At 42.6% G+C, this 272,256-nt stretch overlaps 10 protein-coding genes and 3 pseudogenes across 22 annotated transcripts; 8 read left to right on the top strand and 5 right to left on the bottom strand.

Annotated features, from left to right (window-relative positions):
- Nucleotides 1–4,750: 4,750 nt before the first annotated feature.
- On the top strand, nucleotides 4,751–9,707 carry LOC124020789 (intraflagellar transport protein 52 homolog). The gene is made up of 14 exons (XM_046336067.1): nucleotides 4,751–4,867; nucleotides 5,133–5,277; nucleotides 5,564–5,651; nucleotides 5,895–6,024; nucleotides 6,136–6,211; nucleotides 6,395–6,466; nucleotides 6,743–6,869; nucleotides 6,990–7,073; nucleotides 7,471–7,539; nucleotides 7,622–7,776; nucleotides 8,518–8,605; nucleotides 8,837–8,945; nucleotides 9,059–9,204; nucleotides 9,318–9,707. The coding sequence occupies exons 2-14, from the start codon at nucleotides 5,159–5,161 to the stop codon at nucleotides 9,357–9,359; spliced, it is 1,305 nt and encodes a 434-aa protein (XP_046192023.1). The 5' UTR covers nucleotides 4,751–4,867; nucleotides 5,133–5,158; the 3' UTR covers nucleotides 9,360–9,707.
- Nucleotides 9,708–12,792: 3,085 nt separating this feature from the next.
- LOC124020782 (myb-related protein B-like) lies at nucleotides 12,793–33,700 on the top strand. Its single transcript, XM_046336055.1, has 15 exons — nucleotides 12,793–13,086; nucleotides 13,622–13,718; nucleotides 13,822–13,893; nucleotides 14,062–14,154; nucleotides 20,347–20,567; nucleotides 24,618–24,762; nucleotides 26,478–26,531; nucleotides 26,774–26,980; nucleotides 28,738–29,010; nucleotides 30,846–31,018; nucleotides 31,138–31,237; nucleotides 31,343–31,450; nucleotides 31,572–31,688; nucleotides 31,768–31,899; nucleotides 31,998–33,700. Exons 1-15 carry the CDS (start codon nucleotides 13,067–13,069, stop codon nucleotides 32,124–32,126), a joined length of 1,941 nt encoding a protein of 646 aa, XP_046192011.1. The 5' UTR covers nucleotides 12,793–13,066; the 3' UTR covers nucleotides 32,127–33,700.
- A 595-nt stretch (nucleotides 33,701–34,295) lies between these two features.
- Nucleotides 34,296–43,777, top strand: rpn2 (ribophorin II). 3 transcript variants are annotated; one of them, XM_046342842.1, is made up of 17 exons: nucleotides 34,296–34,428; nucleotides 34,942–35,129; nucleotides 35,330–35,425; nucleotides 35,595–35,770; nucleotides 36,012–36,087; nucleotides 36,228–36,362; nucleotides 36,578–36,754; nucleotides 37,105–37,223; nucleotides 37,365–37,470; nucleotides 39,339–39,430; nucleotides 39,624–39,738; nucleotides 39,847–40,128; nucleotides 40,449–40,544; nucleotides 40,893–40,968; nucleotides 41,082–41,211; nucleotides 41,881–41,975; nucleotides 43,149–43,777. In XM_046342842.1, exons 1-16 carry the CDS (start codon nucleotides 34,416–34,418, stop codon nucleotides 41,930–41,932), a joined length of 1,929 nt encoding a protein of 642 aa, XP_046198798.1. In that variant the 5' UTR covers nucleotides 34,296–34,415; the 3' UTR covers nucleotides 41,933–41,975; nucleotides 43,149–43,777. The 3 variants fall into 3 exon arrangements, with proteins under 3 accessions (XP_046198798.1, XP_046198799.1, XP_046198800.1); XM_046342844.1 differs by lacking the exon at nucleotides 34,296–34,428 and adding an exon at nucleotides 34,626–34,773; XM_046342843.1 differs by lacking the exon at nucleotides 41,881–41,975.
- Nucleotides 43,778–43,921: 144 nt separating this feature from the next.
- ghrh (growth hormone releasing hormone) lies at nucleotides 43,922–47,671 on the bottom strand. Of its 2 annotated transcripts, none has more exons than XM_046342852.1 (6): nucleotides 47,397–47,671; nucleotides 46,828–46,918; nucleotides 45,037–45,138; nucleotides 44,802–44,906; nucleotides 44,297–44,422; nucleotides 43,922–44,130 (listed from the first exon to the last, which is right to left on the bottom strand). In XM_046342852.1, the coding sequence occupies exons 2-6, from the start codon at nucleotides 46,908–46,910 to the stop codon at nucleotides 44,058–44,060; spliced, it is 489 nt and encodes a 162-aa protein (XP_046198808.1). In that variant the 5' UTR covers nucleotides 46,911–46,918; nucleotides 47,397–47,671; the 3' UTR covers nucleotides 43,922–44,057. The 2 variants fall into 2 exon arrangements, with proteins under 2 accessions (XP_046198808.1, XP_046198807.1); XM_046342851.1 differs by having other exon boundaries at nucleotides 47,408–47,670.
- Nucleotides 45,138–53,504, top strand: cdk5rap1 (CDK5 regulatory subunit associated protein 1). 3 transcript variants are annotated; one of them, XM_046342847.1, is made up of 13 exons: nucleotides 45,138–45,285; nucleotides 48,900–49,003; nucleotides 49,107–49,141; nucleotides 49,250–49,350; nucleotides 49,472–49,682; nucleotides 49,875–49,995; nucleotides 50,110–50,340; nucleotides 50,823–50,920; nucleotides 51,039–51,094; nucleotides 51,286–51,416; nucleotides 51,645–51,794; nucleotides 52,137–52,277; nucleotides 52,544–53,504. In XM_046342847.1, exons 1-13 carry the CDS (start codon nucleotides 45,243–45,245, stop codon nucleotides 52,640–52,642), a joined length of 1,521 nt encoding a protein of 506 aa, XP_046198803.1. In that variant the 5' UTR covers nucleotides 45,138–45,242; the 3' UTR covers nucleotides 52,643–53,504. The 3 variants fall into 3 exon arrangements, with proteins under 3 accessions (XP_046198803.1, XP_046198802.1, XP_046198801.1); XM_046342846.1 differs by lacking the exon at nucleotides 45,138–45,285 and adding an exon at nucleotides 48,196–48,813 and having other exon boundaries at nucleotides 51,672–51,794; XM_046342845.1 differs by lacking the exon at nucleotides 45,138–45,285 and adding an exon at nucleotides 48,197–48,813.
- LOC124031518 (bactericidal permeability-increasing protein-like) lies at nucleotides 52,793–59,682 on the bottom strand. Its single transcript, XM_046342848.1, has 16 exons — nucleotides 59,558–59,682; nucleotides 56,794–56,911; nucleotides 56,585–56,699; nucleotides 56,334–56,465; nucleotides 55,825–55,980; nucleotides 55,612–55,675; nucleotides 55,415–55,475; nucleotides 55,101–55,192; nucleotides 54,832–55,008; nucleotides 54,683–54,742; nucleotides 54,373–54,540; nucleotides 54,214–54,281; nucleotides 54,080–54,122; nucleotides 53,932–53,995; nucleotides 53,190–53,266; nucleotides 52,793–53,048 (listed from the first exon to the last, which is right to left on the bottom strand). The coding sequence occupies exons 2-16, from the start codon at nucleotides 56,894–56,896 to the stop codon at nucleotides 53,007–53,009; spliced, it is 1,422 nt and encodes a 473-aa protein (XP_046198804.1). The 5' UTR covers nucleotides 56,897–56,911; nucleotides 59,558–59,682; the 3' UTR covers nucleotides 52,793–53,006.
- Nucleotides 59,683–62,463: 2,781 nt separating this feature from the next.
- Nucleotides 62,464–63,612, bottom strand: LOC124020776 (annotated as a pseudogene).
- Nucleotides 63,613–65,924: 2,312 nt separating this feature from the next.
- Nucleotides 65,925–75,477, bottom strand: LOC124020762 (transcription factor HES-5-like). Of its 2 annotated transcripts, none has more exons than XM_046336033.1 (2): nucleotides 75,415–75,477; nucleotides 65,925–66,556 (listed from the first exon to the last, which is right to left on the bottom strand). In XM_046336033.1, the coding sequence occupies exons 1-2, from the start codon at nucleotides 75,475–75,477 to the stop codon at nucleotides 66,125–66,127; spliced, it is 495 nt and encodes a 164-aa protein (XP_046191989.1). In that variant the 3' UTR covers nucleotides 65,925–66,124. The 2 variants fall into 2 exon arrangements, with proteins under 2 accessions (XP_046191989.1, XP_046191981.1); XM_046336025.1 differs by lacking the exon at nucleotides 75,415–75,477 and adding an exon at nucleotides 66,675–66,760.
- A 2,650-nt stretch (nucleotides 75,478–78,127) lies between these two features.
- LOC124020752 (transcription factor HES-5-like) lies at nucleotides 78,128–79,689 on the bottom strand. The gene is made up of 2 exons (XM_046336016.1): nucleotides 79,602–79,689; nucleotides 78,128–79,479 (listed from the first exon to the last, which is right to left on the bottom strand). Exons 1-2 carry the CDS (start codon nucleotides 79,662–79,664, stop codon nucleotides 79,048–79,050), a joined length of 495 nt encoding a protein of 164 aa, XP_046191972.1. The 5' UTR covers nucleotides 79,665–79,689; the 3' UTR covers nucleotides 78,128–79,047.
- Nucleotides 79,690–85,540: 5,851 nt separating this feature from the next.
- LOC124020734 (transcription factor HES-5-like) lies at nucleotides 85,541–86,180 on the top strand. Its single transcript, XM_046335995.1, has 2 exons — nucleotides 85,541–85,628; nucleotides 85,747–86,180. The coding sequence occupies exons 1-2, from the start codon at nucleotides 85,566–85,568 to the stop codon at nucleotides 86,176–86,178; spliced, it is 495 nt and encodes a 164-aa protein (XP_046191951.1). The 5' UTR covers nucleotides 85,541–85,565; the 3' UTR covers nucleotides 86,179–86,180.
- An 11,286-nt stretch (nucleotides 86,181–97,466) lies between these two features.
- Nucleotides 97,467–98,959, top strand: LOC124020728 (annotated as a pseudogene).
- Nucleotides 98,960–101,315: 2,356 nt separating this feature from the next.
- LOC124017117 lies at nucleotides 101,316–103,156 on the top strand (annotated as a pseudogene).
- Nucleotides 103,157–129,554: 26,398 nt separating this feature from the next.
- LOC124031514 (protein 4.1-like) lies at nucleotides 129,555–252,601 on the top strand. Of its 7 annotated transcripts, none has more exons than XM_046342836.1 (25): nucleotides 129,555–129,706; nucleotides 202,171–202,307; nucleotides 202,777–202,944; nucleotides 206,339–206,443; nucleotides 211,700–211,742; nucleotides 213,087–213,162; nucleotides 219,226–219,444; nucleotides 219,941–220,028; nucleotides 220,200–220,352; nucleotides 221,524–221,621; nucleotides 223,004–223,179; nucleotides 223,368–223,612; nucleotides 224,256–224,291; nucleotides 224,970–225,002; nucleotides 226,022–226,171; nucleotides 229,850–229,927; nucleotides 233,912–233,962; nucleotides 234,500–234,880; nucleotides 236,143–236,274; nucleotides 238,406–238,486; nucleotides 239,270–239,341; nucleotides 248,312–248,407; nucleotides 248,557–248,637; nucleotides 248,798–248,914; nucleotides 249,470–252,601. In XM_046342836.1, exons 2-25 carry the CDS (start codon nucleotides 202,188–202,190, stop codon nucleotides 249,473–249,475), a joined length of 2,805 nt encoding a protein of 934 aa, XP_046198792.1. In that variant the 5' UTR covers nucleotides 129,555–129,706; nucleotides 202,171–202,187; the 3' UTR covers nucleotides 249,476–252,601. The 7 variants fall into 7 exon arrangements, with proteins under 7 accessions (XP_046198792.1, XP_046198790.1, XP_046198793.1 ...); XM_046342834.1 differs by having other exon boundaries at nucleotides 129,556–129,706; nucleotides 223,365–223,612; XM_046342837.1 differs by lacking the exon at nucleotides 224,970–225,002 and having other exon boundaries at nucleotides 129,556–129,706; nucleotides 223,365–223,612.
- The last annotated feature ends 19,655 nt before the right edge of the window (nucleotides 252,602–272,256 follow it).

Genomic DNA, 272,256 nt, shown 5'->3' with positions numbered 1-272,256 from the left:
TCGACAGGTTATTTGTAAGTACAAACGCACCGATGGCAACAATAAATGATTGTTACATTTAGGGCTGACCCCATTTAGTCGACTGGTCTATTGTTTGGTCAATAGGCTGTTGGTCGACCAAGATTTTTTTTATCCGAGCAGTTGCAAATACACTGCATGACCAAAAGTATGTGGACACCTGCTCGTCGAACATCTCATTCTAAAATCATAGGCATTAATATGGAGTTGGTCCCCCCTTTCCTGCTATAACAGTTTCCATCCTTCTTGGAAGGTTTTCCACTAGATGTTGGAACATTGCTGCGTGGACTTGCTTCCGTTCAGATTTAATGAGGTTGGATAATTTTAATGTTGTGCGATTAGGCCTGACTTGCAGTTGGAGTTCTAATTCATCCCAAAGGTGTTCGATGGGGTTGAGGTCAGGGCTCTGTGCAGGCCATTCAAGTTTTTACACGGCGATCTCTACAAACCATTTCTGTATGGACTTCGCTTTGTGCACAAGGTCATTGTCATTCTGAAACAGGAAAGGCCTTCCCCAAACTGCTGCCACAAAGTTGGAAGCACAGAATCATCTAGAATGTCATTGTATGCTGTAGCGTTAAGATTTCCCTTCACTGGATTTAATGGGCCTAGCCGGAACCATGAAAAACAGCCCCAGATTCCTCCTCCACCAAAGTTGGCACTATGCATTCGGGCAGGTAGTGTTCTCCTGGCATCTGCCAAACCCAGATTCGTCAGTCGACTTGCCAGATAGTGAAGCGGGATTCATTGCTCCAGGGAACGTGTTTCCACTGCTCCAGATTCCAATGGCGGAGAGCTTTACACCACTCCAGCCAACGCTTGGCATTGCAAATGGTGTTCTTAGGCTTGTGTGTCGCTGCTCGGCCATGGAAAACCATTTCATGAAGCTTCCAGCAAACAGTTATTGTGTTGACGTTGCTTCCAGAGGCAGTTTGGAACTCGATAGTGAGTGTTACAACCGAGGACAGACAATAGATACGTGCTTCAGCACTTGGTGATCCCGTTCTGTGAGCTTGTGTGGCCTACCACTTGACTGGGGCAGCAATAGCAGGATATACATCGGGTGTAATATTAGCAATTATTGGTACTATGATTGTCTTCGATATGTGTATTTATTTACTCAAAGTTTGATCATGAAGATTGCCATTTCCCCCTCCACTATAATGGGGGATCCTGTTTTCTGTTTTCTCCCCTGACAATGAGTTGTTCTCCCCTGACATAAATGTACCTGGTGGATTAGGATACTGGTGCTTTCAAGACAACTGGGAACTCAAATTATGACGTCAGTGATCTTCAGGTCAGTAAGTTCCCGAATTCCTGGGTTGGAATTTCGAGTTGGATGACCGTTCAAAGCGATTTTTCCCAAATTCCCAGTTGTCTTGAACGCACTGAAGTCAGAGACTTCTGAGTTTCAAGTTGATTTGAACACGACATGAGCTGGCTTCCTTTCCTGGCTGATGTTACAGACTGACTGCTGACAGAGAGGAAGTGGTGTGGTTTTATACAAGACCACATGTTGTTCTTAGCCTGATCGAAGAAAAATAAATAGTGGTGTGAAGAAGGTAACGTAGAAACAATAGTGGATCAATATATTATTAATCAGTTTTATTCTTGTCTTGTAGATGGTTCAAAGGATGCCATGTATGGGAAGACAGGAACAGGTGTGTTTATTCCTGAGTTCGATGTTAATCTATGCAAGACACTAACACATGACTTATCTGTATATTCAACAGAAATGGCTGCGATAATTGTTGGATTCCAATGGGTAGAGGAGGTACAACCAAGAAGAGTTGTAATATGTTGAGACTCTGCATCAGTAGGGAAGCGTACAATTGGCCCAGTGTTGTCCGGGTTAGGGGAGGGTTTGGCCAGGGGCGGGGGCTTTAATGGGCTCATTGCACTCTAGCGACTTTTTGTGGTGGTCCAGGGCGCCTGCAGGCTGACTTCAGTCGTCAGTTGAACAGTGTTTCCTCCTCCACATTGGTGCAGCTGGCTTCCGGGTTGAGCGGGTGGGTGTTAAGAACCGTAGTTTGGCGGGTCATGTTTTCGGAGGACGCATGACTTGACCTTCGCCTCTCCCGAGCAAGGTTGGGGAGTTGCAGTGATGGGACAAGATCGTAAATGGATCGCAATTGGATAATCGTGAAATTGAGGAGAAAAAGGTGGTAATATACACTGCTCAAAAAAATAAAGGGAACATTAAAATAACACATCCTAGATCTGAATGAATGAAATATTCTTCTTAAATACCTTTTTCTTTACATAGTTGAATGTGCTGACATTAGCTCAGTTGGTAGAGCATGGCGCTTGTAACGCCAGGGTAGTGGGTTCGATCCCCCGGGACCACCCATACGTAGAATGTATGCACACATGACTGTAAGTCGCTTTGGATAAAAGCGTCTGCTAAATGGCATATATTATATTATATTAAAATCACACACAAATTATCAATGGAAATCAAATTTATCAACCCAAGGAGGTCTGGATTTGGAGTCACACTCAAAATTAAAGTGGAAAACCACACTACAGGCTGATCCAACTTTGATGTAATGTCCTTAAAACAAGTCAAAATGAGGCTCAGTAGTGTGTGTGGCCTCCACGTGCCTGTATGACCTCCCTACAACGCCTGAGCATGCTCCTGATGAGGTGGCGGATGGTCTCCTGAGGGATCTCCAACCAGACCTGGACTAAAGCATCCGCCAACTCCTGGACAGTCTGTGGTGCAACGTGGCATTGGTGGATGGAGTGAGACATGATGTCCCAGATGTGCTCAATTGGATTCAGGTCTGGGGAACGGGCGGGCCAGTCCATAGCATCAATGCCTTCCTGTTGCAGGAACTGCTGACACACTCCAGCCACATGAGGTCTAGCATTGTCTTGCATTCGGAGGAACCCAGGGCCAACCGCACCAGCATATGGTCTCACAAGGGGTCTGAGGATCTCATCTCGGTACCTAATGGCAGTCAGGCTACCTCTGGCGAGCACATGGAGGGCTGTGCGGCTCCCCAAAGAAATGCCACCCCACACCATGACTGACCCACCGCCAAACCGGTCATGCAGGAGGATGTTGCAGGCAGCAGAACGTTCTCCACGGCGTCTCCAGACTCTGTCACGTCTGTCACATGTGCTCAGTGTGAACCTGTTTTCATCTGTGAAGAGCACAGGGCGCCAGTGGCGAATTTGCCAATCTTGGTGTTCTCTGGCAAATGCCAAACGTCCTGCACGGTGTTGGACTGTAAGCACAACCCCCACCTGTGGACGTCGGGCCCTCATACCACCCTCATGGAGTCTGTTTCTGACCGTTTGAGCAGACACATGCACATTTGTGGCCTCCTGGAGGTAATTTTGCAGTGCTCTGGCAGTGCTCCTCCTTGCTCTTCCTTGCACAAAGGCGGAGGTAGCAGTCCTGCTGCTGGGTTGTTGCACTCCTACGGCCTCCTCCACGTCTCCTGATGTACTGCCTGTCTCCTGGTAGCGCCTCCATGCTCTGGACACTACGATGACAGACACAGCAAACCTTCTTGCCACAGCTCGCATTGATATTCCATCCTGGATGAGCTGCACTACCTGAGCCACTTGTGTGGGTTGTAGACTCCGTCTCATGCTACCACTAGAGTGAAAGCACCGCCAGCATTCAAAAGTGACCAAAACATCAGCCAAGAGAACCACTCCTTTATTGGGGCTGTCTTGCTAATTGCCTATAATTTCCACCTGTTGTATATTCCATTTGCACAACAGCATGTGAAATGTATTGTCAATCAGTGTTGCTTCCTAAGTGGACAGTTTGATTTCACAGAAGTGTGATTGACTTGGAGTTACATTGTGTTGTTTAAGTGTTCCCTTCATTCTTTTGAGCAGTGTATATATATATATATATATATATATATATATATATATATATATATATATATATATATATATATATATATATATATATATATATATATGTTGGGCTTACCAATAAATGGTATTGACATTCAGTTCTGTTGGATTCCGGCTCATACAGGAGTTTATGGAAATGATATAGTAGATATAATAGCAAAAAAAGCTGTGAAAAATATTATTGTGGTTATACAGGTGCAGTTTGGTAGAGGGGAAATTAAAACATTGATTCTGAAAAATGGGTTAGATTGCTGGCAGAGACACTGGGATGAAAGTAGTAAAGGCAGACATTTTTATAGTACAAGGAAATCTGTACGGAAGATAGTCATATAATGGAAGGAAGTTATGCTGGGGCATACAGGATTGAATAACTCTTTGAAATTGATAGGGAAACATGGTACTGGAAGGTGTAATGGCTGTATGGTAGAGGAAACAGTTGAACATATATTATTTTGTGGAATGTATGACGTTGAACGGGAGAGGTCGTTTGACAGGTTCACAGAGGTTGGAGGGGATAGGGGAGTGGGTGATATTTTGGGTGGTGGTGATGGGAGTAGCCAGGTTTTGTAGGGAATTATTTTATTTTATTAGAAATTCAGGGTTAGTTAGGAGAATATAGTGATGTAGATAGGTCGTGACTGACCTCACACTCCAGGTGGATGTGTATGCACCTGTCAGTTGGTTGCGATTTGCCAATAAAAAGAAGAGAGGCCCAACTCGGTGGAAAGATGCGACACAGCCGGTTAAATAAGATTGTAAATGTGATATGAAAGCGTGATTATTGCCAGGAAAAATAGACCGTGGAGCATGTATTGCTACAGTGTGGGTAGTTTCCGCGGGGAAGAGAGAACCTGTGTCTGTGATCCCTTCTCCTGTTGCTATGCATGTAGCGCCCATGGTTACTCTTGTGGATCAGTTTTGTACCCACAATGCACCATTTTGAGACACTGGAAGATGGTTTCTTGAGGTATTTAACTAGCCAGCTAACTTCACTTACAAAGATTATTATCCTTTAAAAAAATAGAAATACGTTAATATTTTAAGATGCATTAGGGATTTAGCTACTTTGTTCAAATATAGAAAGAAACAGCAAATTATTGTTCCTTCAACACTTTGCTCGCTAGTGACGATTTGTGTAAGTTAGCTAGCTAACTTAGCTGCTAGCTAGCTAACGTTGAGTAGATTATCATATAGCTACGCAATGCAATAATGTAACAACGTGTTTGTCACAGGTCTTTAAATAGAAGTTTAACATACAATGGAGAAGGAGCAGCGCAGCAGTGTTGTTTTTAACGCATCCAAGAGAGAACTGTTCACTGCCAACAATGGTTACAAGTCCCTGCAGAAGAGACTCAGGGCACAATGGAAGATTCAGAGGTAAGTTAACGGTAGGAAGCTAGTTATAATAATAATAATATATGCCATTTAGACGCTTTTATCCAAAGCGACTTACAGTCATGTGTGCATACATTCTAGGTATGGGTGGTCTCGGGAATCGAACCCACTACCCTGGCGTTACAAGCGCCATGCTCTACCAACTGAGCTACAGAAGGACTATATTGTTTGCTGTAACTACATAAGAACAATGCATTGTAGTCACGTATTTGTCGTCATAATAAGGTTACTTACTCATATATGTGGTTTTATGTTTGTTCCTGCACAGCATGAAAGAGGAGCTCTCCTTGGAGAAGTTGAATGGTGTGAAGTTGTGGATTACTGCTGGCCCCAGGGAAAAGTTCACTGCAGCTGAGGTGTGTTGCTGGTCAGTTGTAGGAGGTCAAATGACATGCCTTTGGATGGGGTTTTGGGCATGGTAATCAGGATATTCAAAGAACAGATTTAAAAGTTTCATATCAAAGTTTGATGTGTCCCTGCATTGCAATTCTGCAGCAACACATTCCACTAATATAGAACATTTTTTCTGCCAACCTAAACACTGTATGTTGGTTGCTTTATGTTTTGAGTCAGACATTGATTCGCCTTCTCTTGTTCAGTTGGAGGTCCTGAAGCAGTACCTGGATGGGGGAGGAGATGTCCTTGTGATGCTGGGTGAAGGAGGGGAAATGAAGTATGACACCAATATCAACTTCCTCCTTGAGGAGTTTGGGATAATGGTCAACAATGGTGAGGATCATATGAGAATAGACCTTGTGACTCCGATTGTGGTCATCCAGATATTTCACTGTCAGAGTTTTATTGATGATGAGTGTTTCTGTCTTCTCTGTTTTACTGTAGATGCTGTCGTGAGGAATGTTTACTACAAGTATTTCCATCCAAAAGAAGCACTTGTGTCCAATGGCGTTCTGAACAGGTTAGTTGATGAACCATTTAGACATTTGGTGTGTCCCAAAGTAATAGTGCTTTTATCATTGCTTTCTTGTCAATGGCAATTAAGTAAATGTCGCAGAAAAGGATAATGGGGTTGATACTTTCAAGCTATCAGACACATGCATTGTTGCGCTACTCTACAAGCATCTCGCTTTTAATCCTTTAGAGAGATCAGTCGGGCTGCAGGCAAAGTGGTGACAGGGATCATCGAAGATGAAAGTGTCGGGAACAATGCACAGTAGGTCTTCTCGGTTTTCATGTCATCATTGCCAAGTGTATGTTTGCTTTCATGTTTATAACTGTCAACACTCACCAGACAACAGAAATATTATCCCAATTTCATGTTTAATCATATCATATGCCAAACATAAACAAACAGGCAGATTTTCCAAAAGCGGTTGGCCCTTGTTAAACAAGCAAACCAATGAGTGAAACAGTGATTGCAGTTTGGCTTGTCCAGTGCCCCCCTGGTAAAAAAAAAATCAACCTGTATTCTTAATGTGTACTTGAACAGGGCCCTCACGTTTGTGTACCCGTATGGAGCGACACTGAGCGTGATGAAACCTGCTGTGGCTGTTCTCTCCACAGGGTCCGTCTGCTTCCCCCTCAACAGGCCTGTCCTCGCCTTCTATCAGGTCAAGGTGAGGAGCTCCTGTTGACCTCCTGCCAACACAATACAACATGATCATGCGTTGTTTTTCAAAGATACAGTATGTCAGTTATTTACTAGTTGTGTCAATTGTTTTTTTTTTGTAATTTAGGAGGCAGGCAAACTGGCAGTGATGGGGTCCTGTCACATGTTCAGTGACCAGTACCTGGACAAAGAGGAGAACAGTAAAATAATGGTGAGTGGAGTGTCTGTCTATAAACACTCAGACTTGTCACGTTTGAGAGCCAGTAATGTTGGCTCTTTTACCCTTTTCACACAATCATGCAACTGCAATGTGTTGGTTTAGAGATTTTTGTCCTTTCCAGAATGGTTCCAGCAACTATGATGGGTGCATAAACAGGCCAGCATGGCTGTGCATACAGCATGGCTGTGCATATCTTTGCTCAGTTGTGTGAAAAGGGTATTTGACGACTTCCTGATGGGAGGCTTGTTAACGTCTTCACAGTAACACAAGAATAGTTGTGAGAGTGTGATCCATATAGCACTGCAATGGTAATGGTTGGTGATCCACTATTTGATCCCCTACTGACTCCATTCGGTTGTAATGTGCCCTTTCTCTTTTTGTTATACAGGATGTCGTTTTCCAGTGGCTCATGGGTGATAACATTATTCTGAACCAGATAGATGCAGAGGACCCCGAGGTGAGAAGCCAAGGCATGTTTTAGGAACTGCAGTTTTACCTTTGATTCCTAGAAGTGACACTTCACGTTCTGTTTGGCTCAGATCACAGATTACACCATGCTGCCAGACACAGGCTGCCTGTCTGAGCGACTGCGAGTATGCTTGCAAGAGGGAGAGGAAAATCCAAGAGACTTTACCTCCCTGTTTGACATGTCTCTACTCAAACTATCAACAAACACGTTGCCCCAAGTCATCAGGTGGGAACACATACTGCTTTATAAACTGGAGACATAAGTTTTCACTACAGTAGGCCATAGTGGAAGTGGGTACAGGCTGTTTTGTCTTCCATGCCTGCATGTTTAAATCATAAATAAAATACAATTGTATTGGTCGTGTACACATCATTTCCAGATGTTATCACAGGTGCAGCAAAATGCTAATGTTTGTAGCTCCAACAGTGCAGTAATACCTAATAATACACACACATCCCAAAATAAAATAAAGGAATTAAGAAATATCAGAACGAGCAATGTCAGAGTCCGGAATATAAATGTATATGATGGTGTGTATAGACAGTAGATGAATAGAAAAGGTATGTACAGCAGTAGTTAAATACGATGAGCCTTGACTGGAATACAGTAGATATGTAAGAAGTGGGTGAAACGGTATGTAAACATTATTATAGTAACCAGTGTTCAATTACTATGTACATAGGGCAGCAGTCTTTAAGTTGCAGGGTTGAGTACCGGGTGGTAGCCGGCAAGTAACAGTAACTAAGTTTAGGGTAATGGGCGGAGGATGGCTAGTGGTGACTATTTAACAGTCTGATGTCCTGGAGATAGAAGCTGTTTTTCAGTGTCTCTGCCCCAACTTTGATTCACCTGTACTGTCTCTGCTTTCTAGATGGTAGCGGGGTGAACAGGTCGTGACTCGGGTGGCTGAGGTCCTTGATCTTACGGTATGTTTGTTGACAATGTGTTTGACTTGTCCTCCTGCAGTTCCTACAAGCAGATGAATGTCAAACACGAGCCTCTCCAGCTGATCACACCTCAGTTTGAGACTCCCCTTCCACAGCTGGAGCCTGCTGTAAGTTTCCCCTCAGCAACCCTCACTAGCTCTACACAATCTCCTCTAGCTCAACCATTGTGTGGGTTCTATACACTCAACTGAGAATGGCATGTGCATTAGTGATTGTATTCAAATCGAGCTTATTGACTGGGATTTAGTGATGCGACTATACACACTTGATCATTGTAGAAAATTACCAATTTGCCATCCCTCCAAGATCTGTTTTCTCCTATGGGTTGCTTTGAGCAGGTCTTCCCGCCTGCCTTCAGGGATCTGCCTCCCCCCATGCTTGACCTCTTTGACCTGGATGAAACCTTCTCTTCTGAGAAGGTGCGTTTGGCACAGCTCTCCAACAAATGTAAGTGTCAAACCGTCATACTACATCCTACTATTTTGTTAGCGGATCTCTGAAAATGTCAGTGTTAACCCCAGGTCTTATTTGACTTAATGACATTGTTGTTCTTCCTGCAGGCACAGACGATGATCTGGAGTTCTACGTGAGGAAGTGTGGGGACATCTTGGGGGTGACGGGGAAGTTGGATAAAGATCAGAGGGATGCCAAACACATCCTGGAGCACATCTTCTTCCAGGTCGTGGAGTTCAAGAAGCTCAATCAGGTGAGCCATATGAACATCAGACCCTTTGATATATGCACACAAGGTTAGTTGATCTAGGCAATGATTGACATTCATTTGTAATTTATGTCATCAAAATGATCTCTCCCATACAGGAACATGATCTTGACACAGAGACCAGGTTTTCCCCATTCTGATGAATTGCAACCAATGAGGTTGCAAATTGATGTATTTTTCATGGGCTTGTATATACCTACATTCAATCTAGATGTATCCATATCGTTTTTCCAGTAACTACAAGAATGTAACTCCCTAGCCTTTAAACAGAATGTATATAGTTGATTAGATTAATGTACTAAATCTGACAAGTGAAATTAATATTGTATACGGCTTTCCATATCTGATTGATTACTTGTGGTAAAGGATGACACATGTAGGCATTTACTGTGTAAAGTGTTCCATTTCCTCAATACATGGTTGATTTAATCAATAAAAAAATGTATTTACTATAATATTGTAAAATATACATTTTCTTCAGACTGGCATCTTGTGTCCCTTTGTCTGTAAAAGTGAAATTAGAGAACATGTCAATATACAAACCATTAAACAACCACTGGAGTCTTAGTTGCCCAGCCATAAAACAAATATATACACTTTTAATTAGGAAATAGCATGCCAAAGTATGGTCCACTTTCACCAAAATGACTTTTTTCTGGCCAAGACACAGCAGCAGTTACTGAGCCTGAGAACCTTACCTCAATTGTTCAGTATAGCACTGTCACATGACCACGTTGGCTTTGGTCTTACCAGCACTGGCTAGCTACTCGTCCATGTTTTTGGGTCAATTATTGAACGGTTGCCTAATTATGCAGCGTGTATTTAATCTGATAGTTGATGAGCAACTTCACCAACAAGGCAGCAATGATGGGAGGGGGCAGTGGCGTGTATTCATGGAGCCAAGGGAAGTCAGGCTTCCCCCCAAAAAATTCACACAAAAAAAAAAAGATGTATCTTTATTCTCTCTGTGTTTCATAATTTCCTTTCAATTCGCAAGAGGCTGAATGTATCTTACGGGTGAAAGCGAAACAACGCACCTCTGACTCTCTACGTGTAGGCCATCTATCTGATGCTGTTTGGTCCAAACGAGTATGACATTGTTACCGCCCGTAGCATTGAATGGAGCATTTGGCCTACCTTGATAAAAAAAGTGTTAAAAAAAGCATAAAAATGTGCCAATCAGCGTGGAGCTAAACTTGAACAAGCTCAACTGAATGGTCCTGGCACACCAAAAAAAAAGTATCAACGGAAGCCAATTTGGATTTTGGCGTCACTCCTCTTTAATTAGCGACACTGTCGATGAATAAGTATATGAGAAGTGAGACCAAGTTGAGACTCTGGACAAGGCGGATATGGTATAGTAAAGGCCGTTTATTATAGCGTAATAATATATGGTAAAACGTGCTGCACGGCTCCTTTCGGCCAGTTCTTATGGAACCGTCAGAAAGAAGCGACCTAAAACAAACATGATGGGCAGTCCATTTTATACATTGAAATGACATATGTAGATTCTGGTAGTCCTGGCCTCGGGAAGGTTGCTTGTAGGTGATTGACAGTACCCTCCAGTCTAGTGTCCGTATCCCATTGGTTCTTGACAGAGTTCTTTGTCTTTGGAGCCCTTCCCGAAGAAGGTCGAGTGTGTATGTGTGTAGGAATTGTGTCTATGTTCAGTGTATATGTTATCTCAGTCAGCCCCCCGTACGGGGTAGTACCAGTGTTAGTATACAAAGAAAGACAGGGGGAGGGGAAGGTTTATGACACAGTGTGCAAGCTATTCTATCATGCTTTGGCCACAGGCAGGCAACAGTCAGTGAATGCGTTATTACATGTGTTAATATGTTACTACAATAACGTGTTAATATGTTACTACAGATCCGAAAAATCTAGAAACTTTTGACTAAACCTGACAGTTTTCCCGACGGTTTTGTGATAAAACAATGGTGGTGTTGAATGTATATTTTTCCGCTGTGTCTTCTTATTGTCTCGGCCTTTAGGCCTATATATCGCGGTAGCAAGGCAAATGAATAAATAGGTTGTAGAGCAAACAACGCAATTATCACAACACAGGTTGTAATATGGCTTTTTTCTGGCTTCCGGAGTGATTTTACCCACGCACCACCACAGGGGTGAATCATTTGTTAGAAAAGCGCGCATTTCTCTCTTATTGTATGTATGCATAGATATGATCAACAGTGTATTCTGTAGACTATAATTACACAGACACAACATTGTAAGAAGTCACTTTGGAATAAAAATCCTTCTGCCCCTTGACCTATTCATAGGATAGGATCCCAATTCTGCGCGCGCACCTCTGGTCACGTCACTCAGGGAAAGCTTTGAGAGTCTGCGAGAAAAGAATCGCGCGAGAGAGAGAGAAATGAATGATGCTGAGGTGACACGCAGCATCGGCTTGAAATGGCAGCGAGTAGTGTGGACGAAATGGAGAGAACTTTGGAGAAGCAACAGCTGTGCTGGAATGCGACCAATATGGGTGACCGTTCTGATGATATGGAGCGGGAGGATGATTGTCAAGGATCTGAATGGTCTGTAGTGGAAACACACAGGAAGAAGAGAGATCATGATACTGAAATCTGTGGTGCGTCTAGTGTGTAAAGCAAAAAGAGGGTCAAGGTAGGAAGCAAGAATAATAATGTGTCGGAGTTGAAAGTTGTGATGGTGCTTGATGAGAACATAGGGCCTCATTTACGCCTTAACCGACTGATGTCATAGAGAAAGAGAGGTGAAGTTAAACTAGCCGGGTTAATAGGAAATGGTAGATTGATATACTTTGTGGTAGCCAGGCTCAGCAAGGGAAAATTCTGCAAATGGAAAAGGTTCATGGGAAGAAGATTAAGCCACGTCCCTGGTGCTTATGCTAGATTGAGGGGAGTCAACACTGGGGTCCGATATCTAATACCACAGATGACATTGAAGAAAATGTGAAGGGAGGCAGAGTGATTGAGGCCAAAAGTTTGATCAGTAGGATAGAGGCGCAAAGAAGTGAACGCTTATCAGTGATACTGAGGTTTGAGAATGTTTTTCTGGGAAAAGTATGGATATTGAATCTATGGAATCCTGTTAGAGAATTTGTTCTATATGCACTGTGAATGGGACTTGTAGCTGCTGAATGTAAAGGAAAGAAAAGTTGTGCCAAGTGTGGAGGGGAACATGATTACAGTGAATGTGGAAGCAATGCGAAGGTTAATTTGCTGTAATTGTGGGGGAGAACACAGTGCAGTATTTGGTGGATGCCAGGTGTATAGAGAGGCTTATTGAATATGGAACAGTCATGATGTATCATATTTTGAGGCTGTAAGACGATTTGATTTGATACAGCCTGGATTTGAATCAGGGTGTCTGTGGTGACGCTCCAAGCACTGATATGCAGTGCCTTTGACCACTGCGCCACTCAGGAGAGGTGAATTCCAGCTTTCCAACGGTGCAGATTTATTTTGGCTCCCCATTGCTGATGGAAAGGCAACAGCGTAGAAGTAAGTAGGGATTTTTTTGGCTGAGATTATTGTTTTCACGGTAGTACAGAATTGGGCATATCATTATTGATCCTACATTCCAATACAGTAGGTGGCGGCATGCACTTCAAACGTTTGTTTGCGGACCGCCATGATATCAAAGAAGAAGAAGTAAAAAGAAGCGCGCGAGATAGAAACTGGAGCGCGGACTAACGTCAGCGTACCCAGCCCTCCGACAAACAGAGTTTCATGGACTATATACTACAAAAAACACAGATTTGCTCGTGGTATATAGTTTGGGAATCTATGCACGACGTGGTTGACAAAAATATACAATTGTATTTTAGTTAAGGGCTTTGGTGGTAAAACGAAGATAAATGTCCTGGTGGTTGCGCGGGTAAGTAATCTGATTCTAACTTTGTTAAGGTTACAGCAGCTGTTGGACAAATATCAATGTCGACTCCACTTCCTATGTTTTCAATAGGACAGGGGTCAATGCACCATTTATAATTTCTGAGATTACTGGATGTCCTTGATTATTTTTGCGCGTTTACGTTATTAGAATGCGCTTTTGTAACCCTACCAGGGGTGATGTCAGCTGTTTTGAACGTTAGCTAGCCAAATGTCATAAAACAAATGTATCCAAGGAATTTTCTAATACATACCGGTTTAATCGGAAAGCTCGAAATGTCGGCCACAAACGTTAGTTAACTGAATCTGGCTGCAGTATCTAGCTATGTAGCTAGTGAATCAAAAATGTATTGTGTGACAATTTAAGTATGCGACCCACCCATGTCAGCTACTTTTCAGGGAATAGAATGCATGCATACTAGATTTGGGGGCTGGTCAGTTTCTGTTAAAGAAAGAATGCTCTAGATAATCTCTGCATTGATCTCTACCACACCCAGTTGACTGGTTGCTTGTCTTTTCAGAGAGGATGGGGAGGAGGCTATGTATCAGGACACCGACTCTGATGTGGCTGAACAGAGAGACTGTGGAAAGGTCAAAGTGAAATGGACACAAGACGAGGTGAGTTAATTTATAGATCAGGGGGACATGGTTGGTTATTTGCAGCAAGTGAGGATGAGTTGGCTACTCTGCTCTTCATAAAATGGCTGTCCTTTATTCTCAGGATGACAATCTGAAAGCATTGGTCCAAAGCCTGGGACCAAATGACTGGAAACACATAGCCAGTTTTTTACTGGTGAGTTATATCGAGAGATTACAGTATATGTTCTGTAATATCCAGTTGACAATGCAAATAATACAACTGAAGCGTTTTAAAATAGAAAAGACTCCAATTTGCTGTCTGAAGGGTTGTGTGGTTTCTATTGCATGAAATCATTAACTGTATGGTAACCCTTCTGCACAGAATCGCTCAGAACACCAGTGCCAGCACCGCTGGTTGAAGGTTCTGGATCCAGATCTGGTTAAAGGGCCCTGGACCAAAGAAGAGGACGAGAAGGTAAGTGGTGTGATGGCGGCCATTCTACAATCACAGGGTCCACACAAACTACTTGAATTTGGCACTCTGAAATTCAAGTACAGGAATACTTTGAAAATCAGACATTTTCTCAAATTAAAATAAGAGAACAGATGTTTATGAAAAATATTAGAAAAATGGATTTGGCTTTATTTTTCAAGTAGACTACCCAGTTTTATTTCCTCATGTGTTTCGTGCTCTAGTTGCCAGGCTAGCTTGATCATTCCACCCACACTGCCACTCAGCCAGGCAGGTACAGAACTGACTGATTAGGTGCCACCAAAGGTCACATCGATAGCTAAAATGTCTGGCAAATGTAGATTCAAACCTGCCTTTTGTGCGTATGGAGAATTTCTGGGATCTTTTATTTCAGCTCATGAAACATGGGACCAAAACTTTACATGTTGTGTTTTATTTATTTTAAAATATATATATATATTTATTTATTTATTTATTTAACCAGGTAGGTCAGTTGAGAACATGTTTTCATTTACAACTGCGACCTGGCCAAGATAAAGCAAAGCAGTACGACACAAACAACACAGAGTTGCACATGGAAAAAACAAACATACAGTCAATAACACAATGGAAAAAATATATATACAGTGTGTGCAAATGAGGTAAGATTAGGGAGGTAAGGCAATAAATAGGCCAAAGTGGCAAAGTAATTACAATTTAGCAATTAACACTGGAGTGATAGATGTGCAGAAGATGAATGTGCAAGTAGAGATACTGGGGTGCAAAGGAGAGAAAAAAACAATATGGGGATGAGGTAGTTGGATGGGCTATGTACAGGTGCAATGATCTGTGAGCTGCTCTGACAGCTAATGCTTAAAATTAGTGAGGGATATATGAGTCTCCAGCTTCAGTGATTTTTGAAATTTGCTCCAGTCATTGGCAGCAGAGAACAGGAAGGAAAGACGGGGCAGTCATTTGAGAATTTTATATTTTTGTTCTTTATAGTTTACCCACCTTTTGTTTTTTACTACTACATCACTGGACCCAACCACCCCACCCCATTGTGTAAGGTGCATAAAATGCGTCAGACTTTGACATTGCGAGCGTGGGTGAATCGGCCCTGAAGAGCCACATGAAGGGACAACGCTGCATCCTGAGCCGGTGCCAGTTCTACATTGTGACTTTTTCTCTGCAACAAACTCCAGAGCTTTGTTTACCAATCGCCTCATTCACAGGAGCGCCTGGCTGCTGCTTTATCAAGCGGCAGCCATGCTCCTGCTATTCCGGTGTCCGTTTTCCTCACACAGCCCACCCGGCCCTTCTCCCGACCGGCGACACTAAAGATGCCAGTCGGAAGGAAGCTAGTTGCTTTTTGATAGCTATTAAGTAGTAGAAACCCAAATATCCAATAAAAATACAATACAGTCATTAAGCTGGAATTGTGTAGTAATGCGAATAGGAAATGTGTGTTCACCAGTAGGCCCCAAAACTGTGCTGATCACTACTCAAATTACAACATCATCAGTACTGACTTACTGTTCATGTATGTAGTGAAATTATTGAGTAGATCTTGTAAAGTAGTGATGTAATTAGATTATTTTTCATGTGGCTGTAATGATATACTGCCATCAGTTGGCGACAAGAAACAATTGCATTATAGGAACTATTACAACTTGATGGTCCTTGAAAATAAATATTTGTGCTTGAAAAGTACATGAAAGTTCTTGAATTTGACTTGACACTCACTGTCTGTACGAACCTTGCAATCAGTTCAGATAATAAGATGGCGCTGGAGAACAAGGCAGACGTTATTCCTAACCAATTGTGTTATTTTGTTTGTTTCTTTGTGTTGTTTGTAACTTATTTTGTACATAATGTTGCTGCTACTGTCTCTTATGACCAAAAAGAACTGCTGGACATCAGAACTGCGTTGCTCACCATGTAATTGGTAGAATCCTTTATTTCCTTTAACGAGCCTGACGTGAATGATATACTGCTTTCCCGGGAACAGGCCCAGATCCCCGTCATTTGTGTGAAAAGAAGGCGGAGAAAAAGGGTCCGGAGGGCGGGCTACCTTCTGAGAATTCGTAGGCGATCGAATAAACCTCCACTTCCTTCCATTCTGCTAGCAAACATGCAATCTTTGGAAAATCAAATTGATGACCTATGCGGAAGATTAAATTACCAACGGGACATTCAAAACTGTAATAGCTTATGCTTCACGGAGTTGTGGCTGGTTATACGCTGTATCGGCAGGGAAGAACAGCGGCGTCTGTTAAGACAAGGGGTGACAGACTATGTATTTTTGTAAATAACAGCTAAGGAAGTCTCAAGGTTTTGCTTGCCTGAGGTAGAGTGTTCTACAGCTTAACATGAGATACTATCTACCTAGAGAGTTTTCATCTGTAGTTTTCGTAGCTGTTTACAAACCACAGACTGATGCTGGCGCTAAGACTGCACTGAATGAGCTCTATTCCTCCATAAGAAAACAGGAAAATGCTCACCCAGAGGCGGCACTCCTAGTTGCTGGGGACTTTAATGCAGGTAAACTTAAATCCGTTGTACAAAATTTCTATCTGCATGTTAAATGTGCAACCAAAGGGTGAAAAAAAACCTCTGGCCCACCTTTACTCCACACAGAGACTCATACAAAGCTCTCGCTTGCCCTCCATTTGGCGAATCTGACCATATTTCTATCCTCCTGCTTACAAGCAAAAATTAAAGCAGGAAGCACCAGTGACTCGATCAATAAAAAAAGTGGTCAGGTGAAGCAGATGCTATGCTTCAGGACTGTTTTGCTAGCACAGACTGGAATATGTTCCTGGATTCCTCCGATAGCATTGAGGAGTACACCACATCAGTCTTTGGATTCATCAGTAAGTGCATCGATGACGTCGTCCCCACAGTGACCCTATGTACATACCCCAACCAGAAGCCATGGATTACAGGCAACATCCACACTGAGCTAAAGGGTAGAGCTGCCGATTTCAAGGAGCGGGACTCTAACCTGGAAGAAATCCCGCTATGCCCTCCGACAAACCAATACAGGACTAAGATCAAATCGTAACACACCAGCTCTGACGCTCGTTGGATGTGGCAGGGCTTGCAAACCATTACAGACTACAAAGGGAGCAGAGCCGAGAGCTGCCCAGTGACACGAGCCTACCAGACGAGCTCAACTACTTCGATGCTCGTTTCGAAGCAAATGACACTGAAACATGCATGAGAGCACCAGCTGTTCCGGAAGACTGTGCGATCACGCTCTCCACAGCCGATGTGAGAAAGACCTTTAAACAGGTCAACACTCTCAAGGCCGTTGGGCCAGACGGATTACCCGGATGTGTACTACGAGCATGCCCTGACCAACTGGCAAGTGTCTTCACTGACATTTTCAATCTCTCCCTTTCTGAGTCTAATACTAACATGTTTAAAACAGACCACCATAGTGCCTGTGCCCAAGAACACTAAGGTAACCTGCCTAAATGACTACCGACTCGTAGTACTCACGTCTGGAGCCATGAAGTGCTTTGAAAGGCTGGTCATGGCTCACAACACCATTATCCCAGAAACCCTAGACCTACTCCAATTTGCATACTGCCTTATCAGATCCACAGATGATGCAATCTCTATTGCACTCCACACTGTTCTTTCCCACCTGGACAAAAGGAACACCTATGTGAGAAGGCTATTCACTGACTACAGCTCAGCATTCAACACCATAGTGCCTCCAAAGCTCATCAATAAGCTAAGGACCCTGGGACCAAACATTTCCCTCTGCAACTGGATCTTGGACTTCCTGACGGGCTGCCCCCAGGTGGTAAGGGTAGTTAACAAAACATCCTCCATGCTGATCCTCAACACGGGGGCCCCTCAGGGGTGCGTGCTCAGTCCCCTCCTGTACTCCCTGTTCACGCATGACTGCATGACTCCAACACCATCGAGTTTGCAGATGACACAATAGTGGTAGGCCTGATCACCAACGACGATACAGCCTATAGGGAGGAGGTAAGAGACCTGGCCGTGTGGTGCCAGGGCAACAACCTCTCCTTCAATGTGATTAGGACAAAGGAGGTGATTGTGGACTACAGGAGAAGAGGACCGAGCACGCCCTCATTCTCATCGACAGGGCTGCTGTGGAGCAGGTTAAGAGCTTCAAGTTCCTTGGTGTCCACATCACCAACTAACTAACATGGTCCAAGCATACCAAGACAGTTGTGAAGAGGGCACGACAAAACCTATTCCCCCTCAGGAGACTGAAAAGATTTGGCATGGGTCCTCAGATCCTCAGAAGGTTCTACAGCTGCACCATCGAGAGCATTCTGACCAGTTGCATCACTGCCTGGTTTGGCAACTGCTCGGCCTCTAACTTCAAGGCACTACAGAGTAGAGGTCGACCGATTTATGATTTTTCAACGCCGATAGCGATACAGATTTATTGGAGGACCAAAAAAAGCCGTTTCCAAATTAATCAGCTGATTTATTTATATATTTGTAATAAGGACAATTACAACAATACTTAATTAACACTTATTTTAACGTAATATAATGTCAAATAAATAATGAAACATGTTAAATTTGATTTAAATAATGCAAAAACACCGTGTTGGGGAAGAAAGTATGTGCCATGTAAAAAAGCAAACGTTTAAGTTCCTTGCTCAGAGTATGAGAACATATGAAAGCAGGTGGTTCATTTTAACGTGAGTTTTCAGTATTCCCAGTTAAGAAGTTTTAGGTTGTAGTTATTATAGGAATTATAGGACTATTTCTCTCTACCATTTGTATTTCATATACCTTTGACCATTGGATGTTCTTATAGGCACAATAGTATTGCCAGCCTAATCTCGGGAGTTGATAGGCTTGAAGTCATATACGGCGCAATGCTTGAAGCACAGCAAAGAGCTGCTGGCAAACGCAGGAAAGTGCTGTGAATGAATTCTTACGAGCCTGCTGCTGCCTACCACCGCTCAGTCAGACTGCTCTATCAAATATCAAATAGACTTAATTATAATAAACACACAGAAATACGAGACTTTGGTCATTAATATGGTCAAATCCGGAAACTATCATTTAGAAAACAAAACCTTTATTCTTTCAGTGAAATACAGAACCGTTCCGTATTTATATAACGGGTGGCATCCTTAGGTCTAATTGATGCTGCTACATTGCACAACCTTTAATGTTATGTCATAATTATGTCAAATTCTGGCAAATTAATTATGGGCTTTGTTAAAAAAAAATGGTCTTCAAACATTGTTATTTACAAGATAGGTTTAATGCTAGCTAGCAACTTACCTTGGTTCCTTGCTGCACTCACGTAACAGGTGGTCAGCCTGCACACAATCTCCTCGTGGAGTGCATTGTAATCGGCGTCCAAAAATGCTGATTACCGATTGTTATGAAAACTTGAAATTGGCCCTAATTAATCGGCCATTCCGATTTAAATCGGTCAACCTCTACGACAGAGGGTAGTGCGTACGGCCAAGTACATCACTGGGATCAAGCTTCCTGCCATCCAGGACCTCTATACCAGGCAGTGTCAGGGGAAGGCCCTACAAATGGTCAAAGACTCCAGCCTCCCTAGTCATAGACTGTTCTCTCTGCTACCACACGGCAAGCGGTACCAGAGCGCCAAGTCTAGGTCAAAGAGGCTTCTAAACAGCTTCTACCCCCAAGCCATAAGAGTCCTGAACATCTAGTCAAATGGCCACCCAGACTATTTTCATTGCCCCCCTTTTACACCACTGCTACTCTCTGTTGTTATCATCTATGCATAGTCACTTTAATAATTGTACCTACATGTACATATTACCTCAACAATACCAGTGCCCCCGCACATTGACTCTGTACCGGTACACCCCTGTATATAGTCTCGCTATTGTTATTTTACTGCTGCTCTTTAATTACTTGTTACTTTTATTTCTTATTCATATTTTTTAAAACTGCATTGTTGCTTATGTGCTCGTAAGTAAGCATTTCACTGTAAGGTCTACCTGTTGTATTCGGCGCGTGTGACTAATAAAATTTGAGTTCTACTAGACTTCTTTGTGACAGCAAAGTTGAGTTCTATCAACAGTCGTCCAGTCAGATCTCAGAATCATGTCTGTTGTACAACAAGAGGGAAATATACCTTCCACTGGCTGCTTTGACTCCTGTCTTGTACTGCAGACATGGAGCCACATTTCCAGACAAACTTCAACCCTGCATTCCTCTCCACAGGTGATACAACTGGTGAAAAGGTATGGCAACAAGCAATGGGCCATAGTGGCTAAGCACTTGAAGGGCCGTGTGGGGAAGCAGTGCAGGGAACGCTGGCACAACCACCTCAACCCGGATGTGAAGAAGTCGTCCTGGACAAAAGAGGAAGACCTCGTTATCTACAAGGCCCACTGCATGCTGGGAAACCGCTGGGCTGAGATTGCCAAGCTGCTCCCCGGAAGGTAGCTATCTTGACTGGTACTCCAGCAAAGACAATCCCTCTACCATGTCTGTGCTGAAATGTCAGGATCACTCGGAACATATTTTGTGATGAATGCATTTTTTTTGTTATTTTTTATTTTTTTATTTCACCTTTATTTAACCAGGTAGGCTAGTTGAGAACAGGTTCTCATTTACAACTGCGACCTGGCCAAGATAAAGCATAGCAGTGTGAACAGACAGCAACACAGAGTTACACATGGAGTAAACAATAAAAAAAGTCAATAACACAGTAGAAAAAAAAGAGAAAAAATGGAGTCTATATACAATGTGTGCAAAAGGCATGAGGAGGTAGGCGAATAATTAAAATTTTAGCAGATTAACACTGGAGTGATAAATGATCAGATGGTCATGTGCAGGTAGAGATACTGGTGTGGAAAAGAGCAGAAAAGTAAATAAATAAAAACCGTATGGGGATGAGGTAGGTAAATTGGGTGAGCTATTTACAGATGGACTATGTACAGCTGCAGCGATCGGTTAGCTGCTCAGATAGCAGATGTTTAAAGTTGGTGAGGGAGATAAGTCTCCAACTTCAACGATTTTTGAAATTCGTTCCAGTCACAGGCAGCAGAGAACTGGAAGGAAAGGCGGCCAAATGAGGTGTTGGCTTTAGGGATGATCAGTGAGATGCACGCGCTCCAGCAGGTGTTACGGGTGTGTGTTGCCATCGTGACCAGTGAACTGAGATCAGGTGGAGCTTTACCTAGCATGGACTTGTAGATGACCTGGAGCCAGTGGGTCTGGCGACGAATATGTAGCGAGGGCCAGCCGACTAGGGCATACAGGTCGCAGTGGTGGGTGGTATAAGGTGCTTTAGTAACAAAGCGGATGGCACTGTGATAAACTGCATCCAGTTTGCTGAGTAGAGTATTGGAAGCTATTTTGTAGATGACATCGCCGAAGTCGAGGATCGTTAGGATAGTCAGTTTTACTAGGGTAAGTTTGGCGGCGTGAGTGAAGGAGGCTTTGTTGCGAAATAGAAAGCCGATTCTAGATTTGATTTTGGATTGGGGATGTTTGATATGAGTCTGGAAGGAGAGTTTACAGTCTAGCCAGACACCTAGGTACTTATAGATGTCCACATATTCTAGGTCGGAACCATCCAGGGTGGTGATGCTAGTTGGGCGTGCGGGTGCAGGCAGCGAACGGTTGAAAAGCATGCATTTGGTTTTACTAGAGTTTAAGAGCAGTTGGAGGCCCCGGAAGGAGTGTTGTATGGCGTTGAAGCTCGTTTGGAGGTTAGATAGCACAGTGTCCCAGGAACGGCCAGAAGTATACAGAATGGTGTCGTCTGCATAGAGGTGTATCAGGGATTAGCCCACATCAAGAGCGACATCATTGACATATACAGAGAAAAGAGTCGGCCCGAGAATTGAACCCTGTGGCACCCCCATAGACTGCCAGAGGACCGGACAACATGCCCTTCGATTTGACACACTGAACTCTGTCTGCAAAGTAGTTGGTGAACCAGGCAAGGCAGTCATTAGAAAAACTGAGGCTACTGAGTCTGCCGATAAGAATATGGTGATTGACAGAGTCGAAAGCCTTGGCAAGGTCGATGAAGACGGCTGCACAGTACTGTCTTTCATCGATGGCAGTTATGATATCGTTTAGTACCTTGAGCGTGGCTGAGGTGCACCCGTGACCGGCTCGGAAACCAGATTGCACAGCGGAGAAGGTACGGTGGGATTTGAGATGGTCAGTGATCTGTTTGTTGACTTGGCTTTCGAAGACCTTAGATAGGCAGGGAAGGATGGATATAGGTCTGTAACAGTTTGGGTCCAGGGTGTCTCCCCCTTTGAAGAGGGGGATGACCACATCAGCTTTCCAGTCCTTGGGGATCTCAGACGATATGAAAGAGAGGTTGAACAGGCTGGTAATAGGGGTTGTGACAATGGTGGCGGATAGTTTCAGGAATATAGGGTCCAGATTGTCAAGCCCAGCTGATTTGTATGGGTCCAGGTTTTGCAGCTCTTTCAGAACATCTGCTCTCTGGATTTGGGTAAAGGAGAAGCTGGGGGGCTTGGGCGAGTAGCTGCGGGGTGGGAGCTGTTGGCCGAGGTTGGAGTAGCCAGGAGGAAGGCATGGCCAGCCGTTGAGAAATGCTTGTTGAAGTTTTCGATTATCATGGATTTATCGGTGGTGACCGTGTTACGTAGCCTCAGTGCAGTGGGCAGCTGGGAGGAGGTGCTCTTGTTCTTCATGGACTTTACAGTGTCCCAGAACTTTTTGGAGTTAGAGCTACAGGATGCAAATTTCTGCTTGAAAAAGCTGGCCTTTGCTTTCCTGGCTGCGTGTATTGGTTCCTGACTTCCCGGAACAGTTGCATATTGTGGGGACTATTAGATGCTATTTGAATAGTCGATGCTATTCGATGCTATTGCAGTCCGACACAGAATGTTTTTGTGCTGGTCGAGGGCAGTCAGGTGTGGAGTGAACCAGGGGCTATATCTGTTCTTAGTTCTGCATTTTTTTGAACGGAGCATGCTTATCTAAGATGGTGAGGAAGTTACTTTTAAAGAATGACCAGGCATCCTCAACTGACGGGATGAGGTCAATACCCATAGCGGATACAGTCAATGAGGCAGTGGTCGCTGAGATCCTGGTTGAAGACAGCGGAGGTGTATTTGGAGGGCCAGTTGGTCAGGATAAGGTCTATGAGGGTGCCCTTGTTTACAGATTTAGGGTTGTCTCTGGTGGGTTCCTTGATGATTTGTGTGAGATTGAGAGCATCTAGCTTAGATTGTAGGACTGCTGGGGTGTTAACCTCTTGCTCCTACCCGACACGCAGGCGTCCCATCTGGAAATGCAAATGCGCTACGCTAAATGCTAATAGCACTCGTTAAAACTCAAACGTTCATTAAAATACACATGCAGGGTACTGAATTAAAGCTACACTCGTTGTGAATCCAGGCAACAAGTCAGATTTTTTAAATGCTTTTCGGCGAAAGCATGAGAAGCTATTATCTGATAGCATGTAACACCCCAAAAGACCCGCAGGGGACGTAAACAACATAATTAGCATAGTCGGCGCTACACAAAACGAATAAATAAATAAATAAACAAATAAAATAAAAAACAAATAAATAAACAAATAAAATACAAAACATTCATTACCTTTGACCATCTTCTTTGTTGGCACTCCTAGATGTCCCATAATCACTATTGGGTCTTTTTTTCGATTAAATCGGTCCATATATAGCCTAGATATCGATCTATGAAGACTGTGATCAAGGAAAATAATAGCGTTTTATAACGTAACGTCATTTTTAAAAATGAAAAAAGTCAACGATAAACTTTCACAAAACACTTCGAAATACTTTTGTAATGCAACTTTAGGTATTAGTAAACGTTAATAAGCGATCAAATTGATCACGAGGCGATGTATATTCTATAGCTGTACGTCTGGAAATAATGTCCGGGTAAATCTCAACCAAAATATCCGGTCGGAGACCGGAAGAAAGGCGCTACCTTGTGTCCGTTTGACCAAGAAACAAGTCGTAGGCAAATGACAAGACTGTTGACATCGTGTGGAAGCTGTAGGTATTGCAACCTCGGCCCCATTTAATGTGGTTCTCATTCAACAATGGGTTCAAGTGGCGCATGGATATATTTTCCCATTTTCAGTGATCAGATTTTCCTGCGCTCTTCGATGAAACGCACGTTCTGTTATAGTCACAGCGGTGATTTAACCAGTTTTATAAACGTCTGAGTGTTTTCTATCCACACATACTAATCATATGCATATACTATATTCCTGGCATGAGTAGCAGGGTGCTGAAATGTTACGCGATTTGTAACAGAATGTTCGAAAAAGTAGGGGGTAGGAGTAACAGGTTAAGCATATCCCAGTTTAGGTCACCTAACAGAACAAACTCTGAAGCTAGATGGGGGGTGATCAATTTGAATGGATTGGTGACATTTAGGAACAGCATTTTGTTCCTCATCATTAGTTCACCTTTGTTGTCCACATCTTCATTACTGCAACATTATGTTCAAATGTGCCCTTCCAGGACAGATAATGCTGTGAAGAACCGCTGGAACTCAACCATCAAGCGTAGGGTTGAGATGGGCTTCTTTAGTGGGGTGGATCCTACTCTGAAGCATCATCAGGTGGAAGCCGAGGAGGGCATGGCCCACCACAGTAAAGATCAGCAGGTACAGTTGAAGTCGGAAGTTTACATACACTTAGGTTGGAGTCATTAAAACTTGTTTTTCAACCACTCCACAAATTTCTTGTTAACAAACTATAGTTTTGGCAAGTCGGTTAGGACATGTACTTTGCATGACACAAGTAATTTTTACAACAATTGTTTACAGACAGATTATTTCACTTATAATTCACTGTGTTACAATTCCAGTGGGTCAGAAGTTTACGTACACTAAGTTGACTGTGCCTTTAAACGGTTGGAAAATTCCAGAAAAGATGTCATGGCTTTAAAAAGCTTCTGATAGGCTAATTGACATCATTTGAGTCAATTGGAGGTGTACCTGTGAATGTATTTCAAGGCCTACCTTCAAACTCGGTGCCTCTTTGTTGACATCATGGGAAAATCAAAAGAAATCAGCCTAGACTTCAGAAAAAAGACCTCTACAAGTCTGGTTGATCCTTGGGAGCAATTTCAAAACGCCTGAAGGTACCACGTTCATCTGTACAAACAATAGTACGCAAGTATAAACACCATCTGACCACGCAGCCGTCATACCACTCAGGAAGGAGACTCGTCTGTCTCCTAGAGATGAACGCACTTTGGTGCAAAAAGTGCAAATCAATCCCAGAACAACAGCAAAGGACCTTGTGAAGATGCCGGAGGAAACGGGTACAAAAGTACCGTATCTATATCCACAGTAAAACAAGTCCTATATCGACATAACCTGAAAGGTCTCTCAGCAAGGAAGAAGCCACTGCTCCAAAATTGTCATAAAAAGTCAGACTACGGTTTGCATCTGCACATGGGGACAAAGATCATACTTTTTGGAGAAATGTCCTCTGGTCTGATGAAACAAAAAATAGAACTGTTTGGCCATAATGATCATTGTTATGTTTGGAGGAAAAGGGGGGATGCTCGCAAGCTGAAGAACACCATCCCAACCGTGAAGCACGGGGTGGCGGCAGCATGTTGTGGGGGTGGTTTGCTGCTGGAGGGTCTGGTGCACTTCACAAAATAGATGGCATCATGAGGGGGGAAAACTATGTGGATATATTGAAGCAACATTTTTCAAGGCATCAGTCAAGAAGTTAAAGCTTGGTCTCAAATGGGTCTTCCAAATGAACAATGACCCCACGCATACTTCCAAAGTTGTGGCAAATGGCTTAAGGACAACAAAGTCAAGGTATTGGAGTGGCCATCACAAAGCCCTGACCTCAATCATATAGAAAATGTGTAGGCAGAACTGAAAAAGCATGTGCGAGCAAAGAGGCCTACAAACCTGACTCAGTTACACCAGCTCTGTCAAGAGGAATGGGCCAAAATTTACCCAACATGTGGGAAGCTTGTGGAAGGCTACCCAAAATGTTTGACACAAGTTAAACAATTTATAGGCAATGCTACCAAATGCTAATTGAGTGTATGTAAACTTCTGACTCACTGGGAATGTGATGAAATAAATAATAGCTGAAATAATTAATTCTCACTGCTGTTATTCTAACATTTCACATTCTTAAAATAGTGGTGATCCTAACTGACCTAAAACAGGGACGTTTTTGTACTAGGATTAAATGTCAGGAATGATAAACTGAGTTTAAATACATTTAATCTTCTGACTTAAACTGTAGGTTCCGCTTGACATCAGTTTGACATCTGTGACATCTGTGCACTGTAATCGTTATTTGAATGTTGTGCTGTGAAACATGATTTGTTATGTTTCTACAGATGGACTATGATGGTTCAATGGAGAGGGATTCAGACCAAGACACTACACTGCTGGTAATAATTCAAACACTGGATGCCGGCTATCTTCTGTGTGGGGGTAAAAGGCAGATAAACTGTAGTATTTTGTGTGACAAATATATAGTGTAGTAGATACAGATCGTGTTAAAATATCACCAACCTATGCTGTTTTTCAAGGTAGAACACATTGTTCCGGTAGCTGTTTGTGTTCATTCATATTCAGTTCGTCGTTACTTCTCTCTCTCATGCTGATTTTCAAGCTTATGTCGCCCGTACAGGAGAATACCATTACATCCACTGTGAGAGGCGGACCAAGGGAAGCAGGCTCCCACAAGGCTGTCTCTCCTCAACAGTCAAAGACACCCAAAAGTGAACCAGACACCCCAGGACGTGAGCTGAATACCAATAGCTGGGTGGTGGACAGCTCAGGCTTCCTCTCTCCCAACGGCTCAAGCTTAAAGGAGGTGATGGATATGGTGGATGGGGTAAGAGTTCTGGATGGGTTGTAAATACCTCAGTCTTCTTAGTTTCACAACGTTAATCTTGTACTTTGCATAAATCACCAAAGAAGTCATCTTTGTACAGATACAGTGGAGCAAAAAAGTATTTAGTCAGCCATCAATTGTGCAAGTTCTCCTACTTAAAAAGATGAGAGGCCTGTAATTTTCATCTTAGGTACACTTCAATTATGACAGTCAAAATGAGAAAAAAATCCAGAAAATCACATTGTAGGATTTTGTTATGAATTTATTAGAAAATTATGGTAGAAAATAAATATTTGGTCACCTACAAACAAGCAAGATTTCTGGCTCTCACAGACCTGTAACTTCTTCTTTAAGAGGCTCCTCTGTCCTCCACTCATTACCTGTATTAATGGCACCTTTTTGAACGTGTTATCAGTATAAAAGACACCTGTCCCCAACCTCAAACAGTCACACTTCAAACTCCATTATGGCCAAGACCAAAGAGCTGTCAAAGGACACCAGAAACAAAAGTGTAGACCTGCACCAGGCTGGGAAGACTGAATCTGCAATAGGTAAGCAGCTTGGTTTGAAGAAATCAACTGTGGGAGCAATTATTAGGAAATGGAAGACATACAAGACCACTGATAATCTCCCTCGATCTGGGGCTCCACGCAAGATCTCACCCCGTGGGGTGAAAATGATCACAATCCCAGAACCACACGGGGGGGGGGGGGTCTAGTGAATGACCTGCAGAGAGCTGGGACCAAAGTACAAAGCCTTACTTTGGTAACAAAGCCTACCATCAGTAACGCACTACGCCGCCAGGGACACAAATCCTGCAGTGCCAGACGTGTCCCTCTGCTTAAGCCAGTACATGTCCAGGCCCGTCTGAAGTTTTCTAGAGAGCATTTGGATGATCCAGCTTAAGATTGGGAGAATGTCATATGGTCAGATGAAACCAAAATGTAACTTTTTGGTAAAACCTCAACTCGTTGTGTTTGGAGGACAAAGAATGCTGAGTTGCATCCAAAGAACACCATACCTACTGTGAAGCGTGGGGGTGGAAACATCATGCTTTGGGGCTGTTTTTCTGCAAAGGGACCAGGACGACTGATCCGTGTAAAGGAAAGAATGAATGGGGCTGTGTATGATGCGATTTTGAGTGACAATGATCAGCATGACAATGATCCCAAACACACTGCCCGGGCAACGAAGGAGTGGCTTCGTAAGAAGCATTTCAAGGTCCTGGAGTGGCCTAGCCAGTCTCCAGATCTCAACCCCATAGAAAATCTTTGGAGGGAGTTGAAAATCCGTGTTGCCCAGCAACAGCCCCAAAACATCACTGCTCTAGAGAAGATCTGCGTGGAGGAATGGGCCAAAATACCAGCAACAGTATGTGAAAACCTTGTGAAGACTTACAGAAAACGTTTGACCTCTGTCATTGCCAACAAAGGGTATATAACAAAGTATTGAGAAACTTTTGTTATTGACCAAATACTTATTTTCCACCATCATTTGCAAATAAATTCATTAAAAATCCTACAATGTGATTTTCTGGATTTTCTTTTCTCATTTTGTCCGTCATAGTTGAAGTGTACCTATGATGAAAATTACAGGCCTCTCTCATATTTTTAAGTGGGAGAACTTGCACAATTGGTGGCTGACTAAATACTTTTTTGCCCCACTGTATGTAAAACAAGATATAGAGTATGACTAGATTTGGGTCAGACCTAGCTTGGGAAATGATATTTCATGAACTGTTTCTTGCCCTCCACCAGGACCTAGATGGATGGTGCAACATGTCTGTCTTTGATCTGCCTGAGGAGAGCCAGAGCCCAGAGCGGACCCAGTTCCGTCTGGAGGGCAGCACCCTGCAGGAGCTGAGCAAGGGCAACCGGGGAGAGCTGATCCCCATCTCCCCTGGAGGAATCACTCCACCCTCCATACTGACCCGCCGCAGCCGCCGTCGCATCGCTCTGTCTCCTGACTCCAACTATTCCAGGACCCCCAAGAGCACCCCGGTCAAGGTCTTGCCCTTCTCTCCCTCACAGGTAATCGCTCGACCACCATGACCTAACACACAGTGAGATGACTCATCAGTGCCTTTTACTTTGTACAGAATTATGTGTGTATGTATATATATTTATCTCACACACACACTACCATTCAAAAGTTTGGGGTCACTTAGAAATGTCCTTGTTTTTGAAAGAAAAGCACATTTTCGTCCATTTAAAATAACATCAGATTGATCAGAAATACAGTGCTCATATTAATGACTATTGTAGCTGGAAATGGCTGATTTAAAAATGAATGTAAATGGAATATCTACATAGACGTACAGAGGCCCATTATCATCAACCATCACTCCTGTGTTCCAATGGTGCGTTGTTAGCTAATCCAAGTTTGTCATTTTAAAAGGCTAATTGATCATTTAAAAAACCTTTTGCAATTGTTAGCACAGCTGAAAACTGTTTCTCTGATTTAAAGACGCAATAAAACTGGCCTTTAGACTAGTTGAGTATCTGGAGCATCAGCATTTGTGGGTTCGAAATGGCCGATTTCAAGTTTTCATAACAATTGGAAATCTGTATTAAAAAAAATATTATAATAATAATTAAAAAAAGAAATGTATTATTAGAATCTTTTTTTTGTTTTTACACCTTTATTTAACTAGGCAAGTCAGTTAAGAACACATTCTTATTTTCAATGACGGCCTAGGAATGGTGGGTTAACTCCCTTGTTCAGTGGCAGAACAACAGATTTTTACCTTGTCAGCTCGGGGATTCAATCTTGCAACCTTACAGTTAACTAGTCCAGCACTCTAACCACCTGCTTTACATTGCACTCCACGAGGAGCCTGCTTGTTACGCGAATGCAGTAAGAAGCCAAGGTAAGTTGCTATCTAGCATTAAACTTATCTTATAAAAAACAATCAATCAATCATAATCACTAGTTAACTATACATGGTTGATATTACTAGGTTATCTAGCATATACTGCGTTGCATATAATCGATGCGGTGAGCATTCGCGAAACAGGACTGTCGTTGCTCCAACGTGTACCTAACCATAAACATCAATGCCTTTCTTAAAATCAATACACAGAAGTATATATTTAGTTAATATTGCCTGTTAACATGAATTTCTTTTAACTAGGGAAATGAAATTGTGTCACTTCTCTCACTATTATTCTACAATGTAAAAATAAAGAAAAACCCTTTTGACCGGCTGTATACAGTACCAGTCAAAAGTTAAGACACACCTATTCATTCCAGTGTTTCTCTTTACTTTTTTCTACATTGTAGAATAATAGTGAAGACATCAGCACTATGAAATAACACATATAGAATCATGTAGTAACCAAATCAAAGTACCCTTTGTCTTGATGATGTCTTACTTGATTTCATGTGCTATTTCATATTTCTGATGTCTTCACTATTATTCGACAATGTAGAACATAGTAAAAATAAAGAAAACCCCCTGAATGAGTAGGTGTCAACTTTTGACTGGTAGTGTACAGTTATTGTCCCCTAACCCTACCACTCCCCCTAATTGGCGTAAACTAATTTGGCAACAACACTTAGGCTTCTACTTCCAGTTTATACATGCTATACACATTTTACGTACACACTGTTTTACATTAGTTGTCTTATGTTGCTTTTAGTCCCGTCCTTCTGCTTACCCCCAACCCCTCCCATCTACCTCTGAAGACCATCCAGTTTGGATTTCCAATTTGCCATATATTTTTCAACTGTCACCAATGATGTTGCCAAAAACACATTCTACCAATTGTTATATCCCTCACATTAAATGCCATCATTTTTATTTATATGGTATGATTGCAAATGGATGTCGGGGAGGTCACATTTACTTTGAATATGTTTCCAGTTCCTCAACATGTGGACCAAACAGGACAACTTTGAACTGGAGAATCCATCCCTCACCTCTACCCCAGTCTGTAGTCAGAAGTCCACGGGTACCACACAACTACACCGCGATAAGACTCCACTCACACAGAAGGAAAACTCTGTGTTTGCGTCCAAGCTGTACTCAAACTCGGTGTATGTAATAAGTCATTATTGACACACACATTTCTTGTATGTAGTAAGTGATTATTAGGATGCAATATGATGACTCTCTTGTGGCAAATTATGTTATTTCATTTTTTATTTTTGTAAAGGTTCATCACACCCAACCATAAGTCAAATCTTGACAACACCCCGCGGACTCCAACTCCATTCAAGAATGCCATGGAGAAGTATGGTCCTCTGCAGCCTCTGGTGAGTTCCTCATTCACTACAGACGTCAACGAAAGCAATTGAATTGTCTGTGTGTATAATTTATTCGATATTCCACGGAGAAAGCATGTTCTTTCTTTGTCTTAGCCTCAGACTCCGAATGAGGAGGACTTGAAAGAAGTCCTCTTGAAAGAGACTGGGATTGAGCTGATCGTGACGGATGAGAGTCCACTTGAGCAAAGACGCAAGCAGGTGGTGAGTGATGAAAGATGGCAGGAGGAAGTTTACACCTAAGAATAACCATTTACTTCAACCAATGCTGCTTTTCAGTTTTATGGAATGGTCTGAATATGTGGTCCATTCCTTTTGGTTCCAGCATCGACCTACAATGAAGAAAGTGCGTAAATCTCTGGCCTTGGATGTCATGGACTGCAAAGAGACGGTCACCTCCAGGCATCAGTCCATTAAGTTTTTGCCCCAACCCTGTCCTAAGGTACATGGACAAAATGGTTATAATGTAATTGTTTATAGTGTTTTCATTGATTTTGGATTTTGTCTTGTCTTTGTTACAGGCTGAGACGTCTCTCAACTCCTCGTCCTTTTGCATGAAGAGAGAATATAAAGAGGAGAATGTTCTGGATCAGGGCTTCTGTTTAGGACCCAGGGAGAGTTGTGCATATTCCAACCCAGTGCCACCAACCCCAGTAAGTATCATAATATTATGTCTTGTCATATTTTAGAATATGTATTTCCCTTGTTTGTTTGTATCTGAAGTTATTGATATGTGTTGTTGTGTCCTTAGATGTCCCAGGCATGGGAAGCAGTGGTATGTGGACAGACTAAGGACCAACTTATAATGACAGAGAAAGCAAGATGTTACCTCCGCTCACTAAAATCCCACGCTCCCAACCGGGCCCTCATCCTGTCCTGAGCCCTCCCTCACTACCAAGTTCTCATTTATGCCGTGTTCACATGCTATCAGAGTTGGGGAAATTCCTATTTGTGTCTGGGAAGTTTCACTTAAACAACCCAATGCAGCATACCACCCTGCATCCCACAGCTGGCTTGTATCAGAAGCTAAGCAGGGTTAGTCCTGGTTGGTCCCTGTATGGGAGACCAGATGCTGCTGGAAGTGGTGTTGGACGGCCAGTAGGAGGCACCCTTTTCCAATGCCCCAGGGCAGTGCCTGGGGACGTTGCCGTCTTTTGGCTGGGAAGTTAAACGGGTGTCCTGACTCTCTGTGGTCACAAAAGATCCCATGGCACTTATCGTAAGAGTAGGGGTAACCCCGGTGTCCTGGCTAAATTCCCAATCTGGCCTTCATACCATCATCCCCAGTTTACAATTGACTCATTCATCCCCTCTCCACTGTAACTATTCCCCAGTTCGTTGCTGTAAATGGGAATGTGTTCTCAGTGAATTTACCTGGTAGAATAAGGGTTAATAAAATAGTTGGATTACAAGTGTGAAAATGTTGTTGCAGAGTTGTGACGTTTTACCAGTGCCCTTTTACCTTTTCAAACAAAAGATGACATCAGTTTTTGACAACTACAACCTCATCAATATGCTAGTTTGACGATATTGTCAATGCTCGGCAAGCTAGCTGTTTATCAAGATTTGTTTGAAGAATGGTTCTGACCAAAAAGTAGATGAATGAAACAAATTCGTATTTCCGTCATCACAACTAAGAAATAGGAAGTTCTGACAAGCACGTGAATGTGGCATAACTCTGCTGTGCAGACATTTTCATTGTGTTAAACATGTTTAATGTAACTATTCCAAAGTTTGTGTTGGTATTCTTTCATAGCAAGGTTATATGTTTGTTATAGGTTTCTAAAAGGTTTTGAAAAAATGTTGATGCCGTGCTATGTTGAGCAAGCTCAACTGAACTGGAGTAGTGGATATTTGTAAATATGGGGGAAAATGTTTATTGTAGGGCAACTTTATCATGTTATTTCAAGTTTTTCCAAATGTAATGTTTGAATCTACACACACCATTTCCTAGTAAGTTTTACCACAGCCCTTCAACAATTGAATAATCCACACTTGCATCACGTTTGTCATACTCAGAAGTAATGTAAAGGTCTATCGTCTTCATGTTTTCATTTTGATATCTCAAGTATACATGTCATTTTGCACTGACATCTATCAGTATTGCGTTTCGGTTGTAACGGTCTCATGCATTTGATTACCTGATCAATCAATAATGAATGGAAACAAATTGACACGTGAACAGAGAGTTGTTGGGGTTGCCGAAATGTTTGTTTCCTATGATCTATTTTTACGGTATGTAGTCTACTAGCCAATCTAAGGTTTATTATAGGCTACTATTTTATTAAGAATAGAATGTGATGTGAATATGAATCATCATACATTCAGGTTGCCCTATTCCCATGTCCAAAGTTGTATAGATTTGATAAGATTATGGTGCTTTGAATTACAGAATGTTTCTGCTGAAAACGGATCATTTTCTGCTTGCAGATAAGATGTATGAGTAAATCTGCTGACCTCTGTAAAAAAATAATATATATATATAATACATTTTATGAACAATTTGTCAAATTGTCTGTGCATTAAACAATGTGTGATTGAACAAGTAATACATCTATGATGCCATCTTCGAAGTTGCCTTTTATTGACCTAGTAGTTTGAACTATTGATATTCTGATAAGTAATAGATTGGGACATTAGTATTTTGAGAGACTGGTTTGTTTCTTGTTGAGGACCAATGAAAAACGGACACAATGCCCCTTTTTGTTTTCAGAGGCGGACACGGGAGCCCGGTAACTTTTGAAAGTCACTGAAATAAAATGTGATTTTTTTATGTAAATGTACAATATTTGCGGATAGTTTATTTTATATTTCAAAACGCAAATTATTCTCGCCAACATTTCAGATGGTCCAACAAACCTCTGGTTCTGATGTCGGAACAAGTTCATTCATTTGCAGGAGTTGGTTGTAACCAATTACACGAATAGGGGTAACAACTGTTAGATTGAGCATGGAATAAAACAAAGCAACTGAGGATATGCGATCTAAACATGTTATTTTATTGCAGTATAGTTGGACACAATACGTTATGTGAAAGGTGTGTGTCTAATAATACTTACCAAGACTGAAAATGCAATTACCACCCCTTGTCTTTGAAATGGTAGTGTCCAAGGCTTGGATCCCGGAAGCAATTCCGGCTCTTTGGTGACGCTGCATTAGAAGAAAAGAAATGGCCCAACCTCGTAAGTATTTTAGGGTTTTGTTTGCCCTAAATACCACATAAGTACACTTCGTATTAATGGTTATTATAATTTAGTAATATAATCTAGCGGTGATTTTATATAAGCAGAGTTTTCGTAGTCTATAAATAACGCGTGCAGGTATGTAATGAATTTGGCCTGACAGTGGAAGCGAACGTTAATAAGCTAGCTAACACGGTTGTCGTAGCTAGCAAGCGAGATCTTGCTAGACTTGTATTTTACAGGTACATCATCATGAAGATCATTGGATTGAATACGAACTAGCGTTGTCTGTAGTATGTTTAGTGAGTTTGAAATTTCTCGCTCACGTTAGCTGAAATTAGTTAGGTAAGTTAGCTAGATAACTAAGCTGGTTCCTCTAGTTAAGGAATGGGATGTTATGCATGGGTTTCTGTGTAATGGCTGCATGATTGAGTCTACGAACTACTTCACTTTGACTTCCCACGTTTAAAACGGTTGCAATATTTCCTGTAACCATCATGTCTGTGCCCACAGGTTTGTTCAGTTTGGTCCTCCTCACCGTGGCTCTCGGAGCCCAGGCTCTGACCCCATCCCATCACCTTTCCCTGTCAGACGTTGCGAGACTTCAAGCTCTCCTGAGCCAACCCTTCACAGACCTGGCATCAGCATACTACTCGATTGTTGGTCTAAGCAAGCTTGGAGCCTCAGTTGCTGATGAAAATGTAAGAAAACAGGCTACTATGTATAAAAGTAAAGGGGCTTGGCTGGAGGACCCAAAACATGTAGCCTATGACATGTTTGCACTAGTGTTAAGTTTGCACCTTTGCTATTCACGTCCACAATGTTTTCCACTCCAGAATAAATCCAAGGGAGACACGAGTACAGTTTGTTGCCTCATCAAATCCTTGTTTTTCTTTTGCAGGATGCCTGTCATTTCTTGAAGGCCCAACTGGACCCCATGAGTGTCGACTCCCTCTTCTTTGCTGCTGAGGCCAGTCAGGCTATCTCAGACTGTGAGGTAGGTACTTGTATATGGTGCTTGATTCTATTTGACCAAAACATGTAATTTGCTCCTCCAGCAAGATGAACCGGCGAACAGCATTTGTGTTTGTGCTTTTGGATGCTCTGCCAGTGAATTCTTCACTAATAGCTTGGTTCTGTTGACTTCTTTATTCATCCTCTTTTAGATCCCGGTATCCAATGAGACCCGTGACATCCTTCTGGCAGCAGTCAGCGAGGACTCCACAGTCACGCAGATCTTCAGAGCTGTTAGCGCCCTCAGTTCCCTAGGGCTTCCTCTGGCTTCACAGGAAGTCGTCGGTGCCCTGGTCGCCCGTATTGCTAAAGAGGACAACGTCTTGGCGTGAGTAATACCTGCTAGCCTGGCAGGTGGATCAAACTTGCTGTTGGATCATTTATTTGATCTTCCGTGAGATCTGCCTTGTTTAACTGCTAGAAATAAGCTTCTGAACTTAATTGTTACTTTGAATCGTTTCAAACAAACTCTGCTTTTGAACAGAAGATATTCCTATGGACATGGATCTAAAGCCATGACGTGTTTTGTCATTGTATTGTGACTGTTCTTTTCTTGTCTGTCTGTACAGAATCACCACAGCACTCCAGACTGCCACCCGTCTCTCCCAGCAGACTGACTTTGGAGGAATCCTGGAGGAGATTGAGGTGAGTTTCACAAGTCCACCAGGTGGTGCTGTGCTGCAGGTTTAGTCTGGTAAATTACTTTACAAAGTTAATAATTACTCCCATGCAAACTGGTTTCTTAAGCAGAGGTGTTGTATTTGAACCTTTCTCTCCCTCTTAAGGATCTTGCAGCACGATTGGATGACTTGGGTGGAGTGTACCTCCAGTTCGAAGAGGGACTTGAGGCAACTGCCCTGTTTGTGACAGCAGCCTACACACTCTCAGACCATGTGGATACAGAGCCTCCTCTCAAAGAGGTAAACTTCTCTCACAATTTATGTGGATGGTAGATTGATGCAGGGGAGTTGAAGGAAAGCAGGCTGCATGAGTAGGGCCAGGGACTTTTCCTGAACATGTGTCATGTATTAGACCTCTGTATAATTCTTGATAATAGAAATCTAGAATAACGACACCAACCTACCTATTTTAAAATAACTGCATGTGGAACTAATGTGAGCTGTTTTCCTCACAGGACCAGGTGATCCAGCTGGTGAACTCTGTGTTCAGTAAGAAGTCCTGGCAATCCCTGTCTGAGGCATTCAGCGTAGCCTGTGCTGCTGCCGCCCTATCCAACAACCGCTTCCAGGTGCCAGTCATCGTCAGCGCCCAGGGGCCTGCCACCGTCTCCCACAACAAGCCAATCCTGCAGGTACACTGCACTATGACCAGTGTTTCTAAATCAGTGACTGACTACACTTCATTTTTTTTAATGTCCATTATTTGGTCGTCATCAATTTGAGACACATTTGAAGGTTTTCGCATGGGCCCCGGGTGCATGTTTTCTTGTTTTTGCACTAGACAGCTGATTTCAAATAACCAACTCGTCATCAAGCTTTGAATGTGCAGTGCTTGGGCAAAAAAACTCCCAGGGGATGGGGGCCAAATTTGGGACCAAATTTGGGAAACCTTGCTCTAGTCAACTACTGAGCAATGGTCTTCTTTCTCACATGATGCTTTTCTTTTCACTGACATCTTTCTGCCTCCTTGTCTTTACCACAGCTTCTGGTGACTGATGTCCTCTCCAATCCTCTTGCCTCAGCCAGTGTGGTGGTGGAATCTGCTCAAGCTGTGGTCTCTAAGAACGTCATACTCACCCAGGCACCTTTCTCCCTCAGGGAGTAAGTTTGTTAGACAGAAAGATTAGAATTTGTCTGGGCACTAATGTTGCTAGTTGTGTTGCTTTTTAATATGGATTATTTGTGTATGTCTGCGTTGCAGTGTTTGTAGTGTATAATAATTATTTCTACCTGTTTTGACAGTGGCATTTTTGAACTGAACTTCATGACTAGCCAGCCAGCCAGTGGATATTACCAGTTCTCTGTGGCTATCACCGGGGACACCCGATTGGTTGCCAGTCAGGTTGAGGTGAGCCGGCCATCTTTTCAAGAGAAAATGTATTGGGGATAATTTTGTACCCGCTTACAAGCAAGATATACAATCTTCTATATTATTTGAAAGTTTATGCCAGTTTACATTTTTCCAAAATGGGGGCATGGTTCACTCATCACCAAGTATAAAAGGTACAGTGCATTCGGAAACTATTCAGACCCCTTGACTTTTTCGACATTTTGTGACATTACACCCTTGTTTAAAAAAAATGTCCCATCAATCTACACACACTACCCCATAATGACAAAGCGAAAACAGCTTTTTAGAAATTTTGGTAAATCTATTACAAAGGAAAAAACCTGATACCTTATTTACATAAGTATTCAGACACTTTGCTGTGAGACTTGAAATGTCGCTCAGGTGCATCCTGTTTCCATTGATCATCTTTGAGATGTTTCTACCACTTGATTGGAGTCCACCTGTGGTAAATGCAATAGAATGGACTTGATTTAGAATGGCACACCTGTCTATATAAGGTCTGACAGTTGACAGTGCATGTCAGAGCAAAAACCAAGCCAGGAGGTCAAAGGAATTGTCAGTAGAGCTCTGAGACAGGACTGTGTTGAGGCACAGATCTGGGGAAGGGTACGAAAACATTTCTGTAGCATTGAAGGTTTCCAAGAACACTGGCCTCCATTCTTAAATGGAAGAAGTTTGGAACCACCAAGACTGTTCCTAGAGCTGGCCGCCCGGGCCAAACTAAGCAATCGGTGGAGAAGGGCCTTGGTCAGGGAGATGACCAAGAATCTGATGGTCAGTCGGACAGAGCTTCAGAGTTCTTCTGTGGAGATGGGAGAACCTACCAGAAAGACAACCATCTCTGCAGCATTCCACCAATTAGGCCTTTATGGATGAGTGGTTAAACTGAAGCCATTCCTCAGTAAAAGGCACATTAAAAGACAATCCACTTGAAGTTTTCCTAAAGGACTTTCAGACCATGAGAAACAAGATTCTCTGGTCTATTGAAACCAATATTGAACTCTGTGGCCTGAAAGCCAAGCCTCACATCTGGAGGGAACCTGGCACCATCCCTACAGTGAAGCATGGTGGCAGCATAATGCTTTTGGGATGTTTTTCAGCATCAGGGACTGGGAGACTAGTCAGGATTGAGGGGAAAGCTGAACAGAGCAAAGTAGAGATCCATGATGAACACCTGCTCCAGAGCGATCAGGACCTCAGACTGGGGCGAAGGTTCACCTTCCAACAGGACAACAACCCTAAGCACACAGCGAAGACGACTCAGGAGTGGCTTCGGGACAAGTCTCTGAATATCCTTGAGTGGCCCAGCCAGAGCCTGTGCTTCAACAAAATACTGAGTAAAGGGTCTGAGTACTTATGTAAATGTAATTTTTCAGTGTTTTTATTTGTAAAAAATGTGCTAACATTTCTAAACCTGTTTGCTTTGTCATTATGGGGTATTGTGTGTAGATTGGTGAAGGGGGGAAACAATTGAATCCATTTTAGATTAAGTCTTACAGCCTTGATTTGGAAAAAGTCAAGGGGTCTGAATTCTTTCCGAATGCTCTGTATATAGTTTTGGATTTGTAATTGTGAGAAGTTACAGTTCTTGTAAGTTAAGTCAGTTGCCTTTCGCTTTTGCCAAAAGGTTAGCAGTTCAATGTGCTCGAAATGGAGGACTATTACTTAGTAGCCGCTTTCATTAGCTTACAAACCTTTATGTTACTTAACCATGTGTCAAAGCAATTAACCTCTAGCATTTACTTTTACTCTCTGACACTCATTCACCATAAATGTGACACTAATCACCCTGAAATTTGCATGTGAATTTCATCATATGAATTTCTCATTTTCCTCCATCTCTCTTTCTCCCCACATGCCTTCAGCTAAAAGTGAAGGTGTCCACTGAGGTGGCCATCACTAATATGGACCTGTCCGTAGTGGATAAGGACCAGAGCATCGGCACCAAGACATCCAGGTTAGGGAGCCCAATCTCGTATATAAAGCCCTTTTTAATACAGCCTTTGTCAGACCCATAACTAAGACCGAGTTATTTCCTGCAGGTTGTATGGTCAGGAAAAGCTCATGGCCCTACCCATTAGCCAACCACCCCCAAAAAAAAATATATAAATATATATATATATATAAAATATAATTGTTTTCATTTCCAGGGTGGACTATCCCTTCAAGGCCAAGGGTTCTTTTACTGCAGACAGCCACCAGAACTTTGCCATGACATTCCAGTTAGTGGATGTCAACACTGGAGTAGAGCTCACTCCCCACCAGGTAGAGATTTGGCTGTTCCTGTGGGTCTACATTTTTATGTTCATACTCTCATTCTGTCAACATTGTGCTATTATATCTCTTGAGTATTGTTATTGTCTTTCTCTCCAGACCTTTGTGAGGTTGCACAATCATAAAACTGGCCAGGAGGTTGTGTTTGTGGCCGAGCCTGACAGTAAGAACCTTTACAAGTTTGAGTTGGACATAGCCGAGAGGAAGTCTGAGTTTGACTCAATGTCTGGAACATATGCCCTCCACCTCATTGTGGGAGATGCCACCTTGGAGAACCCCATTCTGTGGAACGTGGCTGACGTTGTCTTGAAGTTCCTTGATGAGGAGGCCCCAGCAGCCATCCAATCTAAGACCCTTTACATGCCTAAGCAAGATATCCAGGTAAACAACAAGTCTTGCATATAAACACATTGGTTTGTTTCTCTAGTCTTTTGGTTGCTCGTCATAGGTAGAAATGAGCTATATAGCTAAGCTAACTCTGGTGCAATATCCATGTTGTGCGTGGTCCCTGACAAATAAATAGATGGATAGCTGGGGTGTATTCACTAGGAACAAAACTGGGCGGGAACTACCTGAATTTGTCCAATAAACTTGTTTTCCGTTTGCTGCGGTTTTGGGTTAACGATTACGCCAATGTCCATGTTGTGCGTGGTCATTGAAACAAATAGGTGGACTTGACCTGATGTTTTTGTCGTGTGTAGCACCTGTTCCGGGAGCCAGAGAAGAAGCCACCCACAGTGGTGTCCAACGCCTTCACAGCCCTCGTCCTCTCACCCTTCCTGCTGCTGCTTATTCTGGTGACACTCTTTACTTCTTCAAGTTTGGAATTGTATGAAGGTCCAAAGGTTTATTTTTAGAACATTTTCATATCTGCCTCTTCACTGTGTTTTCTGTTTAGCAAGGCCCTTCAGAATAAAACCTTGATACTTCCTGAATGAGCCTTGGTTTTTGGTTAACACTTGTTTTGATTTGAAAGGACAATGGTGAGGCTGTATGTCATTTCTGACACCGTTGTGTGGCGACATTGTCCATACTGCGAAAGGCTTGCATCAGTGCATTGTAAATTAATCTGTTTCCAGACCTGTTGTTGTACTGCCGTGTTCCATGAACAATATTCTCTTGTTCTCGCCCCCCTCTCTGTTCAGTGGTTCAAACTCGGGGCCAACATCTCAAACTTCAGCCTCTCCCCCAGCGCTGTCCTCTTCCATGTGGGCCACGCATGTGAGTACGGAGTTCAGAGTCGTGGATTACAATGGAAACTACTGGCATTGTCACTCCACCGATATCTCTTTTTCCTAGTTTATCACCTTTTACTGTTTATTGTCATGTTTCAGGCATGCTGGGACTGATGTATGTCTACTGGACTCACCTCAACATGTTCCAGACCCTCAAGTACCTGGCCATCATCGGCAGTCTCACCTTCCTGGCTGGAAACCGCATGTTGGCCCAGAAAGCAGTCAAGAGGTATGACTTCTATTAGCTTTCGCAAAAACACAGACTGACTGTCAGATTTCCTGCCTAGAGAGCTCTTGACCACAGGGAGAAAGTTTGACCTCTTCATATGAGAAGGACTCTGGGGCTTTGGGTCCTCTTGGTGCTTCTCTGAGATTGTGGCTGCCGGACGTTCACTCAAGGCCCTTGAGATCGTGTGTAAGGGCCTACTGTGACATGCTGCCCCCTCAGTGTGTGTCCCCCAGGGGCCCTTTGCCCAGCCAGGCTAGCAGAAGAGTGGAGCCACCGCTGTAGAGCGTATGTCTACTGGGAGCATGAGAGGGCCTGGCCAGATTGAACTGTGTGGGTGTTTTTTTTTTTTTTTTCCCTCAAGCCTTCCACATGTAGAGCTCTCCAAAGGCCACCGAGACACAGCGGTAATAAGTGTCACTGGCTGAAGGCTTCAAGCTCTAATTGCCTAGTATTACTGTGGAATTACTGCACCTTACTCCTGTCCTTTCTGACCCAGTCCTTTTAACCATATTCTAGTCTCATGCTCCTTTTGGTTGATGTGGAGTCAGTGGATTTAATTTCACAATTGATGAAACTTGACTAGCCTGACTTTCTTTAGCCACCGTCTCCTATAGTGCCCTCCTGTCTCCCTAACTCCTGTCTACTCCTTGCTACATCTCTCTCTTTCAGGATTGCCGCAGAGCAAAGTAGTAGGTTGGCAAAGTATAGGAGCCTGCGGTAAAGGCCTGTTTTCTAATAACAAAGGGCCAGTCTTCCAGGCTGAAGTAAGGGCATCTCTATGGACTGCATCCCAGTGCATCCCCATTGCCCTGTGTAATGCATGGCTGTGTGGTGCAGTGCTCACTCACCAACATCTTGCTCATCCCACCATAAAAATCATCTTTGCTCACCTTTTCCATCCTGTCCATGTCACCAGTTATTAATCTTAATATTGCCTGCCATTGTACATGGTTATTCTAAAGATGCAACGTGTGTGGCGCTTCCTCATTCCCGCATTATCCGATCATCCTCATTGTTCTTCCGTTCATATTCTGTTGCGGCGAAATCCTGTACACTTCATCCTTATGCTGGAAAGAAATGTGTGAAGTTTCTCACATCAGATGTGATTTTAATGTACCCAGGACTTCTCATGCAGGCTTTACATTTTAAGATCTCATTTCAGTTTTAAATTTGTGCCAGATAGAAATGAATTGTAAAATAATATTGTCACTTTTATTGTAAAAAATGTTTCTAAACACTTCTACGTTAATGTGGATGCTCCCATGATAACGGATAATGATGCGTGCACAAATATCATACCCCCAAAGACATTACATTAACATGGGAGATTAGCATTTCAGCCTCCAACTTTCTCTCCTCATTATTCATTCAGGATTATCCGTGATCATGGTACCATCCACAATGTAGATGCGGTGTTAGAAACATTTCTCATCTTTATTTAATTTAAGTGAAACCAAAATGGCACTACATTTATTTACTATTAATTTCTATTGGGCATATTATTATTATATTAAAATAATCTGAAACACAACCAAAACGCATGGAAAATGCATCCAACAAGTTTGTAGAGTTTCAAGCTTGATGCAATCATTGCGTTCTAGGATATGTGACTAATTACTGAACTTTACTACTTTATTGAAGTGAAATTGTGGGGGGGGGGGGGCGCACTATGTAAAAAGTGCTGTAATTTCTAAATGTTTGACCTGATTTGTTATGGATGACAATACCATCAAATGAAAGCTGACAGTCTGTACTTTAACCTCCATAGTCATTGTATAATTTCAAATCCAAAGTGCTGGTGTACAGAGCCAAAACAACATGTCTCTGTCCCAATACTTTTGGAGCTCACTATAGATTTAAAAAAAATGTAAAGGTCTTTGTCTGATAATTAACATGTACAACAAACGGACTTATGTATTTATTTTCTTCTCTGGCAGAATTGCAAGTAAATGATGACCGAAGATTGGAGACTTAAGATGCTTAGTTTTTGGTTTTCAAGGAGTCCTCAACCATCAGACTGTCATCAAAGACATATTATTCCATGAATCCAATAGAAAATTTGAAATGCAGTTTGACTTCATTTGAAAGTAAATGTTAACTCCACCGAGACCTTTGATTTGATCGGACAGATGTTTACTGACACAGATGCTCCAGCTGACGTCTGCAACGCTAACCATCCTTGCACTTCATTTTTGTTTGGCCGTTTTGCAAATGCCCTTCTTATATTTGTTTTTATAATGGGCTTGGGGATATACTTTTGTGGTTTCATAATGAAATGTGGATGGATTTTTTTTTTTTTTTGTACATTCATTTTTCTCAGTGACCATCTTACCACTGCTTTGTAAACATTTGCATCAAGAAGGTAGCCATCAATTTTACAAGGCCTTTTGATAGAAGTTGATTGAGGTGGCTTCACTGACATGGTCATCGTAAGTCTAATTATTTGCTTGTCTCCTCACTGAATTACATGGAGGGTGTGAGCTATTCACTCATTACAATAAAGACCCCCCGAATAAAATGGGCAGTCCTAGAAAATCTGGTGTTTTTGTAATTAAAGAAATGGTGATTAATTTGTGTACTGCTGTTTCTTATTGGTGCAATACACACTAATTCTATCAGACTCAAGTACTTGAAATAATAGTGCCTCTACAATGCATTTGTTTCAGTTGGTAGAAGGAAGTAAGATTAATGCACTAGACTCATATCAAATCTCGTTGCTTTATTGTGAAAACTGGTTACATATCCTTTAGTACAATTGTTTGCCAGAGTGTATGAACTGAGGGACATTGATTTTCTTGACTCAAAGCTTTGATAGTAAAATAGCTTAATTTTTTATTTTGACATTTTCAGGTCATTAGGGTTGGAGATAAACACTTCTTGTCTTCACTTTGTCCTCGCTTACATTCACTACATAGAAGTCTGGAAGAGAACATTAAGTAGGGTTGTCAGTTCAATCACAACTATGCATTTCCACGAGATACACTTCACAGATTACAATTTGGCAACGTGTATGCTCTGAAGGCTTACAGAACTTGTCTGCAGTGAGATCATGATTTCAAAACCATGTACTGGGTGGGAACTGTACCTTGGCATCTTGAAATTGTTTTGCTGTCCTCTGTAACTCTGTTTTCTCTGAACAGATGTCAGATCCTGTTTGTAGGTGCCCTCGTAAATGTCTGACTGGCATTTCACATTATAGCTCCGGCCTTCTCTGGGTTTGAAAAAAAAGAATAGAATAAGTACAGTATGAAAATTTTTAGTGCTTCTATACTTAATTATAAACTGGGTGGTTTGAGCCCTGATTGGCTGACAGCTGTTGTATATCGGACTGTATTCCTCAGGTATGACAAAGCATTTATTTTTACTGCTCTAATTACGTTGGTAAGCAGTTTATAATCGCAATAAGGCACCTTGGGGTTTGATGTATGGCCAAAATACTGCAGCTAAGGACCGTGTCCAGGCACTCCGCGTTGTGTCGTGCAAAGAACAGCCTATAGCCTCGGTATATTGGCTTTATACCACACCTCTGGCCTTATTGCTTAACTATAGTATATCATTACTGACAGATTGCATAAACAGCCACTACTCACTGTAGACGTTTTCCCATGATGCTCTGTAGGAATTTCCTGGCTGAGATTTGACCTAGAACCTTCCTGTAGCTGTTGGTAAAGATAGCATCAGCATGTCTTCCTGATCTGAAAGATGGGAGGGAGCACATGATCATTTCATGGATAGATGTGTAGAATTTGAAAGTTCAGTCATTGCCGTGATACCTTTTTGTTGTATAACAACAAAAGCTATTTCAGATTTTGGGGTGGCACTGACCGCAGTTCGGCTTTTTGCGTCAAGGGAGTGCTGTTTTCTTCCAGCAGTTGCATGGGATGCTCTATAGAGGTCATCAGGATGGACGTGTCCCTCTGACCAAACCTGGGGGGAAAACACGTCACATAAATATGGTATGATGTGTCCACCCACTGTGCAAAACTGTTTGAATCAAAGTTGTTTCCACATTTCAACCCTCAATCTATGTGATGAAGTTGAATCAACTGATTGAATTTGCAAAAAGTCATCAAGGTAAGGGCATTAGGTGTTTTTTGTTTTTACCCAACTTTTAACCTAAATCCAATTACACGGTGAAATGTTTTGTTGAATTCACATTAGTTGACAGCTCATCCAAATGTAAATCAAAACTAAACGTTGAACTGACGTCTGTGCCCAGTGGGCTTTAGTCACTTAGATTAAATTCGGAATAACAATTTCATGAGTATAACATCGATAGAGCTGCATCATTATACCGAGAGCGTTGCCGTTTCTAAAAATACATATTTGGGTGTTTATGGAGGCTTTTTCATGTTTTATCTCTGCAACTGCAGGACAAGCATGAGGAAGTGTATTACCGGTGCGGTAACTTTCGCAAAACCAAGTGAAATCGCAACAACAAAAATGTCTGGGCAGCTCTAATCTTTATAGGGAATTATAAAGATAACATTCAAAATAAACTTTAAAAAAAATGTTATCGTAAACAACAACCATACTTCAAATGCTATTATCTTAATTGTAGTTAGGTCAAGTGATCATTTTCAGTAGATGTGTTTTTCCGGATATGCAGAACAATAGTCTCATACTTTGCCCCCGAATGCTGTGATTAATGTGCTGTGCAAATGTTACACATTTTAGTGACTAATCCAGACATCTTGACCCTTGTTAGCATAACAAAAAGACAGGGCACACTATGACAGGCACACTGACCCCTGATAGATTTAAAGCATCATGTTCAGAGACAGACTGCTGGCTGCAGTTATTCTCTATTTCTTTCTGCTCTCTCTTGGCAGTCCAGTCTTTGTCTGTTACTGACCACACCTCATGTTCATTCCATTGTTAGCTCGTCCATCAGTGGGATGAAGCATTACATCATTTTTTTCAGCAGCACAGGGTGAAAATTGAATTCTTGGAAAGGGAGCTAGCAGAGACTATTTGTGTATACCTGGCCCCTGGGTCAAGGAGACTGGGGGCAGAGTAGGGGGGATAACTGCAGTTCAGGTGTGGATCATTCCACTCAACAAGCTCTGCGTCATTAGCCTGTTTAACAAGAGGGTTAGTAACATATTTTACTGAGGGGGTTTAGCTGCTGTTCCACAGAGATTGGTATTAGAACAGTTACATTGGAGTGTTGTAAATGTCACTCAAAAGACAATGCACACCACTACTGACATAGCTACTAGGGGTTCGTGAAAAGCTAATTGATAAAAAATGTAATTTAATCATATGACAAGTGACATAACTATTTTGGATGCTCTAGCAGTAATCTACTAGAATCATAAATCACTCTTTCGTATTCAAGTTCATTATGGTTAGTGAGCTTTAACAGTTGCAATCATAATATTTAATTATTTAAACTCAAGTAGTATCAGCATGCTTTTCTTAGATAGCAAACTTAAAATGTATTATCAGAAACTTTTTCGAAATAATTATATTGGACAATTGGTCATGCAACCCATGTTAGATACAATATTTGTCAAATTAGCATGTTGGTTTATATTTTTGACATTTTAATGCTATTAACAACTTTAAATGTTTAAACAAAATTGCTGTCATGCAGATTGATTGGATTCTTACCTAATAGATGGGTAGAGTGGGGCAACTGATACAGACATCACTAGACAGCAGAAAACGAGCAGTACAGCTCGATCCATCATCATGACTAGTTCTAGAAAACAAGAAGAAATGGGTTAAAATTACATTAGAAAATACGCTGAAGCCAGTTGGCCCCTGATCTGATGTCACTGCAGTAGACATTGAGTTCTCTTGGAGAGGAAGCTTTGCTATATTGTTCTGATGATTACTTTTACAAAGATGAAGTATGGATTTTTCAGTGTAACTAAATTGAAGTAAATATTTGCTATAATGTGAAATGTCTTTATCCACTACATGGGTAACTTTACTCAGGTAATATATATTTTTGTTTGATGTTCCAGCCAATAAATAATTAAAGCACAAATGTGTAGTGATTGCATTTGATACCTAAACATCCATGTATGATTGATGTTAACAATAGAAATGTTATATTTATTTTTAAGAAGTGATTGACATATAGTTAAAAAGGTTACAATATCAATGTATGCAATCATATCATCAAATGGTCTTCTTGACACACACTATCACATCTGAAACATAAAGATAGTTACCTTAAAGTTACCTGGATTAAGTGTGAGATTATTCTATTGGGTCCTTCTCCCGCAGTCCTTGATGTCAGTTCAGGTCATCATCTCAGAAGAAATGCTGGAACAGCTTTTTGTGGACATCACTCTCTGAATAAACCTTTTAAACCAAACCATCAAAGACACCAATGACATCACCTCTGATGTTAAATTCACTCTAACCTCTCTGCCTGTCTGTGTGTCCCACTCCCCCCCTCTATCGCTCTCTTTATCTCTCTCTCTCTCTCTCTTCCTTTCACCGTACTGGTTGAGGTATGCTTTAGATTTCTCTCCCTTCTCTTTCATTGGTCATATATCTAATCAAATCAAATCAAGTGTATTTATATAGCCCTTCGTACATCATCTGATATCTCAAAGTGCTGTACAGAAACCCAGCCTAAACCCCCAAACAGCAAGTAATGCAGGCGTTGAAGCACGTTGGCTGGGAAAAACTCCCTAGAAAGGCCAAAACCTAGGAAGAAACCTAGAGAGGAACCAGGCTATGTGGGGTGGCCAGTCCTCTTCTGGCTGTGCCGGGTGGAGATTATAACAGAACATGGCCAAGATGATCAAATGTTCATAAATGACCAGCATGGTCAAATAACAGGTCTGGGACAGGAAGCATGTCCGTATAATATCTATATGTTTTATTTGTTTAAATACATCTGAAATATAATGTATATTAATGGAACAGTTTTTCTGTAGTTAAGTACAGATTCCTTCAAGGTGCACAACGATGGCACTGTCACAGTGGAACCTTTTGTAAAATAGTTGGTTCAAGACGGACCGCAATATTGTACGTCCTTGAGGACGCGATTGATAGACGGCAGTTGTTTACACAAGATCACGCTAGCGAATTGCTTTGTGTACGGAATGACAACTTGAGGATTAAAACGACTTCAATAGGGCAAATTTAGTATTCAACCGACAAGTTCATATGCAGAAAGAAGAATTATGACATACGAAAGCTGCAGCACATGCTGAGTACAATTTCGGAGGGCTCTTTTTCAGATGTCAAGCCACTAGCTGGCTAACGTTAGCTATTTTGAACATTGTTTTCACAATTTCACCCATCGCAAAAAATGGCGCAGTAATTGAGGTTATTATTTGACAAATATGAGAAACACCAACCGTTTAAGATCGATTTTTCTTACTTTTGAACAATGGTTACCTAGATGGAGCTTGCAACACAGATTGTGTTGTTCAAAGCCAGTCAGCGTTCATTCAAACGAGGAGAGCAGGGCAGAAAAATTCAAGACTCAAATAGCCACAGGTCCAAGATTTCATGACTTTGTCAAGGGAGCTTCTATCAACAAACAGCAACCTGTTATCACTGATGATTTGATAGACACTGACAAGCATGCCTATCTTCCTGAGGACTCAGAAAGTGGGAATTCTAGGACAGGTTTGTGCACTGCACATTAACATCGCGGATAAAAAAAAAATATTCTTCCATTAATTAATGACCGTTGAAATAATGCATTTTTACAGTGTGTTTTGAAACCTATGGCTGTCAGATGAACGTCAACGACACAGAAATTGCCTGGTCAATATTGCAGAAGAAGGGATATCAACGCACAAGTGATGTCGCTGAGGTGCATGACGTTCACTTTTTAGGAGGATTAAAATGTGCATGACCAAATATTTCTATTGACAGAAACCTGTGGTTTAAATAAATATTTTTTTTATCTCTTTCAGGCTGATGTTGTCCTCCTTGTTACATGCTCCATAAGGTAAAGTTCCAAGTCTTTTTGGGACAGAGGGAGGCATCTTTCCTTAAGTTTTGTTCACTGAACTTTCAACATACTCAAGCAAGCTTTTCCCTGCTCTGCTTCGCACAGAGAAAAAGCCGAACAAACAATCTGGAACAGACTACGGCAACTCACAGCCATAAAGAAAAGACGCTTAAAGACCCGCATACCCATGAAAATTGGAGTCTTAGGTGAATGAGTTACAGTCTGACTTGTGACTATGATACATTTGATGTCTCTGTCTGAACCGACACTCTAGGATCAACACAGCATACGTGCTGGCTCTGATCCCCTGTATGTTTGTGGTCCCAGGTTGCATGGCCGAGAGGCTGAAGTCTGAGCTGCTGGAGAGGGAGAAGCTGTTGGATGTTCTGGCTGGTCCAGATGCATACCGGGACCTTCCTCGCCTCCTGTCTGTGGCCCATGGTGGTCAGCAGGCTAGCAACGTGCTGCTATCTCTAGAGGAGACATATGCTGATGTCATGCCAGTTCACCACTCCCCCCAGGGTTACAGCGCTTTTGTGTGAGTGTCTCTCTGACTGTCTGTCACATCTTGTACAGCTAGGCAAGTGTTTATTCGTCAGGTTCAATGTACTCTGGTGCATTTTACCATTGACAATCAGATGAGTTACACAGGACCCTAGAATTACATATAGAATCGAATACAGGAAATTGGCCTTGATCCTGCATTCTCATGTCCCTCTCTGGTTTGTAGGTCCATCATGCGAGGATGTGATAACATGTGCAGCTACTGCATTGTCCCGTTCACTCGAGGTCGAGAAAGGAGTCGACCAGTGTCCTCTATCCTTGAGGAAGTCCATATCCTGTCAGAGCAGGTAGGTGTTTTAAATGTCTCTCAGGTGTGCAGATACTTCTCTTGTTTGTGTCTTAATAGACTGTATGCAGGCTTAAGCTATTCTTAGCATTACTGTGGTTTTGTTCTGTACCAGGGCGTGAAGGAGGTGACCCTGTTGGGTCAGAATGTGAACAGCTACAGGGACACGTCAGAGGAACAGTTCTGTAGTTCAGAGCCAGGCCAGCTGAGCCGGGGCTTTAGGACGGTATACCGAGCCCGGCCCGGGGGCCTGCGCTTTGCTGACCTGCTGGACAGAGTGTCCCTCATAGACCCGGACATGAGAATCAGGTTCACCTCCCCTCATCCCAAGGACTTCCCTGATGAGGTACAAATGGAGTCCAAAAGGCAAACTGATGTTAATAGTATAGGGATTATATTGTTATTCTAATAGTCTAAGATTGTAAAGAATGCATTTTGTTGTTATTCTGTTCACTGCTACACACACACACTAATCACAAGCAAAAAATGTAAGGTAAACATTTGACCATTGAAGGATATACTTAAGCAATAAGGCACGGGGGGTGTGGTATATGGCCAATATACCACGGCTAAGGGCTGATCTTACGCAACGCGGAGTGCCTGCATACAGCCCTTGGCCGTGGTATATTGGCCGTATACCACAAACCCCAGAGGTGCCTTATTGCTATCATAAACTGCTTAACAATGTAATTAGAGCAGTTAAAAATAGATGTTTTGTCATACCCGTGGTATATGGTCTGTCAGCCAATGAGCATTCATGGCTCGAACCACCCAGTTTATTGTTCTCAGCATTGACATGTTGACATGGACATTTTGACACTGGTGTAGGTGTTGCAGCTGATAAAAGAGAGGGCGAACATCTGTAAGCAGATCCACCTCCCGGCTCAGAGCGGCAGCAGCACAGTCCTACAGGCCATGCGGAGGGGGTAATACAGCTCTTCTGTTTCAGCTTTTACTCTGCTCTCAAATAGAAATGGAACTAGATCCATGGAACAGAGTCAAATATGTTTGTCGTCTTAATTGTGTCCATTTTGGAAATTTCAGTTATAGTAGGGAGGCTTACCTGGAGCTTGTGGATAACATCAAGAGAATAATCCCAGGTAGACCACCTCAACTTGTTTATACGTTTCTTTGTGATGAATAGTCGCTGTGAATTCAGTTAACCGCTGCAGACCGGTTTGGCTATGCACATTGGCTGCATGCCATGGCATCTTGTGTAATGTGCTTTTCAAAGCACCAACTGTCTTATTGCCATTGGGTCAGTGACGGTTCAGTCCTGTGTGTGTCTCAGGGGTGAGCCTGAGCAGTGACTTCATCTCTGGGTTCTGTGGGGAGACAGAAGAGGACCACCTGCAGACCCTGTCTCTGATCAGGGAGGTGCGCTACAACGTGGGCTTCCTCTTTGCCTACAGTATGCGGAAGGTCCGTTCAACTCAATTAACGTACTGGACATGATTCCACATGTTCTGTCAATACCATTGGTGTAGAGCATGGTTTCACAACCATAGTTTTTTTTTCAGGGGCCCATAGAGTTTGTGTTATGAAATCTAGGCCCCTCTAAATTAGACAATATATTCAAGAGTAAATTAAATTTAATTTATTGTGTTAATGCTGTATATCCTGTGTACACTGCTGTGTCCTCTTTCCCAGAAAACCCATGCGTTCCATCGTCTTCAGGACGACGTGCCAGCGGAGGTGAAGCAGCGGCGGCTCGAGGAGCTCATCTGCATGTTCAGGGAGGAGGCCACCAAGGTCAACTCCGCCCTCATCGGCAGAACACAGCTCGTCCTAGTGGAGGGAGTGAGTACCATTTTCTTCTGCTCTCCTCATATCTTGGGCCCAATGCTTGGCCTTTCCACCTGACCTGATGGGGAGAAACTCCTATCCCTACTCATATGGTTACTATTAGCATAATGTACATGTTTAAAATCAAATGAATTGAGCCGTGAGCCCCTGCTCCCCACACCTCAGACTTAGATTTAGACCGGACCTAATGTAGTATTATAGCAGGTCGAGCCAACGAGGATTAAAAATTCACCGGGCGATTCATGTAAAACCCACTTTAAGTCACATATAGGCAATGGTACTTAATTGTCCCACATTGTTCCAATATCAATTAACCTTGTTTTCACATCCCCCCAGGAGAGTAAGAGATCAGCTCAGGACCTGTGTGGGAGGAATGATGGGAACGTGAAGGTGATTTTCCCTCGGCAGGAAGTGGCTGGTCAGCCCACTGACACACACACTTCTCCCATCAACCCGGGAGACTATGTCCTGGTCAAGGTACACGTAGCCGTAGCTGTTTCATACGACATTTTTTTTCATACGACATTTTCTATCACACGGAGTCACAGCAAGACTTCTCTCTTTCAATTATACTGTATGTATGAAAAGCTTTGCTTTGATGGATGTTTATTTAAATGCTTAGGTCCTTTATAAGGGCGTAAGTAGTTATTTTCAAGAAATAAGCCATTTTAAAGGTAATCGGGCACCATGCTTCGAACTGCGCTGTTCCTGCACTGTGACTGACTGGCATGTCTCCCATACAGATAGAATCAGCCAATTCCCAGAGCCTGAGAGGACACGCCCTCAGCCACACCTCTCTGAGTGACTCAGCCGCACGTTTACCTGACCACCACCATTACTGACAACTGGCTTCAGTCGCTAGATACGGCGTCTAGTCCTCTGTACCCTGAAAGTGAGTGTGAAGTGGACGTCTTCTGTGGCACCACGACGCAGATGTAACATCGACAAAGATCCAATCCAGAGACAACTGACTGAAGAAGACTTTTGTCAAATTAAAATACAAATTTAAAAAAGCTTTATTGTGATTTGTTTAATTATACAAATATATTAATTATAAATTGGACAAAAGTGGAATACTGCAATGATTGAAAGATATTTAAGAATGTGGTGTATTGCTATGTGTAATACATTTAGATTTTTAAATGTTAATTGCATGTCTCATTGGTTTGATTTGATTGTTGATTTGTGATGAGATTTACATGGCACTTATCCTGTGAACTGAACATCTGTCCCAATCAGCATGTAGTCCTGAAAAGAGAAAAGCAACAGTAGTTGCTTATATAGGACACAGTAGTTTGTCAAATATAGGACACAAACACACTGTTTATAGTATAGGAGATAGTGTAAATGATAGATGATGGTAGCACTGAGCTCTTAGATATAATGTACCTTCAGGACCTGCAGCTGAGTGTTGACAAGGTTCATCTTTCCAATAGAGGGAAGGGGAAAACCCTTCTCTAGGCGAGCTATAGGATAAAAACACTGGTTAATCATTGCAGAAACAGTTTGTGTCCTTCCACCAGTACACTCCTCAAAAGGCCCTGAATCTTAGTCAAAAAATACTTTAGATAAAATTAAATTAAACGTGTTTTCCAACCTCGGGGTTAATATAAAAAAATGAAATTATGAACATTTCTAGCCTGTCTATGGGTAACGGGGTTGACGTGTTATGCTCGACCCACTCAGTTTTCCACCAGAAAATGGCTGAAACATGTAGAACCTGCTCACCTGCTTTTACACTATGATTTGACTGTTAGATGTTCAATGTTTCTTTTAACATTTAAAAAAATGAATATTTTCACCATATACGAGAGTTCAGGGTTGACCTTAAAATGAGGGACAGACGTAAATGAATCACTAATCACATTAAATAAATAATATTCAGAAATGACTAAGTCGAAGCAACAAAATAACTAGGGTTTTACAATGATGATTCAACTTGGAGAAATTAGGGTATTAAATGGGTTAAAATCTTCCAAGAAGTGATAGATTTATTGAATTCTCCACGTGTTTGATATTAATGAGCACATTATTTACTATAACAGGCTTTTAAAATTCAATATTGGTGCACAATTTCCACCAAAATATGGATCGACTCAAATATAAATAATCAAGGAAGGAAAGCACTCACCATTGACCTTTGGTATCACAGCCACTTTCAGGACCATCAGGAAGATGTTGTCAAGAGATCGAACCTGTTTGTGTTTAGATTCAGTGTGTTTTAGTGTTTAAAAAGCAAATTATATTCAAGTTACAAGCTCTGAATATGTCATTCTTACCTGAAACTGTCCCACATAACTTGTTTCCAGAGTCATCTCAATTCTGTGAAAAGCAGACCGCATTCAATTCTTTTGGTCAGTTTCTGAAAAATTATTTCTTCCCCTTTTGCACCCGTGTAGACAATCACACTCACTTGTTCAGAGTGACAGCCCCGGCCAATTTCACCCCGGCCACGTACAGTCGAGCACTGACACTACCCTCCTGTAGTGAGAACATAGAGCTTGTCGAGTCATGTACCACTCTGACAGTCTGACCTACGGCATTCTACCTCCTGATTGAGTGACTGACTGACCATGTTGAGGACGAAGAGGGGAGAGAGGGTGGTGTTGGGCTGGATGGCGTAGGCTGTCATGCTGCCACGGGCCTGGACAGTCACGTTGTTGGGCTCAAAGAAAATGGTGGGCTCTTTCACCGTCTTCACCAGCAGCTTCATCATCATGCTAGGGAAACGCTTGGCTATCTGAGCACAGAAGAACATCTTCACTCTTCTGACCTGAGAAGAACACTCATGGTATCCTCCCTTAGAGGGACAGTAATGTCATTCTGTACTATTCTCAATATCGTAAGGTAAAATGAAGACAATGGTGGGTTGTGTTTATCACCTCTGGAATGAAGGCCCCAAACGTTCTGGTGTTCAGCCGAATGGGAGAGCTTGGAGGGATCTGTCAGAGGAAAATAGAGAGGAGGACTCTGTATCACTCTGTAGATGAGTCTGGAACAAACATGTTTGCAGTTGTGAAGGAATCCTCACCATATCATCGGTGATATAGAGGCTAAGTGCTCCAGCATTGTTGTACACGAAGCCTGCAGAGTTGGTGGTGAAGGCTGACATTCCGATGTAGAGCATGTTGTTGACCTGGGGAGGCAGGGAGAAGGGCGTGGGGGAGAACGGAGGCTCCTGGTGCTTCCCAATGTTATAGAACTCACCCTGCAGAGAGAGAGAGGTTTGACCTTTATGCCTCTTGCTTGTTTACACCTTTCAACGGATACAATTGTTGTGAGATAATCGGGAGTTCTCACCTTCAAACTGAAATCAATGGAGGTATTTGAAATGGTGGGTGATGTCACCATGGAATATTCAACTTCAGCATACTTGTCCACTTTGGCTAGAACTTCAAGATGGCAGAATATATATTTATATTTTTAAATCAATTTAGTAGTCTATGAATTACACAATAATGAACTAATCGATTCCTTATCATACGTTCTTATGTACAAGTTGTGTTTCAAACTGCTTTGCTTTATCTTGGCCAGGTCGCAGTTGCAAATGAGAACTTATTCTCAACTAGCCTACCTAGTTAAATAAAGGTGAAATTTTAAAATTTTAAAAATACCATTGAGAGTTTTGAGGTGTGGGTTCATGTCAGTAATAGTATCAGCCACTAGGGGGCAGATCTGTAACAATGAAACAGCGATTATTATTGCCAAGAGCACAGAAGAAGAATAACCAGTTGTGATTGTTGAAGTGAATTGAGTCAAAGAGGAAGTGAGATCAGTCAGAGAGGAAGAGAGTTATTGGTTGAGTTCTCACCTGTTTCTGCAGAGCACTGCGCAGGGCCTTGTCAATGTAGGCACTGAAAAGGTTGTACAGCCAGCTGGGAAACAAGAACCAAAGCACAAGAAATCCACATTGCAATCATTTTATGACACTGCGGTTTGATTAGGCTTCCTTAGTCGGCAACATGCATTCTCACAAAGTTTTTAGTGGACTGGAGTTTCTTGTGCAGCTTTATAGTGTCGTTACCTTGCTCCACCATGGAACTTGATGCTGGCACTGCCCACTTTGGCCACACAGTTGACACTGCTGACCGTTGGCCTGCCAGTCTCATCACTCTTGATTGTAATACTGTCAGTGACGGTGAGTCCATTCACCTCCAGGTCGAAGGAGCCACTGTCTTTTCTAGATTGTTACCGAGAAAATAAGGATTGTGGATCGAGTCCTTTGTTTTGTAGACAGGCCCAAGAGAAAATTGTACAGTGTTGTTCAAACCTTGTCCTGGGGATGTACTGGGTGTTTAGCAGTGGAGGCTGCTGAGGGGAGGACGGCTCATAATAATGGCTGGAATGGAGTCAACGGAGGGATATCGACCATACAGAAACCACGTCTTTGTGTTTGACACCATTCCATGGACTCCATGGACTCCATTCCAGTCATTATTATGAGCCGTCCTCCCCTCAGCAGCCTCTACTGGTGTGCAGTCTTTAGTTCCAGCTTGCTTGGGACACTCCAGCTGGTCCCGAGGATGCACTTACATAAAACTGAGGTATCGGATCTTCCAATTCCCATGCAGGCTGATGAAGGCATTAGTAATGCTTAGGCTGATTCCAGTATCTGGCACCAGTGCCAGAGCAGAGTACGGCAGTCCCAGATTCACTATCGTTATTCTGGAGGATTAAATGGAGTATTGTGAACACTGTAACATTTGTCAGCACAGTTGATGATATCAACAAAAATTTCCATGAGATATGCAGATCAATGCAATATATTGGATTTACTCCCTTACCCTGTCAAACTGTACTTGACCTTGCCAATGGGAGCAACTCGCTCTGTCCCAGAGAGGTCTGGGACCTTCATGGTCTTGAGTTTCTGCTGCAGAGATGCCATCCCAATTTGTTTGCCTGTGAACAAGACAGGATAGCAGGGGATTGGGACAGAATGATCACAACACACAAACACACTCATTTAGCTCTATTGCCCTTGCTTTACACTTACCATATTCAATGCCCTTCTCTGTGAGTTTGACCTTGACTCCAGGGTTGGTGGTCAGAGCTAAGGGGACGAGAGCCAACAGAGCCAGCCAACAGCATGGAGACATCTTGACTACAGTCACCTGTATGGAGGACAAACCAACAATAATATATCTATTCTACAATGCAGGTGAATTGTTTGTCATAATAGAAATTGCAACATTCTTCAGACATTTGGAGACTGCGTGAATCAGAGGAGACTGCGTGAATCAGGCCTTCATGGTCAAATTACTGCAAAGAACCCACTACTAAAGGACACCAATAATAAGAAGAGACTTGCTTGGGCCAACAAACACGAGCAATAGACATTAGACTGGTTGAAATCAATCCTTTGGTCTGATGAGTCCAAATTGGAGATTTTTGGTTCTACCCCCATCTTTGTGAGATGCAGAGTCGGTGAATGGAGGATCTCTGCATGTGTAGTTCCCACTGTGAAGCATGGAAGAGGAGGTTTGATGGTGTGGGGGTGCTTCGCTGGTGACAATGTCAGTGATTTATTTAGAATTCAAGGCACGCTTAACTAGCATGGCTACCGCAGCGATACGCCATCCCATCTGGTTTGCGCTTAGTGGTACTATCATTTCTTTTTGAACAGGACAATGACCCATTACATCTCCAGGCTGTTTAAGGGTTATTTTACCAAGAAGGAGAGTGATCACAATCATCTGACCTCAACCCAATTGAGATAGTTTGGGATGAGCTGGACCGCAGAGTGAAGGAAAAGCAGCCAAAAGTGCTCAGCATATTTGGGAACTCCTGCAAGACTGTTGGAAAAGCATTCCAGGTGAAGCTGGTTGAGAGTGCCAAGAGTGTGCAAAGCTGTCATCAAGGCAAAGGGTGGCAACTTTGAAGAATCTAAAATCTAAAATATATTTAGATTTGTTTTACACTTTTTTGGCTACTACATGATTCCAGTGGGAGCTGTTGTCGGGAGCTTCATGAAATGGGTTTCCATGGCCGAGCAGCCACACACAGGGGAAAACGCTCAGCTCTGCCTCTGTATGGACAAATACTTCTTGCAACTTCCCTGACACCATCAACACTTGGGGAAAGAAAGTCCCATATTTCATATCCTTTTAAAGAGGAGTTGCACAATCTTGGGCTTGGCAGTCAGAATGGCAAAAAAGGAACCTGAACTGGTATCATTATCTGATCATCATCATTTTAACAAACCAACAGATGCTCATGCTTAGTACCCCAGTGATCATCACTTTGGAAGTTATATATATGATATGATATATATGATTCTGAATGACAGACAATGACAGACAATCAGATAATGTAAACAGCCATGACAGTGGCCTTACAGGTCCTGATTGGAGCCCTGGGGGATGGGGAAGACACCCAAATGGTACAATCCAGACTTGATTCAGTTTAGGGCTCTGAAAGAGCTGAGTGTTTCTGTCAGAGCTGCAGATAAAGACACACGACCCGTGAGGAGTTAGCGTGAGCTGGGCCTATATTGAATTATGCTTTGCCTGAAATGAACAGAGGCAAGGAAAAGAAAGTAGACTGATTTGGCTTGCTAAATCACAGACATGTGACTAGTGCACTTGAAGGAACTCGGTGTAGAGAGTTGGCTGTTTGTTGAAGGCCCTCCCCACTGGTATTAGTTTTTAGATGGCTTTTCAAATTGAGAATGTTGAAGAAATTCTCAAAACCCACATATAGACAGTTGCTCAACTAGCCAGAGGAAAAAAGAGAGCACTTTTGGAAAAGCTACTTGGAAAATATAGTTTACCAAGCTACCAATGACTTTATGCTGGAAGAAGATAAAGGAAAATGTTTTGAAGCTGTAACTTTCAAAATACAGAAATCATCCCCATATGATGCATTTTGCATCATGTGATGCTGCGTTTTGCAGAATGTATCATATGGGGAGGATTTCATTTGAAAAAAGTGATCTATCTTGAAAACTTGATTGCTGCCAAGCAAAACAGTTTGGGATTATGTCAACAATGGACTAATGAAACAAATATGTACAGATCGTTTTAGGGTGGAATTTCCCTTTAAGCTACGCTCAAGCTACCCACTAGAAAAAGATAGTTTGCTTAACTGAAGTTACTTTGAAAAAGTAGTTCACTACATCAAAACTACTTAGTGGAGTATTTTCACATCTAAGTCGGAACTATTATAGAAATCAAAATGCAAAAACATATGTGAATGTGTAATTTAGCCTATTAAACACAATAACAATGTTTCAAGTGACAATTAAGCAGGTCTGATGCCAAAAAAGAATAGACATTATTGCCTACTTCACATATATTTTATTTTTGCAAAAACATATTGTGTAGTTTCAGTAGTTAGCTACAGTACAGCGCTACATGGCAAAAAAAGTAATTAATTACTGATGAACACACTACCTAGAGTTGAAGCTACTGCAAAATGTAGTTTTATTACTTGTAGTTCACTACTCCCCAACACTGCTTTTGACAGACTGTATAATTTACCCCACTGTCTGTCACCCACCCTCTTGCCTGTTTACTCAGTGGTGATTGAGGAGTGACCGCTTTCATAAAATAACACCACGGCACTCTACAATAAATTTCCCATAAATACCTGCAAAACACACCAACATGGGTTCTCTCATACCCTGACACTTCTTTAAACATGAGATCACTTTTAAACCGAGAGAAACAGTCTACATGGTATACAGTACCGTTCATAACTTATATGAGTTACATTGCATTAGATAAAGCATAATTAGTCATGCACAACTCTGTAGTTACCTTATGCACTAGTAAGAAAGTGGTGTAGGACTTCTGTTGTTGTTGCACCCTGGCTGGCGGCAGGGCAAAGTGAAAGGGGAAGAGAGGCACATGGCCTTTAATTCACTTCTCTGAACCAGGAAGAGTTGTTTGAGAAATGCATTTACTGGGACTACCCATTCTGTGGATAATGGAGAGGATGGAGTGAATTTTGTGCAAAGAAGGACAATCTCGTGAACGTTAGCTGTTCCCTTAGTTATGTTAACAGACTAATTCATACCATTCAGAGAGGGATTTGTTCAGGATATACAGTAAAGAAGGAGTAAACAATGGAATGTTTATGAGTACCAATGAAACTTGGTAACATGGTTTGATGCAAAGCCAACTAATAATTGCAGTAGTAATGTCTTGTAGTGTACCATTCCGTCATTGACTCTTATCAAGAACATAAGAATTACTGCGTTCTGGCTTTTTAAAGGAAGACTGGTATTTTTGCAATACCCTAAGATTTTGATTGTGATACTGAATAACCATCCAAGCAACCAAAACTGGCTTGTGGAAATGAGATATTTTAGGATGTAAAAATGGCTTACTGAGCCAACCTCCGCATCAAGTCCATCTCTGGTGTCCGGAGTACAATTTGTAAAGCAATTTAAACCATTAGGTGTAGGTCCTCTTAATAACCCATGATTGCTTTAGCCTAATAGATAATTTAATACATTATTTGTAAATATTGATATTGACTTTCTTGTAACTTCACTAATCTGCCCACCCAGATGCAGACACGTTGACTTGACAGGGGCAGGAAATAGACAGGTCAAGGCAGGCAGGAGTCAGTAAACCAGAGGCGGGGCAACGGCACTGGACGGCAGGCAGGCTCAGGGTCAGGGTAGGCAGGAGTCAGTAAACCAGAGGTGGGGAAAAGGTACCGGACGGCAGGCAGGCTCAGGGTCAGGGTAGGCAGAGGTCAACAATCCAGAGGTGGGGAAAAGGTACCGGTTGGCAGGCAGGCTCAGGGTCAGGGTAGGCAGAGGTCAACAATCCAGAGGTGGGGAAAAGGTACCGGACGGCAGGCAGGCTCAGAGTCAGGGTAGGCAGAGGTCAACAATCCAGCGGTGGGGAAAAGGTACCGGTTGGCAGGCAGGCTCTGGGTCAGGGTAGGCAGAGGTCAACAATCCAGAGGTGGGGAAAAGGTACCGGTTGGCAGGCAGGCTCAGGGTCAGGGTAGGCAGAGGTCAACAATCCAGAGGTGGGGAAAAGGTACCGGTTGGCAGGCAGAGTGATCATGCAGGCGGGCTCAGAGTCAGGACAGGCAAGGGGGTTTTGAGATCAAGAAAAAGAGAGACTAGGGAAAAGCAGGAGCTGAGACAAAATGCTGGTTGACTTGACAAACAAGACAAACTGGCAACAGTTAAACTGAGAACACAGTGGATAATGGGGAAGATGGGCGACACCTGGAGGGGGTGGAGACAATCACAAGGACAGGTGAAACAGATGAGGGTGTGATCAGGATGATCTTGGTGACAATGGTAATAATATGTACGGTATAAGATTATTTCAGATGATCAGGCTTTAATTCAATGTAAATATCATACTAAGCAAACATCAAGATGACCGGAATGATGAATGAAAATAAATGTAAAATAGGGATATCAGCAACAAACTAAAAAACAGTCATGCCTCCATAATTATGAATAATTATCGCTCTATAATTCATTTCACATGTCAAATAAAACAAATGAATGGAAACTCATTATGTATGGATAGAAATGTGTCTGAACTTGTATCTTACTTGCAGGGGGGTAAAGAACTTATATCAAAAATACTTTAAAATACTACTTAAGTCGTTTTTTAGGGTATCTGTGCTTTACTTTTCTATTCATATTTTTGACAAATTTTACATTTACTCCACTACATTCCTAAAGACAATATGTAGTTTTTACTCCCATACATTTTCTCAGGCACCCAAAAGTACTCGTAACATGTTGAATGCTCAGGCAGGTAAATCAATATCGTCCAATTGTCACGACTTCCGCCGAAGTCGGTTCCTCTCCTTGTTCGGGCGGCGGTCGACGTCGCCGGTCTTCTAGCCATCGCCGATCCACTTTTCATTTTCCATTGGTTTTGTTTCCCACACACCTGGTTTTCATTTCCCAATTACTGGTCCTGTATTTAACCCTCTGTTTTCCCCCATGTCTTCTATGTGTGATTATTTATTGTTCAGGTCGGTGCGTTTCCGGCTGGTTTTGTCCGGGTGCAGTTTTCACCCGTGTTTTGTGGCGACCGTTATTGTTCGCACATTGGTACTGTTACTTTGTGCTATTTTCTTGAGTAAAGTGCGTTGTTCACTCATCTCTGCTCTCCTGCTCCTGACTTCATGCACCAGCTACACCCACCGCCTGACACCAATTCACGCACTTCTCAATATAGCACATTGTAATCCCTACAGGCTCTGATCTGGCGGACTCATTAAACACAAATACTGTGTTTGCAAATGATGTCTGAGTGTGCCTTGTCTGTCCATAATAAAAAAAAACAGCAACATCGTTACTTCTGGTTTGCTTAATATAAGGAATTTGATGTATAGAATTTACTTATGACAAGTATGACAATTGAATACTTTTCCCACCACTGCTTACTTGGTCGATTTTGAATGAAGCACCCAAAGGTATGTACATTCTAATGCTTTCTAGATCATTGTTTTGGATCAGTGTAGGCTTTCTTTGCTTTTACACATGGAATATCAGAAATCAGAAATGTAACCATATTGGAAACTTCTCAGAAGAGGAGAATGAAGTAACAGACAAGAATATTTCATTTGATGATTTTTGTATTTATTCAGACTGACTCACTGAGTCACATCATTGAATACCTTAATTTAAGGTAAATATTTCAAGAGAAATAAAATGATTAAACATCACCACAAGAGCTTGAACAAATCTCCAAGATATGATACTCTATCAGAGTATAGGATACACAGTTACGGTCTTTATAAAATGCAATATAAATGTTTGTTTTTTTAAACAAGGTTTTTCAATGCAATATACAAACTATTAATTTAATGTGAGCAACATTTTCTGAAAAACAGATAAAATATTGTTAATCACAGAGTGATGATAGCAGGTATAATACCCAGTTTGGGTAAATAATCCTCACGGAGGAACATTGATTCTGTAGCTCAAGTTGATCAATATCAAATATATAACTGATACATGCTTCACAGAAGATGCTCAATACAATGTCAATATGACTATATCACTACACAAATGTAGTGGCAATAGGTTTATGTCTTATATATTTTGAACTTCAAACAGATCAGTCATAGATAATCACAAACAGACTGATTATATAATATCTATTGTGGGTTAAAGGTTCTCATGGAGGAGCATTAAAGTGATTGTTGATCATGAATATAAAACCAAAATCAATATAATCAACATGTTTCACAAAACATTAACGTTATTTCAATTATCGATTTGATAATTTTCTCAGGGAACATTAACTTGTTCAGTACAACTTTAATTAAACGTCTCACAGCAAGACGTTAAAAACTCCTGCATAAGCAGAATATGAAGAATATATTTTATTATACTCATTACTGTCCATGAAATTAATCTTAGACCAACATAGTCCATCCATTAGACAGGAAGTGAACAATCTCATGGACACACCTGGAGTAACCCTGATTGACAGGTGCTGAGCAGGAGGAGGAACTCACTAGCTCGTTCTGTTGCTGTCGTCTCAGGAAGCAAACTGTCATCTAACGGATGTCGGCTTTGTCCAGCTTGGAGTCGGGCTGCTGGTTGAGAATCTCTGGAACCAGGAGAGACTTGAGCTGCTCAATGCTGTTGTTGATACGATCTCTGCGTAACTTCTCCACCACTGGCTTTCTTAGCTGCAAGAAGAGACAAGTAGAGGAATTAATAACTTTGTTCTGGTGTATGACATTATTGAAGCAAATTAACAATCAATCAAATGTAATTAATTTAATTGAATTTGAATCTTAAGTTTACCTTGTTTGTCAGAGTCAGGTGCTCCATAGAGTATATCATAGTTGATGTGATTGTAGGTACCATGGCTGGATCTCTGTGCTGTAGAGGTCTGTGTAGAGAGAATCTGATCTCTACTGGCTTCATCTCTCCTATATATTGTCCCAAATCTGCATATGAATGTGTGGGTCTTGGGCTTGTTGGAGTTTCTCACAGTCTGTAGCCAATGGGAGAGCTTGGGAGGACAGTGAGGAGTGTGGAGCTGCCATATGCTCAGTGTTCTTATTTCTGGGGGACAATGGTCACGTCTCAGGGGAACAGGTGGAGGGGTGGGGATGATGTAGAGTGACTGACAGAGTGCTGTGTGAATCTGGGAAAGTGGTGACCCCTAGATCTGCTGCCTGATGTTGGCATCAATGACACTAACAGAGCACACGCTCATCATTACAACTTACAGGTGTGAGACTGACACAGATTCTCTAAAGAAAAGAACAGTGTTATTAATCTCCACCTGTAAAGACATTGTTGAATGTAATATTCTGTATCCAAGCTTCATCACTGACTTAGAAACATTTTATTCTCTCCATGGATATGACTTCTGAAGTTAATTAATGACTCTAAAATATGGTTTTACTTCGCACATACCGGTAGTTACATTTAACAATATGATGATGTGTGACAATGTTTCACAATTTTAATTTCTGTTTAAATTCATACATATTTATATTTTCAGTCAATCAGAATGTTTGGGAATATATAAGATTTTAGTCAACATTAACAGGTGAGTGGATAGATACCAGGATAATGTATACCTTGGTTTTCAGTATTTTAGGGGTCATCAGTATCAATAGCAAGGATGCTCTTAAATTGGTATTAGTAGTTATAAGGTCAAGCATTCTGGAGTTCAAACGTAGCAGATGTGTCCTCTGTCTTGAGGCCACTGGTCAGTGTGAGTAGAGAGCTGATCTGAGTTTCCCACACTGAGTCCTGTGTGCTGTGATCAATACATTACAAAAGCTGCTCCGTGGACCATTAGTGACGGCTATTGACTCTGTGTTGTACTAAAGACAGAGGCTGACGTCACAGACCTGGATTCTGGAGGGAAAGATCAGCACTGGCAAGATGATACTAACAGGACATACCTTTATGAATACATGTTCATCCTTTAACTTAATGGTATAAAACACATGATATTGAGTACTCTGTTGAAAATGATTGTCTGTGATTTGTTTCATTATAAACCGATGAAGGGTTAATTTTTGTATGACTAATTGGAATTGAGAGCCGTTCCCTGTTTTATCACACAAACAACTGAACTATGTAAACGTACTTTATACAACTCTGTCCATCATCAAGAAAGAGAAAGATATCATAACTTCACAGAAAACTATGACAGTAAAATAATCATGTTTGACTAGAAATGTCTCTTAACTTTGATATTACTCTGTAGATTTTGAATGAAGCACCTAGAGATAAAAATTAATATATTGATTCAATTGAGTGTTGCATTCCAATGCAGTCAATATCATTCTGCATAGTCTTGGGTCATCATTGTTATTGCATTTGAATCAGCCACTTAATCTATGTGGAGTTTCATAAATCAGTGATTTAATAATGTAATGTTGTTGGAGGATTGTCATTGTCAAGAAAAGAATGAAGCAACAGACAACAATATTTCATTTGATGATTTGTGTATTTATTCAGACTGACTCACTGAGTCACATCATTGAATACCTTAATTTAAGGTAAATATTTCAAGAGAAATAAAGTGATTAAACATCACAACAAGAGATTGAACAAATCTCCAAGATATGATACTCTATCAGAGTATAGGATACAAAGTTACTTTCTTTATGAAAGACAACAGAATTGTTTAAAATAAACAAGGGTTTTTCAATTAGACATTTCTTTCTCCCATTTGCAATAAACATTATTCAAATAACATGATCGATAATTTCACAAATGAAGTTCGATCTTTAAACAAATCAAATATTGTTAATCACAGATTGATGATAGCAGGTATAATACCCAGTTTGGGTAAATAATCCTCACGGAGGAACATTGATGCTGTAGCTCAAGTTGATCAATATCAAATATATAACTGATACATGCTTCACAGAAGATGCTCAATACAATGTCAATATGACTATATCACTACACAAATGTAGAGGTAAAAAATTACTCGAATTTGTAGACCATAAAAACAGATTATTCAAATACAATCACACACAGATTGATGATATAGCATCCATTTTGGGTTAAAAGTTATCATAGAGAACCATTAGTTATTATTAATCATGAGTATAAACACATGATCAATATAATCTACATGTTTCACAAAACATAAAGGTTATGATGCTTTCAATTAACACTACAAAAATGTAGTTTTCAAAGATCAAATTGTTTTCTAGGAAAACGTTTTTAACTTCAGTACAACTGAAATGAAAAGTCTCAATCACAGCAAGACTTTAAAAACTCCTGCATAAACAGAAAACAAAGAAGATATTTCCTTATACTCATTACTGTCCATGAAATTAATCTTAGACCAACATGGTCCATCCATTGTGTTTGTCTAAGTGGAGCTCCAGTCTGTAGGTCTCTACCAGGGCCTCCAGGGGGCGATGTTGACTGGACTTTCTTTTTTGCTGATGCTGTGCTGGGCTGGGGAGCTCAGCTGAGGACCGTCAATCTCCCTCCTGTTCTTATCAGAGGATGGCTGCAGGCTCTGGGAGTGGCTCAGCAGTCTTCTCTGGGACTGTGTCTTCAGCTCATCATTAGACAGGAAGTGAACATTCACTTGGACACACCTGGAGTAACCCCGATTGACAGGTGCTGAGCAGGAGGAGGAACTCACCAGCTCGTTCTGTTGCTGTCGTCTCAGGAAGCAAACTGTTATCTCCAGGATGTCGGCTTTGTCCAGCTTGGAGTCCGACTGCTGGTTGAGGATCTCTGGAACCAGGAGAGACTTGAGCTGCTCAATGTTGTTGTTGATACGATCTCTGCGTAACTTCTCCACCCCTGGCTTTCTTAGCTGCAAGAAGAGACAAGTAGAGGCATTAATAACCTTATTCTGTTGTATGACATTATTGAAGCAGATTAACAATCAATCAAATGTAATTAATTTCCTTGAATTTGAATCTTAAGTTTACCATTTTTGTCAGAGTCAGGTGCTCCTTAGAGTAGATCATAGTTGAAGTGATTGTAGGTACCATGGCTGGATCTCTGTGCTGTAGAGGTCTTTGTAGAGAGAATCTGATCTCTACTGGCTTCATCTCTCCTATATATTGTCCCAAATCTGCATATGAATATGTGGGTCTTGGTCTTGTTGGAGTTTCTCACAGTCTGTAGCCAATGGGAGAGCTTGGGAGGACAGTGAGGAGTGTGGAGCTGCCACATGCTCAGTGTTCTTATTTCTGGGGGACAATGGTCACGTCTCAGGGGAACAGGTGGAGGGGTGGGGGTGATGTAGAGTGACTGACAGAGCGCTGTGTGAATCTGGGAAAGTGGTGACCCTTAGACCTGCTGCCTGATGTTGGCATCAATGACACTAACAGAGCACACACTTATCATGACAACTTTCACGTGTGAGATTGACAGTCATCCTTCACATTAAAACAGATGCTGCTGCCCATGTCCATTTGGTTGTTGTTGTTGAATACCATTGTTTTTGTTACAGTGCAGGTTCAGTCATATTTAAACACTTGAAGATGGGTTTAACCTCTGATTGCACAGTTATGAATGTGCTATGGTCTGTTCCAGTTTCAAATCAAATCAAATCAAATTTTATTTGTCACATACACATGGTTAGCAGATGTTAATGCGAGTGTAGCGAAATGCTTGTGCTTCTAGTTCCGACAATGCAGTGATAACCAACAAGTAATCTAACTAACAATTCCAAAACTACTGTCTTATACACAGTGTAAGGGGATAAAGGGGATTCACCACCTTCCGGAGACACCTGAAACCCCACCTCTTTAAGGAATACCTAGGATAGGATAAGTAATCCCTCTCACCCCCCTTTAAGATTTAGATGCACTATTGTAAAGTGACTGTTCCACTGGATGTCATAAGGTGAATGCACCAATTTGTAAGTGACTCTGGATAAGAGCGTCTGCTAAATGACTTAAATGTAAATGTAAATAAAGAATATGTACATAAGGATATATGAATGAGTGATGGTACAGAGCAGCATACAGTAGATGGTATCGAGTACAGTATATACATATGCGATGAGTATGTAGACAAAGTAAACAAAGTGGCATAGTTAAAGTGGCTAGTGATACATGTATTACATAAGGATGCAGTCGATGATGTAGAGTACAGTATATACGTATGCATATGAGATGAATAATGTAGGGTAAGTAACATTATATAAGGTAGCATTGTTTAAAGTGGCTAGTGATATATTTACATCATTTCCCATCAATTCCCATTATTAAAGTGGCTGGAGTTGGGTCAGTGTCAATGACAGTGTGTTGGCAGCAGCCACTCAATGTTAGTGGTGGCTGTTTAACAGTCTGATGGCCTTGAGATAGAAGCTGTTTTTCAGTCTCTCGGTCCCAGCTTTGATGCACCTGTACTGACCTCGCCTTCTGGATGATAGCGGGGTGAACAGGCAGTGGTTCGGGTGGTTAATGTCCTTGATGATCTTTATGGCCTTCCTGTAACATCGGGTGGTGTAGGTGTCCTGGAGGGCAGGTAGTTTGCCCCCGGTGATGCATTGTGCAGACCTCACTACCCTCTGGAGAGCCTTACGGTTGAGGGTGGAGCAGTTGCCGTACCAGGCGGTGATACAGCCCGCCAGGATGCTCTCGATTGTGCATCTGTAGAAGTTTGTGAGTGCTTTTGGTGACAAGCCGAATTTCTTCAGCCTCCTGAGGTTGAAGAGGCGCTGCTGCGCCTTCTTCACGACGCTGTCAGTGTGAGTGGACCAATTCAGTTTGGGATGTGTATGCCGAGGAACTTAAAACTTGCTACCCTCTCCACTACTGTTCCATCGATGTGGATAGGGGGGGTGTTCCCTCTGCTGTTTCCTGAAGTCCACAATCATCTCCTTAGTTTTGTTGACGTTGAGTGTGAGGTTATTTCATCTCATTTCTTGAGTTTCATCTCAAGGTATCGGTGCTCATCAAACATTTGGATCACAGTTCACAGGCTATCCTTTGTCAAGTTCCTCTTACAAATGTGTGTTAAATAACAGACCCCCCAATCATTGCACTCAAACTATTTAAGATAAATGCTAAGACCATTTAAGTGGCTTCTAATTGATAATGATTGAACTGATCGATTATTGGTTTTCTCCACAGTGGGTTGGTGGCCCCTTCATTCGGGACAAATTGCTCGTGGTAATGACTGGAGCTGGAATATATGGAATGGTAACAAATCCATCAACAACAAGGTTTCCTGGTGTTTGTGATGCCATTCCGTTCTCCCCTCAGCAGCCTCGTGGTTTTCTCATTAGAGAGACCAAGTCTTGTAGCAGCACACGTTCACTATTTCTTTATTTTGAGAGTGAAGGCAATTAACCCTCACTTTGGGAGTCCAGAGGTAGCAGATGTGTCCTCTGTCTTGAGGCCACTGGTCAGTGTGAGTAGAGAGCTGATCTGAGTTTCCCACACTGAGTCCTGTGTGCTGTGATCAATGCATTACGAAAGCTGCTCAGTGGACCATTAGTGACGGCTATTGACTCTGTGTTGAACTATAGTCGGAGGCTGACATCACAGACCTTCTGGATTCTGGAGGGAAACACCCTAACACTGGCTTTAATCTTAAAATTGTGCTGCAAAACATATACTGTATATGTGTACACTTAGAATGTATTTTTATTTCAGAAGCCGGAAAAGGGGACGCAGATCGGGGATCCTTCTGAAAATCTGGAGGCGAGCGAGTAAAGTCCCAACGCCTTCCGATCTTCTTGCTAACGTGCAATCGTTTGAAAATGAAATTGATGACCTAATATTAAGATTATCCTAACAACGGGACATTAAAAACTACAACATCCAATGTTTCACCAAGATGTGGCTGAACGAAGAAACTGACATTATAAAGCTGGTGGGATTTGCCATGCACCGGCATGGAAAACCTTTGGTAAGATGAGGGGTTGGGGTGTGTGTCTTTTTGTCAATAACAACTGGTTTAATAAGTCTTGAGGTATTGCTCTCCTGAGGTAGAGTACCTTATGATAAGCTGTCGACATCTACCGAGAGAGTTCTCATCTGTATTCGTAGCCGTCTATTTTCCACCACAAACGAATCTGGCCGCGCTCAACCAACTCTATAAGGCCATAAGAAAACAAGAAAATGCTCATCCAGAAGCGGCGCTCCTAGTGGCCGGGGACTTTAATGCAGGGAAACTTAAATCAGTTTTACCACATTTTTACCAGCATGTCACATGTGCAACCGGGGGGGGATCCTAAACCTCCTTTACTCCACACACAGAGATGCAGAAGTTCTCCCCTGCCATCCATTTGGCAAATCTGACCATAATTCTATCCTCCTGATTCCTGCTTACAAGCAAAAACTAGAGCAGGAAGTACCAGTGACTCGCTCAATACGGAAGTGGTCAGATGACGCGGATGCTACACTACAGGACTGTTTTGCTAGCACAGACTGGAAAATGTTCTGGGATTCATCCAATGGCATTGAGGAATACACCACCTCAGTCATCGGCTTCAACAATAAGTGCATCGATGATGTCGTCCCCACAGTGACTGTACGTACATATCCCAAACAGAAGCCATGGATTACAGGCAACATCCACATCAAGCTAAAGGCTAGAGCTGCCGCTTTCAAGGAGCAGGAGACCTATTCGGACGCTTACAAGAAATCCTGCTAAAGCCCTCAGACGAACCATCAAACAAGCAGAACGTCAATACAGGATTAAGATTGAATCCTACTACACTGGCTCTGATGCTGGCCGGATGTGGCAGGGCTTGAAAACTATTACGGACTATAAAGCGAAACCCAGTGACGCGAGCCTACCAGATGAGCTAAATGCCTTTTATGCTCGCTTCGTGGCAAGCAACTCTGAAGCATACACGAGAGCACCAGCTGTTCTGGATGACTGTGTGATAACGCTCTCGGTAGCCGATGTGAACAAAACCTTTAAACAGGTCAACATTCACAAAGCCGCTGGGCCAGACGGATTACCAGGATGTCTACTCAAAGCATGCGCAGACCAATTGTCAAGTGTCTTCACTGACATTTTCAACCTCTCCCTAACCGAGACCTACAATACCTACATGTAATACCTACATACCTACATGTTTCAAGCCGACCACCATAGTCCCTGTGCCCAAGAAAGCAAAGGTAACCTACCTAAATGATTACCGCCCTGTGGCACTCATGTCGGTAGCCATGAAGTGCTTTGAAAGGCTGGTCATGGCTCACATCAACAGCATCCTCCCAGACACTCTAGACCCACTCCAATTCGCATACCGCCCCAACAGATCCACAGATGACGCAATCTCAATCGCACTCCACACTGCCCTTTCCCACCTGGACAAAAGGAACACCTATGTGAGAATGCAGTTCATTGACTACAGCTCAGCGTTCAACACCATAGTGTCCACGAATCTCATCACTAAGCTAAGGACTCTGGGACTAAACACCTCCCTCTGCAACTGGATCCTGGACTTTCTGACGGGCCGCCCACAGGTGGTTAGAGTAGGCAACAACACGTCTGCCACACTGATCCTTAACACGGGGGCCCCTCAGGGGTGTGTACTTAGTCCCCTCCTGAATTCCCTGTTTACCAAAACACAACTCCAACACCGTCATTAAGTTTGCTGATGACACAACAGTGGTAGGCCTGATCACCGACAACGATGAGACCGCCTATAGGAAGGAGGTCAGAGAACTGGTAGTGTGGTGCCAGGACATAAACCTCTCCCTCAATGTGAGCAAGACTAAGGAGCTGATTGTGGACTAGAGGAAGAGGTGGGCCGAACAGACCCCCATTCATATTGACAGGGCTGTAGTGGAACGGGTCGAGAGTTTCAAGTTCCTTGGTGTCCACATCACCAACAAACTATCATGGTCCAAACATGCCAAGACAGTCGTGAAGAGGGCACGACAAAACCTTTTCCCCCTCAGGAGACTGAAAAGAATTGGCATGGGTCCCCAGATCCTCAAACGTTTCTACAGCTGCACCGTCGAGAGCTGCCTGGTATGGCAACTGCTCGGCATCTGACCATAAGGCGCTACATAGGGTAGTGCAAACGGCCCAGTACATCACTGGTGCCAAGCTTCCTGCCATCCAGGACGGGAAGCGGTACCGGAGCGCTAAGTCAGGACCAAAAGGCTCCTCAACAGCTTCTACCCCCAAGCCGTTAGACAGCTGAACATTTCATGTAAATCGCCACCGGACAATTTACATTGTCCCCCCCCCCCCCTGTTACCTATGCATAGTCACTTCGCTCCAACCTACATGTACAGGTTAACTCAACTGTACCCTTTTCATGGTAAAGTCGACACTTGTTGTATTCAGCGCATGTGGCAAATAAAGTTTGAATTGATTGCTGGTGGGACTGATGATGATGAGAATCAACTGTGACTCTGCTCTCCAGAGCTTTCTCACACTCTGCCCATTGAGAGAACTTCCACTAAACAATAGAAGTGTGCCTTGATAAATGCTGATTCATCTCTACACAAACAGTTCCCATCAAGCCCTTGGGGGTAAAAATAGAATTCCTTAAATATTTATCTTAAGAAACAGACTCACTCTTACAGTGAATCAAGTCAATCTGTAAAGTGTGTTTCTGTATACAAACAAATGGCATGTTTAAACCATGCCCCACATACAAACAGAATAAAAACGGGATTAATTGCAATAATCCTGGAGAAAATGTAAGTACTGCTCGATTGGGCTCCAAAAAAGCTAATGAAAATATGATGTCTTGAACCTTTTGGGAAAATGTATATATTTGATCAGATTTCTTCCTGCAAGACACACAATGCAGGACATTTATGGGATCATTCGAGACAGATTAATTGATTTCCCCATAGAAACCGAGTCCCCCACTCTAACCTCTGACAGTCCAGGGTCGAGGTCCCAGTCTATTGTGCTGAAGGGGCCCTGTGAGTGAATTCTCCCACATTCTCTCCATTCACTGCTTTGAATAGAGGAACAATAGAAGTGTGTCTTATAACACATCACATTATGCAGCACGCAGCCCTAAACGTTTAGAGCGCTAAAATGTCAGCAGCAGTTTTGGCCTAACACCTTGAATTCCTGATATGTCATGTACATATTCAAAATCGTTGAACGCAAATGCTATCGCAATACATTCTGATATATTTAAAATACATGTATGTAAAACAGGTGTTTCAGTAAAAACAACACAGCCATGTCTCTGGGAACTCACATGACCAATTATCTCTTTCACGCCTCATTACATTTAAGTGATATCATAGGTCAAATAAACAGCCTAAATAATTAGTCAGCGAATTTCTGACTACATCAAACCAAATCATGTGAATGAATAAAGTATGGCTAGAAATGAATTTTATTTTACTCTGTAGGTTTTCAGAGAAGCACGAAGAGGAATATGATATACATGTATAGTGTCATTTTTTCTTTCTGATTTAGCCCCATATACTGTAGTCTATCTAGTAGCTACAGTTCAAGTCGGAAGTTTACATATATCTTAGCCAAATACATTCAAACTCAGAATATCACAGTTCCTGACATTTAATCCTAGTAAAAATTATTCTATGATTTGAGGTCATGGCTTTGTGATGGCCATTCCAATACCTTGACTTTGTTGTCCTTAAGCCATTTGGCCACAACTTTGGAAGTATGCTTGGGATCATTGTCCAATTGGAAGACCCTTTTGCGACCAAGCTTTAATTTCCTGACTGATGTCTTGAGATGTTGCTTCAATATATCCACGTAATTTACCTTCTGCATGATGCCATTTATTTTGTGAAAAGCACCAGTCCCTCCCACAGCAAAGCACCTCCACAACATGATGCTGCCACCCCCGTGCTTCATGGTTGGGATGGTGTTCTTCGGCTTGCAAGACTCCCCTTTTTTCCTCCAAACATAACGATGGTCATTCTGACCAAACAGTTCTATATTTGTTTAATCAGACCAGAGGACATTTCTCCAAAAAGTACAATCTTTGTCCCCATGTGCAGTTGTAAACCGTATTCTGTCTTTTTTATGGTGGTTTTGGAGCAGTGGCTTCTTCCTTGCTGAGAGGCCTTTCAGGTTAAGTCGATATAGGACTGATTTTACTGTGGATTTAGATACTTTTGTACCCGTTTCCTCCAGCATCTTCACAAGGTTCTTTGATGTTGTTCTGGGATTGATTTGCACTATTCGCACCAACGTACTTTCATCTCCAGGAGACAGAACGCGTCTCCTTCCTGAGTGGTATGAAGGCTGCATGGTCCCATGTCATTTATACTTGCATACAATTGTTTGTACAGATGAACGTGATACCTTCAGGTATTTGGAAATTGCTCCCAAGGATGAACCAGCCTTGTGGAGGTCTACAATTGTTTTTCTGAGGTCTTGGCTGATTTCTTTAGATTTTCTCATGATGTCAAGCAAAGAGGCACTGAGTTTGAAGGTAGGCCTTGAAATACATCCACAGGTACGCCTCCAAATGATTCAAATGATGCCAATTAGCCTATAATAAGCTTCTAAATCCATGACATCATTTTCTGGAATTTTCCAAGCTGTTTAAAGGCACAGTCAACTTAGTGTATGTAAACTTCTGACCCACTGGAGTTGCGATACAGTGATTTATAAATGAAATAATCTGTATGTAAACAATTGCTGGAAAAATGACTTGTGTCGTGCACAAAGTAGATGCCCTAATCGACTTGCCAAAACTATAGTTTGTTAGCAAGACGTGTGGAGTGGTTGAAAAACAAGTTTTAATGACTCCAACCTAAATGTGTGTAAACTTCCCACTTCAACTGTATATGTGGAATATCATGTCAGTAATGTAACTCTATTGGAAGCTTATTTCAGTGGAGAAAAGAGTGAAGTAAAAGACGAGAATGTTTCACTTGAAGATTTGTGTATTTATTCAGACTGACTGAACGAGTCACACCACCAAAACATTGAATACCTTCATTTAAGGTAAATATTTCAAGAGAAATAAAGTGATTAAACATCACAGCAAGAACTTGAACAAATATCCAATACATGATACTCTGTCAGAGTATTGCATACAAAGTTACTGTCTTTATAAAAAACAACAGAATTGTTTAAAATAAACAAGGGTTTTCAATTAGACATTTCTTTCTCCCATTTGCAATAAAATTAATATTCAAATAACATGATAGATAATTTCACAAATAAAGGTTGATGTTACAACAAATCTAATATTGTTAATCACATAGTGAATATAACAGGTATAATACCCAGTTTGGGTAAATAATCCTCACGGAGGAACATTGATGCTGTAGCTCAAGTTGATCAATATCAAATATATAACTGATACATGCTTCACAGAAGATGCTCAATACTATGTCAATATGACAATATCACTACACAAATGTAGAGGCAATAGATTATTGTCTTATATATTTTGACCTTTAAACAGATCGGTAATAGATAATCACAAACAGACTGATTATATCAAATCTATTGTGGGATAAAAGAAGCAAACTGTCATCTCCAGGATGTCGTCTTTGTCCATCTTAGAGTCGGACTGCTGGTTGAGGATCTCTGGAACCAGGAGAGACTTGAGCTGCTCAATGCTGTTGTTGATACGATCTCTGCGTAACTTCTCCACCACTGGCTTACTTAGCTGCAAGAAGAGACAAGTAGAGGAATTAATAACCTTATTCTGGTGTATGACATTATTGAAGCAGATTAACAATCAATCAATACAATTGAAAAAATATTGTTTAATTTGAATCTTCAAATTACCTTGTTTGTCAGAGTCAGGTGCTCCTTAGAGTAGATCATAGCTGAAGTGATTTTAGGTGCCATGGCTGGATCTTTGTGCTGTAGAGGTCTGTGTAGAGAGAATCTGATCTCTACTGGCTTCGTCTCTCCTATATATTGTCCCAAATCTGCATATGAATGTGTGGGTCTTGGGCTTGTTGGAGGTTCTCACAGTCTGTAGCCAATGGGAGAGCTTGGGAGGACAGTGAGGAGTGTGGAGCTGCCACATGCTCAGTGTTCTTATTTCTGGGGGACAATGGTCACGTCTCAGGGGAACAGGTGGAGGGGTGGGGGTGATGGAGAGTGACTGACAGAGCGCTGTGTGAATCTGGGAAAGTGGTGACCCCTAGATCTGCTGCCTGATGTTGGGATCAATGACACTGACAGAGCACACGCTCATCATTACAACTTACACATGAGACTGACACAGATTCTCTAATTTAACGTACAGTGTTGTTAATCTCCACCTATAAGGACATTGTTGAATTTAATATTCTGTATCCAAGCTTCATCACTGACTTAGAAACATTTTATTCTCTCCATGGATATGACTTCTAAAGTTAATTAACGACTCTACAATATGGTTTTACTTCGCACATACCGGTAGTTACATTTAACAATATGATGATGTGTGACAATGTTTCACAATTTTAATTCCTGGTTATTTTATGCATGTTTGTATTTTCAGTCAGTCAGAATGTTTGGGAATATATAAGATTTTAGTCAACATTAACAGGTGAGTGGATAGATAACAGGATAATGTATACCTTGGTTTTCAGTATTTTAGGGGTCATCAGTATCAATAGCAAGGATGCTCTTAACTCAGTATTAGTAGTTATAAGGTCAAGCATTCTGGAGTTCAAACATAGCAGATGTGTCCTCTGTCTTGAGGCCACTGGTCAGTGTGAGTAGAGAGCTGATCTGAGTTTCCCACACTGAGTCCTGTGTGCTGTGATCAATGCATTACAAAAGCTGCTCCGTGGACCATTAGTGACAGCTATTGACTCTGTGTTGTACTAAAGACAGAGGCTGACGTCACAGACCTTCTGGATTCTGGAGGGAAAGATCAGCACTGGCAAGATTATACTAACAGGACATACCTTTATAAAGAAATATTCATCCTTAAATGGTATAAAACACGTGATTTTGAGTACTCTGTTGAAAATTATTGTCTGTGATTTGTTTCATTATAAATCGACAAAGGGTTAACTTTTGTATGACTAATTTGAATTGAAAGCTGTTCATTGTTTATCATACAAATCACTAAACTACATACATTTACTGAATAAAACCAAGTCTATAATCATGATAGAAAAAGCCTATCATAACTTGGGTAAATAAATCAGAATTTGCTTTATTTAATAATGATTGTATTTCCCTCCTAAGAAAGAGTAAGAAATAACCCAATATACCCCTTCCCACCCATTCTATCCCCTGAACAATTGAAGTGTGCCTATTCACCATAGAGAATCGCAGGTGCTGGTGGGACTGATGAGGACACTAAACTGTGACTCTGCTCTCCAGAGCTTTCCCACACTTTTCCCATTGAGAGAGCTTCCACCAAACAACACAACTGTGCCTTGTTAAATGCTAATTCATCTCTACACACACAGTTCCTATCAATCCCTTTAAGGGTGAAGCTCAATGCACAAATATGTATCCTAAGCAACAGATAAAGATTCACTGTTACAGAGAATCAATTCTCTGTTTATACAAAGAAATATAATGTTTTCAACCATGCCCCACATAGAAACAGAATAAAAACATAATTAACTGCATTCATTTTGAAGAAAGGGTAAGTACTGCCAAAACGCACTTTCAAAATACAAAAAATGGATTTCTTTAACTGTTTTTGAAAACATATGTTTTAGCAGATTTCTAAATTCAAGACCCCAATAGTAAACATTAAATGTGGGATTATCAGACATATATCCATTGATTTCCCATAGAGACACAGTCCCCCACTCTAACCTCTGACAGTCCAGGGTCGAGGTCCCAGTCTATTGTCCTGAAGGGGCCCTGTGAGTGAATTCTCCTCGGTTTCCCACATTCTCTCCATTCACTGCTTTCAATGGAGGAACAATAGAAGTGTGTCTTATTACACATCACATTAGCTATTGAGTTTGAGGGGCACAGCTGCTCTAAACATTTAAAGCATTAAGATGACAGTACTAGTTTTTGCCCAACACCTGGAATCACTGATATATTATGACTAAACTAAAATAATTGATCACTTTCTGAAACACTGAAAATACATTTATTTAAAACAGGTGCATCAATAAAAAACATATGAGTCATGTCTCCTAAGGAAGTCAGAATGATGATCACTTACATCTCTATAGTTCATTACACCTTTACTACAACAAGATATGATATGACTGTTATGTTTTATATAAAAACAATTACTGTAAAATAATCATGTTTGACTAGAAATGTCTCTTAACTTTGATATTACTCTGTAGATTTTGAATGAAGCACCTAGAGATATAAATTAAAATATTGATTCAATTGAGTGTTGCATTCCAATGCAGTCAATATCATTCTGCATAGTCTTGGGTCATCATTTTTATTGCATTTGAATCAGCCACTTAATCTATGTGGAGTTTCATAAATCAGTGATTTAATAATGTAATGTTGTTGGAGGATTGTCATTGTCAAGAAAAGAATGAAGCAACAGACAACAATATTTCATTTGATGATTTGTGTATTTATTCAGACTGACTCACTGAGTCACATCATTGAATAACTTAATTTAAGGTAAATATTTCAAGAGAAATAAAGTGATTAAACATCACAACAAGAACTTGAACAAATCTCCAAGATATGATACTCTATCAGAGTATAGGATACAAAGTTACTTTATTTATGAAAGACAACAGAATTGTTCAAAATAATCGTGTTTTTCAAGTAGACATTTAAAAGAAATCACATTTGCAATAAAATTATTATTCAAATAACATGATCGATCATTTCACAAATGAAGTTCGATCTTTAAACAAATCAAATATTGTTAATCACAGAGTGATGATAGCAGGTATAATACCCAGTTTGGGTAAATAATCCTCACGGAGGAACATTGATGCTGTAGCTCAAGTTGATCAATATCAAATATATAACTGATACATGCTTCACAGAAGATGCTCAATACAATGTCAATATGACTATATCACTACACAAATGTAGAGGTAAAAAATTACTCTAATTTTTACACCATAAAAACAGATTATTCAAATACAATCACACACAGATTGATGATATAGCATCCATTTTGGGTTAGAAGTTCTCATAGAGAACCATTAGTTATTGTTAATCATGAATATAAACACATGATCAATATAATCGACATGTTTCACAAAACATAAAGGTTATGATGCTTTCAATTAACACTACAAAAATGTAGTTTTCAAAGATCAGATTGTTTTCTAGGAAAACGTTTTTAACTTCAGTACAACTGAAATGAAAAGTCTCAATCACAGCAAGACTTTAAAAAACTCCTGCATAAGCAGAAAACAAAGAATATATTTTATTATACTCATTACTGTCCATGAAATTAATCTTAGACCAACATGGTCCATCCGTTGTGTTTGTCTGAGTGGAGCTCCAATCTGTAGGTCTCTACCAGGGCCTCCAGGGGACGATGTTGACTGGACTCTTCTCTTTGCTGATGCTGTGCTGGGCTGGGGAGCTCAGCTGAGGACGGTCAATCTTCCTCTTGTTCTCATCAGAGGATGGCTGCAGGCTCTGAAAGTGGCTCAGCAGTCTTCTCTGGGACTGTGACTTCTGCTCACATTTAGACAGGAAGTGAACAATCTCATGGACACACCTGGAGTAACCCTGATTGACAGGTGCTGAGCAGGAGGAGGAGCTCACTGGCTGGTTCTGTTGCTGTCGTCTCAGGAAGCAAACTGTCATCTCCAGGATGTCGGCTTTGTCCAGCTTGGAGTCGGCCTGCTGGTTGAGGATCTCTGGAACCAGGAGAGACTTGAGCTGCTCAATGCTGTTGTTGATACGATCTCTTCGTAACTTCTCCACCACTGGCTTTCTTAGCTGCAAGAAGAGACAAGGAGAGGCATTAATAACCTTATTCTGGTGTATGACATTATTGAAGCAGATTAACAATCAATCAATACAATTGAATAAATGTTGTTTAATTTGAATCTTCAAATTACCTTGTTTGTCAGAGTCAGGTGCTCCTTAGAGTAGATCATAGTTGAAGTGATTGTAGGTACCATGGCTGGATCTCTGTGCTGTAGAGGTCTGTGTAGAGAGAATCTGATCTCTACTGGCTTCGTCTCTCCTATATATTGTCCCAAATCTGCATATGAATGTGTGGGTCTTGGTCTTGTTGGAGTTTCTCACAGTCTGTAGCCAATGGGAGAGCTTGGGAGGACAGTGAGGAGTGTGGAGCTGCCACATGCTCAGTGTTCTTATTGCTGAGGGACAATGGTCACGTCTCAGGGGAACAGGTGGAGGGGTGGGGGTGATGGAGAGTGACTAACAGAGCGCTGTGTGAATCTGGGAAAGTGGTGACCCTTAGACCTGCTGCCTGATGTTGGGATCAATGACACTAACAGAGCACACGCTCATCATCACAATGTACACTTGTGGGACTGACACAGATTCTCTACATGAGAATGTTATAACACTTAATCCCTTCTGATGGTTGTATTGCAAAATAAAGTGTCAAATTTGACAGTAAAATATTTTAATATAGATTTTTAATATAGATTTCTAGCTATAATCAACAGAGACTTTAAGAACATTGTCACCTTTGAAACCTAATATTGTATAGTTATAAGTTAACTGTCATTTAGCCTTGTTCTGTATATATACAGCTAACTGCCAAAATAAAGGAAACACCAACACAAAAGTGTTTTAACAGTATGTTGGGCCACCACGAGCCAGAACAGCTTCAATGCACCTTGACATAGATTCTACAAGTGTCTGGAACTCTATTGGAGCGACGCGACACAATTCTTCCACAATAAATTCCATAATTTGGTGTTTTGTTGATGGTGGTGGAAAGGCTGTCTCAATCGCCGCTCCAGAATCTCCCGTAAGTGTTCAATTGGGTTGAGATCTGGTGACTGGTTTACATCGTTGGTTTACATCGTTTTTATGCTCATCCAACCATTCAGTGACCACTCGTGCCCTGTGGATGGGGGCATTATCGTCCTATTTGGCCATAGTCATGGTAGCCAAAACAATGGCCTGCCCAGCATTTCTATACATGACCCTAAGCATGATGGGATGTTAATTGCCTAATTCATTCAGTTAACACACCTGTGTGGAAGCACCTGCTTTCAATATACTTTGCATCCCTCATTTACTCATGTGTTTCCATTATCTTGGCAGTTACCTGTATGTTGCATTGCGATTCTGCTCTTGTGTCTGTATATTTGAAGATTTGGCAGACTACACTACAACTATCTATCTGCTAACCATGTGTATGTGACAAATAAACTTGGATTTGGTTTGAGAGTAGAGTTCAAACGTAGCAGATGTGTCCTCTGTCTTGAGGCCACTGGTCAGTGTGAGTAGAGAGCTGATCTGAGTTTCCCACACTGAGTCCTGTGTGCTGTGATCAATGCATTACAAAAGCTGCTCAGTGGACCATTAGTGACGGCTATTGGCTCTGTGTTGTACTAAAGACAGAGGCTGACATCACGGGCCATCTGGATTCTGGAGGGAAACTACCACTGGCTCCTTCCGTACTATTGCATATATTGATTTCATTTTATTCAGATATTAAAATGTTTCAGACTACATTACTGTATATCTTTTTTCATCTTTTTTTTAAGGACAATTTTATTGTTATTTGTTGTTATATTTATGTAACGAATGAAGCTGCCAAAGACCTTAAACTGTGACTCCGCTCTCCAGAGCTTTCCCACACTTTGTCCATTGATGGAAATATCTTTAAACAATAGAAGTGTGCCTTGTTAAATGCTAATTCTTCTCTTCATACAACCAATTCCCCAAAGGTGCCTGGTGAGAAACTTGGTAGTTAAATATGACTCCATTTCAGTATGACTCAACTGCAAGTGTGCTTAGGCACAAGAGTGAAACAACAGCCATGCGACAGCCATGATCAATTATCACCTAATTACTAATGCTTTTTTAAATCAGGAAACCAATTAGTGCAATGTTGTGATTTATCAGAAGTTGAGCATGTTACTGACTTGACCTTTGCCCCGACAACATCTGTTTAATCTGATACACATCTTAAAAGAATAGTTGTATTGCAGTATGTCAGGATATAACGGATATAATAGTTCTAGCCCTGTAACGTCATTGGTGCTTGAACACATTCCGCTAACAATACAGCAAAAGGTTTTCTGTGGTTTTCTGAGCTGTTCAAGGTGTACAACGTTCTAAGTACAGCATTGTGTGTTTATTCCTGCACTATCTTAGTAGGTTATTCACTTATGTTATGTCAGTTTTTTTTTAACACACCGGGCCTGGACTGTACACGTATTCACTTCCTGGTTTCTTACTTTCCATTTGATGCTTTCTTGTGCTATAAAATGTACCAAATGTTGGCTTGTTGACTATCCAAGTTCACAAGCTACTGTAGAGGTATGAATGGCCCTTTAGTATAATATACTTTCCCGTTTTTCTGTCACTTCATGTCAGGAGCATAAAACGGAGAGAAGAAATCATCCCTACATGAGATATAACATACTGTATGTACCTAATGCCGTCATCCCTCTGGGGTTTGCCAATGGAGAGATGTGTTTTGAAGACAACATGAAAAGACACGTGAAATATCTGCTGAAAATATTTATTTAGTCTTTGAATTAAACACATTAGGGACATTTAAAAACACTTTAGGCACATTTGTGTATTAGGCACATTTATATGTGTGTGAAGCCATTCATTAGTAGTTGAAAACAAAATAAACAGTACATTTTAAAATAACAATCATAACATTTCCTCTTAGTGTAAAGGCTAGCACGGTTCAAATTCGACATAGACTCACATACCCTAAGAAAGTGGGATGAACCAATGGTCACATTGTCCATACTTCTACATTGTAACAAGAGTGCCCAGCACTCGCTAACTCAATCTCTGAGGACAAGTGTTTACAATCAGAGTAACCCGCTCTGCTTTCTTCCAGGTAGCAGAGATCACCAAACACATCCAAGGTTGACTTTCTCATAGAAAGGATAGAGCAGTACGACTGCTAATAACAATGCATGCAAATGCATTTCTAAATCATTTCGACAGAATTGAAATATACACAAACTAACCTTCACAAAATCACTGTAATTTTAGACAAAACCTATTTTGGACTTATTATTCATTTAATTATGTCTCTGTCAGTTGCGATCCAGTGTCGGCCAATCAGTTGCAGTCTATAGCAGTGCCTCAAGCGAATACATTAAGCCAACGCCACAGTAAATGTCAGCAGGGTCCTTGACCTCTGAACTGGAACCTCCACGTCCATGCATCTCTCCCCCTCATTGTTCAAAGCAGAGTGGTACAATGTCCTCCTCTGGAGTGGGGAAGAGACGCAGTATGTCCCTGGAATATTTGGAATAGCCCGTGGGTGACAGCAAGGCCTTCTTCGGAGTGAAAAAAGGACACTGTTTTCTCCAGAATAGGAGAAATGGGAGATGTAGGGATCCCGTTCTGGAGGTGTTCTCCAATGACTATCTTCAGTTTCTCCACGCCGCTGCTGCACTTCCTCTCCAGCAGAGAGAGTTTGCACCTGAAAAACAACACAAGACAATCATGAACACCTCTTCTCGCTCATAGAGTTTTGTATTCGTTAATTACTCTTTACGACCTGAAGCATTTCAATGTAATTCGTCATGAGTTTACCTAATGTGCTGATCTTTTACGTTCGTGCTGTTCTGAAGCGCAATGTCCAAGTAGGCGGGCATTTTCAGATGTTTGGCCTTGAGTTTGCAGCTCGTCAATAAAGTGGAGATGTTGTTCTTGATAGGTCTTGATGGTGGTCTAGAGTTTGTGTTCTGGTAGCTCCGCTGTTCTGCTCTGTTGCGGCTGGTCTTGGGTCAGCTGAAGCTTAGAGAGTCTTCATTAGGGAGCTCTGCATCTCCATGTCGTATTTATGTGCCTCCTTCTGCGCTGTCTCACGCTCTGCAGCCAATCAGAGTGCTCCGATGGTGGGACAATGGTCAGTGGGAATAATAGCTGATTCCTCACAGGACAGGTGGGATGTTTTTTAAAATTATGCCATATGCCAAAGAGGTCGGCCACATTAGTCCCTGGGAACGTGTCTATGCCCATGAGTACACAGACAAATCATGTTCCCATGTCAAGTTGTGATACAAATCAACAAAATGCAAATATGACACGTATGCTCAGATCACAAGTCTTTCTGCTCCTAGCCAACTATCATTGCAGTAGATTACAATAATATATGTGTGTACTATATCTCCGTTATGGCCTTTTTACAGGTAAGTTGGTCATGTCAAGAATCTAATAGATAACCTAGGCAATCTTATTTGTTGATATTAATTGGGAAATCTTTGGTCACTGACGGTTGAGATACATAATCAACTTTCCTGGTATCCATAATATGGGGTCAATTTGTAAACTTAATCTTCAGAGTACATAGTACACACACATATAATTTTAAGAGTTTCTTTGGCAAAGATCTTGTCAAAATATTGTGCAATTCCTTAAAGTGTTTCCAAATGGAGTTCTATGGGATCCAGATAATTTGGCTGTAGGCAATGGTGGAAAAAGTACCCAATTGTCATACTTGAGTAAAAGTAAAGATACCTTAATAGAAAATGACTCAAGTAAAAGTGAAAGTCATCCAGTAAAATACTACTTGCGTAAAAGTCTAAAAGTATTTGATTTGAAATATATTTAAGTATCAAAAGTAAAAGTAAAAGTATAAATCATTAAAAAAATGTACAGATAGTCAGGCACACTCCAAAACTCAGACATAATTTACAAAGGAAGCATTTGTGTTTAGTGAGTCTGCCAGATCAGAGGCAGTAGGGATGACCAGGGATGTTCTCCTGATTGATAAGTGCGTGAAATTGATAATTTTCCTGTCATGTTAAGCATTCAAAATGTAACGAGTAGTTTTGGTGTCAGGGAAAATGTATAGAGTAAAAAGTACATTATTTTCTTTAGGAATGTAGTGAAGTAAAAGTAAAAGTTGTCAAAAATATAAATAGTATATAAGTACAGATAGCACCCCAAAACTACTTAAGTAGTACTTGAAAGTATTTTTACTTAAGTATTTACAGCACTGTAGGTACTAGATTGCCTTATAAACCAATCCCCTCCCTTGCTTGCTGTGCAAGGGCACAGCCAGTGGGGCTTTGTGAGAGCAGACACACTTCTATTGTGTGTCAGGGCTCAGCAGACGGCATGCAGAAGTGTGGGAAGCCGTGTGTCCCTTTGGCTCCCAGCTCCAGGAAAAGGAGGGCGTGTGACTGGGGCAAGCTCAGCGTTGTGCAGGGAGCCAGCTGTGCTGTGGAGCTCAGAGGAGGGAAGTTTGCTGCCTGGGCCTTCTATGAAACCTGAGCCTGTAGACAGACAGAAGATCATCATCGCCTGCCTCAGAGTTGCTGCACTTAGATGGAGTCACATTAGCTCGGAGGTAATCTGCTAGAGACAGATCGGTGTGAAATGACTCCAATCTGATTGATACTATTTCTCAAAAACTGTCAGCAAAAACTTTAAGAAAAATGAAATACAATTTCAGTAGCCAACAAGCATTTTATATAATGTGCTGTACTCCAAAAACATTGTAGAGACTTGTCAGTCTCATACGTGTACGTTGTAATAATGAGGAGTGTGCTCTGTCAGTGTCATTGATCCCAACAACAGGCTGCAGATCTAGGGGTCACCACTTTCCCAGATTCACACAGCGCTCTGTTAGTCACTCTCCATCACCCCCACCCCTCCACCTGTTCCCCTGAGACGTGACCATTGTCCCCCAGCAATAAGAACACTGAGCATGTGGCAGCTCCACACTCCTCACTGTCCTCCCAAGCTCTCCCATTGGCTACAGACTGTGAGAAACTCCAACAAGCCCAAGACCCACATATTCATATGCAGATTTGGGACAATATATAGGAGAGATGAAGCCAGTAGAGATCAGATTCTCTCTACACAGACCTCTACAGCACAGAGATCCAGCCATGGTACCTTCAATCACTTCAACTATGATCTACTCTAAGGAGCACCTGACTCTGACAAACAAGGTACACTTAAGATTCAAATTCAAGGAAATGAATTACATTTGATTGATTGTTAATCTGCTTCAATAATGTCATACAACAGAATAAGGTTATTAATGCCTCTCCTTGTCTCTTCTTGCAGCTAAGAAAGCCAGTGGTGGAGAAGTTACGCAGAGATCGTATCAACAACAGCATTGAGCAGCTCAAGTCTCTCCTGGTTCCAGAGATCCTCAACCAGCAGTCCGACTCTAAGATGGACAAAGACGACATCCTGGAGATGACAGTTTGCTTCCTGAGACGACAGCAACAGAACCAGCCAGTGAGCTCCTCCTCCTGCTCAGCACCTGTCAATCAGGGTTACTCCAGGTGTGTCCAAGAGATTGTTCACTTCCTTTCTAAAGATGAGCAGAAGTCACAGTCCCAGAGAAGACTGCTGCGACACTTCCAGAGCCTGCAGCCATCCTCTGATAAGAACAGGAGGGAGATTGACGGTCCTCAGCTGAGCTCCCCAGTCCAGCACAGCATCAGCAAAGAGAAGAGTCCAGTCAACATCGCCCCCTGGAGGCCCTGGTAGAGACCTACAGATTGGAGAAACACTCAGACAAACACAACGGATGGACCATGTTGGTCTAAGATTAATTTCATGGACAGTAATGAGTATAATAAAATATATTCTTCATCTTCTGCTTATGCAGGAGTTTTTAAAGTCTTGCTGTGAGACGTTTAATTAAAGTTGTACTGAACAAGTTAACGTTCTCTGAGAAAATGATCAAATTGATAATTTAAATAACGTTAATGTTTTGTGAAAAGTGTTGATTATATTAATCTTGTTTTTATATTCATGATCAACAATAACTTTAATGCTCCTCCATGAGAACTTTTAACCCACAATAGATATTATATAATCAGTCTGTTTGTGATGATCTATGACTGATCTGTTTGAAGTTCAAAATATATAAGACATAAACCTATTGCCTCTACATTTGTGTAGTGATATAGTCATATTGACTTTGTATTGAGCATCTTCTGTGAAGCATGTATCAGTTATATATTTGATATTGATCAACTTGAGCTACAGCATCAATGTTCCTCCGTGAGGATTATTTACCCAAACTGGGTATTATACCTGCTATCATCACTCTGTGATTAACAATATTTGATTTGTTTAAAGATCGAACTTCATTTGTGAAATGATCAATCATGTTATTTGAATAATAATTTTATTGCAAATGTGATTTAAAAAAATGTCTAATTGAAAAACATGATTATTTTGAACAATTATTTTGTCTTTCATAAAGAAAGTAACTTTGTATCCTATACTCTGATAGAGTATCATATCTTGGAGATTTGTTCAAGCTCTTGTTGTGATGTTTAATCACTGTATTTCTCTTGAAATATTTACCTTAAATTAAGGTATTCAATGATGTGACTCAGTGAGTCAGTCTGAATAAATACACAAATCATCAAATGAAATATTTTTGTCTGTTGCTTCATTCTTTTCTTAACAATGACAATCCTCCAACAACATTACATGATTAAAGTACTGATTTATGAAACTCCACATAGTTTAAGTGGCTGATTCAAATGCAATAACAATGATGACCCAAGACTATGCAGAATGATATTGACTGCATTGGAATGCAACACTCAATTGAATCAATACATTCATTTTCATCTCTTGGTGCTTCATTGAAAGTTTACAGATTAAGATCAATGTTAAGAGACATTTCTAGTCAAACATGATTATGTAGTAAAGGTGTAATGAACTATAGAGATGTAAGTGATCATAATAATAATAATAATAATATATGCCATTTAGCAGACGCTTTTATCCAAAGCAACTTACAGTCATGTGTGCATACGTTCTACGTATGGGTGGTCCCAGGAATCGAACCCACTACCCTGGCGTTACAAGCGCCATGCTCTACCAACTGAGCTACAGAAGGACCACGTCACTCTGACTTCCTTAGGAGGCATGACTCATATGTTTTTTATTGATGCACCTGTTTTAAATAAATGTATTTTCAGTGTTTCAGAAAGTGATCAATTATTTTAGTTTAGTCATAATATATCAGTGATTCCAGGTGTTGGGCAACAACTCATACTGTCATCTTATCGCTTTAAATGTTTAGAGCAGCTGTGCCCCTCAAACTCAATAGCTAATGTGATGTGTAATAAGACACACTTCTATTGTTCCTCCATTGAAAGCAGTGAATGGAGAGAATGTGGGAAACCGAGGAGAATTCACTCACAGGGCCCCTTCAGGACAATAGACTGGGACCTCGACCCTGGACTGTCAGAGGTTAGAGTGGGGGACTGTGTCTCTATGGGAAATCAATGGATATATGTCTGATAATCCCACATTTAATGTTTACTATTTGGGTCTTAAATTTAGAAATCTGCTCAAACATACTGTGTGTTTCAAAAAAAAGATAAAGATATCATTTTTTTTGCATTTTGAAAGCACTTTTAGGCAGTACCTGCCCCTTCTTCTAGATTAATGATGTTTTCATGCTGTTTGTATGTGGGGCATGGTTGAAAACATGATATTTATTTGTGTAAACATACAATTACAGCTTGAATTGATGATCTGTTGCTTAAGATAAATATTTGTGTAATGAGCTTCACCCTTAAAGGGATTGATAGGAACTGTGTGTGTAGAGATGAATTAGCATTTAACAAGGCACAGTTGTGTTGTTTGGTGGGAGCTCTCTCAATGGGAAAAGTGTGGGAAAGCTCTGGAGAGCAGAGTCACAGTTTAGTGTCCTCATCAGTCCCACCAGCACCTGTGAATCTCTATGGTGAATAGGCACACTTCAATTGTTCAGGGGATAGAATGGGTGGGAAGGGGTATATTTGTCATGTTTTGTCATTTATTATCTTGTCTTGTCCCTGTGCTTCCCATTCTATTCGTTTCCCTCTGCTGGTCTTATTAGGTTCTTTCCCTCTTTCTATCCCTCTCTCTCCCCCTCCCTCTCTCACTCTCTCGCTCTCTCTTCTCTCTATCGTTCCGTTCCTGCTCCCAGCTGTTCCTATTCCCCTAATCAATCATTTAGTCTTCCCACACCTGTTCCCGATCCTTTCCCCTGATTAGAGTCCCTATTTCTTCCTTTGTGTTCCGTTCCTGTCCTGTCGGTTCCTTGTCTAGAATTCACCGTGCTGTGTTTGTGTATCGCCCTGTCGTGTCGTGTTTTCCTCAGATGCTGCGTGGTGAGCAGGTGTCTGAGTCTGTCTGGTTCAAGTGCCTTCCCGAGGCAACCTGCTGTTCACCTGCTGTTCAAGATCGAGTCTCCAGTTTGTCCTCGTCATTTCGAGTGAAAGTTGTGTTTTTTGTTTGTATTTACTTTACTGGATTAAAGACTCTGTTTTCGCCAAGTCGCTTTTGGGTCCTCTTTCACCTGCATGACAATATTGGGTTATTTTTTACTCTTTCTTAGGAGGGAAATACGATAATTATTAAATAGAGCAAATTCTGAATTATTTACCCAAGTTATGATAGGCTTTTTCTATCATGATTATAGACTTGGTTTTATTCAGTAAATGTATGTAGTTTAGTGATTTGTATGATAAACAATGAACAGCATTCCATTCTAATTAGGCATACAAAAGTTAACCCTTTGTCGATTTATAATGAAACAAGTCACAGACAATAATTTTCAACAGAGTACTTAATATCATGTGTTTTATACCATTAAAGGATGAATATTTCTTTATAAAGGTATGTCCTGTTAGTATCATCTTGCCAGTGCTGATCTTTCCCTCCAGAATCCAGAAGGTCTGTGACGTCAGCCTCTGTCTTTAGTACAACACAGAGTCAATAGCCGTCACTAATGGTCCACGGAGCAGCTTTTGTAATGCATTGATCACAGCACACAGGACTCAGTGTGGGAAACTCAGATCAGCTCTCTACTCACACTGACCAGTGGCCTCAAGACAGAGGACACATCTGCTACGTTTGAACTCCAGAATGCTTGACCTTATAACTACTAATACTGAGTTAAGAGAACCCTTGCTATTGATACAGATGACCCTTAAAATACTGAAAACCAAGGTATACATTATCCTGGTATCTATCCACTCACCTGCTAATGTTGACTAAAATCATATATATTCCCAAACATTCTGACTCACTGAAAATATAAATATGTATGAATTTAAACATGAATTAAAATTGTGAAACATTGTCACACATCATCATATTGTTAAATGTAACTACCGGTATGTGCGAAGTAAAACCATATTGTAGAGTCATTAATTAATTTCAGAAGTCATATCCATGGAGAGAATAAAATGTTTCTAAGTCAGTGATGAAGCTTGGATACAGAATATTACATTCAACAATGTCTTTACAGGTGGAGATTAATAACACTGTTCTTTTATTTAGAGAATCTGTGTCAGTCTCACACCTGTAAGTTGTAATGATGAGCGTGTGCTCTGTCAGTGTCATTGATGCCAACATCAGGCTGCAGATCTAGGGGTCACCACTTTCCCAGATTCACACAGCGCTCTGTTAGTCACTCTACATCATCCCCACCCCTCCACCTGTTCCCCTGAGACGTGACCATTGTCCCCCAGCAATAAGAACACTGAGCATGTGGCAGCTCCACACTCCTCACTGTCCTCCCAAGCTCTCCCATTGGCTACAGACTGTGAGAAACTCCAACAAGCCCAAGACCCACACATTCATATGCAGATTTGGGACAATATATAGGAGAGATGAAGCCAGTAGAGATCAGATTCTCTCTACACAGACCTCTACAGCACAGAGATCCAGCCATGGTACCTAAAATCACTTCAACTATGATCTACCCTATGTAGCACCTGACTCTGACAAACAAGGTAAATTGAAGATTCAAATTCAATGACATTTATTCTATTGTATTGATTGATTGTTAATCTGCTTCAATAATGTCATACACCAGAATAAGGTTATTAATGCCTCTACTTGTCTCTTCTTGCAGCTAAGTAAGCCAGTGGTGGAGAAGTTACGCAGAGATTGTATCAACAACAGCATTGAGCAGCTCAAGTCTCTCCTGGTTCCAGAGATCCTCAACCAGCAGTCCGACTCTAAGATGGACAAAGACGACATCCTGGAGATGACAGTTTGCTTCTTTTATCCCACAATAGATTTGATATAATCAGTCTGTTTGTGATTATCTATTACCGATCTGTTTAAAGGTCAAAATATATAAGACAATAATCTATCGCCTCTACATTTGTGTAGTGATGTTGTCATATTGACATAGTATTGAGCATCTTCTGTGAAGCATGTATCAGTTATATATTTGATATATTTGATATTGATCAACTTGAGCTACAACTTGAGCTACAACAAAGCAGACATCCTGGAGATGACAGTTTGCTTCCTGAGACAACAGCAACAGAACCAGCCAGTGAGCTCCTCCTCCTGCTCAGCACCTGTCAATCAGGGTTACTCCAGGTGTGTCCATGAGATTGTTCACTTCCTGTCTAAAGATGAGCAGAAGTCACAGTCCCAGAGAAGACTGCTGTGACACTTCCAGAGCCTGCAGCCATCCTCTGATAAGAACAGGAGGGAGATTGACGGTCCTCAGCTAAGCTCCCCAGTCCAGCACAGCATCAGCAAAGAGAAGAGTCCAGTCAACATCGCCCCCTGGAGGCCCTGGTAGAGACCTACAGATTGGAGCTCCACTCAGACAAACACAACGGATGGACCATGTTGGTCTAAGATTAATTTCATGGACAGTAATGAGTATAATAAAATATATTCTTCATGCAGGAGTTTTTTAAGTCTTACTGTGAGACGTTTAATTAAAGTTGTACTGAACAAGTTAACGTTCTCTGAGAAAATGATCAAATCTATAATTTAAATAACGTTAATGTTTTGTGAAACATGTTGATTATATTAATCTTGTTTTTATATTCATGATCAACAATCACTTTAATGCTCCTCCATGAGAACTTTTAACCCACAATAGATATTATATAATCAGTCTGTTTGTGATTATCTATGACTGATCTGTTTAAAGGTCTAAATGTATAAGACATAAACCTATTGCCACTACATTTGTGTAGTGATATAGTCATATTGACATTGTATTGCACATCTTCTGTGAAGCATGTATCAGTTATATATTTGATATTGATTGAACTTGAGCTACAGCATCAATGTTCCTCCGTGAGGATTATTTACCCAAACTGGGTATTATACCTGTTATCATCACTCTGTGATTAACAATATTTGATTTGTTTAAAGATCGAACTTCATTTGTGAAATTATCGATCATGTTATTTGAATAATGTGTTTATTGCAAATGGGAGAAAGAAATGTCTAATTGAAAAACCCTTGTTTATTTTAAACAATTCTGCTGTCTTTTATAGAGACAGTAACTTTGTATCCTATACTCTGATAGAGTATCATATCTTGGAGATTTGTTCAAGTTCTTGTTGTGATGTTTAATCACTGTATTTCTCTTGAAATATTTACCTTAAATTAAGTTATTCAATGATGTGACTCAGTGAGTCAGTCTGAATAAATACACAAATCATCAAATGAAATATTTTTGTCTGTTGCTTCATTCTTTTCTTGACAATGACAATCCTCCAACAACATTACATTATTAAATTACTGATTTATGAAACTCCACATAGAATAACTGGCTGATTCAAATGTAATAAGAATGATGACCCAAGACTATGCAGAAATGATATTGACTGCATTGGAATGCAACTGTCACGCCTTGGTCATTGTATTTTGTGTTTTTGTTATATTTTTGGGTAGGCCAGGGTGTGACATGGGTTTATATGTTGTTTTCGTATTGGGGTTTGTATTTTTTGGGATCGCGGCTGATTAGGGGTGTTGTTAGGCTTGGCTGCCTGAGGCGATTCTCAATCAGAGTCAGGTGCTTATCGTTGTCTCTGATTGGGAACCGTATTTAGGGAGCCATAGTTTCGCTTTGTAATTCGTGGGTGATTGTTCCTGTCTTTGTGTAGTTTCACCAGATAGGCTGTAATAGGTTTCACGTTCCGTTTGTTGTTTTTGTATTTAGTTATTTCATGTATCGTTTCGTTTTCTTCATTAAAGATCATGAGTAACAAACACGCTGCATTTCGGTCCGACTCTCTTCCTTCAACAGACGAACGCCGTTACAGAATCACCCACCACTCACGGACCGAGCAGTGTGTAAACTGGCAGCGACAACGACAGCTTCAGCAGCGAAAGGAGGACATTATGGATGGTAGACGCATGGAGTATACGACGTGGGAAGAAATCGACAGGTGGGCGGCCGACCCAGAGAGAGTGCAGGCGCCCGCCTGGGATTCGCTTCAGCAGTGCGAAGAGGGCTACAGGCGAATGGAGTCCAAAAGGAAAACACGGCGACGCAGAGTGAAAACCGAAAGTAACCCCCAATTATTTATTGGGGGAGGGCGCAGAGAGAGAGTGGCTGAGTCAGGGTTCAGACCTGAGCCAACTCTCCCTGTTAATCGTGAAGAGCAGTTGCAGTGGGAGAGGCTGCACCACTTGGAGAATTGGACATGGGAGGAGGAATTAGACTGGAAAGGACCCTGGGCTCAGCCTGGAGAATATCGCCGTCCCAAGGAAGAAATAGAAGCGGCTAAAGCGGAGAGGCGCTGGTATGAGAAGGCAGCACGGCGACGCGGTTGGAAGCCTGAAAAGCAGCCCAAAAAAAATATTGGGGGGGGGGTGGCTAGAAGGGAGTATGGTTATGCCAGGTAGGAGACCTGCGCAAACTCCCTGTGCTCACCGTTGGGCTAGAGAGACCGGGCAGGCACAGTGTTATGCTATGGAGCGCACAGTGTTTCCAGTGCGGGTGCATAGCCAGGTGCGGCACATACCAGCCCTTCCTATTGGCCGGGCTAGAGTGGGCATCGAGCCAGGTAAGCTTGGGCAGGCTCGGTGCTCAAGAGCTCCAGTGCGCCTGCATGGTCCGGTCTATCCAGAGCCACCTCCACACACCAGTCCTCCGGTAGCAGCTCCCCGTACCAGGCTTCCTGTGCGTGTCCTCGATCCAGTACCACCAGTTCCAGCACCACGCACCAGGCCTCCAGTGCGCCTCGCCTGTTCAGCACAGCCAGCGCTTTTCTCCTCTCCTGCGCTGTCGGAGTCTCCCGCCTGTTTAGCACAGCCAGAGCCTTTCTCCTCTCCTGCGCTGCCGGAGTGCTCCCAGTCTGCCCAGCGCCGCCAGTGCTCCCAGTCTGCCCAGCGCCGCCAGTGCTCCCAGTCTGCCCAGCTCCGCCAGTGCTCCCAGTCTGCCCAGCGTCGCCAGTGTTCCCAGTCTGCCCAGCGCCGCCAGTGCTCCCAGTCTGCCCAGCGCCGCCAGTCTGCCCAGCGCCGCCAGTCTGCCCAGCGCCGCCAGTATGCCCAGTGCCGCCAGTGCTCCCAGTCTGCCCAGCGCCGCCAGTGCTCCCAGTCTGCCCAGCGCCGCCAGTGCTCCCAGTCTGCCCAGGGCCGCCAGTGCCGCCAGTCAGCCCAGCGCCGCCAGACAACCAGTCTCTTCCAGATCTGCCAGACAACCAGTCTCTTCCAGATCTTCCAGACAACCAGAATCTTCCAGATCTGCTTGTCAACCTGAATCTTCCAGTTCCGCCAGCCAGCCAGGATTTACCGGAGCCTACTACCTGCCTGAGCTTCATCTCAGTACTGGGCTTCCTCTCAGTACTGGGCTTCCTCTCAGTACTGGGCTTCCCCTCAGTCCTGGGCTGCCCCTCAGTTCCGGGCTGCCCCTCAGTTCCGGGCTGCCCCTCAGTCCCGGGCTGCTTCTGTCCCGAGCTGCCCCTCTGTCCCGAGCTGCCCCTCTGTCCCAAGCTGCCCCTCTGTCCCGAGCTGCTCCTCAGTTATGTGGGGATCTAGGTGAGGACTATTAGGCCATGGTCGGCGGAGAGGGTGGATTATCCCAGGACGCGAATGGGAGGAACAAGGACATTAATGGAGTGGGGTCCACGTCCCGAGCCTGAACCGCCACCATGGACAGACGCCCACCCGGACCCTCCCTATGCTTTTGAGGTGCGTCCGGGAGTCCGCACCTTAGAGGGGGGGGGGGGTTCTGTCACGCCTTGGTCATTGTATTTTGTGTTTTTGTTATATTTTTGGGTAGGCCAGGGTGTGACATGGGTTTATATGTTGTTTTCGTATTGGGGTTTGTATTTTTTGGGATCGCGGCTGATTAGGGGTGTTGTTAGGCTTGGCTGCCTGAGGCGATTCTCAATCAGAGTCAGGTGCTTATCGTTGTCTCTGATTGGGAACCGTATTTAGGGAGCCATAGTTTCGCTTTGTAATTCGTGGGTGATTGTTCCTGTCTTTGTGTAGTTTCACCAGATAGGCTGTAATAGGTTTCACGTTCCGTTTGTTGTTTTTGTATTTAGTTATTTCATGTATCGTTTTGTTTTCTTCATTAAAGATCATGAGTAACAAACACTCTGCATTTCGGTCCGACTCTCTTCCTTCAACAGACGAACGCCGTTACAGCAACACTCAATTGAATCAATATATTCATTTTTATCTCTAGGTGCTTCAATGAAAATCTACAGAGTAATATCAAACATATCAAACAACTACAACATTATTATTTTACAGTAATTGTTTTTATATAAAACATAACAGTCATATATCTTGTTGTAGTAAAGGTGTAATGAACTATAGAGATGTAAGTGATCATCATTCTGACTTCCTTAGGAGACATGACTCATATGTTTTTTATTGATGCACCTGTTTTAAATAAATGTATTTTCAGTGTTTCAGAATGTGATCAATTATTTTAGTTTAGTCATAATATATCAGTGATTCCAGGTGTTGGGCAAAAACTAGTACTGTCATCTTAATGCTTTAAATGTTTAGAGCAGCTGTGCCCCTCAAACTCAATAGCTAATGTGATGTGTAATAAGACACACTTCTATTGTTCCTCCATTGAAAGCAGTGAATGGAGAGAATGTGGGAAACCGAGGAGAATTCACTCACAGGGCCCCTTCAGGACAATAGACTGGGACCTCGACCCTGGACTGTCAGAGGTTAGAGTGGGGGACTGTGTCTCTATGGGAAATCAATGGATATATTTCTGATAATCCCACAACATTTTTTTGCATTTTGAAAGCACTTTTAGGCAGTACTTACCCCTTCTTCAAAATGAATGCAGTTAATTATGTTTTTATTCTGTTTCTATGTGGGGCATGGTTGAACACATTATATTTCTTTGTATAAATAGAGAATTGATTCTCTGTAACATTGAATCTTTATCTGTTGCTTAGGATACATATTCGTGTATTGAGCTTCACCCCCAAGGGATTGATAGGAACTGTGTGTGTAGAGATATGAATTAGCATTTAACAAGGCACAGTTGTGTTGTTTGGTGGAAGCTCTCTCAATGGGAAAAGTGTGGGAAAGCTCTGGAGAGCAGAGTCACAGTTTAGTGTCCTCATCAGTCCCACCAGCACCTGCGATTCTCTATGGTGAATAGGCACACTTCAATTGTTCAGGGGATAGAATGGGTGGGAAGGGGTATATTGGGTTATGTCTTACTCTTTCTTAGGAAGGAAATACGATAATTATTACATTTTAAACACTCTGATTTATTTACTTAAGTTATCATAGGTTTTCTCTGTCATGATGATGGACAGAGTTTTATTCTTTACATTTACGTTGTTGAGTTATTTGTCTGAAAAACAATTAACAGCATTCCATTCTAATTAGGCATGCAAAAGTTAACCCTTTGTCGATTTATAATGAAACAAATCACAGACAATAATTTTCAACAGAGTACTTCATATCATGTGTTTTATACCATTAAAGGATGAATATTTATTTATAAAGGTATGTCCTGTTAGTATCATCTTGCCAGTGCTGATCTTTCCCTCCAGTATTCAGAAGGTCTGTGACGTCAGCCTCTGTCTTTAGTACAACACAGAGTCAATAGCCGTCACTAATGGTCCACGGAGCAGCTTTTGTAATGCATTGATCACAGCACACAGGACTCAGTGTGGGAAACTTAGATCAGCTCTCTACTCACACTGACCAGTGGCCTCAAGACAGAGGACACATCTGCTACGTTTGAACTCCAGAATGCTTGACCTTATAACTACTAATACTGAGTTAAGAGCATCCTTGCTATTGATACGGATGACCCTTAAAATACTGAAAACCAAGGTATACATTATCCTGGTATCTATCCACTCACCTGTTAATGTTGACTAAAATCATATATATTCCCAAACATTCTGACTCACTGAAAATATAAATATGTATGAATTTAAACATGAATTAAAATTGTGAAACATTGTCACACATCATCATATTGTTAAATGTAACTACCGGTATGTGCGAAGTAAAACCATATTGTAGAGTCATTCATTAATTTCAGAAGTCATATCCATGGAGAGAATAAAATGTTTCTAAGTCAGTGATGAAGCTTGGATACAGAATATTACATTCAACAATGTCCTTACAGGTGGAGATTAATAACACTGTTCTTTTCTTTAGAGAATCTGTGTCAGTCTCACACCTGTAAGTTGTAATGATGAGCATGTGCTCTGTTAGTGTCATTGATGCCAACATCAGGCAGCAGATCTAGGGGTCACCACTTTCCCAGATTCACACAGCGCTCTGTTAGTCACTCTACATCATCCACACCCCTCCACCTGTTCCCCTGAGACGTGACCATTGTCCCCCAGCAATAAGAACACTGAGCATGTGGCAGCTCCACACTCCTCACTGTCCTCCCAAGCTCTTCCATTGGCTACAGACTGTGAGAAACTCCAACAAGCCCAAGACCCACACATTCATATGCAGATTTGGGACAATATATAGGAGAGATGAAGCCAGTAGAGATCAGATTCTCTCTACACAGACCTCTACAGCACAGAGATCCAGCCATGGTACCTAAAATCACTTCAACTATGATCTACCCTAAGGAGCACCTGACTCTGACAAACAAGGTAAATTGAAGATTCAAATTCAATTACATTTATTCTATTGTATTGATTGATTGTTAATCTGCTTCAATAATGTCATACACCAGAACAAGGTTATTAATGCCTCTACTTGTCTCTTCTTGCAGCTAAGAAAGCCAGTGGTGGAGAAATTACACAGTGATCGTATCAACAACAGCATTGAGCAGCTCAAGTCTCTCCTGGTTCCAGAGATCCTGAACCAAGCAGCCCGACTCTAAGCTGGACAAAGCAGACATCCTGGAGATGACAGTTTGCTTCCTGAGACGACAGCAACAGAACCAGCCAGTGAGCTCCTCCTCCTGCTCAGCACCTGTCAACCAGGGTTACTCCAGGTGTGTCCATGAGATTGTTAACTTCCTGTCTAAAGATGAGCAGAAGTCACAGTCCCAGAGAAGACTGCTGCGACACTTCCAGAGCCTGCAGCCATCCTCTGATAAGAACAGGAGGGAGATTGACGGTCCTCAGCTGAGCTCCCCAGCCCAGCACAGCATCAGCAAAGAGAAGAGTCCAGTAAACATCGCCACCTGGAGGCCCTGGTAGAGACCTACAGATTGGAGCTCCACTCAGACAAACACAACGGATGGACCATGTTGGTCTAAGATTAATTTCATGGACAGTAATGAGTATAATAAAATATATTCTTCATGCAGGAGTTTTTTAAGTCTTGCTGTGAGACGTTTAATTAAAGTTGTACTGAACAAGTTAACGTTCTCTGAGAAAATGATCAAATTGATAATTTAAATAACGTTAATGTTTTGTGAAACGTGTTGATTATATTAATCTTGTTTTTATATTCATGTTCAACAATAACTTTAATGCTCCTCCATGAGAACTTTTAACCCACAATAGATATTATATAATCAGTCTGTTTGTGTTTATCTATGACTGATCTGTTTGAAGTTCAAAATATATAAGACATAAACCTATTGCCTCTACATTTGTGTAGTGATATAGTCATGTTGACATTGTATTGAGCATCTTCTGTGAAGCATGTATCAGTTATATATTTGATATTGATTGAACTTGAGCTACAGCATCAATGTTCCTCCGTGAGGATTATTTACCCAAACTGGGTATTATACCTGTTATCATCACTCTGTGATTAACAATATTTGATTTGTTTAAAGATCAAACTTAATTTGTGAAATTATCGATCATGTTATTTGAATAATGTGTTTATTGCAAATGGGAGAAAGAAATGTCTAATTGAAAAACCCTTGTTTATATTAAACAATTATGTTGTATTTTATAGAGACAGTAACTTTGTATCCTATACTCTGATAGAGTATCATATCTTGGAGATTTGTTCAAGTTCTTGTTATGTTTAATCACTGTATTTCTCTTGAAATATTTACCTTAAATTAAGGTATTCAATGATGTGACTCAGTGAGTCAGTCTGAATAAATACACAAATCATCAAATGAAATATTTTTGTCTGTTGCTTCATTCTTTTCTTGACAATGACAATCCTCCAACAACATTACATTATTAAATTACTGATTTATGAAACTCCACATAGAATAAGTGGCTGATTCAAATGCAATAACAATGATGACCCAAGACTATGCAGAAATGATATTGACTGCATTGGAATGCTACACTCAATTGAATCAATATATGTCAGGACCCGGTTATGAACCCGGGTCTCCGGAGTGAGAAACAGTCACTTAACCAACTGAGCCACGAATAGTCAGTAGAACACAAGATGAGGCAGACACAGCAGTACTTGAGACGGTGTATTTAATGAAGTAAAAAGTGAAGTTCTTCTGGAAAACATGTAACTCCACAACCTCAAAAGGAATTCCACAAGAACAAAGGTAATCCTCCAAGACAAAAAAGGTAAATCCACAAGGTGGAAGGTATAGCACAAAAAGCCTCAAAAGATACTCAAAAACAAACAAACAAGAACAAAAAACAGAATTCCACAAGAGAGCCCACCGGGATCAACAAGAGTTCACAGAGTACTAGGGCTGGGTGCTAACATACAAACACAGAGCCAAGAACTGAGGAAAACAAAGGGTTTAAATACAATCAGGGGAAACGAGGCACAGGTGCAAATAATAATGGGGATCAAGGGAAAACAAAAGGTCAAAAGGCACAATGGGGGCATCTAGTGACCAAAAACCGGAACAACCCTGGCCAAATCCTGACAATATATTCATTTTTATCTCTAGGTGCTTCATTCAAAATCTACAGAGTAATATCAAAGTTAAGAGACATTTCTAGTCAAACATGATTATTTTACAGTCATTGTTTTTATATAAAACATTACAGTCATATCATATCTTGTTGTAGTAAAGGTGTAATGAACTATAGAGATGTAAGTGATCATCATTCTGACTTCCTTAGGAGACATTACTCATATGTTTTTTATTGATGCACCTGTTTTAAATACATTTATTTTCAGTGTTTCAGAATGTGATCAATTATTTTAGTTTAGTCATAATATATCAGTGATTCCAGGTGTTGGGCAAAAACTAGTACTGTCATCTTAATGCTTTAAATGTTTAGAGCAGCTGTGCCCCTCAAACTCAATAGCTAATGTGATGTGTAATAAGACACACTTCTATTGTTCCTCCATTGAAAGCAGTGAATGGAGAGAATGTGGGAAACCGAGGAGAATTCACTCACAGGGCCCCTTCAGGACAATAGACTGGGACCTCGACCCTGGACTGTCAGAGGTTAGAGTGGGGGACTGTGTCTCTATGGGAAATCAATGGATATATTTCTTATAATTTTTGCATTTTGAAAGCACTTTTAGGCAGTACTTACCCCTTCTTCAAAATGAATGCAGTTAATTATGTTTTTATTCTGTTTCTATGTGGGCATGGTTGAAAACATTATATTTCTTTGTATAAATAGAGAATTGATTCTCTGTAACAGTTAATCTTTATCTGTTGCTTAGGATACATATTTGTGTATTGAGCTTCACCCCCAAGGGATTGATAGGAACTGTGTGTGTAGAGATGAATTAGCATTTAACAAGGCACAGTTGTGTTGTTTGGTGGAAGCTCTCTCAATGGGAAAAGTGTGGGAAAGCTCTGGAGAGCAGAGTCACAGTTTAGTGTCCTCATCAGTCCCACCAGCACCTGTGATTCTCTATGGTGAATAGGCACACTTCAATTGTTCAGGGGATAGAATGGGTGGGAAGGGGTATATTGGGTTATGTCTTACTCTTTCTTAGGAAGGAAATACGATAATTATTACATTTAAAACACTCTGATTTATTTACTTAAGTTATCATAGGTTTTCTCTGTCATGATGATGGACAGAGTTTTATTCTTTATATTTACGTTGTTGAGTTATTTGTCTGAAAAACAATTAACAGCATTCCATTCTAATTAGGCATGCAAAAGTTAACCCTTTGTCGATTTATAATGAAACAAATCACAGACAATAATTTTCAACAGAGTACTTAATATCACGTGTTTTATACCATTAAAGGATGAATATTTATTTATAAAGGTATGTCCTGTTAGTATCATCTTGCCAGTGCTGATCTTTCCCTCCAGTATCCAGAAGGTCTGTGACGTCAGCCTCTGTCTTTAGTACAACACAGAGTCAATAGCCGTCAGTAATGGTCCACGGAGCAGCTTTTGTAATGCATTGATCACAGCACACAGGACTCAGTGTGGGAAACTTAGATCAGCTCTCTACTCACACTGACCAGTGGCCTCAAGACAGAGGACACATCTGCTACGTTTGAACTCCAGAATGCTTGACCTTATAACTCCTAATACTGAGTTAAGAGCATCCTTGCTATTGATACGGATGACCCTTAAAATACTGAAAACCAAGGTATACATTATCCTGGTATCTATCCACTCACCTGTTAATGTTGACTAAAATCTTATATATTCCCAAACATTCTGACTGACTGAAAATACAAACATGCATAAAATACCCAGGAATTAAAATTGTGAAACATTGTCACACATCATCATATTGTTAAATGTAACTACCGGTATGTGCGAAGTAAAACCATATTGTAGAGTCATTCATTAATATCAGAGGTCATATCCACGGTGAAAGAATAAAATGATCTATATCAGTCATGAAGCGTGTGTTACCGGTGCTGTCCTGCACCACTGTAGCTCTGCGTTGTGTGTGGTTGATTGAGACTATAGACGTGGACTTTGGAGATCAGGGAGTTTTAATCAAGCAGAATTCTCTCTCTGCCTCCTGCATCTGCATCCAAAAGGAAATAAAACGTTTGCAGAGCACATAGTGCATCAAAATGATTTGAGCACGAGCACGCGGGGCAAAACATAAGTACACACTCCCCTACTCCCAGAATGCAGGCATGCAAAATAACAAATCAACATGCCATGTTAATATATGAACCTGGTGAAATTCATACAACTGTTACGCGTGGATACAGAATACTACATTCAGCAATGTCCTTATAGGTGGAGATTAATACTCTGACAAACAAGGTAAATTGAAGATTCAAATTCAATGACATTTATTCAATTGTATTGATTGATTGATTTTTTTCTTTCAATAATGTCACACACCAGAATTTAGGTAATGAATCACTCATTTTCTCTTCTTGCAGCTAAGAAAGCCATTGGAGAAGTTACACAGAGATCGTAAAAACAACAACATTTAGCAATTCAAGTCTTTTCTGGTTCCGGAGATCCTCAATCAGCAGTCCGACTCCAAGCTGGAGAATTTCAACATCCTGGAGATTACAGTTTGCTTCCTGAGATGACAGCAACAGGACCAGCCAGTGAGCTCCTCCTCCTTCTCAGCTCCTGTCAATCAGGGTTACTCCAAGTGTGTCGAAGAGAGTGTTCACTTCCTGTCTAAAGATGAGGTGAAGACACAGTCCCAGAGAAGCCTGCTGAGCCACTTCCAGAGCCTGCAGCCATCCTCTGATGAGAACAGGAGGGAGAGTGACCTGCCTCATCCTCCCAGCCCAGCATTTGCAAATATTAGAGTCCCGTCAACATCGCCCTCTGGAGGCCTTGTTTGAGACCTACAGACTGGAGCTCCACTCAGACAACCACAATGGACAATTGTCATCTATTTTTAATGTGGGGATAATAAGAATTCCCATTTTGCTGTTGCAGGATGTTTAAAAAGTCTTGCTGTGATTGAGAATTTTACTTCAGTTGTGCTGAAGTCGAAGCATTTTCCGAGAAAATGATCTGATCTACAAAAGCTACATTTTTGTAGTGTTAAAATTAAATCATAATAATTTATGTTTCATGAAAAATATGTTGATTATGTTGATCATGTGTTCATTCATGGTCAACATCTGCTGCAATGGTTCTCTTAGAGGACTTCCAACCCAAATGGGTGTTATATCGTCAATATATTTTTGATTTCTTTGATTGATCTGTTTTGAAGTTCAAACTCTATAAGATACAAACGCCTCTACATTTGTGTAGCGATATAGTCATGTTGACATTGTATTGAGCATCTTCTGTGAAGCATGTATCAGTTATATATTTGACATTGATGAACATGAGCTACGGCGCCAACGTCCCTCCATGAAATCACTATGTGACGAGCAGTATATGATCTGTTTTAAGATCAGTCTTTACATGTGAAAATGTTGCTTACATTACCTGAACAACTGGAGAACATTACCTGAACAACTGGAGAACATTTGAACAACTGAACAACTGGAGAACATTACCTGAACAACTGGAGAACATTACCTGAACAACTGGAGAACATTACCTGGAGAACATTACCTGAACAACTGGAGAACATTACCTGAACAACTGGAGAACATTACCTGAACAACTGGAGAACATTACCTGAACAACTGGAGAACATTACCTGAACAACTAGAGAACATTACCTGAACAACTGGAGAACATTACCTGAACAACTGGAGAACATTACCTGAACAACTGGAGAACATTACCTGAACAACTGGAGAACATTACCTGAACAACTAGAGAACATTACCTGAACAACTGGAGAACATTACCTGAACAACTGGAGAACATTACCTGAACAACTGGAGAACATTACCTGAACAACTGGAGAACATTACCTGAACAACTAGAGAACATTACCTGAACAACTGGAGAACATTACCTGAACAACTGGAGAACATTACCTGAACAACTGGAGAACATTACCTGAACAACTGGAGAACATTACCTGAACAACTAGAGAACATTACCTGAACAACTGGAGAACATTACCTGAACAACTGGAGAACATTACCTGAACAACTGGAGAACATTACCTGAACAACTGGAGAACAACTGGAGAACATTACCTGAACAACTGGAGAACATTACCTGAACAACTAGAGAACATTACCTGAACAACTGGAGAACATTACCTGAACAACTGGAGAACATTACCTGAACAACTGGAGAACATTACCTGAACAACTGGAGAACATTACCTGAACAACTGGAGAACATTACCTGAACAACTAGAGAACATTACCTGAACAACTGGAGAACATTACCTGAACAACTGGAGAACATTACCTGAACAACTGGAGAACATTACCTGAACAACTGGAGAACATTACCTGAACAACTGGAGAACATTACCTGAACAACTGGAGAACATTACCTGAACAACTGGAGAACATTACCTGAACAACTGGAGAACATTACCTGAACAACTGGAGAACATTACCTGAACAACTGGAGAACACATTTTTCTCATTCTAAAACCCTTGTTTATTCTTCAAGCCTGTTAGACTTTACATACACTTGTATCCAGAGCAAATGTACAGTAGTGACTACATATATTTTCATACGGTGCCCCCATGGGGATTGAACCCATTATGACTGGAGTTTCAAGCACCATGCTCTACCAAGAGAGCTAAGCCAAACTAGTGGAGCACCAGTATCTCTTGGAAATGTATCAAAGTTGCAGTTGTGATGTTCACTCACTTTATTTGCGCCTTAAGGTGTTCTCTACAAAGTGATTCATCGAGTCAATTTGAATAAATTGAAAATATATCAAATGAATTATTTTGCTTTTCCCTATCATTGCTATGCTAACATTTCGGCTCAACATGTCAAATACTTCAAATGTGACATTTTGGTCTAAGATGAATGTATTAAGCAGTAATTAAGACGGCGTGAAGATATATTCTTCATCAGAATGTGCAGGGGATTTGTGATGTTCTTTAAAGTACTATCTCATAATGTGTAGGCCTACCTGAAATATAACTACACTGTGCCATCACGATTACCACGTATGTTGTGGTAACATGATATGTGATGTTAGTGTAAGTGAATGCCACTTGAGACATTGTTTTTAAACATTCAAATGAAGCCGTGTTAGTACATCTCCATTTACACTGGTGTGGGCACAAAAGTGCCATTTAAAGGACAAATTGTTTCGTACTGATCTTGAGCAATGAGATAAAACCAAAACATGGCTGCTACTTGTTGTTGGACGTGGGCAGAAAACAATCATTTTGTGAGTTAAAAGTAACCAAAATTATTAGCACAAGGCACGATGTTGAAACAATATGTACCAGGCCTATACATGCACATTTGGAAGTCGGAGGTTCCTGTAAATAAGATACAAGAAAAGAAAATCGAGAGCAATAAGCTTAATTTGATGATTTACTCAAATGTACATCAGGATTCAATGAATGATCTTAATTTAAGGTAAACATTTCAAGACGAATAAAGTGATTAAACATCACGACAAAAACATATTACTGCACTGTCGGAGCTAGAAGCACAAGCATTTCACTACACCCACAATAACATCTGCTAAACACGTGTATGTGACCAATAAAATGTGATTTGATTTGATATCACTACACAAATGTAATGGTAAAAAAAACGTCTCAGAAATGTTGTCGGTTTGATTCATTATATAATACCTATTTTAGGTTAAACGTCCTCAAGGAGGATCGTTAAAACGTATGGCTGATTATGAATCAACACATGATCAACATAATCAACACGTTTCCCAAGATTACGACTTTAATTATAGCGCTACAAAAATGTCGTTTTCATAGATCAAATTATTTTCTTGGAAACGTATCTTCTCCATCTTTTGTTTTTGCAGGAGGTTTTCAAAGTCTTGCTGTGACTGAGACTATTCATTTCAGTCGTGCTGAAGATATCTTCCTGTTCTCATTGCGGTCCTTGACATTTATGTCAGACCAACATGGCCCGTTGTGTTTGTCTGAGTAGGGCTCTTGTCTGTAGGTCTCTACCAGGGCCTCTAAAGGGCGCTATTGACTGGACTCCTCTCTCTGCTGATGCTCTGCTGGGCTGTTTCCATAGTTCTGAAAAAAGGCTTTATGAAGTGAGATGGATATTTTGGTCATAAGCTTTCTGGGATAATGAGAAATCATCAAAGCAACCAAAACTGGCTTGTGGATTGTGGATATTTCCAGGAAGGGAATATTTCTTGCCATCGATTAAAGGTTATGAAATGTCTAATTATCATTTTTTAATTGCAATGCTAAAAATCACCAGTAGACAGCAGTCTTACAACATCTGTCCGTAATTTCTGAGCCAACCTCCAAATCAAGTCCATCTCTAGTGTCCGGAGAACAATTTGTAAAACAATTAAACCATTAAGTGTAGGTACTCTTAATCACACACTATTGCTTTAGCCTAATAGATAATAGAATACATTATTTGTAAATATTGATATTGACTCTCTTGCTACCTCACTAATGTGTCCACCAGGTACATCAGCACATTTAAGGGCTGATGGTCTTGGTGACAATGGTAATAATATGTCTGTCAGGGGTGCATCTTTGGTTTTAGAAGTAGCTGGAAACGGCTGATTTTTAATGTAATATCTACATAGGCGTACAGAGGCCCATTATCAGCAACGATTAGTCCTCTGTTCCAATGGCATGTTGTGTTAGCTAATCCAAGTTACAACGCTGTGTACTACTCCCTTCACAGAACAGCGCAAACTGGCTTTAACCAGAATAGAAAGAGGAGTGGGAGGCCCCGGTGCACAACTGAGCAAGAGGACAAGTACATTAGAGTGTCTAGTTTGAGAAACAGGTGCCTCACAAGTCCTCAACTGGCAGCTTCATTAAATAGTACCCGCAAAACACCAGTTTCAAGGTCAACAGCGAAGAGGCGACTCCCGGGATGCTGGCCTTCTAGTCAGAGTTCCTCTGTCCAGTGTCTGTGTTCTTTTGCCCATTTTGATCTTTTATTTTTATTGGCCAGTCTGAGATATGGCTTTTTCTTTGCAACTCTGCCAAGGAAGGCCAGCATCCAAAAAAAATGCTTTCATTGCAGTGTCTCACAATGACAGATTTATATTTAAGTAAATAGAAACAAATGCAAATTGAGCCAGGGGAAACCAAGGGCACTGCTCTCATAGGAAACAGGATGCTTTCAAACGGTTTGGCAGTCCTGTAATGGTGCAGATGGCCTCAAATACCCGTGGTCAGACTGGCCGTGCCAGATCACAAACCGATCTGGCACAACCAGGCTACGTTCTCACATAGACGTTCCCTCATCTCTCTCAGAGTGCAAACTGGGCACTGGGCAGTGCATCAGCGACAGGACAGGAGGAGTGCAGTGAATATCAAGCAGAAAGAACTGGGCTGATAGTGATTACTGACCAGAGCCCCAGAGTGACTGAGAGAGCTAGAAGAGGCTCCCCGCTCACTCTCACTCTTAGACTCTGTCACAATGTGCCACTATGTTTGCTCCCAGTTCACACAATACAATCCCACCAGTGTCATTACAGCCTCACTGCTGGAGACATAGTCCACTGATGGAAAGAGTAGGCCTAAACTAGTGCTCCATCCAAACTCCACTGGGTCCACAGGGAACTTCCTGAATGGAGTTGCCAAGTATTTGGGGGTAAAACGGTGGTTTCAAAGACACATTGGAGAAATAGGGACATTGTGTAATTTCCCCCCCTGATATTTTCATACTTTGTGTCTGGCGATTGTCAGCTGAAGGATACTTAAGAATATAATGTTCTCTAAATGATGTTAACGTTATTCATTTGTATCATGATCTTTGCAAGAGAGATTTTGCTAATCTAACAAGTGCAGCAGTAAGTCCATACAGACCCGAGTTGCTGAGACAGGCACCTTAGATCAATTCTTCAGTATGTGGCATTAAAAAGGAGAGACGTGCCTGAGAGAAGGCATGTCTGTCTGCGCACCCTTCTCCATGCAGATGGCTGAGGGACCCACCACCAGGAACAGATCCACGGCTACATCCACTACAGTCAAGGGTGACACTCACTCAGACATTCTGTTTCCCTGCACTTGCAGATATGAACAAGCCCAAGAGGTTTACTGACTGTGCGGCTTGACTAGGAAGAACTGCCGTCACTGGTTCTTCCTGCCCTGGTCACGAAGTTAAGAAATAATCCCCCTGTCTCCTAGGATATCCAGGCCCCGGGGTGTGGAGTTGAAGAGGAGGAGCTGGTCTGTAGTTCTCCCTCTCTGGACTAACTGGGGGGGGGGGGGGGGGGGATCATCAGCTGGACCACTGTGGTGAGTGCATGAAGTGCAACTGTCACATAGTCCTGAAACAAAGCCAGTGACTTAATTGCACACATTCCTATGAATCAATGTTGGATGTCTGAGACAGTTCTCAGGGAACAACACATATGAATGTACACGATATGCTGGAATCTGTAGAACTCTCGCCCACCCCTGGCAGACCACCCCTTTGATACCAGTGTGGAAAAGAAGCCACCGATCCCAAGCATCATTTCCACCCTTGTGGATACCATTCAGAAAATAGCTGCTATGATTAAAATGTTGGGATTCTACAAATCGTCAGTAATAATTCATGGTTAAACTGATATTGTTCCCAATTACTGCAGTGAGTAGTGCAAATTATTGATCCTCCATGGCTGGAGAGGAATGCATAGGCCTCAGTGTTTTGGATATTGAAAAAAATGTTAATCCATATATATATATATTTTTTTCCCTTATCTCTGTATCTGAAAACATCAAAGCTCTTTAAATTCTGTTTTAATAAAAGGGGACTGTGAGTTCTGTAGCGCCAATGCCTTTAACCTCTTATGAGTTTCATGTTCAATAGCACAGCTATTAGGGGCTATTTGAGACATTGTCCCGAACCTGCTGTCCCTCCCTCTCTCCCCTGTTCTTAATGACCACGTACTCTTATAATCTCCATCCAGCACAGACAGAAGAGGACTGGCCACCCCTCAGAGCCTGGAACCTCTAGGTCTCTTCCTAGGTTCCAGCCTTTCTAGGGAGTTTTTCCAAGCCACTGTGCTTCTACATCTGCATTGCTTGCTCTCTGGCGTTTTGGGTTCGGTTTTTGTTTAAGCACTTTGTGGTAACTGCTGATGTAAAAAGGGCTTTATGAATAAATGCTTCTACACCTGCATTGCTTGCTGTTTGGGGTTTTAGGCTGGGTTTCTGTACAGCACTTTGAGATATCAGCTGATGTACGAAGGGCTATATAAATATATTTGATTTGATTTGATTTGATTTTTGATTGATTGATTGATTGATTGATTGATTGATTGATTGTAGGAATAGCATTGCCTTCTTCTGGGAATGGCATCCATTAAGTAGTTCACTCTAGGTTTCACAATGAAGAGGGGACCCTTCCCACACAGTGGAAAAAGGTTGTGAAAATGGTGTCTTAATACCTGAATAAAGAGGAAAACCATACAAGACTTAAGTGTAAACAAGGTGCATGATATAGTGAGAGGGTGTTCCCCTGCACTATTTGTAATTGGTTACAACTAAGGTATTTGCCACGTGTACCTCTGCAAGGAAGGTATGACTCGCTAGCACAAATAACTTCAGACATAGCTCACCCTTACACTATACAATGCAGGTTTATTGAACGTTACCAACAGTGAGATACGATGGTGGTCACCTGTAAGGATTCTAATCAAATCGCTATGACCAAATCCTTTTGATATGCTTTTAGATTCTAAGAACGAACACCAACAACGCTGCAGTAGGTATTCCATTTACAGACCACATGTGACAGCAGACGTCGGAGGCGAAGGAGGAGAAAGTGGGCATATTAAGAACCCAAGCAGTCTGGGCGTTGTTGTTGTTGTTGTTGTTGTGGGTCAGATGTGAGTCACTGTCTCCCTCCTGCTGGGGCTCACTTCCTGTGCAGCTGTGAGGAGGCCGTGAGGCCACCACTGGTTCTGCCACGTGACAACAGAACAGCATCCAGGGCCGGACGGACACACATGCCTGGTGGAGCTTGACAGGGCGTGTCCCCTCTGACGCTGCTCCCCTAGTCTCTTCCTCCATTCGTCTCTCTCTCTCTGTTGAACGGGTAGCAATTAGCCTGGGTACAAGGTTACTACTCCGCTGCTCGGCACCTTGGGGCTGACATGCTCTGACTGATGTAGAGCTGTCTGTTCTGTTGGCTTAGTCATACGCCTAGGGGTGGATCTTGGAATTGTAATGTTGACCGAGCGAAGTACATTTCCCTATCCTATTTGTCAGTTGTCATGGGTGGGGCCTTAGTGTTGTCATGACGTTGGCCTCTTTGAGTATAGCAACCCCACCCCCCTCTCTCCGCTTCAACCCTTTCCTTCTTCAACTAGGCTGCTGTGGTCAGAGGTCGTAAATTCCTGAGAAGACCTCATGGACACACAGTTATAGAGAGTCGTTTTTCATGGAGGCAAAGGAAATCCTTCCACCTTACATAACTTGAGGTACGAACAAATTTCATGTTCCGGACAAAGTGTAAAAGATCGGTGAAGAATCGAGCTACAAACTGATCCGTTTGTCACATCTTGGGAAGCTCATGGGAGACGGTGTGGCCACATTACCACAACACTGTTTATACAGTATAATAGCCCCAGATATAAGGTTTACATCTAATTGTTGTATAAGATGAATGAGTGAGTATGATACTGTTTACACAATTTTACAATGTGATTTTGGACTGTTTAATGAAGGAAAACACAAAAAGGGAATTGGATTTGAACTAAATCAGAGGACCGCCCCTGAGCCCAGTTAGGGTCAGGCATCCTGGGACAGCCCTTTTCTGCCATTCCGAATAAAACCCAACTTTGAGAAATGATCACCAGACCATGTTTTTCTCCATTCGGAGGGGGACAAAGGTTGCAGACCATTGCTGAATCTTTTAACCATACCACGTGTTTAAACTCTTAGACTATCGATACTGACAGAATGAGAACAAGTCTTTGATATTAATTATTCGGTATCATTGAACGTGAAGAACGACAACCGCCGAAACATCCATTCTATAACGAATGTCACTTTGAACTATCCCCTCTAACCAAGACAGAGAGAGAGAGAGAGGGAGATAGATGGACAATTCTACGAAAGACAAACTTTTCACCAGCGATCAAGATGACACACTGAGCGTAAATATATATATTGATTGAAATTGTTCCCGAATGAGTGAGCGTTCATGTGTAAAGGATTAGCATTTTAATTGTTATAATTATCACTCTGTAGTGACTTCTTGGTCGACCCCCCATTTCCCCTGTCTAACAAGCCGCCATGCCGGTTCAGCCCACTAGGGCACATTTTCCTATCATTTCATGTAACCACATTTACCATGTTTGTTGTTTGTTTATGCATTTCTGTGAATTACTTAGTTAGTAATAAATAAACGATTTAAGACAATTGATGTATGGATGACTCATAGTGAAGACTCTGTTCGTGCAGATAACCAACGATTTACGCCGTTTGGAATGAGACTAACGTGAGGTAAAATAAATCATTAATCAGAAGACTATTGATCAGATATGAAAATATCTGAAAGGTTATATTGGGAAATTATAACTTTGCAATCTAAATACTTTCCTTGGTTGCCCTGACTTCCTAGTTAATTACAGTTACATGATTATTGAGTTTAATCGCATAATACTAATTATAGGAATCTTTAATTAAAAACGAAGTCTTCAATTTAATGATAGTAAAGACACGACAGTGTTTCCTTCCTAGGTCACATGTACAGGAAACACTCCCGGCTGTAGTCATTGAGGATATCAAGATGCCATGGAACAAATGAAGAAATGGAAATACTCCTGCCCAGGCCTACAGATATGAGTGGGAGAGGAGAGCACAGGGATCAGACAGTAAAGAGACAGGATACTGGAAACACTATAACTCATTTGGCAAAACTTCCCTTATCGTTTAACACCAAGGCTTTGACACAGTGGAAGGAATATGGTTCTTGGTATGATTGGCCTTACATCAGCAGATGAAATGTCCTAACCAGTAATTTGGTTTCAGCAGCTCCGTGGCCTGCAGTGCACCCACCTGACTGCCAATCAGTTCTTTGCTCAGAGCAACATGCAGGCAGCCTTCAGGGTGTCATATCTCACTGTGGGTTTGACTGTAGCCCCATCCTCTCTGCTCCATCCTGGGGTCTAGGGGATGGAGGGCTGGGTGCTGGAGGCTGAGGCATGGGCTGTGCTTTGGTCCTGCTGAGACCTTGCAGCACCAGGAAGAGGGAGAGTTGTGATTCTTGACTTATAGTGCTGCTCAGAGGATTGGTGTAATGGTGTTCACAGGTGAGGTTAGGATTATTAGTGTTATTGGAGATGCCTGCTCCATTAAGACGGGTGATTGCCAGTGGTTTACTGTTCTTGCAAAGCCTTGTATTGATATGTAGCCAATGACTGAGTGGCATTGGTCAGGGGTGTCATGCACCCATTATTTTAGAGGGGGCACAAAGTATTTGATGATGGAGGGGTGGTCCAGAGGGGCCCACTCTGGAATTCTGAGAATTTCTCATTTTTCAAACACCTGAAACAGCTTTTTCTTGCAATCTAGAGGCATAATCATTATGTCGAATTCTATGTAAAAAAATATATATGTCTAGGTTATCTAAGCATACCTCTTCACCTGTTCAATTATCATTTTGATTAATGATGCACATTGATTATTTAAGAAGTGTTATGCATTAGGAGTTTAGTACAACTGCAGCACTGGTATATAATATCATCCCCTACGAATTAAAGCAATTTAATTATTTTCTAAAGTCTAGCAACCTTGCCAGAATACCAGCTAAGCTAGTTAGACAAGCTACTCTACCTTGATTGATGCCTGAAATGGCTTGGTAACTAGTTATGAGGTTGGGAGATTGGGTACCTCTCTAGATGGCTAGCTAAAGCCAACTTCATACAATTGCTAGGTGGCTAGTATTACAGAGAAACAACAAAACATTTTTGTTTAATTTTTTCATAAAGAAGGAATCAATCGGCTCCATAACTTCAAATTCATTTACAAACATATCTCCTGTGAGTCCTGCCCATCACCAGCAGCTAAAATCAAATCAAATGCTGTGTGAGGACATTACAAGAGATAGGTTCCCAAAACACAAAATCTGTCCAGTTGTGCTGATTACAGTGGAGGCTGCCGAGGGGAGGACGGCTCATAATAATGTCTGGAACGGAGCTAACGGAATGGCATCAAACACATGGAAACAATGTGTTTGATGTATTTGATACCATTCCACTAATTCCGCTCCAGCTATGACCACGAGCCTGTCCTCCCCAATTAAGTTGCCAACCAACCCCTTGTGGTGCTGAATTCATGCAATGTTTCTATCAGGGTCAGGGTGTATAAAACATTTCCCTTAATTAAGTTGCAAGAATGAACACACACATGTTCATGTAATCTTGATTCTCAAAATAGGTTCTCAAAATACTATATTTAGGTTTTACCCAGCATTCCCTCAAATGTTCTTCCCTATGTTTATAGAATAAGATCATTTGAACAGTCCATGGAGTTTTTTTTATCATCTGTTAGTGCTGTTTTAACTGTTGAGGAATGTTGTTGTAAGACAGTTCATGTCGATGCAAGCAGGGATCATCCCTGGTACCTAAGGAGTTTATCCCCTGGATTTATTCCACTGCACCACAGGGATGTGACTCAGATGAATACAACGCTGTTCATATGTTTAGTCTGACTTCCAGGTTGCAGTCTATGTCTTTGCAGAGATAGGATAACTAAATCTTGAGAAAGATGTATCCTTTATTTACGTCCTATTCAGATTGTACAGGGCAGTCACGCATTTTTTGGGGCGCTTTGTCCCGCAAACCAAACAATCATGTTCTGCATTTTTTGCAATAAATTCAAACACCACCTTTAATTTAAAAAAAGGTAGATTTGTAATTTATTTCAGTCGGACATTCACACCTGTCTCTTGCAGCCACGTTGAGTTTATGAAAAGATCAGTTGCGATTGTATTATGTAAATCTTGGTGGGGCAAAAATAAAAAGATAAGAAAAGTGGGACGCACGCCAGCAAAGCCACAATACAGCAGAACACTAAACAACACATTAATTGCACTATAACGGTGACAAATGTTGCCCACAAACTGACGGGGGCCTACATAAAGCTGTCTCAACAGCAGTCCCAACATCTTACCACTGCTACACCCTAGGTATCAGCAGAGCTTTGTCTTGCAGCGAAACAGTTAAATTCAGCCTCATTTACTGCCTTTTAAAAACATAGCTGATATGGCTGACTTGCTTAAGAAAGATTTGCCAGTAGATTGTCGACTCGATTCACCATGGTGATGACTGCTAGCTAAGATTTTGAAAGCAAGGGACTCGAATTTTCGAGGTCCACCCGAAGACTTGGCGGTGACGTAGTGTCCCCATGAGTGACACTGAGCCAATCACGACGCATCGCTCCGTATTTTCTGCTGGCTTACCCCACCACCACAGAAAGCACTGAGCTAGGCTGAAACACCTGCATTTTGGAGCTGCCTTACTCAAGAAAGCAAAAAAAGAGACCATGTTTGTATGCGGCTTTATTAACTCAATGATATATTTATTTTTTGACATTGTTTGCAAACTGATATGTGACACGAATTAATGCAAAAATAACATGCTAAAAATGTGGGGCTGATACACGTATTAATGTCACGTATTAATGTCAAAATAACATGCTAAAAATGTGGGGCTGATACACGTATTAATGTCACGTATTAATGTCAAAATAACATGCTAAAAATTAATGTCAAAATAACATGCAAAAAAAATGTGGGGCTGTGGGGCTGATACACGTATTAATGTCACGTATTAATGTCAAAATAAAATGCTAAAAAATGTGTATTAATGTCACGTATTAATGTCAAAATAACATGCTAAAAATGTGGGGCTGATACACGTATTAATGTCACGTATTAATGTCAAAATAAAATGCTAAAAATGTGGGGCTGATACACGTATTAATGTCACATATTAATGTCAAAATAACATGCTAAAAATGTGGGGCTGATACACGTATTAATGTCAAAATAACATGCTAAAAATGTGGGGCTGATACACGTATTAATGTCACGTATTAATGTCAAAATATAATGATGGGTCGCCCCTGGAAAATATGGAAAAGATACAGTATATGATAAGGATGTGGTAGCCTAAGCAAACTGGTGATGATAAATACTTCTCCAATCATTGTTGAGATCTGATATTATGAGCAGCGCAAGACTAGGCTTAGGCCAATGTCATAGACCTATCGCCAACCAATCATATTTCTCAAATCCTTTCGGACTATATTAAGTACCACAGTATGAGTCATAAAACCCAGAAATGATTCCAATTGTTTTTTCATCATTCAGTTTTCCATCTGGGACTTTAGAAAGTAAAATGAGGCGAATATATTGATAAAACTTGTCCAAGAGAGAATTACATGGCTATCAAAATGTCACCCAAAGGTAAGCCTACACCCACCAACTGCACAATTCATAAAAACAGTGAAAAATGGCAGAAAAACATTAGAACCATTTTCACGTTTTTTTTCTCATGTACATGTATGGTTCAGTGTTGCTTGCCTCGAAGTGAGCTCATTTGGTAGACTTGCATCACTGGGCAGCTATCAGCTGGGTTTCCCTTTGTAATCTCTGATAGTTTGCAAGCCCTGCCACATCCGATGATCGTCAGAGCCGGTGTAGTAGGATTCGATCTTAGTCCTGTATTGACACTTTGCCTTTGGTTTGTCTGAGGGCATAGCAGGATTTCTTATCAGCGCCCGAATTAGTTTCATGCTCTTTAAAAGTGGCAGCTCTAGCCTTTAGCTCAGTGCGGATGTTGCCTGTAATCCATGGCTTCTGGTTGGGATATGTACGTACTGTCACTTTGTGGATGATGTCGTCGATGCACTTATTAATGAAGCTGGTGACTGATGTGGAAAACTCCTCAATGCCATCGGATGTATCCTGGAACATATTCCAGTTTGTGCTAGTGAAACAGTCCTGTAGCGTAGCATCTGATTCATCGGACCATTTCTGTATTGAGCGCGTCCATGGTACTTCCTGCTTGAGTTTTTGCTTGTAAGTGGGAATCAGGAGGATTTAGTTATGGTCAGGTTTGAAAAATTGAGGGTGAGGGAGAGCTTTGTATGCGTCTCTGTGTGTGGGGTAAAGGTGATCTAGAGTTTTCCCTCTAGTTGCAGAGGTGACATGCTGCCATTGGTGGAAAAAGTACCCAACTGTCATAAAAGTAAAAGATACCTTAATAGAAAATGACTCAAGTAAAAGTGAATTTCAACCAGTAATATACTACGTGAGTAGAATTCTAAAATAATCTAGTATAAAATATAGTTAAGTATCAAAAGTAAAAGTAAAAGTATAAATCAATTCAATTTGCTTATATTAAGCAAACCAGATGGAACAATTTTATTTTTTAAATGTTTATTTCTGGATGGTCAGGGATGCTCCAACACGTAGACATTATTTACAAACAAAGCATTTGTGTTTAGTGAGTCCGCCAGATCAAAGGCAGTAGGGATGACCACTTGACAAGTGCTTGAATTCAACCATTCTCCTGTCCCGCTAAGCATTCAAAATGTAACAAGTACTTTTGGGTGTCAGGGAAAATGTGTTGAGTAAAAAGTACATTATTTTCTTTAGGAACGTGGTGAAGTGGCCTCCCGAGTGGTGCAGCGGTCTAAGGCACTGCATCACAGTGCTTGAAAAATATAAATAGTAAAGTACAAATACACCAAAAAACTACTTAAGTAGTACTTTAATAAAGGACTTTACATCACTGCATGCTGGTAAAAAATAGGTAAAACAGATTTCAGTTTACCTGCATTAAAATCACTATTTTTCCCCAATTGCTGGTTGTAAATAAAATTTGATTGGTTACATACACATATTTAGCAGTTGTTATTGAGGGTGTAGCGAAATCCTTGTGTTCCTAACTCCAACATTGTAGTATTATCTAACAGTGCAGTAGTATCAAACAATTATTCACAACAATACACACACATCTAAAAGTAAAAGAATGCAATTAAGAAATATCTAAATATTAGATTGAGCAATGTCGGAGTGGCATTGACTAATATACAGTAGAATAGAATACACTATATACATATGAGATGAGTCAAGCATTATGGAAACATAATTTAAACATGATTAAAGTGGCCAGCAATTCCATGCCTATGTAAACTCAGCAAAAAATAAACGTCCTCTCACTGTCAGCTGTGTTTATTTAACATGTGGAAATACTTGTTTGAACATAACCAGATTCAACAACTGAGACAAAAACTGAACAAGTTCCACAGACATATACAGATACTGACTGGTTTTCTGATCCACACCCCTATCTTTTCTTTCTTTTTACCCCCTTTTTCTCCCCAATTTCATGGTGTCCAATTGTTAGTAGTTACTGTCTTGTCTCATTGCTACAACTCCCGTACGGACTCGGGAGAGACGAAGGTCGAGAGCCATGCGTCCTCCGAAACACAACCCAACCAAGCCGCACTGCTTCTTAACACAGCGTGCATCCAAACCGGAAGCCAGCCGCACCAATGTGTCAAAGGAAACACCGTACACCCAGCGTGCACTGCGCCCGGCCCTCCACAGAGGTCGCTAGTGTGCGATGAGACAAGGATATCCCCACCGGCCAAACCTTCCCTAACCCGGACGACGCTAGGCCAATTGTGTGTCGCCCCATGGACCTCCCGGTCGTGGCCGGCTGTCTCTGGAAGCAGCTGCGATGCAGTGCAGCAAACTTAACGTGTAAATATTTGTACGGACATAAGATTCAACAACTGAGATAAACTGATCAGGTTCCACAGACATGTGACTAACAGAAATTGAATAATTTGCCCTGAACAAAGGGCAGGCCAAAATAAAAAACAACAGTCAGTGTCTGTTGTGGCCACCAGCTGCATTAAGTACTTCAGTGCATCTCCTCCTCATGGACTGCACCAGATTTGCCAGTTCTTGCTGTGAGATGTTACCCCACTCTTCCACCAAGGCACCTGCAAGTTCCCAGACATTTCTAGGGGGGAATGGCCCTAGCCCTCATCCTCCTATCCAACAGGTCCCAGACGTGCTCAATGGGATTGAGATCCGGGCTCTTCGCTGGACATGGCAGAACACTGACATTCCTGTCTTGCAGGAAATCACTCACAGAACGAGAAGTATGACTGATGGCATTGTCATGCTGGAGGGTCATGTCAGGATGAGCCTGCAGGAAGGGTACCACATGAGGGAGGAGGGTGTCTTCCCTGTAACGCACAGAGTTGAGATTGCCTGCAATGACAACAAGCTCAGTCCGATGATGCTGTGACACACCGCCCCAGGCCATGACGGACCCTCAACCTCCAAATAGATCCCGCTCCAGAGTACAGGCCTCGGTGTAACACTCATTATTTCGACAATAAAAACGAATCCGACCATCTCCCCTGGTGAGACAAAACCGTGCCTCATCAGTGAAGATTTTTTTTGACAGTCCTGTTTGGTTCAGCGATGATGGGTTTGTGTCATGTCTTGTCATATTATGTCTTGTTCCTGTTCTTTCTCTTCACTCTGTCTCCCTCTGCTGGTCGTATTAGGTTACCTTCTCTTTCTCTCCTCCTCCAGCTGTTCCTCATCTCCTCTAACTACCTCGTTCACACTTTTCCCACCTGTTCCCTTTTTCCCTCTGATTAGGTCTCTATTTCTCTCTCTGTTCCTGCTTCTTTCTTTGTCAGATTCTCGTTTGAGTTTCTCATGCCAGAAACAAACTATCGTCTCGTTTGCTTCATCCTTGTCCCGTCCTGTCGGAATCTGCCTGGCAAGTGCATCCTGTACCCAGCTAAATGTCTTATCGTTTGTACTGTGTCCAGTTCATCTGATGCTACGTGAGATCAGGTACCACTGTTCCTCTACGACCCGCGCCTACCCAGAGAGACCTGCAGCCTGTCGCCGCTAACCCAGCTATTCTACTCTGCTGCTAAGAAGGGGGCTCTTTTGTAATTATCAGAAGGACTTTTTGTTTCATTTGTCGCCCTCTCTGCGGGTTGTCTATTTTTCCATTATCTACATCTGAAGAGGATCTATGTCTTCCCTGTGTTTACATTAAAGGACTCTGTTTTTGGTAAACCGCTTTTGGGTCCTCACTCAAGTGCATAACAGGTTTGTGCCCATAGGCAACGTTGTTGCCAGTGATTTCTGGTGAGGACTTGCCTTACAACAGGCCTACAAGCCCTCAGTCTAGCCTCTCTCAGCCTATCGCGGACAGTCTGAGCACTGATGGAGAGATTGTGAGTTCCTGGTGTAACTCGGGCAATTGATGTTTCCATCCTGTACCTGTCCCGCAGGTGTGATGTTCGGATGTACTGATCCTGTGCAGGTGTTGTTACACGTGGTCTTCCACTGTGAGGATGATCAGCTGTCCGTCCTGTCTCCCTGTAACACTGTCTTAGGCATCTCACAGTACGGACATTGCAATTTAATGCCCTGGCCACATCTGCAGTTCTTATGCCTCCTTGCAGCATGCCTAAGGCACGTTCACGCAGATGAGCAGGGACCCTGGGCATTTTTCTATTGGTGTTTTTCAGAGTCAGTAGAAAGGCCTCTTCAGTGTCCTAAGTTTTCATAACTCTGACCTTAATTGCCTACTGTCTGTAAGCTGTTAGTGTCTTAACGACCGTTCCACAGGTGCATGTTCATTAGTTGTTTATGGTTCATTGAACAAGCATGGGAAACAGTGTTCAAACCCTTTACAATGAAGATCTGTGAAAAAGGGACGTTTATACAGGGCAGCAGCCTCTAAGGTGCAAGGTTGCATAAAAGGGTGGGAGCCGGCTCATGATGGCTATTTTACAGTCTGATGGCCTTAAGATAGAAGCCATTTTTAAGTCTCTCAGTCCCAGCTTTGATGCACCTGTACTAACCTTGCCTTTTCGATGATAGCGGGGTGAACAGGTCGTGGCGCCGGTGGTTGAGGTCAGGTAGTTTGCCCCCGGTGATGCGTTGTGTAGACCACACCACCCTCTGGAGAGCCCTGCAGTTGAGGGCGGTGCAGTTGCCATACCAGGCAGTGATACAGCCAGACAGGATGCTTTCAATTGTGTACCTGTAAAAGTTTTAGGGTTTTAGGGGCCAAGACAGCCTCCTGAGGTTGAAGAGGCGCTGTTGCGCCTTCTTCTCCACTGTCTGTGTGGGTGGACTATTTCAGATCGTCAGTGATGTGTGTGCCGAGGATCTTGAAGCTTTCCACCTTCTCCACTGCGGTCCCGTCGATGTGGATAAGGGTGTGCTCCCTCTGTTGTTTCCTGAAGTCCACAATCATCTCCTTTGTTTTATTTAAGTTGAATGAGAGGTATTTTCCTGGCGCAACTCTCCTATGGCCCTCACCTCCTCACAGTAGGCTGTCTTGTCATTGTTGGTAATCAGGCCTAGTACTGTTGTGTCGTCTGCAAACTTGATGATTTAGTTGGAGGCACGTGTGGCCATGCAGTTATGCATGAACAGGGAGTACAGGAGGGGGCTGAGCACACACCCGTTTGGGCCACTTTTTTGAGGATCTGTGAAGTGGAGGTGTTGTTACCTACCTTCACCACTTGGGGGGCAGCCCGTCAGGGAGTCCAGGACCCAGTTGCACAGGGTGGGGCTCAGACCCAGGGCCCTGAGCTTAATGATGAGCTTGGAGGGTACTATGGTGTTGAATGCTGAGCAAAAGTCAATGAACATCATTCTTACATAGGTATTCCTCTTGTCCAGATGGAATAGGGCAGATTGCATCATCTGGATCTTTTGGGGTGGGAAGCAAATTGAAGTGGGTCTACGGTGTCGGGTAAAGTGGAAGTGATATGATCTTTAACTAGCTTCATGATGACAGAAGTGAGTGCTACGGGGCAATAGTCATTTAGTTCAGTTACCTTTACTTTCTTGGGTACAGGAACAATGGTGGACATCTTAAAGCAAGTGGGGACAGCAGACTGGGATAGGGAGAGATTGAATATGTCGGTAAACACTCCAGCCACCTGTTCTGCGCAAGCTCTGAGGACATCTGGGCCGGCAGCCTTGCGAGGCTTAACACGCTTAAATGTCTTACTCACGTCAACCACAGAGAAGGAGAGCCCACAATCCTGGGTAGCAGGTCTTGTCGGTGGCACCGTGTTATCCTCAAAGCAGGCAAAGAAGATGTTTAGCTTGTCCGGAAACAAGACGTTGTTGTCTGTGGCGTGGATGGTTTTCACTTTGTAGTCCGTGATTGTCTGTAGACCCTGCCACATATGTCTCGTGTCTGAGCTGTTGAATTGCGACTCCACTTTGTCCCTGTACTGACATTTTGCCTGTTTGATTGCCTTACGGAGGGAATACCTACATTGTTTGTATTTTACCATATTCTCAGTCACCTTGCCATGGTTAAATGCGTTGGTTTGTGTTTTCAGTTTTTGGAGAAACCCAAACCACTGTTTCTGGTTTGGGTAGGTTTTAATAGTCACGGTGGTTACAACATCTCCTATACACTTCCTGATGAACTCAGTCACCGTATCTGTGTATTAGTTGATGCTATTCTCAGAGGCTACCCGGAACATATCCCAGTCCGTGTGATCAAAACAATCTTGAAGCATGGATTTCCAATTAATCAGACCAGTGTTGAATAGACCTTAGCACGGGTACTTCCTGTTTGAGTTTCTGCCTATAAGTCGTAATCAGATTTGTCGAAGGGAGGGCTGGGGAGGGCCTTGTAGGCATTTCGAAAAGTTGAGAAGTAGTGGTCCAATGTTTTACCAGCGCGAGTACTACAGTCAATGTGTTGGTAAAAAAATCACTAGCTACAATAAATGTGGCCTCAGGATATGTGGTTTCCAGTTTGCATAAAGTCCAGTGTAGTTCTTTGAGGGCCGTCATGGTATCGGCTTGAGGGGAAATATACACGGCTGTGACTATAACCGACGAGAATTCTCTTGGGAGGTAATACGGTCTGCATTTAATTGTGCGGTATTCTAATCTCTCAAAAATCACCAAACCTTTTTTATTGATTTATTTAACCTTTATTTAACCAGGTAAGCCAGTTGAGAATAAGTTCTCATTTGCAACTGCGACCTGGCCAAGATAAAGCATAGCAGTTTGACACACAACAACACAGAATGAACAAAACATACAGCCAATAATAAATAATCAATAAAGAAAACAAAGTGTATATACAGTGAGTGCAAATAAGGTCAAATAAGGGAGTTAAGGCAATAAATAGGCCATGGTGGCGAAGTAATTACAATATGGCAATTAAACACTGGATTGGTAGATGTGCAAAAGATGGATGTGCAAGCAGAGATACTGTGGTGCAAAAGGAGCAAAATAAATAAATACAGAAAAATCAAATGAATATCAATATTCAGGTGGTTTATGTCTACTAGTCGAAGATCCTTGCCATCATCTTACCCTACATAGACAAAATGTGATGCATTTATGAGTTGCCTTGCATGTGCACAATACTAAAATGTTAAATTATATTTGACTCCTGGAGCATTTTATATCTAATGTTTGTTTGAATGACTTATTCAAAACTGTCCATGATGGCTGCAAAAATACATAACCTCATGTTATTCATTTTCAAAGACACAAGTTGTCATATCATTTTTTAAATACGTGATTACAGTTGGGAAGAAGTGGAATAATGAAACCCGTTTGGAGAATAACAGCAGTGTTCTTGCTGACGAGTACAGTAATCACCCAATATTTGTGCCCATTGTTAAGTATGAGAATGATCCACTGATCAGACAGAATAAAGTAAACAGATAACTACATCTCCTGAAGACAAGATGACATAAATCCAACTCAACACCCAAAGTATTGTTATATTCATTGTCCCCCTCTCTAGAATCAAACTTACACTTTTGGGTTCACAATCTGTTTGACAAAAATGATCTATAATTACAAATCAGGTCACCCTACCAAACCCTGTTAAAACATATGGTAGGTCTGTCTGCTGCCTTTTCGTAGTCACAGCCTAAACGCCAATCACCAAACAAGGGGACAAATGCAAGTGTCTTAAGGGGCGTTTCTTTAAAACATGCATCCAATCCCCTTGATCCTTTGTGGCTTAAAACGACTTTAGTACAGGCTGTCAAAAGGCTGCATTCTGCAATATATTTATGGACGGGAGTATCAGCAACCTAATTATTTTGACAACCCTGTACATAAAACATCGCTACCGTGCTACTCTTTACAGTTGTATAAACTCAGCAGAGAATGTTCCCCCCTCTCCATTCAACTCCACTTTAATCGCGAGGGGCGTTTCTTTAAAACCTGCATCCAATTCCCTCGATCCCTTACATAACTAGACCAATCATATACTTTGATGTGTCATTGTTCACAGTGCAGTGGCAAGACAGGACAACGATAGAGGTTATGCTCATGATGTTAAATTGCAGGCGCATTTGCTACTATTTCGGAATGATTTGGAGCACAGTTGAAAAGTTAACGCGCTGTACTTTTCAATGCGTAATATATATAAGAGGTGTGTCGTGAAAGCTTGAGAAGAGGGTCAAATGCGTGTGCCTCACAGCCAATGCTTTGACAGCTCTGGATGAGAAGATTTCAAAGGTTTTGAAGAGCACTCTAAAAACACTCCACCAAGGCTAGCAGCAGCAGAGTGGCTGCGTCTCCATTTCTGCTATATTACATAATTTCACCAAACAATTATGATACAGAGTACCAAACCAAAGCCGTAACCTAACCCTGCTGTCGTGCTTCATAGCTGGCTGATTGGGATTTGCCATGATGAAAAAGGTCAATAACGTAAATCTCTGTGGCAAAACCAAATTCCTTCAACGGTGGGAGGTCTGTTGTCTCCTTGAACGTGTCTTTGTTTTGGCATTTTAGAACCTGGTGATTTATGTGGGAGCCAGCCACCACTCAATCCCAAACGCCTTCACTGGAGGCAGGGTCACATTATAGATGTTACCCTTACAAAGAAGATTGCAGTTCTGAAAGTGCAGTAACTGCAGTCGACTGTGGTATTTTGGACACAGTAATTGCAGAATAACTGCAGTGTACTGCAGTTATACTGCACTTTAACTACAATTACACTGAAAATGTACTGCAGTAAAACAAACAGTGTTATTTTGGAGACAGTATTTGCGTCATACTGCAGTTCAAATCAAATTGTGTTGTTTACATACACATGATTAGCAGATGTTAATATGAGTGTAGCGAAATGCTTGTGCTTCTAGTTCCGACAGTGCAGTAATACCTAACAAGTAATCTAACAATTCCCCAACAACTACCTAATACACACAAATCTAAAGGGGTGAATGAGAATATGTACATATAAGTATATGGATGAGTAATGGCCGAGCAGCATAGGCAAGGTGCAACAGATGGTATAAAATACAGTATATACATGTGATATGAGGAATGTATAATATGTAAACATTATTAAAGTGGCATTATTTAAAGTGACTAGTGTTCCATTTATTAAAGTGGACAGTGATTGGGTCTCAATGTAGGCAGCAGCTTCTCTGAGTTGGAGATTGCGGTTTAGCAGTCTGATGGCCTTGAGATAGAAGCTGTTTTTCAGTCTCTCAGTCCCAGCTTTGATGCACCTGTACTGACCTTGCCTTCTGGATGGTAGCGGTGTGAACAGACAGTGGCTCGGGTGGTTGTTGTCCTTGATTATCTTTTTGGCCTTCCTGTGACATCGGGTGCTATAGGTGTCATGGAGGGCAGGTAGTTTTCCCCCGGTAATGCATTGTGCAGACTGTACCACCCTCTGGAGAACCTTGCGGTTGAGGGCGGTGCAGTTGCCAATGCGCTGTTGTACCGTCTTCACCACACTGTCTGTGAGGGTGGACCATTTCAGTTTGTCTGTGACGTGTAAGCCAAGGAACTTAAAACTTTCCACCTTCTCCACTGCTGTCCCTTCGATGTGGATGGTGGGTGCTCCCTCTGCTGTTTCCTGAAGTCCACGATCATCTCCTTTGTTTTGTTGACGTTGAGTGAGAGGTTGTTTTCCTGACACCACACTCTGAGAGCTCTCACCTCCTAGGCTGTCTCATCGGTGTTGTTAATCAAGCCCACTACTGTTGTGTCATCTGCAAACTTGAGGATTGAGTTGGAGGCGTGCGTGGACACACAGTCGTGGGTGAACATGGAGTACAGGAGGTGGCTGAGCACACACCCTTGTGGGTCCCCAGTGTTGAGTGTACTGCAGTTATACTGCTCTCTGACTGCAATCTGTTTTCATAAGTGTAGGCAGTGGGGATGGGAGTTGTGTGCTGACTTTATACTCTTGTATAGTTCAACAGAAACAGTGCTAATCTGAAACATGGATGGTCCAAATCACAGGTTGAGAGTGACAGGACTCTCACTGACTACATGCCTAACATATTGATACATATTGATGTGCAGTGGTATACAGCTAGTGATTTCATCATCTTGCTGGCTGGCAAGTGTGTCTGTACTCCCTCGCAGCTACACTGAGTGGAGAGACGCTGTACTTTTCCACAGTGGTACTGGTCTGTTTGAAGGTAAACACACTCAGTGACGCATGCTTATTAATGTTTGTGGGGCAAAGGGAGTTCTAAGCATAGATCAGCGCTTCTAAGAAGGCAGTACATCATTATTTACATTATCTACAGCCCAGAGAAAGAGGGGAAAGTAGGAAATGATCTAAACCAGTGAGTAGGCTACGACAGGTCTACTGTAAGTGTCTGCTCTTTTTTTGTCTTTACTGCTTCGCCACATGAGAACATCATGCACGGCATGAAATAGTGGATTTTCCTACAATACAGTGGATTTGATAGGCCTAACAATAGACTGGCCTGGTCTTACAAACATGGTAAACGTAAATCCGTCAGACTGAAATGAGTATGATATGTAACGTTTGGTATGGTTACGTAAGACAGAAGGTTACTTAAGGCAAAAATGAAAGGAGGGTGGTTGGTCAGGGTGGTTGGGTCGGCATATAATGCAAACGTCTAATAATCCAAAGTTTGCATGTTCAAATCTCATCAGACAACTTTAGCATTTTATCTGATTAGCAACTTTGCAACAACTTACTACTTTTTGGCTACTTTGTTACTAACACATATGTCTAGCAACCCAAAGATTGTGTGTTTGACTCTCATCACAGGTAACTTTAGCATTTTAGCTTATTAGCAACTTTGCAACTTCTATTGCAACTTCTTAGCATGTTAGCTAATCCTTCCCCTAACCTCAACTCTTTAACCTAACCTTAACACCTAGCCTAGCTAATGTTAGCCACCTAGCTAATGTTAACGTTAGCCATCTAGCACCCTAGCTAACGCTGGCCACAACAAATTGGAATTCGAACATATCATACAAAATAGATGATGGACATCCACAATTGAATACATCCCATACGAAACATAACATATCCTACTAAATGGAGGGAAACAGATTTACATTTACTATGTTACATCTACTAGTGATGCATGGGCCACCTCATAACCCCCATCCATGTGGAAATAGGGGTGCACAGGTTTAGGGCCATTAAATATTGTGTGGATGAAGGGTGGGTGTGTGGCGGGCGGGTTGAATAAAGAGTAACTAATAGCCTACCTTAACAAAATCCATACATGTATAATTCTTGTGCAATTTATATCTGTAGGGTACATTGCAGTTTTTCTTTAATTATTTTAGGCTATCTAGGAATAGTGCATAAGCCTACATTCGAGGGCCTAACTATACACGCGCCATATAGCCTACACGCCAATCGACAAATGCTTTTGAAAACGTTCAGAAAAGGTTGACCTCAATCCACAGAGGCAAAATGGACAATGCCAGAGTTTAATTCAATAAGACAAAAGCTGTGAAATGGAGAGTTGAAAATGAAGAGAAGGGAGGGACAGAAAAGTAACGCTTGAGAAAGATTTGGTGAAGTTGTAAAAGAGGATGATAGCAGTGCATTCGGAAAGTATTTGACTTTTTACAAATGTTGTTATGTTATAGCCTTATTCTAAAATGGATTCAACCCCCCCCCCCATCAATCAACACAATATCCCATAATGACAAAGCAAAAACAGGTTTTTACAGATGTTAGCAGATTTATTTAAAAAAATAACTGAAATACCCGTTTGGCGCAGTGGTCTAAGGCACACCATCTCAGTGCAAGTGGTGTCACTACAGTCCCTGGTTTGATTCCAGACTGTATCACATCCGGATGTGATTGGGAGTCCCATAGGGCGGTGCATAATTGGCCCAGCGTAGTCTGGGTTTGGCCGGGGTAGGCCGTCATTGTATTAAATAATTTGTTCTTAACTGACTTGCCTAGTTAAATAAAAGTTAAATTTTTACAAATTAAGTATTCAAACCCTTTGCTATGAGACTCAAAATTGAGCTCAGGTGCATCCTGTTTCCATTGATCATCCTTGAAATATTTTACAGAGTCCACCTGTGGTAAATTCAATTGATTGGATATGATTTATAAAGGCACACACCTGACTATATAAGGTCCCACAGTTGACAATGCATGTCAGAGCAAAAACCAAGAGACAAGATTGAGGGAATTGTCCGTAGAGCTCCGAGACAGGATGGTGTCGGGGCACAGATCTGGGGAAGTGTACCAAACCATTTCTGCAGCATTGAAGGTCCCCAAGAACACAGTGCAGCACTCCACCAATCAGGCCAGACGGAATCCACTCCTAGGTAAAAGGCACGACAGCCTGCTTGGAGTTTGCCAAAAGGCACCTAAAGGACTCTCAGACCATGAGAAACAAGATTCTCTGGTCTGATGAAACCAAGATTGAACTCTTTGGCCTGAATGCCAAGCGTCAAGTCTGGAGGAAACCTGGCACCATCCCTAAGGTGAAGCATGGTGGTGGCAGCATAATGCTGTGGAGATGTTTTTCAGCATCAAGGGCTGGGAGACTAGTCAGGATTGAGGCAAAGATGAACAGAGCAAAGTACAGAGAGATCCTTGACGAGAACCTGCTCCAGAGCACTCAGGACCTCAGACTGGAGCGAATGTTCACCTTCCAACAAGACAATGACCCTAATCAAACAGGCAAGACAATGCAGGAGTGGCTTCGGGACAAGTCTCTGAATGACCTTGAGTGACCCAGCCAGATCCCGGACTTGAACCCTATCTAACATCTCTGGAGAGACCTGAAGATAGCTGCCCAACCTGACAGAGCTTGAGAGGATCTGCAGAGAAGAATTTGAGAAACTCCCCAAATACAGGTTTGTCAAGCTTGTAGTCATACCCAAGAAACCTTGAGACTGTAATCGCTGCCAAAGGTGATTCAACAAAGTACTGAGTAAAGGGTCTGAATACTTATGTAAGTGTAATATTTCAATGTATTTTTTATACATTTGCAAAAATGTCTAAAAACCTGTTTTTGCTTTGTCATTGTGGTGTATTGTGTGTAGATTGATGAGGAAAATTAACAATTTAATCCAGTTTAGAATAAGTCTGTAATGTAACAAAATGTGCGACAAGTTAAGGGGTCTGAATACTTTCCAAATGCACTGGATGTGTGGTGATTGAGACTCTATACATATTCGACAGTCACAAAAGGGGGACATTAAATAGGCCTATGGCACATTAAGGGAACTGTATTCAAACCCTTTGCTATGAGACTCGAAATTGAGCTCAGGTGCATCCTGTTTCATCCTTGAAATGTTCCTTGAAATGTTTTAAATGCCTACTGTTCAGATGGGTTAAAATTGAAACTGAAATCTAAACACTGACTGCAGGTCTATAACCTCTCTCACAGCCTTAATATTAACTCCTGCAAAATTAAGCATTTCTTGCAGTAAAAGGATACACCAAATGTTCATTTGGGAACAGGAGTGGAGAAATGATTTCTTTCAGCATCTTGAGAAAATGCAAATGCTGTTAGACACCTTCTGTTGAAATCTTATCAGAAACCTGTTTTGTTGTTTTCACAGCTTTCTATTTTCTTACAACCATCAAACTGACGTGACTTGGAAATTTTGAACAGAAAATCTTTTCTGTTTTTTTCTTTTGTTATTGCATTTTCTCCCCAGTCCCTAAATTCCTGGCAATGCAGATGACAGAGAGAGAACGTTACAGATGTCAACTAGATTTATGACATTATTCTGGTTTATTTTGTCTTGTAGGGCACCATATAATGACAGAAGAGAAGCTGCATGTAATAAATTATAGACAAGTTGACTAACAAATAGCCTCGGAAATTATAAGCAGAAATCAGGCAACAACAAAAAACCTGCACCCAATGTCATAAATCGTTCTGCTGTCTTTGATTGTAGCCTACAGCTAATTTTCTATACTAACGGGTTAGGGTTGGGTGCAGTCTTCAGATGTTCACTTTATCACATAGTCGGGGCGGACCGGGTGAGTTATTAGCAATTGCGGGCGGGCGCGGTTGAGCAAACAGCCGAGTCGCGCACCACTAACGTGTACCCCTGAGTTCAGGTTGAATAGATTGACATACTTTCAACTAATAGCCCTACAGAACAAACCCTTTTATTTGCCTTTTTTTAAAACAATTAGAACATGATAGGGTTATTGTTTAACCAAGAAGGAAAACTATAAATGCATGTTCTCACTTAAGTAGTCCTACCATAGTTTACACAGGTGGTAATCTATGTCGCATGTATAAACCATTCATAATGAAAAGGCCCTGACTTGATGGACCAATTTCACCATGCCTGTTATAGTCTTCTATATGCAAAATAAGAAGAAAATCGTCGCATATTCTACACTACCTGAATAGGGGTTTGTGTTATGACAATGATGATATAAATCAAAGTCATTGCAGTGCCAAAGAAGTGAAGGCCGTTCTCTGCGTGGGGGAAAAGCAAGCTCCCGCTGGTTACTGGGATCCCGAGACTTGCGCGTCTTTCTCTACCACACAGCCTCTGTCCCTCCCTCTTTCACTCTCCTTCTCTTCCTCATACTCACTCGAAGCTCGCTCACTCCCTCATACTGCTGTTCCCCTTAAAGCAGGGAATAACGACGGGGCGGAGGCACTATTGGATTGATTTGCCCGCGGTGCGCAACGTCAATGGTCCACACCTGGATGTGAGTTTGACGGAAAGGTAGGTAGCAACATTTTGCATTGTATTATTTACATTTCAAAGCCTACATGCGGTACTTCCATGTCATCATAGGGAATAGTTTATTACGCGACAATATCTTACTTCTAAATAAATTGTTGCAAATGCATGCAAAAAAAGAATCCACTATTGTTGCTCCGGCTAACGCTGTCCACAACACACACGTCCAAAAATGTACTTGTGCCTCGTTTTTTAAATATAAAATGTTGGTATGCTATAAGGCCATTTGTGGGCTATGCTGGATTCCGTTACTTTGTGATTTTTCTTCTTCTCCTTGATGTAGCCATACCGTACTATTTAGTGGGATTGGCTACAATCATGTTGTGCAATGGTATTCCATGTGAAAGACACACTAGACCGAAATGTTTTTCACTATTTTACATTTTGTAAGGGAGACCATGTCAATGCTTGGTTATTCTGCAATAATTCCATTCCATACGATTTAATTTATGCTCCTCGAGCATAAAGCGAATATGATTCGGAATATGTTTGGTGGAACATGCCCATAGCCTCATCATCATAACATCCCATATGCGCACACAGGAAATTGTGTGAAGGCGATGTGTGGCATGAGGTGATAGGAAATAAACGTTTCATTTCCATGGCGCGTCCTATGGCTCCAGAGGCGCTACTTGTAGCGTCAATGACGCGGCTATTCGCCGGACAGCCCCCGCCCTAACTCCTGACAGAATTAATAACAAACCTAGCCTACTCTTCATGATAGTCATCTAGCCACGATGTCATAAAGAGCCAGTAGACCTACACAAAGAATGAAGAATTACTCCATTAGATGTAACGGTTCTTAAAGGGAGAAGGGAGTTCCCAGTAATGAGAATAAAAAGTTGTCATCATACACATCCCTATATGTTATTAGTATCACAGGAACCTTGTGGTGTCGTGAAGTGAGGGTAGCCTTGGGGTGACTGCCTGTTAAGCCCAAGGCTGTGTTAGCCTCCTGGGGATGGTTGCCCGTGCAGAGGACAGAAGAGAGCACCTTCTATTCTATTATGGTATGTTCTGTTATATGACCACTCAGGTGGGTGGCATCTTGTTTAAGGCCCATGTAGCGGAGTGAATTTAGATAGCTGATTACACAGTCAATCCTTGAGCACTTATGTTGAATACACTGCCAGGTATGCTGGCATGCAATTGCTCACAAAGTGCTTTCACCTTTTATCATACCAGTTTCACCAGGCATTACAATCCATATCCAGTCAAATGCCTCACCTCTGCATCCCTTTGTTAAGCCTGCGTAACAGTGTGATGGCTTGAATCCCACTCACTCTTAAAACTAGCAGACTCTCACTCCCACTCACCTTCATGTTCACCTCCACGGGAGATGCTGTATAGCTTTAGTTGTTGTTTCTGTTCATTTCAGCCCTGCGCAGCTATCTCATAGTATGTCTCTGGGTGACAATTGTCAGTCTTACTTGGCTTGAGTATTGCTGCTTGTAAACCAATGTTAATTCACACCATCTCTCGTGACTGCAATATATCGATTTGTTTTCGTCCATGGGCTTTAATTTGTCTCGGTCCTGCTGTCGAGGCAAATTGGATCTTCTATCCCATCTCAAAGTTAGCACAATCCACCTGCCTGCCTTTCCCCAGACACGCCCATCTCACACAGTGCACACACACTCCACCTGACTGATGCTTATGCACACGCACGCACGCACACACACATATACACACGTATGCGTAACATGTTGAGACACCGATCCAAACGGCAAACACAGTCCCATTTCACACCGTCTCTGAAACACCCAAACACCGCCAGGGGTGCATGTTCAGTCTGGCATTTCTAAAATGACTCAGTGTTTGACGTTTCTCAAAGGCATTTGTATGAACTGTGGACAGAATATTGAGTGACTGACAGCCCATCACCAATACCTAATCACTGATTGTTGTGGCCTTTGTCCAGATAATCACACCAAAGAAGGTATTCCTACTGTCACACTGGTATAAAGGATTTTGGAGACAGGCGCAGGAATACACAATAGGGTTTTTTAATACACCCAAAACAAACACGTATACAAAAAACACTGAGCTGTACCCAAACAAAAGAGCGAGGGTAAACCATCGATGAACGACACCCGTAATACACACTATATATAGCAGGCAGCATAACAGCTGCACCAACGCATAGGTACTCACACCACCTACGGACATGGGAACAGTAACCGGCAAAGGCAGTGGGAACATATATAACATACTAATCAGGGGAAATGTGAACCAGGTGTGTGTAATCAGACAAGACAGTCCGGGGTTGATGATAATGAGTCCCTTTCAGTGAAGCCGAGAAAGCCGGTGACGTAGACCTCCGGAACTGGTAAACAGAATGAGCAGCAGTACCGGGGGGAATCCGTGATACCTACAGATACAGTGGGGCAAAAAAGTATTTAAGTCAGCCACCAATTGTGCATCTTTTTAAGTGGGAGAACTTGCACAATTGGTGGCTGACTAAATACTTTTTTGCCCCACTGTACTTTCACTGTGAGGGTGTACAGTGGAAGCATCTGGCAGAAGTTAAATGAAATGTCTCATTCAGAAGACTAGAGCAGGCTCTGCTGCGTGCTCAGACTGGTCCATGTATGGTGGTGGTCTCATCTCTGACCATCATGCTTCTGAGGCCTTTCTGGTTTCCTTGACAGCAAATACATAAGATCTGGACAGGGTTTCCCAAAAGCATTGTAGCTCTAAGATCATCTTTCGTTCATTTAGTTTCAATGGAATTAAGAAGATCTTAGTGCTACGATGCTTTCGGGAATCCCAGGCTTGTTTCAGATCAGATGCTTCAATAAAAATGTAACAACTTTAGGTTCTCACAAAAGGCAAACATCTCTTCAGTGTATTTAACCAACACGAACTACAATGCGTGTACAAAACATTAAGAACACCTGCTCTTTCCGTGACAGACTGACCAGGTAAATCCAGGTGAAAGCTACGGGCCCTTATTGATGTCACTTGTTAAATCCACTTCAGTCAGTGTAGATGAAGGGGAGGAGACAGGTTAAAGAAGGATTTTTAAGCTTTGAGACACTTGAGACATGGATTGTGTATGTCTGCTATTCAAAGATCCCTTTGAATGGGGTATGGTAGTAGGTGCCAGGCGCACTGGTTTGTGTCAAGAACTGAAACATTGCTGGGTTTTTCGTGCTCAGTTTCCTGTGTGTATCAAGAATCGTCCACCACCCAAAGGACATCTAGCCAACTTCACACAACTGTGGGAACCATTGGAGTCAACATAGGCCAGCATTCCTGTGGAACGATTTCGACACCTTGTAGAATCCATGCCCTGACGAATTTAGGCTGTTCTGAGGGCAAAATGGGGAGTAGTGCAACTCAATATTAGGAAGGTGTTCTTAACGTTTTGTACGTTCAGTGTATGTTATGTGTGTCGCACTGATACAATGGACATGGTCATTTGTGAGGCTTAGGGGGGGGGGGGGGGGGGGTTGTTTTGCCTTCAGTAGACAATTGACCTCTTCATGGAGCTCTATGGTACTCTTCATAGGGCTGTATTCTCCATTACTGTTAACATTTGTCATGCCTCATACAGTATCTGACTGTGGCACATTAAGGTGAACAGCTTGCTACTGGAATTCTTATTTTTATGGAGGCGTTTACTTTGGAAAGCTTTCAAGTTGTTTAGTTTTGGACTGAATGGAATGTTGATTTGAAGAGCTGTTGTCTACTCTCCACTTGAATTTGAACTTGGCACAGGATGGACATTTTGTTGTTATGAGACTGGATTAATGATGCTGCAACATTAACAACAAAGTAGCCATTTAATTCACCGAACCCGGCTAAATTAAGCCATGCATATAATGAAATAACTTGTGTCAATTGCCTTCCTGTGATCTAGCTATGTGAGGAATGCTTACCAAAAGCCTCGGTCAAATGACCATCTTCCTTGTGTAAAATACATGTGGTAAATATTTAATCTGTTGATTCAATCAGCTATCCAGCACGTGCTGGTGAAGTCACTGATGTTTAGCCACAGGACATAATCCTCTTTTTGTTTGGGTCTGAAAACTGGAACGAGGCTATGATAGAAATGCTCCATTAGGCCCTATTCCCACTACGATAGACGAAGGAGAGTCAGAGGAGCGGAGTGGCAAAAGCGATTTCTACTTTTCATTTCACATTACATCCATGTGTTTCCTTTCGCTGTGACTGGCAACATGTCATTCTTGGTCAGCAAACTCAAATTGACCATATATCAGTCGCCGCTAGCCAGCAAGCACAAACTATTTAACAATTCAAGCGACTTTTTCTTCTAAAACATATTACAATATTGAATAATGCAACCAACCCATATTACACTCTTGAATAATGCAACAACCAAAAGCATGTGCAGACAATTAAAGGGTTTATTTTCTCGTCCGTACACAATGAATTGACTGACAATAGACAGCTAACACCTCAAAAGTCTCAATGTACAGACATTTTCCTTATTTAAACAAAAAAACATCTGTTTAAAAAAACATTGCTATGCTATTACAATTTTTTACTGTAATATTGTTGGCTCAACAAGACAATTCTGTTTACACTGCTCTGCGGCTTAGAGGGGGGCAACTGTAGGGCGAGTGTCGGGCGCAACGTCTGGAGGTAGCTGTGGAGACGTGACAAGTACACCAGTTTACCTTGTAGTATGTGTAGACGCTTAGATCCAACCTCTTCAGACATTTATGCTCAAATCATTACTAAGTAGACCTCTATTTCTTCATCTGTATCATCTTGTTCTTTCAGCAGTTTCTTCCACCCCAGCTTGTTTTTATAGTTGGTTTGTATTTGTTAAATCCCTCTCTCTTAGCCAGCGCGGTCTTTCTTGCACAGCCTACACAGTCCGAGTCAGCAGCCTTACTGGGTAGAGCTTGTCAGACAGTAGCTTTGTTAACATTAGGCCTGGAACACTCCTGTGAACAGTTTAGGTCTCCCCTGCCCAGAGCATCACTTGCCTGCCTACACTCTTAAAAATAAAAGTGCAAGTTGGAACCAAATAAGCTTCTTTAGAGCAAAGCCATAGCGGAACCATTTTAGGGTCTCTGAAAAATGATAAATGGGGATGATTCCTTGAAGAACCATACAAAAATCCCAAACCGGCCCGCCAGGACCGGAATTAAATAGCCCTGCTGTAGAGTTTTAAGCCTTATTTGCATATTTCCCAGGGTGGATTTTAAGTGAATTTTAGATTTACCAGTAACACCCACGACTGTGTTTGCTAGTGACAGAGGACATGGTTGTTGCATTCATTCATTTTCAGTCTTGTGGCCTTCACCAAATGAGATCCTAAGAGAATATGTTGTCATTAAATTACATTCTTTAAGACAATACATATTTCATAAGGCCTATTTCTTAACAGAAGCCTAGTTTATCCTAATACAGTTAGTCCGAAACTCATATTTTACAGCCTGCTAGTCATATTATGCTGGTTTGCAAAGTGATGTCTAATTCCTGTTGGAATCCAGCCGGAGTGGGGATTATCCAATTTTTTTCACATTTTTACTCACCTGCAACCTGGGTTGGGAAGACCAAGATATGAGACTGCCTTAAACATCTAAATTGGAACAACCATTTCAGTAACAGGTGCAATAAGCAATTGGATTATTTTAGGAAAATGTATTATTTATATTTGAGTAGCATAAGATGACTCAATCAATCAATGTACATGCAAGAAAATAGATATTGAAACAAACAATTCTAAAAATCAACCTGCCATAGAGCATGCTGGGAAATATGATATTGGTGGGTGTGGTTTTGGTTCAACTCTGGTTATTACCACCAACACTGGAGTTCTTACACACCACTGAGTGTTCATTTAACTATTTACAATGTAAAGGCAAGAGTTCTCCAAGGAACCTTACGAGCTGGGGAATAGGCATTTATGAACACTTTTTGTCAGTGTACTGAGAGACTTGGATGAAAGAGAACTGCTGGCATGATATCACATCATATCACTCCCCTGACAGCTCTTTCTCTGTCTGTGTCTGTCTCTAAGCTTTTGTATGTCTCTATGGTAAACGTGTGGCACATCTGTCTCACTCTGGGGTCATGTAGATACACTACGACCAACTCATGTATGTGTCTGTGTTTGTTATATGCTTGAGGCTGGAATTTCAGATCACAACATGCTGATTTAAGCCACCCAAGCTATAGACTGTTCACTCTACTACTGTCCAGCAAATAGTGCCTGAGCATCTGCTCAGACAGATTCTACCCCCAAGCCATAAGACTGCTAAATAACCACAAGACTGCTAAATAGTTAGTTGCACTGACTCTATGCACATTCTCAAGACTATATATACACTCACACTCACTACACTGACACTCACAGAAATCCCAAACACATTCACATACACTACATACGCACACACACATCATATGCTGCTAATTTGTCCTTTATTTGATAATTTTTTATTATCTATCCTGATGCCTTGTCACTTTACCCTGCTTTTTATGTACATGTCTACCTCAAAATTCTCATACCCCTGCACAGTGATATGGTACTCTGTATATTGCTTTATTCATATATTTTTTTAATTTTTTTAAAACTTGGCATCATTGGAAAAGGCTCGTGAGCAAGTATTCCACGGTAAAGTCTACACCTGATGCATACGGCGCATGTGACCAACAACGTATTGTTTTGATTTTCCCTGATTTGCAATTCAAATGAGGAAGTATGAAGCCTTCACTGGGTCTGAGGCACAGAGGCAGTGCTCCTCGCTCTGCTCAGTCTTTACCTGGAGACAACCAGCTCCTGTACCCCATGTTAACCTCATAGACTGATCCTACTACTCATTACCACGTTACAACATGCTGCCGTCATCGTTGGAAAATAGAAGTGCATTATCTTGCATGTATCATTATTCATTTATTACAGCACCAAACCAGAGGACATATGTACACAGACATTAGTACGTGGGCTTTACGGTGCGGCGTGTGTTGAGGACAAGAGTGTATGCTTTAGTCTGTGTCTCCACTGAGCTGTCATTGCTGCTGGCCCTGTGGAATGTTCCCTGGCTCCGTGTTGTAACTGGGTGAATCTGGTCACGTCTCATGCAGCGGTGCAGGGACCAGTCGGAGGGAGTCACAGAGACGAGCCACGGGCTTGGTCAGAGACACTGTACTACTGAGAACACACAATACACAGAAGAGGAGACTTTGCTTTACGCTGCTCTCTGAGGTTAGGATGGTACGGTCTGTTCTGGATAGTGCCATTCATGTTGTTGTTGTAAAGTGTGGCGTTTCTGAGGAGTGATCACGTGCTTTTGTCTTGTGGGAGTGGGTGACATACTGTTTTTAAATTGTGAGGGATGTGGAAGGATATTACACTGATTGATGGCTGATATTTTGAGAGATACCTGTAAAACACCCGTTTGAAATGAGCGATACAGTGTACAGGATAAGACACACCTGCAACGAACGGTAAGCAAAGTATAAGTCGGAGCAATAAGAGACCTGAAAAGCAGATGAAAGGATTGTAATCTCATTAGTGAGGAAACAATGATGCCTTTAAAAAAAGGACAAGGAAAATGTTTCCATAATACCATGGCGTGGAACTGCCCAGGGGGAGTTGAATGTCTATTCATGCTCTGGGATTGAATTAGGCCTTACAAGAGGTGTAGTGGAATCATTGCAGTCTTTTCAAACGTCGAATTACACCGCAACAGAGTAACTCCCTTGATTTAACGCATGGAGGGTTGCGTTCCCTCGTGGTCAGACTGTTGGCAAACACAGTCGATGGCTGAATTTTTGAATGCAATATTAGTCCAATGTTTTATTTCTGTGCCACTCCTAGACTGCGGTAATTCAGATGATTTATCTGATTGAATCTTCAACCTTGTTGATTACTGAAGCGCTGCCATCACAGGTTTTAAGGAGAACCATAGGACTATTTGCTGTCTCTGACCGCTGGGGACAATGGGTATTGTCTTGCCATAGGAAGTCAATGGGTGTCTCTTTTCAATGGGCTAGACAGCCAGTGGGTTGTTGCGGTTTCTAATGACTGCTGGGCAATGAGCTGTCTCTCCTCTCTATGTGTTCTCTCTGGCATCATGCCTCTTTCTCGTATTCCCTCAGTGTTGTCCCTTCACCTCCTACTACTGTCTGCTCAGGAGATTTATTTGTATCATTTTTTTCAACGTACTGATTCACTGGCACCTCTCTCGCATCAGTTCTGATGAGATGGGTGTTCTGCTACTGTAAATCGTAGGGAGCTGCTATTTCATTTCCTTAAGACGGTTTTAGTCCTGTCTTTTATTTCCAGCTTGCCATCATAGCTCGTGGCGTGTGATGAGAAGTGTCACTTTGTCCTTCTGAAGGGGAGGCAGAGCCAGCCCAGAGAGGGAGTGGAGCATCCAGTCTGTTCTCCAGAGCTGCAGAAGCTCTCTGTGCTCCTGCTGATTGCAGTGAGTCAGCAGGTTCTGAGGCTGGGATGAATTTCTCTCTCTTTTTTTCTTACATACCTGCCCCCCCCCCCTGCCCCCGTCTCCCCTCCTTTTTCAGGGATGAGTCATGCCTCTCTGATCAAGTGGGATGGTGATTACATGTGCATGCTTCATGCCTCAATGTCTTTCACCCCAGCTCAGACAGTGGGGGTGTGCTCTTCTCTTTGTGCTACTGTATCTTACAGCCATCCAGTATCTCAGGGATTCAGTGATGTTGATTGGTGGAGGAGTTGTGTAGCTGTCTGTAGCTCTATGCAGCCAGTGATGTTGGCAGGTAGCCTAGTGGTTAGTGTTGGGCCAATAACCGAAAGGTTGCTAGATTGAACCCCTGACCTGACAAGGTACAAATTTGTCTTTCTGCCCCTGAACAAGGCCGTTAACTCACTGTTCCTAGGCCATCATTGTAAATAAACATTTGTTCTTAACTGACTTGCCTAGTTAAATCAAATTTGAAAAGAAAATGTCACTGCAGAATGTGTTTTTCCTATTGTCTGTCCATGACCTCAGCGACGCTTTAACTCTCCACTGTAATAAACATCAGAGATTGTAATTAGCCTGTCAGGAGATTAAATGAGAAAGGTTAATCAGTGCACATGTGAACTGGGACATTCGATTCATGCCGCGTTTGTTTTTATGTTTTGATGATGGCAAGTTCCCATGATCTATGCACAGTTAGTGCTGCAGAAAGTACTACCATCAAACTGGATATTGCAGGGCAGACCGGCTGGACAGGGGCGACACCACATCAAGAAAAAACATTCTTTGTCTTTGTTTTCACTCAATTCCCAGTGCTAGCTTCCCTGGTCAGGATGCTTGTTGATGTTTTTAGGCTAGTCGCGTAGCAGCAGAAGGTGTGTGGAATAGTTAGGGTCTGAGGAGCAGAGGAGAGGAGACTACTCCTAGTCCCGCTGGGCCTGTCTTGTGGCTCCCAAACTGGTCAGACAGGTTGGATAGGAGATCCCGGATGTGCCTCACCATACTGCACTTGGTGTATGCCTGCTGTGTGCTTAGAGATCTATAGACAATGTACAGGATTATTTTCAAGCTAACCGATATCAATGTATGTGTGAATGACGTCTGGTCTCAGGTAATTGTTGGTTTGTATGTAGTGTGTGTGACTGTGACAGGGGTGAGGCGTCTGCCGCCTGTTATTATGTCACAGTGCTACTTTACCCCTGATGCCTGACACAAGGACACTCCCAGCTCCTCTATCATGACCATGAGCACAGCAACACACAGTATCTCTCTGCAATCAGCTACCAACTCTGCTCTTTCTCCCTGCAGACAGAACCACACTGCCAACTTTGGTCCTGGAATACTCAAATAGCCATATAATTGACTCCAATATGTCAATGGGTGTGAGTGTCTCGGCCGTTTTAGAACTTATTAAAACCGTACATGCTTCCTACGATTTAAGATTCAGACCAGAGACTCACGTCCAGGGTGAGTTTCATAGTCACATTTCACACATTCTGTTCCTCATAAACAGGGCGATTTTACTGGGGATATTAAAGGGCTGACATTAAATGTCTTAGTCAGGAGGACGTTAGACCGCAACCATTATATGACCTACGTACAGGCCTGCTGTCGAACATCTAGACTACACCACAGCTCCATCCTAAAGGACTAAAAACTGAAACCGAGTGATATGATTTGATAACGGTGTGTGTGTGTGTGTGTGTGTGTGTGTGTGTGTGTGTGTGTGTGTGTGTGTGTGTGTGTGTGTGTGTGTGTGTGTGTGTGTGTGTGTGTGTGTGTGTGTGTGTGTGTGTGTGTGTGTGTGTGTGTGTGTGTGTGTGTGTGTGTGTGTGTGTGTGTGTGTGCGCGCGTGTGTGTGGCAATCCCGATCTATTGATCAGTAGACTAACAATGATGTTTAAATCACTTCTCTGCTTTTTATATCAACTCAGAACTGAAACGGGTGACACGACTTGATAACAACACCGCCGTTCAATTGTGTTCAACTGTATGACAAATCCTGATGTGTTCAGCAGTCAACAATTAGGGGGCTTGTTTGTGTTGTTGTGCTCACTGATGCACTGTTATCAGCAGAAGGAGGAAACAGAGCTCTCGGTTCTCCTCAGCACCTGCATGCAGAGCTACCATAAACCCCTCAGTCGTGAAGAGAGCCCACGCATTGTTGTGGCGCTCTATGAGCAGATCGCCGTGTTTCTCAACTACAGGCTGTATAACTGTAATAACTATTCATTGGTAGTTGAGTCCGTTAGTTAGTGTAGATACGTTAGCACTAGTAGTCATTAGATAAAGTGAATTTCCCCCATGCAATGTAAAGCCCTTTGATCGAGACAAACAAAAAAAAGCAGTCTATTAATCGAATCCATTATTAGTATTTGTTGCATAGTTCCACAGTTTGAGATCCTAGCATTTGTTCTGCTCTCCACACAGATCTTTCTGTGGTACATTGATTCTCATCATGAAAACAGCCAAAAAGGTCCTTGATAATTCGTATCATGATGTTGAAGTGTAGCCGCTATGGTACCGCTCTGCTGCTGCATTCCTTTTGGACATTGACACTAGCACACAGTGCTGCCAACTCCTCCACAGTGCACTGATGCTTTCAGCTAGCACTCAGTAGACCCTCTATTCTGATGCACACAATGGTCTTAAACAAGAGACTGGTTTACTGGACTGACAGCAAGTCTTAAACAGTTAGCTCGTCGGCTCAGCAGTAAAGGCATTGACTGGGTGACTCTTAGTTAGGCCTCTCTGTGTCTAGATGGCAGTAACATTGAGCTCCCCGTTCGACCCCTTTACTAGCTCCCTGTCACTGACACCAATAACACACAGAGTCCCTTTAGCTTCCTTTCAGGCATGCTCTGATCCTAATAAGGAGATGAATGGCTCTATACAAACAGGAGAGTGAGCTGAGCTGGGACTGGACCCATGCCCACTGCCAGCCTCTCCTTCTAAAATGTCTGTCTCTCTCCCCCAGAGCCTCTCCTCGCAGACTCACCCAGCCTCCTCTACCAGCCTCCCCCTGCTTCTCTCAGCTCTCAGCTCTTTGGGTAGAATGACCAGGTCCCATGTAGCTGGAATCAGGATGTAACAACGGAGAGAGGGCAGTAGGAACTAGTATTGCCACAAACACTTCCACCCTTCAGGACTCTCTCCCTCCGAGGCAGGCAGACCAAAGCATGCCAAATGGGCACCAGCTGACAGAAAAAGACGAGATTCTTTTGTGCTAAAACACATCTGTAGTGGCTGTCAGCGAATGACAATCCCCATGTAAGAAGTCATTGTTTTTGTGTTTTTAAGAAAATGGGAGTTCACTGGGGCAGTATTTCCACTTGGCAACTGAGCATGTGCCAATCAGGGATAGGATTTCCCAAGGGAGGCCTTTTCAACTAGTCTTCCATTTAATATAGCTCTGCTTCCATGGTAACTCTGTCTCCCTCATACAGAAGGGTGCTGTTCTCTTTGTTGAATGTTTTATACACTAGCGGTCTTTTGTAGGTCTTAGTTGACATCTTAATTTCTTTATAAATGTGTCAGAAAGGAGTGGTGTCGACTCAAACGGTGTGCCTGCCGCACACATTCATAGCAGAAGTGTTGAATATGAGTATAAATGGTAACACCCCAGAGAATGTACAGTACTGCACACAGAAGCAGTTCATATACTTTTGAGCTTTTCAGATTAGGTTGAAATACAGTATTTGTTGCCACTGAATCTCTGGTCTTCAGGCTTTTTAAAGGACAAAACTGTAAGCCTTCATACCCACGTCTATCGACTATTGTGGAAAACAAAAATGAAAATCTTTCATTCCCTCACATACTATGGTATGTCTTGATATGTTCTGGCTTCTCGTCTTTACACATTACTCTAACATGCCATAGGACCCACCCCCGCATGTCCTTCTCATTGGTTCTTTGCAACTCCTTCAATACAGTGGCATGCTGTCAGCTCAGGGACTGAATGTGCACATCAGGGTTACCCAACCGACGGCCCGTGGTTGATTTTTATTTGGCCCCCTTATGTGTATTTTGTTGATGTTGTTGGGCATGACTGTAAAAACACCAGCAAATCAGCTCCAAGTGATTTTAATTTTGGAAATGTATTCCAAAGTATTCCCACGCATAACAGAGAGATAGATGTATGTGATCGAGTACAAGGTGTGCCATAATTATGTTTGAGTCAAATATGATATCTGTTTGGGCTTCCTGCAGGTCAATTTGCAGTCTACAAATGATTTGTGGAAGCTCCCCCTGATCATCCACTCAAGAGAAAATCGGCTTGCCGCTGAACCTAGTTGATGATCCTCGCTGTAGATCTTCTACTGTTGAGGTGATGGAGCTGATGTAAATGGACAGTCTTTAATTCCAGTCGACAGACTATACATTAATTCCATTACCAGCCGAGAAATCGGGCAGGCAGTCCTCCTGTGTTCTGTTCTGTTTTTAGTGTTGGACTTCATTCTCACTAGGTAGCCGAAGGGTCCAACAGCCAGTGTGTATGTAAGCAGATGCTTGAGTCAACACCTGTGGTCACTGCCCGCTGTCTAGTCACACAGATGCTAGGCTTTGCCAGCAAGTTTCACAGTTAAAATGTATATAACGCACGATTGGCATATTTTGTAATGATTATAGTTTTGGCTGGCATTTATTGCAGTCTTTTTTGGGGGGGCTACAATTAGATTTTGAGAGTCACTGACTGGAAGGAAATTCTGTGTTCTCACCATCAATTAAATTGAATAAACTCGCATCTCTGCTTTGAGAGTGATGAATTTTTTTTTATAGGGTCACGAATCGTATCTGTTTCCACAGCAACCACAATGATTTGCAGGCAGCTTATGGTCAGTGGATTGCTATTTGCAGCACTACCGTTTGCTGATGACAGACCTACCAATGGCCGTTCAGAGTTTCGTCTGTATAGCCTTTGGCTGCATTTATTTATACAGTATCTGCATTCTCATAATTATGGATCAGCCAAAGTAAGACTATCATTATGATTCAGTAAAATCAAACAAACGAGAAAAAAAAAAAAAACTATTTAGATGGCTTGAGTATATTTGTGAACGTCCGGCTCAAACAAGTCTTATGTACTGTAGCAAAATTTGAAATTGTGTTTTTTTTACATTGGATAAAAGTAGAGACTCAGAGCTACAAAATGGTATATCGTACACTACAGTCGAGGAACAATTGGAAAGTAATTCTGCTTTGATAGTTGCTAAACCTGTAAACTCACTTTTGAGAAAATGGCCTTTTGAATGTTTTGGTACTACTCCTGGAGAGCCCTTTGTCTAGACCCATTTAGCATCGTTAACAAACTCGTAAGCTTTAGCCTCACCCATCTCTTTAAGGGTTGATCACAGTGTTCTGTACTAACAACAGCAGTCAAGCACCCAACCTAACTTGCTAGCTACTTCCAGACACAAATGAGAGAATATCTCACAGTACGTTACTCAACGGCAGTCAAGCACCCAAGCTAACTGGCTAACATTGGCTAGCTTGTTAGCTACTTCCAGACACAAATGAGAGAACCCCCCCCTCCCACGCTGACCATTTTACTCGCCCTAGCAGAGCTGGTTAGAATGTTTCATGTTATCCAGAGCATTGGTGACTAACTGTGCTGCTGGTAACAATTTGTTATTACGCTTTTTTGCAAAAGTTTACTGACACCAGCCATATTCAATGGGTGTTGAGCGTTCGTAAATTCATCAGTTATTCTGCACTCTGGCACACTCAGATGAGAGTGCTCTGAAATCAGAGTAGGTGGCCAGACTGAATTTACGAACGCACCCGAAATGGTTACTTGCATAGTGGAGTCTTTTTTTTTAAGGCATGTATTTAGCTAGCTAGGTAAACAATTAACCATAATCCCAACTCATGACGTTACGACCCTGTATGAATCTGCAGGTAGCTAACCAACCAGATTCTATGGTAGCTAGCTAACATCAGGCTATAACTAGACAAGCAAATGGCTCTGAGATACGAATTAGAAGATCATACACGTAACGTTAGCTAGCGAGCCAGCCAGCCAGCTAACGTTAGCTAACTAGTTAACAGTACACTTTAACATGAAATTAAAATACTTTGTCAAAATTAGAAATGTGTAATATCTGAAAATATAGCTAGCTAGACTATCAAGTTTATACATCATGGATGGACGTGTCTCCTGCCGGATGCCATGGTTGCCCTCAGTTTGAAGATGTAATCCGGAGACAAGTGTTTTTTTCTCCTTCGCTATCATACTCGAATTCCACAGATTTTTATTACTCGGCCCTCCAGAAAGTGGAGAGCAACACTTCTGCAGTTTTATTTTGTGATACATAAAAGCAGCATTAGACTGGATTACCTAAACATACTGACCAGCTCAAATAGAGAGACGCGTATTATATGGCATGTCTAGCCCACTCATTATCGAAGCCAGACATGGCTAGCGGGAAGATTGCTGTCTTTTTATGTGGCTAAACCAACTAGGCTCGTAATTTAACAATTTTATTTGTATGTGAAGATGGCATACACATTTGTTATTCATGCACATAAAAGTTCACATGTTCGAGAAGGCATTTCTGCCCAAAAAAAACACAAACAGCTCTTCTGTGAAGTAGTGACCAAACAACTAGTTTCCTGAAACGAGTCACATTTTGTAATATCACTCGCTAGATCAATGCAGGAAAAACTATTGCACAGTAACGTGATCTAGTGTGTCCAATGGACAGCCTGAAATGACCACAGGACCCGTTGATGTGTTAGACTCATTCTCCCCATGATTCTTTCCTTAGTTGTCACCAAGGCAGTCATCTTGAGTGACCCTCTATGAATATGGTATTGACATGAGGTGGACCCCGTGCCCAGACCTAGAGAAGGAGACCGTTGACTATTCTAGTGACAGGCTATTCATTTTTGTTGTTGCTAAACCTGCACAACGCTGCTTGACTCAAGAACAAGATGTAGACACAAGATCAATTTAAGGAATACGGCGAGAACTATCATCAGCACAATCGTAAATGTCCACCACTAAACCATAGCTCACACTTGGCAGCCAATCGTCAGGAGGGATGATAGACAAGACCGTAGGAGGTGAGAGAAGCACCCACCCTCTCACAATTCCCTTTACTAACGACCCTTCTTCCAGTGCAGGGATGGCCAGCTTTGATGGGGGTGGGGGCCACAAAAAAATCTAAACTCATCATGAGGGGCCGCAGTGACTTGCGGGTCTGTGTACCCACATCCATACCCACACATGCAGTCTGAGCCGGCCCTTGCCTTTGGGGGCACTAAGTTCAATTCTGGGGACCCACCTTGTGAGCAAAACATTTTAGTGGCACACCTCAAGATGTTTGTTGTTGTTTTGTTTTAGGGTTCATTTCCTGCAATTCTACACATTTTGCCATGGGCGGAGAGAAGATTTTGCAATTGTATAACTATACAGAACACAAAATAAATGCAACAATTTCAACAATTTTACTGAGTTATAATTCATATAAGGAAATCAGTAAAATGAAATAAATTCATTAGGCCCTAATCTACGGATTTCACATGACTTGGCAGGGACACAGTCATGGGTGGGCCTGGGAAAGAATTGGCCCACCCACTGGGGAGACAGGCCCAGCCAATCAGAATGAGTTTTCCCCCATAGAAGGGCTTTATTACAGATATAAATACTCCTCAGTTGTATCAGCTGTCCGGGTGGCTGGTCTCAGACGATCCCTCAGTTGAAGAAGCCGGATGTGGAGCTCCTGGGCTACCATGGTTACATGTGGTATGCAGATGCACAACCAAATTTCAAAATTGTACCTTGTGTATCATTTTTCCAGCTTTTTGTGTAAATTGATCCGCAAGCCTACACAAGGGAGGCCGCTAGTTACGTGTTCTGTGGCCGGGGTTGCCATGGTAACACTGCTGTAACATTAGCAACCTTTTGGTGGCATGCTGGAGATGCTGACCTCACAGCAGGACCACGCTCACACATTACACAATGTGCGAGCTAGTAACCCCAGGATAGAGGTCTACTCGGCTGAGGAATGTATGAAGGAGTTAATATAACCTACTGAGGAATGAGGCTGACTGGCTTCATGCTCCTCATCAAATGGCACGACCTCTGTCTGTCTCCAAACTGCCACTGATGCAAATATTTTCTGCTGAAACGCTGACCTAACCCATAGGATTCTTTATTTACAAGCAGCCTTTATGGATTTTTCATTCAGCAGATGGTGGAACACACACACACACACACACACACACACACACACACACACACACACACACACACACACACACACACACACACACACACACACACACACACACACACACACACACACACACACACACACACACACACACACACACACACACACACACACACACACACACACACACACACCACCCTCCATTTAGCCTCAGGCTGAGCATGGGATGACTGTGTGAGCAACACCGTACTGCTCATGTCAATCTCTTCACCATTGGACGCTATGAGCTATGATCACTGCTGTGTCTCTCTCTTTCTCTCGAATGGATGCTGATCAAGCTTCTCCCCGAACACCAATCACTTTAATAATGTTTACATGTCTTGCATTACTCATCTCATATGTGTATACTGTATTCTAATCTACTGTATCTTAGTCTATGCTGCTCTGACATTGCTGGTCCATATATTGAGATATTCTTAATTCCTTTACTTAGATTTGTGTGTATTGGGTGTATGTTGTGAAATTGTTAGATATTACTTGTTAGACATTACTGCCCTGTCGGAGCTAGAAACCCAAGCATTTCCCTACACCCTCAATAACATCTGCTAAGCATGTGACCAATAAAATTTGATTTGGCCAAGCCTCTGGGCCTCTGCAGAAGGACCTGGGGGATTTTCTAGGTCGTTTTCAGCAGTGTGTGTGTGTGTGTGTGTTTGCCTAATGCCACTCTTCCCCTCCATGGACAAGGCCAACCGGACAAATAGTGCAGCGTCAGCACATTAAGCTCCTTTTATCTCAAGGGGCAGGCAGTGAGCCATTAGAAAACTAAATGAAAGGTGTGTTTGTTTTGGTTCATTGTTGCCGTCTCTGGTTCTGTGTTTCAGCGTGTCACAGGGAGGTACAATAGTCTTTTGTTTCCAGGTGTTCCCTGAGCTGCCTGCCACTGAGCGAGGAGTGCTGAGCTGCTGCAATAGAGGTCATGTTCAGAGCCAGGGTCTGTTTGCTGCAGTGTGTGTGTGTGTGTGTGTGTGTGTGTGTGTGTGTGTGTGTGTGTGTGTGTGTGTGTGTGTGTGTGTGTGTGTGTGTGTGTGTGTGTGTGTGTGTGTGTGTGTGTGTGTGTGTGTGTGTGTGTGTGTGTGTGTGTGTGTGTGTGTGTGTTGAGCTGCAATATAGGTCATGTTGTGAGCAACCATTGATAGTTACTTCCTTCTCATCTTGCCCAAAGCAGACCTTTATCCTGGCCTTACTTGAGCCATGCATCGCACACAGCCGTCAGTTATAATTCTACATGACCCTTAATGGAAAAAAGCTTGTCGTGTTAAGCAGGCAGTGGTAAAAAATGTCTGATGTCTGAGATGATTACAGAAGACAGAAACGCAGCCCTATAAGCAAAGATATAGATAATTAATGACGAGAGAGAAGAAGCAAGTCACACCCACCACCACACAAACCCACCACCACACAAACCCACCACCACACAAACCCACCACCACACAAACCCACAACTCATTTCAATATCCCCTGACATATCTCCGTGGGATGAAACAGTAACCGCCATCGCTCTGAATGTGGACCATCACTGCTCTGCAAACATACACTTTGAGATATCAGAACACGGACAGCCTTAGTGTGTATTGACTAGCAGTTTGTACCCCTGAGTCAGGTCTTTGGATAATTTAGTAGAGCCTCGGTGAGGGACATTATGGGTAAGCATGTTGGCCATGACTTCATGCCTGCCCGCCCTTCCCTTCCTCCACCCCTCTGTCCTCCGGTCTGTGGCACATTCAGATCATATTGATGGTTTTTATAACTGGCAGCATTTCTACCAAGGATTCCAATGAACTGGGATTAAGGGCCAGCATACTAAACAGGGAGGTATATATGAGAGGGCCGACTGCTATCGATTCACTCTGCTTCGATCTGACAAGCAGCCCATGAAGGGAGGGAGTGTCCCGATGGTGACTGATGTGCAGGATCAGGATCAGTCTGAGTTGTAAAGCTGTGTGTGGTGCAGTAGTGATGGTGTGGGTGTGTGTATCTCTAAACTGAACTGGGTTTATTTTGGAGCTGGTTTGGTGTGTGTGTGTGTACTCTGTCACTCACTGCACAGTTGGGTAGGGAGCGGTTGGTCTGGATGACGGTCTGGAGACAGGGTCAGCCAGGCTATCAGTAAGGCCTCCTGGGGGGTAGGTACTGTCCGGTGAGTAGCACTCTGTGGAACAGCTTGTTGGCTGTCAAGAAGTCAACTCCCTTTTCTGCCAGAAAACATACACATAGACACACACGCACATACACACACACACATGTAGTTACAGGCCCTGCGCCGCAGTGACGCATAACCACAGACCACGAGAAGAGCCTCCTCTCTCACTTATAAACACGCTACGACGTTGCGACAGTGTGTGTGTACTGCATGTGTCTCTCTCTCTCTTTGCGTGTGTATGTGTAAATTACATGGTGCCTCTTTTAGACAGTTGTACTGTTTGTGTGTATTTGAGAGCTCCCATGTGAGAAGCTGCAGTACTGTAGCTGTGAGTCGTTTGAGAGGCTGTGAATCTGTTGGCTGGCCCATTGCGAACTACTCTAACGAGTCAATCTCCGCGTGAAACCATGTTGTGCAACAGTGTAATCCTTCAGTATGGGCTGTATTTATCTGTCTTTGCAGATGGATTCTTGTAGCCTACACTGTTACAAAAAAAGGGTTCCAAAAGGCCATTTTCAGTTCCAGGTAGAACCCTTTTGGGTTCTATATAGAGCCCTCTGTGGAAAGGGTTCTACATGGAACCGAAAAGGGTTCTTCAAAGGGTTCTCCTATGGGGACAGCCAACTAACCCTTTAAGGTTCTAGATGGCACCTTTTTTTTAGAGTATATCTGGACAGCTTTGGTGTGTGTTTGGGTGCAACAGAGGGATTTATGGTCTGCTGCTTAATAAACACATGATTAGCTGGCACTTGTGCAAAGTACGGGTAACTGTCAAAATAAAGGAAACCCCAATAAAGTGTCTTAATAGTGTGTTGGGACACCACGAGCCGCCAGAACAGCTTCAATGTGCTTTGGCATAGATTCTACAAGTGTCTGGAACTTTACTGGTGTCTGGAACTTTACTCGACACCATTCTTCCACAAGAAACTCCATCATTTTGTTGATGGTGGTGGAAAACACTGTCTCAGGAGGCACCACTCCAGAATCTCCCATAAGTGTTCAACTGGGTTGAGATCTGGTGACTGCGCACACACACACACACCCTGTGCTCTTTTGAGATCCCCTCTTTCACAGTAACTGAGATCTCTTCTTCTAGCTCTGGTAGCCAAAATAATGGGCAACTTGGCATTTTTACAAATGACCCTAAGCTTGATGGGATGTTAATTGCCTAATTAACTTGGGAACCACACCTGTGTTCAAAGCACCTGCTTTCAATATACTGTATTTGATTTATTTTACCTTTATTTACAATGACGGCCTATCCCGGACGCCACCCTGTGGGACAATCACAAACGATTGTGATACAGCCTGGAATCAAACCAGGGTCGGTAGTGATGCCTCTAGCACTGAGATGCAGTGTCTTAGAGCGCTGCGCCACTCGGGAGCCTCCGAGTTTCCTTTATTTTGGCAGTTGTCTATATAGTGTGAGTTCAATCAGTCTGTTGTGAGAATAGGTATGGTGACTTAAGGCGGACCAACAATCCCCTGTGGTGGGGTCTGAATCTGGGGAATAGAGCCTGTTCGTTTCACACCAGCGCACAGAGCCAGTAGACATACGCTAGCAGATGTACACATCTTTTACACTGCAGAGGATGAATGTCAATAAAAGCACAATCACTTGTATTAATATGTGTTCCACTGCTAGCTCAAGGACACCTGCCTCATTTCACCATGCTGCCGCTTTCCACTGATGGATTTTTGTTTGTCTTCTGTGAGATACTCTGGACCGGCAGCAGTAGTGGATTTAAAAAAAAGATGGCGCAGTACTGCAGTTATTTGGCACATCAATAAAAACAAAACATTTTAAGTAAATGTTTTGTTATTCTGCTTGAACATGGTTTGCAGTTTGAGACACTTCAGAAGATCATACAGATTTAAATCATTGGTTAGAAGGCCTGTACAGTTTGGCTTTGCAGAAAACGATCTTGCAGTCCGAATTTTAATTTAAAACCTCTTAAAGGTTTGGGCTCCTGAGTGGCGCAGCGGTCTAAGGCATTGCATCTCAGTGCTAGAGGCTTCACTACAGACCCTGGTTTGATTCCAGGCTGTATCATAACTGGCTGTGATTGGGATTCCCATAGGGCAGCACACAATTGGCCCAGCGTCGTCCGGGTTTGGGGTAGGCCGTCATTGTAAATAATTATTATTTTCTTTACTGTCGTGTCTTGGGCTATGGTTATCTGCAAGAACCCTGGCTAACAATTTGAATCAGCAATACAAAATTGGGTTTAATTATTTATGAACTAAATACCTAACTAATGACACAGAATTCACATACACACAATTAGTCATAACTTGATTACAAATTACGTCATGAAGGAAAACGTTCCTAGCTGGCGGAACAGATATGACAGCTTGTTACACAAAGGAAAAGGGGCTGGGTTGGAGTGAAAGAGCGAGAAGACTGAGGGACACAGGGAGAAGCTGTGCTATCGTAAATACAGTATCTTATGCATTCTAAATTACTGCCGATTTGGAAAAGGAAAATGCAATAAATATTTACTCTGAGCTGCACTTCAGTAGGTTGGTGGTAGATGGAAGGCCGTGTTGCCAAACCGAGTCCTCTGTCCTTTGAAGAATGTCTCTGGTTGTCAATTGGATACGTTGTAGTAACGTTGTTGTGTAATAGACGGGATACTCGGTCTGTTCATTCCTAACCTGCTTTTGCAGCTGCGTTCGCTAACTCAACAGCTAGGAGGTATCCCTTCTGTAGTGAATAAGAGTTCAAAGTTCATACCATTCGCAACCAAAGCTCATGCTGATGTTGGCTTCGTTCTGTAGTTATTATCTGAACCATTCTGACATAGGACCATCGCCCTCATATCCTCGGAACAGGAAGTTATGTTGTCGTCAAGGCTTTATATAGGAAGGGAGAAAAGGGGTGTGTGTCATAGTTTACAACCTCTGTCTCTTCACGTGGGCGGGCCACTGAGTGAGCAGCAATATCTTATGAAAACCCACATCTCACATTTTAGAAGCTAAAATCACATTTCATCCCATCACAAATAATTTCATATTCAAACATTTTAATTGAACAACAATTCCATGTGAATCCGATAACTCTGATGTATAGACTTTCCACTGTAGAGTTTGTAGAGTTTATGTCATCTTATCATTGATGAGAATGTCTCAGATGACAACTGAACTGACATCATATTCATTAAGTACCACTGCATATGTTCAAATGTTCGGATTAGCAGAATATAGTTCATTTCCCCCCACCTTCTGATGTTCCCAGAATCTCTATGTTAACCAAGTAAAAAAAAGTAACCTCAGTAGGGTAGAGAGAGGAAAAAGGGGGGAAGAGGTATTTATGACTGTCATAAACCTATCCCACAGGCCAATGTCACGACATTACTGACTTGTCTAGTTAAATAAAGGTAAAAAAAAAAATTCTCCGCCATTTCCTGGTTGCTAAAATTCTAATAGTTCACCTAATTTCAGTTTGTGACAAAACAAGCAGTCATTGTGTAGAGGATTATTGTACCATCTAAACCAATGTGAAGTATATTTTCCATAACTAAAAATATTGTATTTTCAACTGTTTGAAGCTGATGTACAAAACTGAAAATAAAAGTCACAAAAATGACACTTAAGAACGGGAAGAATAGAAATGGTGCACATAGAACAGATCTACTGCTTCTTAGACTTGCTTTCAATGAGAATTACAGATCTATAACTCAATTTCTATGTGAATTTGGTTGGACGTCCAAAAGTTACATATTGTAGCTTCAACAAAGACACAATCGTGTGGTTCAGTTAGAGCTTAACGCCTTAGGGCAGATGGAAAACAGTCAATAACGTTCTGTAGATATGTATATTTGCAAAAAACCCTTGACGTGTTAATAGGCAGTGAATGACTAACCAGACAAAACAATACTGTTAACTCTGTTTCTGCTACTCATATTAATTGAATGAGAATGCATGCAATAAGTAGTGCACTATATAGCGAATAGGCTGACTTTTGTAGTGACCTTTGTAATGCAATACAGTACTGACTTTTGTAGTGTACTATATAGGGTACAGTTAGCTTGCACTTTACACACCTTTCTGGGACATTACCATAGCTCTGAGACAGAGAGTAGTCAAGGGCTTCTGACCATGTATTCACCTGCTGTTTTCTGTGAGCTCCCAGCATGCCACAGTAATGAGAAGCCCAATGGCTGCGATTATTCATGTGAGCTTCAACCTGAGCTAAGGTCACAGGCGTGCCACATGAACGTGCAAATGTTTTTCCCGAGAGTCGTCCATCTCCTCATTTGAATTCCATGCTGTCACTGTCACTTGTCCGCTCAAGCTTAACATTGTTGTCATCTATCGCCCACCAGGTGCCCTTGGAAAGTTCCTCAATGACCTTGGCACCTTGATGAGCTCAATTTCCTGACGATGGCTCACTGCTCTTCATACTTGGTGACTTCAACCTCCCGACGTCTGCTTTCGATTGAATTTCTTTCCAACTCTTTCTTTCCCCTCCTTGTTTCTTTTGACCTCACACTTTCCCAGTCCCTCCAAATCACAAGGCAGGCAATACGCATGACCTCATCTTTACTAGTCTGCTCGCCTACTAATCTCACTGCAACCCCCTCCAGGTCTCTGATTAATTTGTTTCCTTTTCTGTCTCCCTTTCCTCCAACCCCAACCACTCAGGCCCTACCCAGATGGTCATGTGCCATCACAATCTTGTGACTAGTGAGGTCTGGCCACCCGAAAACCTGCCCGCTCGACCCCATCCCCTCCTCCCTTCTCCAGACTATCTCTAGACACCTTATCCCATTCCTCACTTCCCTCATCAACTCATCTCTGACCACTGGCTGTGTCCCCTCTGACTTGCTTCCCTCCTCAAGAAACCAACACTCTTCTGACGTCAAGAACTATGCACCTGTATGCCTTCTTTCTTTTCTTTCCAAAACACTTGAGCGTGTTGTCTCTGATGAACTTTCTCATTATCTCACTCAGAACGATCTTCTTGACCCTAACCAGTCAAGACGGGTCACTCAGCTGAGGCTGAGACTGCTCTTCTCTGTGTCACGGAGGCTCTCCGCACTGTAAAAACTGACTCTCTCTCCTCTGTTCTCATCCTCCTAGATCTATCTGCTGTCTTTGACACCGTGGCCCATCAGTTACTCCTCTCCACCCTCTCAGGGCTGGGCATTTCAGGCTCTACACACTCTTGGATAGCATCCTACCTGGCAGGCTGCTCCTACAAGGTGACGTGGAGAGGATCTGTGTCTTTACCACATACTCTCACTACTGGTGTCTCCCAGGGCTCGGTTCAGGGCTCGGTTCAAGGCCCTCTCCTCTTCTCTCTATACACCAGGTCACTTGGCTCTACCATATCCTCACATGGTCTCTCCTATCATTGCTATGCGGATGACACACAACAACTTTTCTCCTCCCCCCCTTCTGACACCCAGGTGGCAAAGCACATCTGCCTGGCAGATATCTCAACTTGGATGTCGGACCACTACCTCACCTCAACCTCAACAATATGGATCTGCTCTTCCTCCTGGGGAAGGCCTGCCCACTCAAAGACCTCTCCATCACGGTTGACAACTCCATAGTGTCCCCCTCTCAGAGTGCAAAGAACCTTGGAGTGACATCAAAGCAGTGACTCGCTCCTGCAGTTTCATGCTCTACAACATCCTTGGAGTACAACCTCTCCTCACACAGGAAGTGGCGCAGGTCCTAATCCAAGCACTTGTCCTCTCCAGTATGGACTACTGCAACTCGCTGTCGGCTGGGTTCCCTGCTCGTGCCATCAAACCCCTGCAACTTATCCAAAACGCAGCATCCCGCCTGGTTTTCAACCTTCCCAAGTTCTCTCATATCACCCTGCTCCTCCGCACACTACACCTGCTTCATGTTGAAGCTTGCATCCACTACAAGACCATGGTACTTACCTATGGAACAGCAAGAACCTCAGGTCTCTTGCCCTCCAACCCCAACGGGAGGTCAGCTCCCACTCAGCCCAGTCCAAGCTCTTCTCTGTCCTGGCACCCCAATGGTGGAACCAGCTTCACCCTGAGGTGAAGGACAAAAGAAGGACAGAAGAAAAAGGAAAAGAAAGAGGACAACAAAGTGAAACAGTCAGCACTTCTATTGCAACTTCGTATTTCGTCGTCCTAACGTAGTCTACACTGCTATCTGCCCAGCAGCTAGCCAGCTAGCAAACGTCCACCGTCTACCGAATAGCAGCACTGTAGAAACTATTACACTCAACTGAACGACTTGATTAGTGTAGTGTTAGCTAGCTACATAGTTGTCTTTGCTGTCTTCGTATCCAAGATAATTGTGTAGTTTAGAGCGTGTAGTCTTAGAGTGATTATCTTAATTTACCGAGGTTAGCTAGCCAGCTATTTGTCTTCCTTAACGTAGGAGACACTGCTAGCTAGCCAACAGCTAGCCAACGTCTACTGAATAGAACTTCCGCACTCAACAACCCGGTCGCATTCCGCTTCGCTCCACAGGTAGTATCACATTTTTCATTTCATTTCATTACAGCACAAACGGTTTGATTTGTTTGATCGTAGCTAGCTACATAGCCGTCTGTGTATCAAAGATAATTGTGTAGTCTAGAGCGATTTTCTAGGTTAGCTAGCCAGCTATTGTCGTTCTTTTAACGCAACGTAACGTAATCAACACTGCTAGCTAGCCAGCTAGCCCCCGAATAGCAGCACTGTAGAAACTACTACACTCAACGGAACGACTTGATTAGTGTAGTGTCAACAACGCAGCCACTGTCAGCTAGCCTACAAAGTCAACAACGCAGCCACTGCCAGCTAGCCTACTTCAGCAGTACTGTATCATTTTTAATAATTTTAGTCAATAAGATTCTTGCTACGTAAGCTTAACTTTCTGAACATTCGAGACGTGTAGTCCACTTGTCATTCCAATCTCCTTGCATTAGCGTAGCCTCTTCTGTAGCCTGTCAACTATGTGTCTGTCTATCCCTGTTCTCTCCTTTCTGCACAGACCATACAAACGCTCCACACCGCGTGGCCGCTGCCACCCTAATCTGGTGGTCCCAGCGCGCACGACCCACGTGGAGTTCCAGGTCTCCGGTAGCCTCTGGAACTGCCGATCTGCAGCCAACAAGGCAGAGTTCATCTCAGCCTATGCCTCCCTCCAGTCCCTCGACTTCTTGGCACTGACAGAAACATGGATCACCACAGATAACACTGCTACTCCTACTGCTCTCTCTTCGTCCGCCCACGTGTTCTCGCACACCCCGAGAGCTTCTGGTCAGCGGGGTGGTGGCATAGGGATCCTTATCTCTCCCATGTGGTCATTCTCTCTTTCTCCCCTTACCCATCTGTCTATCACCTCCTTTGAATTTCATGCTGTCACAGTTACCAGCCCTTTCAAGCTTAACATCCTTATCATTTATCGCCCTCCAGGTCCCCTCGGAGAGTTCATCAATGAGCTTGATGCCTTGATAAGCTCCTTTCCTGAGGACGGCTCACCTCTCACAGTTCTGGGCGACTTTAACCTCTCCACGTCTACCTTTGACTCATTCCTCTCTGCCTCCTTCTTTCCACTCCTCTCCTCTTTTGACCTCACCCTCTCACCTTCCCCCCCTACTCACAAGGCAGGCAATACGCTCGACCTCATCTTTACTAGATGCTGTTCTTCCACTAACCTCATTGCAACTCCCTCCAAGTCTCCGACCACTACCTTGTATCCTTTTCCCTCTCGCTCTCATCCAACACTTCCCACACTGCCCCTACTCGGATGGTATCGCGCCGTCCCAACCTTCGCTCTCTCTCCCCCGCTACTCTCTCCTCTTCCATCCTATCATCTCTTCCCTCTGCTCAAACCTTCTCCAACCTATCTCCTGATTCTGCCTCCTCAACCCTCCTCTCCTCCCTTTCTGCATCCTTTGACTCTCTATGTCCCCTATCTTCCAGGCCGGCTCGGTCCTCCCCTCCCGCTCCGTGGCTTGACGACTCAATGCGAGCTCACAGAACAGGGCTCCGGAAGGCCGAGCGGAAATGGAGGAAAACTCGCCTCCCTGCGGACCTGGCATCCTTTCACTCCCTCCTCTCTACATTTTCCTCCTCTGTCTCTGCTGCTAAAGCCACTTTCTACCACTCTAAATTCCAAGCATCTGCCTCTAACCCTAGGAAGCTCTTTGCCACATTCTCCTCCCTCCTGAATCCTCCTCCCCCCCCCCTCCTCCCTCTCTGCAGATGACTTCGTCAACCATTTTGAAAAGAAGATCGACGACATCCGATCCTCGTTTGCTAAGTCAAACAACACCGCTGGTTCTGCTCACACTGCCCTACCCTGTGCTCTGACCTCTTTCTCCCTCTCTCTCCAGATGAAATCTCGCGTCTTGTGACGGCCGGCCGCCCAACAACCTGCCCGCTCGACCCTATCCCCTCCTCTCTTCTCCAGACCATTTCCGGAGACCTTCTCCCTTACCTCACCTCGCTCATCAACTTATCCCTGACCGCTGGCTACGTCCCTTCCGTCTTCAAGAGAGCGAGAGTTGCACCCCTTCTGAAAAAACCTACACTCGATCCCTCCGATGTCAACAACTACAGACCAGTATCCCTTCTTTCTTTTCTCTCCAAAACTCTTGAACGTGCCGTCCTTGGTCAGCTCTCCCGCTATCTCTCTCAGAATGACCTTCTTGATCCAAATCAGTCAGGTTTCAAGACTAGTCATTCAACTGAGACTGCTCTTCTCTGTATCACGGAGGCGCTCCGCACCGCTAAAGCTAACTCTCTCTCCTCTGCTCTCATCCTTCTAGACCTATCGGCTGCCTTCGATACTGTGAACCATCAGATCCTCCTCTCCACCCTCTCCGAGTTGGGCATCTCCGGCACGGCCCACGCTTGGATTGCGTCCTACCTGACAGGTCGCTCCTACCAGGTGGCGTGGCGAGAATCTGTCTCCTCACCACGCGCTCTCACCACTGGTGTCCCCAGGGCTCTGTTCTAGGCCCTCTCCTATTCTCGCTATACACCAAGTCACTTGGCTCTGTCATAACCTCACATGGTCTCTCCTATCATTGCTATGCAGACGACACACAATTAATCTTCTCCTTTCCCCCTTCTGATGACCGGGTGGCGAATCGCATCTCTGCATGTCTGGCAGACATATCAGTGTGGATGACGGATCACCACCTCAAGCTGAACCTCGGCAAGACGGAGCTGCTCTTCCTCCCGGGGAAGGACTGCCCGTTCCATGATCTCGCCATCACGGTTGACAACTCCATTGTGTCCTCCTCCCAGAGCGCTAAGAACCTTGGCGTGATCCTGGACAACAAACTGTCGTTCTCAACTAACATCAAGGCGGTGGCCCGTTCCTGTAGGTTCATGCTCTACAACATCCGCAGAGTACGACCCTGCCTCACACAGGAAGCGGCGCAGGTCCTAATCCAGGCACTTGTCATCTCCCGTCTGGATTACTGCAACTCGCTGTTGGCTGGGCTCCCTGCCTGTGCCATTAAACCCCTACAACTCATCCAGAACGCCGCAGCCCGTCTAGTGTTCAACCTTCCCAAGTTCTCTCACGTCACCCCGCTCCTCCGCTCTCTCCACTGGCTTCCAGTTGAAGCTCGCATCCGCTACAAGACCATGGTGCTTGCCTACGGAGCTGTGAGGGGAACGGCACCTCAGTACCTCCAGGCTCTGATCAGGCCCTACACCCAAATAAGGGCACTGCGTTCATCCACCTCTGGCCTGCTCCCTCCCTACCACTGAGGAGGTACAGTTCCCACTCAGCCCAGTCAAAACTCTTCTCTGTCCTGGCTCCCCAATGGTGGAACAAACTCCCTCAGCTTCAATCACCACCTTCCGGAGACAGAAACCCCACCTCTTTAAGGAATACCTAGGATAGGATAAAGTAATCACCCCCTCCCCCCTTAAAATATTTAGATGCACTATTGTAAAGTGGTTGTTCCACTGGATCATAAGGTGAATGCACCAATTTGTAAACCCTACCTCTTCTTAAATGTAAATGTAAAGATAGTATCTTAAATAACCCTCCAGATAGTATCTTAAATAATCCTCCTCACTTCGACCCCCAAATAAATAAAAATAGATAAAAAGAACACAACCAGCACTTGCACTTGATCACCCCCCCCTATGCCTGTGATATGTGGTTGTCCCACCTAGGTATCTTAATATGAATGCACTAAATGTAAGTCGCTCTGGATAAAAGTGTCTGGTAAATGACTAAAGTAAAAATACCAGAGCATTTCACTCTTATCCAGAGCGACTTACAGTAGTGCGTCCATGCATTTTCATTTGTAACAGTCCCCTGTGGGAATCAAACCCACAACCCTGGCATTGCAGGTGCCATGCTCAACCAACTGTACCATACAGGACCCTGTGGCAAGACATCAGATACAGAGACAGGCATCCACAGTGCCATAATAACAATGTCATGAGAGTATCCACCAGTCCTAATGCAATTAACTGTGTTGCGGAGACCCACTTACCTTCTCCCATATAGATTTCCCTCAGCCATAGTGAATACCACCCCTCTGTGTCAGCTCAGCTGAAGGCTGTTCAGGGTGAAGCTGTACTTTGGTAGAAATCCCCATAAACTGAAGATGAGTCGCCATTTATAGTTTGGATGGAAATGATCCAACGATTATGTTCAATATAATAATAAACTACATTCATCTACATCAATCTGACGCCAATATTATGTGAACCAATGCAACAGGCACTTTATGTCTCTGTAGGAGTCTAGTCAAGCTAGCGAGCCTCAACATCGCCACTTAGTATGACTATAATGAACATGTCTAACTTGCACCATTATGCAATTATTAAGAGACTAGATACAAATAGCTAATCCTGGCGACCAATGTTCTAGCAGTAATTTATTGAGGCAGATCATAGATGTCATGGTGGTACCCGAGCATGTGTAGTATATAGTGTAAATAAGAACTATCAATATACCTACTAAATACTCTGTAAAATGAGGAATGCATTTACTCAATTCAGCTAATATAATTTATTAGTCACAAAATAATTAACACTCAAACACTTAGTGTACATGATACATTGCAGACTACTCAGAGTAAATGATGATCGACTAAATAAGATGTAACGTGCTAACGTGTCTTCAATTCAGAATAATCTCTAAGAGAAAAAACGATATGATATACGCAGGAGCTTGGTAACAAGTTCTCAAAGTATGAACAAATTCCCTCTCCTGTTAACCAGGGCTCCCGAGTGTCGCAGCGGTCTAGGGAACTGCATCTCGGGGCCAGAGGTGTCACTACAGGCCCTGGTTCAATTCCAGGATGTATGCTTCAACCAGCTGTGATTGGGAGTCCGCACAAATTGGTGATAGGGTGGCGCCCAATTGTCTCAGTGCTGTCCAGGGTAGGCTGTCATTGTAAATAATATTTTTTTCTTATTGACTTGCCTAGTTAAATAAAAGTAAAATTCAAGCAGGAACTTGCCCCCAACCTGAATGAACATTTCTTTGCACTTTGCTAGTAAAACAAACAAACATGAAAACACACCCAGATTATAATCACCTCAATAAAAATGATAGGAGCGCACCCCCGTGTAGCTGCTCTTTGAACTGTCCTCCATTCAATGAACAAAATACATTTCCATGTCACAATTATCAATAGCACTTACAGTACAATGAAACATATCAAAATTCATAACTCTTTATGAACTATTGAAACAATGCAAACATGATCATTTAATTCACATTGTAACATTCATTTAGTCTATTTCACGTTTTAATACAGACCTGGGCCATTATTTTCCACGGAGTGCCACATTAGTGTAAGGGATTTCTTCCATTGACGAGAGGCGGACCAAAACGCAGCGTGGTGGTTATTCATGGTTCTTTAATATAGACACTATACATGAATAAACTAACAAAACAAGAAATGTGAAAGAACCAAAACAGCCCTATCTGGTGCAAACACAGAGACAGGAACAATCACCCACAAACACACAGTGAAACCCAGGCTACCTAAGTATGATTCTCAATCAGAGACAACTAATGACACCTGCCTCTGATTGAGAACCAGGCCGAAACATAGAAATACCCAAATCATAGAAAAACAAACATAGACTGCCCACCCCAACTCACGCTCTGACCATACTAAATAATGACAAAACAAAGGAAATAAAGGTCAGAACGTGACAATTAGAATATATTTTTGCCATCACGGGCCAGAATCATATTACAGGATTATACGTCATGTGTATGACTGTATTGGCAGATATATCTACTGTAAATCACATCCAGATATGCTACTCATTTGACTTTTTTAACAGGCACGGAAATAAACCACATCCATGTTCTCCTTTTGGTAGGTATTTTCATTATTAAACATGCATTGAATTACACGGAGGGAAAGGTACACTGCATTCAGCACCACGGACAGAACTCTTGTTAACGGGCATGCACAAAAACACAAGAAAGAGATAGAGCTCAACATTACATTTAAACTACTCAATCAGTGTGAGGAGTGAAGTCTCTGATGGGCGTTGACTAGAGCAGTGCAGTCAGGTATAGTTTCTGACATTGCTATGCGCGGGATTGCTGAGAGGTGAGAGTCAGTAAGAGATAATCTGTGCCTTGACTTGTTATATTTCATCACTGAAAATGTCTGTTCACATACATAGGTTGACCCAAACAGTACAAACATCTTCTGAGCATGACTCCTAATCTTTGGAAAGTTTTGTTCATCGAGAGATGCGTAGAACCTCGTCAGTGACATTGTTTTGAATAGTTCTCCAATCAATGCATCACCGAAGATCGATAAGCTCAAGTTGCAGGTCAGTGGGAGAGTTATCCACATTGAAGAGGAGAGGAAACTAACAGCATGTCATTTTCCACACTTTGAAATCCTCAAAACGACGGGAAAACTCACCGTTCAAAGCAGCAGTAATGTATACTTCTCCAGCTGGTCATCTGATAGGGAACAGACTAGTAGTGCCGGAAGGTGAGTGAGATTGATGTTATCTGATAGGGAACAGACAAGTAGTGTTGGAAGGTGAGTGAGATTGTTGTCATCTGACAGGGAACAGACTAGTAGTGTTTGAAGGTGGGAGAGATTGTTGTCATCTGATAGGGAACAGACAAGTAGTGTTCGAAGGTGAGTGAGATTGTTGTCATCTGATAGGGAACAGACAAGTAGTGTAGGAAGGCGGGTGAGATTGTTGTCATCTGATAGGGAACAGACTAGTAGTGTTGGAAGGTGAGTGAGATTGATGTTATCTGATAGGGAACAGACTAGTAGTGTTCGAAGGCGGGTGAGATTGTTGTCATCTGATAGGGAACAGACTAGTAGTGTTGGAAGGTGAGTGAGATTGTTGTCATCTGATAGGGAACAGACTAGTAGTGTTTGAAGGTGGGTAAGATTGTTGTCATCTGATAGGGAACAGACTAGTAGTGTTCGAAGGTGAGTGAGATTGTTGTCATCTGATAGGGAACAGACTAGTAGTGTTTGAAGGTGGGTAAGATTGTTGTCATCTGATAGGGAACAGACTAGTAGTGTTCGAAGGTGAGTGAGATTGTTGTCATCTGATAGGGTACAGACTAGTAGTGTTTGAAGGTGGGTAAGATTGTTGTCATCTGATAGGGAACAGACTAGTAGTGTTCGAAGGTGAGTGAGATTGTTGTCATCTGATAGGGAACAGACTAGTAGTGTTGGAAGGTGGGTGAGATTGATGTTATCTGATAGGGAACAGACTAGTAGTGTTGGAAGGTGGGTGAGATTGATGTTATCTGATAGGGAACAGACTAGTAGTGTTGGAAGGTGGGTGAGATTGATGTTATCTGATAGGGGACAGACTAGTAGTGTTGGAAGGTGGGTGAGATTGATGTTATCTGATAGGGAACAGACAAGTAGTGTTGGAAGGTGAGTGAGATTGTTGTCATCTGATAGGGGACAGACTAGTAGTGTTGGAAGGTGGGTGAGATTGTTGTCATCTGATAGGGAACAGACTAGTAGTGTTGGAAGGTGGGTGAGATTGTTGTCATCTGATAGGGAACAGACTAGTAGTGTTGGAAGGTGGGTGAGATTGATGTTATCTGATAGGGGACAGACTAGTAGTGTTGGAAGGTGGGTGAGATTGTTGGCTTCTACTTGACGGGTCAGGAGGAGTAATTTTCCCTTTAAGGCTTTGACAGGGCTGTATATCTGATGCGCAAAAAGGCCCTTCCCTTGTAGTTTTGAATTCAGTTAATTCATGAGGGCCATGATGTCCACGGTGAAGGCAAAATCATCCAACCATTTTTTTATATTGTAGTTAAGGGAAATCCACATATTTTTCTTTCATTTGCAAAAACTTAGCAATCTTCGACTTCAGGTCCCACACCGTTTTAAGCACCTTCCCCAAACTCAGCCATCTCACGTTTGTGTGGTAGGGGAGATAATAATAATAATAATAATAATAATAATAATAATAATAATAATAATAATATATGCCATTTAGCAGACGCTTTTATCCAAAGCGACTTACAGTCATGTGTGCATACATTCTACGTATGGGTGGTCCCGGGGATCGAACCCACTACCCTGGCGTTACAAGCGCCATGCTCTACCAACTGAGCTACAGAAGGACCTGCATCACCCAACTCGGTCTCTTCCAACAGTGAGACAAAGTGCCTGTGTTTCAATGATTTTGCTCATATGAAGTTTACCACTTTAGTGACTGTATCCACAATATGGCTCATTTTCAGAACACATTTACAGAGCACCTCCTGATGAATAATGCAATGCAGGAAAATATATATTTTCTGATCTGGGTTCAGCTCAACTACTTGATCTTGTGTCCTTTTCAAAAGGCCAACGCTTTTTCCTGTCAAGTTTGGGCACCCATCAGTGGTCACACTAGATAACTTTTCAAAACTCAGTCCCAGCTTTGCCACACACTTATTAACCTCCTCCAATAAATCTGTTCCCCGTGGTTGTGCTCTTCATTGACTGCACTGAAGCTCCTCTGTCATTTCAAAGTCTGTGGTTATGCCTCGTCAGAATATCAACAACTGTGCCGTTTAATGTGTGCTGTTTCAGTTCATACTCTCATCCAGGGCCCAGGAGAAATAGGTGAAATCCTTTACCTTGGCTTTCAACTATTGTTCCATATTCTCTGCGATGTCCTCAACATGCCATGTCACTGTTCATCTTGATAGGGAAATATTTTCAAACAGCTCTTTCTTGTCGGGGCAAAGTATTGCTGCAGAGTCAATTATACATTCTTTAATGAATTCGCCCTCAGCGAATAGCTTGCTATAGCTAGCTCTCCCAATTCCGTCTTTTGCTGAATGCAGTTTTGTGAAAAGTCCTTGCTGCTTTTGCAACAGGGAAAGCAACTCTTTTGATGCACTTGTCCTCTGCTCAGAAGACATATTCCTATATTTCTCTGCATGTTTCATCTGGAAGTGTCGGGACAAGTTGTAGTCTTTCAAGACAGTGATGCTCTCTTTGCACACTAAGCACACAGCTTTCCCTGACACCTCAATAAAGACATATTTCGATGTCCACTCTTGCCAGAACACCCTACATTCATTGTCCGCTTTCCTTTTCTTTGAAATCTTTGAAAAACAAATTTTTGCACAATTTCTAGCTAGCTATTATTTGTAACTGTGATGTGTCAGTCACTGCCTCTCCTTGTGCTGTTGTTATTTATAAATGCCTTCAACATAGATAAATAATAAATGTCCCACAAGCGGTGGGCGTTAAATCATTACACAAAGGCAAGTATTCATTGGGATTTTAATTTGAATAACAAATACATTTTTCAAAGCTTTACTATCGCAAATTCTGCGTGATCTGAGCAAGATTCCGCGAGCCGTATTGAATCTTTGCCCGGGCCTGTTTTAATCTGTCTTCAACTCCAACAGTGTCTGTGCTCCCAGGGTACTGTGGAAACCTCACTCCTGGAGAAAGCCCCAGATAAGGTGTGTTTGACCTCTGATAGCCCACAAATCGTCAACCATCCAAACAATGTCATGAACCGTGATTGAGACATCCCACTGTTCACCCACGCCAGCTTGTCGCAAGTCGCGAGTATCACCTTCTTATTCTTCCACCACAAAGCTCACAAGGACTCATCAAACACAGAGCAGAGGTTATGCTGGGCCTGAGGCAAGATCTGGCGGTGGACAACATACACTTTGGAAATGCTTTACCACAGAAGTGTAGCCTTCAGTGTGAATACAATAGCAGGCAATGCCTGGCTGGTAACAGATCTGTATGTGCTTCAGCCAACTGCTTTGACATGTGGTGTTATGACATGCTTGTAGGCACTATAATTCACATGATAGAGCAGAGGGGTAGGCTAACCGCAATCTAATACCAGAATGATTGGCAATGATGAACAGACAGAGACAGAGAGAATTACTAAGCGTTGTAAAGAGATTTGTGAAATTCTTCTGTCTCAGGGCCATTTCCCTCACTAGGCTCTTTGTCTCTGAGCCTAGTGGAGTAGCCTCCTGGATGTAAGCATGCCTGCTTGCTGTGAAATACAAAGACATGATCCAGCATGAGTCCTCAGAAACGTCCATGGCTTTCCATGCTACATCACTATACTAGAGGTGTGCTGACCCGACTATACTCGTACTTCAAATCAAAGCAAAATGTATATGCAACATAGGCCGAATACAACAGTGAAATGATTACTTACAAGCCCTTAACCAACAATGCAGTTTTAAGAAAAATACACACAAAAAAAATAATTAACAAATAATTAAAAAGCAGCAGTAAAATAACAATTGTGAGGCTATATATATAGGGGTACCTGTACAGAGTCAATGTGTGGTGACACCGGTTAGTCAATGTAATTGAGGTAATATATTCATGTGGGTCGAGTTATTCATGTGATTTATGCATAGATAATAACAGTGTATAGAAGTAGTCTGAGTAGCCATTTGATTAGATGTTCATTAGTCTTATGGCTTGGGGGTAGAAGCTGTTTAGAAGCCTCTTGGACCTAGACTTGGTGCTCCGGTACCGCTTGCCGTGTGGTAGCAGAGAGAACAGTCTATGACTAGAGTGATTGGAGTATTTGACAATTTTTAGGGCCTTCCTCTGACACCGCCTGGTATAGAGGTCATGGATGGCAGGAAGCTTGGCCCCAGTGATGTGCTGGGCCGTACGCACTACCCTCTGTAGTGCGTTGCCGAGGCCAAGCAGTTGCCATACCAGACAGTGATGCAACCAGTCAGGATGTCAAAATCGTATCAGGACAATTGCCCGTATCCGTTACGATACTAGTTTTGTCCAATTGGTTTTTCAGTAGGACCGATTGGAAAATGGCTACCTCTGTATTTTACGCAAGAATCTCTCTGGGAGCATCAGGTGACCACTTGCGCAATGTAGCCGCCTACGTGTATTCGTCAACATAAATGCGTAAAATTACGTAACAATGCTGTAGACACCTTCGGGAATACGTAAAAAGAGTAATCTGGTTGATTGCCCATTCACTGCTCAATAGGGACACGTTGGAACGCAGCGCTTTCAAAACATGCGGCAATTCCAGATTGGATTTGTCTCAGGCTTTCGCCTGCAACATCAGTTATGTTATACTCACAGACGATATTTTTACAGTTTTGGAAACTTTAGAGTGTTTTCTATCCTAAACTGTCAATTATATGAATATTCTAGCATCTTGTCCTGACATTACTACGGGAACGTTTTTTTCTCCAAAAATGAAAATACTGCCCCCTAGTCACAAAAGGTTAAGGATCAGTGTGGTGGATGTGTTGTTACCTACCCTTACCACCTGGGGGCAGCCCATCAGGAAGTCCAGGATCCAGTTGCAGATGGAGGTGTTTAGTTCCAGGGTCCTTAGCTTAGTGATGAGCTTTGAAGGCACTATGGTGTTGAATGCTGAGCTGTAGTCAATGAATAGCATTCTCACATAGGTGTTCCTTTTGTCCAGGTGGGAAAGAGCAGTGTGGAGTGCAATAGAGATTGCATCATCTGTGGATCTGTTGGGGCGGTATGGAAATTGGAGTGGGTCTAGGATTTCTGGGATCATGGTGTTGTGAACCATGACCAGACTTTCAATGCACTTCATGGCTACAGACATGAGTGATATGGGCTGGTAGTAATTTATTTATTTATATTTTATTGAACCTTTATTTAACTAGGCAAGTCAGTCGATAACAAATTCTTATTTACAATGACGGCCTACCAAAAGGCATCCTGCGGGGATGGGGGCTGGGATTAGAAATATAGGACAAACACACATCACGACAACACTACATAAAGAGACCTAAGACGACAACATAGCATGGTAGCAACATGACCACACCATGGTAGCAACACAACATGGTAACAGCTCAAAACAGGGTACAAACATTTTTGGGCACAAAGGTCAAGAAGGTAGAGACAACAATACGTCACGCAAAGCAGCCACAACTGTCATTAAGAGTGTCCATGATTGAGTCTTTGAATGAAGAGATGGAGATAAAACTGTCCGGTTTGAGTGTTTGTTGCAGCTCATTCCAGTCGCTAGCTGCAGCGAACTGAAAAGAGGAGTGACCCAGGGATGTGTGTGCTTTGGTGACATTTAACAGAATGTGACTGGAAGAACAGGTGTTGTATGTCTCAGACATGGGGAGTCAGGCCTAAGAAAGTTGAATAAATAAGCAACAACCAGTGGGTCTTGCGACGGGTATACAGAGATAACCTGCCTAAATAAACTGGTCATCTTGGGCATTTAGTGGTCTGCTTGAAACACGCTGGTATTACAGACTCTGACAGGGAGAGGTTGAAAATGTCAGTGATTACACTTGCCAGTTGGGTAGTGCATGCTCGGAGTACACGTCCTTGTAATCTGTCTGGCCCTGCTGCCTAGTGAATGTTGACCTGTTTAAAGGTCTTACTCACATCAGCTGCGGCGAGTGTGAGCACACAGTCATCCAGAACAGCTGGTGCTCTCATGAATGTTTCAGTGTTACTTGCATAGAAGTAATTTATTTAGCTCGTCTGGTAGGCTCGTGTTACTGGGCAGCTCTCAGCTGTGCTTCCCTTTGTAGTCTGTAATAGTTTGCAAGTCCTGCCACAACCGACGAGCATCGGAGCCGTGTAGTATGATTCGATCTTAATCCTGCTTTGCCTGTTTGATGGTTCGTCGGAGGGCATAGCGGGATTTCTTAAAAGTTACTGTGGGGACAACGTCATTGATGAAGCCAGTGACTGATGTGGTATACTCCGCAATGCCATCAGAAATGTATCCATAATTGACAGTTGATAGTCGGATCGCATGATACTCGTGATCGGAAAAAACACAGAAGTGTTTTAATATGCCTAAATAGATTTTGCCTATAGACCAAATAAGATTCAGAGTAGGAGCAGCACGGAGGGTGTGTGTGTGTGTGTGTCCTCAATTTGCAGCACGCAGTTTGCTGTCACTCAGTCAGAATGCGCATCAACGTTTAATCTTTTCTCCCTACCCTCTCCCTGCTTGTTAGATACTATGCACTTTGAGAGCTTGCGCAAACCTCCAACCCATTTGATTGACAATAGTAGCAGACTAACAAAAGGCATCATCAAGAAATTATCAGACCGAAACATGCAAGGATAAGTGGTTGGGTGAAATTATGAAGCAAAGCGAGTGGACCAATCAGAGCAGCAGGATCAACGTACAGTCCACCCTTCTCTTTACAAAACTAGCCAGTTGAGCTATTTAGAACATGTAGCAATTTGCATTTGATTGAAAGATGCGCGCTGGCACCCAAAATAAAAACAATTCCGATCACAGATTATAATAAAACATACTCTGATCAAAATCGTATCAGGACAATTGCCCGTATCCGTTACGATACTAGTTTTGTCCAATTACTCAGCACACCCCCTAGTAAATACAGTATGACATGAGGGATGCATACAGTCACGGTTGGGTAAGTTACTTTCTAAATGCAATTCCATTACTAGTTACCTGTCCCAAATTGTAATCCTTCATTGACTTCCGTATTGCCCAAACTCAGTAATGTAATCTGATTACATCTAGTTACTTTTAGATTACTACCCCCTTAAGGCATTAGAAGAAGACAAATATGTATGTTACCAATTGAACAACATCTATTGCAGGATAAATCAATGTTAAAGTTTACATAGCTGGCCATGTATGGATGCAACATTTTACTTTATGGGTTGGTTATGTAGGCTTCTTCTCACCCATTGTTTTCTACTACATATAATAATACGATTAAATTAGACTTTGGTTTTTATTGTCAAGATATATCAGAATTCCAGGCATTACAATAAATGTTATACGCCTTGATCTTCAAGAATAGGATTTGGGAATATGGGAGTATAGATTAGCCATATTGTTTTACCTTAGCATAACCCCAAAACTAAGGACTTATTAGCCAGCCCTACTCTGTTGTTTATGATTTTGCTGTCATGGAGGACTGATTGGGCTCATTGATTCTAGTTGAAAGATAAATGCTGCGCTCATTGAACGACATGCTTTGAGCACTACTGAAAAGTGCTATTTACATGTGAACAATTATTTGCTATATGCCTATTGTTTACCTTTTTGTTGGTGACACTTTGATATTTTGATAATATGCAGCTGTTTTAAAGGGCGAATCCACAGATGAAACAATAACAAAACGGTTGCCCCGCCTCTGTTTTGGTTAAAAGCTGAGGGATGGGCCTGGAGAAATGTAACCACACTCAGATTAATAGACAGAGCTATGAATGCAAGGACTGACAATACATGATATCAAAATTATTGTTTTAACCATGTTATGAGGCTATACAGCGTTTGTTTGCATTCACAATGTTTACAAACATTAGAGAATAACAAGTTTATATTTTCAGTTCTCATGGAGTGTAACACTTGAACTAAGCACATGAAGCAGTTATAAGTTATATTCCTCAAGATCCATTGACTCTTGAAGAATATAACTTATAAATGCCTCATGAGCTTTGTTCAACTGTGAGAACCCCAAAAATATGCATGTTATAATCTATAAATACAGAAATGGATGTACCAACTACAGATTGCCCCTTTAAGTCTATCAAAAGTGTTAGAGTTTGAGCATCTGTCCATTAGGCCTGTGTTTATTTTTATTTTTATGTATCAGCGTGAATCAGACTGAGCAATAAAAGCCCCACTTTTATTCCATAGGCTGGAATCTGCACTGTGCAGCTGTTGCAAGAGTGCATTTTTCACTGGCTGTCCACTGGTTTCCAAAACAATGTTTGATAGGCAGTTTAAACTTCTTGAATTCAACCATCATTGGGTTCAAATACACATTTAGATTTGTGAACAGCCATCCACAACAACCACAATCCATAAGGCGCAAATAGCTAAAGGAGAGAGCAGCAGTGTGATTCACATCCGCATCAATGCACTACAGTGTGTAAATAATACGTGATATCCATATCACTGTAGACCACACCACTGCTGTTATCCTTACCTCCAAGCGTTTATTCAAGTTGGGTAATCTGTGGATGCCGACAGCAGTCGCACCATTGGAAGACTTAGCTTGGACTGTAGCCTACAAAAGCCTATTCCTGCTCTTTTCCCACGATCCATCAAACACATTTGGTGTGTCATTATAGTGTTCTCTGACTTCTAGTCAGACTCGCTCAGGTGGAACAAACTTAATCTTGCGCCTTTTTTCAATGCTGATTTAAATGTCATTGAGAAAACAGAAGTGTCAAAGAGTTTATTTTTTTACCACAAAACATCCTTTCTGAATTTAAAAGTAATCCACAAAGTAATCATCTCGTTCTTCAAAAGTATCTAATCTGATTACAATATTTTTTTTTACATGTAATCTGTTTACATGTAATCTGTTACTTACCAACGCTGCATACAGTACAATATGACTTCCATTTAACACATCCTTTAAAGCTGAATTAGTCCATTTATTTGAAATACAATTTTCAATGAACAATTCCACCTATGATCTGTGAGTCAAGGACAGGATGTATATGTATGTGTGTGGCTCCTTCCCTCAGACTTGTTTCTGTGGCAGAGTGACCTTGTGTCATAAACGCTTGATTCCACTAACAGATCGCACAGCAGATGTCGCATAGTGCCGGGGGCTTCAGAGATTGGTTAACCAGGTTCCTTCAGGAGTTAGAGAAGGGTGAGAGGGGTGGAAGACAGTTTGTTGAACTGAGAGATTGATGGAACAAACAGTGTGGTGTGGCACATCTCATTGAGGAAGAAAACATAAATAACCAAACACTCCCTGCTCTTTCTAGTACAGTCAGTAAGCATTTATCTGGATGTGTTTCAATCAATGATCCCCAGGTCTGGGTTAATAAACTTTGCGTTTGCTTATTATGTCTCAGTGGATTCAGCTGCTTCTCCCTGGGGTATCACTTCTACACCCTGTGGTGTACCAGTCAAAAGTTTGGACACCTACTCAATTAAGGGTTTTTCTTTATTTTGACTCTTTTCTACATTGAAGCATAATAGTGAAGAAATCAAAACCATGAAATAACACACAGAATCATGTAGTAACCAAAAAAACAGTTAAACAAATCTAAATATATTTTAGATTCTTCAAAGTAGCCACCCTTTGCCTTGATGACAGCTTTGCATACTCTTGACGATGCTTTCCATCAGTCTTGAAGGAGTTCCCACATATACTGAGCACTTGTTAGCTGCTTTTTCTTCACACTGCGGTCCAACTCATCCCAAACCATCTCAATTTTATTGAGGTCGGGTGATTGTGCAGACCAGGTCATCTGATGCAGCACTCCATCACTCTCCTTGATCAAACAGCCCTTACACAGCCTGGAGGTGTGTTGAGTCATTGTTCTGTTGAAAAACAAATGATAGTGCCACTAAGCGCAAACCAGATGGGATGGTGTATCGCTGCAGAATGTGGTAGCCATGCTGGGTAAGCGTGTCTTGAATTCTAAATAAATCACAGACAGTGTCACAAGCAAAGCACCCCCACACCATCACACCTCCTCCTCCATGGTTCACGGTGTGAACCACACATGCGGAGATAATCCGTTCACCTACTCTGCGTCTTACAAACACAGTGGTTGTAATCAAAAATCTCAAATTTGGATTTCCACCGGTCTAATGTCCATTGCTTGTGTTTCTTGGCCAAAGCAAGTCTCTTATTCTTATTGGTGTCCTTTAGTAGTGGTTTCTTTGCAGCAATTTGACCATGAAGGCCTGATTCACGCAGTCCCCTCTGAACAGTTGATGTTGATTTGTCTGTTACTTGAACTACGTGAAGCATTTACTTGGGCTGCAATATCTGAGGCTGGTAACTCTAATGACCCTTTCCTCTGCAGCAGAGGTAACTCTGGGTCTTCCTTTCCTGTCGCGGTCGTCATGAGAGCAAGTTTCATCATAGCGCTTGATGGTTTTTGGGACCGCACTTGAAGAAACTTTCCAAGTTCTTGAAGTTTTCCGTATTGACTGACCTTCATGTCTTAAAGTAATGATGGACTGTCATTTCTCTTTGCTTATTTGAGCTGTTATTGTCATAATAGGGACTTGGTCTTTACCAAATAGGGCTATCTTCTGTATACCACTCCTACCTTGTCACAACACAAATGATTGGCTTAAATGCATTAAGATGGAAAGAAATTGCACAAATGAACTTTTAACAAGGCACACCTGTTAATTGAAATGCATTCCAGGTGACTACCTCATGAAGCTGGTTGAGAAAATGCCAAAAGTGTGCAAAGGGTGGCTACAAAGGGTGTCTACTAAATCAAATATATTTTGATTTGTTAAACACTGTTTTGGTTACTACATGATTCCATATGTGTTATTTCTTCACTTATTCTACAATTTAGAAAATAGCAAAAAATAAGGAAAAAGCCTTGAATGAGGCAGGTGTGTCAACTTTTGACTGGTACTGTACGTCTATGACATATGACTAATCTTGTTCGGTCATGTTTGTGAATGATTCCTTACAGTGATATAGGTCCTAGAGCTCAGCGACGATTCATCTTTAACCCTACTTTACTTTTAAAGCGATCTGAGCAGCACATGATCATTACAATGTCACCCCATAGAGCTTCACTGTTATTATTTGCGGTGGGGCGATGTGGTGCAGCTGCAGAGATGTGCCTCTGCTTTATTGGCTGCTTAACTGTAACGGAGCCGTCAACAGATAGGACTGGAATAATAAGCAGTTAGCTATCAAATCAGAAAGGGCATCAAGCTTAAGCAGCAGCACCAGACCTACCTCCACCCATGCCCAGTGTCTCTATCCTCATCACACCCACCACAGAGAAGTAGCATCTGCAAAACATGCAGAGTATTAGAATGACTCTCACAGCGTTGGAGTGGACTCTTCTAATAAATCAGTTGTGTACTCAGTGAATGTGGGTCTGAGATCTGAGGACACATCCATCCATCCAGTATCAGAGTTTTTTTATTTGGTCCAGTGGACAGGTTGGTTCCTTCCTCAGCCCAGAGACCAGCTCCTTCCCGCTGTACTGCAGACTTTGTGCTGTCGTGTATGCAGCCCCCCCCCCCCCACAAAGATGCCCATATGGCATGGCCCTGTGCCACCCTCGGCCTGCCTGAGCAGTGAGCAGTAGGGCACATGCTCCAAAAGGGCTGTGTGTGTGTGTGTGTGTGTGTGTGTGTGTGTGTGTGTGTGTGTGTGTGTGTGTGTGTGTGTGTGTGTGTGTGTGTGTGTGTGTGTGTGTGTGTGTGTGTGTGTGTGTGTGTGTGTGTGTGTGTGTGTGTGTGTGTGTGTGTGTGTGTGTGTGGCTGATTACTGCCTCAGGCTCTGTTGTCATAGCATTTGAGGGATAATTTCCTGGTCATAGCTTAATCTTGTGATTTGATGCAAGAATAGTTGAGCACTATCTCCCATGCCATAGTATCCTGCCTCCTCTCGTCTCTACTCCTTTCCTCCCCTCCTCATCCTGCTCTGGTTATGTCAGACAGCGTGAAGTTCCTCACCCACAGTAACCTGCAGTATTTTGCATACTGTTGGAAGAATGGCTGTAGATGGGCATATCAGATACATTCTATAATTGTGGTAACTGGTATCAGGGAATGTCATGACGAACCTTTCCAAAATATACAGTGTATAATTATTGGGACAGTGAAGCATTTGTTCTTCTTTTGGCTATATACTCCAAGGGTTTGGATTTGAAGTCAAACAATGACTATCAGATTAAAGTGCAAACTGTCAACTTTAATCTGAGGGTATTTTCATACATATCGGCGAACCGTTAAGAAATTACAGCACACTTTGGAGATAAGCACTGCATTTTAGGTTAGCAATAGTATGGGGACCAATTCACTTGTGTATTAAAATAGTAAAAAGTGATGTATTTGGTACCATATTTATAGCACGCAAGTGACTACATCAAGCTTGTGACTCTACAAATTTGTTGCATGCATTTGCTTTTTTTTTTGGTTGAGTTTCAGATTATTTTGTGTCCAATAGAAATGAAAGGTAAATAATGTATTGTGTCATTTCGGATTCACTTTTATCGTAAATGAACACTTCTACATGAATGTGGATGCAACCATGATTACGGATAATCCCGAAGGCATCGTGAACAATGCTAAGTGAGGTTACAGACAAAAATGTACAAAAAGTACTTTAATTTCGAAACAATTTAAACAATTTAAGCTGACAGTCTGCACTTTAAGCTCATGGTCGCTGTTTGATTTCAAATCCAAACTTTTGGAGTATAAATGCTTCATTTCCCAATAATTACGGAGGGCACTGTATTTGGAGTGTGTTACCTGCCCTTACTACACAAAAGCTATTTGTGCACTAGTGACTATGTAGGGATTGTGTAGTGAATGTGTAGTTTAGGCTCGACTCAACATTCACAAGTTGAGTTTTATAGTGTTTTAGTAGGAAAACAGTAGTGTTTCAAGTAGTAATCAGGTAGAGATTTTTTCTTCTTGATGTTGGTAGTAAATAAGTCGTCAACACTACAGCTTTACTACACGGGCTTGTCAATAGTCATCAGGTAGAGTTTTCACTTCTTGATTTTGGTAGTAAATAAGTCGTCAACACTACAGCTTTACTACACGGGCTTGTCAATAGTCATCAGGTAGAGTTTTTACTTCTTGATGTTGGTAGTAAATAAGTATCGCTACAGCCAGACTACACTGAGCTTTTCACAACAGCAGAAGAAGTCAAAACAGGAGGTAGAGGTTGTTAGCTAGCTACTGTTTTTGAGATATTCAGGCCGTATTACATCCGTCTGTGATTGGGAGTCCCATATGGCGGCGCACGATTGGCCTAGTGTCATCCAGGTTTTTGCCGGGGTTGGCCGTCATTGTAAATAAGTATTTGTTCTTAACTGACTTGCCTAGTTTAAAAAAAAAATATATATATATTTGACAATCCCAAATGTAATTATATTCCATCCTTTGTCATCCTGTCTTTCTTAGCCCTTATTCTGGCACAATCTGTAAGTTTAACTTTACTTTAAGGTTTATGAATACTTTCGTGTCATTGTTTAACCATTTATATACGTTTTTACCACATCAAAGAGATTGCTAGCTAAAGCGGTGTTAGCCGTTAGCCGTTTTCATAGAGATGTATTGATGTATTGAAATGTGGCTATGTACCCTCTTTTCCTCATGCTAGCTAATAAGTATGGGTGTTTTTATGCAAATGTATGTTCATATTGGTATACTTACCCATTCTACTTACCTATTTTGACCTGTTGCCAAGGAGGCCCTTGACATAAGAACACTGGAGGCCATTGTTGGTAAGAGTAACAGTTGATTGATTGTCTCTTGACCGTGGCTTTATTTTCTTAAAGGTCACGTGGTGGAGAAATGAGGCTGCAACAAAAAAGAGGATCTGAAGGTTAAGTCAAAGTTGAATGAAGACGAGGCCTTAAATGGATTGACAAAAGTGTATATGTCATTTAATACGTCATCAATTTAATAAAAAATAAAAATGGCAATTAAGTTTGTATAAGCTTATTACTTGTTAGATGATATCTAATGTTTGAAACTTGAGGAAATAACATGTGCACTAGTCTAGTAGTGAAACAAGATGTCAATAGTGATTCTGAAAAGACAAGCATTAGTAAATGTTTTCAATAGTAATTCAAAAGGGTTTTTGTAGGAAAAAATAAAGGACAACACTACACACAGAGATGGCAATAGTAATTCCATAGGGAGTGAGTAGGAATACAGCAGTAATGTTGTCATGGCCGTCATTCAAGGAAGACCAATGTACACGTGGTGAGCATACATTTTCTTTTATTTAGTAAAATGTTGCCAACAAAACAAGAAATAACAAAAACGACCATGAAGCTCACAAGGCCTATAATGCCCCTAACAAAGACAACTTCCCACAATGACAAAAGGGAAAAAGGCTGCCTAAGTATGATTCCAATTAAGAGACAACGATAGACAGCTGTCCCTGATTGAAAACCATAACTGGCCAAAACATAGAAATACAAAAACATATAAAACAGAACAGAATGCCCACCCAAATCACACCCTGACCAAACCAAATAGAGACATAAAAAGGCTCTCTAAGATCAGGGCGTGACAAATGTGTAGGCATTGTGTCATAATTCAATACTGAACGTGTAGGAATTGTGTAGGTTTTAAGTAGTTACATAGTAATCATTTAAGGGAGAATTATGTAATGATTAGAGTAGGAAATATGTGGTATTCACCAGTAGTGAAACATCCCAATTCATTACTACATAAATTACCACTGGTTTACCTCACATCTCAAAAGCAATCACATAGTAAAACCAGTAGGTTTTGTTTAAATCTTGTGTAGTAGTGATGAGTAGTAATCTAAAAGTATTTTTTTCATGAGGGTGCTCTCCGTGGGTGTTCAATGCAGTGCAGGGGCTGTATTGAAAAACACTCACTCACTCACTCACTCACTCACTCACTCACTCACTCACTCACTCACTCACTCACTCACTCACTCACTCACTCACTCACTCACTCACTCACTCACTCACTCACTCACTCACTCACTCACTCACTCACTCACTCAGCACCACTGTCCTGCTGTTGCTTTGTCTGTATTCTGGATTGACTCTTTGTGTTGCTGTGGCCAGCTAGAAAGAGCTCTAGGCCAGCAGCATCCACTGAACCAGCAACCCATTTATCCTGTCCTTCTGTGAGCTCTCTATTACTCCCCACACAGCATAGGAAATGCAGCTCGCCCACTCCAGGTTTCTGCTAGACAGTGTGGTGTGACAGCAGGCCGTGGTGTACTGGCAGGAGCCAGCTGCCTCTGGGCAGCAGCACGATGCCACTCAGTTTGTGCCTAGGTGGCACTCCTATACCAACCGTCCCAATGGACCCATGTGTCTGCACTGCCATTCTGAGGGGCACCAATGCAAATGTGGACCCATTAACTGTGGCACAAAGTGATTGATTTGCGGTGCTGAAGGCTCTCTGCAGAAAGTTCTATTACTGTCATAGAAAATCATCAGATACTTTAATATCTTTATCAGAAACCATTTATTTTGTCAATGCGTCTCCTGACAAACAACCATGATCAGTAGAATTGTTGTCTACATAAAAGTCATATTACTAAAACAAAGTCAGGTGACAAACACTGTTCTCTCTCATTTCCTTTCGTTGTTGCTATGATGAATGATGCCAACACTACATTGATCAAATTCGCATGAGGGGAAACAGTGCCGCTGTCTGCCCCAGCACCATTGTTACTGTTTTGTTGATGAAAACGGAGGAGAAAAGCATTCAGAAGCATAGTAAAAAAATGTGCAGTGCATATTCTGCTGTCCTATTGCATGTGCAATGATGTCCGACCGAAAAAAAACAAGAGTTCGTTGTTAGCAGTAACTTTTTTGTTGTAATATCCCAAATGACAATTTCCCTAATTAAGGATTCCAGCTTTAACTAAATTCCCCAGCCTTCTCTAATGTTTGAGCCGATATGCTCTAGGGTTCTCCAGCAATCCCAGAACGACTCCTGTTTATCGGCCCCTGATCCGCCTTGATCCCCTGAGATAAATACTTATCTCGGCCAGTGAGGCCTCTGACACCAACCATTTTCAGCTTGATTTAGGCTCCCACTACATGTTCTAGGGGTGAAAGGAAATTGGAAAAGCCATCCTGGAGGTGACCATGTGTTACCAGCAGCGACAGCATCTCTGGTCTGAGAGAGAGCGTATCTAGTCTAAAGGGTGCTACGCCCTTCCCACTACTGGAATGTGTTAGCACTCACTCTCTTTTGACTATCATACAGTGTTATACCCAACATGAACAGCTCCTCCTAGGCACACATCATTAGCTTTCTCAAGGACATGAATTATGCAATATATTAGCATAGAAACTAATATATTGTAGGCAGTAGGATCATCATTGGCAGCAGGGTTGGGGTCAATTAAGGGAAATAAATCACAGTTAAAAGATTATTTATGTGACCCCCTTCTGGGCCAATTGTGCTCCGTCCTACAGGACTCCCAATCACGGCCGGTTGTGATACAGCCTGGAATCGAACCAGGTTCTGTAGTGACACCTCTGGCACTGAGATGCAGTGCCTTAGACTGCTTTGCCACTCGGGAGCCCACATGGAAAGGGAACAGATGGTTCCTTTTGTTTGAGTGTTGCAATAGGTAATCTGATATTGTTGACTAAGATGGTATGTCAGCTTGATAGACAGGCAGCCTAACTGCCAAATGTAATTCCTGTTTGTCTTGTAGAGTGGTTGGTAAAGTGGCTTCAGCTCGTTTAATTACAATGTTATCTAGACATGTAAGTACTACACAAGAAGACTGGGAGACACTTTAACTAACCATGTTGTCTAAACTGCCCCAACCTGCATGTTCTTTATCAACACTTATCGGACACAGGAAATTGCTTCATGGACAGTTGAAGTCGGAAGTTTACATACACCTTAGCCAAATACATTTAAACTCAGTTTTTCACAATTCCTGACATTTAATCCTAGTAAAAATGGGTAAGTTAGGATCACCACTTTATTTTAAGAATGTGAAATGTCAGAATAATAGTAGAGGAGAATGATTTATTTCAGCTTTTATTTCTTTCATCACATTCCCACTGGGTCAGAAGTTTACATACACTCAATTAGTATTTGGTAGCATTGCCTTTAAATTGTTTAACCTGGGTCAAACGTTTCAGGTAGCCTTACACAAGCTTCCCACAATATGTTGGGTGAATTTTGTCCCATTCCTCCTGATATTGCTGGTGAAACTGAGTCAGGTTTGTAGGTTTCCTTGCTCATTTTCAGTTCTGCCCACAAATCTTCTATGGGATTGAGGTCAGGGCTTTGTGATGGCCACTCCAATACTTTGACTTGGTTGTCCTTATGCCATTTACCACAACTTTGGAAGTATGCTTGGTGTCATTGTCCATTTGGAAGAATTATTTGCAACCAAGCTTTAACTTCCTGACTGATGTCTTGAGATGTTGCTTCAATATGTCCACATAATTGTCCTGCTTCATGATGCCATCTATTTTGTGAAGTGCACCAGTCCCTCCTGCAGCAAAGCACCGAAAACAACTTGATGCTGTCACCCCCACAACATGATGCTGTCACCCCCGTGCTTCACGGTTGGGATGGTGTTCTTCGGCTTGCAAGCCTCCCCTTTGCCCTCCAAACATAACGATGGTCATTATGGCCAAACAGTTCTATTTTTGTTTCATCAGACCAGAGGACATTTCTCTAAAAAGTACGATCTTTGTCCCCATGTGCAGTTGCAAACCGTAGTCTGGCTTTTTTATGGCGGTTTTGGAGCAGTGGCTTCTTCCTTGCTGAGCGGCCTTTCAGGTTATGTTGATATAGGTCCTTTGCTGTTCTGTGATTGATTTTCACTTTTTCGCACCAAAGTACGTTCATCTCTAGGAGACAGAACGTGTCTCCTTCCTGAGCGGTATGACGGCTGCGTGGTCCCATGTTGCTTATACTTTTTTACAATTGTTTGTACAGATAAACGTGGAACCTTCAGGCGTTTGGAAATTGCTCCCAAGGATGAACCAGACATGCGGAGGTCTACAATGTTTTTTCTGAGGTCTTGGCTGATTTCTTCTGATTTTCCAATGATGTCAAGCAAAGAGGCACTGAGTTTGAAGGTAGGCCTTGAAATACATCCACAGGTACATCTCCAATTGACTAAAATGATGTCAATTAGCCTATCAGAAAGCCATGACATAATTTTCTGGAATTTTCCAAGCTGTTTAAAGGCACAGTCAAGTTAGTATATGTGAATGTCTGACCCACTGGAATTGTGATACAATGAATTATACGTGAAATAATCTGTCTGTAAACAAATTTTGGTAAAAATTACTTGTGTCATGCACAAAGTAGATGTCCTAATCGACTTGCCAAAACTATAGTTTGTTAACAAGAAATTCGTTTTATTGACTCCAACCTAAGTGTACTGTATGTAAAGTTATGACTTAAACTGTAGATTATAGCTGTAGTGCAGAGAATGGACTGTAGAGTTTTTGGGAAGTGCACCTGTGCTGACAGTCTCATTAATGGTTCTCTGTAAACTCAGTTGGTAGACCTAGGTGCTTGCAAAGCCAAGATAGTGGGCTACATTCCCAGGACCACCCATACATAAAAGTATCTGCTAAATGGCATATGTTATTATATTATTATTAGCTGGGGCATTATAGAGGCAATGGGCCAGGCAGAATGTGACAATCATTTTGGTTATGAGTGCAACTCAGTTGTGTCCTGCTCATAACGACAACCAGTTTCTGGTTGAGTTGATGTCCTTTTAACCAGTTTCTGGTTGAGTTGATGTCATTTCAACCAGGTTTGTCCCTGAGCTGTTAAAATGATATTGTGAGCTAGACAAAATATCTTTAACGAGGTAAGGAAAAACTGATTCCTTGCCAAGAAATTGTTAAGACAGTGAAGTGGAAGAGAACAGAGAGGGGACTCGTTTAATTAATGTATGACATTTTTTTTAAAGAAAAAGAAAACAAAAGAGCAAATGTCAGCACTTCTATTCATTTTTCTCAGGGCTAATTTAAAGTAGCACTTTTTTTTAAAAGCGGAACTTAAAAGAACAGTCTCTACAAATATCTGTGGACTAGATATGAGTTCATGATAATCATCTCTTAATAGCCTGGATTTGAATAAAGATAATACAAAGATAACGTACTGTGTACTAAATTATTAAAGGTTCAATTAAACAAGCAGGGCAAGGAAGACAGAAAGCGCATGGGCCACAACATTAAAGATGCCAACATATTCTGCTTGTTATTGCATGTCTTTACTAGGATTACACCTATACAGTATTTTAGTCTCTTACTGTTCCATACAGTGCTGTGTGTAGAGATGCTAGCAAGCCCTCTCTTGTCATCATGTGTTTATGCTCTGTTTTCCTCCTAACCCTCAGGCCTCATGGTGCCTGTTCATTGGTTCATGTGCTCCCACACCCACTGCCTTTCTTTTCACCTCAGGGGCCTAACACACCTGCTACAATATGCCAGTAAAGAGGAACGCATGTACGTAGCATGAACCTAGACACCTAACCCACCTGCCAACAGTTCAATACTGTATGCCAGTAAAACGAACTGTAATAAATACTTATAATGCTCTGACATACAGTACACAATGAGAAACAAGGAGGGGAAGCTATGGCAAAGGCAGAGGAATAAAGCTCCAAACCGTTGTTTTCCATCACCCCTGCTGCTTAATGGAGACAGATACTCTACAATGTAGTCCATGTATACTGAACAAAAATATAAACGCAACATGCAACCATTTAAAAGATTTGACTGAGTTACTCTTCAAATAAGGAAATTGGTCGAATAAATCAATTAATTAGGCCCTAATCTATGGACTGGGAATACAGAAATGCATCTGTTGGTGACAGATGCTTTTGTGTATATATAGTGTATGTGGACACCCCTTCAAATGAGTGGATTTGGCTTTTTCAGCCGCACCTGTTGCTTACAGGTGTATAATCTCGAGCACAGCGCCATGCATTCATCATAGATAAACATCGGCCTTAGAATGGCTTTACTGAAGAGGTCAGTGACTTTCTACGTGGCACTGTCATATGATGCCAGCTTTCCAACAAGTCAGTTTGTCAAATTTCTGCCCTGCTCGAGCTGCCCCAGTAAGTGCTGTTATTGTGAAGTGGAAACGTCTACGAGCAACAACGGCTAAACCGCAAAGTGGTAGGCCACATAAGCTCAAAGAACGGGGCCGCCAAGTGCTAAAGAGTGTAGAGCTTTAAAAAAAAACGTCTGTCCTCGGTTGCAACACTCACTACCGAGTTCCAAACTTCCTCTGGAAGCAACGTCAGCGCAAGAACTGTTTGTCAGAAGCTTAATGAAATGGGTTTCCATGGTCGAGCAGCCACACACAAACCTAAAATCACCATGCGCAATGCCAAGCATCAGCTGGAGTGGTGTAAAGCTCTCTGCCATTGGACTCTGGAGCAGTGGAAACATGTATGCTGGAGTGATGAATCACGCTTCATCATCTGGCAGACCGACGGACGAATATGGGTTTTGTGGATGCCAGGAGAACGCTACCTGCTCGAATGCGTAGTGCTAACTGTAAAGTTTGTTGGAGGAGGAATAATGGTCTGGGGCTGTTTTTCATGGTTCGTGCTAGTCCCCTTAGTTCCAGTGAAGGGAAAACTTTACGCTATAGCATACAGTGACATTCTAGACAATGCTGTGCTTGGGGAATGCCCTTTCCTGTTTCTGCATGACCATGACTCCATGCACATAGCGACGTCCATACAGAAATGGTTTGTAGAGATTGGTGTGGAAGAACTTTACTGGCCAGCACAGAGCCCTGACCTCAACCCATGGAAACACTTTTGGGATGAATGGAATGCAGACTGCGAGCCAGGCCTAATCGCCCAACGTCATTGCCCGACCTCACTAATTATCTTGTGGCTGAATGGATGCAGCAGTGTTCCAACATCTAGTGGAAAGCCTTCTCAGACAATTGGAGGCTGTTATAGCACCAAAGGGGGGGACAAACTCCATACTAATGCTCATGATTTTGGAATGCGATGTTTCGACAAGCAGGTGTTGGATTGGCTCTGCCCTGCTGTCTGTCTTCTGTCCCTGGTGTTTCTGGCAGGTAGGAATGTGTTGTTATGAACAGCTCTGCAGAAGGAGTAGTAATCACTGTAGTTCTCCCTCCTTAGTGAGGAGGAGCTGAGGCCATATCACCCACGGCCAGGCCCCTGTCAGCAGCCATCAGCAGGAGCAGTAGCAGGAAGTGTGTACTGATGAGAGGTCACAGAGGATTTTGTCTGGAAGGGATACAGCTTTTGTCAACATTTACTTTTCGTGGCAGGTTTGGAGAACTTGCACAGCAGGTTAGGAAAATTAAATTAAAAGGTTAGTAGAATTAGGTTATGGTTAGATAAAATGCAAAAAATATACATAATGTTGCCGTCAATCTGGCAAAATCTGTATCCTATCTAGACTGTCACAGAGCTGTAAGAGTTGGAATGTGCTCAGGGGCAGGGGAACAAGGAACTCGGAACACACGATAGCACATTGTTTTTATCTCAGACATCCAGAACTTGGCATTTTGGAAAAGTTCTTACGGCAGTGTTTGAGTGCATTCCATTAGTGTTGAAATGGGTCTGTCAGAATACAGTAGTATTGTGTGGATCAGAGTGATGCTAGTAACTTTACAAGTCCTCAGACACACTGTACACTTTGTGAGTGACACGGAGTTAACTCTTCCCCCCTGAAACACTATATAGTACACTGGGTAAAGACGTCATGAGGGAGAGAGAGGAGATGAAAGATGTCACTAGCTGAGGCTATACAGTTTTTATATTTTTTATTTATTTTTTAAATCACTATGAATGTGGTTATGCCTCTAATTGAAGTCATGGTAATGTGTGTGTGTGTGGTTGAATATGAGCTGGCATCAGGTAGGGCACATGCTCTGTGTGTGTGTGTGTGTGTGTGTGTGTGTGTGTGTGTGTGTGTGTGTGTGTGTGTGTGTGTGTGTGTGTGTGTGTGTGTGTGTGTGTGTGTGTGTGTGTGTGTGTGTGTGTGTGTGTGTGTGTGTGTGTGTGTGTGTGTGTGTGTGTGAGTACGTACTCTGACTCTGAGAGGACCTGACACCTGGCATGGGAGGTCTCTCTCTGTCCTGTACCATCACATACAGGCACCATGTAGTACAGTAGCTGGAGAATAGCGTGTCATCTGTTGAGATATACCTCCAGTCTCTCCTAAGCAGTGAGGCTTTGTCTTCTGCTCTGCCTCTGTGATACAATTACTCTGTGTTATGGCTCTCCATGTCTCTCTTCTCTCGCCTCTTTTCAACATGCCGATATAGGTTTTTAAAGATTGAAGTACCTCACTTGATTGCAATGGCCCGACGTTCAAATGGCAGAGCAGGCAAGCTAACGACCAGCCAAAGTTCTTGCGTGTGCCAATGAGATAATTAAGGTGGCAGAAGTTCACGTGGGAGAGATTACCATTCATTCCAAAGCCACACAGAACAGAGGAGGACATCACTCTGCATGCAGTCCTCCTCTACACCATGCAGTTACAGCATGGAAGTGGACAACAGGGATTATTCACTAACTACCACTGAGCAGAATAGATTTGCAATGAGATTTGCGGGGAGGATTAGACTGCCACTGGTATTGTAGCAAGCCCTCCCACTGCAGATTAATGTTTTTTGGCAGGTTCTCACTTGATCAAAACAGAGATGATAGTGTGAAGCAGGTTATCAGTGCCAGTGTATGACTCCCACCGGTCTGTCCTCAGAGGAAGGGGTATACTGTGTGTTGCTGGGCCCAGATCCTGTTGTCAGCCTGGTGTCTAGACACAGCAGATTGTTGGTCCCCTGGTTAGGGAGCTGTGTGGTCCTGACTGCAGCACAAAGCAGAATAATACTAATGCTTGGCATTCCTTTCTGTCCTAATCCCTCTTTCCCCTGCCTATCGTTTAAGTACATCTTCTCCCTTTTTCCTGATTTCTTATTTTCCTGCTCCCTGCCTCTTCCGCTGCCCCCCCTTCCCCCATTATTTCTTCCTCCATCTCTTCTTTCTCTTCAACAGATAGCGTTGTCACATTTGCTGATTGGTAGGAGGGGAAAAAAACATCTGAACTGTTACTATGGCAACTGAGTCTCTGAACTAAGCCAGTCCTCTTCTGCACACACATGCTCTCTCTCTCTCTCTCTCTGTTCTCTCACTTACATTAAAGCTGAGAGAGAGAGAGAGAGAGAGAGAGAGAGAGAGAGAGAGAGAGAGAGAGAGAGAGAGAGAGAGAGAGAGAGAGAGAGAGAGAGAGAGAGAGAGAGAGACAGAGAGAGAGAGAGAGAGAGACTCTATGGAATGAATAATTACAAGATACTGTACCACAAGCAATTCAAGAGATGCACGTTTTGGTTGTTACCCTAGCACTACACAGCTGATTCATATGTTCAACTAACCATCAGGCTTTGTTGATTTGAATCAGCTGTGTAGTGTTAAGGCAAAAACCAACACAAAGCCCCTTTGGGTTCCAGAGGACCAAGTTTGGGAAACGCTGGCCTACAAACAGTATGGTATAGGAACACACGTCAGTCTGCTGCTTTTGGGGGACGATGAACAGGCGTTCTCCTCTGCAGAGGTTCTGGTGCTGCATTTGTCCAGGCCAGGGCTTTTATGACTAATGAGGTTGAACAGGAAATGAATGTGCACCAATGTGTTCCGAGGGATCCTCCACTTCCCTCTGTGACATCAGTCTGCGTTAATTTGGTAATTAATCTGAATCCATAAAAGGATCTCCAGATAGGAGACCCAATTAGAACATGAGGAATAAGTTGGTTCTGGATGACAATGTGTTGGGTATGTGTGTGTGTAAAAAAAAAAATATATATCCTCAGGTTCGAATAAAAAATAAAAAAACAATATATACTGTACACACACACACACACACACACACACACACACACACACACACACACACACACACACACACACACACACACACACACACACACACACACACACACACACACACACACACACACACACACACACACACACACACACACACACACACTGGCTTGGCCTGTCCTAACCTACTCACCTAATGTGAGTCAAAAACAGAACAAATAACAAAACAAAAACAAGCAAACAAGACAAACGTTCAACAGGTACTGGTAGGGGCAGGTAGACAGGACAGGACCGGACAGGCATCAAATTGTATTGTCACATACACATGTTTTGCAGATGTAATTGCGGGTGTAGCGAAATACTTGTGTTTCTAGATACAACAGTGCAGTAATATCAAACAATTTCACAACAGTACACACATCTAAGTAAATGAATGGAATTAAGAATATATAAATATATGGACGAGCAATGTCAAAGCAGCATAGACTAAGATACAGTAGAATAGTATAGAATACAATACATACAAATGAGATGAGTAATGCAAAATATGTAAACATTATTAAAGTGACAAGACAGGACAGAACAGAACAGGTAGACTGGACACCATTTTAAAAAACAAATTCGACATTTGTCTTTGGGAAGAGTAACCGTGTTGCAGTATATTTGGTAAAAGATTGTTGTAGGGGTTGAATCTTGTTTGGTCATATCAACCTGATTAGATACAGATGTAAAAAATACAGTTGAAGTCAGAAGTTTACATTCAGTTTTTCACAATTCCTGCTATTTATGCCTAGTAAAAATTCCCTGTCTTAGGTCAGTTAGGATCACCACTTTATTTTAAGAATGTGAAATCTCAGAATAATAGTAGAGTGAATGATTTAACACAGCTTTTATTTATTTCATCACATTCCCAGTGGGTCAGAAGTACACTCAATTAGTATTTGGTAGCATTGCCCTAAAATTGTTCACTTGGGTCAAATGTTTTGGGTAGCCTTCCACAAGCTTACCACAATAAGTTGGGGGAATTTTGGCCCATTCCTCCTGACAGAGCTGGTGGAACTGAGTCAGGTTTGTAGGCCTCCTTGCTCGCACATGCTTTTTCAGTTCTGCCCACAAATGTTCTATATGATTGAGGTCAGGGTTTTATGAAGGCCTCTCCAATACCTTGACTTTGTTGTCCTTAATTCATTTTGCCACAACTTTGGAAGTATGTCATTTTTATATATTTTTGTATGTCCATTTGGTATACCCATTTGCGACCAAGCTTTAACTTCCTGACTGATGTCTTGAGATGTTGCTTCAATATATCCACATAATTTTCCTGCCTCATGATGCCATCAATTTTGTGAAGTGCAGCAGTCCCTCCCGCAGCAAAGCACCACCACAACATGATGCTACCTCCCGCGTGCTTCACGGTTGGGATGGTGTTCTTCGGCTTGCAAGCCTCCCCCTTTTTCTTCCAACCATAACGATGGTCATTATCGGACCATGAAGACATTTCTCTAAAAAGTACGATCTTGTCCCCATGTGCAGTTGCAAACCGTAGTCTGGCTTTTTTTATGGCAGTTTCTTCCTTGCTGAGCGGCCTTTCAGGTTATGTTGATATATGACTCGTTTTTACTGTGGATATAGATACATTTGTACCTGGGACGGTGTTCTTCAGCTTGCAAGCCACCCCTTTTGCCTCCAACCATAACGATGGTCATTATGGCCAAACAGTTCTATTTTTGTTTTATCAGACCAGAGGACATTTCTCCAAAAAGTATGATTAGGTTATGTCAATATAGGACTCGTTTTATCGTGGATATAGATACTTTTGTACCTGTTTCCTCCAGCATCTTCACAAAGTCCTTTGCTTTTGTTCTGGGATTGATTTGCACTTTTCACACCAAAGTACATTCATCTCTAGGAGACAGAACGCGTCTCCTTCCTGAGCGGTATGATGGCAGCATGGTCCCATGGTGTTTATACTTGCGTATTATTGTTTGTACAGATGAACTGGGTACCTTCCGGCATTTGGAAATTGCTCCCAAGGATGAATGAGACTTGTGGAGGTCTACAATTTTTTTTCTGAGGTCTTGGCTGATTTCTTTTGATTTTCCCATGATGCCAAGCAAAGGTAGGCCTTGAAATACATCCACAGGCACACCTCCAATTGACTCAAATGATGTCAATTAGCCTATCAGACGCTTCTAAAGCCATCACATAATTTTCTGGAATTTTCCAAGCTGTTTAAAGGCAGTCAACTTAGTGTATGTAAACTTCTGGCCCACTGGAATTGTGATACAGTGAATTATGAGTGAAATATTCTGTCTGTAAACAATTGTTGGAGAAATCACTTGTGTCTTGTACAAAGTAGATGTTCTAACCGACTTGCCAAAAGTATGGTTTGTTAACAAGAAATCTGTGGAGTGGTTGAAAAACAAGTTTTAATGACGCCAACCTAAGTGTATGTAAACTTCCAACTTCAACTGTAAGTACAAATGAATAATAATAATATATTAGCTGAAAATAAATAGTAGTAGTTGTGTGTTAGAGAAAACAACACTAGGGTGGGATCAGCTCTTTGGTAGCTGCAAGGAGTTGAGGAGTGGGGTTTTCAGTTTTTGTTGAATTATTTTAATTTAGTCTTTTTTCCCCATTTTGATGTGGTCTGTGAGAAGGTTAAGCCATTGACAAAGATACAGTTGGTTGAGTAATATTGTTTTTTTTTTGTGGTAGTTAAGGCATTTTCAAAATGGACTGATAATGTTTGGGTGGTAGATCTGATGAGACATTTCCAAGAAGGCAGAGGGATGGGAAGAGTGGAACGCTATGACCGAAAAGGGTGGATAGTTTGTGTTATTTCTATTTCCAGGTTCTGTGAAAGTAGTTGTCGGGAGTGTTGTGTGAACAGATGTCGGTGTTAATCAATCCCATTTTGTGCTGAGTGGTAACGGTATGTGCTCTGTGCATGATCGCACACTCTATAAGTTGTGTTTTGGGCTTGTTAGTCATGGTGAAGATGTTATTGGAGATTTGTTTCCAGAAATAGATATTTGTCGTGATTGCAAGGTCTTTTTCCCATTTTGTAGTCGGTAGGGAGAGATTGGTATCGGTTTTTGATATACTATACTGTACCTCTTACCCAATCAGAGTAAAGCGATGCCATATTGAATTGCACACCTCTTTAAATCATGCAGGGCCAATACCAGCTAGGTATTGATCTGGCCAACAGGCCTGTTGGTTGATGGAGTGTTTGGGTGCTTGTTATTGTGTGTAGAATGGAAATAACAGTGGCTGTTTGAGCATCCAGGAAGATATTCCTGGAGATGGGAGCTGGGATGGCTTAGTTGTGAGGTGCATGTGAACAACTCCAAAGCTAATGTACACACGCTAACATCAATCAATCAAATGGAATTTATGAAGCCCTTTTTCAACAGCAGTAGTCACAAAGTGCTTATGCAGATACACAGCCAAAAAAAACCAAAGAGCAAGCAAAGCAAATGTAGAAGCACAGTGGCTAAGAATAACTCTCTAGAAAGGCAGGATCCTAGGAAAAAATCTAGAGGGGAACCAGGCTCCGAGAGGTGGCCAGACCTCTTCATGGTTCTCTCTACCTAACCCCAGATGCAAATGAATCCCTCATGTCATTTACCACATAAGGATGTTCAAAGGAGATGTCAGCATGTGTCTGAGTTAGAGATATTATTGACATGTGTTTGCGACATGAAGGGAAGACGGAGACCCATGTTTGATTTGTGAGATTTCAAAGTAGCTCTGAGATGGTGAGACTTGACAGTGAGGCGTAAATAGATAGATGATATTAAAGACACACATACTGTATGTATGGCTGTTTACATTGGAATGGTATCCCCATAGGTTGCTATTGCTGCACAATGGTGTGTGTGTGCTGCAGTGAAATATAATTCTCTTTCTGTGGCTGTTTTGTATTAATAACCCTATGAGGCACTTTTTTTAGGTGGGAGCTGTGTGTGTGAGTGAGAGAGCTTCTTTGCAGTAATTTCTGTGATTCAGCCATGGAGGGAAAACGTATTTAGCAGTGTGGCACAGAGACTCAGCTGGATCAGACAGCCAGGGAGAATTAGTCCCTGGAGCAGAGCAAAGCAGAGAAGTCACACACACTGCCCTTTTGTCCCACAGGAGGGGATTTAATGCCTGTCGATTCCATGTGATTGTAAGTAATGAGACAGCGGAGGTTGAGATGGCATAGAGGAGGACGGACGGTCACAGGGGTCTCTTCATGCTGCTTTAAGCATGCTGCTGCAAGGACAGTATGTCACTACCTTAAACCTTCAGCCTGTGTCTGTCCCTTTGATCCTGAGAGAAGTGGTCATGTTTCTGTCTCTGTCCCCTGGTGATAATGACGGCCGCCCACCAGCCCAATCTACCTTATGCACGGTGCATTATGGGGATGTGATTTGTGCCATGAGGGCAGCAGGGCAGCAGGGGTCAGATGGAGATTGGATAAGATACAATCTCCACTGAGGTAGTGTGACACTGAATACAGCTGGCATCAGACTGGCTCACGGTAGCCCCATCAGGGTTGGCTCCATTGGGGATACTGCCATCTCGGATGAGCCATGTTTTTCTTGATAGAGTGTCAGAGGAGAATGCGTCCCTGTGTCCGATACCTGTCTAAAAGTGTATACCTTGACAGAGTGGAATTACGGAGGTATACTATTAGGTATAACGTGCTTTGGCATCCACCACCTCACTTTCCTGCATTCATTTAAATAACCCATCCCTCTGGTGTCCTGAATAACAAATGTATTACTGTATGTGTTATGCAGGTGAATGAGGACCCAAAAGCGACTTGGCGAAAACAGAGTCTTTAATCCAGTAAAGTAAAATACAATCAAAAAACACAACTTCCACTTAATGGAGATCCACTGGAGACTCGATCTTGAACAGCAGGTACGGGAAGGCACTTTCCTGCATTCAGACATTTAAATAACCCATCCATCTGGTGTCCTGACTGGGCGATAACAAACACAGCACGGTGACCAATACATACAAGGATCCTGGAACACAAAGGAAGAAATAGGGACTCTAATCAGGGGAAAGGATAGGTTGAAGACTAAATGATTGATTAGGGGACATAGGAACAGCTGGGAGCAGGAAGCCAATTTAGAAAGAATCGAGAGAGTGAGAGAGGTGAGAGGGATTACCTTAAGACCAGAGGGGTACGAACAGAAGGGAAAGCATAATGACAAGACAATATATGACAAAACATGACAGTATGACTATTGATATCAATTCTACATAAAGCGAAGCCAATTTAGAAATAATCCGAGTGCTCGGATTATTAGAGTACAGCATACGTATATACTGTACTCTACATCATCACTAGCCACTAGCCACTTTAGGCACTTTAACTATGCCACTTTGTTTACTTTGTCTACATACTCATCTCATATGTATATACTGTACTCAATACCATCTACTGTATGCTGCTCTGTACCATCACTCATTCATATATCCTTATGTACATATTCTTTATCCCCTTACACTGTGTATAAGACAGTAGTTTTGGAATTGTTAGTTAGATTACTTGTTGGTTATCACTGCATTGTCGGAACTAGAAGCACAAGCATTTCGCTACACTCGCATTAACATCTGCTAACCATGTGTATGTGACAAATAAAATTTGATTTGATACTAGCAATCTAATTGGTGCAATCCAGCAACAATATAGACAAAATGCTGGCTGTACAATTTAACTAGCTAGCCAAAATGTTACATATTTGCCAACCATATTTTACCAAGCTAGCTAACTAGCTAGCGATGAGCTAAGCAAGCTAGCAAGTGCAGTTCATGTTGGAAAGTTTTGGTTGAAACTGGACAGAGAAAGGTCTGGGTTCACTTTTAAAATGAATTTGATTGATTGCCAGACCATGTACATAAACCATGACTAGCCATGGTGTCTGGAATGTTTTATACATTTCCCATTTGGGGTCTCTTTTGTCATGGTTTGCAGCAGCACTGGCAGATATATGTTGACATGACAACTGGGTCGGAGTTCCAAACCGAACGATGTGATGAGTCATGTAAACTTTCTTCTGCTCACTGATTGGACATCGCATACAGTCAGTTGTTATATCAGTTATTCACGTTATAGTTTGCATAGCTTACTCAATATGATTAGATAATGACTAGGGTTGTTGTGGTGACCGTATTACCGCCACACTGGCAGTCGAGTCATGACTAAGTCAAATTCCATGTGACCGTTGTTTCACGGTAATCTCCTTTTATGCACACGTGTTGGTAGAATGTATATGGAACTGACAGACATGACAGCTCTGCTTCTAGCTCTTAAGCAACATTGCAGTATTTTTTTTGTGTGTGTTGTTACATACAGCCGGAAATAACCTTTTGGATATCAGAGCAACAGTGACTATCCAGCATTAAGTCCAGAAATACGACTTTCCCAAATTGGAACCTTTGTTCGTACCCCCCAGGGCAATTGAACTTATCCCAGAAGCTGCTCCAAGATGCCGCCGGTGGAGAAGAGCTATTCAGAGTGGACTTCTAGTCCGACTCGGGAGGCGTGCACACACTCCACCGCTTCCAAGTATTTTACATGCTTATGTTCACCCTTCCAGAGAGACGTCAGGGACTGTAACATACTCTGTTTCCCTGAATCATGGCTCTTTCTGGATATACTGTCCATGTCCATACAGCCAGCTGGGTTCTAAGTACATCGCACAGACAGGAATAAAGAACTCTCCGGGAAGAAGAAAGGCAGTGGTGTATGTTTCATGATTAACTACTCATGGTATGGTTGTGATAACGTACTGGAACTCAAGTCCTATTTTTTTCACTCGACCTAGAATGTCTCACAATCGACCGTATTACCTCCCAAGATAATTATCTTCGGTTATAGTCACAGCCATGTATTTTCCACCTCAAGCCAAAACCTTGACGGCCCTCAAAAAACAACACTGGACATTGTGCAAACTGAAACCATGTATCCTGAGGGCGCATTTATTGTAGCTGGGGATTTTAACAAAGCAAATTTCAGGAAAACGCTACCAAAGTTCTATCAACACATTGCCTGTAGTACTTGCGCTACAAGAACACTCAACCATTGTTACTCTCCCTTCCGGGATGGCTACAAAGCCCTCTGGCCTTCTCTTCGGCAAATCAGATCACAACTAAATTCTGCACCTCCCTTCCAATAGCAAGAATCTCAAACAGGAAGTGCCTGTGCTAAGATCTATTCAATGCTGGTCTGTCCAATCAGAATCCATGCAAGATTGACTTTATCACACAGACTGGGAAATGTTCCGGGTTGCCTCTGAGAATAACATTGAGATATACATGGACACGGTTACTGAGTTCATCAGGAAATGTATAGGGGATGTTGTTCCCACTGTGACTATTAAAACCTACCCAAACCAACAACCGTGGATAGATGGCAGCATTATGGTTGAATACAAACAGTGTATGGTTGAATACAAACAGTGTAATTATTCCCTCAGTAATGCTATCAAACAGGCAAAACATCAGTACAGAGACAAAGTGGGGTCAGACACGAGACATTTGTGGCAGGGTCTACAGACGGATTAGTAAGGGAAAACCAGCCACGTCGCGGACATTGACGTCCTGCTCCCGGACAAGCTAAATACCTTCTTCGCTCGCTTTGAGAATGGCACAGTGCCACCGATGTGATCCACTCCCAAGGTCTGTGGGCCCTCATTTTCCGTGTGCAATGGGAGTAAGACATTTAAGTGTGTTAACTAACACAAGGCTGTCGATTCAGACGGTATCCCTATTCTCGTCCTCAGATCATTCGCATAACAGCTGGCTGGAGTGTTTACGGACATATTCAATCTCTCCCTATCCCAGTTTGCTGTCCCCACTTGCTTCAAGATGTCCAACACCTCCACTTTGCTGATCCTAAACACAAGGTCCCCACAATGGTGGGTGCTCAGCCCCCTCCTGTACTCATTGTTCACCCATGACTGCGTGGCCATGCACGCATCCAACTCAATCATCAAGTTTGCAGACAACACAACAGTAGTAGGTCTGATTACCAACCAGGAAAAGACAGCCTACAGGGAGGAGGTGAGGGCCCAAAGGAGCTGAACGTGGACTTCAGGAGACAACAGATTACGACCCTATTCACATTGACGGGACGGCAGTGGAGAAGGTGAAAAGCTTCAAGTTCCCCAGCGTAGACATCACTGACAGTCTGAAAAGGCGCAACATTGAACTCTTCAACCTGGAGAGGCTGAAGAAATGTGCCTTGGTCCCTAAGACCCTCACAAATTTCTACAGAAGTACAATTGAGAGCATCCTATCGGGCTATATTACATTTACATTACATTACATTTAAGTCATTTAGCAGACGCTCTTATCCAGAGCGACTTACAAATTGGTGCATTCACCTTATGACATCCAGTGGGACAGTCACTTAACAATAGTGCATCTAAAACTTAGGGGGGGGTGAGAGGGATTACTTATCCTATCCTAGGTATTCCTTAAAGAGGTGGGGTTTCAGGTGTCTCCGGAAGGTGGTGATTGACTCCGCTGTCCTGGCGTCGTGAGGGAGTTTGTTCCACCATTGGGGGCCAGGGCAGCGAACAGTTTTGACTGGGCTGAGCGGGAGCTGTACTTCCTCAGTGGTAGGGAGGCGAGCAGGCCAGAGGTGGATGAACGCAGTGCCCTTGTTTGGGTGTAGGGCCTGATCAGAGCCTGGAGGTACTGAGGTGCCGTTCCCCTCACAGCTCCGTAGGCAAGCACCATGGTCTTGTAGCGGATGCGAGCTTCAACTGGAAGCCAGTGGAGAGAACGGAGGAGCGGGGTGACGTGAGAGAACTTGGGAAGGTTGAACACCAGACGGGCTGCGGCGTTCTGGATGAGTTGAAGGGGTTTAATGGCACAGGCAGGGAGCCCAGCCAACAGCGAGTTGCAGTAATCCAGACGGGAGATGACAAGTGCCTGGATTAGGACCTGCGCCGCTTCCTGTGTGAGGCAGGGTCGTACTCTGCGGATGTTGTAGAGCATGAACCTACAGGAACGGGCCACCGCCTTGATGTTGGTTGAGAACGACAGGGTGTTGTCCAGGATCACGCCAAGGTTCTTGGCGCTCTGGGAGGAGGACACAATGGAGTTGTCAACCGTGATGGCGAGATCATGGAACGGGCAGTCCTTCCCCGGGAGGAAGAGCAGCTCCGTCTTGCCGAGATTCAGCTTGAGGTGGTGATCCGTCATCCACACTGATATGTCTGCCAGACATGCAGAGATGCGATTCGCCACCTGGTCATCAGAAGGGGAAAGGAGAAGATTAATTGTGTGTCGTCTGCATAGCAATGATAAGAGAGACCATGTGAGGTTATGACAGAGCCAAGTGACTTGGTGTATAGCGAGAATAGGAGAGGGCCAAGAACAGAGCCCTGGGGGACACCAGTGGTGAGAGCGCGTGGTGAGGAGACAGATTCTCGCCACGCCACCTGGTAGGAGCGACCTGTCAGGTAGGACGCAATCCAAGCGTGGGCCGCGCCGGAGATGCCCAACTCGGAGAGGGTGGAGAGGAGGATCTGATGGTTCACAGTATCGAAGGCAGCCGATAGATCTAGAAGGATGAGAGCAGAGGAGAGAGAGTTAGCTTTAGCAGTGCGGAGCGCCTCCGTGATACAGAGGAGAGCAGTCTCAGTTGAATGACTAGTCTTGAAACCTGACTGATTTGGATCAAGAAGGTCATTCAGAGAGATAGCGGGAGAGCTGGCCAAGGACGGCACGTTCAAGAGTTTTGGAGAGAAAAGAAAGAAGGGATACTGGTCTGTAATTGTTGACATCGGAGGGATCGAGTGTAGGTTTTTTCAGAAGGGGTGCAACTCTCGCTCTCTTGAAGACGGAAGGGACGTAGCCAGCGGTCAGGGATGAGTTGATGAGCGAGGTGAGGTAATGGAGAAGGTCTCCGGAAATGGTCTGGAGAAGAGAGGAGGGGATAGGGTCAAGCGGGCAGGTTGTTGGGCGGCCGGCCGTCACAAGACACGAGATTTCATCTGGAGAGAGAGGGGAGAAAGAGGTCAGAGCACAGGGTAGGGCAGTGTGAGCAGAACCAGCGGTGTCGTTTGACTTAGCAAACGAGGATCGGATGTTGTCGACCTTCTTTTCAAAATGGTTGACGAAGTCATCTGCAGAGAGGGAGGAGGGGGGAGGGGGCGGAGGATTCAGGAGGGAGGAGAAGGTGGCAAAGAGCTTCCTAGGGTTAGAGGCAGATGCTTGGAATTTAGCGTGGTAGAAAGTGGCTTTAGCAGCAGAGACAGAGGAGGAAAATGTAGAGAGGAGGGAGTGAAAGGATGCCAGGTCCGCAGGGAGGCGAGTTTTCCTCCATTTCCGCTCGGCTGCCCGGAGCCCTGTTCTGTGAGCTCGCAATGAGTCATCGAGCCACGGAGCGGGAGGGGAGGACCGAGCCGGCCTGGAGGATAGGGGACATAGAGAGTCAAGGGATGCAGAGAGGGAGGAGAGGAGGGTTGAGGAGGCAGAATCAGGAGATAGGTGGGAGAAGGTTTGAGCGGAGGGAAGAGATGATAGGATGGAAGAGGAGAGAGTAGCGGGGGAGAGAGAGCGAAGGTTGGGACGGCGCGATACCATCCGAGTAGGGGCAGTGTGGGAGGTGTTGGATGAGAGCGAGAGGGAAAAGGATACAAGGCAGTGGTCGGAGACTTGGAGGGGAGTTGCAATGAGGTTAGTGGAAGAACAGCATCTAGTAAAGATGAGGTCGAGCGTATTGCCTGCCTTGTGAGTAGGGGGGAAGGTGAGAGGGTGAGGTCAAAAGAGGAGAGGAGTGGAAAGAAGGAGGCAGAGAGGAAAGAGTCAAAGGTAGACGTGGGGAGGTTAAAGTCGCCCAGAACTGTGAGAGGTGAGCCGTCCTCAGGAAAGGAGCTTATCAAGGCATCAAGCTCATTGATGAACTCTCCGAGGGAACCTGGAGGGCGATAAATGATAAGGATGTTAAGCTTGAAAGGGCTAGTAACTGTGACAGCATGGAATTCAAAGGAGGCGATAGACAGATGGGTAAGGGGAGAAAGAGAGAATGACCACTTGGGAGAGATGAGGATCCCGGTGCCACCACCCCGCTGACCAGACGCTCTCGGGGTGTGCGAGAACACGTGGGCGGACGAAGAGAGAGCAGTAGGAGTAGCAGTGTTGTCTGTGGTGATCCATGTTTTCGTCAGTGCCAAGAAGTCGAGGGACTGGAGGGAGGCATAGGCTGAGATTAACTCTGCCTTGTTGACCGCAGATTGGCAGTTCCAGAGGCTACCGGAGACCTGGAACTCCAAGTGGGTCGTGCGCGCTGGGACCACCAGAGTAGGGTGGCCGCGGCCACGCGGTGAGGAGCGTTTGTATGGTCTGTGCAGAGAGGAGAGAACAGGGATAAACAGACACATAGTTGACAGGCTACAGAAGAGGCTACGCTAATGCAAAGGAGATTGGAATGACAAGTGGACTACACGTCTCGAATGTTCAGAAAGTTAAGCTACGTAGCAAGAATCTTATTGACTAAAATGATTAAAATGATACAGTACTGCTGAAGTAGGCCAGCTGGCAGTGGGTGCATTGTTGACACTACACTAATCAAGTCGTTCCGTTGAGTGTAATAGTTTCTGCAGTGTTGCTATTCGGGGCTAGCTGGCTAGCTAGCAGTGTTGTTTACGTTACGTTGCGTTAAAAGAACGACAATAGCTGGCTAGCGAACCTAGAAAATCGCTCTAGACTACACAATTATCTTTGATACAAAGACGGCTATGTAGCTAGCTAAGTAGCTAGCTACGATCAAACAAATCAAACCGTTGTACTGTAATGAAATGAAGTGAAAATGTGATACTACCTGTGAATGCGACCGGGTAGTTGAGTTCTATACAGAAGACGTTGGCTAGCGTTGGCTAGCTAGCAGAGTCACCTACGTTAAGGACGACAAATAGCTGGCTAGCTAACCTCGGTAAATTAAGATAATCGCTCTAAGACTACACACTCTAAACCTAAACAACACAATTATCTTGGATACGATGATACGAAGACAGCAAAGACAGCTATGTAGCTAGCTAACACTACACTAATCAAGTCGTTCAGTTGAGTGTAATAGTTTCTCCAGTGCAGCTAATCAGTGGACGTTAGCTAGCTGGCTAGTGAAGACTACGTTAGGACGGCGAAATACGATAATTACGCAATTATCTTTGATACAAAGACGGCTATGTAGCTAGCTGAGAAGAAATTGCTAAGATTAGACAAATCAAACCGTTGTGATATAATGAAATATAATGAAAAACTTATACTACCCGCGGGAGCGAAGTGCAGATGCGACCACTCGCTCCAACTGCACTGCAGGACTCTCCAGAGGGTGGTGCGGTCTGCCTAACACATCACCGGGGGCACCTGGAGGGCAATACCTGCCCTCCATGACATATACAGCACCTGATGTCACAGGAAGGCCAAATAGATCATCAAGGACATCAACCACCCGAGCCACGGCCTGTTCAACCCGCTATCATCCAGAAGGCGAGGTCAGTACAGGTGCATCAAAACTGGGACCGAGAGACTGAAACACAGCCATCAGACTGTTTAAATAGGCATCACTAGCCAGCTTCCTGTTACTCAACCCTCGACCTTAAAGGCTGCAGCCCTATGTAAATAAACATGGACTCACTGGTCACTTTTTAAATGAAACACTAGTCACTTTAATAATGTTTACTGTTTTACTCATTCCGTATGTACAGTTGAAGTCGGAAGTTTACATACGCCTTAGCGAAATACATTTAAACTCAGTTTTTCACAATTCCTGACATTTAATCCTAGTAAAATTCCCTAACTTCCGATCTCAACTGTATATACTGTATTCTACTGTATTTTAGTCTGTTCCACTCCGACATTGCTCATCCTAATATTTATATATTTTTTAATTCCATTCTTTTACTTTTAGATTTGTCTGTTGTGAATTGTTAGATACTACTGTACTGTATTGTTGGAGCTAGGAACACAAGCATTTCACTTCACCCACTATAACATCTGCTAAATATGTGTATGTGACCAATAAAATTTGATTTGATTTAGTACCCAGCTCGTTAAAAACCATTAGGTTGCTAATACCCTTTTACTCACCACTCTGACATCAATGCAAATACAATAGAATATCACATCAAACACTGATCATTAAAACAGTATCATCCTTTTAAAACTCACCTCACTGAGATGGTAATTTTGAAGAAAGAAGATCAACAACAGGTTGACAATTTGTGGAAAACATGGTCTGAATTAAAATGTTGATTTGTTTCTTTATACAAAAGCCTCATTTAAGTGATAATGCCATAGAAGCTGGTGTTTGGAGGATATATTGGCATGTGTTGTTAGGCCCGAGACGACTAAGTTGAGGCAAACCATGCCAATATATCCTCCAAACACCGGCTTTGAGGTCATTGTCACTTAAATACAGGTTACCAACATATTCAAATAACTATTGACATTTGTTTTCATGAAACAGTTCTTTTGATTAATTTATTCAAGCTATTTCATCCTTCCACCAATATATAGATACAAATCTAGGGTTGCTAAGGCCGGTTGTTCATTCTATTGGTTCGGTTGCCAGAGACCTAACCCAGTAGTTCAGTCTTTTTGTTCTGTATCAATGGACACGACCCAGTCATTCTTTCTAAATGTTCCATTGCCATCCCTTGCTTGCTAGCTAGTCAACTACCGCTAACTTACTGTCACGTCAAAAAGCCGTCAGAATAACAGCAAAGTAACTGCATTTGGGTTGGTTTAAGCTGCTTTCAAGTGACATTTATTTGCATACATCCATGACAATGAACTAAGGGTGCTCTGATATTGCCTGCCATAGAAAATGTCCTCTCTCATCAGGACACTGTTGTTCAGAGGAGCTAGCCAACACAACTAAAACAATCCCTTGAAACTGAAGCTGGAAAGATAACAAACTAGCTGCACTTCATTTCATTTTACATGATTTTTTATTAATAGTTCTTTGTATATATCCATATAAATGATGCGGATTTATGACTTTGACTGGCTGAGAAAAGTTGCCTGATTGTCTGTCTCAATCCTGAAAAGTTCATTAATATGGGGCAGCTGGGCAGCTGGAGAAAATTTGAATATTGAAGGAATGATGCAAATGTTGGAAAAGACAGACAGCAATGTTTATACAAATCTCCGCTGTTGAAAACTAAATGTTAGTCTAAAGGAAATGTGAGATAATGTCTAGATGCTTTTTATAGTGGAAATCAAGTTTATAAATTGCCTGGCTGGGCTGATGAGACAGTGTATTGCGCAATCAGATGGAACAGAGTAAATGGGCATTTTAATGTCATAGATTTAGCCGGTGTTAAGTTTTGGAATGCACTTTTTAAAATATTTTTTTCTTCATGAAATTGGGGAGAAAAAGGGTTAGTTTCCAATTGGTAGTTACAGTCTTGTCCCATCGCTGTAACTCCAGTACGGACTCGGGAGAGGCAAAGGTTGAGAGCCTTGCGTCCTCTTAAACACAACCCAACCAATAATCACGGCTTCTTGACACAATGCCCGCTTCACCCAGACCTTAGTTACTTTTCACAATGAGGGAATGTTTGGCCTTAACCTGGATGTGGCCTTAACCCAATGTGTCAGAGGAAACACTGTACACCTGGTGACCTTGTCAGCGTGCATGCGCCCGGCCCGCCACAGGAGTTGCCAGAGCGTGATGGGACATGGACATCCCTGCCAGCCAAACCCTCCCCTAACAACTCTGGCCCAATTGTGTGCCGCCCCATAGGTCTCCCGGTCGTGGCCGGCTGTGACAGAGCCTGGACTCGAACAAGGATCTCTAGTGGCACAGCTAGCACTGCGATGCAGTGCCTCAGACCATTGCGCCACTCGGGAGGCGGAATCTGCTTTTATCTAATCCGCATTAGATCCACCTGTTGTATAAAGTCTAAAAGCCTACCACATATTAAGCATGGCAGAAAACCATTAAACAATGCTGTTGGTTCATTAATTGTGCAGGGCAGCGTGCAGAATTTGCCTACAATTATAGTGAATTTGTATTTGATTTTGAAAGCCTAGTAATAGGGCATTTTTTGTATTTTCATAATTAATAAGCTAACGCATGACCGTTTTAGCTACAGAATATCTCACCACTGTGCGTTTCCATCTCCTGTTCTCTCTCCTTCATTCCTTTCTCCATTATGCAGAGAGAGGTGCTCTCAACAGTTTAATGAAATGTGTTTTGTTGTGAAAAGATGTTGATATCGATGTTCCCGAACAGATTTCACTTGGTTTGGCTGCAGGAACAGGGTTGGATAACCCCACGGCATACAGAGTTTGGGTGGAATATCACCTGTTGCGCAGGGAGAGGCTGCACGCTCCTCAAACAGTGGTTGATAGATGGAGTGAAAAATAAGTGTATTATTAACCCAGACATTTCCATATGCAATCCCGTGTGAAGCAGAGTTTTGATGGTTGCCACTAATAAGAGAGGGATCCCAGCTGCTACGATATTTATTTCTCAGCTGCTAATGTTAATCACAGCTCAGCATGATTGAAATCAAATGGGAAAGCGGCCTCCATTCGCTATTCGAAATGCATACGGATTACATTTCTTTTTTTTACCCTAAACCTGTTCCTGCCCATTTTGATTTTGGGCCATTCTAAATCAAAACTGATTTAGATATTAGTAAAGACAAGATTAAATTGAGAATAGTCTGATGGGTGAAAATATGATCACTTGATGAGAGAACAGCGTGTGCAGCCTGAGACAAGGGACGGAGCGCAAGCTTTTTTTGTGTTTTTTTTTCTTCAAGTCATCAATAGCCTCATGTATCATGCAGCCCATGTACGGTTTGGATTTCTTAGACATTCTAAGGTTTTGGATCATTCGCAACTCAAGTTGCCAAATACATCTACCCTATAGGACCTGTTTCAAATGATCCCTTTTACACTCAAAATATCCTTTCTATTTTATTAAATAATTGCGCAGGAGACGAGCATATCTTGTCTGCTAAATGAACTAGCATACAGCCCATGGCATTTCACATAGTCAGATAACATATGGTACGCCTGTTCTGTTCATCTGAAATACATTTTCATCATATCATAGTGTTTCTTTAGACCTGCTTTCAATACAGATTCATTGTGATGGTGTATGCTGAATTGATTGATTGTACTTTTTGAAATGTAGATGTTCCAAAGGATCAGCATCAGCTGCTGGTATGCGCGGAGGCCTGGAGATGCTAAACATGTTTTATGTTCATTTAACACGTTTAGCAGCCATTTTGTATGACGAGCTGATCAAATGTCATGACGCCACAGCCCTAGTAATGACCACTACCATTACTCTTTAGCGAGGATATCTCACTGTTTAATTCTACATGCTCACAATCATAACTCGATTGAAAGTACCAGCGGCTCCCAGAGCAAACAATATTCAGTCCACAATCTTGCGTGCAGCTAAATGAATTGCAGGACTTTCTCTGGTGATTGCATCGTCTCAACTGCTGAAGCACTGCTTGCCTACGTAGAAGATGATTACCTGAATGAGAGATGTCTTAAATGAAGTGATTGTCCTTGATGACAAGGTGGTTTTTAGCAGACAGTCACCGCAGGAAGCAGAACGATGGTGGCGTTCTGCAGCACTGTTTATCTGTTACAGCCTCTGTTTGTTGTATATGGCTCTGGAGGCCAGAGAATAACTGCTACCACCAAAGAGCTGAATCACATTAACCTATGGCATTTTGAAATGTAATTTTGCGATGTCATACCTTGCTGTCGCTGCTGCCTGAGATATACCCAGTTGGTACAGGCACTTACTTGCATACCGTTTGGAAAACTCTCTTTTTGTGTCATGCAGGTCACTTTGCTTTTGTTTTAAGAATGAAACTATAATGTATTTTTGGTGTGTTTTTTTTTTAGGTTAAGGAGAGGTTGCTATGCCAACAGAGCCTGGCCCTGAGTCAGAGGTGAAGAACGCAGTAGAAGTGTCCTCCCAGCAGAAGGGGGCAGCAGCAGGCATGCAAAACTCTGCTTCAGACGGCAAGATGGCTAAACAGGTATGTAGGAGAGCACAGGAAGTTCAATCTACACTATAATTAGGGCCTTGTGTTTTTTCTGGTGAGATCACGTGTAATCTTCGTCCTACATCAACCATTGACAGACATTTACACACATTCAGTGATGTCATAATTATAATGTAAACTATCAAAGTCAAGAAAGCCGCACATTCCATTATATAAACTCCCAACAATTGAATGGGTATTTACCAACGTTTCGGCATCACTGTGCCTTTCTCAGGGTGATGCCGAAACGTCGATAAATACCCATTAAATTCCTGGGAGTTTATATATGGAGTGTGTGACTTTCTTTATTTTGATAGTTTATAGTTTATTGTTAGTCAGCACCTCCACACAAACTAATTTTTTCTGGGTGTGTGCCAGCTCGTGTTTTTTAAAGTCGTAATTATAATGGACATCATTAACTGACTTAGAATTTCACCTGTGACTATGTAATGCCCCTATGTAGGACCAGGACTCCAAACTGATCGACGACCACAGGGAAACAGACGACGTGTCAGAGAAGACCACCCCATGCAAGACCCCCAAGTCCCCCCAGAAGACTTCCAAACGGCCAAAGACTGTTCCCTTCAAGGTCACCCTACTGGACACCTCTGACTATGAGGCGGGGATTGAGGTAAGGAACGTTCCTCCAGAGCAGTGCTATGTTTTACTATTGCAGGCCACATTTCCAAGTCCTGGAAGGAACCAGTCAAAATATGTTTGTGTGGTTTTACCAGCAGATGCGACGAGTTTCTTTACTTTCGGACGTTACGTCTTTGTTGTGATTATGTTATGGAGCTGCAGAGGTCAGATAAGGCCGGCGTAAAGCAGATGACAGACAGGGTGTCATGTTGGGAGCTCTCCGTGGGGCAAGGTTATACCATTCTCTGCCACAGACACACATTCCAATCATTAGGATTAATGACACAGAGAATATAGTGAAGGAAAAGCAGGCTCTCACTCTTACAGTGGCTGTTATTACAGCTTCATCACCAAACAAGACATGTCTTCATGCTGGTAGAGAATGGTCACTGTAGTCAGTATCCTCTCCCTGGCTAATCTGTACCAGCCTACCTTTTAGCAATGCGGATGTATTTACATACAGTACACTAGTGTTACTTTCAATTGTATTTGGTTGCACAAAAACAGTCCACCGAGAAGCCAGATGTTAAATACAATTCCATTTCAACTTTCTGTGCCGGTGGGCAGGACGGTTGGTCATTATGACGAGGGGGGGATTAGAGACAAAATTGTATTATTTAAAAATACTTTTCAAACGTGGGTCTGTTGTAGACCCACTTCCCCTCTGCTTATCCCATCTCCAAATAAAAGCCCCCCCCCCATGTTATAATATGACCGTTTAGATATGTTGTCTCAACCTCCCCCTGTATAGCCTGACATGAGGTAAGCAGAGATGAAGTGGGTCTACAACAGACCCATGTTTGGAAAGTCTATGTCATAATACGGTTGTTTAGATGTTTTGTCTCAAATGACCCCACTTCATAAAGACCAACCGTCCTGGCCAAGTAAGTTGAAATGCAATTGTATTTAACTTCTGGCTTCCCGCGGACTGTTTTTTGTGCAACCAAATACAATTGAAAGCAATGCTAGTGCATGTAGGAAAAAAAAGCAGCTGGTGTCAGCCAGGAAGGCAGGCTTTGCCACACCCCACTGCCCTCGCTCCCCTCTTCCAGGGCCCCTCCTAGACATAAATATACAACATGGCAGAGCAGAAATACTGTACACTTTGAGGGTCAGAGGATATCTCCCTTTCTGCCACATAAAATCCCTCAACAAAACCCAGTGACAGAACAATGGGAAATCTATACTCATTACATTGCGACCCAGGTGTAGTCAAGCAGAAAATAGAATATTGTGTTATCGTGAGCTGCCCTTATGATACTTAATTTCATGCAAAGGTGTGTGCGTGTGTCTGTGTCTCTGATGTAAGAATCTCAAGAACATTAGCCTCGCTTTCACCAACCATTCTCAAAAGAGAAAATAGCAAAAATAGGTAAACAAATACTTTCAAGCCACTCTCAAACCTTTTGCTGCTCTCAACACTAGACATAAAACTTCAAATTATGATTACCAAAGCCTTTATGCAATGTATTGTCCTTTGCTTCCCTTTGTACTTCCATTCATTACTACAGAATGATGTACATATCGACCCCCCCCCCCACCATTTTACTCATCATATTGACATAACAAGCTGCTGCAGTACAGTGTTTATCCAAAACCCTTACCTCACTCCCGGCTTGCCTCCGACCCCCTTCCGGTGTTTAATTGGTGGGTTGGAATGTCAAGCCAGTCCTATCAAACCTCCTCCATGCTCCAGGAGTTGATAATAATAGTGTTAAGGAAAGACAGGCACCACTTTGTGACAACTCTCACTGGAGGAGGTGCCCCATCCAAGGGTTAATTAGCCCGTCTCGTTATGACTGCTTGGCTCTGGCACCCCAGGGGCTGCAGGGGGAGAGGGAGCCGCACCCTCCCATACTTCCCTCACCCCTTCCTTCAGCTCACTAGTGCATACTCTATCAGGCCATGCATGGATGAGCTGCACTGTGTTATTGTGCAGAATGGTGCTATTTCTGGCACCATATGTTTTGTAGAATACTCTGTGACTCTGACAATGAGTTTGTTTGTACTCTTTGCCAATAGTTTAAATGTCTTACTTTCTCCTGTGCTTCTTTTGAGGGAAAACACTTGTGAGGAAGTTGGCAAGGTGGAGTTGAAGTAATTACACCGTGAAAGGGAGTGTCCATGGACAAACACCTCAGTGTCTTAGTCACCGGCGTATTAAGATCCTTAACATGCCCGGAATGTATCTTTTTAATAGCTCATCTTTATGCCATACTGTCCACTCCGACAGACCCTACATCCACATCTACATCTTCTCTCTACAACCTTGCCATGGGGACTGTGTTGAATGAGACGGGGAGAGTTCATAAGTGCTTCCAGAGTATTATCCCACAATCTTTTCAATCCTAATGAGCCAAAAGACACACTCCCAGGACTGGCAGCAGCTACTGGGGATCCTAATAAATACTGAATACTCCTCCTAGCTCTGGCCTTGAGATAATAAGGAACCAAGAACTAGAGGGATGATGCACACATCTGCATCTGTTTCCCTGGCAACGGCTTGCTCTGTCTCCCTGTCACCGCGGAAACCAGGCTCCAGGGAAAGCTCTGACACCCGGAGAGCAGCATGCACAGCTCACACACACAGCTCACTAGCTGCGTACTCCAGGGAAAAGTGTGTGTGTGTGCGTGTGCGTGTGAGTGCGTGTGTGCAGCAGCACCCTCCACCCATAGTCTGGACTCTGGGATTGAAATTCCGGGGCACCATGTTACTCTGATGGAGTCAGAGTAATGTTTTTTTTTTTTTAATGTGTGAATGTCTTCTTGAATTTACACGATAGTTTTTTCCCCTCTATTTGTTAAAGTTACATCAAGGTACTGTATATCATCGCTAGAATGATTTGCTAAAGTGCCATCCCATCAGTTGTCTCTCTCCTTTTGACATCTGAGTAGCTTTGATAACTACATTTGCACACTTCTTCGGTCTGTCCTTCACAGGAATGTGACAAGAAGATGAACCATTTGGATAGGGTTGAGTGGCATTGGATATTGCACTGTTTGCTCAGACCGCTTATCATGCAGAAAGCAATCTTCCTACAATTCAGTGTTCATTTTCCCTGTCGAGTATTTGATCAATTCTGACTGTAACACAGCACTCAAGGGCAGAACTGTTCTAGCCTGTAGACAGCAACAGATAGCAGCTGGTGTCAAGATGGCTTCCCTATCTGGTTGGGGAGAGAGACACATTCTGTTGTGTTGATTGATACATTTGCAGTTACATGACACTCTCAATACACTTCCAAGAATACAAAATGTATGCACGTCAACAAAACCATGTGGTGTCGTTATGCTTTAATCAGTGAGGCCAGGTCACATGGTCAGAAATCTCCTGACCCTTGATTTGACCCTTGATTTGAATGACACGTGTGTCTGTGTTTCTGCAGAAGCACTGCAAAGGACAGGCGCTGCTGGACAAGGTGTGTGAGCACCTCAACCTCCTGGAGAAGGACTACTTTGGTCTGACATTCAGCGAGGCGGACAGCCAAAAGGTTAGTGCCTTGTCATGTAGCCTCTGACCATTCATGTACCCCCCCCCCCCCCTTCCCCCCTCTTCTCATGAAATACTGTCTTCGGCACAATCACCATTCCTCTCACCATAACAAAAGAAGACACAGCAGGCTCTGGCAATAGTGAGCCACTCCGTTCGGAATTGGAAATGAAAATGTGCATGCTAGGTCGAATTCAGATCAACAAGCAATTTAAGATAAAATGGCGCCCTAAACTCCTTAACACATTTGAACACTTAATCCTCATCAGCCTACATTAGATAGCCCGATTAGTGCTCCACAGACGTCTGTGCTTTTGACTCTCCAAATGGAACTAGGAAGGGTAATTGGAGTAGAACGGGTGTAATTATGGTTATTACGCAACTGGCTAAGATTTAGCTCTGAGACCAAATTGAATGGCCATGACAGTCAGCCTGTATTAACTGGTATTAGGGTTGTTTTGAGGATGTGTGTGTTTTGGGTCTACCCTTCCTGTGTACACCTCACCTTCAAGGCAGGTATTGCAAATTGCAGTGATTGTGTAAAGATAGGATTTGGCATGTTGAGAGAGAATGGCCACTAATGTGAGACAAACACACCTGTCTCCTGTCACTAATAGCAGCTTGTATCGGTCTCAGTAGTTACAGAATGACATGTTGTGACCTGATTTGTCACAAGTGGTTGAGATTTTTGAGCCCGTTCTGTCTGGGGAAGAGAAAGTAGTGTGTGTGTGTGAGGCAAACACGATAAATGCTGGAGGATTTATCTCACAGCATACCGTTGAAGTCTGAAGTTTATATACACCTTAGCCAAATACATTTCTACTCAGTTTTTCACAATTCCTGACATTTAATCCCAGTAAAAATGATCTTCTTAGGTCAGATAGGATCACCACTTTATTTTAAGAATGTGAAATGTCAGAATAATAGTAGAGTGATTTATTTCAGCTTTATTTCTTTCATCACATTCCTAGTGGGTCAGACGTTTACATACTCAATTCGTACTTGGTAGTATTGCCTTTAAATGGTTTAACTTGGGTCAAATGTTTCGGGTAGCCTTCCACAAGCTTCCCACAATAAATTGGGTGAATTTTGGCCCATTCCTCCTGACAGAGCTGGTGTAACTGAGTCAGGTTTATAAGCCTCCTTGCTCGCACACGCGTATTCAGATCTGCCCACAAATGTTCTATAGAATTGAGGTCAGGGCTTTGTGATGGCCACTCCAATACCTTGACTTTGTTGCCCTTAAGCCATTTTGCCACAATTTTGTAAGTATGCTTGGGGTCATTGTCCATTTGGAATACCCATTTGCGACCAAGCTTTAACTTCCTGACTGATGTCTTCAGATGTTGCTTCAATATATCCACATAATTTTCCTTCCAATTATCCACATAACCTAATATCCACATCATTTCCCTTGGCAAGTCGGTTAGATGTCCTAACCAACTTGCCAAAACTACAGTTTATTAACAAGAAATTTGTGGAGTGGTTTAAAAATGAGTTTTAATGACTCCAACCTAAGTGTTTATAAACTTCCGACTTCAACTGTAGGTACCTCTGAGAGAAGGTAGGCCCCCTCTTCAATACCAGGGCAGCATTTACTGTCTGGGGTCCTCGGTGACTCTAAGCCAAACAATACTTGATTGAAATGTCTTCCTCAAACTCCTCTCTGCCTCTCTTTGAGGATATTATGTCCACACCATTTGGGGAGAACATCTATTGTGTTATGATTGCTTTGTGAACTTTGACTGCAGTGCATCCTGGCAGCAGAACAGTGAGAACAGTTGTTATTCCTGCTGGAATGCTCTACAGAGAGGAGACAAATGAGACAGTGCCTTTTTAGTTATTGAGTGGTATTTGGCCCAGGCCGACATCAGAGAGATTCAGGAGGATAATAAATGACTGCTGTTGATTATGGTGCTTAGCACACTGATTAAGCACCAGAGGACCTCACTCAGGTTGTGTGTGAGTGAGAGCTTGTTAGTGTCTGTGTGAGTGGATTTCAGTTCATTAAATGCAAACCTCACCGGCCAAGTTGTGTGCGTGAGCGCTGCAAAATAATTTCACCCGCACCAAGTGCTAAAATAAAATTTGGCCCTATTTGAGACATGCCAAACGCTGCAAGTCCCCTCCTTATTGGATATCGGTAAGCTACAAACCCACGTTGATCCCTATAAGACAAACAAGGAGAGATTAATTCAAGAACTAACTAAAAAACGAACTAGGCTTCTCTTTTTATGTGTGGATTAATCGTTGGAGTAGGGAAACATGATTTTATATGGCTCTGGGTCAAAATTCTACAAAGAACCATCGAAAAAGAGGAACATGTGCATAACAGGTAAAATAACAACCCAATGTTTATCTCTAAGGACAAACCAGGCCCACAGTGTCCAGTCTGGAGCGTGAAGCCCAGAGCTCAGCTGGTTGGCTACTCCGTAGCAAGTTAGAGGTGCCAAAAGCGCTGGTCTGCCCTAGAAAGCCTATGTAAATTACAATCACTAGAATGGCAAAACAATGTTTTTTTAAACAGCCGTTTTGGCCTGTAAAATGTGTTTATTATGATCAAGTTTGATCCTCACAGTGAATTATTTGAAAGTTCGCTACAAATCGAGATATTTAATTAAATAGTGATCCATTCTGACTACTACATTTGTGACTCACCACCTGGATTTGGTCTTCTGTAGCAAAATTAGAAAATGTGTTTTTTACATTGGATTAAAGCAGAGGCTTAGTGCTACAAAATAGTATATCACACACTGCATATTTGGGGAACAATGGGAAAGTATTTCTGCTGAGAAAATGGCCTTTGAATGGTTTGATATCTAGTGAAGAGCTCTTCTTTGTCTACACCCATTCAGCATCGTTCACACCCTCTTAAGCTTTAGCCCCACCCATCTCATTTCGCTCTCGGTGAGTTCACAGCACACACTTGATGCTCTGGACGATGATTTGTTTACCTCTGGATAACATGAAAACATGCTAACCAGCTCTACTGGCAACAATTATATTACGCTTTTTTGCAGATGTTTACTGACACCGGCCATATTCAACGGGTGTTGTACACTTTAGATGAGTCATGTAGCTAGCTAGGTAAATAATAAACCTGGCTAGGTAAACAACGTGTAAGATCACACACGTCACGTAACGTTAGCTAACGAGCCAGCCAGCAAACGTTAGCTAGTTAAACAACAATGAACATAGTGGCAAATCATGCCGTTACTATCCTGCATGAATCTGGTGGGAGCTAACTAACCAGGTTCAATGTTAGCTAGCTAACATTAGGCTCTAACTAGCGAAGCAAACGGTTCTGGGATACGAATAATAACGTCATACACATAACATCAGCTAGGGAGCCAGCCAGCTAACGTAAGCTAGCTAGCTAACAGTACACTTTAGCTTGAAGTGAAACCACTTTCTGTCAAAATTAGAAACGTGTAATATCTGAATGTAGCTAGTCAGACTATCTTACCCGTATACATAATCATGCATGATGGACGCATCTCCCTGTCACGGATGCCATGCCATGGTTGCCCTTAGTTTGAAGATGTTATCCTTAGTTTGAAGATGTTTTCTCCATCTCTTTAGCTATCACACTCTAATTCCACTGATTTTCAAAACTCAACCTCCAGAAAGTGGAGAGCAACACTTTTGCAGCTCCACTACACGATACATTTAAAAAAAGCCACGTTCAACAAGATTACAAACACAGACTGACCAGCTCAAATAGACAGAAGCCTTCTATATGGCAGACCAATCTGAACTCCTCTCTTGGCTTGTCCAGCCAACTCATTATCTCAGCCAATCATGGCCAGTAGGAAGGTTGCTGACTATTTCTGTGGCTTAACCAACAAGGCTCATAATTTTATAATTGTATTTGTATCACAGGCCAGCAGGCCACAAGGAGACTTGTGCCCTCATGCATGCTCTTTGCATGCTCTTTGCATGTGCACCCAGCAGCGTTGGGTTAACTGTCTCTGGCAGGATAAAAATGACTACATCAACCATGATCCTTTCTGATATTTGGTGCCATTCAGCAATATGGGGTGCTTCAAATTCAAATACTTCCGGCTTCATGTGCCATTGTCGCTATCACTATCTACCGGTTTCAATGTCTATGGGACAAACTAGCTAGCAGCAGCTAGCTAGCTAAATGTCCTTGAATGTTTCATGTATGTTTCGACCTGTCCCTAAATGATAAAAGTTGGTTCACAGTTGGTTTGATATGTTAACCTGCGTGTCATGATCGTGTCTGGTCGGGATAGACAAAATCAACATGTGTGGATTGCCGGTGTAGTCAGCATGTTAGTGTGCAGGTGTGGGTGAATATTTCAGGTTGTGTGTACTGAAATTGCCACTGTATCACATTAGTGGAAACCAAGACTGTTCTCTTGGCAGATCTGATCGTTTTGACTACTAGCAGGTTAGGAGAATTAATGTGGCAGTTTAGGAGAATAATGTTCAGGTTCTGAAAAGGGTTAGCTAAAATGTTAAAATTGTCCCTGATGCAACTAACATATCTAATTACAACCAGGCCTGCCCTGAGAACAGACTTGGTTCCCACTAATGCGATGCTGTGAAATTGTCAGGAACACTCCAAAGATAGTATTGGAGACTGCGGTGCAGTTTCAACCTATTCCACTCCTGATTTTACAGTGATAGAGTGATACTGTAGTAGCTGCCAAAAAGACTTTACCATTACTCAGAAAGCTGGGAAGCTCACTGCCAGTGGTCAGGCACACGCCTGCCTGCACTATTATCCATGCAATAGGCATATTCACACTTCCTGTTCAACTAACAGCACATGAGCATGGTGTGATTGTCAAAGAGCAGGCCATAACCTGAGAGATTTCACACTCGACAAGAGGGTGTGCATTGAATGAGAAAGCTTTATCAACACAAGGCAGGAGGGAGAGTAGCTGTACAAAACTGCGCCTCTTGTGGCGAACGATGTCAATGTACATAACTGGTGTGATACGAGCTAGGATAACTGGCCAGTGGTAATTCACTGTCAAAATGGGCTAACAGATGCTGGGAATGACACTCTCATTTCCTCATGCTGAAAGTCTCAGTGGGGGAGGGTTCCTCCTGCTTCCTCCCTCTCCTCCTCGTTCCATTGAACCACATGTACAGTGAAGGCTTTCACTAGAAACACCATTTGTAATTAGAGCTGCGGAGTGAATCAGAGCATGGCAACAGGGTGTGCATTAGCCACGTCTCTCACAGACGCCTATGAATGCTCTCTCTACTGTCTGTCTTTCAGAATTGGTTGGACCCCTCCAAGGAGATCAAGAAGCAGATGCGCAGTGAGTATCCTTGGCCCACACGCAGTATACGTAGCACATAGCACAGACACATCACATCCACACACAGTGACCGAAAACACAGTTATTATTCAAATACTGTTTATTTCTAAATCGAATCTGCTAAGTACTTATGCAGTACAATGAGAAGCTGTAGGTCCATTTAGAAAATATAATGAGTTTATGTTTAATACAAGCTTGTTTCTATGCTTTTGTTGTAGCCGTACTGTTGCCGTATTTAAATGTTCTCAGACACTTTTATTGGTGATTTGGCTATGTCATACATGTGTCACACACAGGTAGAATCATGAATTCCCCAAGGCAGCTGTCTAGGTCCCTTACTTTTTCAACATGTCATTGGCTTTGAGTGAAGCCAGTGTGTCTATCTATGTATGTGGATGACTCAACACTATACATGTCAGCTACTACAACGACTGAAATGACTGCCACACAGAAAATGGCAAGGAATAAATTGGTACTAAATACTTAAAAAACTAAAAGCATTGTATTTGGGACAAATCATTCACTAAACCCTAAACCTCAACTAAATATTGTAATAAATAATGTGGAAATTGAACAAGTTGAGGTGACTAAACTGCTTGAAGTAACCCTGGATTGTAAACTGTCATGGTCAAAACATATTGATATCATGGTCAAAACATATTATGGACATCTGTCCATAATAAAGTGTTACTCTGCCTTCTTAACAACACTATCAACAAGGTGAGTTCTACAGGCCCTAGTTTTGTCACACCTGGACTACTGTTCAGTCGTGCAGGTCCCACGAAGAGGGACTTAGGAAAATTACAATTGGCTCAGAACAGGACGTACACAGAGAGCTAACAATAATAAGATGGATGTCAATCTCTCCTGACTCAAAGTGGAGGAGAGATTTACTTCATCACTACTTGTTTTTGTAAGGTATTAACATGTTGAATGCCTGTCAGAACTATTGGCACACAGCTCGGACATCCATGCATACCCCACAAGACATGCCACAAGAAAGGACTCTTCACAGTCCCCAAGTCTAGTACATACAATGGGAGGCACACAGTACTACATAGAGCCTTGACTACATGGAACTCTATTCCACATCATGGATTTTGTGTTGTAGATATGTGGTAGTAAAGTAGGGGCCTGAGGGCACACACTTAATGTGTTGTGCAATCTGTTGTGAATGTATTGTAATGTTTTTAAAATGGTATAACTGCCTTAATTTCGCTGGACCCCAGGAATAGTAGATGCTGCTAATGGGGATCCATTATAAATACAAATACATCACATCAGTGATAGATGTCCAGTCAACATGGGCAGTAAACTCATCCCCTCTCCTCTGTCTGTCCTCAGCTGCTCCCTGGCACTTTGCCTTCTCTGTCAAGTTCTATCCTCCAGACCCCTCCCAGCTCACAGAGGACATCACCAGGTACTGTGGTCCAGCAGGGCAGCATGAAGAGGCACCCATATCATTTTCACACTGTATAAAAACTCAGTTTATTAGGTACACTACTCCATTCACCAAAATGGTTTGCTCCAATAAACAGTGATTCACGTGGCCATGGCTTGCTAGAGTTGAAGTCGGAAGTTTACATACACCTTAGACATATACATTTAAACTCAGTTTTCACAATTTCTAACATTTTATCCAAGTAGAAATTCCCTGTCTTAGGTCAGTTAGGATCACCACTTTATTTTAAGAATGTGAAATGTCAAATCAAAGAATGATTTATTTTAGTTTCTCTTTCTTTCATCACATTCCCACTGGGTCAGAAGATACATGCACTCAATTAGTATTTGGTAGCATTGCCTTTAAATTGTTTAACTTGGGTCAAATGTTTCAGGTAGCCTTCCACAAGCTTCCCACAATAAGTTGGGTGAATTTTGGCCCATTCCTCCTGACAGAGCTGGTGTAACTGAGTCAGGTTTGTAGGCCTCCTTGCTCGCACATGCTTTTTCAGTTCTGCCCACACATTTTCTATAGCATTGAGCAAAGTACCCCCACAACATGATGCTGCCACCCCGTGCTTCACAGTTGGGATGGTGTTCTTCGACTTGCAAGCCTCCCCCTTTTCGTCTAAACATAACAATGGTCATTATGACCAAACAGTTCTATTTTTGTTTCATCAGACCGGAGGACATTTTTCCAAAAAGTACAATCTTTGTCCCTATGTGCAGTTGCAAACCGTAGTCTGGCTTTTTTATGCCGGTTTTGGAGCAGTGGCTTCTTCCTTGCTGAGCGGCCTTTCAGGTTATGGCAATATAGGACTCGTTTTACTGTGGATATAGATACTTTTGTACCCGTTTCCTCCAGCATCTTCACAAGGTCCTTTGCTGTTGTTCTGTGATTGATTTTCACTTTTCACACCAAAGTACATTCATCTCTAGGAGACAGAAGGCGTCTCCTTCCTGAGCGGTATGATGGCTGCGTGGTCCCATGGTGTTTATACGTGGTACCTTCAGGCGTTTGGAAATTGCTCCCAAGGATGAACCAGACTTGTGGAGGTCTACAAAATTTTTTCTGAGGTCTTGGCTGATTTCTTTTGATTTTCCCATAATGTCAAGCAAAGAGGCATTGAATTTGAAGGTAGACCTTGAAATACATCCACAGGTACATCTCCAATTGACTCAAACTATGTCAATTAGCCTATCAGAAGCTTCTAAAGCCATTACCTAATTTTCTGGAATTTTCCAAGCTGTTTAAAGGCACAGTCAACTTAGTGTATGTAACTTAATGTTCGATTGAATGTTCGAATGGGCAAAACGAGTGACCAAAAGGACTTTGAGCGTGGTATGGCCTCCTGGGCTTTCCCTGCACACCAGTGTCTAGGTTTTACAGAGAATGGGGCGACAAACAAAAAACATCCAGTGCGCAAAAACAGTTGAGTAGAGAGGTCAAATGAGAATGGCAAGAATCGTGCAAGCTAACATGCGGGCCACAAACCAGTAAGTAACGGCGTTGTGCAACAGTGATGTGCAGAATGGCATCTCGGAACGCACAACTTGTCCGTCCTTTCACGAATGGGCTATTGCAACAGCCGACCACACCGCGTTCCAATCCTATCAGCTTGTCGTGTAGCCTGAGTAACATTTATTTTTATTTAATCTTTATTTAACTAGGTAGGCCAGTTGAGGCCAAGATAAAGCAAAGCAGTGCGACAGAAACAACACAGAGTTACACATTAACAAACGTACAGTCAATAATGCAATAGAAAAATCTATGTACAGTGTGTGCAAATAGAGAAGAGTAAGGAGGTATGGCAATAGATAGGCCATGGCGACGAAATAATTACAATTTAGCATCAACACTGGAGTGATAGATGTGCAAGTAGAGATACTGGGGTGCAAAAGAGCAAGAGGATAACATGAGGACACAATGGGTAAAATTAAGGACACGTTTACTCAGCAAGCTTAGTGCTCCATCACAGCATACATCATCAGCACATGCATACTCTTCTTCTCCCTATCTGAAATCCTGTTCTCATTGTACTTCCGTTCTGTGTAAGAATAGGTAGGATAGAATACCTGTCTCTAGTGGTAAATGTGGGTAGTGCAGCAGAACACAACATATTTCCCTCTTGTGAAAGCTTTCTAAGAACTACCCAAATAAAACATTTCACAATTCTTTAATTGGACAGTTATTCTTATTCAAAGCACAGAATAATGGCACTGTTAAAATGCACAGCGTAGTAACCAAAACAACAGTAACTGTTTACTGATCCAGGTCTGTACAGAATGTCATATGTGAAGCACAGTAAGCGAGCAGACCATCTTGCAATGCGCATTCCAGCACCTTTCGATGCCAATAGGCAGTGGTGGGAAAAGGAACTAATTGTCATACTTGAGTAAAAGTTAAGATACCTTAATAGATAATGACTCATGAAAAACTGAAAGTCAGTAAAACACTACTTGAGTAAAACTCTAAAAGTATTTGGTTTAAAATATACTTAAGTATTAAAAGTAAATGTAATGGCTAAAACATACTTAAAAATATAAATCATTTAATTTCAATTTCCTTGTATTAAGAAGATGCCACTATTCTGGTTTTATTTATTTATTTAAGGATAGCCAGGGGCACACTCCATCACTCAGATATAATTGACAAATTAAGCATTTGTGTTTAGTGAGTCCGGCAGATCAGAGGCAATAGGGATGACCAGGGATGTTCTCTTGATAAGTGCGTGAATTGTAATTTTTATTTATTTATTTAGGAATGTAGTGAAGTAAAAGTTGTCAAAAAGATAAATAGTAAAGTACAGATATCTACAAAACTAGTTTAGTACTTTAAAGTATTTTTTACCTAAGTATTTTACACCACTGCCAATACGGGTAGAAAAGGCTTGATGATCAGTTCGTAGGATAACAGGTGCACCCCACAGGAACGTTCGCTACGGCTCAACTGACCACACACAAGTAAGCGTGTCCTTTTCTACCATAGTGTATTTCTGCTCGACTGAGAAGGAACGGGATGCAGAACTGTCCGTTCTGTTCCGTCTGGATGTATTTGCACACCACCCAAGTCATAATCTGATGCATCTGTGGACACCAGAAGAGCAGGGTCGAGTATAGCCAGATTCACAGAATCCAGATAACACTATATTTCGATAGTCCATCTGTAGTTGCTCTACAGACTATCCGTAACATTTAAATGAACCTCTTCCAACCTTAAACCTTATCCTAACCCTAAACTTAACCCTTATTCTTAGCATCAATCAAACTATTTGTCACGTGCACTGAATACAACAGGTGTAGGCTTTACTGTGAAATGCTTACATACAAGCCCTTTCCCAACAATACAGAGTTAAACAAGAACATTTTCAAATAATACAAATAAATTACTAACACAATAAATAAATAACAATAATTAAAGGCTATATTCAAGGAGTACCGGTACCGAGTCAATGTGCAGGGGTACGAGGTAGTTGAGGTAATATGTACATGTAGGCAGGGGCAAAAGTGTCTAGACAATCAGGATAGATGATAAACAGAGTAGCAGCAGCGTCAATATGCATGTGTGTGTGTGTGTGTGTGTGTGTGTGTATGAGCGTGTGTGTTGGAGTGACATTGTAAAAAGGTGTCAGTGTGTGGGTAGAGTCCAGTGAATATGGATAGAGTCAGTGCAAAAAAAGGTCAAATGGTATGGGTAGCCACTTGATTAACTGTTCAGCAGTCTTATGACTTAGGGGTAGAAGCTGTTCAGGAGCCTAAACATTGCCCTAAATCTAGCTGTAACCTCAGCAAGCAGTTGCTTATCAACAGATGGTTTGTTGATGGTGTGACCATCTGTAGAGTATGTACAAAAATAAAGTGTGACCAAACAGAATTCAACAATTATAATAATTAATTATTATAATAATTAATTAGCCTAAGTTCATCATTAGACATGAACAGAATGCATCAGTGATTCGTATTTCGTGCGACTTTCTGAAGAGGCATCGAGAATTCCCTGTCTGTGTATCTGTGGTGCGGGTGCCTACCACGTTGTGTAGCCGTTAGCGATGATGGTGGGGGTGGAAACCTGGAAAAACAAAATGCAGAAAAATTTAATTTGGGAAAACAGATTCAGGCTACTAATAATACAGATTTAATAGGGCCCTATATAAAGTAGACACACACACATATAGTATTCAGACCCCTTCACCTTTTCACATTTTGTTACATTACAGCCTTATTCTAAAATGGATTTAATTGTTCTTCAATATTAAATACAGATAAATTATTTTATAGAATAGCATGTTATATCACTTAATCCGGCATAGCCAAAGACACGACACTACACACAATATACCATAATGACAAAGCAAAAACTGTTTTTATTTTTTATTTTTGCAACAAAACACAAACTTCCTTGAAATATCACATTTCCATAAGTATTCAGACCCTTTACTCAGTACTTTCTTGAAGCACCTTTGCCAGCGATTACAGCCTCGAGTCTTCTTGGGTATGACGCTATAAGCTTGCACACCTGTATTTGGGGAGTTTATCCCATTCTTCTCTGCAGATCCTCTCAAGCTCTGTCAGGTTGGATGGGGAGCGTCGCTGCACAGCTATTTTCAGGTCAAGACCGGACTCCGGCTGGTCCACTCAAGGACATTCAGAGACTTGTCCCGAAGCCACTCCTGCATTGTCATGACTGTGTGCTTTGGGTCTTTGTCCTGTTGGAAGGTGAACCTTCGCCCCAGTCTGCGGTCCTGAGTGCTCTGGAGCAGGTTTTCATCAAGGATCTCTCTGCACTTTGCTCCGTTCATCTTTACCTCGATCCTGACTAGTCTCCCAGTCTCTGCCACTGAAAAACATCCCCGCAGCATGATACTGCCACCACCATGCTTCACCGTAGGGATGGTATTGGCCAGGTGATGAGCGGTGCCTTGTTTCCTCCAGACGTGATGCTTGGCATTCAGGCCAAAGAGTTCAATATTGGTTTCATCAGACCAAAGAATCTTGTTTCTCATGATCTGAGAGTCCTTTAGGGACCTTTTGGCAAATTCCAAGTGTGCTGTCATGTGCCTTTTACTGAGGAGTGGCTTCCGTCTGACCACTTTACCATAAAGGCCTGATTGGTGGAATGCTGCAGAGATGGTTGTCCTTCTAGAAGATGCTCCTATCTCCACAGAGGAGCTCTGTCAGAGTGACTATCGGGTTCTTGGTCACCTCCCTGACCAAGGCCCTACTCCCCCAATTGCTCAGTTTGGGCGGGCGGCCAGCTCTAGGAAGAATCTTGGTGGTTCCAAATTTCTTCCATTTAAGAATGAGGGAGGCCACTGTGTTCTTCAGGAACTTCAATGCTGCAGAAATGTTTTGGTACCCTTCCTCAGATCTGTGCCTCAACAAAATCCTGTTTCGGAGCTCAACGGACAATTCCTTCAGCCTCATGGCTTGGTTTTTCCTCTGACATGCACTGTCAACTGTGAGATTTATATAGACAGGTGTGCCTTTCCAAATCATGTCCAATCAATTGAATTTACCACAGGTGGTCTCCAATCAAGTTGTGATCAATGGAAACAGGATGCACCTGAGCTCGAGTCTCATAGCACAGGGTTTGAATACTTATGTAAGTAAGGTATTTCCGTTTTTTTCTAAAAACTGTTTTTGCTTTGTCATAATGGGGTATTGTGTTTAGATTGAGGAAAACATTTATTTAATCCATTTTAGAATAAGGCTGTAACGTAACAAAATGTGGAAAAAGTCAAGGGTTCTGAATACTTTCCGAATGCACTGTTTAAGTTCGCAGCATGCAGTCTCTCATACTTACAGTGTCGGTTTGCGCATTAAAATATTGCTGTCAAATAATAAAATTTTGTGTTGAAATACTTTGTACAGTTGTAATCATTTCAGTGCATATTTCACAGCTGTCAAATAGTTCAAAATCCCACTCCACTCCACTCTACTTAAGGATTAGCTACATTTGGAATTCCACTGACTGTTATGGATTAACTCCTCAGCATTCTTGTTGGAGCCTTGGCCTTTTTTAACGTCTCCCTCTCCTTCACAGGTACTACCTGTGTCTGCAGCTGAGAGATGACATGTTGTCAGGTCGTCTGCCCTGTTCCTTCGTGACCCACGCCCTGCTGGGTTCCTACGCCGTACAGGCCGAGCTGGGAGACTATGACACCGACGACCATGGCCCCGACTACGTCAGCGACTTCCGCTTCGCACCCAATCAGACACGAGAGCTGGAGGAGAGGGTCATGGAGCTCCATCGTAACTACAGGTAGGACGTACGGTTATGTCCAAGAGTAAAATCTGACCACCAGAAAATGATCGGGCCATGACTAGGGTCTTGTAGGTTTTCCTGGTCAGGTCACATGGTCAGAGAAATCTCTAGGCCCAGTTAGGTTTATTTCAGTTCAGTTCAGCATTTTTTATAGTAAATCCATTTTAGTTACATCTCCCATTCATATGGAACCATTGGAGCCTGCTGATGAACCTTTGCTCAGACAGTGTCCAACAACCATACATATGTTGACAGATGCCACCACATTGCCCTGGTCTGTCATGGCTGTCTACATGGAGGCCTTGCCAACACTGTCAATACTTCCCAAGTCTCAGGGTCTCCCCCCATCCCTTTCCTGAGATGGCCCCTGCACTTGGCTCTTGCCCAAGGAGTTATGGTAGAAAGGTGGAGGGAGAGACATGGGATTGAAAATATCACTCTTACCATTTTGAGTATTCAATTGGTTCTCCCGTTCTCCCATTTTTGGTTTCAGGGGTATGACTCCAGCTGACGCAGAAATCAACTTCCTGGAAAATGCTAAGAAGCTGTCGATGTATGGGGTGGACCTTCATCATGCCAAGGTATGCTGTTACATATGACATGTTGTTAGTCTAAATTTCTATGTGACTGTGCAGGATTATTTATTTTACCAACATATTACTTTATTACTTGAATGTTTCCTCTCCTTACCTCTCTTTTTCCTCTCCTTTCATCTTCCTCTCCTCTGCCATGCTTGTCTTTGGCTGCTCCAGGATTCAGAAGGGATTGACATCATGCTGGGCGTGTGTGCCAACGGGCTCCTGATCTACCGCGACCGCCTGAGGATCAACCGCTTTGCCTGGCCAAAGATCCTTAAGATCTCCTACAAGAGGAGCAACTTCTACATCAAGATCCGGCCTGGAGAGGTAAGCTGAACCAAGTTAGTGGCTTCTCTGTACATTCTTAGAAAAAAAGCTTTGGCTGTCCCCATAGAGAATCTTTTTAGGTTCCAGTTAGAAAGGATTCTACATGGAACATAACACAGTTATACTTGAAACTAAAAGGGTTCTACCTGGAACCAAGAAGGGTTCTTCTAAGGGTTCTCCTCTGGGTGTAGATCAAGTCTTAGCCCCTTTCAAAATGAACATGAAACATGAACATTTATGCAGTATGCACCCCATAATTTCTGTTATAACTGGGAATATGTCCAGCTAAAGATTGTGAGGAAACGGATGTGTGGTCAGTTCGACTGACCAGAGGACTGGAAAATATTTAGTTCCCCCTAATTTAGCTGCTCCACAGGCTTAGATTCTATAGCCTGCCTTTCTCGCCCAGTCTCTATTCAGTTATTTGCTGCACTGCAGCCTCAACCTCTGCAGCCTACTGAGCTCAGACCAAGCTCAGAAGCTCTGCCCAGTGTGACAGGCTGTCTGGCCAGGGCTGCTAAAGTGACAAGAGGCCCACAGTGAGCCTGTGGAAGAGCAGGATAAAGAGAGCATTTAACACTGCCAGTGCAGCTGCAGCATCACCCAGAATAGAGGGATGAAAAGTATAAATATAGTCATGAAAATTGAAACGCTACCCTCATGTTTGTCTCCACTGTTTGAAAATGTTCGTTTCTTAGCCGTTTGCTCGGCTCAGCGCAGGAATCTGTCTGGTGGTTACAGGGCTGGAATTTCAGGGAGAACAGATTACTAGTGTCCATACTTGGGAGTTTTAACCCTGCTTGTCAGCCGTTTGGCTTTGGAACAGGTGTCTGTGGGTTTACAGAAGTGAACAGTTTCACACTGTCTGTTTGCTTAGAGCTTGTTTCATCTCCTGAGTGACAAGTAGGCCGATCCAGCAAATCTATCTGAAAAGCATAGAACTTCAAATTGTGACAGTTTGGAATATGAAATAAAGTGACTATGCATTACAAAGTTGTTTTTTAAGAATGTATCATGTCATACAAAACTGCAGTCTCTTCCTCATACAGAATGGAACATGATGCATTCATGCAGTAAATGTAACCCTAAGAAACACCTGCTCCTCTCTCTTTTCCCTCCTTCCCTTCCTTTCGGTCTTCCACTCTCCCTCTATCTCTCTCTCACGAACCAGTACGAGCAGTTCGAGAGCACTATTGGCTTCAAGCTTCCCAACCACCGGGCGGCTAAGAGACTATGGAAGGTCTGCATCGAGCACCACACCTTCTTCAGGTAAGAGCAACTTCAGGTATCTAATCCCCTCACTTGTAGCCCTCTTGTACCTCTGTTACGTTACCCCATGCAAGTCATTTCTCCTTAGATCCTCTTGATCTTTAGGCAGCCAAATATAACCAAACACCACTCGCTTCAATCGTGTTCCCATCTCTCTATAGCATTTTCCCCAGCCGCTTCCAGCACCTGCTATCCCACTGCCGGGGAAGCTCAGGAGTGATTAGAGCACAGCTTTGATCAGGGCTCTTTCTCCCTGTAGGCATCATCCACAGCAGCGTTTTTGTTCCACAGCAGCCAGCACTACACTGAGGCTCGAGGTGTTTCCTTCTCTGTTTTGTGTCTTTGTCTTCATGTTACGACTTGTGTCTCTGGTGTTTCTCTGCCTGTGCTGCCTCGGGTTTTGAGAAATTCACTGAGAGGGTAGTAAGACACCAGGTAGCCTAGTGGTTAGAGCGTTTTACCCGTAACCGAAAGGTTGCTGGTTCGAATCCCTGAGCTGACAAGGTAATAATCTGTTGTTCTGCCCCTGAACAAGGCAGGTGAATGACTGTTCCCCAATAGGCTGTCATTGTAAATAAGAATTTGTTCTTAACTGACTTGGGCATCCCGGGCATGCTCATGCGCGATGCCTTTTTCTACGGGCACAAGCACTGTTCATGATGCAAACTGTTCACAGCCCTTTTGTTGGTGGGGAGAATTTTGCAGGTTTAAATTCTTATTTCTTGCAATACAACACATTTTGTCATGGGTTGCATGGAAAATAAAAATTTAAAGCAAATTGTCTTGCAATCCTATACATTTTGCCATGTCCGATATGTATTTGTGTAATATTTGAGGGACTGAAAGTCTGAAAATCTATGTGCAAAAAAAACCTAGCTGACATGGGTAAGTTGATCTGGACATTTCTGACAAGTTATAAATAGCTCTGACTAACGTGACAGGAGGACCTGATGATGCACTTCCCAATTTTGAAATTGGACCTTGTGCATTCTACTATTACATCTTTCAAGAGTACGTTTAAAACTGGACCGAGTTTAGGAACCACTGAATTGAGCAATGTGTTCAAACAGGTCCTGTTGCTCTAACACAAGTCCAAAGTTCTCAGCATTTTACAAAGCCGTCTACTACATCCAGTAATTACTCTCATACTTATATCTGGCATTTCTCTTAATTGTATTGCTGTAAAGCAAGGATGGTGAATTTCTCTTTCACCAGTATTTTTAAGTTAACCCTTGTTTAAAAATTTTTTTTTTATCGTTACAACCAAAATTACAACCGCAATCAGACAATGAAGATGTTCCTGAATCCGGATTCTCCAGGTTAAAGTCTCCAGAATTAGGGCTGACGAATTCCTCTCTGTCTGTGGACTATAACACCTCCAGGTTAGTGTCTCCAGAGCCTCCTCCTAAGGGCTTCCTGGTGATGGGCTCGAAGTTCCGCTACAGTGGGCGAACACAGGCCCAGACCCGGCAGGCCAGTGCCCTTATAGACCGGCCCGCGCCACACTTTGAACGATCCACCAGCAAGAGGTACCTGCTGTCCCGCAGTCTGGATGGAGGTAGGTACCATGGTTGTGTTCCTCAAAGGCTACTCACACAAGTGACAATTATTCAAAGTGAATTATATTATGAAATATCAGTGGCTATGGGATATTTTTTAGAAGCGGCTATGTATGTATATCTAGTGCTGGATTGTTCCCCTGTAAAAAAAATAAACAGTCCCACTGTGCCTTTGTCTAACCAGCAGAGTTCTCCCGGCCAGTGTCGGCCATGTGTGAGAACCAGGATGGTCTGTCCCGGCGCTGTGTCAGTGAACACCCCAACCTCCACAGCCCCTCTGGGGACGAACAGGAGACTGAACTGGAACCACCCAGTCTAGAGCAGGACCAAGAGGACCATGAGGAGGTTCAGGATGAGGAACGGGATCCTGAGGAAGACCAGGACCAAGAGGAGGCGGGTGTCACCACACCCAGCAAGAAGAAGGAGATCAAGGTACTGTTGGGCGGATGGGAGGAAGGGTTGATAGGGTAGATTTATGATACCGCGGTTGTCATATCTGGTTCAGAGGGTAAATGGCCCAACCTCGCATGGTTGACAGATCTATATGTTTTAGCCAACTCCGCTAACATTCCTTAGGCTACATGACATAGGAGTTGGATAAAGCACAAACAGATCTGTTGACCCAGGCTCAGCCTACTTGTCCCCACTTGCAATGCAGGAAAGTTCTCCTGTAACAGGGTGATCAAATTAGGATCCTGCATCTGTATGGACGCTTAGAGAGTCACACTGCTTGTGTGGAGATCATGTTTTTGTCAGGGTGGATCTGTATGTCTCAGGGCAGATGGTCGTAACTGCAAGGGTGCAGGAGCGTACCGCTGGAACTTTTTTGGGGTCGCTGTGATGTTCCCTGCTGGGGTTTAAAACGTGAAAGATTTGTCAGAACTAACTCTGCAGCCACTCAGTGGCTTATAGGCTAACCGTTATGGCTCACTATCCCCACTAACTGTCGTGTCGATCCTTCACTTCTCTCTCATAATGTCAAGCCGACTTAACCTCTCCTGCTGCTGTTCTTCCTTGCTCTGTCTCCCTGTCATTCACTAACATGCTCTCTCTCTTTAACCCTCGCTGGCAAAAGGAGGATGCTGGGTCCCCACTTGACAATATACAGGAGGTATTTGGTGTCTTGTGCCCCTGTCTGTCTCTCTGTTAGTCTGTCTGTCGGTCAGTGAGATTGTTCTTTGCCTACCTGTCTTGTTGTTTAGTAATCCCACATATTCCTGTTAAACTAGCAGTGGTTGACCGACAGTGAGTAATCTTCTGCACCATGTTATATTTGTTTGCACCCAAAGTATTACATTGAAGCTGCAAAGCCTTCATTTTATGCTGGTAATGCAATATTTTATTTCCTTCTAGAATGAACTATGGTTTTGGTACAGCTGTATTTTTAGTTTTTAAATAGTGCTTCGGGGGTAGAATTTTTGTCATTTTTTTTGCATGAGGTGCTACTCAAATCAAATAGACATGACAAAGTTCCCCAATGATCATTCAACTATCAGAGCAAGAGCCTAACTACAAGGATCTTACAGGCAATTCAATGTGAAAATCTTAAGTCAGCCTGCATGGTTGTGTATGTTCGTGTTCCTGGTTTGTGCTTCTGTGTGTTTGTGGCTGCTGCTGTCTTGTGTCCTGTCTGGGTTGCTCAGTCTCCCTGTCTGTCTGCCTGCCTGACCTCCTTGACTCACCATCTCTGCTCTTCCTCTCTGTCTCTGCATCCTCCCCCACTCCCCCCCCCCCCACTCCACATGCCCCCGTCCCTGTCCCTGCTCCTGCCCCAACTCTGCCCTCTCAGTTGGACCAGGAGACAACCCCTCGACACAAGGAGGTACAGCTCATTGTGCTGATGATCTATCCAGAGTTGGAGTCTGTTCCAAGTCTATTCCTGTCTATTCAATTGGACATTGCAGTTCTTCAGCAGTTCTGACAAAAGCTCTGACGAAGGCCGCGAGGCCGATACATAAGCTTATTAAATATCAGTGATACTATCAAGAGCAGTGTGCGGTTTCCTTTTTCATTCATTTCTTCAGCAGTTAAAATGAGCTTTGTAATTGACTGGAATTCAGATGGAATTGATTTCAACCCTGGTTCTGTCCCAGTGCTTTGTGACCCCCTCAACTGAACATGTGGTATCTACCAATATCTCACGATACTATTTGCAGAGTATTGAACATCGTGGAACCCTGCAATGTATGACTAGGACTAGGGGAGAAATTGCACTGAAGCTCCATTTCCTCTCTAGGTGCCTGTAGCATTAATGTGATGGCCCTATTGTTGCATGGAGATGCAACCAGCCTTCATATGAATTAACAGCATTCACTTAAGTCAGCCTTCAATTGATAGGCAGATACAGTCAATGAAAATGAATATTGGGCAAAAGTAGACTAGCTAGCTAGTCACTAAGACGATTTATTAGGGGACTCGGTTGTTTTAATTTTGTGCTTCATCTTAATAAACAATCCAAAAAGTCAGATAATAATTACATTTCCGTGGGTCTTAATAGCATCCCAAATGCCATGTTCATTAATAGACAGACTACTGAACAGAATAGCAATGCGATAACAGCCCACAAACAATGCACTTGATGCATGTGCTGAATCACTAAGTATTAAGACACATTGGTGTCTTTTCTTGTGTGCTGCCTGCGATATTAATGTCACTTTGATGTGTTATTTCAGATCACGTTCCGCTTGTCCATGCATATCAAGTCATAATGCAATTGAATTGTGTGTCAGTGTGATTACTACAGTGGTAATTGATATAGATGTCAAACTAATGTATATTTCTCTCTCCTTCTCTCCCAATCCTCGCTAATTATCATTATCTATCCCCTTTTATTCAATACAGTTTTTGGACAAGTCGGAGGATGTCTTATTGAAGCACCAGGCCAGTATCAATGAGCTGAAGAAAGCTCTGAGGGGACCCAACAGCAAGCTGACGAACCGTGAGAAGCGTCTGTCAGGAACGCCCCCAGGCGGCACGCCCGAGAGGAAGGCTGTGAGTGTGGGATAAGGGTGGTGAGGACCAGCGGTCCACTGGCGCACGGGTGGAGGTTGAGAGATTTCACAATCTTTAACCTATATACAGATTCTCTACTGTATGCCATGAATATATCACTGATAATGCCTTAAAGCTGCAATATGTAACTTTTTGGGCGACCCCCGACCAAATTCACATAGAAACGTTAATTCTAGATCTTTCATTCTTAGTACAAGCAAGTACTTTCGGCTACAATATTATATTTTTGGTTATGGAAAATATATTTCACAGCGGTTTAGATTGTACAATGGTTCTCTACACTATACTTGCTTGTTTTGTCACTTAAACTGAAACTATTATAATTTTAGCAACCAGGAAATGGTTTCTGCGTAGTGCACCTTTTTAATACTTCTGTTGAAACTGCCCTAGCGTTTGACAAATAGGCTGTGTATGACCGACAGCGTTGATATTCCAGTCTTGAGGTTAGTTTTATAGCACCTCTTACAGTTCACTCTCCTAGAACCCAGTATGCTTGGAGGTCAACACAGGAGAACACGTTTTTCTCCATTATAGGGAAACAGACAGTACTGGTGTTTGTGTGCTTTTGGAATAATCTACAGTCTGATGTGAAACCAATAACTGTCTTTTTGACAATTACTTTTAAGGATAATAAAAATTATTCAAGGTATTGTAGGTGGTTATTTATTGTAGATACAGTTGAAGTCTGAAGTTTACGTACACCTTAGCCATATACATTTAAACTCACAATTCCTGACATTCAATTCTAGAAAAAATCAGTTGGGATCACCACTTTATTTTAAGAATGTGAAATGTCAGACTAATAGTAGAGAATGATTTATTTCAGCTTTTATTTCTTTCATCACATTCCCAGTGGGTCAGAAGTTTACATGCACTCAATTAGTATTTAGTAGCATTGCCGTTACATTGTTGAACTTGGGTCAAATGTTTCGGGTAGTCTTTCACAAGCGTCCCACAATAAGTTGGGTGAATGTTGGCCCATTCCTCCTGACAGAGCTGGTGTAACTGAGTCAGGTTTGTAGGCCTCCCTGCTCGCACACGCTTTTTCAGTTCTGCCCACTAATTTTCTATAGGATTGAGGTCAGAGCTTTGTGATGGCCATTCCAATACCTTGACTTTGTTGTCCTTAAGCCATTTGGCCACATCTTTAGAAGTAAGCTGTTTGCTTTGCTGTTGTTCTGGGATTGGTTTTCACTTTTCGCACCAAAGTACGTTCATCTCTAGGAGACAACGTGTCTCCTTCCTGAACGATTTAACGGTTGCGTGGTCCCATTGTGTTTATACTATTGTTTGTACAGATTAACATGGTAATTCAGGCGTTTGGAAATTGCTCCCAAGGATGAACCAGACTTTTGGTGGACAATTTTTTGTCTGAGGTCTTGGCTGATTTCTTTAGATTTTCCCATGATGTCAAGCAAAGAGGTACTGAGTTAGAAGGAAGGCCTTGAAATACATCCACAGGTACACCTCCAATTGACTCAAATGCTGTCAATTAGCCTATCAGAAGCTTCTAAAGCCATGACATCATTTTCTGGAATTTTCTAAGCTGTTTAAAGGTACAGTCAACTTAGTGTATATAAACTTCTGACCCACTGGAATTGTGATACAGTGAATTATAAGTAAAATAAACTGTCTGTAAACAATTGTTGGAAAAATGACTTATGTCATGCACAAAATAGATGTCCTAACCGACTTCTCAAAACTATTTTTTGTTAACAAGAAATTTCAGGAGTGGTTGAAAAACGAGTTTTAATGACTCCAACCTAAGTGTATGTTAACTTCTGACTTCAACTGTAGGTACTGCTGCAGACTCAGTCCCAATCTATTGGATAGTGTGATGGTACTGCTAAAATATACCGAACAAAAATATAAACGCAACATGCAACTATTTCAACAATTTTACTGAGTTACAGTTCATATAAGGAAATCAGTCAATTGAAATAAATTAATTTGGCCCAAATCTATGCATTTCACATGACTGGGCAGAGGCTCAGCCATGGGTGGGCCTGGGAGAGCATACAGTAGGCTCACCGATTTGGGAGCCAGGCCCAGTCAATCAGAATGTGTTTTTCCCCACAAAAGAAGCCGGAAGTGGAGGTCCTGGGCTGGCGTGGTTACACTTGGTCCGCGGTTGTCAGGCCGGTTACTGCCAAATTCTCTAAAACAACGTTATAGTAGAGAAACAAACATTCAATTTTCTGTCAACAGCTCTGGTGGACATTCCTGCAGTCAGCATGCCAATTGCACACTCCCTCAAAACCTGTGGGATCTGTGGCATGGTGTTGTGTTTAGAGTTGTCTTTTATTGTCCCCAGCACACTTTTCTTGATATGCCACACCTGTCAGTTGGAATGATTATCTTGGCAAAGGAGAAATGGTCACTAACAGGGATGTACACAAATTTGTGCACAACATTTTAGAGAAATGAGCTTTTTGTGCATATGGAACATTTCTGGGATCTTTTATTTCAGCTCATGAAACATGGGACCAACACTTTACATGTTGTGTTTATATTTCTGTTCAGTCTAGATCATAAGAACATATTGAATTTGAAAAAACTGAAATCATGTCCTGCGTTTGTCATTAAAGGTGGGTGTTTGTGGTCATACGCACATCCTTAAAAACATAGGTGCTTGGCTTACAAAGAGCACCTTGTAAAGAACAAGGAGGCCCGCACATTGTCGAAGCTCCCAATTCACCGCTTTATTGATGACGGATCTTCACTTGTAGCAAAATCCCAGTTTATTTCGAGATGGTAGAAAAAGTGACTCTGCATTAACTTGAAGAGAAGATGTGCAAAATCTGGACATATTCAGATTATGAGGCCCTAGAGGAACAACCATCTCGATCGTCAACCCACCTAGATTGCCTGACAGTTACAAATCTTCCCTTTGTGTCAGAACGCAAAAGCCCCTGCCGCGTTGATCACTTTCACATTGTGATTATACTGTTAATAAGAGACAATAATATGATAGTCCTCTCTAGTGTAGCTCTGTCAATGCAGTCTGTTTCCAGGTATTTATGTAGTCTACCGACGCGTTCACATCTGCTCTTTGAGAACAATCAGATTATAGCCATAGAGATTCTCATCAGACCTCCTCGAGGGCATGAAAACGCCATCTGTCATGCACCTACATAGATCTGAGGGAGTGACGCCATTGTCCCGATTGAACAACGACAACGTGTGGCCTGAGAAATCTCTCTATCCTGGAGGAGTCCAACTCGGAGCGATTCAGAGGAAATCATATAGCCTTTGATGCAGTTGCAAATGTTATTTTTGCATTGCAAATACCTCCTCAGTTGGTTATGTGGATGTGGGAGCCGCAATGTGCAGGTGGACGCCAACTAGGCCCATGTCTCGTTATTTGATTCAAGAGTAATCTGGATTGGCTCTTAGATTTCAGCTAGGACTTTGATTCAGGAGAGTCGTACAGTATTTAAAAAAAATCCCTGGTCTCCCTAGCCCATTGAATCAATATTTCTTCCCCCTTTCTATCCTTCACTTTCCTTTTTCCCCTTTTGCATGAAATTACCAAACGTTGGATAGTATGCTGTGACAAAGAACCATACAGTTGGGGCTCATCTAATAGCTGTTCTCCTCCCTCTCTCTTCCCCCTCCACACCTCTCCTGGCGGGTAACGCTCGTCCCCCCCATAAGGTGGGGGGCAAGGACCCAGTAAACAGCTTCTCTGTAGAGGGCTTCTTCTTCCAGAAGACTTTGGTGACTTCCCCAGAGGTTGCTCTTCACTTCCTCTCTCTTCTAACTTTTACCTCATAACATACTGACTGTACTGTAGTTGGCCATTTATCTGTAATGAATCTGTGGCCTGGTACCATTTCATATACATATTGCTCACTCAGCTATAGCTGATATCCCTTGCATCTTGTTTTAATCTGACCAGCTGCAGTCATTGTGTCTGAGAAAATCTTTTAAGAAAACAATAACCAACATATACATTTTTGATGCAAAATGTAACATTTCAATGTATGATTGCAGCAATTGAAGCATAAATTATTAGCAGCTTACAGTCTATGAGCATGCACCTACCGTCTACATGGAGGATGGTAGAGGATCTATTTGTACAATAAAAACACATTTCTGTACTGTAGCTGTTAACCTATGTTACAGTTCAGTTGGCACCTCTAACTGTGTTTAATCTATATCAACATGTAGGGCTCTGAGGAGTGGGTATTGATTGAGAAACAAGACACTTATCAACATAACCATGACTGGAAGGCCGAGGAGCAGAACAAAGCTTTCCACCTCGCCTCCCCCATTAGTCCCTGATTCCTCTTGGGAGAGAAAGAAAGAACTGGAAAAAGAGAGAGAAGGAGCCAAGATGATTCATGTCAAGGCTTCAGGAGAGGATGGGCCAGAAATGATAACAGATATTGATAACTTTCCTTTGCCCAAAGCCACAAGGGAAGCCCATGGTGAATGTTCTGAACCACGGCTGACTAGCAACAGCCGGTTCATGGTGGAATTAGCTGAAACCACTGAATCTTCTGATGATGATACACAGTGGAAAGTACCTCCAGCAGATGACTCTGGTGCAAAGAATGACATAGTCTCAGACCCAGACCCAGTATCAACCCCAGCCCCAGTCCCATTCCGAGACTCTAAGAAGGATCATCAACTCAACAGACACAGAAAAAAGAAGAGGCCTAATAGTTTAAACCTGGGAATGTCAACAGAATTGGTCTATGAGAAAGAGGGCGACGGCTCAAATGGCGAAGAAGACCACGAGGGATCAGACTGGGAGGATAGTCCTACAGAGAAGACAAAGGCGGGACTAATAGACCACCCTGAAGACAGTACAACGAGAGAGGAGCCAGGCGACCAGTGTTGGGGGACGAGTGGACGGAGAAAGTGGACGGAGAAAGTGGTGTCTGCCGCTGTGTATGAAGATAACCAGAAGGGCCACATTACATCAATAGGAGAAGACAAGGAGACTCCGGGAAGTGCTGTGGATGATCCGGCAGGGTGTGAGGAAAACGACCAGGCTAAAAGCTTCATCAACGATGAAGTCCAGCCAGCAGATGAAGTGCTGGGCTCTGTCAACGGTCCTGATAAGAAAGAATGGGATAGTTTAGCAGAAATGGTTAAAGAGTTTGATCGTAGAGAGAGGAGCATGACTGACAATAAAGAACACATAGCAGAGGTCAAACTGAGGGTGGTCAAGACCCATGAGAGAAAAGCCAGTAACTCTGGGGGGGAGGACATGGAAGGTTTCATGTCAGAGGTCAGGGGTCAGAGAACGTCTTTTCAAAGACTATCAGGCAGCAGTCAGTCAGAAATAACAAGGATCGTTCCTCTCAAACCCGAAAGGTCAAAGAGCTTGGCCTGTAAAGATGAGCACGACAAAGGGAGCCAGGAGACTGAGTCTGAGCTGATTGGAGTTTTTAGAAGAGAGTACAGATGGTCAGGGGGTTCCTCAGAGGGACCCTCAGACATCAACCGGAACGATGCACCCACCTTTCATCCAACATTCACCCTGCCTACATCATTCGTAACAACCAACACTAGTCCAGCAAGACAGACTCACTCCCCGACCACGTCACACAGAGAAGCTACACAGGTACAGGGTAGCTTCTGGGGTCTGGAAGGCTTGACGAGAGTCGAGGCTAAAACTGAAGAGCTGGTCCAGGAACAGAGCAGCACTGCCTGTGACGATCCCTTTCAGGTGGCTCGAGAAGCCATAGAGAGTCATCACCTTCTCAGCTTTAAGGCCTCAGTTCCAGCTTCAGCGATTCCCAGAACAGCTCCTCCTGCCCCTCCAGTGAAAACACGGAAAGCCAGAGAGTCTGGACTCATACTCCGGAACATCAACCGCAATGCTAGCAGGGAGCCTGGCCTGGATGCTGCCAAGAAGAGACACTCGGTAACTTGGCTTTTCAGTCATTTGGAAGCAAAAAGCATCGCATGAGCTTCAGACTGACCCGTACACTCCCATTTTCTTATTTTCCTGTTTTCAGTGACTTGAATATACATATATATATATATGTGCCTGTATATGAAGAAGGGGTTGGAGTGTAACTTATGAGACACTTGTTTTTGGCTGCGTCTCATTGGCTGATGCCGCCATCAATGCATTTTGTCTGCCATGAGTTTGGATCCTCCCCGTTTAGCCCCACCTACTCCTCCCTGCCTCCCTTCACCCTTATGCTTCACAGCAAACCTGAAACACAACTGCTTGCAAGTCTGTAAAACTCACAACAGGGCTATGGTAGAGATTGTCAAAAAGACGAACACAACTTTTCATGCTTTTGCTCTTGGCTTCTATTCCCCCTCTATTCCCATTTGAACCGTGACGCTCCTTCCAACTAACCCTCCCAAGTCTCTTTCGCAGAGGGTTGCCAGGGGGAAAAAGCCTCTTGCATATTGCCATGGCGCTGAGTGTTCTTTTGCACTTCTCCTCCATGCTGTTTCCAAGCTGACATGTGGAGGAAGGCATGGACTTCAGACATGGCTTCATACATGTTTTACAGCTCAATTGACTGTGACAGGAACTGTATGAGAAAATGAGAGAAACATGTCACTATCACCCATAAAGGCACTCTGTTACATATACTGTACAGTATGCTCATCGGTCAAATGTCGGCCATTAATCTCCTGACCTCAAAGATACTTTTTTTAATGAAAAAAGTAGTTTGCGTAATGTAAATGTAAATAGTTTGGGATTTGACATGTTTTTTTTTCCCCTTCAAAATATCAACTTCATGAGCATGCAAAATGAATAACGGTACCGTATTGGTTAGTGATTATTTAGAAACCAGATCAAAATGCTTTACAAGGATCATACATTGGATGCTATATGCATTATTGTAAAGCCAAGGACCCACCCAGACTGTGGAAAAAAAGAGGCAGGCAACAAGCCCTCAAGCAGCAATCCCCAGGCTGCTGTACTGTAGCTACACAGACAGACTAGCTTTCAGAAAGAGAGTCGCCACTTTAATTTCACAGTTAGTGTCATTAGGTGCTTGCATGTATCTGCCAGTGGAATTATAATAATTAGAAATTAGGACTGGGATCAAACAGCTTAAATCATTCCCTGCGTTTAGTCTGAGGGTAGGCCCAGGACACATTGGCACGATCAGGCATGGAACGAGGTGTGAGATCACTTTGTAAGCTGCCTCACCCAAAAACTGACAAACAGCAGTGTGAGAGCAACCGCCATTCTGTATACTGGGTGTGAAAAAAGTTGAATGGGCTCACAAGCATGTTATAAAATCACAACGAGCCTCCTTATTTTGACTTCCCAAACTGCCTTTGATGTCATTGAAAACCAAACACTATTCTTTGGCCATTTGAGCCCCTTGAAATTCAGTCTGCGTGGTTTGCGGCATTCTATGATTCTGCCCTTGGCCAGTGATTGACTGTTGCCATGCTGCTACGGCTGTTCGACACGATCAAATCGTACAACCTGTCCATAGAACATTCTGTACGACACTCTAGTTTAAACTAATTCCAAGTATGACAACTGGCTTTACATGTTGGATTAATTTCTCTTGTCCAAGCTGGTAGTAAGCTTACTTGTTTTTTTTGTACTCACAAATAGGTGGAAGGGGGAACTGCCCTTCTATGCTAGAAACGTGCGGGTTGTTGTTCTAACGGCCTTTTAGCAGAGACCCAGTCTCTCTACTAATGTCTAGTAGTCTGTCTCTCCAGCTTGGAATAACCTCTGGCTGCTCTCCTTCTTCCCTTGCTTTCCCTCCGCAGGAGCCTCTCTCCACTCTTGCCATTTATGAAGATACAGTAGATGATGCCAAGGTCACTTTTTACATTTTGAATTCAACCACATGCCTCACCATTTTCCCATTTCTCCCCTGTGGTAAATTAGTCCCTCACTCCCCATTGTCTCCCTCACCGTCACACATGGATAACTCTGTCATATGAGCAGCATACATAGAGGCTGAACCCTGACTATGCCACAGGCGTTTATCCTCCGCTATGTTAAAAGTAATTTCCTCTGTGTAAGACTTCCCCATTTATCTCCTTTCTTCTCTATATACGATGTGGCAAATTGCATGCCTGGAGAAAATTTTTATGATCGATTTTTATGATAATATATACATGTATAATAGGTATCAGGGCCTTGGAAAGATCCTACATGAATACTTATGCACACCTCCAGGACAGGGCATATTCCCTTCTAGAGGATGATTCATCCACTGTCATCATCATCATCATCATCATCATCATCCCCTCTCTCATGGTCACTCCCTGCCCTGAGCTGCGGCCAGACTGGCCGTGTGTTGTGATTTTTGTTGTGGCGGCCATCTTTCTGTAACCCCCTCTCTCACCCAGAGGGAACACTGGGAGAGGAGGCCTCGGCCGGGCTCCACCTCGGAGGAAGACCACGAGCGCGACACGGTGGTCTTCATGAAAGAGACCCAGTTGGGCATTGAGAGGAAGTGCTCCAGCATGACGGTCAGCTCCACGTCCAGCCTGGAGGCCGAGGTGGACTTCACCGTCATCATGGACCTCCACACGGGCGTGGAGGATTTCTCCAAGGGCCTGTCTGAGCTGGGGGAGAGGGAGTGGTTGCCCGAGCGGCTGCCCGAGGTGGGCCGGGACGACTTTGAGGAGACCTCCAGGTTCTATTCGGCCCGTCTCATGGGCTCCCATGACATGTCCGCTGTAGAGGAGATGCCCCCTGTGCACCGTGAGGAACGTGTGCGCCATGAGGTAGACACAATGTACCCCATCCCTGATCCTTGCCACTCCCTGTCTCCTCCCTCCTGCTTCTGAGTGCGAATCCTGCCCTTAAAGGGAAACTTCATTATTTTTTTCAATGAAGCCCTATATCTACTTCCCCAGAGTCAGATGGACTCGCGGATGCCATTGTTATGTCTCTGCATGCAGTTTGAAGGACGTTGCTAAATAGCGTTAGTGCAATTGCTAACTAGGGTTAGTGAAATGACTGGAAGACCATGGTAACTGCTAGCACACTAGTACATTCCATCGACTTCCAGTCATTGCGCTTACGCTAGTTAGCGTTAGCTCGCGAAATTACCCCTAGCTTCCTTTATACTAGATGCAGAGACGTAAAAATGGTATCCATGAGTTCATCGGACTCTGGGGAAGTAGATAACGTCCTTCCTTTAATGAAATCACCAGTCACCTTTTCTGTTGGAGCATTTTCATTTGCCATTTGTTGTTGTTGTTGATGTTTTAATTTTATGTTTACTTGTTATACAATTATTTGTTATATTTTTGCTTTGTCTTTTGGTTTTTGTTTATTTATTTTCCTATGGTTTGTCCATTTGCTGTTTTCGTTGTTTCAGATTATTGTGAAATGTGTATGTTCTCTGGTATTTTCCCTTCCATTGTCAGTCCTGCTTGCGTTACTAAATGTTTGGTCTGAAATGAAGTGATGTACAATCACCAATTGATACTGCAGTGTATGACTATGCTTGTATTGCTTCATTGTCTGTTTGAACAGTATTGTAGTTTTTGAATAAGAAATGTATTGTAGTTGAACTAAGGATAAGCACGGTCAGTAACACGTCAAGGCCACAGCACGTACATGACAGAATATACAGTGTTCAGACATCACGTAAGTAAGATTCACATTTGATGGATTTTCATGTGTCTTTCAAGTGATTCACCCACAATTATTTCCAACATATAAACATAGAAAACGACATACAGCATTTTGATTTGTTTTACACTTTTTTGGTTACTACGTGATTCCACATGTGTTATTTCGTCATTTTGATGTCTTCACTATTTTCTTTTACAATGTAGAAAATATTAAAAATAAAGAAAAACCCTTGAATGAGGAGGTGCGTCCACACTTTTGACTGGTACTGTTACTTCGGGGCTCAATTTTAGGACATTTGTTAAAGATTAGTTTACCGTCAGGTAATATTGACGACGTTGGAGAAGAATAGCCTGTCTATGGTCTATGAAATCTTAGTGTACCTGTCTGTGTCCTCCTGCTGCAGCCCCCAGTAGCCAGGAAAGACCCCAGTGCTGTTAGCGCTGCCCAGATGCTGAGGAAGGCCGATACTAAGATGGAGACACATACCAATGGGTCAGAGGTCACCAGCACCAACATCATGGACATGTCCGAGCAGGTAAACTAGATCAGTCTATGCATATGGACTCACTCATGTCCCTCTGTGTTTTTATGTTTGATGATTTAGCCTGGTACAGTAGTCAAATCAATAAACATGACAGATGAGTTGTCTAAAGCACATACCAGATAAGTGCTATCAGTTTTATGTTGTAATATTGATCATATATGCCTCACATGCGATCAGGGACTATACAATTAACCTATTTAAAAAGTTTTCTGACTCCATAAAAATATGTTTGCAATATGCAAGAGACTACAGTTGCGATACAGCAATAGGCAATCAAGAAAGGTCTGAGAATGGAATTCTTAATTTAATTAACATTGTAAAATGACTGAAATCACAAACAAGGCATAAACTTAAGTTACAAAGCTTTGACACGCATTACACGGCATTATTATCGGATTGATCAGAGCGGGAGAGAGTGGGAGAAGTCATAGCCTGAAAGGGCATGCCCCAAGAGTCCATGAGGTGGAGAGAGAAAGAAAGAATGAGAGAGCGCATGAATCTCACCAGCACAGGTCAGGAACAAAAGAGAAAGAGACAATGAATCCGAGGCCCCTTTTTTTTACAAGGTCTCAGTTTGGATTCAACATTTTGAGTTGTTGAACAATAGCATTACAAAGTGATATCAGACTTAAAGGATGTTATCCCAACAGAACCTCTGCTACCCAGAGGTGTGACAAGGGGATTGGTGAGATAATGCAGTATTCCTACAGCAACACAAAGGAAAGCCTTGCATCCAGTTGATAAGAGTCACTTTGGTACCAGTGCAGATTAGTGTTACCAGTGCTAGTGCATACTAATGATCAAATGACAAATGTAGCAGAGTGGCCCTACAGTTTGACCAGAAGGCATCTGAAATGATCTTCAGCAGGAAATGGAAACACTGGGTGAATAAGACCATTTATAAGTTCATTTTTACCCCACCAATATAGTTTGATGTTTTTGTAAACAGAGGGAAATGTAATTAGTCATTTAAAGAGGGAGCATATAATCCTAATATAGATGAGACATTTTCTCTCCGTAGCTCTGCTGTACTGCAGCTCTTGATTCGATTGAGTGACATATTCTCACGACCACAGGTAGTTAAAGGTCCAATGGAGCCATTTAAAAGAAATCTCAATATCAAATCATTTCTGGGTAACAACTAAGCACCTTACTGTGAATGTTTTAAGTAAACAGAAATAGCTTCTTAGCAAAGGGCAATTTCTCAAGCAAGGATTTTGCTAGGACTGTCTGGGAGTGGTCTGAGTAGGAAGGGGGAAACTGAAAATGAGCTGTTATTTACAGAGAGGTTTGGAACTCTCTTTGTTATTGGTCAATTAACACATTTACCGCATGGTGATGTCACCATGGAAGGCCAAAATCAAATCATGTTTTTTAATCCATTGGGACTTTAATAACGTTGTTATACAGGGATTAAAGTATTGACAGGACATTAAAGGGAATTATGAAAGCATGCGGGAGTTCCATTCATCTCTAAAGGCAGAGCATGGAGCTGTGTCAGTCCCACAGGTGCCTGATTAAAATGTAATTGGTGCCTCTGGTGTGTCATTCATATAATGATGAGGATGAGCTGTGTTGGAGCGGGTTTCTTTGAAGTGAAAACTCAAGTCAGTGTGTGTTGAGCAGAGAAATTGATTGACCTTGAATAGACTGAGTGTACAAAACATTAGGAAGACCTGCTCTTTCCATGACATAGACTGAACAGGTGAAAGCTATGATCCCTTATTGATGTCACTTGTTAAATCCACTTCAGTCGTGTAGATGAAGTGGAGGAGACGGGATAAAGAGCATGTTTAAGGCTTGAGACAATTGAGACATGGATTGTATGTCTGTGTCATTCAGAGGGTGAATGGGCAAGACAAAATATTTAAGCGCCTTTGAACGGGGTATTGTAGTAGGTTCCAGGTGCACCAGGTTGTGTCCAGAACTGCAACGCTTCAGCGTGCAACACTATATCAGGAAGGTGTTCTTCATGTTTTGTACACTACGTGTAGGTACATAGTCTTCTAGATGACAAATAGCCATGTCTCGTGTGTTGAGCCTCTTTGGCAGATGTGCTCTTGGTTTGGAGTAAGCAAAAATACAGTAGCGTTTGTGTGTGTGTGTGTGTGTGTGTCTGCAGCAAATGGAGGCTGACATCAACTGTAACGAGACAAAGGTCTCCAGCAGCCCTGACGTGGCTAAGCCACCAGAGGGCGACGTGGTATGTATCATACACTCTATTGACAATAGCGGAAAGGCTTGAAGGCTATGCTATGCAAGCACTGTCTGCAGTCTGATTCACTACCCTTCTCCCTGAACTACACACTAATTCAATCCCCCTGGTGGATTTGAAAGGAACTGGACTGGTGTAAATATGGTGCTCATGGGGGATAAGGGAATATATATATATAGATAGATAGATATAGATATATATATAGAGAATCACTAAAATCTGCCATGACAGGTTTTGCATGTGCAAAGAATGGGCTGCACATTTAGAGAATATATTTAGCCAGATTGTTTAGTTTTCTACCTTAATATGATATTGCCTCACAATTTTTGCATGTGCATCCTTTTTAAAATAGGCTTGCTATAAAGACTTCTCCCCCTTCTAAATTGTGCAGAGTCACATGTTTACAATATGTCATACTGCTACCACATAATTGGCTTTGGTTATCTATGGCACTTAATATTTAAATAAGCTCCCGTTTGTATCACAGTGCCAACAAACATGCTGTAATGATAATGACAGGAGGATCTGTTGGGTTGGACATCAGTAGTTGGTACGCTCCTGCTTGGCTGCCTATTGGCTTATAAGATTCACTACGGTCATGGTAGCTGCATGCAATATGGTGATCAGGTTTTGTGGACGGCTTGTTCCCATATGGACACATTGCTCTTCTCCCTGATTAGTTGAATCATCATGAACATGATGACTTCATCCCTTCATCCAAGTGACATTTTCTTTCCTCCCTCCCTCTCCTCATCCTTCCTGTTATCCCAGAACCAGAACCAGAACCAGGATGTTGGCAGTAGGAAGGAAGTTCCTCTCCCCAGTATAGAAAATGGCTCCCATGTAAGTACATAATTCACCTTACCATCCTCCAACCCCCTCATCTCACTCAATAGACTATGTTACTGTACTCTGACTCCAGACATTTAGTCCTATACTGTAGCGCTTGATTAATTGTAGCTGACGCAGTGATAAAGGTTCCCATGAAACAATGCTCTTGTTTGTTGTTGAATTGAAGCGGTGTCTGTGATTCACTGTATGTTGTCATGTAGAGAGAATTGGGTAAAGATGCGGTTGTATTTTGGCTGGACTATACCTTGAACCAGCAGCATTGTGTGTGTGTGTGTGTGTGTGTGTGTGTGTGTGTGTGTGTGTGTGTGTGTGTGTGTGTGTGTGTGTGTGTGTGTGTGTGTGTGTGTGTGTGTGTGTGTGTGTGTGTGTGTGTGTGTGTGTGTGTGTGTGTGTGTGTGTGTGTGTGTGGGTTTAAATTGGGACTTTGGAGGTGGCAGAGACAAGGTTAGTGTATTGTTAGGGTTGAACTAGGGTGTAGACATGAAGATAAGGTTAGGGCTAGGTTTAGGAAAGTGTCTAGGGTAATGTTAACTGCTGTATTACCATTCTAGGGGGAGGGTTAGTACTTTATTCTACTTTTTATCCTACTCCTATATGTAGCCTTAGAAATAAGGTTAATGAAATCAATAACTTGCTAACATCAGATAATTCATTTGATGATACAGCAGTAGCTATACATGGATATAACATGTATAGAAGAGACAGGGATGCAAATAGGGAGGTGTTGCTGTATGTGCGTAGAGAAGATCTTATGTCAAGTGTTATGGTTGCAGGTTCATCTGGCATATCTAAAGCCTTTTCTTTTTGGGGTGTTGCTATAGGCCACTAAGTACTAACAGTCAGTATCTACATAATATGTGTAAAATGCTTGATAGTGTATGTGATGTCAACCGAGAGGTCTACTTACTTGGGGACCTGAATATTAACAGGCTTTCATCAAGTTGTTTGCTTAAGAAGAAGCTTCTTACTGTAACCAGTTCCTGTAATCTAATTCAGGTTATTAATCAACCTGCCAGGGTGTTTACAAACACTACAGGAACAAGGTCATCCACACCTGTAGAACTTTGTTCTAAAATTGCACCCTTAGGATGCAATGATCACAATATAGTGGCTATATCCAGGATAGCCAAACCTCTAAAATCTGCGCCTAAAATAATGCATAAGAGATCATACAAAAGATTTTGCTGTGACTCTTATGTGGATGATGATCTGCATCCAGACGGTGCAGTTGATGCATTTATGAAATTGCTTCTTCCAATTATTGATAAACATGCACCTGTTAAGAAACTGACTGTTAGATCTGTTACGGCTCCATATGAATTGATGAGGAATTTAAAAAAAAATGTCTGGTTGAAAGAGATGGGGCAAAAGGAGTGGCTAATAAGTCTGCCTGCACATCATACTTGCTGACTTACTGCAAATTGAGAAATGATGTGACTAAACACAACGACAAAAAATAAGAAACTGTATTATGAAGCCAAGATAAATTATATTTAAAAAACTTTGGAGTACTTTCTATTAAATTTATGGGCAGAAATACAATTTCAACTCCGTCTTTCATCGAATCAGATGGCTTATTCATCACAAAACGATTTGATGTTGCCAGTTATTTTAATAATTACTCAATTGACAAAGTGAGCAAACTTGGGCAGGAAATGCCAACAACGAACAGTGAGCCAACGCACTCATGCATAAAAAACTAAATAATGAAAGAAAAGCATTGCAAGTTTGAATTTGATATTTTTGTGAAGTTAGTGTGTGTGAGGTGGAAACATTACTGTCATTGATCAATAATGACAAACGTCCTGGCATTAACAACTTAGATGGAGAGCTACTGAGGATGGTAGCCGACTCCAAAGCCACTCCTATATGTCATATCTGTTGTGTCTTTGGCATCATTAAATTGAAGACTGTTATTGTCATGCAGGTGAAAGAGGACCCAAAAGCGACTTGGCGAAAACAGAGTCTTTAATCCAGTAAAGTAAATACAATCAAAAAAAACACAACTTTCACTCGAAATGACGAGGACAAACTGGAGACTCGATCTTGAACAGCAGGTGAACAGCAGGTTGCCTCGGGAAGGCACTTGAACCAGACAGACTCAGACACCTGCTCACCACGCAGCATCTGAGGAAAACACGACACGACAGGGCGATACACAATCACAGCACGGTGAATTCTAAACAAGGAACCGACAGGGCAGAAACGGGAAACAAGGAGAGAAATAGGGACTCTAATCAGGGAAAAGGATCGGGAACAGGTGTGGGAAGGCTAAATGATGATTAGGGGAATAGGAACAGCTGGGAGCAGGAACGGAACGATAGAGAGAAGAGAGAGCGAGAGAGTGAGAGAGGGAGGGGGAGAGAGAGGGATAGAAAGAGGGAAAGAACCTAATAAGACCAGCAGAGGGAAACGAATAGAATGGGAAGCACAGGGACAAGACGTGATAATAAATGACAAAACATGACAGTACCCCCCCACTCACCGAGCGCCTCCTGGCGCACTCGAGGAGGAATCCTGGCGGCAACGGAGGAAATCATCAATGAGTGAACGGTCCAGCACGTCCCGAGACGGAACCCAACTCCTCTCCTCAGGACCGTAACCCTCCCAATCCACTAAGTATTGGTGACCCCGTCCCGAGAACGCATGTCCATGATCTTATGTACCTTGTAAATAGGTGCGCTCTCGACAAGGACGGGAGGGGGGAGGGAAGACGAACGGGAGTGCGAAGAAAGGGCTTGACACAGGAGACATGGAAGACAGGATGGACGCGACGAAGATGTCGCGGAAGAAGCAGTCGCACAGCGACAGGATTGACGACCTGGGAGACACGGAACGGACCAATGAACCGCGGAGTCAACTTACGAGAAGCTGTCGTAAGAGGAAGGTTGCGAGTGGAAAGCCACACTCTCTGGCCGCAACAATACCTTGGACTCTTAATCCTGCGTTTATTGGCGGCTCTCACAGTCTGTGCCCTGTAACGGCAAAGTGCAGACCTCACCCTCCTCCAGGTGCGCTCACAACGTTGGACAAACGCTTGAGCGGAGGGAACGCTGGACTCGGCAAGCTGGGATGAGAACAGAGGAGGCTGGTAACCCAGACTACTCTGAAACGGAGATAACCCGGTAGCAGACGAAGGAAGCGAATTGTGAGCGTATTCTGCCCAGGGGAGCTGTTCTGCCCAAGACGCAGGGTTTCTGAAAGAAAGGCTGCGTAGTATGCGACCAATCGTCTGATTGGCCCTCTCTGCTTGACCGTTAGACTGGGGATGAAACCCGGAAGAGAGACTGACGGACGCACCAATCAAACGACAGAACTCCCTCCAAAACTGTGACGTGAATTGCGGGCCTCTGTCTGAAACGGCGTCTAACGGAAGGCCATGAATTCTGAATACATTCTCGATAATGATTTGTGCCGTCTCCTTAGCGGAAGGAAGTTTAGCGAGGGGAATGAAATGTGCCGCCTTAGAGAACCTATCGACAACCGTAAGAATCACAGTCTTCCCCGCAGACAAAGGCAGACCGGTAATGAAGTCTAGGGCGATGTGAGACCATGGTCGAGAAGGAATGGGGAGCGGTCTGAGACGACCGGCAGGAGGAGAGTTACCCGACTTAGTCTGCGCGCAGTCCGAACAAGCAGCCACGAAACGGCGCGTGTCACGCTCCTGAGTCGGCCACCAAAAGCGCTGGCGAATAGACGCAAGAGTGCCTCGAACACCGGGATGACCAGCTAACTTGGCAGAGTGAGCCCACTGAAGAACAGCCAGACGAGTGGAAACAGGAACGAAAAGGAGGTTACTAGGACAAGCGCGCGGCGACGCAGTGTGCGTGAGTGCTTGCTTAACCTGTCTTTCAATTCCCCAGACTGTTAACCCGACAACACGCCCATAAGGAAGAATCCCCTCGGGATCAGTAGAAGCCACAGAAGAACTAAACAGACGGGATAAGGCATCAGGCTTGGTGTTCTTGCTACCCGGACGGTAAGAAATCACAAACTCGAAACGAGCGAAAAACAACGCCCAACGAGCTTGACGGGCATTAAGTCGTTTGGCAGAACGGATGTACTCAAGGTTCTTATGGTCTGTCCAAACGACAAAAGGAACGGTCGCCCCCTCCAACCACTGTCGCCATTCGCCTAGGGCTAAGCGGATGGCGAGCAGTTCACGGTTACCCACATCATAGTTGCGCTCAGATGGCGACAGGCGATGAGAAAAATAAGCGCAAGGATGAACCTTATCATCAGACTGGAAGCGCTGGGATAGAATGGCTCCCACGCCTACCTCTGAAGCGTCAACCTCGACAATGAATTGTCTAGTGACGTCAGGAGTAACGAGGATAGGAGCGGACGTAAAACGTTCTTTAAGAAGATCAAAAGCTCCCTGGGCGGAACCGGACCACTTAAAACACGTCTTGACAGAAGTAAGAGCTGTGAGAGGGGCAGCAACTTGACCGAAATTACGAATGAAACGCCGATAGAAATTAGCGAAACCTAAAAAGCGCTGCAACTCGACACGTGACCTTGGAACGGGCCAATCACTGACAGCTTGGACCTTAGCGGAATCCATCTGAATGCCTTCAGCGGAAATAACGGAACCGAGAAAAGTAACGGAGGAGACATGAAAAGAGCACTTCTCAGCCTTTACGTAGAGACAATTCTCTAAAAGGCGCTGTAGGACACGTCGAACGTGCTGAACATGAATCTCGAGTGACGGAGAAAAAATCAGGATATCGTCAAGATAGACAAAAACAAAGATGTTCAGCATGTCTCTCAGAACATCATTAACTAATGCCTGAAAAACAGCTGGCGCATTGGCGAGACCGAACGGCAGAACCCGGTACTCAAAATGCCCTAACGGAGTGTTAAACGCCGTTTTCCACTCGTCCCCCTCTCTGATGCGCACGAGATGGTAAGCGTTACGAAGGTCCAACTTAGTAAAGCACCTGGCTCCCTGCAGAATCTCGAAGGCTGATGACATAAGGGGAAGCGGATAACGATTCTTAACCGTTATGTCATTCAGCCCTCGATAATCCACGCAGGGGCGCAGAGTACCGTCCTTCTTCTTAACAAAAAGAACCCCGCCCCGGCCGGAGAGGAAGAAGGCACTATGGTACCGGCGTCAAGAGACACAGACAAATAATCCTCGAGAGCCTTACGTTCGGGAGCCGACAGAGAGTATAGTCTACCCCGAGGAGGAGTGGTCCCCGGAAGGAGATCAATACTACAATCATACGACCGGTGAGGAGGAAGGGAGTTGGCTCGGGACCGACTGAAGACCGTGCGCAGATCATGATATTCCTCCGGCACTCCTGTCAAATCGCCAGGTTCCTCCTGAGAAGTAGGGACAGAAGAAACGGGAGGGATGGCAGACATTAAACACTTCACATGACAAGAAACGTTCCAGGATAGGATAGAATTACTAGACCAATTAATAGAAGGATTATGACATACTAGCCAGGGATGACCCAAAACAACAGGTGTAAACGGTGAACGGAAAATCAAAAAGAAATAGTCTCACTGTGGTTACCAGATACTGTGAGGGTTAAAGGTAGTGTCTCAAATCTGATACTGGGAAGATGACTACCATCTAAGGCGAACATGGGCGTAGGCTTCTCTAACTCTCTGAAAGGAATGTCATGTTTCCGAACCCATGCTTCGTCCATGAAACAACCCTCAGCCCCAGAGTCTATCAAGGCACTACATGTAGCACCCGAACCGGTCCAGCGTAGATGGACCGACAAAGTAGTACAGGATTTTGATGGAGAGACTTGAGTAGTTGCGCTCACCTGTAGCCCTCCGCTTACAGATGAGCTCTGGCTTTTACTGGACATGAATTAACAAAATGTCCAGCAACTCCGCAATAGAGGCACAGGCGGTTGGTGATCCTCCGTTCCCTCTCCTTAGTCGAGATGCGAATCCCTCCCAGCTGCATGGGCTCAGTCTCTGAGCCAGAGGAGGGAGATGGGTGCGATGCGGAGCAGGGAAACACCGTTGATGCGAGCTCTCTTCCACGAGCCCGGTGACGAAGATCTACCCGTCGTTCTATGCGGATGGCGAGAGCAATCAAAGAGTCCACATCTGAAGGAACCTCCCGGGAGAGAATCTCATCCTTAACCACTGCGTGGAGTCCCTCCAGAAAACGAGCGAGCAGCGCCGGCTCGTTCCACTCACTAGAGGCAGCAAGAGTGCGAAACTCAATAGAATAATCCGTTATGGACCGTTCACCTTGGCATAAGGAAGCCAGGGCCCTAGAAGCCTCCCTACCAAAAACTGAACGGTCAAAAACCCGAATCATCTCCTCTTTAAAGTTCTGGAACTTGTTAGAGCAATCAGCCCTTGCCTCCCAGATAGCTGTGCCCCATTCTCGAGCCCGGCCAGTAAGGAGTGAAATGACGTAAGCAACCCGAGCTCTCTCTCTAGAGTATGTGTTGGGTTGGAGAGAGAACACAATCTCACACTGCGTGAGAAAGGAGCGGCACTCAGTGGGCTGCCCGGAGTAGCAAGGTGGGTTATTAACCCTAGGTTCTGGAGGCTCGGCAGGCCAGGAAGTAACAGGTGGCACGAGACGTAGACTCTGGAACTGTCCAGAGAGGTCGGAAACCTGAGCGGCCAGGTTCTCCACGGCATGGCGAGCAGCAGACAATTCCTGCTCGTGTCTGCCGAGCATGGCTCCTTGGATCTCGACGGCAATGTAACGAGCGTCTGAAGTCGCTGGGTCCATTCCTTGGTCGGTTCCTTCTGTCATGCAGGTGAAAGAGGACCCAAAAGCGACTTGGCGAAAACAGAGTCTTTAATCCAGTAAAGTAAATACAATAAAAAAAAACACAACTTTCACTCGAAATGACGAGGACAAACTGGAGACTCGATCTTGAACAGCAGGTGAACAGCAGGTTGCCTCGGGAAGGCACTTGAACCAGACAGACTCAGACACCTGCTCACCACGCAGCATCTGAGGAAAACACGACACGACAGGGCGATACACAATCACAGCACGGTGAATTCTAAACAAGGAACCGACAGGGCAGAAACGGGAAACAAGGAGAGAAATAGGGACTCTAATCAGGGAAAAGGATCGGGAACAGGTGTGGGAAGGCTAAATGATGATTAGGGGAATAGGAACAGCTGGGAGCAGGAACGGAACGATAGAGAGAAGAGAGAGCGAGAGAGTGAGAGAGGGAGGGGGAGAGAGAGGGATAGAAAGAGGGAAAGAACCTAATAAGACCAGCAGAGGGAAACGAATAGAATGGGAAGCACAGGGACAAGACGTGATAATAAATGACAAAACATGACAGTTATTTTATCAAATCAATTCTCTGTAATTATTATTACGAGATAAAACTAATCGTGTAAATGTAAACAAACAAACAGTAGATATGGTTACAAGGAAATGATAGGGGAGGTTCCCTAGTGGGCTGAGCCGATATGACGGCTTGCTAGACAAAGGGAAGTGGGTATGGACTGAGAAGGGCGGGAAAGACGAGAGTCACTACACAGTTGATAATTATATTAACTGAAATGCTAATCCTTTGCACATGAACGCTCACTCATTCGGGAATAACTGCAATCAATATATATTTACGCTCAGTGTGTCGTTGTGATCTCTGTTGGAATCGTCCGTCTTTCTTTTGGAAAGTTCATTTGATCGTCTCTCTGTTCCATGAAGTCTTTTGTGGTTAGACTGCATACTTCAGAGTAACATTCAGAAATGTTATTGTAGAATAGATGTTGCGGCAGTTGTTGGTCTTCGCATTTCAGGACGATTTCTCGCTTTAGACTAGTAATTAGTATCAAAAATGTGCTCTTATTCTGTTGGAATCGATAGTCTCAGAGTTTCAACAATCATTACAACCTTAGCTTATACTGAGGTTTTTGTGGTCTCTACTCAACCGTCGCTCCCTCAGCTGACCGAGGTATGCATGGTCTGAAGGGGTTTCTTCAGGTGGGGGTTTTATTCGTAACAGTAGAAAAGGGTTGTCCCATGACACCAGATCATGTCTGTGCTCACGGGGGTGGGCCAATGCCTTAGTTAAACTCTCACATTAACGGTTCAACATCACCTTACATAATTTCACAAATAGTTTCATCTTTACTCATTAATTTTATACAATAATTAGATGCAAACCTCATAACGGAGGCTCCTGTATAAACAGAGGTATGGTAATGTGGCTGTATTGTCTTTCATGAGGTCACAACATGAAACAAAATGGACCGGTTTGTAGCTGGCTACTCCATCGACTGTTTACACATTCTCCAAAACATAGAACTTGAGAACTGAACAATATCCATGATGTAGAAGTTCCTTTGTTCTACTGTGAAACTCTCTCTATATACTGCCTGGCCATGAGGAGAGAGTCACCTCCAGGAATTTATGACCTGAAATAACAGAACCTGGGTGTAGGAGGGAGAGAGACAGAGCGAGAGAGAAGGGTATGGTACTCACTATACCCAAAGAGGGCCACGCCATGACATATATTTAATTGGAGAATAGAGGAAAGTCGTTGTCCTCAGGCCTGGAGGGAAGCTAAAGTCATTCCGCTATCCAAGAGTGGTAAAGCAGCCTATCAGCTTGCTGCCTGCTCTATGCAAACTGTTGGATTTATTTTGTTGGACTAAGTACAAATAAAGCAACACCTCATGGCAAAACGTCCATGTGACCTACAGTACTTGTTGTGTGTATGTACTAACTGATAGATGAGCGCACACACACACACTTCATGTTAATGTTTATTAAATGTATTTCAATTGTAAAGTCTTTTGTCTGTAATGTATTTTTCGTTATGTGTCGGATAATGGGGGGGTTCTAATAAATTAGATTAAAAATCCTTGTTGGACCCATAAGGTGCTGGAGCTAGGCTCCATTTGACCCTTGCTCCGGTTCAATTTAACCACTGGATGTGTGTGTGTTTGTAGCAGCTGTGCTGATAATGTAAGAGACCCTTCTTTCTCCTAATGACCGTGCTGCAGGTGAAGGCGGGCACCCTGGGGAGAGAGGCCGTAGTGTCCCCGCTGACTGTCACCGCCGACAATGTCACCTCAGCAACCACAACTCAAGTTACCAAGGTAACCCCTCGTGTCTCCTCTGCGACCTTTAAAAAAAAGTTATTGACACTTCCTCTTCACTTAATATACACTATAGAGCTATGAAATGACACACTTATTATCTGATCTGATCTGATTGATGTTGACTGCGTGTGTGTGTTGTGTTTCAGACAGTGAAAGGTGGCTACTCCGAGACCAGGATTGAGAAAAGGATCATCATCACGGGAGATGATGACGTGGACCAGCATCAGGTGAGGAACAACAGTCACAGCCGTTACTAAGTTAGAAGCACTGTAGAAATGCATGTCATTTGTATGGCATCTTTCATGGACACTCAAAGACACTAATATTATAGATTGAGTGCAAATGAACAGTGTCCATTTAATGGGAACAGTGACCTTTATCACACAGGCCCTTGCCATGGCGATACAGGAGGCCAAGCAGCAACACCCCGACATGCTGGTGACAAAAGCAGTGGTTGTCAGGGAAACAGAGTCTCCCACTGAGGAGCAACATAGAAAATCAGAGGTATGTGGAGCTGCAATGTAAACATCACTGTCAAGACACCATAGTATTGCCTCGATAAGTAGGGAGATGGTGATAGACAGTATGTTTGTGTGTGTGTGTGTGCGCGCGTATGCATTTATTTGTGAATGTATGCTATACAGGCTATAGGTGGCTTTAAATATGCCATAGCTGACGCGTACAGTATGTTGGACATGGAAGTCAATCACGTTGTTTAAAATGCAGGTTGCAATCTATTGTCATGATTCTTGCACTGCAAGCAACTCTGCAGAGTGGTCACTAACTGGCAAAGCCACAAAGTCATAAAATCAGAGTTAAACCTAACCATAACCTTAACCACACTGCTAACCCTAATGCCGTGCCCTAACCTTAAATTTAGACCAACATTTTTACGAAATGGGCAATTTTGACTTTGCAGCTGGCCTATCTAGTGGAAATCGTTCAGTTCTGCCTCCAGGGAAAGATTAATGACGACAAACCTCAACTTGCGTTTAAACCACCTTGTTTATCCCAGTGTCAGTTTCACAGAGCTGTGTGTGTGTTCTCTCTCTGTTTCAGTCCTGATGACCCATGGTGGTTCCTGGGAGTGGGGACAGGAGCCCATCAACTCCCTGACTCCCACTCCACCGTGGCAAGAGGACTACAGTAACCTACCCACAGTGTATACTACAATACAATAGACAGCTCTCCTTGAAATAATTTCCGTTTCCTCTCCTGTCCCTTTAGCCAGAACCGACTGTGACGCCGCCTCTGACCCATCCTCACCCACCAACCACTCTTCCTCTGGAAAATGCCCTAGAAAATGCCCGGTGTTTGTACAGTAGACCCCCATGAGGACTGACTCATGGTTTGTAAAGAATAGGGCTACAGGTGTAGGATCTTAATTGTTTGTGTCTGTGCACGCATAATGAAGTTCCTACACCTGTATTTGGTCTCAAATGGGGCTGTTTAGCTCTGGGATCTGTGAGAGATCAGTATAATGGTTCTGGTATTTTACATCCCCAGACAGACCCTGTATGTACAGTACAAACATAATGGCATGTTAATGGTTCATCAGCCCTGATCAGCATAGTTAAATTAAATTATTAGCGATCACGATGTAATCCACAAAAAAAACGGATCGACATTTCCCCAGAACACATTGACTTACCTGTAAGTACTGATCATTTATTCTTAAGGAACTCAATAGCCCACCCCCACAAATTGCTGTCATATATGGTCACCATGGAGATGCCTGCTCTGTGCTGACATCATGCATGAAGCATGGGGACTGGGTGAGTGGAGTGTGAGGAAGGGGTTTGGGGGAGGGGTGCTCTGCAGGGGCCAGTAGTGAGGGTCAGCCTTTAATGCTTGTTGTCACCAGCGTGACACATATATAGTCAACAGCTGTCTTACTAGCTTTTTAAACATTTTTAACAATAGAACAATCTAATTTAAAGTCCAGCGTTTGCTTATCTTCTGAAAATAAAAAGAAATGTGTCGATTTAGCGTCTCATACTCACATGCATGATTCTAAGTAGTCGAGGGAATGAACGATACGATACAGAGCTGTCGTGGAACTGACGTCCACAGGAAGTGCTAAAGGAGGATTCTGTGGAATATACTTCTGCGGCGTGTCGACACTGCATGTCAAACAAAGCTGACGGGCCTATACTGATAGGAGAGTCAACGGAAGAAATACGTGGACAGACACTTCTACAACATCAATAGACTATGAGTTGGGACTCCGCTTGACATTCAGGGTGCGTTACTACTCCAGGCTCTGACGCTCCTTCTCTGGATTATAACGAACAGAATCCTTCCACACCCCCTTCTGTGCTCCTCTGCTCATCCTGTTCTCCATCACTCATCATACTGTTATACTTTTAGTCGCAAATGCTGGTCGCGTAGGGCAAAAGTCAAATCATACCCATTTCCCCATGTAGTGCACTACTTTGGTCAAAACTAGTACACTCTACAGGGAAACGGGTGTCATTTGAGACAAAGCTATAGTCTGGTCAAATGAGCAGTTTTAATATCATGTTTTACAGTATCTAATTTTATGAAGTGTGAGGATATGTTTGATTTTGATTTTTTTTTTTAAACTTTTGTTTTTAAGTTATGGTGTGTGAGTTCAACATTTGTATTTATAAGAGTGGTGGTGAATGTGAGCCGGCGGGTTTCTTGCCTTCCCTAAAAATGATTATTAAGTGTGGGATTCCTTTTTCTGTTACCTTCACAGACAAAGCCTGGATGCATAGTGTGACACGTTTTAAGGCCAAACTCCATCACCTTCGACAGATAGACAGGCGGTGAACCTGTTCCAGAACACCTAGCAAAGGCCTCCGTAGCCCTGCCTGGCCAAATCTGTATACTCTCTGGATAATAACTCTGAAGCTATATTCAACAGCTTCCGTATACATTCATCAGTCAGTCAGTCTGAAAAATCAACAGAAACGATATGCTTGAACAAACTGTTGAATAAATACTATGCATTGTTTCCTGTGCGGACTAACTTTGAAAATATTACAGAGGAGAACCCCATTCATTTTATGGTGTGCCGCTCTGCTCTCATCTCCTACAGTATATGATATTGTTTATTACAGCGGTCAAGCTTAACTGCTTGTGAGACTTACAATAACCGTCTCTTTTTGTAGCCACCTCGCTATTGTAATCCATTTATCAATCTATTTAAAAGAGAACTGTGAGCTCTTATGCATATAAAAAGCACTACCAAAACCGTTCCAAGATGGAGTTGAATCTAAAGTTGAGTTCTGCCACCGTGTTCCCATGGCTTTGTTACCGTGCTTGGCCTAGTTACTCCACTCTCACTTCACCCTGAAGTAACGGAGAAGATCCTTCGGACCTTGTCTTATCTGCTGTAGAGTTCAGTCGCTGTGAACAGAGTCCCTAACAGTTATTTTGTATATTTTATTTCATTTTATCTGGTCAAATGACACTGGATTCATGTTAAGGCACTTGCTTGCAGTGATAGGCAGCAACGATATTGTTAGGAATGTGTGTTTTCTCTATACTGGACACACACCTTTGAAAATGATTACTTGCTGTACAGTATAGACATTGAGAAAGAAGTTGCTCTGTATATCTTGATGTGCTGTTTTGAAGGGTGGATATTGTATGTATGAACATAAATACTTCTATGTGTGCATTTAGTTACAAATATACTGGAAGAGTGGTATGAGGTTGTGCGCATTTTGTAATAGATGATTCACAAATGTGCAATGTTACGACTACAGACTAAGTGTAAGTGCTAATACAGTGCACTTGTCATACTGAAACCATGGAAGTAATTATTTAGCCTACCTGTGTGATCTACTGACATTTCAGCCATCCACTCTCCATGTGGTGTTGAGGTCATGACCTCTTTTTAGAAGAACTGGGTAATACTATAGATTAGCTATGATACACTGTCTCAGTGGTAGGAATAATACGAATTGGAACACAAATATATTGAAGAGCAGAACGATGACAAACAATCACAGGCCCCAACATGACAGACCTAACTGGCTGATTCCATAGGCTCACATGAGGCACTGTCCATCCCACTCTTCTTCTTCCACCCTTCAATTCACCTCAACCTGTTCGTTCTACATTTCCCCTAGTGCTTGGTGGTGTGTGTTTGCTGTATTTGCGTTCAGTCTAAATGGAAAACATACATACGTAAATAAATAAATGTCTCAATGCTATTCACATTGTCTCTGCGATTTTCATGAGGAAGACAAATGCTGCAAGACCATGTTATGGAAACCGGTAAAGGGCTTGAGATGTTAGGCGGTTACATTTAGTTTGTTTGGAATCCTGCATTGCCATCTTGTGGCCCTTAAGAGAATTGCAATTGGGAATAAGATTACAGAAGGACAATACTCAGTCAAGCATAATCATCATTCTCCTCAAATTGATTCAAATATCGCTTAATGGTTATAGTTCTACTATTACTGCCACGTGCCAGTTGTTCTATTGTTGCTTTGTATTTTGAACATTTTGACTGTCATTGGACATCTCTAACTCTTTATATATACAATCTAGGCTCTAAGGGGGGAATTCTGCACCGAGTTAATTAAGCCCTTCATAAATGTTACGTAATTCCCTTTTTATGGACTTTTCCCCTTCTTTACACATTTCTATCGAAGAGTATTCTGACCTTGAACTCAAGCTTGAGGAGAGCATGCTATTCGCCCGCTATTCGTTTGAGGTGGAGATCAACGAAATGAAGGCGTGGCAGAGGTGTGTCTACAGATTCTGATCTTGACAGACACATTTATCAACACAGAGGTCTCCGATCACTACTCTGATCTGTCAAAGGGGGACCAGAACTTCTCATTTCAGAGAGCTCTGTAAAGTTGTTCCACACAAAGAGCGCAACAAAAACTAAAATCAGCTATCCCCAACTCTGTGGAGACCGAAGGGGCCTCCAGTGTTTTCCAATTCTGAGTCCGGGATTGTTCATTTGTCAGTCTAAATTGAATTAATGATAGGTAAATCGTATGTTTCTGCCTGAGTGCTTTGTAGATACACAGGAAAATGTTGCTCTCTCTATACATACAAAGAGGCCCAACCTCTTTAATAAACCTAAGGACACAATGGAAAACAACATCTAGTGGTTGAAGTGTAGATGCTGCTTCATATTGATAATATCCCCATAATCTAAGATAGACATGCATTGCTTGCTGTTTGGGGTTTTAGGCTGGGTTTCTGTCTAAGCACTTTGTGACATCTGCTGATGTAAAAATGGCTTTATAAATACATTTGATTGATTAATTGACATAAAAGTGGCCTGGACAATGTCCTTCCTATTACCAAAAGTCAACCATGTTTTGATTCTGTAAAATAAACCGAACCTTGAATTTCATCTTCTTCACCAGCTCAGTGAAAAGTTTTTTTGAAATGACAGTTTGTCATCAAGCCAGATACCAAGATATCTGTAGGAAGGAATATGGGTCATGGGACCTATAAAAAAAACATGTGTTTTGTTTGCATTTAACTTAAGATCCACTAGTGACCTCTGCAGTGAGAATTGTTTTAGATCTATTTTATCTGATGATCGCTGGAGTCAAATGTGAAACCAATCGTATGGCAGCAAACTGATGCATATCAACATATCACCTTTTTCACAGTGAAGTTTATAAAATGCTGGCCTTATACCTTGCAGGGATGAAATTTGGAGACCCGAGCTATATGCTGTACTTCTGTAGCCATGATAGTATAGTGACAACCTACCGAGTTGATTTCTGATTTTCTAACTATTTTAATTATATGCCTGGACTTTTCACTGTGTCATGTTGAATATTAGCCACTATCGGTAGCTACTGTCTCTTATACCCACATACATTTATAACTGTCACTTTAGTGTTGGTTTCCCTACATTTTGCATCATTCCATTCCATCATTAGTTTACATTTCTTTCCTCGGTCACGTTCGTTTGGTTGTTCCTGAGTGGATGAAATCAGGCTAAAATATTACAATAATTAGCATATTAGTCTATTTGAATCATTATGGAATGCAGACCATATGTGAAGTGTTTTCAGAATGTATTCATACCCTTTGACTTATTCAAAATGTTGTTGTGTTACAGCCTGAATTCATAATGGATTAAAACACATTTTTATCTCACTCATCTAAACACACACACATAATGGCAAAGTGAAAATATGTTTTTAGAAATGTTAGCAAATTTATTGAAAAATGGAATACAGAAATATCTTATATTTACATGAGTAATTTACACCCCTGAATGAATACATGTTAGAATCAACATTGGCAGAAATGACAGCTGTGAGTCTTTCTGGATAAGTCTTTAAGAGCTTTGCACACCGGGATTGTACAATATTTGCCCAACATTCTTTTAAACCTTCATCAAGCTCTGTCAAATTGGTTGTTGATTTTGTATTTATTAATTATTTTTTGTTGTTGAGGGGGGTAAATTTGCTTTAATATTGTAGATAGATAGTGACTTCCATCAATGTAATTGTCTGCATCATTTACAATCCCCCATATAAATATATATATTTTTTAATAGTCAAATGTTAGTCATTACCAGTCAAGTTTGGACATACCAACTCATTCAAGGGTTTTTCTTTATTTAGACTGTTTTCTACATTGTAAAGTAATAGTGGAGACATGAAAACTACGGAATAACACATATGGAATCATGTAGTAACCAAAAGGTGTTAAACAAATCTAAACATATTTTATATTTGAGATTCTTCAAAGTAGCCACCCTTTGCCTTGATGAAAGCTTTGCACACTTTTGGCATTCTCTCAACCAGCTTCATGACGTAGTCACCTGGAATGCATTTCAATTAACAGGTGTGCCTTGTTAAAAGTACATTTGTGGAATTTCTTTCCTTCTTAATGCGTTTGAGCCAATTAGTTGTCTTGTGACAAGGTAAGTGTGGTACACAGAAGATCCCCTTATTCGGTAAAAAAACCAAGTCCATATAATGGCAACAGCTCAAATAAGCAAAGAGAAACAACAGTCCATCATTTCTTTAAGACATGAAGGTCAGTCAATACAGAGAATTTCAAGAACTTTTAAAGTTTCTTCAATCACGGTCGCAAAAACCATCAAGCGCTATGATGAAACTGCCTCTCGTGAGGACCGCCATAAGGAAAGGAAGACCCAGAGTTACCTCTGCTCCAGAGGATAAGTTCATTAGAGTTGTTGAACAGAATAAAAAGCAGTTTGCAAGTTCTGGAAAGCTTTTGTGAGAGATGAGGCACAACAATAAATGACAGTATCATCAGTATAAAAGTGAAGTTGAGCATTTGGCCAATTTTTGTCTTATTGATTTCTATCAATAATGAGTAAGAGGGGATCAAGTACAGAGCTCTGGGGGCACACGATTACAGACAGACAGACAGACATGAACCCATCAAATCGAGTGCACTGAGTTCTATCAGACAGATAGTTAGCAAACCATGCACCTGTAAGACCTGTGCTCAACAATCTCTGCCTCAGTATAGTATGATCAACTGTATCAAAAGCCTTAGCGAGATCAATAAAAAGTGAGACACAGTGCTGTTTTTTGTCAAGGACTTCAGTGATATCATATAAAATCTTAGTGCCTGCTGTAAGTATGCTTCTTCCTGAAGCCCGATGGGTACATTGATAAAATAGAGTTAGTATATAAAAATATATTTTAGCTGTTCACTAACAAGGATTTAAAGTATTTTTGCCAGGGGTGACAGCTTTGATATTGGCCTATAATTATTTAAATGAGTTGGATCTCCCCCTTTTAAAAGTGGTAGAAACCACTACTAAAGGAAGAAGAGACTTGCTTGGGCAAAGTTAACACGAGCAATGGACATTAGACTGGTGAAATTTGAGATTTTTGACACAGAGTAGACTCAGAGTAGGTGAATGGAAAATCTCGCATGTGTGGTTCCCACCGTGAAGCATGGAGGATGAGACGTGATGGTGTGGGGGTGCTTTGCTGGTGAAACTGTCAGTGATTTATTTAGAATTCAAGGCACATTAACCAGCATGGCTACCACAGAATTCTGCAGTGATACGCCATCCCATCTGGTTTGAGCTTAGTGGGACTATCGTTAGTTTTTCAACAGGACAATGACCCAAAACACAACTCCAGGCTGTGTAAGGGCTAATTGACCAAGGAGAGTGATGGAGTGCTGTATCAGATGACCTAGCCTCCACAATCACCCGACCTCAACCCAATTGAGATGGTTTGGGATGAGTTGGACCGCAGAGTGACGAAAAAGCAGCCAACAAGTTCTCAGCATATGTGGGTTCTCCTTCAAGACTGTTGGAAAAGCATTCCAGGTGAAGCTGTTTGAGAGAATGCCAAGAGTGTGCAAAACTGTCAAGATAAAAAAAGGTGGCGACTTTGAAGAATCTCAAATATAAAATATATTTTGATTTGTTTAATACTTTTTGGATTCCTACATGATTCCATATGTGTTATTTCATAGTTGTGATGTCTTCACTATTATTCTACAATGTAGAAAATAGTAAAAATAAAGAAAAACCCTTGAATGAGTAGGTGTGTCCAATCTTTGACGGGTACTGTATATTGCGTTATTTTATGTCTGGTTATGACACCTACATAAGATTGTCAAAACCTGCATTTATTCAAATGTGTTTTTTGCTTGTAATTCATTCTTAACAGTCATATTTGTTTCATCATATTTTAAATAACTTAATAACCAGACATAAAATAACACAATATATGTCACAACAGGGCTAAATGTATGGTGCATGACAGTGGTATGACCATATTACAGCAGGTTATGACAAGTTATGTCAGCTGTTATTACATATTATGACATGGTTATGACCGTGTCCTAACGTGTTATGACGCTTGGTGTGCAGTAAAGTGTTACCAAAAAAAGGTCATATACAGCTCTAACAAATTGCCACTGTAGTTCACTGAGCTGAGAAGGAGCTGAGAAGGAGTCCAAGGGCTAAGATTCAGAATGACCCTGTCTGTAGCTTGTTCTTGATGGAACTTAGGGCAGCTACTGAGCCAGGTAGTGGACGCATAGTCAAAGTGAGGCTGCACTAAAGCTGCTGCAAGTGTTTTTCAAGGTTCTTTATCTAGAAATGTGGCTTTTTTGGCCAGAGATGTCACTTTCTGGTAAACCTTGGCAATTACATTATGCCCCATGCACTCCCCTGTCAGGAACCTGTCTAGTTCACAGCCTAAGTATTTAACACAGTTCTTGGCAGTAACCGCTGTGTCACCAACTGTGACTCTAAAGCCTGGTGATCTTACTAGCCTAGAGCCAAATATCACTCTCTATTTTTCCCAAAAGAAGAGACAGCTTGTTTTCTGACAGCCAGTTAGCGATACTCATCAGTTCTGCACTAAGTTGGCTGTCAACCATGCTCTTTTCTTTATGAGAGACCAAAAGAGCTGAAACATCTGCATATGAAAACAGCTGACAGGAACAAGCTGATTTGATATCATTGACATATAACATGAAAAGTAGTGGCCCTAAAACACTTTCTTGTGGCACTCCACAGCTGATTAACCTTGCACCTGATGAGGTGCCATTGACATCAACCCTCTAATACCTTCCTGACAGTTACGACTTGAACCACTCTACTGCTATGCTGCTAAAATCTAGGGCCCTTGGCTTGTAGAGTAATATCTGGTGCTCTACTATATCAAAGCCTTTCTGATGGTCCAGTAACACCATCCCACAAAATGTTCCATCATCAATATCTTTCCTAATGTGGTCGGTTAAATACAGGCAACATGAATCAGCTGAATGTGACTTTCTAAAACCAGACTGCAAATTATACATCAGCACATTATTGGATATGACCAGTGCTTTCGGAAAGTATTCAGACCCCTTGACTTTTTCCACATTTTGTTAACTTGGGGCTAGAATTTTCACCTTTGGATAAATAGCATGCCCAAGAATATAAGATATGCATATTATTCATATATTTGGATAGAAAACACTCTGACGTTTCTAAAACTGTTTGAATCATGTATGTGAGCATAACAGAACTTATGTAGCAGGCAAAACCCAGAGGACTAACTGTTCAGATTATTATTTTTTGCCTCTCTCTATTCCCGACTTGTTATTGCCAAGGGATATTTCTTGGGGACCTGTTTTCAGTTCCTAACGCTTCCACTGGATGTCACCAGTCTTTGGAATTTGGTTGAGGTCATTCCTTTGTGCAATGAAGAAGTAGGCCAACTCGGAACTGGGTACACTTTTGTGAGTTGCGTTGACGTGAAAAGTGGCGCTGATTTTGTTTTCTTTCCTGTATTGAACACAGATTGCCCGTCTACAATTTGATCGATTATTAATGTTTTAAAATACCTAAAGTTGTATTACAAAAGTAGTTTGAAATATTTTGGCAAAGTTTATAGGCAACTTTTGAAATATTTTGTAGTGACGTTGCGTTTTTTGTAATATGTAATATGATGTCAGCTCGGTTGTCATCTGAGACATTCTTATTAATGATAGGATGATATAAACTGTATCTTGGAAAGTGTACACATTATAGTTTTCAGATTCACATGGAATTGTTGTGCAATTTAAATGTTTAAATATGAAACTATTTGTGAAAAGATTAAATGTAATTTTAGATGTCAGAAGGATTCAGATAATAAGCTGTTCCGAGGACGTGAGCACGACAGTCCCACGTTAAAAGGACTAAAATGTATACTACAGAACTAACCCAACCTCAGCGTGAGCTTTGGTTGCGAATGGTATGAATGAACTCTTATTCACTAGGGAAGTGATACCTCCTAGCCTTTGAGTTAGCAGAGGCCACTGTAAACGTGGGCTAGGAAAGGACGGACGTCGGATACAGTCTAACAAACAACGACGATACTACAAATTATCCAGTTTACCACCAGAGACATTCTTCCGAGGACTGGAAGATCTCTGTTGGGCAACACAACCAGCATCTACGACCAACCTACTGAAGCACAGCTCTGAGGAAATATTTATTGCATTTTCCTTTTCCAAATGGCTGGTAATTTAGAATGCATAAGATACTGTATTTACGATAGCATAGCTTCTCCCTTTGTTCCTCAGTCTTCCCGCTCTTTCACTCAAACCCAACCCCCTTTCCTTTGTGTAATCAGCCGTCATGTCGGCTCCGTCCACCAGGGACGTTTTGCATATGACATCATATCCATTCTGTATTTATGTAATTCTGTGTGATTATTTAGGTATTTAGTAAATAAATAATTTAAACAAAGTTTGTATTGCTGATTCAACTTGTTAGTCAGGGATTGTGAAGAATTCTACAATGTTCAGATGAGACTGAAATAAGGTGACTATTAACATTGACTCCTATTGATGTAAAAGATTACCAGGTCTTTAAGAGTTTACTCGGAAGATACCAGCTCTATAAACATTATTTCGTGGTGCCCCGACTTTCTAGTTAATGATCTACCTGATTAGCTTAATCAGGTAATATTAAATACAGATAAATTATTTTATAGAATAGCATGTTATATCACTTAATCCGGCATAGCCAAAGACACGACACTACACACAATATACCATAATGACAAAGCAAAAACTGTTTTTATTTTTTATTTTTGCAACAACACACAAACCTCCCTGAAATATCACATTTCCATAAGTATTCATACCCTTTACTCAGTACTTTGTTGAGGCACCTTTGGCAGAGATTAAGGTCTCAAGTATTCTTGGGTATGACGCTACAAGCTTGGCACACCTGTATTTGGGGAGTTTCTCTCATTCTTCTCTGCAGATCCTTTCGAGCTCTGTCAGGTTGGATAGGGAGCGTCGCTGTACAGCTATTTTCAGGTCTCTGCAGAAATGTTCAAACGGGTTCAAGCCTGGGCTCTGGCTGGGCCACTCAAGAACATTCAGGGACTTGTCCTGAAGCCACTCCTGCATTGTCTTGGCTGTGTCCTTAGGGTCGTTGTGTTGTTGGAATGTGAACCTTCGCCCCAGTCTCAGGTCCTGAACACTCTGGAGCAGGTTTTCAGCAAAGAGAGCAGCATGATGGCGAGATTGAGAATTTAGCCAGGACACCAGGGTTAACATCCCTACTCTTACAATAAGTGCCATGGGATCTTTAGCAACCACAGAGAGTCAGGACACCCGTCTAACGTCCCATCCGAAAGCTCGAACCCTACACAGGGCAATGTCCCCAATCACTGCCCTGGGGATTTTTTTGTTTGTTTTTTGACCGGCCTCTTACTGGCCCTCCAACACCACTTCAGCAGCATCTGGTGTCCCATCCAGGGACCAACCAGGACCAACCTGGCTTAGCTTCAGAAGCAAGCCAGAAGTGGGATGCAGGGTGGTATTCTGTGAGAGTTTTGCAAATTTCTAAATAACACTTGACAAGCACTCTTCCAAAGTAGACTACCTCGAAAACCAATGGAGGTGCAATAACATTTTAATCGATGGAATTGAGGACGTAAAGACTGAAACTTGGCATTACACAGCAGTCAAGGCCAAGAAACGCCTGGCAGATCATCACAAACTGGACCTTAAACTCATTGAGGTGGAGAGGGTGTGTAGGAATGGCACTTTCTTCCCTGATGGACAGCCCAGATCTACAGTATAGTGGCGAAACTGCTCAGGTTCAAAGACTAGGAACCAAAATCTTCATCAATCAAGAGTTCTCCGAAAAGGTACGCCTCAAAAGAAAGGAGCTGCTTCCATGACTCATTTAATAATTTTAAAAAGACAACATTGTATACCTAAAGTATGATCAGCTGGTCTATAACTCCGCTATAGTCCACTAATTTAACACACGCACACACACACATACACATAAATATTTGCTCTACTTTGTTCATGCGTTTCCCCTAACCTCATGACCAAAAAACACACATTGCTCTAAATGTCATAACCCTCTGAAGTCTTCAGTGGCGTTATGTGGACTGTCTCAATGTGCATACCATAGGAAGTGCACCCCTATTGATAAAACGAACACAAATGGATGGTTGTATTGGACATGTGAGGCATGCACTGCTATGTTTCCGTTGCACTCTCTGGATGATTTCAACTGTGTATCACTCTTAGTTGGGCAGGATATCAACCCTGAAAACATGGTCTTTAACCCAATAGATATTAATAAAGCGTATGATAAATATAATGATTGTGTTGATCCAGATTGAAATTTCCTGAAATGTACCAGAAATTAGTCTACAACTTGTGATTACCATCATGTTAAGCAATTCAACAACCTGTAAAGCAGTTGATCTTAATTCCAAGACAAGCTTATTTTCTGCCTTTCAATTGAATGTTCAGTCTTCCTAAAAATCATGACCACCTTGTTCATTATCTGTCTTCTCTCAGTCGTGAATTTCCCATTGTTGCCCGTTCAGAAACATGGTTGACTGAAGAGACAACCTCGCTTTATGACATGTCCCCTTATCATGCTGTTCACCACTGTAGGACCTCGTGAGTGGGAGGAGGAGTGTCCATTTTTGTTCATAAACGTTTTCAATTCTTTGTAAGAGAGGACCTCACACTCACATCTGATAACATTGATGTTGAATCTCTTTCATTAGATATTCCCTCCTGTTCATTTTCTGCCGGTAAAAAAAAGGGGTAATTGGATGCATCTATCAGCCACCCGATTCTGACATTGTTAGTTTAATTGATATCCTTGCACCAACCTTGGATTTGATTATTAATGAAGATAACATGTGTTTTCTACTGGGTGATTACAACAAATATTTATAGAAACACTCGCTGACATCAGATTTTTTTTGTATAATTCATATTCCAGCAATCTGTACCCCATCATCTATAAACCCACAAGAGAGATCATTTCATCTGCCACCCTTATTGATCTTATTTTAACAAATTCTTTGAATAATGTGGCTAATACTTACTTTTTACTGACAGTTCTAACCGCTTTCCAATATTCCACTTCTCTTTGGCAGCTGGAAATGAACAGATGGGAATGATTAGTAGCATTCATTTTAGAATATTTAACAAAAGGAATTGTGAGTGCTTTAAGATGTCAATTGATGGTATTTTATGGGGAAATGTTTGTAATCAGGCCGATGTGGAGTCTGCTTATCAGACTTTTCTCACATCTTTTCATTCTTTATTTCATCACTGCTTTCCCTTAGTTAAACCACGTAAGAGAGCAGCAGAAGGATTCTGGAAGTTGTATTAAAAGTTTTTCACAGATCTCTCCCCTGAATTCTGCAAATTACAAAAAGTATAAGAACAAATTTACTCACCTACTTTGCATATCCCCCAAAATAAATTTGACTAACAAATTCCAAGAATCCTTAAATAATATGAAGTCAACTTGGAAAATCATCAATCAACTGTTGAATAAGAAAAAGGCATTGTACAACTATTTCATATCAATGTATTGTTGGAAATAAGAATGACAGTGATCCTGGTGGTAATTTCATGTGAATTTAATAACTGTTTTGTGAATGTGGGTTCCTCTCTGTCAAAGAACATTTTGAAAACTGATGGAAATCCCTTGGATTACATTAACTGACAATTCCTTTTCCCTACTTCCTCCTGATGTGTCCTTAGGAATGGAGGTAATTGGTAACGTAAAGATCTCAGCAGCAGGTCATGATGAGATTGGTGTCTCCTTGGTGAAATCAGTGTCTTCCTCGCTTACTGAGCCACTAACATATATCTGTCACGCCCTATGTTCTCTGTCTGTTTGTTGCCCGTTCGTCTTGTTCGTTTGATCTTTCCAGCATTTTTCCTGTCAGCTCCTTTTGTTTCCCACCCTCTGTTTCCTCGTCCTCCTGGTTTTTGACCTTTGCCTGTCCTGACCCTGTACCTGCCCGCCTGACCTCTCTGCCTGACCCTGAGTCCGCCTGCCGTCCTGTACCTTTGCCTTACCCTGGATTTCTGACCCCTGCCTGCCTTGACCTGTCTTTGCCTGCCCCTGGTGCTACAAATAAACATTGCTACTTCGACAGTCTGCATCTGGGTCTTACCTTGATCCCTGATTTACCAAATGTTGTTCCTAAAGATTTGAAAATTGCCAATGATATCCCATTCTATAAAACTGGAGATCCAAGATATTTTACAAATAATTTGTAAATTTGTAAATTTAAATCAACTCTATTCTATGAGCACAAATATGTTTTTCATAAAAACTACTCCACAGATATGGCACTTTTGCAAGTGTAGAAACTAAAATCTTTACAGCCCGAAACAACAATGAATACGCTCTTGGCATCTTTTTGGATGTAACTTCTTTTTTGTACTTATATTTGTCGTGTGGTATTCATATAAGCACTTTTGGGCTTCCAACCTCAGATGTACACCATTTTTGCTAGTTTGTTTTTATCTGTACTGTTTTGTATTTCAGTTATTTTCTTTGGTGCAAATAAATAAAAGCTAAAACCTAATCTAGCAACCAAAAGAGGAGAAAGTACACTGTACAGTGCCTTCAGAAAGTATTCAGACGCCTTGACGTTTCCCACATTTTGTTATGTTACTGCCTTATTATATAATTTATCAAATTGTCCAAATGTGGACACCATCAGACCAAAGGACAGATTTACACTAGTCTAATGTCCATTGCACATGTTTCTTGGCCCAAGCAAGTCACTTCTTATCGATGTCCTTTAGTAATGGTTTCTTTGCAGAAATTCGACCATGAAGGCCTGATTTACACAGTCTCCTCTGTACAGTTAATGTTGAGATGTGTCTGTTACTTGAACTCTGTGAATGATTTATTTGGGCTGCAATCTGAGGTGCAGTTAATTGCCCATTTCTGAGGCTCTAATGAACTTATACTGTGCAGCAGAGGTAACTCTGGGTCTTCCTTTCCTGTGGCGGTCCTCATGAGAGCTAGTTTCATCACAGCGCTAGTGTTTTGCGACTGCACTTGAAGAAACTTTCAAAGTTCTCGAAATGTTCTGGATTGACCGACCTTCATGTCTTAAAGTAATGATGGACTGTCGTTTCTCTTTGCTTATTTGAGCTGTTCCTGCCATAATATGGACTTGGTCTTTTACCAAATAGGGCTATCTTCTGTGTACCATCTCTACCTTGTCAAGGGAATAAATTCTACAAATGGACTTTTAACAAGGCACATGCAGGTTGAGAGAATGCCAAGAGTGTGCAAAACTATCAAGACAAAGGATTTTTTGAATAATCACTTTTTTTACATATGTGTTATTTCATTGTTTTGAGGTCTTCACTAATATTCTACAATGTAGAAAATTGTAAAAAATAAAGAAAAAGCCTTGAATGAGTAGGTGTGTCCAAACTTTTGACTGGTACTCTATAGAAGACAGACCTGTTGCTGACAGGTGTATAAATCAAGCACATGTCACGCCTTGGTCTTAGTATTTTGTGTTTTCGTTTATTATTTGGTCAGGCCAGGGTGTGACATTGGTTTATTTTGTTGTATTTCGTATTGGGGTTTTGTAGTTATTGGGATTGCGGCTGAGTAGGGGTGTTGCATAGGCTTGGCTGCCTGAGGCGGTTCTCAATCAGAGTCAGGTGATTCTCGTTGTCTCTGATTGGGAACCGTATTTAGGTAGCTTGGGTTTCACTTTGTATTTCGTGGGTGATTGTTCCTGTCTCTGTGTAGTGTTCATCAGATAGGCTGTAATTAGGTTTCACGTTCCGTTTTGTTGTTTTTGTATATTACGTTATTTTCATGTATCGCCATTTCATTCATTAAAGACATGAGTAACCACCACGCTGCATTTCGGTCCGACTCTCTTTCAACAAACGAAGAACGCCATTACAGAATCGCCCACCACACACGGACCGAGTGGCGTGGTAACAGGCAGCAGGAGCAACGAAGGGAGGACGTTATGGACAGCAGATGTATGGAGTATACTACTTGGGAAGAAATAGACAGGTGGGCGGTCGACCCAGAGAGAGTGCCGGAGCCCGCCTGGGATTCGCTTGAGCAGTGCGAAGAGGGCTATAGGAGAATGGAGTCGAAGAGAAAGACACGCAGAAAGAAACCCGAAAGTCACCCCCAAAAATGTATTGGGGGAGGGCTCAGGGAGAGAGTAGCAGAGTCAGGAGTCAGACCTGAGCCAACTCTCCCTGTTAATCGTGAGGAGCAGCGATCAAAGGACTTCTGGACTTGGGAGGAGATATTAGACGGAAAAGGACCCTGGGCTCAGCCTGCAGAATATCGCCGTCCCAAGGAAGAACTGGAGGCGAAAGCGGAGAGGCGCTGGTATGAGGAGGCAGCACGGCGACACGGATGGAAGCCTGAGAGTCAGCCCCCAAAAATTATTGGGGGGAGGCTTACAGGGAGTATGGCTATGCCAGGTAGGAGACCTGCGGAAACTCCCTGTGCTTACCGGGGGGGCTAGAGAGACCGGGCAGGCACCGTGTTATGCTATGGAGCACACAGTGTTTCCAGTGCGGGTGCATAGCCCGGTGCGGTTCATACCAGCCCTTCGTATTGGCCGGGCTAGAGTGGGCATCGAGCCAGGTAAGGTTGGGCAGGCTCGGTGCTTAAGAGCTCCAGTGCGCCTGCACGGTCCGGTCTATCCAGAGCCACCTCCACACACCAGTCCTCCGGTAGCAGCTCCCCGCACCAGGCTTCCTGTGCGTGTCCTCGATCCAGTATCACCAGTGCCAGCACCACGCATCAGGCCTACAGTGCGCCTCGCCTCTCCTGTGCTGTCGGAGTCTCCCGCCTGTTCAGCGCTATCAGAGCCTTCCTCCTCTACAGCGCTGCTGGAGTCTCCTGTCTGTTCAGCGCTATCAGAGCCTTCCTTCCCTCCTGCGCTGTCGGAGTCTCCCGCCTGTTCAGCGCTTCTAGAGCCTTCCTCCTCTACAGCGCTGCCGGAGCCTCCTGCCTGTTCGGAGCAGCCAGAGCTGCCAGTCTGCATGAAGCAGCCAGAGCTGTCAGTCTGCAAGGAGCTGCCAGTCTGCAAGGAGCTGCCAGTCTGCAAGGTGCAGCCAGCCTGCATGGAGCAGTCAGAGCTGTCAGCCTGCATGGAGCAGTCAGAGCTGTCAGCCTGCATGAAGCAGCCAGAGCTGTCAGTCTGCATAAAGCAGCCAGAGCTGTCAGTCTGTATGAAGCAGCCAGAGCTGTCAGTCTGCATGAAGCAGCCAGAGCTGTCAGTCTGCAAAGAGCTGCCAGTCGGCAAGGAGCTGCCAGTCTGCAAGGAGCTGTCAGTCTGCAAGGAGCTGTCAGTCTGCAAGGAGCTGTCAGCCTGCATGGAGCAGCCAGAGCTGTCAGTCTGCAAGGAGCTGTCAGTCTGCAAGGAGCTGTCAGTCTGCAAGGAGTTGCCAGTCTGCAAGGAGCTGCCAGTCTGCAAGGTGCTGCCAGTCTGCATGGAGCAGCCAGAGCTGTCAGTCTGCATAGAGCAGCTAGATCCGTCAGTCAGCCATGATCTTCTAGATCTGCCAGTCAACCAGATTCTTCCAGATCTGCCAGTCAACCAGTCTCTTCCAGATCTGCCAGTCAACCAGAATCTTCCAGATCTGATAGTCAACCAGAATCTTCCAGATCCGCCAGCCAGCCAGCCAGCCAGGATCTACCGGAGCCTACTACCTGCCTGAGCTTCATCTCAGTACTGGGCTTCCTCTCAGTACTGGGCTTCCTCTCAGTACTGGGCTTCCTCTCAGTACTGGGCTTTCTCTCAGTACTGTGCTTCCCCTCAGTCCCGAGCTGCCCCTCAGTCCCGAGCTGCCCCTCAGTCCCGAGCTGCCCCTCAGTCCCGGGCTGCCCCTCAGTCCCGGGCTGCCCCTCAGTCCCGGGCTGCCCCTCAGTCCCGGGCTGCCCCTCAGTCCCGAGCTGCCCCTCAGTCCCGAGCTGCCCCTCAGTCCCGAGCTGCCCCTCAGTCACGAGCTGCTCCTCAGTTCAGTGGGGTTCTGGGTGAGGACTCTTAGGCCATGGTCGGCGACGAGGGTGGATTATCCCAGGCTGCGAAGCGGAGGAACTAGGACATTAATGGAGTGGGGTCCACGTCCCGAGCCGGAACCGCCACCATGGACAGACGCCCACCCGGACCCTCCCTATGGTTTTGAAGTGCGTCCGGGAGTCCGCACCTTAGGGGTGGTGTTCTGTCACGCCTTGGGCTTAGTATTTTGTGTTTTCGTTTATTATTTGGTCAGGCCAGGGTGTGACATTGGTTTATTTTGTTGTATTTCGTATTGGGGTTTTGTAGTTATTGGGATTGCGGCTGAGTAGGGGTGTTGCATAGGCTTGGCTGCCTGAGGCGGTTCTCAATCAGAGTCAGGTGATTCTCGTTGTCTCTGATTGGGAACCGTATTTAGGTAGCCTGGGTTTCACTTTGTATTTCGTGGGTGATTGTTTCTGTCTCTGTGTAGTGTTCACCAGATAGGCTGTAATTAGGTTTCACGTTCCGTTTTGTTGTTTTTGTATATTACGTTATTTTCATGTATCGCTATTTCATTCATTAAAGACATGAGTAACCACCACGCTGCATTTCGGTCCGACTCTCTTTCAACAAACGAAGAACGCCGTTACAGCACACAGATGTTCAATCGGTGTCAAGCCCAGGCTCTGGCTGGTCCACTCAGAGACTTGTCCCGAAGCCACTCCTGCATTGTCTTGACTGTTTACTTTGGGTCTTTGTCCTGTTGGAAGGTTAACCTTCGCCCCAGTCTGAGGTCCTGAGTGCTCTGGAGCAGGTTTTCATCAAGGATCTCGCTGTACTTTGCTCCATTCATCTTTACCTTGATCCTGACTAGACTCCCAGTCCCTACCGCTGAAAAACATCCCCACACAGCATTCAGGCCAAAGAGTTCAATCTTGGTTTCATCAGACCAGCGAATCTTGTTTCTCATGATCTGAGAGTCTTTACGTGCCTTTTGGCAAACTCCAAGCGGGCTGTCATGTGCATTTTTTGAGGAGTGGCTTCCATCTGGTTACTCTACCACAAAGGCCTGATTTGGTGGAGTGCTGCAGAGATGGTTGTCCACCTGGAAGTTTCTTCCATCTCTAGAGGAACACTGGAGCTCTGTCAGAGTGACCCTCGATTGCTCAGTTTGGCCGGGCAGCCTGCTTTTGGAAGAGGCTTCCAAACTTTTTCCATTTAAGGATGATGGAGGCCACTGTGTTCTTAGGGACCTTCAATGCTGCAGAAATATTTTGGTTCCCTTCCCCAGTTCTCTGCCTTGACACAATCCTGTCTCGGAGCTCTACTGACAATTCCTTCAACCTCCTGGCTTGTTTGTTTTTTTGACATGCACTGTCAACTGTCAGACCTTATATAGACATGTGTGTGCCTTTCCAAATCATGTCCAATCAATTGAATTTACCACAGGTGGGCTCCAATCGAGTTGTAGAAACATCTCAAGGATGATAAATGGAAACAGGGTTGCACCTGAGCTCAATTTTGAGTCTCATAGCAAAGGGTATTTCTGCTTTAATTTAAAATAAAACATTTTGACCTGTTTTTGTTTTGTCTTTATGGGGTACTGTTTGTACATTGAGGATTTTAAAAATCTATTTTAAAATAAAGCTGTAACGTCAATCCTAGCTTGCTCATTAATGTCTTAATCGAAATTACGGATTGCCTCTTATCCGCTCGTCGTCCCCTTATAAATCAAATCAAATCTAATTGTATTGGTAACATACACATGTTTAGCAGATGTTATTGCGAGTGTAGCGAAATGCTTGTGCTTCTAGTTCCGACAGTGCTGCATTATCTAACAAGTAATCTAACAATTCCACAACAACTACCTAATACACAGAAATCTAAGTAAAGGAATGGAATACGAATATATAAATATAAATACATGGATGAGCAATGACAGAGCGGCATAGGCAAGATGCAATGAGTAATGCAAGATATGTAAACATTATTAAAGTGGCATTATTAAAGTGACTAGTGATGCATTTATTAAAGTGACCAATGATTTCAAGTCTGTATGTAGGCAGCAGCCTCTCTGTGTTGGTGATGGCTGTTTAACAGTCTGATGGCCTTGAGATAGAAGCTGTTTTTCAGTCTCTCGGTCCCAGCTTTGATGCACCTGTACTGACCTTGCCTTCTGGATAGTTTGTAGATCTAAATTGTCAGTAGAGACCACATTTGTTTAAGCAAGTCAGGCTTATCAGCTATGTTTTTTTAAAAGGCAGTAAATGAGGCTGAATGAACTGTTTAGCTGCCAGACAAGGCTCCGCTGATAGCCAGGTGTATTGCTGGTAAGGATTCACCCCATGGTGCTGAAAAGAAAGCTCTGCTGTTGGGACAGCTTTATGTAGGTCCTAACAGTTTGTGGGCACAGTCTGTCGAACTGACTTGTTGGAAAGCTGGCATCCTATGACAGTGTCATGTCTCAGTAAAGCCCTTCTGCCGCCAATGTTTGTCTATGGCATGCATCTAAAACATTTTTTGGGGAGTTTGCCCCACCAAGATTTACATGCTAAAATCGCCACGATGTGATTTCATCATTTGCATTGATGTCAGAGTGGTTAGAGGGACAATAGAGTGATGAGTACCAGGGTATTAGCAACCTGATGGTTATTAGCAAGTTGGGTACTACCAAAGCATGTCCAGAGTGCATAAAAGGAGATTACCATGACTCAACGGTCACATGGAATTTTACTGTGTCATGACTCATGACTGCCATTGTGGTGGTAATAGTGTCACTGCAACAGCCCTAATCTTATATTTACATATAGAATAATACAAAATGATGAGACCAGGTTGAGGAGAGAAGAGAGGAGTGATGGAGAGGAGTGAGACAGAGGACGTCCACTCCAATACATGCATGCAGACATTCCACTAGGTCTCTTTCATCACAGTGTGGGTGTTAAAATGTTATTTTATGTGACGTATGTCACAGCGCATGTGTTTGTGTGCATTGCCCATGTCTATGTAAAACCCTTACGGCAAGCCGTACAGCAGTTAAGGCATCTTCAAAGGCCTGATTTAATCTATGTAGTGACTCACCCCGTATGAGGCTGCATTGTGCAGGGAGATGTGGCCTCCTTTGACCTGAGCGCTGTCGTCAGCCCCGTGCTCCGGGAGGGCAGCATTTCCTTCCAGCAGGTCCTGGATGTCTGTGTCTCCCTCCTTCACCATGTCCAAAGACATGTTACCATCACAGTTCTTCTTGGTGGGGGATACATTCAGACAGATCGATGTGTCCTTAAAATATATGAGAAGCATTTCAAGTAAAAAGTTATCGTTAGCTTAAGTTGCAAAGGAAAAGCCATATCTCAGACTGGCCAAAAAAAATAAAAGATTAAAATGGGCAAAAGAACACAGACGCTGGACAGAGGAACTCTGCCTAGAAGGCCAGCATCCCGGAGTCGCCTCTTCACTGTTGACCTTGAGACTGGTGTTTTGCGGGTACCATTTAATGAATCTGCCAGTTAAGGACTTGTGAGGCACCTGTTTCTCAAACTAGACACTCTAATGTACTTGTCCTCTTGCTTAGTTGTGCACCGGGCCCTCCCACTCCTCTTTCTATTCTAGGAAGAGCCAGTTTGCGCTGTTCTGTGAAGGGAGTAGTACACAGAGTTGTACGAGATCTTCAGTTTCTTGGCAATTTCTCGCATGGAATAGCCATAACTTCTCAGAAAGTGAATAGACTGACAATTTTCAGAAGAAATACCTTTTTTTCTGGCCATTTTGATCCTGTAATCGAACCCACAAATGGTGGTGCTCCAGATACTCAACTAGCCTAAAGAATGCCAGTTTTATTGCTTCTTTAATCATCAGAACAGTGTTAAGCTGTACTAACATAAGTGCAAAAGGGTTTTCTAATGAGCAATTAGCCTTTTAAAATGATAAACTTTGATAAGCTAACACAACGTCCCATTGGAACACAGGAGTGATAGTTGCTGATAATGGCCCTCCTTATGCCTATGTAGATATTCCATTAAAAATCTGTCATTTCCAGTTACAATAGTAATTTACATTTACATTTACATTTACATTACATTTAAGTCATTTAGCAGACACTCTTATCCAGAGCGACTTACAAATTGGTGTATTCACCTTATGACATCCAGTGGGACAGTCACTTAACAATAGTGCATCTAAAACTTAGGGGGGGGGGGGGGTGAGAGGGATTACTTATCCTATCCTAGGTATTCCTTAAAGAGGTGGGGTTTCAGGTGTCTCCGGAAGGTGGTGATTGACTCCGCTGTCCTGGCGTCGTGAGGGAGTTTGTTCCACCATTGGGGGGCCAGGGCAGCGAACAGTTTTGACTGGGCTGAGCGGGAGCTGTACTTCCTCAGTGGTAGGGAGGCGAGCAGGCCAGAGGTGGATGAACGCAGTGCCCTTGTTTGGGTGTAGGGCCTGATCAGAGCCTGGAGGTACTGAGGTGCCGTTCCCCTCACAGCTCCGTAGGCAAGCACCATGGTCTTGTAGCGGATGCGAGCTTCAACTGGAAGCCAGTGGAGAGAACGGAGGAGCGGGGTGACGTGAGAGAACTTGGGAAGGTTGAACACCAGACGGGCTGCGGCGTTCTGGATGAGTTGAAGGGGTTTAATGGCACAGGCAGGGAGCCCATCCAACAGCGAGTTGCAGTAATCCAGACGGGAGATGACAAGTGCCTGGATTAGGACCTGCGCCGCTTCCTGTGTGAGGCAGGGTCGTACTCTGCGGATGTTGTAGAGCATGAACCTACAGGAACGGGCCACCGCCTTGATGTTGGTTGAGAACGACAGGGTGTTGTCCAGGATCACGCCAAGGTTCTTGGCGCTCTGGGAGGAGGACACAATGGAGTTGTCAACCGTGATGGCGAGATCATGGAACGGGCAGTCCTTCCCCGGGAGGAAGAGCAGCTCCGTCTTGCCGAGGTTCAGCTTGAGGTGGTGATCCGTCATCCACACTGATATGTCTGCCAGACATGCAGAGATGCGATTCGCCACCTGGTCATCAGAAGGGGGAAAGGAGAAGATTAATTGTGTGTCGTCTGCATAGCAATGATAAGAGAGACCATGTGAGGTTATGACAGAGCCAAGTGAC

This window comes from Oncorhynchus gorbuscha, linkage group LG03 (assembly GCF_021184085.1).
Source record: "Oncorhynchus gorbuscha isolate QuinsamMale2020 ecotype Even-year linkage group LG03, OgorEven_v1.0, whole genome shotgun sequence".
NCBI lineage: Eukaryota > Metazoa > Chordata > Actinopteri > Salmoniformes > Salmonidae > Oncorhynchus > Oncorhynchus gorbuscha.
This window is presented reverse-complemented; position numbering and strand designations above follow the sequence as displayed.

Coding starts and splice junctions, on each gene's coding strand:
- LOC124031518 (XM_046342848.1), bottom strand. CDS start 56,896: ATGTCTCCATGCTGTTGGCTGGCTCTGTTGGCTCTCGTCCCCTTAGCT. Junction 54,541..54,682: donor TTGGGGCCTTCATTCCAGAG/GTGATAAACACA, acceptor TTCTGTGCTCAG/ATAGCCAAGCGTTTCCCTAG. Junction 54,123..54,213: donor GGGGCTGTCACTCTGAACAA/GTGAGTGTGATT, acceptor TGCTTTTCACAG/AATTGAGATGACTCTGGAAA.
- rpn2 (XM_046342842.1), top strand. Junction 36,363..36,577: donor CAGAGCCTCCTCTCAAAGAG/GTAAACTTCTCT, acceptor TTTTCCTCACAG/GACCAGGTGATCCAGCTGGT. Junction 40,545..40,892: donor TCCTGCTGCTGCTTATTCTG/GTGACACTCTTT, acceptor CTCTCTGTTCAG/TGGTTCAAACTCGGGGCCAA.
- LOC124020789 (XM_046336067.1), top strand. CDS start 5,159: ATGGAGAAGGAGCAGCGCAGCAGTGTTGTTTTTAACGCATCCAAGAGA. Junction 7,074..7,470: donor AGGAGAACAGTAAAATAATG/GTGAGTGGAGTG, acceptor TTTGTTATACAG/GATGTCGTTTTCCAGTGGCT. Junction 8,946..9,058: donor GGCACAGCTCTCCAACAAAT/GTAAGTGTCAAA, acceptor TTCTTCCTGCAG/GCACAGACGATGATCTGGAG.
- LOC124020752 (XM_046336016.1), bottom strand. CDS start 79,664: ATGGTACCTACAATCACTTCAACTATGATCTACTCTAAGGAGCACCTG. Junction 79,480..79,601: donor ACCTGACTCTGACAAACAAG/GTAATTTGAAGA, acceptor CTCTTCTTGCAG/CTAAGAAAGCCAGTGGTGGA.
- LOC124020734 (XM_046335995.1), top strand. CDS start 85,566: ATGGTACCTTCAATCACTTCAACTATGATCTACTCTAAGGAGCACCTG. Junction 85,629..85,746: donor ACCTGACTCTGACAAACAAG/GTACACTTAAGA, acceptor CTCTTCTTGCAG/CTAAGAAAGCCAGTGGTGGA.
- cdk5rap1 (XM_046342845.1), top strand. CDS start 48,525: ATGAGAAACACCAACCGTTTAAGATCGATTTTTCTTACTTTTGAACAA. Junction 49,683..49,874: donor CAGGGTTACAGCGCTTTTGT/GTGAGTGTCTCT, acceptor TCTGGTTTGTAG/GTCCATCATGCGAGGATGTG. Junction 50,921..51,038: donor CTACAGGCCATGCGGAGGGG/GTAATACAGCTC, acceptor TGGAAATTTCAG/TTATAGTAGGGAGGCTTACC.
- ghrh (XM_046342852.1), bottom strand. CDS start 46,910: ATGATGATGGATCGAGCTGTACTGCTCGTTTTCTGCTGTCTAGTGATG. Junction 45,139..46,827: donor CCACTCTACCCATCTATTAG/GTAAGAATCCAA, acceptor TTTTCCCCCCAG/GTTTGGTCAGAGGGACACGT. Junction 44,423..44,801: donor ATCATGGGAAAACGTCTACA/GTGAGTAGTGGC, acceptor TTTCAAACCCAG/AGAAGGCCGGAGCTATAATG.
- LOC124020782 (XM_046336055.1), top strand. CDS start 13,067: ATGTCCTGGTGGTTGCGCGG. Junction 13,719..13,821: donor TGAAATGGACACAAGACGAG/GTGAGTTAATTT, acceptor CTTTATTCTCAG/GATGACAATCTGAAAGCATT. Junction 14,155..20,346: donor CCAAAGAAGAGGACGAGAAG/GTAAGTGGTGTG, acceptor TCCTCTCCACAG/GTGATACAACTGGTGAAAAG.
- LOC124020762 (XM_046336033.1), bottom strand. CDS start 75,477: ATGGCACCTAAAATCACTTCAGCTATGATCTACTCTAAGGAGCACCTG. Junction 66,557..75,414: donor ACCTGACTCTGACAAACAAG/GTAATTTGAAGA, acceptor CTCTTCTTGCAG/CTAAGAAAGCCAGGGGTGGA.
- LOC124031514 (XM_046342834.1), top strand. CDS start 202,188: ATGCCAACAGAGCCTGGCCCTGAGTCAGAGGTGAAGAACGCAGTAGAA. Junction 220,353..221,523: donor TCAAGATCCGGCCTGGAGAG/GTAAGCTGAACC, acceptor CTCACGAACCAG/TACGAGCAGTTCGAGAGCAC. Junction 221,622..223,003: donor GAGCACCACACCTTCTTCAG/GTAAGAGCAACT, acceptor TAACACCTCCAG/GTTAGTGTCTCCAGAGCCTC.